This window comes from Sebastes umbrosus, chromosome 8, assembly GCF_015220745.1.
Source record: "Sebastes umbrosus isolate fSebUmb1 chromosome 8, fSebUmb1.pri, whole genome shotgun sequence".
In the NCBI taxonomy this organism is placed as follows: domain Eukaryota; kingdom Metazoa; phylum Chordata; class Actinopteri; order Perciformes; family Sebastidae; genus Sebastes; species Sebastes umbrosus.
This window is the reverse complement of record NC_051276.1, coordinates 31,044,622-31,331,435: the sequence shown is the minus strand read 5'-3', so window position 1 is coordinate 31,331,435 and position 286,814 is coordinate 31,044,622. Positions and strand designations below refer to the sequence as shown.

The 286,814-nt window shown below is 38.9% G+C and overlaps 19 protein-coding genes across 36 annotated transcripts; 14 read left to right on the top strand and 5 right to left on the bottom strand.

The window, feature by feature from the left end:
• The first annotated feature begins 10,491 nt into the window (after positions 1–10,491).
• Positions 10,492–11,781, top strand: cldn5a (claudin 5a). Its single transcript, XM_037778914.1, has one exon. It carries the CDS (start codon positions 10,753–10,755, stop codon positions 11,401–11,403), a length of 651 nt encoding a protein of 216 aa, XP_037634842.1. The 5' UTR covers positions 10,492–10,752; the 3' UTR covers positions 11,404–11,781.
• A 4,793-nt stretch (positions 11,782–16,574) lies between these two features.
• On the top strand, positions 16,575–47,284 carry zgc:63587 (uncharacterized protein LOC393431 homolog). 4 transcript variants are annotated; one of them, XM_037778908.1, is made up of 12 exons: positions 16,575–16,729; positions 25,535–25,593; positions 26,058–26,157; positions 26,248–26,334; positions 26,759–26,882; positions 28,396–28,530; positions 28,812–28,929; positions 39,987–40,088; positions 40,234–40,379; positions 40,556–40,639; positions 40,723–40,780; positions 46,637–47,284. In XM_037778908.1, the coding sequence occupies exons 2-12, from the start codon at positions 25,567–25,569 to the stop codon at positions 46,700–46,702; spliced, it is 1,047 nt and encodes a 348-aa protein (XP_037634836.1). In that variant the 5' UTR covers positions 16,575–16,729; positions 25,535–25,566; the 3' UTR covers positions 46,703–47,284. The 4 variants fall into 4 exon arrangements, with proteins under 4 accessions (XP_037634836.1, XP_037634837.1, XP_037634841.1 ...); XM_037778909.1 differs by having other exon boundaries at positions 16,593–16,729; positions 25,538–25,593; XM_037778913.1 differs by lacking the exon at positions 16,575–16,729 and adding an exon at positions 16,756–16,953 and having other exon boundaries at positions 25,538–25,593.
• A 3,312-nt stretch (positions 47,285–50,596) lies between these two features.
• Positions 50,597–73,756, top strand: sept5a (septin 5a). 2 transcript variants are annotated; one of them, XM_037778907.1, is made up of 12 exons: positions 50,597–50,825; positions 50,988–51,001; positions 67,085–67,175; positions 67,292–67,378; positions 68,251–68,374; positions 68,561–68,695; positions 69,142–69,259; positions 69,352–69,453; positions 70,356–70,452; positions 70,540–70,675; positions 71,006–71,108; positions 72,588–73,756. In XM_037778907.1, exons 1-12 carry the CDS (start codon positions 50,780–50,782, stop codon positions 72,648–72,650), a joined length of 1,116 nt encoding a protein of 371 aa, XP_037634835.1. In that variant the 5' UTR covers positions 50,597–50,779; the 3' UTR covers positions 72,651–73,756. The 2 variants fall into 2 exon arrangements, with proteins under 2 accessions (XP_037634835.1, XP_037634834.1); XM_037778906.1 differs by lacking the exons at positions 50,597–50,825; positions 50,988–51,001 and adding an exon at positions 63,893–64,260.
• A 1,070-nt stretch (positions 73,757–74,826) lies between these two features.
• Positions 74,827–78,792, top strand: gp1bb (glycoprotein Ib platelet subunit beta). The gene is made up of 2 exons (XM_037778915.1): positions 74,827–75,406; positions 77,274–78,792. The coding sequence occupies exon 2, from the start codon at positions 77,286–77,288 to the stop codon at positions 77,907–77,909; it is 624 nt and encodes a 207-aa protein (XP_037634843.1). The 5' UTR covers positions 74,827–75,406; positions 77,274–77,285; the 3' UTR covers positions 77,910–78,792.
• A 342-nt stretch (positions 78,793–79,134) lies between these two features.
• dhx37 (DEAH (Asp-Glu-Ala-His) box polypeptide 37) lies at positions 79,135–89,685 on the top strand. Its single transcript, XM_037778905.1, has 27 exons — positions 79,135–79,212; positions 79,326–79,441; positions 79,527–79,696; positions 81,030–81,142; positions 81,230–81,587; positions 81,674–81,822; positions 82,126–82,218; positions 82,383–82,479; positions 82,726–82,839; positions 82,976–83,192; positions 83,585–83,683; positions 83,763–83,833; positions 83,944–84,082; positions 84,177–84,253; positions 84,362–84,594; positions 84,693–84,804; positions 84,891–84,997; positions 86,033–86,221; positions 86,431–86,555; positions 86,918–87,034; positions 87,122–87,294; positions 87,388–87,502; positions 87,720–87,857; positions 87,940–88,034; positions 88,906–88,979; positions 89,094–89,191; positions 89,287–89,685. The coding sequence occupies exons 2-27, from the start codon at positions 79,339–79,341 to the stop codon at positions 89,361–89,363; spliced, it is 3,453 nt and encodes a 1,150-aa protein (XP_037634833.1). The 5' UTR covers positions 79,135–79,212; positions 79,326–79,338; the 3' UTR covers positions 89,364–89,685.
• A 1,657-nt stretch (positions 89,686–91,342) lies between these two features.
• Positions 91,343–95,709, top strand: ufd1l (ubiquitin recognition factor in ER associated degradation 1). The gene is made up of 12 exons (XM_037777046.1): positions 91,343–91,534; positions 91,758–91,890; positions 93,337–93,369; positions 93,463–93,584; positions 93,715–93,845; positions 93,938–94,010; positions 94,113–94,181; positions 94,268–94,336; positions 94,410–94,460; positions 94,560–94,648; positions 94,759–94,843; positions 95,092–95,709. The coding sequence occupies exons 1-12, from the start codon at positions 91,532–91,534 to the stop codon at positions 95,164–95,166; spliced, it is 933 nt and encodes a 310-aa protein (XP_037632974.1). The 5' UTR covers positions 91,343–91,531; the 3' UTR covers positions 95,167–95,709.
• A 2,077-nt stretch (positions 95,710–97,786) lies between these two features.
• On the top strand, positions 97,787–99,818 carry c8h22orf39 (chromosome 8 C22orf39 homolog). The gene is made up of 3 exons (XM_037777049.1): positions 97,787–97,894; positions 99,129–99,296; positions 99,463–99,818. Exons 1-3 carry the CDS (start codon positions 97,865–97,867, stop codon positions 99,592–99,594), a joined length of 330 nt encoding a protein of 109 aa, XP_037632977.1. The 5' UTR covers positions 97,787–97,864; the 3' UTR covers positions 99,595–99,818.
• A 488-nt stretch (positions 99,819–100,306) lies between these two features.
• On the bottom strand, positions 100,307–103,675 carry mrpl40 (mitochondrial ribosomal protein L40). The gene is made up of 5 exons (XM_037777048.1): positions 103,501–103,675; positions 102,856–102,939; positions 102,034–102,189; positions 100,958–101,039; positions 100,307–100,828 (listed from the first exon to the last, which is right to left on the bottom strand). Exons 1-5 carry the CDS (start codon positions 103,560–103,562, stop codon positions 100,601–100,603), a joined length of 612 nt encoding a protein of 203 aa, XP_037632976.1. The 5' UTR covers positions 103,563–103,675; the 3' UTR covers positions 100,307–100,600.
• A 207-nt stretch (positions 103,676–103,882) lies between these two features.
• Positions 103,883–110,498, top strand: acaa2 (acetyl-CoA acyltransferase 2). The gene is made up of 10 exons (XM_037777045.1): positions 103,883–104,034; positions 107,081–107,247; positions 107,343–107,471; positions 107,690–107,806; positions 107,950–108,097; positions 108,255–108,430; positions 109,093–109,222; positions 109,359–109,429; positions 109,680–109,834; positions 109,931–110,498. Exons 1-10 carry the CDS (start codon positions 104,019–104,021, stop codon positions 110,010–110,012), a joined length of 1,191 nt encoding a protein of 396 aa, XP_037632973.1. The 5' UTR covers positions 103,883–104,018; the 3' UTR covers positions 110,013–110,498.
• A 2,676-nt stretch (positions 110,499–113,174) lies between these two features.
• rpl6 (ribosomal protein L6) lies at positions 113,175–117,241 on the top strand. The gene is made up of 6 exons (XM_037777047.1): positions 113,175–113,321; positions 113,415–113,513; positions 114,655–114,798; positions 116,594–116,642; positions 116,750–116,934; positions 117,055–117,241. The coding sequence occupies exons 1-6, from the start codon at positions 113,175–113,177 to the stop codon at positions 117,205–117,207; spliced, it is 777 nt and encodes a 258-aa protein (XP_037632975.1). The 3' UTR covers positions 117,208–117,241.
• Positions 117,242–119,499: 2,258 nt separating this feature from the next.
• Positions 119,500–122,889, bottom strand: dynll1 (dynein, light chain, LC8-type 1). 2 transcript variants are annotated; one of them, XM_037776803.1, is made up of 3 exons: positions 122,736–122,889; positions 121,449–121,587; positions 119,500–119,897 (listed from the first exon to the last, which is right to left on the bottom strand). In XM_037776803.1, the coding sequence occupies exons 2-3, from the start codon at positions 121,578–121,580 to the stop codon at positions 119,760–119,762; spliced, it is 270 nt and encodes an 89-aa protein (XP_037632731.1). In that variant the 5' UTR covers positions 121,581–121,587; positions 122,736–122,889; the 3' UTR covers positions 119,500–119,759. The 2 variants fall into 2 exon arrangements, with proteins under 2 accessions (XP_037632731.1, XP_037632732.1); XM_037776804.1 differs by having other exon boundaries at positions 122,732–122,876.
• Positions 122,890–125,682: 2,793 nt separating this feature from the next.
• Positions 125,683–133,988, bottom strand: polb (polymerase (DNA directed), beta). Its single transcript, XM_037776798.1, has 14 exons — positions 133,772–133,988; positions 133,401–133,458; positions 132,226–132,292; positions 131,015–131,089; positions 130,843–130,901; positions 130,377–130,426; positions 130,134–130,185; positions 129,963–130,017; positions 129,812–129,884; positions 129,446–129,516; positions 128,213–128,299; positions 128,004–128,071; positions 127,696–127,835; positions 125,683–127,531 (listed from the first exon to the last, which is right to left on the bottom strand). The coding sequence occupies exons 1-14, from the start codon at positions 133,830–133,832 to the stop codon at positions 127,437–127,439; spliced, it is 1,011 nt and encodes a 336-aa protein (XP_037632726.1). The 5' UTR covers positions 133,833–133,988; the 3' UTR covers positions 125,683–127,436.
• A 1,132-nt stretch (positions 133,989–135,120) lies between these two features.
• enkd1 (enkurin domain containing 1) lies at positions 135,121–139,369 on the bottom strand. Its single transcript, XM_037776796.1, has 8 exons — positions 139,281–139,369; positions 137,824–137,914; positions 137,346–137,570; positions 136,959–137,131; positions 136,739–136,882; positions 135,988–136,130; positions 135,724–135,860; positions 135,121–135,619 (listed from the first exon to the last, which is right to left on the bottom strand). The coding sequence occupies exons 1-8, from the start codon at positions 139,353–139,355 to the stop codon at positions 135,459–135,461; spliced, it is 1,149 nt and encodes a 382-aa protein (XP_037632724.1). The 5' UTR covers positions 139,356–139,369; the 3' UTR covers positions 135,121–135,458.
• Positions 139,370–142,701: 3,332 nt separating this feature from the next.
• On the top strand, positions 142,702–154,510 carry vdac3 (voltage-dependent anion channel 3). Of its 4 annotated transcripts, XM_037776799.1 has the most exons (11): positions 142,702–142,865; positions 146,760–146,878; positions 149,159–149,230; positions 149,457–149,506; positions 149,941–149,943; positions 151,820–151,972; positions 152,088–152,140; positions 152,289–152,516; positions 152,634–152,784; positions 153,304–153,361; positions 153,458–154,510. In XM_037776799.1, the coding sequence occupies exons 2-11, from the start codon at positions 146,764–146,766 to the stop codon at positions 153,547–153,549; spliced, it is 975 nt and encodes a 324-aa protein (XP_037632727.1). In that variant the 5' UTR covers positions 142,702–142,865; positions 146,760–146,763; the 3' UTR covers positions 153,550–154,510. The 4 variants fall into 4 exon arrangements, with proteins under 4 accessions (XP_037632727.1, XP_037632728.1, XP_037632730.1 ...); XM_037776800.1 differs by lacking the exon at positions 149,941–149,943; XM_037776801.1 differs by lacking the exon at positions 146,760–146,878 and having other exon boundaries at positions 142,759–142,865.
• A 762-nt stretch (positions 154,511–155,272) lies between these two features.
• Positions 155,273–180,074, bottom strand: ikbkb (inhibitor of nuclear factor kappa B kinase subunit beta). Of its 2 annotated transcripts, none has more exons than XM_037777778.1 (22): positions 179,967–180,074; positions 176,828–176,949; positions 174,681–174,775; positions 170,718–170,838; positions 169,043–169,112; positions 166,690–166,778; positions 163,705–163,794; positions 163,500–163,624; positions 162,468–162,575; positions 162,237–162,366; positions 161,724–161,918; positions 161,497–161,611; positions 160,767–160,890; positions 160,523–160,674; positions 160,222–160,283; positions 160,037–160,137; positions 159,900–159,949; positions 159,700–159,799; positions 157,828–157,975; positions 157,439–157,536; positions 157,184–157,277; positions 155,273–157,042 (listed from the first exon to the last, which is right to left on the bottom strand). In XM_037777778.1, exons 2-22 carry the CDS (start codon positions 176,930–176,932, stop codon positions 156,983–156,985), a joined length of 2,232 nt encoding a protein of 743 aa, XP_037633706.1. In that variant the 5' UTR covers positions 176,933–176,949; positions 179,967–180,074; the 3' UTR covers positions 155,273–156,982. The 2 variants fall into 2 exon arrangements, with proteins under 2 accessions (XP_037633706.1, XP_037633705.1); XM_037777777.1 differs by having other exon boundaries at positions 179,842–179,979.
• Positions 180,075–185,639: 5,565 nt separating this feature from the next.
• plat (plasminogen activator, tissue) lies at positions 185,640–201,601 on the top strand. Of its 6 annotated transcripts, none has more exons than XM_037777781.1 (15): positions 185,640–185,768; positions 192,933–193,020; positions 194,345–194,387; positions 194,668–194,802; positions 195,595–195,705; positions 197,249–197,423; positions 197,873–197,964; positions 198,064–198,238; positions 198,330–198,415; positions 198,563–198,622; positions 198,724–198,928; positions 199,023–199,159; positions 199,442–199,582; positions 200,056–200,204; positions 200,308–201,601. In XM_037777781.1, exons 2-15 carry the CDS (start codon positions 192,958–192,960, stop codon positions 200,473–200,475), a joined length of 1,740 nt encoding a protein of 579 aa, XP_037633709.1. In that variant the 5' UTR covers positions 185,640–185,768; positions 192,933–192,957; the 3' UTR covers positions 200,476–201,601. The 6 variants fall into 6 exon arrangements, with proteins under 6 accessions (XP_037633709.1, XP_037633707.1, XP_037633713.1 ...); XM_037777779.1 differs by having other exon boundaries at positions 194,345–194,468; XM_037777782.1 differs by lacking the exon at positions 185,640–185,768 and adding an exon at positions 191,285–191,595.
• Positions 201,602–203,920: 2,319 nt separating this feature from the next.
• si:dkeyp-117b11.1 (B-cell linker protein) lies at positions 203,921–215,061 on the top strand. Its single transcript, XM_037776825.1, has 20 exons — positions 203,921–204,064; positions 208,071–208,096; positions 208,192–208,226; positions 208,328–208,365; positions 208,689–208,782; positions 208,911–208,990; positions 209,096–209,159; positions 209,252–209,350; positions 210,897–210,925; positions 211,246–211,279; positions 211,396–211,468; positions 211,695–211,725; positions 211,870–211,906; positions 212,008–212,113; positions 213,317–213,354; positions 213,550–213,593; positions 213,674–213,742; positions 214,119–214,277; positions 214,374–214,605; positions 214,941–215,061. Exons 1-19 carry the CDS (start codon positions 204,056–204,058, stop codon positions 214,488–214,490), a joined length of 1,182 nt encoding a protein of 393 aa, XP_037632753.1. The 5' UTR covers positions 203,921–204,055; the 3' UTR covers positions 214,491–214,605; positions 214,941–215,061.
• A 3,869-nt stretch (positions 215,062–218,930) lies between these two features.
• cltcl1 (clathrin, heavy chain-like 1) lies at positions 218,931–250,024 on the top strand. 4 transcript variants are annotated; one of them, XM_037777426.1, is made up of 33 exons: positions 218,931–219,407; positions 229,564–229,771; positions 230,237–230,239; positions 231,996–232,264; positions 233,474–233,635; positions 233,849–233,962; positions 234,052–234,225; positions 234,310–234,507; positions 234,967–235,167; positions 235,275–235,427; positions 235,944–236,066; positions 236,496–236,633; positions 236,712–236,876; positions 237,054–237,234; positions 237,387–237,550; positions 237,648–237,773; positions 237,872–238,014; positions 239,720–239,954; positions 240,040–240,162; positions 240,239–240,384; positions 240,467–240,650; positions 240,987–241,179; positions 241,262–241,419; positions 241,501–241,665; positions 241,869–242,144; positions 242,338–242,487; positions 242,572–242,703; positions 242,798–242,908; positions 243,446–243,616; positions 243,788–244,009; positions 244,385–244,411; positions 247,651–247,726; positions 248,399–250,024. In XM_037777426.1, the coding sequence occupies exons 1-33, from the start codon at positions 219,366–219,368 to the stop codon at positions 248,524–248,526; spliced, it is 5,061 nt and encodes a 1,686-aa protein (XP_037633354.1). In that variant the 5' UTR covers positions 218,931–219,365; the 3' UTR covers positions 248,527–250,024. The 4 variants fall into 4 exon arrangements, with proteins under 4 accessions (XP_037633354.1, XP_037633355.1, XP_037633356.1 ...); XM_037777427.1 differs by lacking the exon at positions 230,237–230,239 and having other exon boundaries at positions 218,932–219,407; XM_037777428.1 differs by lacking the exon at positions 244,385–244,411 and having other exon boundaries at positions 218,932–219,407.
• A 1,686-nt stretch (positions 250,025–251,710) lies between these two features.
• On the top strand, positions 251,711–283,428 carry si:dkey-178e17.1 (tricarboxylate transport protein B, mitochondrial). The gene is made up of 9 exons (XM_037778717.1): positions 251,711–252,010; positions 267,113–267,220; positions 268,324–268,423; positions 279,612–279,750; positions 280,040–280,124; positions 280,264–280,368; positions 280,621–280,736; positions 280,868–280,941; positions 281,539–283,428. Exons 1-9 carry the CDS (start codon positions 251,893–251,895, stop codon positions 281,651–281,653), a joined length of 960 nt encoding a protein of 319 aa, XP_037634645.1. The 5' UTR covers positions 251,711–251,892; the 3' UTR covers positions 281,654–283,428.
• Positions 283,429–286,814: the final 3,386 nt, after the last annotated feature.

Below are 286,814 nucleotides of genomic sequence, written 5' to 3'. Positions count from 1 at the left end.
GGCGGTAGCATCAGTCGGTCTGTGAGGAGATCCACCTGTTCGGCCCGTCGTTCGGCCTTCTCCCCTCAGCCATCAATCACTTTGCTCTCCATCCCCCCTCTTGCACCTCTGGTGAAGTGGGGCCACTGCCCTTTCCGCCGCTCTGCATCTGAGGAATGTGGCATGCAACGGACTCAACACACACACACCCACACACCCACACACTGAGGGAAACATACCCCCAAAGGCAGGACCGTACAGCCGATAGATGTGTAGATGTGCAGAGCAACAGTCGTGTTGCCTGTTACTCCTGAGGGCTGAGCTGCTGAGTGGAGCTTTAGGTGGATGTTGGTGGAAGTGATGATGCAGTGATGGAGGTCACAGTATGTTCAGGCTCATATGACGCAGTATTTTACCATATTAACCACTCACCTGTATTTGAGATATGATATTGTACGTACTAGGGCTGCATGATTTAAAAAAAATAAACACCTTCATATCTTATTTATGGGCTACATGATTTTTTTTCTTTATCATTGTCATCATTTTTGATAGATGAGGATTTTATGCAACTGAACCTCCCGGAAACTCTCGTTCTCAAAATCACTTAACCCAATCCAAAATATCGGATAACCGCTGCAATTTGGTAAAGAGTATTAACCGACTGATACTGGATTTTTTTAGACAGATGGTGATATGTGAGAGTTACAACAAATCTTACCATATAGCAGCTTCTATTAATTTTTTTTTACATAAATGCATAATGAGGATCCCGTTAATATCCCCTCCAGACATGTTTTATATGACATGAAAATACTAATATAATTTGTGTCTGATTGCTCAGTTAACTGGTTCAAAAGTCTTTAAATTACATTACACCTTCTTCTCTTATTGAAAAAAAATCAAGACTCTATAAATACACAAATATTTTTCATACCATAAGTTTTACCTGCTGGACGCAAGAAGTCTCCTACCTCACTGAAAAGAAAATACTCATCGTGTCTGTGCACTAAAGCTTACAGGTTTTCACTCCACATGTGGGTGAATTACATATATTTAAAATGAAAAAAAAAAATATTAAATGTATTTATTTATTTATTATTATAAAATGTATAAAAAGAAAATATAAAAACTAAAAATTTAATTGAATATATAATAATTGAACATCCAAACTAGTTGTGATGTCTCAAAATGATGCTTATAGTTACATGCGTACAAGGTGAGCACGGAAAAAACGTTTCTCCTTCAGCTCATGCATGTGACAACAGATACCATCATATGTACCAAGCAGGACATTTTACAGTAAAAAAAACATCTATAAATATATAATTTGTTTCTCTAAATGACCTCAAACATATCTTTGCCATTTCTGTACTAGAATATCTTCTTACTTATTTGCCAACATGTATGTCAAAACCAATATATCTGCGAAGATGTAATACCAGCTGACATCTTGGCCTGGTTGATTTATCGGTCCCAAATAGATGAATAACTTTGGTGATCCCAACACTATTTATTTGGTGCTGCCAGTTGCTCAAATCTCTGCTTGTTCAACAATAACAGTCTTTATCCACCAGTTTGTGGTTATATGGTGACAGAGTCTTCAATATTTGCTTATTGCAGCCAGAAGGACGTTTATCTTTTTTGCTGATGGTCACGATAAAATAATGTCCTTTTCTTGAACTCAACTTCAACTGAAGTTGAGTAATGTACAACATCTGCAGACACTTTAACACTGAGGTCAAGTTTTGTAATATTTCCTTTGAAGAATTATAACAAACTGCTTCATTTCCTTTTTCTGCGCATCCTTCTGAACAGTTTCAGTTGTTTTCATCTGTCCTCTTGTGCGTCTCTGTCTCTCAGATTCCAGATAGGATTAGTTTTACTGGACAGCCAGAGACAAAGAACTACAGCTGACTGTTTCTGCCCGTCTCCCCGTCATGCTTTGACACACAAGCCCAGTATGTGGTAAACCTCCCAAACTTCATATACAAACATTTCACTAAAATCCACCGTCGTCAGAAACAATAAACCCGTCCTGACGTCAGACCTGCTGCTGCTGGTAGCTTCATGTCAGCCTGTCAGCCCACAGATGCCCTTAATGATCCCTAACCCCCGTGACCTTTAACCCCCTCGAGACCTCTCACAGTCGGGGTGTTATTCCCCGAATCGCTCTCCTCTCTTCTATTGTTTTAAAATGCTTTCAGCCAAAAGAGATTAGCATTGCCTGGTAAAACTTTGCATGAATTTGAGACGTATTGATGTCGACTGAATCGGCTTCATTCAGACAAACTGCAAGACCGATGAAATTAAATGTGTAGGTGTCATTTATTTAAATATATTATTATGAACCCTCTGAGACCTGCGATCCCGACTGACTTTACTGTCTTACTGTAACAGGTTCTGTTTTAGGGCTGGAATGAAGCTACAGATATCATATGAAACCTAAAGACATGTAATACTAGTTTGTCGTGAAAGAGGCTAAATAACGCTCCAAAGTTGGACTAAATTTTGAAGACGAAAAACCGGCATTGCCATTTTCAAAGGGGTCCCTTGACCTCTGACCTCAAGATATGTGAATGAAAATAGGTTCTAAGGGTACCCACGAGTCTCCCCTTTACAGATGTGGTGGAAAACTGCCACAGAACTATGTTAAACATTGTAAAGATACATATATATAACATACATATATAAAACAGTACAATGTGTTGGCATAGAAGGGTTAATGTCGAACCATTCTGACAGTGACAGTGACGTTCTCTAGAAAGTGCAGGAAACAGCCATCGTAACGTTAGACTTTGATACTGAGATATCCTGTTTCTGTTTGTATTAGACCAGAACAGGCCAGATCTGGGAATTACGGGAAAAACCTGTCAGAAGGGGATTAATCATTACCTTAATTAAGGGTGTGTGTTAAGTTGTTTCGATATACTGATGTACTCGAAAATACAAATCAGTTCTTGTGTCGACAGCCACAAACTAGAGACCTAGAGCATCCAGAGGATGGATGGCTTTCCCAGGTAGATTGACAATAAGGGGGTTTCTGAGCAGTTTACACAACAGAAGTGCTCGCCATCCAATCGCCAAAAAATGCAATTCTTGCAGAAATCTCCAAATGTCAAAAGTTTTTGATACCAAACGTCACACTGCTGGAGGATTACATGTTTGCTGTGCAGTAATTTGATGAAACACAAATTAATTTAGGAATATGCACCATGTAAACACAGAATTAGCTGAAAAAGTGAAGGTCTTATAAGTACATTTTGATCCTCTTAAAGACCTTTATAATGACAGTTAATAATGTGCTCCCATACTTTAAAACAAAATTACAATTAATTAAATTAACTGACCGTCACACATGGGGCTTTTCTCTGGGCAGTGGCTGCTTCTGTGTTTAAGATGGAGCATGTTTATGTGTAAATATGTTTTCCACTGCTTGCTTTTTAAGCCACAGTTGGGGGGAAACCCAGCTGGTTTGTCATTCACAATGAATTTAAGTTTACACAGACACTGGGATGCCAGGGAGGAAAAGTGAAGGAGGCCAGCAGGCTGAAAACACAACAGCTTCATTCTGCAGTCGGGTGTCTTTTCTTTCACTCTCAGCGGTGGGTGGCTCAGTCATGCCGGACTCCCTTTAGTGGATGACATGCACTACAACTTTCATTCTTGAGAAATACACTGCAGTCCCATGCACAAAGACAGAGAAAAGAGCTCAGAGAGAGAAAGAAACACTTTAACTTGGGTTTGTTTTGTTAGATATATGTGACTTTTTTCAAGTGTTGACTTCTCCAACAGTCCTGAGAATAACAAGTTTTCCTGCAATTAGTGTGGAAACAATACACTTAGTACACCTCGAACTCCTGTTTGTGTGTGTGTGTGACAGTCTGTTTGTTTACTCAGCCACTGATTGCCGTATCCTATGTTAATATGGGACTCCGAGTTACCAGAAGAGCTAAAAGCAACACCACCTGCGCCTCTGTGATTGCAAACATGGTGTATAAACACGAGTTGCTGCAGCCCTCCATGTTGGAGGAGATTTTTTGTTTCCCTGACTGACATCACATACATTTCAGTAACCATGCCAAATCAGAAATGTCTCCTGATCCCTCCCAGACATTCCTCATGCTGCCAGGCCTCCTCTTCATCTCAGCAGAGGGCTGTCATTCACCCCTTTGTCTCGTCCGACTTACCTTCATGTCTCTGTGTGTGTGTGAGTATCTATTTAAAATTGCCTCCTCATGATGATATACTGTATGGAAACATGATCTCACTCAGGCATGAAAGGAGTTGAGACTCCCCGTTTCGACTAATCCTCTCTTATATTTTAGAGATAAAACCGTCACCGTGTGCTCTATTCATCACTCTGTTGAGAAAACACTTCATCTGTTGCTGTAAAACTGTTGGCTTGTCTCAAATGACTCATCAATCCTTTAATATTGTGTAGTTTTGGGAAAGTGCGATTGAATATTTGGCAGCACTTTTTATAAATATTAAGGTTATGTTAGGCAGTTCTACAATTATATCAATATTAATGACCTTTCATTAAAGAGCGGAATTCTCCTGAACTTCTTACTATTTGGCTTACAACCTTCAGGTATCTTTAAAGGAACTGGTCCAGTATTGAGGGAAATACCTTAATTTTAAACCTGCAATAACAAACTCCTGGCCACTTAAGGACAGAGGGAACAAGTTGTGAACACAATATTGACATATCATCTCCGTTTTTAAGTTGATATAACAAACTTTTTTTTATAGATCCAGCAGTTACGAAGCAGCATTATCATTCGTTTGAAGCAATGTTTCTGGCCACCTGATGAATGAAGTCCAATATTCACTCTCTTTTAGCTCCGTTTTTGGTCTCCACCAACTCCTGTTTCTGTCATCTGGCTGTTTAGCAAAAAAGAAGTCTGATTGTATAGAAGTCTATGAGAAAATGAGCCTACTCCTCACTTGATTTATTACCTCAGTAAACATTGTAAACATGAGTTTATGGTCTCAATCGCTAGTTTCAAGTCTTCTTCAATACAGCGTGATGGGGCGCCTGGGTTAGCTCAGTTGGTAGAGCGGGCGTCCATGTATTAAGGCTTGGTCCTGACCGCGGCGGCCCGGGTTCGAATCCGGCCTGTGGCCCTTTCCGCATCCACTCTCTCTCTCTCCCCCTTTCAAGACTCTATCCACTGTCCTGTCATAAAAATGGAAAATGCCCCCAAAAAAATAACTTTAAAAAAAAAAAATACAGCGTGATGTTCATTTAGTAAATTATGGTCCCATTTAGAGAAAAATCATTGACTGTATATAAGAAGTGGACGTAGTCACGGTGACGTCACCCATTGGTTTGTGGACTGCCGTTTTGAAACCTTGAGTTCGACATTTTGGCCGTCGCCTTCTTGGTTTCTGGCCATCGCCATGTTGTTGTTATTTACAACCAGAAGTGACACGAGAGGGTGGAGCTAAGTACAACCGAGCGCTGAATAAGACATTTTTTGGCGACCAAAAAGGTTATAATTAACTTTTTTGAATTGAAAACAGGTTGTTAAGATGTAAGACGAAAACACGGACAACTCCCAGACCGGACAACGGCGTGGTAGTGACCTGTCAGTCACAAGGTAGCCACTCCCTAAAGCATCCCCTGCTTTATAGTCAATTTAACTCTAAATAGGACCATAATTTACTAAATGAACATCATGCTGTATTGAAGAAGACTTGAAACTAGAGATTGAGACCATAAACTCATGTTTACAATGTTTACTGAGGTAATAAATCAAGTGAGAAGTAGGATCATTTTCTCATAGACTACAATACAATCAGACTTCTTTTTGCAACCAGAGGAGTCGCCCCCTGCTGGCTGTTAGAGAGAATGCAGGTTTAAGGCACTTCAGCAATTGGCTTCACTTTTCAGACCTGAAGTTGCCCATTTCGAGTCAAATAGACCATAAAGCAGGGGATGCTTTAGGGCGTGGCTACCTTGTGATTGACAGGTCGCTACCACGGCGTTGTCTGTGTTTTCGTCTTATATGATGTAAGATATGTGACCAAACAAATGAAAGTTAAAAGTTACATAATTCCCTTGTACCGTGTTTGGGAGTGTTTTAACCACCAAACCTCACACACCCAACACATACATACACTCCACCCCTCCTCCTCCTCCTCCTTCTCCTCCTCGTCCTCCTCCTCCTCCTCCTCCTCTCCCACACCCTCCATGTTCCTTCCTGTTTCCTGTTCCGCTGTCCGCTGCACAGGAAGCCTGGTCGTGCTACTGCGCTGCAACAAAAACTCGTGAGTCACCGAGCCGTAAACGTTTGCGGACATGCAGTAGAAAAGAAACATGGTGTGTGTTTTTTGTTTTTTTTCTGATCTCCATTTTTTACCACTAACTAACATTGTTTCTCAAACAAACAGCTCACGGGGTCTTTAACTCAGTATACACAAAGCCACATTTGTCCTCCATGTTTAACCACCTGCTGACTCTTGGCTTCACTATCTGTGAGTAAGCGCCGTCCTGCTGGGGACGTCTGTGGACTGTATGCACCTGCTGGCTCTGAGTCAGTCTGAGTCAATCAATTATAACGTTAATTAAGTCTCCTTTATCTTATGACTCACTGCGACATTCACTTTGAAGAAACTATGTGATTATATGAGATTAAAACTTCAAATTGGCAGAATTTCCATGAGCTGACGTGTCGCTGGTTATTTGCTGGGGTGAGGAGGAGCTCGGGGGGGTTGAGGGTTGTGACCCCTCCATCAAATGCCGGGGATTCTGCTTCGATGAGATCATGCCTGGTCGGTCGAGGGAAGTGACTTTCGACTCGCCTGACCTGAGGCCAGATTCAGAGTTCAAAGTTCATGTCATGAGAAACCTCACCAAAAAAAAGTCACAACGCTCACTGGCTGCAGCACAAATCTGACAGACCAGCGCGCAACCTGACATGACCTTAACCATGTGGCCCTCGCTCCGCTCCGCCGGGCTGAGGGAGGTCAAGTTTAGAGGTCAAAATGGTGTTACGTCATCTATTTTCTATGAGACATCTCTGAGATATAAACCACATTTATTTATCATTTGTTTATATTCACTCCCTTTGACCAGAAGAAATGTTTCTAAAGTGCAACACTTCACATTTGCTCTTAAAGTGAAACACAATGAAACAAATGTGTTTCTGCTGTCACAGCTCTTTTTGCGGTCACCATTACAGGCTTTAAGAAAATCCCTCCTTCATCTTCTACACTGCTGCGTGGGTGTGTATGTGTGTATGTGTGTGTGTGTGTGTGTGTGTGTGTGTGTGTGTGTGTGTCCATGCCTGCAGGAATGTCTGCCGGCCAGGCCTTTTATTAGGCTCATCCATACCACCACATTATAGGCTCCCGTAACCAGGCAACTGCAGGTTCTGGCTGGTTACCATGGCGAGCCCCATTGAGTGACGTCGCTGGCCCTATTTGCCTCTCTCCTCATTGGAATGAGGGCCTTTTTAAAGGTGCACCCCCTCCTCCCAAACTCTCTCTACACACACACACACACACACACACACACGCACACTCACTTAACCCCTCACTCTCACACACACACCCGGCGCTTCGTCACCCTCTGTGCGGTGACTAGAGGAGTGGAACTAACAATCCCACAAAAACATCTCACTGAGGCGGACCAGACTGGACCTTCCAGAGAGTGTCTTTGTGTAGAAAAACCCATACAGACCCCAAAGTAAGAACGCCTACTGTAGCCGACTGTACTACGAGTGCAAATCACATAACACAGTATTCTTGATAACATTACCTTTATCTAGTCATTTCACTCAGTTACAACAATGTAACTAGTTTAAAAAGCATTATTACACGGTTTTGTTGAAAACTCGATTCTGAGACGGTCTGTTATTTCTTTATAGCAGACCGTTGCTATGTATAACAGACCGTTGCTATGGGCACAGCAATGGCAAACCATTTAAACAATTCGCCCGTGGGAAATATTTAACGGTTGAACTATTTCATATAAATTGTCCATTTCAAATGGACAGCTGTATTTGGCTTGGTAAAAATACATTTATGTTGATCAAATTAGCTTATGTTTTCTTGTATTTCAGGATATACTAGGCTATATTATGACCAAAACGTGTCCATAAATCATTTAAATCTATGTACTGCTATCCAGCAGTGGAAATAATACCCTACTATTCTTAAATATTTGCACATTTTGTACAATTTTAGGTCCCGGTATTTAGCTTATTTCCATATGCCACTTTATTCCAGTTCACTATACTTTCAGGGTATAATGTAGCCTAGTTTATACATTTGTTTGACCATCAAACATCAGGCCAACTTTAAAAATTACTTTAATAATGAATGTATAAATCAATTATTGTTATAAATTAGCTATGGATGGATATAATAAAAATTAATAATGACTGACAATGACTGATATATTTGACTTCAGGACATCTCTGTCTATACATGCTGAAAATCAAACATTTTCACTTTATCTATTTAGATATTTTCCAAAGTTAAAGTCCCTAGAAGTGTATGATTTAACTTTTTCCCATGGTCTAATGTTAAAAAAAGTTAACAAAAAACGCAATAAATCGTAAGATTGAATCGCAATTCTTGTTAAATCGCAATACATATCGAATCGGCACCCAAGTATCGTGATAGTATCGAATTGGGAGATAGGCGTATTGTCCCAACTTTACAAATTAAACTTTACACACATTAAGCCTACTTTACAAATTACTTTGATAATCGATTTATAAATTAATTATTGTTATAGATTAGCTATGGATGGATAGGCCTATATTGTACTAGCAAATCAAGCATTCAAAATCAATTAAATGAATTAATTGATACAATTCAAACTTTATTGCAGACTCAAGGTCCAGATAAAGAAAAACCAATACATTACATATCATACATTACAATACAAGAAGCAATATAAAAAGCTATACTAAATATTACAACTTTAATAATAATTTGAATGCAAGATTTTTACTTTTAGCAAAGAATTTTTACATTGTGATGTCATTTTAATTAAAAACTTCTTCCAATCCAATTAAAAATATATTAATATTAAACAGAAATTGAAATAGGTGACATAAAAACACCATCAAGGGCACTTTATGGGATATTTCTGGTGTAAATTGGTGTAAATGTTGTTTACAATAAGGGTCCTGACTAGTCATTACATTTCACAAATTATTCTTAAAATGTGGGTGGTGCATAACCCTCCATCTCACCCAAAAAATAAAATAAAATAAAAAATAAACAAATCATATACACAAGACACAATACATAATAGACTACATAATAAACAACAATCACAGAATCATTGCTATGAATTAATAAGTATAAAAATAAAGATTAAAACCAAGAGCAACTTGATTTCAAACACCAAAGAGAGACTATATTGGATAATCCAAAAATATTTATGACATTTAATGTGAAATGGTAAATTATTCCAATCAAAACTCACCTTTTTAGAACTGCTTTTAATGTGTAATTAGTATTGTGTTTTTATATTTTTATATTTTTTTGATGTCCTTGTTTTTATGATCATTTTATCTGTGTAAAGTGTCTTTGAGTATCCAGAAAAGCGATATATAAATAAAATGTATTATTATTATTATTATTATTATTATTATTATTAAAAGAAGCCTTTTCTACATGTTTCTGAGATAAGTCTGTAAAGACTGCTTCAAAATAAAGTGAAAAGATTTAAAATTAATAGATTTTCTTTTCTTTCTTTCTTTCTTTCTTTTATGTCATTTTAAGACAGCAAATTAAGAACCTTATGTACTACAATGGGTGTGAAATGGTCATTTTAGACCGCAAAGTGGCATTAGCCTCCATGTCTGAAAAAAAATCAATAACAAGTGCAGTGATTCACCCAACCACTACATTTCAGCTGCTCCATACCCTTAAAACACTAAAACACTCCCCTGTGAGCCCTCAGCCCATCTCTCCTCTATTCATTGTAAATAACTGTTCAACTGTTAAAACGGAGCGTTTCAGACAGTGGGTAAATACAGGCATATTCAGGTTGACAGTATGAGGAAAATAAAGTTGTTTTTTTTTACCATTACAGCATGTAAAAATATGTTCTAGTAGAATCACAAAATACAAGTATGAACCTGAAAATGAGCATGATATGGGACCTTTAAGACAGCAAATTAAGAGCCTTATATACTACAATGGGTGTGAAATGGACATTTTAGGCTGAATATACACCGCAGACAAGTGGCATTAGCCTCCATGTCTGAAAAAAAATCAATAACAAGTGCAGTGATTCACCCAACCACTGCATTTCAGCTGCTCCATACCCTTAAAACCCTAAAACACCCCCCTGTGTGCCCTCAGCCCAGCTCTCCTCTCTATTCATGGTAAATAACTGTTCAAACGCACAAAGCGCTCTGGACCGCTTTATTCAGCCTCACAAACTTTCCTGCGTTCTGATTGGTCCGCTGAGGATGCGGCGACTTCTGATTGGATGGAAAGTTTCTCCTCTAAAGTCCAATACACCCCCAACCCACCCTGCAGATATTCGTGGTCCGGTTGCTACTGACTGCGATTCCAGTTGTTTTCACATCCTCTCACTAAACAAAGAGACTCGGTAGCTGCTGCTTGGGCTCTTAACACATCTCCTGGTAAATGTGGCGAGTGATGCGCAACTAATTGACGCTCCTGAACATCGAGGCAAGAGATAAAGAGCAGAAATACACCTTGCTCTCAAGAAGATCAATTAGTGGAGAGTTTGAAAAAGTTTCAGACGGACTTAAAGAGCGTAAAAGAGTGAAAATGGTGTCAGCCGGACTGGAGATTTTGGGACTATCCTTGTGCGTAATTGGCTCTCTATTGGTGATGGTTTCGTGCGGGCTGCCCATGTGGAAGGTGACTGCTTTCATCGAGGCCAACATCGTGGTGGCTCAGACCATCTGGGACGGCTTGTGGATGTCCTGTGTGGTGCAGAGCACCGGGCAGATGCAGTGCAAGGTGCACGACTCGGTGCTCGCCTTGAGCCACGACCTGCAGGCGGCCAGAGCGCTCACCATCATCTCCTCGGTGATGGGCGTGCTGGGGCTCATGGTGACGATCGCCGGGGCGCAGTGCACCAACTGTATCCGAGCAGAATACGTCAAAGCTCGGGTGGTGAACGCAGGAGGAGTCGTGTACATCATTAGTGGTATCTTCGTGTTAGTGCCTCTCTGCTGGATGGCCAACAGCATCATCTCAGACTTTTACAACCCGCAGGTGCCCGGGTCCAAGAAGAGGGAGATCGGCGCTGCGCTGTACATCGGCTGGGCGGCCTCGGCGCTGCTGCTGATCGGAGGCTCAATGCTCTGCTGCTCCTGTCCGGCAAGCAGCAACTCTGGATACTCGGTGAAATACGCACCGACCAAGAGAGCCACGCCGAACGGAGGGGACTATGATAAGAGGAATTATGTGTAGTGGCTCATGCAGCAGGTGGTGCGTAAAAAATGACCTGCAGCTTTTTGAAAAACTGTTTTTTTTTTCATGGACGTTATCATTGCACTTGCATTTTTTTTTGTGTGTTTTTATTTTAAGAAATCTGAACTTTGAAAAATCAATGGAAGCACATCTGCTGTTTTTACCCTTCAATATGCTCGGACCACAAATTCACAAATCCAAACTGTTTTTTTCCATGGACGTTATCTCTGCACCTGCAGTTTTTTTTTTGTTTGTGTTTTTTTAAAGAAATCTGAACTAAATTATTCCTTATTATCAAAGGAAGCCTTACTTTTACATATTTCTGAGATAAATCTGTAAAGACTGCCTCAAAATAAAGTGAATAGCTTACTCTTAAAATGTTTTTATTTTCTTTCTTCTATGCCATTTTAAGACAGCAAATTAAGAGCCTTACATACTACAATGGGTGTGAAATGGCCATTTTAGGCTGAATATATACCGTAGACAAGTGGCATTAGCCTCCATGTCTGAAAAAAATCAATAACAAGTGCAGTTATTCACCCAACCAACATTTCACGGAGGGGACTATGACAAGAGGAATTTTGTGTAGCTTATGTGGCTCATAGCAGGTGGTGCGTAAAAGGTGACCTGCAGCTTTTTGAAAAACTGTTTTTTTTTCCATGGACGTTATCTTTGCATCTGCAGTTTTTTTTTTTTTTTAAAGGGACTGTTTGTAACTTTCAGAATGTCTTGTTAACAGCGACACCTGTGGCCGTTAAGTCAACGAAAGTCAGCGTCGGGCTCGCGCTTGCTCGCTCTACATAGACATGAACGAGCATCGCTCAAAACAGTGAGGCGACACACGTCAGCTAAAACCACAATATCACTCTATATTTTAGCTGCTTGGCAGTAATGTTATCTGACCAGACGAAGGTCTCTCCATGAATCAATGCTGATCCTAGTGTTGGCTTTTCCTGCTTCAGCCTCCCGACTGCGGTCAGAGGGAACAGGGAGACACCAGCACCCGGTCAGAGACGATAGCGTTTCTCGCTGCGGAGCCCCGTCACTTCACAAGACACGGAAAACCTCTGTTGGTCTGGAGGAGCTGCAGCATTTATTTCTACACAAACATCCACCGTACATTCACTAGATATTCTCTGAGCTAAACTAACTCTTCTGCAGTGTGCAGTGAGCGCGCATGCACGTGAGGTGGAGCGAGAACAAGCACGCTGTGTGAGTGAAGGCAAGCAGAGGAGCGGTCTGAACAGCGTAGCCACACGCGAGCGCGCATATGCGAGCACGCATGGGATCCCGACCCGGTAGATTCATACGTGTAAAAAGTTACAAACAGTCCCTTTAAAGAAATCTGAACTTTGAAAAATCAATGGAAGCACATCTGCTGTTTTTTACACTAGCCCTTCAATGTGTTCGGACCACAAATTCACAAATCCTTTTTTGTATCTACAGGAGATTAAATAAAAGACTATCAACTACAAGAGGTAGCTCACGACAAAAAGGAGTATCTTTGTTATAGGTACCTGCTTTTGTAAGTCTTTGAAAATGATTAGTATTTTGAATTGTTTACTGTTTTAACTGCAAAGTTTTCTAGAGGAACTCTTGCCATACACTGTTCTTTTTTGCCTTGATGTGCATTGTCAGCACAAACTTGTACAGTAACTTGAGAATGATTGCACTCCCACACATACAAAGACCCATTTCCTTTAGTGGAACTATGCCGACATGTTGAGGACTCCAACAATGTCTGATAGCAATAAAGAGCGAAGAAGAAGAAAAGTGTACACATGTTAAAGCTCCAATAAATCTCGGACAGGCTTTTGTGTTTGTTCAGGAGTTGATGGCGGAGACTTTGAAATCTAATTTTGGACCTGCAGGTTCCGGAGAGTCTGGCATCTGTAGGTCACAACATGAAATGTTACAGTCCGTTATTCAGCTGCACTGAACACCTGCAATGTGTTTTGCGTCATTTTGTCACTGCAGGAAGTCTTTTTTCTTTTCAACAAATTTGTTTGTTGATGGTTGATGTAATGATTCATTATTCGTGTATATGAAGATGCAATATTGTGTCATTTTTATTAAGATTAAACTGAATATATTGTCTGAAATCTTCAGTTAAAGTGTGTTCTTAAACAAAAACAAACAGAGTTGTGCATGGTGCATGTGTGCAGAGGCAGGAGTGTGCGTAATGCGTAATGCATGCCGTTCCCACCGTGGATCCATAAACCCCCACGGCGGGAGAAAGTATTTTGGTTAGCCATAGAAATCCAGATGACAATGCCCATTCAGCTAGAGTGGGGCTCTGCTGTTCAACTCACAATACTCCACAACCCCCACCACCACCACCACCACCACCCTCACCCTCTTTCAGGCCACCCCCACCCCTCCTCGTCCGCAGTCAATGAAAGGCGTCCAAATTGGAGCTGTGGAGAAAGTTGCTGGAATCGTCTTCCCGCAAGTCACTCCATTCATCCGCCGTCACAACCCCATCTCCCTCCATCAGGGCGGTGCTAAGATAGATAGGCTCCACCACAAAAGATTACACACCATCACTTTGAAGCAATTAGTTTATCCACAGCTGCTTCATGGGCACCACGTTTACACTGCATGGGGATGATTTACAATATTGTGATAAAGGTAATAAATATACAGGATTGAACATGAGCAGAACAACAATAGAAAATCACAAGTCTACGAGTAACAGTCCTCTGAGTTAACTGTGACTGGATTACAAAAGCTTATCCATACTTGTTGTGCTGCTCACTTAAGGATCTTAGCAGGTCATATGCCCTCTTAAAAGTTGAAATTATGGCCACGCACGGAAGTCTGAATACAGTCAGGGGAGTGTGTGACTTGTGCGCTCCACAAGAGAACCTCTAATAAAATCTATAATGTGTATTCTACTGTAGGCTCATTGTGTTGTTTACTACAGAATATCCTCATCATTCACAACAAATACTCAACGTCCAGTTATTTTACACCTGACTAGCTACACATAGAACACAATATTGATATAGGATTGGATACAAACACTTTCCAAAGCTTTCAACCATATCACACATCTTCATCAGTGGATGGAGTTCGCTCAGTTGCCATGGAGATGAATCTGTCATGATTTCACCCACAGCACTTTCAGGACTTCTCATTGTGTTTTGGCCTAATAGTTAAACATGATGGTTCCTTCTTGACCTTGGATATAAAACAATCTCAACTCAAGGACCACTTGCAAGCTTGTTTGTAGTTGTGAATTTCAAATGAGCAAACTCCATGTGCTGATAGCCATGGGATTTTGGATGAAATGTCTGGAAAAAAGGGTAACAAGTGTGGCTTGAGTTGGGTTTGTTTTGTCAAATTATATTAAAATCATAATCATATTTCACATTTCCAAGGTCAAGAATGATTTTTCATGTAGAGCTGAAATAGTTAGTCGATTAAGGGGACTATTTGTAACTTTCAGAAATGCTTGTTAACAGCGACACCTTTGGCCATTAAGTCAACGAAAGTCAGCGTCGGGCTTGCGCTTGCTCGCTCTAAATATACCTCAACGAGCATCGCTCAAAACAGTGAGGCGACAGACGTCAGCTAAAACCACAATATCACTCTATATTTCAGCTGCTTGGCAGTAATGTTAGCTGACCAGACGAAGGTCTCTCCATGAATCACTGCTGATCCTAGTGTTGGCTTTTCCTGCCTCAGCCTCCCGACCGCGGCCAGAGGGAACAGGGGAGACACCGGCACCCGGTCAGAGATGATAACGTTTCTCGCTGCGGAGCCCCGTCACTTCACAAGACACGGGAAACCTCTGTTGGTCTGGAGGAGCTGCAGCATGTGTCCCGACCTGGTACATTTATACGCTTAAAAAGTTACAAACAGTCCCTTTAAAGGTAGGGTTGGTAAAGATTTTAGAAATATTTTTTTGTTATATTAGTTGAAATTCTCATTACATCCCGAAAGCAATCAATAAATCAAACGCTCTGACAAAAAAAGGAATACAAATCTGGTGTCTGTGGCTGTCACAGCACTGTAATAAGCCCGTCCAATCATTTAATTCGGCCCTGCCATTAATCAGTTAGTTGATCAACAAAAAATTAATCGCCAACTATTTTAATAATCGTCATTTTATAGATAAAAAAATGGCAGAAATTCACGGATTCCAGCTTCTCAAATATGAATATTTGCTGGTTTATAAGTCTTCTTTGATATTGAACTAAATATGTTTGGGTTGTTTTTTTTTCTTTGGGACTGCTGCTTCAGCAAAATAATTTGATTATGTTAACATCTGAAGTGAGTAAACAAATAATTGATTAACTGATAAAATAATTGACAGAATAATTGGTAATGAACATAATTATTACTTGTATACTTTGATGCTTAAAGGGACTGTTTGTAACTTTCAGAATTGCTTGTTAACAGCGACACCTGTGGCCGTTAAGTCAACGAAAGTCAGCGTCGGGCTCGCGCTTGCTTGCTCTAAATAGACTTGAACGAACTGAACTGACACACGTCAGCTAAAACCACAATATCACTCTATATTTCACCTGCTCTATATTTCACCTGCTTGGCAGCAATGTTAGCTGACCAGACGAAGGTCTCTCCATGAATCACTACTGATCCTAGTGTTGGCTTTTCCTGCTTCAGCAAAAGCAAGTCGGTGCCCAACCCGGTACATTTATACGCTTAAAAAGTTACAAACAGTCCCTTTAAAACAAAATTACAATGAATTTAATGAACTTACTGTCACACATGGGGATTTTCAAAACCATATAGATATTGTATATTTGTGACATCATAAATGGACAGAAGTCCTAATGGCTTGTTTCAAACGCACAATTTCTGAAAACTGTGTGTATTTCTCCGTATTTTGGTGTGTATTTCTCCGTATATTGAGCATTTTTTATATTTTAACAGTATTTATAAAGCACTTAAACCTGCTTTATAATATAAAAGACATGAAAATCTCACTTTTTTTACAAAATGGGACCTTTAAGCCAGCTGCCCGTTTTAAATGGACATGTCCATTCGCCCGTTGGAAATACTTTTTATATCAAACCGTTAAGTATTTCCAACGGGCGAATTTGTTTAAGAAACTGTAACACTCCAGGCAGCCATGTTGGATCCTGTATGGAATGGTGTTCGGTGGGTCCGCCCGTCCTGACCGTTGAGCCGTAATGGCGTCAGTGGCGCAGCCGTTGGTGATGAAAATCATCAGGGACTGGACGAGGAGGGCGGAGCGGACTCTCTCACGGGGAACGGTTTCCGGGTTTCCCTTCCTGGGCTGGGACAGCGGCAAGAAGCTCCCCGTTGATTAACAATAAGTCAAAGTTACACTCAGGTAAGGCATTACTTAGTTGTTTGTTGTTTGTTTGTTTTACTGTTTGAATGAGACGGAGGAAGAAGGAGGAAGAAGACTCACCGGAGTGACGGTTGAAGTCTTGAGCTGGCAACATGACACCAACCGCCGTAACAACTGTTTCTAACTAAAGTCTGATAAACGTTGTCAAAGTTTCAGAGCTGTGTTACCCTCAAAACTCGGTTTATAAAGCGAGTTTTTAAAGGATAAGTATTTAAGTTTACTTTATCACAGTTTAAGGAGTATTTAAGTGCGTAGGTATAGATTATAAAGTCATTGTCCCAGTTGATGTTTGGTAAACTCAGACTGGGTGTGGTGGACATCCAAATGTTTCAGACAGACACACACACAGAGAGAGAGAGAGAGAGAGAGGCCTTCACACACGTTTCAATCTCCCTCATCCACTGACTGAAGCACTGATTTATACATTATTTCACATAAATGTCCAAGTAAATATTTCCTCCTCTTCAAATGTTCACAACAATGATGATAGCCCTTTTATTTTGAGTGCTTTTGACCTCCTTTACTGTCCCTTTGTCCCAGTTCATACTTGATAACTACAGGGAAACTACTCTTCAGTGCGCTTTCATATTCCTAAATCAGTACCATATAAAAAATCAGCATCAGACGTGCCATTCTAATCATCGACTTCCACAAATTTCCTGTAAATCCCTCTTATTTAAAGGGACTGTTTGTAAGAATCAGAAATGCTTGTTAACAGCGACACCTGTGGCCGTTAACTCAACGAAAGTCAGCGTCGGGCTCGCGCTTGTGCTCGCTCTACATAGACGTGAACGAGCATCGCTCAAAACAGTGAGGTGACACATGTCATTTAAAACCACAAAATCACTCTATATTTCACCTGCTTGGCAGTAATGTTAGCTAACCAGACGAAGGTCTCGCCATGAATCACTGCTGATCCTAGTGTTGGCTTTTCCTGCCTCAGCCTCCCGACCGCGGTCGGAGGGAACAGGGAAGACACTGGCACCCGGTCGGAGATGATAACGTTTCTCGCTGCGGAGCCCCGTCACTTCACAAGACACGGGAAACCTTAAGTACAAGTACCTCAAAATTGTACTTAAAGGTCCCATATTGTAAAAAGTGAGATTTTTATGTCTTTTATATTATAAAGCAGGTTTAAGTGCTTTATAAATACTGTTAAACTATCAAAATGCTCAATATACGGAGAAACACACACAGTCCGTATTCAGAAATTGTGCGTTTGAAACAAGCCATCAGGATTTCTGTCCATTGGTGATGTCACAAATATCCAATATTTAGACCATTACACGGTTTTAAACATAAACATTCTAAATGTGTCCCAGTTTATTTCCTGCTGCAGTGTATGTGAATGACATCAGCTGACAGGAAGTAAACATGGACCCAAACTGTTGCCTAGCAACGCAATTCCGTTGAAATGCACTAAAACGGAGCGTTTCAAACAGAGGGTAAATAAAGGTATATTCAGGCAGACAGTATGAGGAAAATTAAGTTTTTTTTTTAACATTATAGCGTATAAACATGTTCTAGTAGAAACACAAAATACAAGTATGAACCTGAAAATATGCATGATATGGGACCTTTAAATCATAAACTTCTAGGGACTTTTACTTTGGAAAATATCTAAATTGATAAAGTGAAAATGTTTGATTTTCAGCATGTATGTAGTAAGAGATGTCCTGAAGTCAAATATATAAGTCATTGTCAGGCATTATTAATTTGTATTATATTCAGCCCTTTTATTTTGAAAACACTCAGTGCTTTTGACCTCCTTTACTGTCCCTTTGTCCCAGTTTATTCTTAATAACTACAGGGAAACTACACTCCAGTGGGCCTTCATATTCCTAAATCAGTACCATATAAAAATCAGCATTAGACGTGCCATTCAAAGCATCGACTTCCACAAAATTTCCTGTAAATCCCTCTTGTTTAACATTCCTGAACTCTGAAATCGCTTTCTAACATCTGATTTATCCTTGACCTTTTGATTGTAAAGGCACATTTTTTTCCAAATAAATTCAGTGTTTAGACAACTATACAATAACAGCGGGAAACAATAACATATTCGCATTATGTGTCTGACTAAGATGTGGCTGAGGGCCACTATTGAAGAATTATCATCCATCTTTGCTTGTGTTTTTGGCCCAGTGAAAACATGCATATTTCACTTCCTGTCTTGCGTAATGGTGAACACTATGGGTATGATGGCAGTCTGTGAGAGCTGTAATCTCGGGCTGGCAGCTGCCTTTTAATTCAGAAACATTTTAGCTTTTTACCCAGCTGGACACAGATCAGTTTTCTATCAGACGCACAACATCTCTTAGTACTGAAAGATGTCTCAGGCCTCGGAAACAGCACCTTCACCGCTCTCTGACCTTTCCCCTTCCTGCGACCTTATCTCACAATCGCTGGCCGGCACAGGAGCGTCAGGGAAGACATCTGTCTGAAACTATAAACTACAAGGGCATGTTTCCTCCCCTTTTACACTGTGGTGTGAATGGAAAAACAAAGCTTGATTCACATTGACAGACCCAAGTGGACCTGAACTATTGTGGCAGAGATTTGAATGATGGTGTTACACAGCAGGACACCTTTGTTCACTAGAAACACCGGGTGAAGAAACGCACGTTCGAAATAACTTTGATCCCTACAAGTACCAGATTTATTGTGATAACATTGTCATATTTGACATTTGACTTACTTTACTGTATGCTGTCAGCAGGGCTGGACAATATATTGATATTATATCGTTATTGTGATATGAAACTAGATATAATCTTAGATTTTGTATATCGTATTATCGTTATATGTTGTATTACAAGTGTTGTCTTTTCCTGGATTTAAAGAGTGCACTACAGTAAAGTGATGTAATGTTCTGAACTTACCAGATTGTTCTAGGTGTTCCCATTATTTGCCTTTACCCACTTAGTCATATCAAAAATCTCTTTGTCTAAATATTTTGTGAAAGCAATATCGATATCGAGGTATTTGGTCAAAAATATTGTGATATTTAATTTTCTCCATATTGCCCAGCCCTAGCTGTCAGTCAAGTAAATATGTTTATTTTCACTAAATGCAGGCGTAGTGAAGCTGTGATGACCTCAATTTAGGGCTGCAACTAACACTTATTTTCGTAATTGAATAATCTGTCATAACAATTTATATTGTGAAATTGTTCTTTATCTGGAATTTCAACTGAGAAACCATTTATAGATCAAATAACTGGATAAGGAGTGTCTGATTCTGGCAAAATACCAGAAAAATCAAAGTAGATCATCACATTGATGCAGAAATTCTGTAAATCCAAAAGTGCTGTGAAGCAGCGATTTTGCTCATTGATCTTCAACATTGCCCATAATGTTGATATTAAAGAGATCTACCAAGGTATTAACATTATGTAAGGCTGCAACTAACGATTTATTTTCATTGTCGATTATTTTCTCGATTAATTGATTTTTTGTTTGGTCTATAAAATGTCAGAAAATGGTGAAAAATATCGATCAGTGTTTCCCAAAGCTCAAGATGATGTCCTCCAAAAGATATTCAGTTTACTGTCATAGGGGAGTAAAGACACCAGGAAATATTCACATTTAAGAAGCTGGAATCAGAGAAATTAGATCTTTTTTTTTTTCTTAAAAAATTACTCAAACCGATTAATTGATTATCAAAATAGTTGGCGATTAATTTAATAGATTAATTTAATAGATTAATTTGTGTAGCTCTAACATTATGGCAAAAACCTTTGTCTCACATTACTGTCTTATTGCCCAACCCTAATATGTCATTTATTTTTTAGATCAATCATTTCGTATCATAAATTAACACCAAAAAAATTGAAAATATGTTCATCATAAGGATATTTACCATGATGATTACCATGAAGACGGAGAAGAGTAGTACTTCCTGACATTAAAGGAACTAGAACTATTAATTGTTGGCGTTTAATTTTTTGTTGGTTGATGATTTCTTACATAATATAATATATGAGGAATTAGTACAAGTTATAATCAAGTAAAGAGACTTGTGTTGTGATTCAACACCTGTTATTCAATCTGTCATTCATTTGCAATATTCTCACATTCAAATGCCCATTAACCAAACATAATTATACAGATTCCATGGCCACAAACAAGCATGAAAATGAAACAATTTTATGACGTGCACCTTTAACCGCATCGCAGTGTTGAGGCACGGTCACAAAATCAACATCCGGCTCCTGTTCACTTCCCTTCTATGTAAGCGAAGAGGTGAAAAGACATTTGCTTCCGGTGGTGAAGCAAATTTGCATCTTTTCATTTGAAATACAGTTCAACTTTGGTGAACTTTTAGGCAAATATCGCCTCGCAGATGTTTGATCGTGCCCTTAGTTTCACAATTAATCACCAATAACAAGCTTTTTTCCCACCTAAACTTCATTGTACCGTACAGCAGCTGTGTGAGTAGCACAGTGTTAGGATAACATTTGTTGCCGTATAACTCCCACTTGTTTTGAGTCATTTCCTCTCCCGTCCCCATCATCATAAACGGTCCATCCTGTGCTTTAAACTCTGTTATGAACAGGCCTGCTGGTTTCCGCGTAGTTGAAAGCCTTTTTAAATCCGCTTATTGTGGCTTTTTTCCCTCTCTGAGCTCATATTATAAAGTGTTTCTATAACCACGGTTTAAAAAGCAGTATCATATCTTTATTACTGTTGCCCACCACTGCTACCTTTGGTCCCCAAGGGCTCCTTAATTACAGTCAAGCCCCCCTGTTAATGTGTGTTTACACGTTGTGTGTCACTTTATTATGCTCGGTAGGGTCCCTGTTGCTGTGATCAGCCGCCAGTAAATTACCATTTTTGTTGTTGTGCCACTGAGTTCACTAAATCTCCACGGTGTGAAATTATTGTTTCAGTGTTTCCAATGAGAGCAGAAAGGCTTTAATCCACGGAGAGCGGGTGTATGGACCCTTGACACCGCCTGTCAGGAAGGTGAATAGTTGTACCAGCACCGCTGCCCCTTCATGGCTTCACTCCAACCAATAAATCAACTGTAAATGCATTACATGCCAAGAACTTTGGCTTTACTAAGGTGGCATTTTTCCCTCTTGGCCCAAACAGTTTAATCTCCCCCACGTCTGGCCCGTTGATAGCGGTGTGTATGTGAGTGTAAGCAGCTCAGCGGCCCGGCCGATTAAATGGCCATTATTAAGAGAGTATTATTGAAGTGTGCCTCCTGCCTGTCTGTCCTGTAGTGTTGTCTTTGTGATATTACAACTGGGATATTGGAACGGTTTAATTAATCTGCTGCCGGACTAATGCTGGTTCCCACAGAGCCTGTGGTGGAATAACACTGGGATACACATGGTTACGCCTGTGTGGGCCACTACATTAAATTAGATGGTCATTAACAATGAAAGCACATTTATTATGGTCTTTGTTGTGTTTTTTGAGCTGAAGCTAATGATTAAGCCACACTAGTGTTGTGGCTCTCGGGAGGGTCGGTCCATCACTTCTCTCCAAGCCTGACTTGTTCTTTAGCGCCACCATGAGGTTGACATTTTTATTTTTTAGTGAAGTGACTCAACAACTATTGGATGGATTGCCATGAGATGTGATAGAGGCTCCCCAGAAGATGTATCCTAATGACTTTGGTGATCCGCTGACTTGCTCTCACACCACCAGCACGAGGTTGAAATTTGTGGTTTTAAGAGAAACTAATGACATGCCCCTTCAGGACGTGCCCATCCGGGACATGCCCGTTCGGGACATGGGCTATCATGTGGCCGTACGGAGCTGTCTGATTGCTTGCCCCCGGAAGTCCTGCTTGCTGCGTTGTCGAGAACCGCACATCGCTGACGTTATATCCAGCATCCAGTAGCAATAGTGAACTGCAGTCCATGAGCCGCTGCCTGTAAGGCCAGCAGAGGACGACATGCTCGACTCACACTACATGTCCAGACGAAAAATAGGCTATGCCACTGCTGAATCCCGTTTCATTTTAGAACTAGATCGAGCCGGACGCTTCACGCCGGATGGGCTCACAGATGGAGACAGACAGATTCCTCGCTTTATGTTTTTTGATAACTTTGGTGATGCCCTGACTTTTCATTCAGCTCCATCATCAATACAAAATTGTGGTGAAAGATGGTGAACATAGTAAACAATTAATCATTTGGTCCATGAAATGTCCATCACACTTTACCAGAGCCCAACACATTCAAATGTCTTGTTTTGACCTTCCAACCGTCCCGAGCCCCATTTGAGAAGCTAGCTTAGAACCACTACATTATTGATCTTTTTGCTTTAAAAATTACTTTAACGATTCAAAAAGTATTTTATTATATTGAGGAACAACTAATCGATTAATTGACTACTTATTTCAACTGAGATTAAATAAGTGTCATAATACTATTTTGCAATTTTTATAACATTTATGTTGTGTGCACAATCTTAATGTGTGCTTATTTTCCCCCTTTTTTTAATTCAAAATGTTTTACGGCTTCATAGCCTGTCCGTTTAACTGGGTTAACCTTTTGACCTTAGGGCCCTAACCTGGCACCACTCCACCCTATATTATTGGTGTCTCCCCGTGCTGTCCTGACATGCGCTCGGACCTGAGTGTGGTCAGGGGTGAGGCACGTGTTCTCCCTTCTCCCCAAGCTGAGCTGCCCTTTATAGGAAAAGGCTTCAGGAACCAGAGGGATAAACAGCCATTGTTCTCCCTGCGGGCTCGCTGAAACCACCCTGTCAGAATGAGAGATCTCTGCCCACTTTCTTGTAGACATAGGGGGCCCCCCAACTACCACCTAATAGATTTAACAGTGTGAAATGGTTCCCCAAGTGTCCACAACTGTGCGTTTGTCACATGCCAACGGAAAAAAGGTCATTCCAGATTCCCATGCCACCTCTTTTGCCCCCGACCAACATTACATAATCAGTGTGCATCTCCGTTTGGCAGCGCACGGCAGCCTGCCTCTTTCTAATGCTTATCACACTCCACCTGTCAAGGGCCAGTGTTTTGGTGATAAAATGGAGCCTGTTCTTCCTGCTCAGTCATTATGTAGCTAATTTATCAAGGGGGCTTGTTGCTCTGTCGTCTGCTCAGGGTCATCCAGTGGGGCAGGAGCTTGGCGTATATTAGACAGTTTAATGGGAGTCTGGGAACACACTGGTTGCCAACAGCTCTTAATCTCTGCTCCTTCCGTGTGATAGTGTTAGAGAACAGTGTAGTCGTCAGCCTGAATGAACGTCTCAATGTGGACTCAGTGTGCAGAGATGTTATGATTTACATAAATATCCTGAGGGGGAGTTGTGTTTTACGATTCCTGCTTGAGATAAACGAGCCACATGAAGATGATACTAATGAAGATTTGTGATGTAAAGATAACTGTTGGTCTTTATTGCCTGTCTGTCTGATTGCTATCTTATAGCTTATGGGTATGCATGTCTTGCAAAGTCTAATTTAGGGTGGACAATATAACAATATATACTGTGCCAAGAGTAGGGCTGTACGATAGGAGGAAAATATGCGATTACATTGTTGAATATCGATAAATAACCAGATATTAAAGTGTACTCAGTTCTACCTTTCAGTATTCTGCTAAAATACAACAAATTGCTCTAAAGGAAATGATCCATTCTTTTATTGAACGAATTGAACATTGAAATCCACCAATAAAAAACACTGATCGTTACATTTTTAAGTGCAGTTTTCTACTGATGCTCTCTTTCAACTAACTCATAAAAATCCCTTAGTGCAATATGGCAGTCTTGTATTGTATATCTCTAACCAAGAGACAATATAAATTGGTCAAAAGTCAACCGAAATTTTGCTATAGCTTTTGCGCAGAACAGCTTTATGGCAATATATGATTTTTGTGATGGAGCACTGTGATTTGTGAGGTACTTTAATTTGCTGGATTTACCAAAAACTCTTACTACTGTTTGATTATTTTATCCATGACATGGTCTCAAAAGAAAATTACTGAATCTTGAAATATATATTAATAACATGATATCAAATAAAATATAAAATAACCCAACCCTGTACGGCGAGAAAGGATTTTATCAATATCAGCCACCCCTAATCTAATTTAGATAATTATACAAAGATATATTTCTAGCATTTTCTGATTAATCTCTGACTTTACAACCAATTCAAAGCAAAATCCTTATGGTAGCAATAACCCTTTAATACAATCTTTGTCTAAGAAGGACAATACAACATATCAGACTCAACAAATTTCTTATGTCAAACCTAAACAGATCTATTTACAGTAGATGTCTTTGTCTAGTTAACACTGTAAAAGTTGTTACCAGGAGAGTGTGTGAGCCACAGCAAGCAATAATATTTGAAAATCAAAAGAAAATGGCGTCAAACAGAACAAAGGAAGAAAAGCTAATCCTACCTTATATGACGCAACAATGGCGTTTGCACAAATTCAATAGCATTATTATTCATTTGGCAGGTCATTCTCTATGGACGAAAGCTGCAACCCTGACTTGACCTCATTTTATGGGTGCTTATAGTTTCTTCTCACGTGCTGTATGATTCTTCAAAATTTTATCAATAATTACTTTGGATAGATAAAACATCACTTAAAGAAGAAAAAAAACATGAGGATTGCATCACAATATGTGATTCTAAGGAATTGCTTTGTTTCTTGAGAAAATATAGTGAAATATTTTAATCAAGATGCCTGGAAGAAGTGTTTTCCTGCCAGCAGGGGGGAAGTTACTTGGAACTGTTTTTAATATGACTTATCTGATTTAATTCACCGGAATATCTCTCATTTTTTCCCACCAGCAGGCTCACTAGACATCCAGTAAACGGCAGCGATGTCTCAGTCTGGAGAGAAAGGGAAGGTAAGTAACAGGCTGAAATCTCCCCACATTATAGCTTTTAAACTGACTTATGACAGATTCAGTATTCAGGAGGGGTTTCTAATAAGGCCGTGGTGATTAAGGCTCATGGTACCTTTTAATCTCATGCACACACACTTGCACAGGCATCCAGAGAGGATATCCTGTTATAATGTGTAAGTGTTTCATGGCTAGGCTTTATTGCCTGTTGGAATTTCTATATTATATGAATCATCATCAATCGCACTCTTCTACACTCACTGGCACATTTACATACCTCATAAAATTATGAAAATGTTGGGCAGTGAAAGTAGTAAAATGTAGGAAATCATCCAACACTAAAATGACATAAATACTATCCCCTTTAATTTGAGTCAGTTCAATACTTCCTTATTAATTTCGGCTTCTTTTATTTAGTTTCTGACTCTTATTTTTAACAATTTGTGTTGTGTTTTTTTGCTCTACAGTTCCCAGAATCAGCAGGTTATGTAGGGTTTGCCAACCTCCCGAACCAAGTGCATCGAAAATCAGTGAAAAAAGGGTTTGAATTTACCCTCATGGTTGTAGGTGAGTTATCACTCTTTTCTTTTAAAGTAGAATATATATGATTTCTCTAGAGAATTGAGAGTTTTATTTTCCATTCTCTTTGTTTTTCAGGGGAGTCTGGTTTGGGCAAATCAACACTTATAAACAGCCTGTTTCTCACTGATCTCTACCCTGAACGCTACATCCCTGGTGCCGCAGGTATACACACTCATACACACCCATACACATACGCAAAGGTGCACACTGTAATAATAGAGAAATGTCTGCTGCAATGTCTCCCGCAGCGCATTATTTCAAAAGGAATGTTGGGAATGCCTTAGTCTCAAAATATGACCCTGCCCTTCTTATGACTTGACTTAGGTTGAGACTTGTTCTGGCTTGAAAACAATTATCCAGGCCCTCCCTGGTCTGGTGCAGATAAGAAAAAGCATAGCTCTTTTAGATGACAAACCCCATGATTTAATTTTTTAAGGTGTATCCACCTTCTTGAAGCCTGCGGTCATGGCAGCTGTGTAAGCATGCAGCTCAGGCAGGAACTTGGGATGTTAATGTTCCACTTGGGTACCGAGGTGTCTGCTCCGTTGTGCCGCCCATCAATTATTCCTGTGCTTCCGCTCCACAGAGAAGATTGAGAGGACGGTGCAGATTGAGGCGTCAACTGTGGAGATCGAGGAGAGAGGAGTGAAGCTCCGCCTCACCGTGGTCGACACCCCTGGATATGGCGACGCCATCAACAGCCAGGACTGGTGTGTTTATGTGTCGTGGAGGAGTAGGGAGCGATAACAACTTGGGACATGTTTCCTGTCCAGCGTGCTCTCTCATCCTTCCCTCCTGTCCTCATCTACTCCCCTTCTCAAGTTTCATCCCAAACTCCCACTCCCTGTTTCTTACCTCTCCTCCCTCTGCATTCCCTATGTTTAGATCCTTCAACCGTGTGTGTGTGTGTGTGTGTGTGTGTGTGTGTGTGTGTGCCATCCTCATGTCAGTGATGTCAATGTAGCTTCTGTCCAAGATCTATTTCTTGTTGATTGTCCTGGCATAGCTGGACCTTTACTCTCCTGGACACACATACTCTTCTACAAAGGCTACCAAAAAGGACACAACTGCAAAAGAGATGAAATAATAAAGTGGGCATGTCTGTAAAGGGGAGACTCGTGGGTACCCATAGAACCTATTTTCATTCACATATCTGGAGGTCAGAGGTCAAGGGACCCCTTTGAAAATGGACATGACAGTTTTTCCTCGCTAAAATTTAGCTCAAGTTTGCAGCGTTATTTAACTTCCTTCACGACAAGCTAGTATGACACCAATTGATTCCTTAGGTTTTTTTTCTAGTTTCATATGATACCAGCATCTTCTATAACCTCCGAAAGATCAAATTTAAAGAACTATAGAGAGCCTTAGTAGCCAAATGGTTACAGCACATGCCATAAATTGAACGTCACAGGTTCAATTCCGGCCTAGGGACCTTTTGTTGCATGTCATTCCCCTCTCTCTCTCCCTCCGTTTCCTGTCTGCCTCTGTCCTGTCATCTGTCTAATAAAGGAAAAAAATGGCAAAAACTTTATCAAAAAAAATAATTAAAGAACTATTTTGGTGTTTTTGCTGCTAAACATCAAAACAAGACAAATATAATAAAGACTATATCCTTCTACAAGTTCATTTTCATACTGCACTGTCTGCCTAGAAGATAATTTAATGCATTCATCAGTTAAACTCACGTCTCAATCACGCCAGCAAATCAGTCATAAATAGAAGGTGTGAAAATAGCATATACCCTGTTTTTTTCCTGTTCTAAAATGGTGAAAAGTGATAAGAAAATATCTCTCATAGATGATAAGCCTGTATAACAAGATGTCAACTTTTCTGAAACTATACAAAGCTGTAATTTTACTTTGACCAGCTAAATATTTTTAAAGTTTATCAAGCAGAGTTTGAAGGGTTTCTCAGCTCATAGAGCAACATAATACCCCTCTGAAATGAATCCACCCCTCCTATCACAAAACGTAGACACAGAATTGTACAACAACAGCGATGTTCCTCCTGACATATAAAACCTGAGTCAGTGTGGGAGTCCTAAACAGTATTTGGCTCACAGTTTCTCCTCGACAGTGAAGATCCTCCTAGACTTATTACTTCAAAATGACGTGTATGATTTCCTTTCCTTGAATGTCATTCTCAGTGTTGATGTTAAAATAGTGTTTACGTGGTTATTTGGTGTGATTAAGGAGGCTTACGTCTGTTTGTCTCTGATGTCAGCTTCAAGACCATCATCCAGTACATCGACAATCAGTTTGAGCGATACCTCCACGATGAGAGCGGCCTGAACCGAAGACACATAGTGGACAACAGGGTGCACTGCTGCTTCTACTTCATATCTCCGTTTGGACACGGGTAAAAAAACACACTCTTACACTCTCTAAAGTTGATGTTATCTCTACCTAGTTGTGGTTTACTCAGGTCTACTCCAGTACATTCAATACTACCTGAAAGAAGACTAAAAAGTATGTTTCCCCTTCTGAAACACGCCGTGAAGTTTTTTTGGCCTGATTTTGGTGTCACCTCTGATTTCTCTCTTCCCCCTCAAAACTGTCACCTCCTCTGTGTCCGCTATCCTCTGTTTCCCACTGTCCTAATAGTTTTATTGTCTTCTTTATAATCTTTTTCTTTGCTAGTCTGAAGCCTCTGGATGTGGAGTTTATGAAGGCCATCCACAGCAAAGTCAACATAGTCCCAGTCATTGCCAAGGCCGACACACTGACACTGAAGGAGAGGGATCGCCTGAAGAGGAGGGTAGGTTTGATGTCTACACACAATTTTGATCTATAGTTGTTCTATATAAAGTATATATATAATCATCTTTCCCCTAGATTTGATTCATGGTACAAGGAAAGCTGGAATGTCCAAGCACTTGTTGTCAGGATGTTGGGGAAGTTGGGGAGTGTGTGTTATGTGGTTGTTTTTGTCCCATCTACAGTTACATGGTATAGCCATTAGGAAGTGGATTAATGAATAATACACTAATAATAGCAAAATCCCTTATCCATCCTCATTGGCAGCCTGGTATGGAGAAAGCACACGTGTACTTCCCCGTGTAATTGCAGTGATTTCTTGGCGTACGTTTTATGTTCTTGATGATACCGTCAGCCAGATTGTTTAAAGGTAAAGGGAGGGATGACATAAGAGAGGAAACATCAGGAGGGACATACGCAGGGAAAGGGTGTTGTATATAATATAGAGGCAGCTGCACATCTCATCCATTCTCAACCCATCGCAGGTACTTCCTGTTGGAAGTGACCCAAGTGTCTGCCTGCCTGCACGCTCCTCAGCTTCCTGCTGTCCAGAGGGGGGAAAGACACATTAGTGCTGCAATACAACACACAGCGTGTTCAGCTGATAACCTCTACTCTGCTCCACTCACCTAACACCCACAACTTTTCAAGCAAAAATGCGAAACATTCTTTGGCTCCCGCTTCTCAAATATGAGGATTGGCTTGAATTTTCTCTGGTTCATATCATTATAAATGGAATATCTTTTGGGTGTTGTTGGCCAGACGTCACCATGGGCTCAGGGTCATTTTTCACTCTTTTCTGACATTTTTGAGGCAAAACAAATTGATCCTCAAAGTACAGAAGAAATTGAATAAATTACTGTAAGAAACAACCATCATAGCAAAAATGGTTGCTTATCCTCAAAACATTACTAGGTATGTATTTAATGTTATTATTATTATTATTATTATAGGAAAGTTAAAGTCAATTTGTATATTTTGTAAAAGGAAAAAAGACAGAGCACATGAGGAAATATGTGTCTGTCTTCTTCACAATGACTGACAGTGACTCTACCTCGCTGATAGTGTTACACTTAAAATTAGGACCCATGGCAAACATTTTATCTCTCTATTCTATTTTATCTATTTGAACTGCATAGGCTGCAACTGGATACATTGGTCTTTTTAAAAAGCACTAATTAAAACAGAAAACAATGATATGAAGTCATAAAGGACAAATTGATTGACAAAGTCATGAAAAATTGGAAATATAGAATAAAGTACCTGTGAGATATGATAAAAAAGTAGACCTCTGGGGTCTGCAGGGACCCCCAGTCGGTAGGATTAGGGTTAATTGAAAAAGTAATCATCAGACTAACTGATAATGGAAAATAATCATTAGTTGCAGTCCTAGTTCAGAAACCAACGCGGGCAGGTTGTTGTTGCAAATGACTTTTTTTTTCATTAGTGCTGTTAATTGGAAGTCAGCCTGTCTCCCCACTGGCCCTTCCGTGCCCAGACCTCCCACCTGCCTCTCATTCAGGTCTCGGAGCCGGTGGTCTGGCACGGTGTCAGACTGGGCAGAATCCAGCTCTGCTCTGTTCCCGTCAGCGGCCAGTCTGCTTTGTTTGAGGCTCCCACAGTCAGATTGCTTGAAATTGCTGATGCAGCATCTCGGGGAGACGGGGTCACAGTTTCAGGACACACACGGTCTCACGTGTGCTTCATGAGGACAATACAAGAACTCAGTAACTCCACTTGTTCTGTATTTTCGCTAGAATGTAAGTTGCTCTGGCATCAAAGGTGAAATCCTCCACTGCGTTGTCCTTAAGAGACCTGTCAGTTGAATTGTTGAGTTGTTTTGTGTTTTGACCTTCCGCAAACTTTCTGAATGTTGCTCTGGCACTTAAGATGAAAAAACTTGTTTCCTGCTGCCACCGACCCCCGCCCCAATCTACAGAATACCCCCAAGCGTGATCCAGCTGGCAGCGTGCAGTACTGTAGCTTAGCTGTGTTGATTACAGTTAGAGACATAACTCTTATTATTGTTCAAGTTTTGCTTTTCATTCAAATCACTGATAGACATCATTTACTGTACAAAGGTAGCCAATACCAGCGGAGCAGGAAATGATAAAAGTGGGGCAATGGAAATACTTTAACATTATCACTCTGATCTGACCTCTTTACTGCCAAACTATCCACAACACTATCTGTCTGTTTGTTCACATGCTCCACTAAGTGTACCCTTAACAGACATTTCCCGCTGTAGCTGTACACTAAGGAGCTGCGGAGTTCAACAAAATGGACAAACTCGCGCACATACAGTAGGCCCATATGCACGCTACCCAATTTCCAATTCACGCAATGAAGAAAATGTGTATTTTTTAACATAAACTGCATTTTTAAACATTAACTGACCCAAAAAAAGTTTGAATTTAGTTTGACTGTATCTGATGATGGTGAGTTCCTGGACATGCCATTATTTTCAGGAAGTACAGAGGGTTAATTGAGCTATCTGCTCCACATTTAGAAACGGCACCATGTGTCCCTAAAGAGGGCACATTATGTCTTGTTTGGGCACATTTTGGGCAAACACAACTTTTATCTTTATCTCAATTTGTAAAAATACTGGTAAGTGTGGCTGCAGTGGCGCTTGTGTGCAGTCTGATTGTTTTGTGGGGAATGCTGTCATTGTATTTCAGATCTACACAGTCGCCCTGATTTCAGTCAATAATACTGGCTGCATTTATATGAATTTAATTAATATGATTACTCCTGGCTATTTCATGGCAAGGTGATTAAGAGAGACATTTTTAATGCAGATAAACTCCTGCTGGAGAAACCTGAATATTTTACCATGAATATCCTCAAAGAGGTTTCTGAATGTTCTTGTTTTACATGCAAATATGTAAAACAGATACCAGGACAGGGAGCAACACATGCAGCAGAATACATCACTTCTCATAGCTGTGTTTCTTCCTCCCCAAAGATATTCAGTCAAAGCTACGAATGAAACTGTACAAAACTGTATTGGTCTTCTTGTTATTAAGTGAAACCATTGAATAAGTTGTTTTTCTTTTTTCTTTGCTTTTTTAATTGATTTTTAGGGATACAAAATAAAATAAAACTACATAAACAAAATTGACACCACATGAACACAAAGACCTTTCGAGCTTAAAAATGATGATAATAGTGATAATAAAAATTTAAAATACAAAAATTAAAATAATAATAATAATAATAATACACAAATAAAAATAAAATAGTAGTAATAATAATAAGTAGAAAATAAATATATACAAAATTGGATCAACATATAGTATACATCATAGGCAACTGGGAAGTAATGATTACACTAATATATTTCTAATGCTTATTTACACAAAATCAGGTCTTAAATTTAAATTAGTTGTTTTTCACTATGTGTAAGATTTAAACAAGTACACAGTACAAATTCTCTGATTATTAAAAAATGGCAGTGTCTTATCAATAAATAGGGTTCTTATGTCATTTTCACATAAAATATTTAAATAATTCTAAGGCTTTTACAAAACATGGGGTGTGGCATCTGATTATTCACTAATTTCAGACAATAGTAGCTATCAAAAATGCGCTCTTAGAGATTTATGACAGTAGACTGGTTTCTTGTGTGCTTGTAAACTTAGTCATTGTAAAAGGTAAGTGTCATAGTAAAGCTCATTCATCTCTTTAAGTGTCTCTCAGGAGAACAAATGTATTTGTCGGTTGGATCAGATTAGTTGAAGTGGCTCTTAGGTGTACGTGCCTGAGTCATTCCATACAGTCCAGTACAGTGTAGCGGGCCACCGGGCCTTCCTTTGAGGTCAGAGCGCAAGCAGCCAAGAAGCTGCCACAGAGCCGAGTGCTGGAGGATGATTGATAACCTCCAGCGTTTCTTTCACACTATTTATTAGTTTGTTTTTTTGCTGGGGACTTTCTCACCGTTCGGAGCCATTTGTCTCTCAGTAAATGGGACCCCCCGCCTCTCTCAAAGCTCGTCCACACGTTTCTCTTTTTATTAGGGGGAAACAGCTTGTACAGAACAATATACGTTTCCTGCAATGTGTCAAGACTGTTCCACTGACAAGACACAACCTGCTGCCCTGCACACCTCAAGCTCACGGACAAAGTTAACAAACCACCCATCATTCAGCTTTCATTCCCTGAGCTCTGCTCACCTCTCGCCCCGTCCTTCCTCTCCTGGCAGTGCCTCACTCAGCTGCCTCTTACTTTCTTCCTCTGTGTCTTTGTGTCCTCTTTTTTTTTTAATTTGCTCTAATGCCAATTTCCTTCACCGGGGTCGCTGTGGTCTCTAGCTCATAAGTTGCCCTGAGGAGGGTATATTGAGGGACTGATCCTCTCAGTCTGGGACCTTAAAGTCATATCCTGTGCAGGGCTTTAGTCTCAAACTGCTTCACTGGCTGCTTTCTTTTTAGAGGACCATACACAGCTGGTTTAGACCGGAATCCTGATGGAGGCAAAAACACACAAATGCCTACTTTTGTCCGAACTAGGCCTGAAACTAATGATTATTTTCATTGTCGATTAAACTGTTGATTATTTTCTTGATTAATCGATTAGTTGTTTAGATGATTGTCGTTGTTTTATCAGCCTCTTGTCGTTCCCCATCCAATCTCTGCTCACTGTCTCCTCATGCAGAACCCTCCCTCCCTCACGTTTGTCCCTTCAGCTGCCATATTTCACCCGGTCGAGGCACTGTCACAGTTTCCCCTTCATTGTCTGACTTGCTGTCTTCTCGCCCAGCCACTCCACATACTCCTGCTGTGTGAACCAGTTCTACGACCCCGCTGGGACACATTATCAGTGCAGGACAACTCGTACCGGCCACTATTGTCACCAGGTTGTCTTGAATAGCAATAACAGAAAGTGAAGTAGTTCTAACACAGAGGGTGAACTTCAGCAGCCAGATAGAGTTGAGCTAGAAAAAGAAATTATGACGCAGGTATAGTCAGCTGATCATTTTGCGTATGTTTGGAGCGTTATTTAACCTCCCTCGCGACAAGCTAGTATGACATGGTTGGTACCAATGGATTCCTTCGGTTATCTAGTTTCATATGATACCAGTATCTTCACTCTAGCTTTAAAACTGAGCCCTCTACAACCTAAAAATCGCAAGTTGAAATAATGCATTAAAGAAATTAGTGGCATATTATTTATTACTATAAGAAATCGTGTTATTATTGCGATAACTTTGACAGCCCTGGTAATTATGTGAGTTTGAACTCCGTTTTTAATATTCTTTCCTTGTACATGTCGAGGCCGGCGCCCCAGGAGTAAAGGTGGAGTGGTGATTACCTCACTGCTCCTGTAAGTATATGAGTCCCAGGTCAGCTTAGGCCTGGTCCTTTTTCCTGCCAGTGTTTCAAACACGCGGATATATTTATTTTCCTGCCCTCCAGCGGTCATTGTGCCGGGGCATGCTCCACGTCTCTGCAGATTTTAAAACAATAAATACGTGCTTTTTCCTCATTGAGCGAGCGGCTCTACTACACACTCTCATCTGTTCTCAAGTAAAGAAAATACAAGCCGAATACAGTGTGAAAACAGCAGGTTTCCTTGTCAGAAGGCCAGCCTGTAAAGATGGCTTCCGGACTTTGCTGTGCTGCTAATGAGTCATTTTTTTGCTCTCGAGTTTGCCGTTGAGACCCTTTTGATTACCAGACCAAGTCACAAAAGCCTGATGTGTGGTTGAAATGCTAAACTGGCACTGTCCCCCTTCAAATATCACGTAGATACAAGATTACATGAATAGCTCGATTGTTCCTCCCCATGCTCTTTGATCACAGGGAGAGGTGGGTGGTCTTAACTGTACTAATACTTAGCCCAGACAATAGGAGTGTGGGCGGGTGTGTGCGCGTGCGTGCGTGCAAGTGTGTTGATCACCATAACTCATATGATGCCTTCACGTTGCCATGGTTGTGGTGACTTCCTCTGTACTTTCCATCAGTGCCTCCTGTTAGAAATCCAGCTGTTCTCGCCCGGTCTGTTCCAGTCTGAACCGTCCACTTGGTCTCAGACTCTGACTGAATTTATCTGGAATGTAATTCTGTGCATGCATGCAAGTGTCTTTAATCCTGTGAACAGAAAGGTATTGTTTTCCCGGTACTGCTTCGTGTATGGGTACTTTTAGAAGGGGATGATATTTGAACATTCAGAGGGATTTGCTCTGTAGATGGTCTGATCATCATCCTTCGTCCGTGGTGATCCACCGGCCTCCTGGAGCTACAAAGCTCCAAACACGTAAACTCCTTTCCTGCTCCTGACGCCAGATTATACCAGTTCACAAAGTGAGGCAACAGTCAGCTATGTGTATCTGAAAGTGTGTGTGTGTGTTTGTGTAGGAGGCCAGTATGAGGTCTAAATCCCTCCGACCCCCTTAGATCAGGTATTGTCGGGGCTCCCTCACCCCCTCAGACTCCCTGCAGGCAGGAGAGAGCCGGTTAGTTGAAAGGCGTTTCCTGGCAAGAGAGAAGCCCTTGTCTTCAAGTGTCTCAAGGTTAGCAAATTAAGTTTGGAAACTAAAGAATAGTTGTAGGAATCAGCTTTTTCTTTTCATGCTGCCAGATCTCTGTTGTCTGTTTTGTAATCTTATAATTGAGGTATATATAAATAAAAAAAAGCCACATTGATGCCTCCTGTGAGAGACTAACTAAATCATAGTTTGAAGTCTTGTTTTGGTGGAGCAACCTCTTGAAACTTTTAAGACTTTCTACCACTCTGGACTTAAATCTACAACTGGAGATGCCGGTACTCATCACAGTATTTTCTTTTTTATCAAAAAGTTTGCTGGCCCCGTATTTTATGTGAGAAGAGACCTGCTTGTCCAGAACTCATATTTTATGTAGTTTATTGGCTGGACAGTTGGATTTCATCAGACCCACTAGTAAATTAGATTTAGAAGGAGCAAAGTAAGCAGTTGTTTTATTATACGATATGTGGACACAGTTGGACCTACAGGAGGGATTGAGAGCACTCAGCAGAACGGATTTAATGCTCACCATGGCCAGCATTTTCCTTTAATAAACTCTGCAGTCCTGGAAAAAGAGGGCCCCTGTCCCTCCAGGTGTTTCTCAGTATGAAACCAGGTTTAAAAGCGATTCAAAGCTGATCAGCTCCACTACTTGTAATGGCAGTGATGCACCGTTTCCTTCCCATGGCCACTCTGCAGTAGCTGGCAGGCAGCTGTGAGGTTACATAAACGTTACATAAAAGTTCTGCTGGTTCTGGTCCCTCTGAAACCCCGATCCTTGCACTTCTCAGTCAGGGTTGATTAGCGTCGAGATGCACTTTGATTGTGTTGTTTTTCGTGGATTTTTTTTTCCCTCTCTGCGTTGTGATTTCCTAAGAATGCTCTGATACATGTTTCTACTTCAAAGTATTGTTCCCTGTTAGAGTTTTAGTTTTATGGATACAAACACCATGTCAGGAGGCCAGAGGAAGCTCGGCTCTGTCATCAACAATCACACTAGAAGTGTATTATTGTGAGTGTTGCTTGTGCATGCGGTTACCTGTTGAATGTTGGTGCTCACCACAATAATCCCCTCTTTTGTCTGTTTGCTCTTTGTCTTTGGCAGCTATTTGTTTTCTGTTTGTCCAGGATCCGTTTGTCATTGCTTAGCAGGTGTTTGAGTCATTCATATTTTTGTGGGTTTTGCTTGTGAGAATGAGCAAATCATGAAAATATTATTCCCTCGTAAAGTTGCGTGATGAAACGGTTGATCCCCGTAATGATGGGTGTCATTGTGATTGGAGGTTTTGGTTAAACCTGCTGTGCAAAATTGCAGAAAAACTGCTTAGCAATGTCTCCCACGACTTCACGCTGTGTAATTATATCTATGTATAGACCTGCGGTTGTGCTATATTTGGGCTAACCGCCACGGCATATTTAATACTGCTATTCCTAGAACTGAACGAGCCTGACTGTACACTGGAAATACACGCTTCACCTGCAATTTGTCTCATTTCTAACCCATTTTCCAGCCGGACAACATCGGCCTCCACCCTCTCACTTATCATAACTGCCCGACATGACGAAATATTTCCACAAACAATGCTTCATATTCTGGCGATAAGTCTTTGCCTTCCTTTTCTAATTAATACTGAGGCAGAGTCTTGCGTGGCATTGTTTGTCCGCTGCCCTGACAGCGTTGAGTGGACTTGCACGGCCAACCATAACAGCACAGGGAGGGGCGGGGGGGGAGTATTATAACTGGACAGGATGGTCATAAAATCAAAATGGCTCCCACTGCCAGCATCTCCGTGCCAACGAAAACACACAACTTTGACGAGTAGAGTGGTGTAACATTAGGGATTAAGGCCTACATTGTGTACAGTAAATCAACAGGAGACTAGAGGGATTTGGAGCAGGCAGTGATTTTGACATCTGACGCTCCCTGAGAGGTCCTGATTATAGGTGTCAGGCTGCACAAAGCACATGTTACGGAACAGGATAATTCAGGTAAACAGCCATTTTGCAGCTTTTGGCTTACCGAGGTCTGGAAACAGATGATGGCAGACAACAAACTTGTGTTTTGTGTGAAGACCAGATATTGTTTCTGGATATTTAATGGTTGTTTGCATTCATAAAATATGTTACACTGTCTTTGTTTACTGGTTGATTTGTGGTCTTTCAGTTCGATTTTTCCTGTTTTATCACATTTTTTAGCTTATCTCTACCTTATCTACTTGTGTGACTGGATTTGTTGTTTGTTTCGTTTTTTCCTGCCATTGTGTCACGCGTGTTTATTTTCTCTCTGAGTGCAGAGTTTCCCAAAATCCTTTATGCTCTGCCCCAGCGGACCAGAGCGATGTTTATTCAGCCTCTGTGTTCGACAGATCTGTAAATCGTGTGTTTGAGTGAATGGAGGGAAAAAGAGGCTCTGGTCCTGACTCACGCTCTCCTCTGATTCCCGCGAAGCCTGTTTGTTTTTAGATCTGCCCCACAACAATACCCGAGCCTCCCCGCACACACACTATCTCGCACACACTGCGCGCAGAGCTCACTGAGAAAACAAGCGGCAGCCATAACAAGGGCTCAAACAGGAGCTGCGCTCAGTAGGAAAACCTGTGCTCACTTCCCAGGCTCCTGGCTGACTGACCACTGTCCTATTATACACCACCGTACATGAAAGTCCCCAAAAAAGTCAGGAAAACAACACTTGACATTTTTTGGCTCCATTACATAAGACTACATTGTGGGTTTAAAAATTCTGCTCTGGGGAAAACAAAAGAAAAATGCAGGCTTTGATGTTTAGAATAATAAATACTGACATCTGTCCCCGAGGTAGCGGAGAAGAAAGACCCTTTGTTTTAACTTGTTTCTTCACCGGTCAGCTTGTGAATAAAGGAGGGTGAGAACTTTGTTTCTAACTCTGAAACACACACAGACCGTTATTATTTTTCACCTGTCTACCCTTTCTGTCTCACCCCTCTTTTCCTCCATGGGGGGCTTTAATTAAATGTGTTGCTGCAACAACTGGTACTCACTCACACCCTCCTATTAGTCTATAGAGCTCTCTTACTTTCTGTTGGGTCACAGCCGCAGCTGGTATTTTGTCCATATGACTCACAGTTTACAGTGAATACACACATTTTATATATATATATATTTAAATACATTAGAAAAGCCTGTGCCATGCTGGAATTGGCAGTAGATTTCATTGACTTTAATGTCAGAATTTATAAGAAACTAGAAGTACAGTACAAGTAAAGTAAACTACAGTACAAGTACAAGAGCAGATGCCGAAGCATCTGTGGATAAGTAACTTTAAAAAAACTAGACTACCATATACATTATGAGCATCTATTACACACAAAATGAAGCATGAATACAACATTTAAAGGTACAAAAAAAAGTTTTACAAATTAACATTTTTATTAAAATATATTTCGAAGGAAAAGGGTCCTTAGTGGTCGTGATAGTGAGGATGTTTTAGTGTTTTTAAATGAATTGGCTTTCTAGTGGGGCTTCAGCTAACAATTATTTTCATTGTTGATTAATCTGTTGATTATTTTCTCGATTAGTCGATTAGTTGTTTGGTCTATGAAATGTCATAAAATGGTGAAAAATGTCGATCAGTGTTTCCCGAAGCCCAAGATCGTCCTCAAATGTCTTGTTTTGTCCACAACTCAAAGATATTCAATTTACTGTCATAGAGGAGTAAAGAAACCAGAACATATTCACAGTTAAAGGCCCTGACACACAAAGAAACACAGTTTGGGGCCATCGGTGAGCATCGGCCTAGTTTTTGCAGGGTCCCGCACTTTCCTCTCTAGTCTGCCTGTGTCTGAGGCTTTTTGGCTGATTCAGCATGTTTAATCGGTGGCAGAGCTCGTTTATGAGAGAAATCACTCTGATTGGCTGTTCAGCTTAAACAAAATCAGTGCACGAGAAGAGAAACAGAAGTGAGGAAAGAAAGCAAACAAGTAAAGTCAAGAGGAAAAACACAGAAGTCTCTTCTCATTTTTCATCTCCATCTCATCTGATCATTCCAATACACGGATATTTTCACAACGACATGGTCATCTGGAATGAAGCTGGTGTGGAGAGTTATTTCATCTCACGCAGGCGCAGAACGTATGTGGTGGTTGGCCGTCGGCTGTAGTCTTTACGGTGTATTCGAGTGCAACTTTTTGGCCAAGACAAAGGCGACGCGAGGCGACTCAACTGGTGGCCTTCGTCGCCGCTAGTTCTCCGATATCAGCTTGGTGTATCCCCAGCTCACGAAGCTGTAATCGGAGAATTTTGACTTTTATTTTCCTTAAAAAAATCACTCAAACCGATGAATTGGTTATCTAAATAGTTAGCGATTAGTTTAATAGTTGCAGCTCTACTTTCTAGATCACTGGTTTCTGAACAGTTTGAGTAAAGATTGATAATAGAAAGTCATGCCGACCCTCTGGTAGAGTCTGCAGTGACACCTCTGGAGGGTTCAACAGTAGAGTTTTCCCTGTACAGTGGGACATGTCAGGAGGTCACGATGAGGTCACACGACCCTGCCAGCTCACCCTCCCCGTGTTTCTCTTGTTTCCACCCCTCAGATCCTGGATGAGATCGCAGAGCACGGGATCAGAATTTATCAGCTACCTGACGCCGACTCTGACGAGGATGAGGAGTTCAAGGAGCAGACCAGAGTCCTGAAGGTGAGAGCGGGACACGCAGCTGATACAGAAACTACGTCAGACACTTCCCTCTGCTGGTTTAGTGATAGATTACCTTTATTTTCCACATTCCTTCTTCTTGACTTTGTTTCTCTCTGGGATCCTGACTTTTATCTTCCTCTCCCAGGCGAGCATTCCCTTTGCTGTGATTGGCTCCAACCAGCTGATTGAGGTGAAGGGGAAGAAGATCCGTGGTCGTCTCTACCCCTGGGGAGTTGTTGAAGTGGAGAACCCCGAGCACAATGACTTCCTCAAACTACGCACCATGCTTGTGTGAGTCTCCCTGGCAATAAAACTGCTTAAGTAATATGATTTTCAGAAGGAAAGTCTTTTAAAACCTTGACAGAACTTCATCCACATTAAGCTGGTTGTAAGAAAGAAAAAGTTGACAGTGAAGCTCTGCTGCCTCCCAGTGTGTGAAGAAAGGATTGCATGTCTTGTTGTTGCAGGACCCACATGCAAGACCTCCAGGAGGTAACTCAGGATCTGCACTATGAGAACTTCCGCTCAGAGAGGCTGAAGAGAGCGGGCAGGTGAGACGCTGATCTTATATCATGTAAACAGCACGATGAGCTGCTCTATTTCAAGCTAACTGGTGTGTTTGGTTTCCCTGCAGGGCTGTGGATGAGGAAGTGGTGGATAAAGACCAGATCCTGCTACAGAAAGAGGCCGAGGTGAGAACACACACACACACACACAGCTTCTCATCTCACTTCGTGCTGAAATGTGTCTTGGTTGATCCAACAAGTGAATAACTGTAAATACAGATGTCCAGGCTCTAAAAACAGTTTAATTAATCTCAAATTAATCACACATTTTTTATCAGTTCAAAATGCACCTTAGAGGGAGATTTGTCAAGTATTTAATACTCTTATCAATATGGGAATGGGCAAATATGCTGCTTTATGCAAACGTATGTATATTTTTTATTGGAAATCAGTTAACAATACAAAACAAAGACAAATATTATCCAGAAACCCTCACAGGTACTGCATTTAGCATACAGAAATATGCTCAAATCATAACATGGCAAACTGCAGCCCAACAGGCAACAACAGCTGTCAGTGTGTCAGTGTGCTGACTTGACTATGACTTGTCCCCAAACTGCATGTGATTATCATAAAGTGGGCATGTCTATAAAGGGGAGACTCGTGGGTACCCATAGAACCCATTTACATTCACATATCTTGAGGTCAAAGGTCAAGGGACCCCTTTGAATATGGCCATGACAGTTTTTCCTCGCCAAAATTTAGTGCAAGTTTCGAGCGTTATTTAGCCTTCTTCGCGACAAACTAGTATGACCTGGTTGGTCCCAATGGATTCCTTAGGTTTTAGCAATATCTTCACTCTAGCTTTAAAAGGGAGCCCGCTACAACCTGAAAATCCAAAGTTGCGTTATAGATATTAGTGGTGTTAAAATGAATTTGTGTCAATGCATTATTATGGCATTAATATTGCGTTAACTTTGACTGCCCTAGTTTGGATATTTTCAGATTCATATTAATATAATACTCACATGCCATTTGTACAGTATGTTAAAAGAGTTATTGGTTGCTATAATAAATCCTCTCCTTACTGGCTGTGAAGTGCTGCCTTCCTAATGCAACGCCACTGTAACAAATAGGAGACAAAATCAACAGTTCTGTAGAAAATGTCCTCCTATTTAAAGCTAAGCAACAGCGCTTAAAGGACCATACCACTGCTTTTGTACAGCCTAGTAAATGTGTGTGTACAGCTCCAGGGGCAGATTGGTTTCAGTTCATTTTGGTACACTATTAAAATCGACTTGCTCAATATAGCTAATGCATTACAATGAAACACATGTCAGCACTGGCTTTTGTTAAACTTAATGAACTACACAGAAGGAATGTAGATCTCTGCCATCTGAATTAGTCCCAGGAGAAAATATTGTTTTATGTTTATTGTTTTATGAGCAAAATCATAATTACAGGGAGTTATACATGCGGACGTGTGTTTTGACAGGCGCTTCACTAAATTTTAGGTTGGTGTATCATCACATTTCATTTTGAAAACATAAACATTCTGCAAAATATGGATGTATGCTTTGGTAAATTACTTTATTTCTATTGCAGTGTACATATGGGCATGTGAGTATTGTATTAAGACAGACTAAGACCAAAACTATCCTTTAAAAACACACGAGGATCTGACTAACCCCCACATGCCCTGAGTACTGCGTATAATGAAGGGTAAATGCAGACTAACCCTGACTTTGTGGAAAAACTGCCTCGTCATATTTGTTGTACATTATGACATTAACATTATGGCCCTGGTTGTACTGGCTGTCAACTCATCAGTGTTCTGTATTTTGGAAAGAGAAAAACGTCTTTATTTATTTTCACCCCACTATCTTCCATATGTATTGTTTACATTTTGGGCCGTTGATCCTGCACGTAATCAGGCAATAACCTGTTTCCTGATTGCTCTTGATTGGCCTGTTGCCTGTTGCGGCTGCAGTCCACCGTAGTGGGCGGGCGGGGTCCAATCAGAGCTGTTTGTAAACAATGTGCCCAGGCAGGATATGCCATCACTTCCTGCCTGGATGTCCTGGCCCAGTTTTATGGTGGGAATGACCTCCGTTATGTGAGGAGTCCGAAACACAAAGCTGGAGAGACAGCAGTCCGTTTGTTTACTGGTTGTCAGGGTTTTAGGTGGGAGGAAAGATTATACTAACTGATGCTACTGTACTTATATACAGTGGAGGAAATAAGTATTTGATCCCCTGCCGATTGTGTAAGTTTGCCCACTGACAAAGAAAAGAACGGTCTATAATTTTAATGGTAGGTTTATTTTAAAAGTGAGAGACATAATATTAAAAAAAAATCCAGAAAATCACATCATATAAAAGTTATAAATTGATTTGTATTTTATTGTGGGAAATAAGTATTTGATCCCCTAGCAACCAGTAAGAATTCTGGCCCAGGGCAGGCCGGTTAGATTAGTCCTCTCACTTTAAGAATGTACTCCGAATCTCAACTCGTGACCTGTATAAAAGACAACTGTCTCAACTCGTTACCTGTATAAAAGACACCTGTCCACAATCAGATTCCAACCTCTCCACCATGGGCAAGACCAAAGGGCTGTCTAAGGACGTCAGGGACAAGATTGTAGACCTGCACAAGACTGGAATCGGCTACAAGACCATTAGCAAGCAGCTTTGTGAGAAGGAGACAACTGTTGGTGCGATTATTCGGAAATGGAAGAAACACAAAATGACCATCAATTGCCCTCGGTCTGGGGCTCCACGCAAGATCTCGTCTTGTGGGGTAACGATGATCATGAGAAAGGTGAGGGATCAGCCCAGATATACACGGGAGGAACTTCTTAATGATCGCAAGAAAGCTTGGACCACAGTCACCAAGAAAACCATTGGTAACACACTACACCGTAATAGATTAAAATCCTGCAGCGCCCGCAATGTCCCCCTGCTCAAGAAGGCACATGTACAGGCCCGTCTGTTTGCCAATGAACACCTCAATGATTCAGAGAAGGCTTGGGAGAAGGTGAAGTGGTCAGATGAGACCAAAATCGAGCTCTTTGGCATCAACTCGACTCGGCGTGTTTGGAGGTAGAGAAATGCTGACTATAACCCCAAGAACACCATCCCCACCATCAAGCATAGAGGTGGAAACATTATGTTTTGGGGGTGTTTCTATGCTAAGGGGACAGGACGACTTCACCGCATCGAAGGGAGGATGGACGGGGCCATGTACCCTGAAATGTTGGGCGACAACCTCCTTCCCTCAGCCAGGACACTGAAAATGGGACGTGGATGGGTCTTCCAGCACGACAATGACCTAAAACACACGGCCAAGGCAACAAAGTAGTGGCTCAAGAAGAAGCACATTAAGGTCATGGAGTGGCCTAGCCAGTCTCCGGACCTAAATTCCATAGAAAATCTGTGGAGGGAGCTGAAGCTTCGAGTTGCCAAGCGACAGCCTCGAAACCTTAAGGATTTGGAGATGATCTGCAAAGAGGAGTGGAGCAAAATCTCTCCTGAGATGTTCACAAACCTGGTGACCAACTACAAGAAACGTCTGACCTCTGTGCTTGCCAACAACGTTTCTCCACCAAGTACTAAGTCATCTTTTGCTAGGGGATCAAATACTTATTTCCCACAATCAAATACAAATCAATTTATAACTTTTATATGATGTGATTTTCTGGATTTTTTTTTTATATCCTGTCTCTCACTGTTAAAATAAACCTACCATTAAAATTATAGACCGTTCTTTTCTTTGTCAGTGGGCAAACTTACAAAATCGGCAAGGGATCAAATACTTATTTCCTCCACTGTATATACTATAAATGAAAAGGTAACACTTTATTTTACAGGTTCCTAGTTTCCTTGGATAATAATTTCCTAGGAAGTTAAGTAGGAACTGATAAGTAATCGTTATTTCTTAAAAAGGTTCCTGGAAAGGGCTATGTCATTTTGTACTATAATTACATGGAGACAGTGTTCAATTATTGGACATTTCCAATGAAGTAATTCAAATTAATTGGTAGTGTCAGTGCACAGGAGGCCAGCTGTCAAATTTGTCTCTCTGTATAGATATAAATTACAATCAAACATATGAAACAATTTAATAAATATTAAGAATAAAGTTTCCAAAAAAAACATTCACTTAGGTTTAAATTGATCCCACTTTTGCAGTCATTGAGTTTTAGTAGTTTAGTTAAAAAACACACACACACACACACACACACATGACAGGAGCCAGTTATAATTAATTAATTAATTAATTAATTAAATTACTAATTTATTTATTGTTTTGTTTCTTGTTTTCCTTTTTTATTTTAGAATTATTACTTTAATTCTTTTATTAAACCTATATTTAATTTGAATAAATAGATACTAAATTTATGTGGAAATTCAAAGTAATATTCAATTTAAGTCGTCATTGATTTTCAAGATAAGTCATTTGGTATATGCACTCACATTTCATGTTTTTCAGTCTATCTTTAGCATAAAATGTGTTTGTCAAAACAGCTGTAGAATAGCTGAGACTTTTAGTCTTCAACTGTAGCCAGGTGCACATGACTCTCTACTATATATCCAGATTAAATTCACACATTCATGATATAAAGATTAATCATTTGAAGTTCTATTCTCAGCCACAAGATGGCGATAGACATAAGAGAAAGCTACGGAAGAGATAATTGTTGAACAGTGTGATTCATGATAATTTTAAAAGGAAGCTTTACATCCTCATTATCTGTGTTAATAGATCGTTCACTTATTTATGGGCCCATGGGCTATGCTGATATAAATTTAGATTATATGATATCATTATGTATTAAAACATATTGATTTACTCCTCATTTGATTAAGTATTGACCATCTGCACGCCTCTGTTTAGTTTATTTACAGTAATGTAGCAGTTTAGCTTGTTATAATAAAGAAAATCTCACGGTATAATACTCTAAACTAAACTAAACTAAACTACTTAAAATGGAAGTCCATGAGATGCTTTTTCATTTTGTCAGTCAGCGTCTGTTTGTCTTCTGAATTTTGCCTCTCTATAAATTGCACTTCCTTTCTTAGTTCTTTCAGTCATTGTGGTTTGTCTTTAGACATGGTTGGACGACATGTTTTACAACTTTCAAGCACACTGTACCTTTAGGAACAGGAGCATCTGAATGGTTGAACCATGACGTGTAAATTCATATTCACCCTAACTGTTGAAGGTCTAAACCTAGTTGGTGATGTATTTTACCAGCAGGGACGACATCAAGTTCAAACCAGGAATCCTGTCACTTCTTGAGTTTGTCTTTATTTAATCTAGAAAGTGAAACGACAATAACTTGTTGCCAGATTGCTCCTAATTAGCCTGTTTCTCTCTCTATAGATTGCACTTCTTTTTTTTATTTTTCTAGTAGATTTACAGACTAAATGTTCCTTTATGGGTTCAGAAAAATCTGGTGATAGCTGAAAATTAGGCTGTTTTTTCTCACCTCATGGGAAGCTGATTTTTGTGGTTTTCACTATGCTAACTAGGCAGATCAGAAGAGCAGAGTCACCGTTTATTAAAGACAGAGACACATTTGGTGTTTTATGCTTTCGGTTTTATATTAAAACACCACAACATTAGGTGTTAAACTAACATCACCTTGTACTGGTTATAAAGTAAAACCGAAAGATTGAATCAGCAGATATACTTCTGTATTTGGAGTAACTCTTCTCAGGTCATCTCCGTTTTTTTTCCAAATAAAATGTTTACTTCACTTCCCTGTAGAGGATTGTTCCATGGAGAGATCTACCCACTACTGGATGGTTTGGAAATATAAAGTTTACTGTTTCTGATTTGTGTTCCTAGATAATTCAACTGATACTAGCAAAGAAATAAAAAGGGAAATATTGACTGTAATTGTTGACATACGTTCTGAGATATATCAATCAACTAAGTGAGGAACAAAATTGAAACTTATTGATGTGAATATTATAATGGTTACTTGAAAATAAAACCCTCAATCGTTGTGTTTTTCTGTTTCTTCTCTCTCTGTAGCTGAGACGCATGCAGCAGATGATTGCTCAGATGCAGGCACAGATGAAGATGAAATCAGATGAGTGAAAGAGTCACAGCAGAAGGGAAACACGATGATCCTAACCCTCTCATCATACACACACACCTGGTCGTCCTTTGAATCCATCCATCCCTGCCTGCCGCCACGCTGCAGATCCACCAGGAGTCCAGGTATCCAGGATCTTTAATCTGCACACCACCACCTCTTCATCCTCTTCTTCTTCTTCTCTACAATCATCCATCCATCAGCTGTTCAGGAGCTTCTTGAACATCTTGACTCCACCTGCAATCCACATATAGATCTCGCTGTTTATCTTATTTTGTGTTTGCTGAGTTGGACCGCAAAAAATTTACAAAGCGGTGAACGTAAACATGTTTTAATACTGGATGATTATCATAATTCATATCTGTTATCTAGTCTTTAATCTTAATTATGACTCCACAGAGCCGCCAGTGACCATGGTACTAAGAGGTTTTGCCATCACACTATCATGTTTACAAATATATATATATATATATATATATATATATATATATATATATATGAATTGTGTATTGTATTCAAATAGATGGCACCATTTTCCAGTTATTTTGCTATCAGATTAAGACTGTTTTGAACATATTTTAACTTAAAAGTAAAAAAAACAGTTAGCTTCTCATGTTTTCTATGAACTTATGAGGGATTCAGTAGCCTGCACCTCCACCTCTGGATGGTTTCAATGCCTTAAGTGCTGATAATGCAATTACTATAATTATTACATGACGTTACAATTACAATCACGGCGTTCTGCGGTCTGTTATTTCTTTATAACAGACCGTTGCTATGGCTGCAGTTCTGATGTCGGACTCTGGCTGACTGATTTTGTGTCATATTATTGATTTCTTAAGTAAGTAGGCATGTAATAAGCGGGGTAATGTACAGCGAGCGGGTCATTGTTGTGAAATAAACCCCTCCAGGGTGATGCAAGACCAGTCGGGGTTTATTTCACAACAATGACCGGCTCTCTGCACATTATCCCTTACGTATTACCACAGTGAAATATAAGGGAAGTTATGAATGAGGTAAACAGTCCATGCAGAGAAAGAGGAATGTTATTAGTCCTTAATTGTGTTAAAACTAGAAACCTTATTTTGTAACCAACACTACAAACTTAATTCTAGGCGTTTATTTGGCTTTTAAGCTGGAAAGCTACTACTTTAAACATGCAAGTAGTCAAACTAATACCACTTTGTTATAAAGAGAAACAACCCGACTTTAAGATCATGTTATAGTTGAATAAAAGTGCCATGTTGTTAATATTTTTTGTATTTATCATCAGGAGCTGCATGATCTTTAATGTCAGTGCCAAACTACAACTACAGACTGAAAACTAATCACACTATTCAGTTCAGTTACTTAACGTTTGCTTCAGTGATGTTGTTTAATGTGTAAAATGTTCTGTTTGTACACTGCATGTGCAGCTTTTCATCATACTGTATTTAGACTTTCCCATTTAAAAATCAAATAATATTTAACTGTTATATGTGTAAACGCCCTCCAGCCTTCTGTTTAGTGGTGCCATCTAACTGTGCTGCCGTCATCGATGTTATTTTCTGTATTTTGTTTTAACCGATTTTTGCTCTTACTCTATGCAAATCTGTCTGTTGAATTTATTAAGACACACATTATTATTATTATTATTTCTTAACCATATGTCAGAAAACACTTGTTTTTAGGCATAAACTTCTTTTTGTACTTCTCTTTGAAATAAAATTTGTTTAGACAAAAAGAAAGTTGACACTCTGGGCTTACTTTTGATTTACTAACATCTTATTCGTTATTATTAACAGTTGAGATACAGATACAGTCAACATCTCTTCTGACATAATATAATCCTTTATTTGCTTTGTTGTACTTTTGTTTCCTGGTGTTTTTGACGTAAAAGATGGCAGAATAACTACTTATCATTTTATTGTTTATGTATTGTATTTTTAGGTCTGCAACTAACGATTATTTTTATTGTCGATTGATCTGTCGATTATTTTCTTCATTAATTGATTAGTTGTTTGGTTTATAAAATGTCAGAAAATGGTGAAAATTTGTTTCTCAAAGCCCAAGATGGCGTACTCAAATGTCTTGTTTTGTCTACAACTCAAAGATATTCAGTTTACCGTCATAGAGGAGTAAAGAGACCAGAAAATATTCACATTTAAGAAGCTTGAATCAGAGATTTTTGACTTTTTTTTCTTGAAAAATGACTCAAACTGATTAATCGATTATCAAAATAGTTGCCGATAAGGATCACACACAAATTAAAAACTTGAACAGGTTGTTTTAAGATGAGAAAATAAAGATGTCCTGAAGCAACGGAAAGAGGTAATAGATCTCAGAAAAAGAGGAAGATGATTCCAGTTTGATGGAGCTTTGTATTGGAATGACCTGCGTCCAACTTCTTTGAAAATTCTTGGGACAAAGAAAAAGGGATGTTGCATATGTCTGAGTGAATATGAAGGTCTACATGGAACCGAAAAACTGTTTCAAATAGGAAGGACAATTCAAATAAACACATTTGAAAATAAACTGAACCCAGTGAAATTGCCTTCTAGATTTCAGCTGCAACCAATTAAGTGATTCATACATGGAACAATGGTGAGTTCTATAAGGACACCTCAAGACAAATCTACAAAGAGAATTATATACAACATTAAGGGGCCTAAGATAAGTGTCAGAGGTGTTTTGATAGACAATATCAGCATAATCAATAATAGGTAGTATCAACTGTGAAATTATTCTCTTTCTGACTTCAAAAGTAAAACAATTAATTGAGCGATAAAGTGAACTCAGACAACCATATGTTCGTTTTATAATAAAATCAATATGGGGCTTGAAGGGAGAGTTCATGGTCAATCCAAAGTCCAAGATATTTGAATAATCAACTTTCTCAAGGGGTGACCCATCAACAAAATGAATATGCAAATCCAAGTAATGTGAACGATTATGTCGCGTACCAAACACCATGCTGCAGGACTTCTTTTTATTCAATGCAAGTTTGTTGTTATGAAACCAGTTTTGGACCAAATTAAAATCAAACTAAAGAATTCTGAATTTGTAATATATCAGAGTTAGAAATGTAAATAACAGTGTCATCAGCATAAAGATGAACAAGACAATTTGAGCATATTTGAGGTAGGTCGTTGATAAAGATAGAAAAAAGAAGTGGTCCCAAGGTGGAACCTTGTGGAACACCCTTTTCGACAATTACGATTATTTTACCTCATTTTTTTCTTTAAAAAATACTCAAACTGATTAAGTGATTATCAAAATAGTTGCCGATTAATTTAATAGTCGACAACTAATTGATTAATCGTTGCAGCTCTGTGTACTTGTATGATGTATTTTGTATGGAAAACATTGTTATTGCAGATGGTCGTCCTTTAACCGCAAGGTTGGCGGTTCAATCCCTGGCTCCTGTCCGATGTCGAAGTGTCCTTGAGCAAGACACTGAACCCCATGTTGCTCCATGGGCGTTTTACAGCAACTCATTGCTCCTAAATGCTAAGGATGGGTTAACTGCAGATGTCAAATTCCATGTATACCTGTATGTACTATATATGATGGTTGTTTTTCAAGTTTAAGTTAAAAGATGAACACTTGGCAAAGGGAAACTTGAAGCTAGAGGAAGTTAAGTGTTGAATCTGTAGGTTTATCAGATAGAAACAGAGGTTTCTATGGTGGGTCCAATGATTTGTATGAATATTCATCCATGATTGCTTGTAAAATATCTGATTTATATTAATATGATCATTTTGGGGATGGATTCTCAAGGATTTATATCAACAAATGCAACATTTTGGGCTGCCTTCTCAAAAACTAAAATGTATTTCTGGCTGGTTATATGTAATATATAGATTTACATTGATGTCAGTGAGGTTGATGTGGACTCTAAACCCCCTCGTGGCATCCTGTAGCACCTCTGCTTGTAGGAATCTCTGCAGTGTGACTGGCTGTATCTGTGAGGAGGAGGAGGAGCCTTCATCTGTCAGCTCAGCCCGCCCTCCTGCTGTCTGTCCGGGGCTTGGAGGCGAGGCGAGGGGCCGCTGTCTGTGAGCCGAGATAGAGAGAGAGAGAGAGAGAGAGCGGTCAACATGACGGCCAACATCAGATACAAGAGCCGGATCCCGGTGAAAACAGGTGAGCATGGATGTTATTTATATATTTACAGCTGTGTATATGTGTGTTTATTGAGGATCAATGCAGTGACTGCTTCATGTTTGTGTCTCCTGGGCGTCGCTCTGCATCTCTTCATCCATGCACCTGCACCTCCTCATCCATCCATCCGGTAATGACCAACAGAGGAAGGCACCGAGGTAAGAAAACATCCTTTTTTATCTATTTATTTTAATGCTGTTGAGAATGCATTTGCAATATAGTGCTTTGTCAGAATACATCCTCGCATTGGATGGCCTCGATTGCAGCAGCATCAGCAGTATTTACGTTTCACATCGCACATTTTTCTCCTCGATGTGCACATTTTTTCTGTCAGTTTTATATATAAATGCATGATGCTTTGAGGGCATCCATGCCATCACAGGCTGAGCTGTGATCAGCAGGCTGACAGGCGGTGGGGGGTTGGTCTCATTTTTAGACGCATATGTGGAGCAGGCAGCCAACATGGTACCCAAGAGGCAGCATCCATCCTCTCCATCCTCTCCTCCTCTTCAGTATTATTATCTGTCATTAAGTCGGCCGATGGACTGACCTAATTATCAACGTCATGATTACAGTTTGTGCTGCTGCTGGCTTTAGTGAACCCTTCTCGACCATTGTTCAGCTCAGAAACACAGCTGCCACATGAGCCTGCAGGGGAGGTCGCATCTCTGATGACCCAGGGCCTTCCTCCTCCTCCTCCTCCTCTTCCTCTTGGCATAGTGTCTAATGACAGGAGAGAGCAGTATTTACACGTGCTGAGTGTGCTTGGATGATTCAGCAAACCTGATTGATAATAGATATAAAATAGTGTCCATTAAACCCTCCTGTTGTCTTCTGGTCAAATTTGACCCGTTTTCAAACTTCATTAAATCATAAATATGAAGTCTTCCACCTAATTGTACCAAAATTACATGGCTGGTTCCCTTATATGGTCTTTGCAAAAAAAAAATAATGACCACTACTTTCGTTGCATTATGGGTATTTTATCCAAAATTATAGTATCTGTGGTGGTGCAATGTGTCACACTATCATTAAACATTTTTTTTATATTATAATATTTGTAATATTCTGACTAAACGTTGACATTCACCGGTCTGTGATAATCCATCAAAAATGAGGTTTAATTTCATATAAATTAGGTTTATTGACCATGAATTCCCAAAAAAAAGTGTAAAGCTTGTGGTAATGGGTTGGAATGAAGTTGGCCAAAAAGGTGTAATACAGAATTGGGTGATAATTTATAATGTATGCTTTAAAAACAGTCAAACCAGACCAGGTCAATTTTGACCCGGGAAGACAAAAGTTGCATGGTCGGCTGGAAGACAACAAGAGGGTTAATTATATTTTTATTGACACTTTGCAACAAACATACATAACATAATTTGCAGATCCTGTATGTCCGTCTAAAGTGCCATATTTTAAGATTTGTTATACACATAAAAACAAACATTGAAAACAACAGTATGAACAGATATGGAGTGATCTTTTCATTATCATACAATCATAGATTTGTAAAAAGAAAATCTGGCCTGTGGGGTGTTACATAGTTGACCCAGTTGTCCCAGCGTGACACAAATAATTCCAGTTTATGGTTAACATACGATGTTATCCTCTCCATTTTATAAATGTCCATTGTAATGTCCATCCATGTATTCAGAGTTGGGCTCTCCTGTGATAACCACTTCCTCGTAAGAGCCTTTTTACCAGCTGCCAGCAATATATTTAATAAATATTTGTCTCTTTTCAACCATTCTTGAGGCGTAAGTTCGAAAAATAAAGTCTTGCACTCCATGGGAACATGACATCTGAAAATATCTTGTAAGGCATCATGAATCTCTCTCCAATAATCTTGAACGACAGGACAATCCCAAAAGACGTGGTAATGATGTGCATTCAGATTTCCACAATTTCTCCAGCAAGCTGGGGAGTTCCCATCATAGTGAGATTTCCGAGAGGGTGTAATAAAATACCTTATCAGGCTTTTTCCAACTAATGATACATGTCTTCTTAAATTCACCTTTGATAACACACACGATACCGATGTGTTTCATACCAAAATTTGCAGAACACTCTCAGCTCTCTTCCTCCTCCTGGGGCTCTCATTTGTCCCGGAGCACTGTGTAAAGAGATAATACGGCTCTAAAGCTGGAAAGTTGTAGTCGTTTTTTTTATTTAATTCGTCAAATCTCTGGTGAAAACACACCTTTACTCATGTGGACCAAGTGTTTTGGTGCTTGAAATTGGTTTACTAAAGTCTTAGGTTCACAAAAGTAGTGTAGTATATGAATAAAATAGTAGATAAATGTATAATAAATATCTAAAATGAAAGTAGAAGTGTTGTCTGTCACTGTACTTTCACCATATAGGGGCTGAGATAAAATGGGACAGAATAATGACTTCATACTAGATGATCAATGTAGGTGTTGTAATAGCAAATACATCCAAACTTATGGCATATATTATATGTCTATACTGCCTAACCATTTATTCTACAGCTGCCAGTTTATGGGGTTCACCGAGCTAAAACTAATGCAGTGTAATACAACAGCCCTGCCATAAATACTCATGTCCAGGATTTGCTTTTATTGACTCAACTTTATGGTGATTGTGAAGCTGCAGTTGGTGTTGTTATCGGATTGTATTTCACTGAGCGGTGTTATTCATCTACTCTTATAGATATAAATGCATAGAGTAAATATTAGAAGTAGGGCTGTCAAAATATCAGATTTTCACTACATGATTATTTGTACAAAAGAATTAACGGTAACAATATTATCGCGATATTAAGGCTGTCAATCGATAAAAATATTTATTGTAATTTAATATGTACCTTAAAGGGAGATTTGTCAAGTATTTAATACTCTTATTAACATGGGAGTGGGAAAATATGCTGCTTTATACAAATGTATGTATATATTTATTTTTGGAAATCAATTAACAACACAAAACAATGACAAATATTGTCCAGAAACCCTCACAGGTACTGCATTTAGCATAAAACAATATGCTCAAATCATAACATGGCAAACTCAAGCCCAACAGGCAACAACAGCTGTCAGTGTGTCAGTGTGCTGACTTGACTATGACTTGCCCCAAACTGCATGTGATTATCATAAAGTGGGCATGTCTGTAAAGGGGAGACTCGTGGGTACCCATAGAACCCATTTTCATTCACATATCTGGGGGTCAGAGGTCAAGGGACCCCAATGGATTCCTTAGGTTTTCTTCACTCTAGCTTTAAAAATGAGCGCGCTACAACCAAAAAATCTCAAGTTTCGTCAATACGTTAAAGAAATTAGTGGCGTTAAAACGAATTTCCTTTAACGCGTTTACTTTGGCAGCCCTAAAAATCACCCATAGTGTCCATCAACAACATGATTCAAGTCAACTTCAAAGATGAAAATGCATCAATACTGTAGGTGTTGTAATAGCAAATACATCAACACTTATGGCATATTTTATATGTCTATACAGCATAACCATTTAGTTAGACTTTGTTATATCAGCAAATAATGTGTCGTATTGTATCGTGATGAAACTCGTGATTTATACCCCTACGCATTTAGTCTCCTCGTTGCCCTTTGTCCTCAGATATACTGTAAGCTGGTCAGGTTGCAGACAGATTTGCCTTTTCCCAAAAATTCCCAGTTGGACCAAATCCAGTAGTTGAAGTGATTGTGATCACATGGCATTACTACCGCAGCACACACACACACACACACACACACACACACACACACACATACACACACAAACAAGCTTGTGAGTGGATTGCTGGAAAACCTGGATTAGTGTGATTGTTGCTGCTTGCAGATGTAGATTTTACAATTTGTGCAGAAACTGTGAATATACCCTAAAATTACAATACATTTTCATCCACTACTAAACGTGCTGTCATTCACTCATGCTCAGTATTTAGATTACTACAGTTTTTACACCTCGTTAGTTTTGTTTCTTGGCTTTCAGCCGCTCTTCACTCCCACATACTCTACTGCATCTGACCCTGTTGGCACTCTGAGAAAAATACCTCATATTGTGGATCATCCAGGCTGCGGAGGAGGACTAAAACAACGAATAGTGCTCAGTGAACGCTGAGATCATAGCTGCTGAAAGAATCATAACTGATTATCAATCCTAAAATCAATATTTTCAGAGCAGTCCCCTCCCTTCTCCTCTTCCTCTTTCCATGTCTCACTCCCTCACATCGCCATAAACGCTCCCGTCACTTCCTTTGCTGTGATATTACGTTGCCAGGCAACAGTCTTTTTTTAATCTGTTTTCATCACTTCTTCGAAGCGAGTGGACGACACCATCTGACCTGCCCACAATCCTGTTGCTGTGATTATTCTGGGTGTGGGTGGGTATTCACTGTACGTTTTTTTTTTCATCACAGATCAGAAAGAGAAAAATCACAATCACAGATGTGTCATCTTGATATAGTGAAGCACACAGGAGCAAATGAACCACATCCAGAATAATATGGTTACCGTTGTAAAAACATCCTGACTAAATATAAATGTTTTGATGTCTTTTTCAGATATTACCAGTGCTGCTACAATCATCTAGAAATGTTCACATCAGGTGGCAAAACAAGGTCCATTTATTCGCTGTTCAACATCAAATTTTAGTGTCTGAATTAAGACATAAATAACAGAAGCTTCATTATAGTTTTTGCAGGAATGTTACAATCATACAAAGAGAAGAAACAGAGAGACACTTTGTGTGTAACATTTCTGGGGATCTATTAGCAGAAATGGAAGATAATATTCATAACTATGTTTTAATTAGTGTATAATCACCTGAAACTAAGAATCGTTGTATTTTCATTAGCTCAGAATGAGCCCTTCATATCAACATAGGGAGCGGGTCCTCTTCACAGAGTCCGCCATGTTGCTCCTCGCATTTTTACGTTACCTGAAGGCCACCGTAGTTCTCCGACACGCTTGTGGCCATGTTGAGAGCCGTGCGGAGGCAAGAGATATGCTCCCAATCTCACATTTAGCACCTTTAATAACATATTAACATTCACAATTCAAGACTTTATTTCTTGTTATTTACAAAACCTTAATTATTAACATCTATCATATCATTACAGATGAATTACTAAGTTTTTGTGTTGTAGAATTGTAGAAAGTGAGAAACCTGTTATTATTGCTGACTTATTAACATTTATAACTGCAGACGTGATGGCTAATTAGAGAGTGAGACACCCTTTATTAATGACTTCATCAATAACCTGACTATTAATGACTCAGCAGACCCAAAAGTTGCCAGTTACAAACTCTTTATAAGGCGTGCATTATTAGAACGTGGTCATTTAAATGTCATTTTGAGGAAATATCTCAGCGTTATCACACCTTGTTTTCACTTCCGAGATGTCATCACTGTCACATTACATACGATGACTTCTCTCTGCAGCAGTGAACAGATGTTGGTGCATGTGTCACCTCTCGCTTCACTCTTCCTCCATTACTCCACCCTCCTCCTCTCTCTCGCTGCCACAGATGGGACCCTCACCAGCTCCCGGTGCGGACCAGCTGCAGGGCAGTAATAGGCGTATCTCGGGGGGTTGGGTGGGGTAATGAAACTGGGATTTGAACCCCCTGTGGCTCCGGCTTTTCAGCAGAAAAGAAAAGTTGTAAGAGGAGAAGGAGAGAGTGGCTGATCCAAGAAAATTCATCTTATTCCACCTCGTCTCTCTGACAGTATCAGACATTCTGTATCATCTTCATTGAAGCAATGCAATGTTTACAGAATGAAAACCCGAGATGTGGACTCTCTTTATGGCTTCATTATGTTCTACATGTCTTGTGCATCATTTTATACACATTTCCCGAGAATTAACGTGACATTAACTACAATTTAAAATAAAGTTCTGTGGGTTTGAACAATGTTTGACTGCTCAGTATCAGTTTGGGATGACTGACAGGCTTCTGCATGCCCGATCTAACAATCGAGACGCAGTAAAGAACATATGAAGCCATGTATGAAGCCATGTCGGATAAAGCAGCTTCTGTTATCTTTCCATGCCTCTACAAGTTTTCTTTGGAGTGTTTTTCTTCTGTGACGTTCGGTGCCCTCGTTCTTGTTCAGGTGTTGGAGTTTCTGCCCTGCAGTGTGTTCACGTACACATTCTTTCATTTTGTCATATTGCAAACACGCATGTAATGATCCAGTAGAGCGTGTTTGTTTCGTCTTGTACCTGAAGCAGCTCACCTACTTCTCCTCTCTGAGTTTTATATGTAACTGCAGTGCCTCTCATTCGTTGGCTCTGCATTTCAAGAAGCTTTTAGCTTTCAGAAAGTAACCGGAGGTTGACCCAGATAGAGAGATTCTTTGAAAAAATCTTTTCAAGTATTTTGTCGGCCTTGATATGTTCGGGATTTGGGATTACATGTTCTTTGGAAATAGGGATCAGGAGTCTGAGCAGTGATCTCATGAAACAAACGAAGAGAATTAAGATTATTTCACAACCGTTCTCTGTGTAAATAAGTCCAAACAAATCTGAATAATACTTTAATCAATCACATAAAGTTAATTTTTGACATTTAATTCTTATTAAAGCAGAAGGTAAGGTTGAGATTGAGCAGCACAGTTTGGAAACAGCAGTTGACAAAACAGTCTCAACTAAAGGTCCACCTATTCACTTGTTCTGGAGACCGGTGTTTTGTTTTGAACGTTAAGTTAGTGACGTTCGTGGCGTGTTTTCCGTACTTATATTACGTTGTTTCCGTACATATTTTACTTAGTTTACGTACTTATTTTAAACCTAACCATGATGTTTTTCCTAAACTAACTAAGTGGTTTTGTTGCTTCAACTTAACTGCGGACGTTACCGTAGTTTTGTTGCATTGCGTACAAAATAGTATAGAATGTCGTTGTAATATAATGCTATTTATACACCTTCCTGTGAGACCGGGTTAGACAGAACAGGTAACAAATATATATAATTTGATTTTCTAAACAAGCTGGGCACTGTAGTTTTTAACAAACGTTACTCAACCGGGAGGAAATAGGGCATTTGTTGGGGACTATTTTCAGCTGTAGAATGAAACACATTTGGTACTTGAGTGAGTATTTCCGGCAGTAGGACGGTATATGTGTGGTTGATTCAAAATAACCTTCAGTGTGTGAGTTTATGGTAATGAAGGAACGTGTCACAGTGCAAAAATATGACTAATTTTGACAGATAATACTTGTTTGTAGGATTTATTCATTGTAGTTTGACTTATCCTTGTGAGTATCAGAAGTTGTGTTCTTCATTTTTGTACTTCCAACCTTCCTGAAAACTTTCTCTCCTGACAACATTTAGCTGATTGAATCCTTCTGCTAAATGTTCAGGGATACGACATGTTTATCATACCATTCAAGGTTACAGCCACGCTCCCACAAGCGTCCCATTGTCACTGAATCGGCGGATGCTAAAACTGGGCTACGACGGCAAAGTGTCCTTCAGTGAGGCAATTTTATTGTTGCCTGAGCAATTACATGCTGTCAGATTAGCATGTTAAAGAGCCGAGTGCATCTCTTAGGAGAGAAAACAGAGGAGGAGAGAGGAGGCCAGGGGGGCTCAGGGTCCATTTAAGTTGTTTTTGTACCCCTCTCCCTCTGTCTCACCCAGCCTCACCCCTCCTATCTCCCCTTATCTCTCCCTCGCCTCACTCACTGGTAGGCAGGCAACAAAATCAGGCGAAGTAGTCGGGGTTAATGGTGTGAAAGTGTCAGCTGGACGGCCGGGAGATGCAGAGAAGTCATCAGTAAAGTTCACCGCTCTTCACTGCTGCATCACAGGCCGTCTGGCTGCAACACATTACACCATTTTAACCCCGGTTATCAGCACAGTTTGACCAAGACGACTGAATTTCTAGATCATTGCGAGTCCGTACTGGTTAAGAACAAGGGTGGAAAGTACTCTTTGACTTACTTTGATCACCAGTAATTCCTCTTTAACTTCGATTTTTGAGAAATTGTTATAGAGTAGCTACTGTTATGCTGTTGCTGTCAGCTGTTAAATGTGTGAGGAGTCTTTTCATGGTCAGTGGAGATTTAAAAAGTCTTCTCAGCGTGTCTGTGTTGTTGTGGTGTCTCTCATCACTGTAGCCTCTTGAGAGTGTTTGGCAGAAGGGAATGATGGGCACGCTGTTGGACCAGACTCATTTGGATTAGGGCTTATATTTGTGTGTTTGTGTGAGTGTGTATCCTGGCAGTGGAGTGGACTGCTGGGGCCTTTTCAGAGTCGTTTCCTTAAAGGCTACGACTTAGTGTGACTGAGAGGAAGAAGCTGAGAGCTGCCTGCTGACTGAGTGGCTGATCTCTGGATCTCTGCCTCTGCAGCACCGTCCAACATACTGACTGACAGTCATGGTGCATTTATTATTAATATTCTGACAACGAAAAAGTCTCTTCTTGTACTTGTTGTAAAGAGGAAAACAAAAAACGTAGAAGAACAAAGTCGTAGACCATATTTTGTCCAAATGAGGATCCTGTACATTAACTTCAAACACAATGTTGTCCAAATGACAGACCATTGGTGCAGACTTGAGACAGAGGTTTGTTTAAAATAAAACAAGTGGTACAGTACAAATAAAGGTATTTTTCAAAGCATTGCAAGTGTCGATTGATTGTAAAAGGTGCTCTATATGATATCAAAAACATTAATACAGCAGCAAACAACTATTGTCTATGTAAAGATATAGAGGAGTAATGTCTACCTGAGCAGAGGCCGAAGTCGCTCTTCCTCTGAGTGTGATGTAATCAGAGCTTAACTGTGCTAAACTGTTATCTCTGTCAGTCCTTTCGCCATTGTTTGCACTTTTTTAGCATTGTTAGCACCGTTAGCTGTGAGCTGTAACTGCAAACTGGGGAAACTCTTGCGAGATTGTTAAGGTTAGGCGTCAATCTCGAATGGTTAAGGTTAGAATAGGTCGTCGGGCAGCGAGTCTTGCGAGAGTTTTTGCAGATCTCAGATCAGATTTCGCAGTTTGGTGGGCTCCCTTCTAGACACGTCCATTACTCGCATTCGCCATGTTGAGAGGCAATAGAAATGCTCCCAATCTCAGCGCCTTTAAGTCGATCGACAGAAAGTTGATCTGCAACAACTGTGAAAATGTATTAAAGATTTAAGTCACTTATTGAGCAAGTATGTCAGATATTCTCTGGTTTGTGATTCTAAACTGTAAAAATGTTCAGCTTGTTCTCTGTTTTATATAAATAGAAAATTAAACTTTTAGAGGGTTTGTTTTATCGGCTAAACAATCAACCTTTGACACAGAAAATAATCTTTACTTGCAGCAGCAGTGTCAAAGTACTTTACAGAAGGGAGAAAAGACGGAGAGAAAATAGTTGCAACAAACAAGACAATGTCTAAAAATGTTCTCACAAAGAGAACAAACCACAAAATATAGAGTTATACGATCATGTGAAAGCCAAAGACAGCATGAGAGTCTGGAGAGGTTTTTTATGTCCCTGCTTCCCGTCATCAGTCCTGACTCATGGTTTGTCTTTAACGTCCCTCTGCACCTGTCGTACTCTCTACTACCTTCCCTCTCTGTGTTTGATCAGCTGCAGGACGCCAGAGAGCCGACTTAGTTGACAACTTAGTCACTCTACAACAGCGGTGACGAGTCTGTCTTACAATATACAGTACGATTGTAAGATCAGTAAGTAGTTGTACAGTAAGATTCAGATCCAGATGTTCAGGCAGTTATAGACTGAGGTGGATAACTTCTGCATTCATTGATATTTCATGAGTTTAACTGTGTGTTTGACACAAGTCTTAAATCTGGTGTGAGAGGATCTGTCTGTTCATCAGTAGTTTTTTGTATATTTTATTTTCGATTTTCCCATTTCACAAGAGAACGGAGATAAGACAAAAGGAAGAATAAATATATGTAAATGAAAGATGAATGAAGATAATTCAAAATGGGTTCAGGCTTTGTGAAGTAGTCGAGGAAAGACACCTAAATATCTGAAACACTTCTCAGGATTAAATGAGCGTCCGTTTCATTTATTTTACTATTTATAACATGGAGAATTGGATCATTTCCAACCTATGGATGTCTTTTTTTGGGGGCGTGTTCATGTCTTGTTAGTGACTAAATGAAAATCTTGATGTCATCTCAGAATAACATCAAAAATGCCAAGAATTAATCTGGTTGTATCTCTTTCTTAAGCCTTTTAGGAATATATCTGAGTACTTTTAGCCAATAAAACAGGGCAAAACATAATAAATGATACCAGATTGATTTGTATCTACAGATTATAATTCACCTCTGTGATCCGGTAACCTTTAACTCAGATTCCCCGTGCATGTCTGAGATAACCATTGTTTACCTGAGAGGTGTCAGCAGCAACACAAACATGACATTAAGTGTCTGCGGTGAAGATGTGAATGACAACGATTACACAAGACTCAACTTGTTGGCTTCACTTTGTAACGGGAGATGTTTAATTGAACATAATGTCAGATTTGCAAAGTAACAAAAGAGGTTTGACTGGTAAAGATTATATTTAGTCTGTCTGTCTGGTCGTCTGTGGGAGAAAGGGACAGCTGGCCTCAGAGGGTGGGGGGGTTAGCTGGGGGTCTATTGTCAAACCATTTCATGACATCTGTTCTTTTCTTCTATTCAGATTGACCCCCCTCCACACTCACTCACTCTTTCATGTCAACAACAACCTAAACTCTTCATCTAGCATGTTTACATCAGCACCGCTACGGCTGAGATTGTTTCCTCCCTTCCCTAAACTTTTTTTATGTGAGTTGATTCCCTCTGTTGCCCTCCGGTGGCGTGGAGTGGGACGGTCACATCCTGTACGTGGCATCACCGCGGGGTGTGCCTATTTTGGAGAAAGAAAAGAGGAAAAAAAAAAAGGTCTTTTATTTCAAAGAGCGTTTAAACTCTGCGGCCGACATCATGTATGAGCCGGACACACCCACACACACACACACACACACCGCCGTCACATCTGGAAGCAATCGGCTGCAACCTCTGCCATGAAATGTACCTCGTTCACCTCGACATGGTGGCTGATCTCCTTTACATCCTTTTCATTACAGTCTAGACCGGAGCTACCCAAAGCTTTTTAGATAAAAATGGCATCATAGATATCTGCTATAACAATTTATTTTAGTGACCTAACAAACTTGATGTAAAACATGTGACATATGTGAATTAACGTCAGTATTAAAGGAATAGTTTGAGATTTTGGGGAAATATGTTTATTTGTGTTCTTGCCGAGAGATTGATGCCACTCACTCACGTGTGTGTACAGTAAATATAAAGATACAGACAGAAGATGGTTGGCTTAGCTTAGCATAAAGACAGGCAGTATTTCTGACTGCTGTGTACCCAGTGTGCTACCTCTGGGTCTGAAAATAGCCAAGTTTAAGTACTTTAAACTTGCATTCTTTCTAATAGCCAGCAGGGGGCGACTCCTCTGGTTGCTAATAGAAGTCGCTGAGAAAATGAGCCTACTTCTTTCTTGATTTATTACCTCAGTAAACATTGTAAACATGTGTTTATGGACTCAATCGCTAGTTTCAAGTCTTCTTCAATACAGCATGATGTTCATTTAGTAAATTATGGTCCCATTTAGAGTCAAATAGACCATAAAGCAGGAGATGCTTTAGGGTGTGGCCGGTTGCAAAAAAGCAAGAACTCGAGGCTTCAAAACAGTCCAAAAACCAATAGGTGACGTCACGGTAACTACGTCCACTCCTTGTATACAGTCTGTGTGTGTACCTGAAAGACTCACCTGCTGGAAAGCGTGTCATGTTTCGATGACTATCGACAACTGTCAGCTGCAGCATACCTGCATATTTAGGGATTTTAATGTGTTGGTTTTAATGTTTATTTCTTATTTCTTCTGTCTTCATACATTTAAAGACGTAAAATAAAATGTTGTACAATTTAGCTTATACTTTCGTTGAATACTTCTATTTTATACTTTTCAGATTATGATTTTACTTACAATAAATAAAAAAACACAATGCATTAAACTAGTCCTTCCCAACCTTTTTGACTTGTTGTGACCCCTTATAAAGAAACAGTCTGCTTGTGGCTCCTCGTCACATTTCAGATGTTTTTCAGTTCCAACTTAGAGACATTCCACCTCTAAACTTCCCAGATGGTTTCATTTAGATAATTGTTTGAGGCTTAAAGAGGTGAAAGGGTCTAATATTTCACAAAAAATTATATTTGTGTATCAGAACTTTGTTTTTCTTTTTCATTCCTCTCATGACCCCTCCGATTTAACTTGTGACTCTTTGAACGGGCCTGACCCCGATGTAAGGAACAGATTAAACTTCCTAACTTTATATAAAGTTGTTAAAACTACCAGCTGCAACAGTAAAGTGCTGCTTATGAATTGATGCATCAGCATTAACAGTTTTATCATGTAATAATATATCAGTCACAGGGCCATTAGTTTGCAGAACGAGTACTTTAACTTTGATTCTTTAAGTACATGTTGCTGTCGATACTTCTGTAGTTTGACTTAAGTAGGAGTTTTACTTGTAATGGAGTATTTTTACATTATTTTATTGGTACTTTTACTTAAGTAAAATATCTTAGTACTTCTTCAAACACCTCATTATTTTAATGAGGTGAAAAAATATACAATAAAAAAGTGGTCTAGACGATGCGGAGCAGCGTCTGTTTAGCACACACACACACATACGTACTCATGGATTGACAAGTTAATTAACTAGTTAATCAGATAAACTCATTCCTCAGGCCTGTACATGCAATGTTTGTGTCTTTATCTGTTATTTGTTCTGCAGCTTTTGTCACTGTCAAGTTCAAACAAGTTCCCTTTTTTTGCATCTAAACTTTCTGTCTGTTCCTCCTCTCTCTGCTTCTCTTCGGTGGTCATTTCTCTCAGTTTATTTTTCAACTGTCGAGCAGCTGGGGGAGGGAATACAGGCTGAATGAATGAGTTTCTTTTAGGCGTTCGCGTCTTCCATCCCTCCCTTGTTTCCTCCCTCAAATTGCCACCTCTCTCTCTTACTCCCTACTCTCCGTTTTCCCTCCCTCTCAGTGAGAATTCCTCCGTACCTGTCTGAACAGGGAGAGTCGGAGCGCTGTAGGGCAGAGGAAGGAAAGAAATAAAAAAGAAAAGAAACGGGGTATCAAGAGGAGGAAAGTAGGAGGAACAAAAGGCACATATTTAAAGAGGACAAACAGGAAAGAGAAGTGTTTGGAGAACTGACACAGAGCGAGAGTTTATCAAGATCTCGAGGCTTCAAATCTGCCTTTTTTTCTCCCTGCTCCCTGCTGGGCTGTTTTTCTATTTTTCTGAGACCCGTAGCTATTTTTGTCCGTCAGTGTTGGAGCGGTTTGGGATGGATGCCATCATGCTGCAAGAAAAATTGGTGGAACGGCTGCTGTGCCCACGAGTGAGAACAGCCAGGCAGAAGGTAAAAAAGTTGGATTTGTGGAGGGAAGAATAGACACAAAAGAGTGGAGAAATAAAGACAGAGTTCAGGATTTCTTTATGAATGCATGAACAACAAGCCCCTAACACCTGTGGACTCACTGCCAGCATCTTATCTCTGCTTTTCTGTGGAGGTGTGTGACAGATTTATTGCTGAGGTGATTGGAGTGTTATTAGGATTACTCACTGATTTATCTCAAGTTTTTCCTCATCCTCTGGCTTTCTGACAAGTGAAGTATGTGTGCTATGCGCTCAATGCACCGCCTGTGTGTGTTTTTTGTGAATCTGATGCTCACCCGAGGGGGCTGTCGGAAATGCCCGTGACAAGTTATGACAGCTTATAAGGACTCTGACTGTTTGTTTGGCTCGTGCGTTTGCAGAGTGAAGAAAAAGAGCTTTTCAGGTCCGTTGAATGCAGCTTCTGTGTGGTGTGTGAATGCTTCTCGACGGGCCTTGAGTGTGTATTTATATCTACGCATGTCAACACACACTGTCGGGTGAAGATGACGTCCTGCCAGATGCAGCAGAGACAACCTGCAGACTGAGAGAGCGACTGTGTGACCCAGTGAGCGACTGGTATCTCGTGGCTCTCTTTGTGTGTTTCTCTGAGAGTTTTGAGTGGAAACTCTGAGACGCTGGTTTATTCTCAGCTGCTGACTGAGGAATGCTGCTGTGCACGTGTTTTTCCATGCAGTTGTAGATGTTTCTGTGTTATAGACGCCGTCTGTCTGTTGTGGTGGGTTTTTTATTGCGTCAGACGCTGCCAGATACATTTTGTTTTCACATTATAAACCCTCCGAGCACTCTTACAGTTATTTGGTGTCTGCTGCTATTTTTAAGCTGTTGGCTCGTGATGTTTTATTGTAGACCTGAAACAATTATTCCAAACTGAACTTTTTTTGATCATTAATTTGTTGTTTAAATCATTTTTCAAGCAAAAATACTCAATAATACACAGTTCTGCTACTTTTATTTGTCTTTTGCAGTGGCGGAAGAAGTACTCAGATCTTTTACTTAAGTAAAAGTAGTAATACCACAGTGTAGACATACTCTGATACAAGTAAAAGTCCTGCAATCAAAATTATACATAAGTAAAAGAACTTTACCTACAAAATAAAGTTAAAGTACCAAAAGTACTCATTATGCAGAATACATCAGAATAATGTATATTATATGAATGCATTACACAACTTTACACAATAAAGGGATATCAAGTATAATCCAGGGCTGTCAAAGTTAACGCGATAATAACATGTTAACGCAAATTAGTTTTAACGCCAGTAATTTCTTTAACGCATTAATGCAATCGATCTTTCAGAGGTTATAGCGGGCTCAGTTTTAAAACTAGAGTGAAGATACTGGCATCATATAAAACTAGTAAACCTAAGGAACCCATTTGATACTAACCATGTCAGACTAGCTTGTCTTGAAGGAGGCTAAACTACGCTCCAAACTTACGCTAAATTTTGGAGAGGAAAAACTGGCATGGCCATTTTCAAAGGGGTCCCTTGACCTCTGACCTCCAGATGTGTGAATGAAAATGGGTTCTATGGGTACCCACGAGTCTCCCCTTTACAGACATGCCCACTTTATGATAATCACATGCAGTTTGGGTCAAGTCATAGTCAAGTCAGCACACTGACACACTGACAGCTGTTGTTGCCTGTTGGGCTACAGTTTGCCATGTTATGATTTTAGCATATTTTCTATGCTAAATGCAGTACCTGTGAGGGTTTCCTGACAATATTTGTCATTGTTTTGTGTTGTTAATTGATTTCCAATAATAAATATATACATACATTTGCATAAAGCAGCATATTTGTCCACTCCCATGTTGATAAGAGTATTAAATACTTGACAAATCTCCCTTTAAGGTACATTTTGAACAGATAAAAGATTAAGTTGTGATGAATTGCGATTACATATTTTAATCGATTGACAGCCCTAGTATAATCTTATATTATCTTAACCTATAATAGTACTACATTATTAACCATCATTTATTTTGTTGATTATATTTTGTGTTGTTGATCTGGACTAACTAAAGATATCAAATAAATAAATGTAGTGGAGTAAAAAGTATAAAGTAGCAGAAAGTCGAAATACTCCAGTAAAGTACAAGTACTTTAAAACTGCACATAAGTGCAGTACTTACATACAGTAAATTTATTTAGTTACCTTCCACCACTGTTCCTTTGTGATGGTAAAAATAACTATTATAAATATAACTAAATATGTTTGGATTTGGACTGATGGTCAAACAAAACAAACAATTTGAACACTTAATTTGAGACGGGCATTTTTCTCTCTTTTCTTACTTTCAGTCACCCAAACAATCAATTGATTATTCAGGACAATATGGCTACAATTAATAATTGTTTTCACATTACACTGTTGTTTATTTTTCTATTAATGGATTAAATGTTTGGCCTAAAAATGTCAGAAAATAGTAAAAAACAACAATTTCCTTACGTCTTGTTTCATCCGACCAACAGTCCAAAACCTAAAGATATTCAGTTTGCTATCACATGACATAAAGAAAAGCAACAAATCAGAACATGAGAAGCTGTAACTAGAGAGTATTTTGCATTTTTGATTGAAAAATAACTGAAACAATTAATCGATTATCAAAACAGCTGTCTTTATTTTTACTGTTTGACTAATCAACTAATTGTTTCAGCTCTACAATGACTTTCAGATACACTGATAATAACAACGGACCTACAGTATTGGCATGTTCTTTATCAAAGCGTGCATTAATACTAAATACCTCCTTCTTCTTTGTGTCTTTTCTTTTTCTGTCGCAGGAGAAACAGTATGTTGGTTTTGCAACTCTACCCAACCAGGTCCACAGGAAGTCTGTGAAGAAAGGCTTCGATTTTACGCTCATGGTTGCAGGTCAGTTTGTAGCTGAAGATACTTACTCGACTTGTACACCTACAGCTAATGCACCTAATAAACTGTTATCTTAGTTTATTTATACATTGTGACCTTATGTCTGTCTGTCTGTACAGGAGAGTCTGGTATGGGTAAATCCACTCTGGTCAACAGCCTGTTCCTCACAGACCTCTACAAAGACAGGAAGTTACTGAATGCTGAAGGTGAGTCTTTATGCTGTTTATTATCTCTCTCTCTGTATCACAATGAACGCACTGCTCTGGTATGTACAGTATGTGAACCTATCAGACCACTGTTTGTCATTTAACCACGTCACACAGCTGCTGCTTCACTGAAGAAATCCAGTTTAGTTTGTACATTTTCTAATTGATTAACTGGCAACATGTAGCGCTGCAGACAATCTGCTGCTGCACCAGACTGCAACACATTCTCATCCCAACGCTTTGTCAGACCCCTCAGCGTCACTTTACTGTCCTTTAGTGTTGTGAATTAAACAAAAAAATCTTAGTTAGATTTAGGATACAAAGCCGTGACATAGCCTCCATATTTGACGCTCTGGGAATGAGAACGGGCTGGTTGCACATTCTGGTGATATTCTATATTTTTTTATTGTCAGTAAATCCACCCGATTCGACTGTTATCAAGCCATTAAATAGGCCTTATCAGTCGCTATGAGCACCATATATGTGGGTCATTAGGGGCCTACTACGCCTACTACGTTGTAAAAGTGAAAGTGAACACGTTCTAACACGTAAAACTGAATGAAACATCACGTTTTGAACATAAACAAAAAGGTTTCTTTAGATTTAGGCAACAAAACTACAACTTCTATAGGTTTAGACAACAAAAAAACACTTGGTTTAGGCAAAAACACCGTGTTTTGGATCACAAACTCAACTACACATTGTTGAACCGTTGCTGAACTCCAGTCTCCTGAGTGAAAGTCCTGTGAAAACCCTGAATTACTCCATCAGCACCATTCACTTCTTCTGCTTCATCGCTGACCTGCTGCTTCAGCTGCTTCACCTCATTTCCTCCCCGTCACCGTCTCCCTCTCTGTGTCGGTGCTTTACAGAGCGCATCAACCAAACTGTGGAGATCATCAAACACACTGTAGACATCGAGGAGAAAGGAGTCAAGCTCAAGCTGACCATCGTCGACACGCCGGGGTTCGGAGACGCCGTCAACAACAACGAGTGGTGAGCTGGAAGACCTGCTGCTCTGATGTGATTAGGCCTGCTCGCTTGAATTCACACTGCTGCTAATGGAGGAGCTGCTAACGTAGTCTGTGTGCCTGTGTGTGTGTGTGTGTGTGTGTGTGTGTGTGTGTGTGTGCGTGCGTGTGCGTGTGCGTGTGCGTGTGCGTGTGTGTGTGTGTGTCCTAGCTGGAAACCGATCACAGACTACATAGATCAGCAGTTTGAGCAATACTTCAGGGATGAGAGCGGACTGAACAGAAAGAACATCCAGGACAACCGAGTCCACTGTTGCCTCTACTTCATCCCTCCGTTTGGACACGGGTAACAACACACAGACACACACACACACACACACACACACTGTCTGTAAAGGGGAGACTCGTGGGTACCCATAGAGCCCATTTTCATTCACATATCTGGAGGTCAGAGGTCAAGGAACCCCTTTGAAAATGGGCATGGCAGTTTTCCTCATCAATATTTAGCGTGAGTTTGGAGCATTATTTAACCTCCTTCACGACAAGCTAGTATTATTTAGCGTTCTAAGCTAGTATGACATGGTTGGTAGCAATGGCTTTCTTAGTTTTTCTAGTTTCATATGATGCCAGTATCGTCACTCTAGCTTTAGAACTGAGCTCGCTACAACCTAAAAACCGCAAGTTACGTTAATGCATTAAATTACCTGCAGATTTCCTGGATTAAGTCATCAATTCAAGCTGTTTTGATTTGGAGGACTTTACTTCATTCTGACTCTGTATTTCTCTCGTCAGGCTGCGTCCGGTTGACGTTGAGTTCATGAAGGCTCTGCACGAAAAGGTGAACATAATTCCACTCATCGCAAAGGCCGACTGCCTCACGCCCAACGAGATAAAGAAGCTCAAAGACAGAGTGAGTCCCAGAACTGCTGCTCCACAGTGAATTCAGCGTGTTTAACTGTATGCAGGTTATTCACTGAAACCATTAATCTGATTCATCTTTAGATACGAGAGGAAATAGACAAGTTTGGGATCAAAGTGTACCAGTTCCCTGAATGCGACTCCGATGAGGATGAAGAGTTCAAACAACTTGACAAAGAGCTGAAGGTGAGTCAGAGCGACAGAATCCAGTTAGTTAACTGGTTAAATACAATTTTATTAAATACAGTATTTACAAAATTAAATACAATAACTTAAGTGATTAATAAAATAACAGTAAAATATAATATATTATACAAATGAAATGCAACAAAGTAAGTGATTAATAAAATAACAGTAAAATATAATACAATTATACAAATTAAATACAATAATAAAAGGAATGTCTTTCTTTTTATTATTATTTAGATGATTTTTTTTTAATATATTTTATTTGTTCAGTTGTGTGGTTATAGTTTCTATAAATCTTATTTCCCACATACAGATCTAATTGCTGTTTTAAAGTCATCTTTTCACAACCAGGAATAAATTCTGTTGTGAAAATAGTGAATAATTATTTATTTTGTTGGCTTAAGAGTAGTCAAATATAAATATATCGAGCCTAAAAATACTGGAATCAGCTAATTACATACACTTCTGCTGTTGACTAAAACTCCCCAAGTTCTCAGAAGAAATACGTTGGACCTCAGTGTTCTCACTTACTCCTCGTGGGATGTCAAACCATCCAGATAATATCAGTCTCATGTGCAGAGATATTGAAATATTCGCCTCTAAATCTTCATCTACCTACTGACCTTTTAACCCTTTAAGGGATCTTAAACTGAAGCGTAGGAGCAGCGAAGTGTTTTCGGTTTGTGACGTGAATCCACAAATCAGCTGGGAAAATCTGTGCCAGAAAAATAAACAACAAACTGTGTCTCAACATTTACAGTCACACCTCTCTCAAGCTTCTCAGTGGGCTTTTGTGGATACCAGCATGCTCAGTCAGCTTTCTCTGGATAGATCAGGGTTAAATAAAAACAACCCACCCTCATGTGTGTGTGTGTGTGTGTGCGCGTGTGTGTGTGCAGGAGTGCACCCCGTTCGCTGTGATCGGCAGTAACACGGTGGTGGAGGCCCGAGGGCAGAGAGTCAGAGGGAGACTGTACCCCTGGGGAATCGTTGAAGGTACGTTCATATATTTACAACCTCTGCAGCTGTTCTAATATCATAACCTGGATTATATTAATTGATTTGATGTATTTCTTTTCTCAGTGGAGAACCAGTCGCACTGTGACTTTGTGAAATTGAGGAACATGCTGATTCGTTCGCACATGCACGACCTGAAAGACGTGACCTGCGACGTCCACTACGAGAACTACAGAGCGCAGTGCATACAGGAGATGACCAGGTGAGTGAGAACACGTTAGAGAGAGAGAGAGAGAGAGACGATGATGATGTTTAGTAAACAGATCAGATTACTGCTAATGTTTGTAGATGTCAGTACTGATATGGCTGCTTCACCTCTCCTCCTCCTCCTCCTCCTCCTCCTCCTCTTCCTTTTCTTTCTTCTTCTTCTTCCTCTTCTTGTTCTTCTTCTTCCTCTTCTTCTTCTTCTTCTTCTTCTTCTACCTCCTCTTCTTGTTCTTCCCCTTCTTGTTCTTGTTCTTTTCTTCTTCTTCTTCTTCTTCTTCCTCTTCCTCTTCCTCCTCCTCCTCCTCCTCCTCCTGCTCTTCCTCAGTAAACTGGCTCAGGACAACCGTATGGAGAGTCCCATCCCGATCCTGCCGCTGTCCACTCCAGATTTGGAGACTGAGAAACTAATCAAAATGAAAGATGAGGAGGTATGAAGCGACGTTTGCTGTTTCACCAAACAAAGAATGTTTAGATTTCATGAATGTATCCTAGAAGAGGTTAAAGTGTTGTACGATGTCGCTGTCTCAGTGCAAGATGGCAGCTAACTTTACTGTGAAATGATTCCATGAAGCTCGTTCACCACGGAGAGAATACTTCATGTAACCTTAAAGTAATTTAATGGTCCAACTAGTAACACATGCTGTGTGACTAAAAGGCTAATAATAATGTCTTAAGTTTATTAAACTTCAGTTGTTCACCTAATGGATTTTAAATTAGAACAGTTAGTGAATATATTTATATATTTTATAGTGTGTAAGTAAAGTAAAGCTTCTTCTTTCTAATTATTACATAATGACAGCAGGCATAAAATATCTCAAGTACAAAGAGTTGCCTTGCCATCTGGAAGACATGCACTAGCACTAATGATTCATATTTTATTAATATTAGCAGAAGAAACTAATAATTTAATAAATATCAAAAAAGAAAGATTAAACAAAATGCGGGATGTAATATGAAAACATGACATTCACACAGGTACATAACACTCAAAGGACAAAAATATAAACATAAATATCTAAAAAACACTAATATCACGAATATGTTAAAAATAAAAAACAACTGAATGTCCATCTTACTTTTAAAGGAAGTCCTTGGTATTAGATGTCAGTCTGGAAAACATCCGAGGGACTCTGATTGTGAGTTAAAAATCCTTTATTGAATCAGAGTCCCTCGGATGTTTTCCAGACTGACATCTAATACCAAGGACTTCCTTTAAAAGTAAGCTGGACAATCACTGTTATTTTTATACAAATAAAATGTAAGTGGCATAAATCTCATCAATTTACAGGGAGGAAACATCAGAGACAGGATTAGAACTCTAACTTGGTATACCAACTTAATAAGCAAAACAAACTAGAATACATGAATATGTATAATATTCTATTCTGTCTCTGACGTTTGTCCATATGCAGCCTTTAAATATGTATTATTTGGGACTAAAATCCATCTTTTCATCAATAATATCCTGAATGAAATCATGTATTTAGTGCCAGTGTTACTGAATTATTGGTCAACCCCACAATATCAGTGATTATTATCTTTAATCAGAATCAGAAATACTTTAGTGATCTTATATAAACCTAAAGAGATGTAAGAAAATAGAAATAAAGGAGTATGAAACATGTAAATTATGTTCATAATGCTGCAATATAAACAATATATGTAAAGTAATATAAGTAATACAAATTAAAAACAAGAAAATTAGAATATAAAAAATATGAAATATGTACAAATATTTGTTTTAAGACTAGAATATAAAGCATATAACCAGATTGCAAAATAGTAATTATAAAATGCTTATAAACCAGAGTCTGTATGATATTTAATCTATTTAAGGATTAAACACCCGCTAGCATTAAGCTTCAGGATTTATTAATGAGTTTATCTAAACGTTCCTCTGTCTGCAGCTGAAGAGGATGCAGGAGATGCTGAATAAGATGCAGCAGCAGATGCACGACAAAGACCAGTGACGGGCTGCAGCGCCGCCTGCTGTTTCCCCCCCTGAACCACAGTGAGACCATCAGACAAACATGGATATCACATGTTAGTGGCGACTCTGGCTGTACATTTACCCTCAGTTTGGTGCTTTGTATAGTTTGTCTGCCTGGACGGTTGTTTGTCAGAGCGTTTTTTTTATTTCATTTTTGTCTCTGAAAGTCTCCGTTTGCCCACTTTGAGCCCCTCGCTGTGGTTTTAACAGTCTTAACATAATATAATATAAATGCGTAATTTAACTACTCAGTGTATCTAATTTATAAATGCAATGCTAAACTTTTTTGGATATTTTTGTCAGGGTACGATGTGTGCTACCAGATGTTTTGTAAAGAAATTTAGGTTGTTGGTGATGTTTAACATTTGATGGATATTGTTTTTTATTATGTGTTTGTGAGTGTGTTTGGGTGTGTGAGTGTTTCATGACATTTCCTCCAGATATCCGTCCATCAAACTCCCTTTTATCCACCGTGACTTTACCTTTTTTTTAACTCTTGTTAATTTGCTCTCTGATCCTCATAAATACCTTCATTTTTTTCACATATGGCAAGTCAAAATATCCTCTCCCAGCATTTTTTTATATGTGCTGGCTGAGCTGAAAATGCACTTATTGCCAGTGGCTAACTGTGAATGGAGAGCCTTTGACATAATGAGAGGGTCGGTGCAGTGCAGGGTGCATGTGCAAGCATGCTGCCATTACTCATATCCGCTGAATGCTGTGGGCCTATTTTTACTGCTTTATAGCCGATGCCCTGTGCTCGTGTTGAAATGCATCTTGTCCTGCAGTTTGCTTTGACGCCACTACGGTGAAAATAGATCAATAACGAGGAGCGAATACTGTGTCTATGCTTCTGTTTTAAAGTCCACTCATTGGAAGTGAGTTGCTGCATTCTGCTAGTGAAGGTGTGTGTGTGAGTTAAGGTTGTTTGAGTGTGTGTGTGTGTGTGTGTGTGTGTGTGTGTGTATGTGTGTGAGAGTGTGTGTGCTGATGCTGAGGAACAGTACATATTTTGCCTGAAGGCTGTGAGCTCAGCCTGTGCCCCATTTATAAAAGTGTGACAAATAAAACTCTTGTTTCTCGTCAGTCTGCATCGTTTCTCTGAATGTTACAGAGCCGTACGTCGAGGTCCAGCGACCGCGCGGCGTCGACTTCCTCACATCACGTCCGGCTGTCAGAGTCTGAGCTGCTGCAGGAAAACATTATCTGCTGATTCATGTTTTATCTCCTGCAGCCATTCTTCCTCTGCACCGTACGCAGCATCTTCTCCCTGTCAGTCAGAGCAGACACAACATAACATTAGTAGGAAATATCTGTAGTTTCTGTTTGAAAACTTTGACTCATAAATGTTGTGGTGGAAGAAGTACTCAGCTCAGTAATAGGGCTGTCAAAGTTAACGCGATAATAGTGTGTTAACACAAATTAGTTTTAACACCACTAATTTCTTTAAAGCATTAACACAACTTGGGATTTTTAGGTTGTAGTGGGCTCAGTTTTAAAGCTAGAGTGAAGATACCGGCATCATTTGAAACTATAAAAACCTAAATAATCCATTGGTACCAACCATGTCATACTAGCTTGTCATGAAGGAGGTTAAATAATGCTCCAAACTTGCGCTAAATTTTGGTGAGGAAAAACTGTCATGCCCATTTTCAAAGGGGTCCCTTGACCTCTGACCTCAAGATGTGTGAATGAAAATGGGTTCTATGGGTACCCACGAGTCTCCCCTTTACAGACATGCCCACTTTATGATAATCACATGCAGTTTGGGGCAAGTCATAGTCAAGTTAGCACACTGACACACTGACAGCTGTTGTTGCCTGTTGGGCTGCAGTTTGCCATGTTATGATTTGAGCATATTATTTTATGCTAAATGCAGTACCTGTGAGGGTTTCTGGACAATGTCTGTCATTGTTTTGTGTTGTTAATTGATTTACAATAATACATATATTCATATATTTGCATAAAGCTGCATATTTGTCCACTCCCATGTTGATAAGAGTATTAAATACCTACTACACCTACTATGTTGTAAAAGTGAAAGCGAAACTTAAATTTACATTCTAACAAGTAAAACTGAATGAAATGTTTTAAACACAAACAAAAAGGCTTCTTTAGTAGTATTTATATCTGACATGTATCATGATACAGGACACGTTTCTTTGCTGCATGAAACTTAACTTTAAATACAGTTTATTTTAGAGGTCTGTAATTTCCTAATACTTTTCTAGATAATAACATTTGGTACTAATTATAGGACTTTCTTTAAAAGAACTTCTTCATATAAACCCAAGTAAGTATTAATTCATTTATCAGTTATTATTTGTAACTTTATTCTTCCCACATGTTGAATTGTGTTCACATTTTTGCATGTTTAGCTGACCGGCTGTAATCTGACTAAAAGACTCTAAGTTTCACTAGTAATCAACTAAAAATAATAATAACTGTAAGTGTCCTTATTGAACAATGTCTGTTTTTTTTCCAGAGAACTTCCTTAAGTAGAAATTCATTAGAAATTATAAGGGCCCATAAGATAAAGAGTTACTGACATACTTCCCATCATGTCCTGTTAGACGTCAGTGTGTGTGTGTGTGTGTTGTACTGTATTGTACATGTGTGTGTGTGTGTGTTTGTATTTGTCAGTGTCTTTATCAGTGAGTACCAGCTGTTACAGTAACACACTTGGCCTCTCAGCGAAGAGAAACAGTCGTCTCCTGAAGACACGCAGCACTGAAGGTAACCGACTCTCCTCAGACCTTATAAAGACATTTTAGTCTTTAACATTATTGACATTAAAACATTGTTTTCTGACCCGTCACTCAATTTCTTGCTCTCAAGATATCACAGAAAGCTGTCTGGTTGGTGAGTGAAGTTCAGTTTGACATTAATTACTCTATTCCTGTTTTTGAGAGCAAGGAAGGAGCTTGTAAAAGATGCATTTCAAACTGTTTTTCTTATTTAAGATGCATCAAACATAAATCTATATACAGTATCAAAGCTTTGTGCCGCTATCTGCTTATCAAGTTATCTCACATGAAGCCTCAGACTGCAGCAACCTGACCTGACCTCAACGTTGAGATTTAGATTTTAATGTGTGTCTAGACGCTCATCAGACATGAAGGAAAGTTTATTTAGCTGTCAGTTCTCTGGATGAACAAAACATGTTGTAAAATGTACTAAATTTGTTAGCTATATGAACACATAATGTCATGTTAATACGATGTTTTATATGTGGTACTTTAATAAATTGTATCATGCACGTGTTCGGTACTAGACTGGTGGTAGTTTTAGATTACTTAGTAGTACATCACATGTAGTAGTATCACATATTTAATTGTATAAAATGTGTATGAAAGTCACCAGAAATGTTGTATTAGTTCAAGACAAACAATGTCTGGTCATATGCAAAGTAGTTACTGTAGTTGTACATTTTAAATAAACAAAGAGTGACCAGAACAATTTAAAAACCTGCACTCCAACAACACCGCAAAGTACAAACTCACAATGTACCACAGAGTTACAGTTTCATATAGATGGTAATTACTGCAGGACTCTTGATAGATTGCATTCATTTCTATTTTCTAATAATGTTAGACCCAACAGCCCTTGAAAACCACATAAAAACATACATAAAATAGGACAAGATTTTATTATTCCCCACAAAGAAAAGTAAGTATGAGTGTCATTATGTATTTTTTCTGTTTAGAGAACACTAATGTTGAGTCATTGCATTGATAGTAAGCTTTATTATGTTTACCTTCACTCACATGCCATCAGTTTGGAATAGAAGGGTTTGCAATGTTAATATGTGTTGCTGTTTAATGTGACGTTAAACTCGCATATTCCCTCCAATAACAGCTGAATGATCTCTTTAATATGCAGTCAAGCGCCAGACAGTAAATGTGGGAAAGGTTCCTGTAATTTTAGTGTTCCTCCACTTTAATATGGTATCTGACAAAAACAAATATTTCAGCTATCAAGAAATAAAAAGAGCAGTGGCTGCTTATAGTTTCATCTTTTTCCAGTGGAATCAACACAATGCAATCAATCTGAGGTGACTAGTAGTGGGAGAAGTACTCAGATCATTTACTAAAATAAAAGTAGTAAAAAATACTCTCCTGCAAGTAGAACCTCTGCATTCAAAATGCTGCTTAAATAAAAGTACAAAAGTATTAGCATCAAAATATACTTAAAGTAATAGTTCTCATTATGCAGAATGGCCCATTTCAGAATAATATATATTATATTATTTAATTATAATTACTGGTGCGTTAATGTGTTCATCACTTTAATGTAGCAGCTGGTAAAGGCGGAGCTCATTTTTATCACTTTACTGCCGGGTAGCTTGTGATTTCCTCCCTTGAGGATGAACACAGTCTTATCTCATCCTAACCGATAATAATAACTTTATTTGTTGTTAATATTTTGTATTATTAATCTGCAAAGTAACTAATGCTGTCAAGTTAATGTAGTGGAATAAAAAAGTGCAATATTTGCCTCTGAATTGTAGAAGTATACATTAGCAGAAAATGGAAATACTCAAGTAAAGTTCCTCAAAATTGTACTTAAGTACTTGAATAAATGTTTCTTCTCTCCTCTACAGTGATCGGTAACCATGAAGGGGCTTCTGCTCCTGTGTCTGCTCCCCTTGGTCGGAGGGCAAAGGTCATCCTCATGCCCCAACCGTTGCCTCTGTCATGGCAGTGATGTGAATTGCAGCAGCAGGTCTCTCACCTCGTCCTCGCTGTCCACTAGTTTCCCTCCTGGGACCACATCCCTCCGTCTCCATAACAACCGGCTGACCTCCCTCCCCAACGGCCTCCTGGATGATCTGACCTCCCTCCGCTCAGTCTCCTTCCACGGTAACCCCTGGAAGTGTGACTGTGGCATCCTCTACCTGCGGGCCTATCTGCTACAACAGCCCGTCGCCTCTACATCACATCTGGGTGTCAACTGCAGCTCCCCTCCCGGCCTGCGAGGGCGGCTGGTGGTGTATCTAACGGAGAAGGAGGTGCTGGAGTCCTGCCACTACTGGTACTGTGACCTGGCTCTGGCCTCTCAGGTTTGCCTGTTTGTGTTTGTGGCGGTGCAGGCGGCTCTGCTGGTGGCGCTCATCGTGTTCCTGAGGAGGTTCCAGAGGATTTCCAACGAGGCGAGGAAGACCACGGAGGAGAGCTTCACCGCCGGGGAGAGTCTGAGGGAGAACGAGTACACGGCTATCAAGGGCAACAGCACCTGAGATGGAGCTGGGACGTGTGATTGATGCAAAAGAAGAAGAAGAAGAGCTGATATCATTTGCACACTTTAGATCAATCAATCAATCAATCAATCAATCAATCAAAGTTGATCACACTGCATGTAGATGTTCCTGTAACAACATACTTAATGATATTCATGTCATAACATTTACAGTATTTTGATAAGAATCCTTTAATTATGGCCAATACATGTACCGAGAAGGACATTTTACAGTTGAAAAATGATCTTGCCAGTGCGGTGTGGTGGTAAACATATCACTTTGTTACATACCCGCCATACGTTCATACCGATATATCTTTGTTCACCTAATATCAATATTGCAAACTGGTTGGGCCGTAGTCTGCACAGTCATCATTACAAATGCTCACAATAAACTCTTTTTATTGACATGATGATAATATTGATCACATGAAGAAACACCAGTTTTCTACTTTCAGGCTTCACAACACAGACTCTTTCTGCCATGTGGTTGAAATATCAAATTTTAATTTTCTATTTTCCTATGGCTCATGTGGTGGAAAAACTAATAAATAAAAAATGTTTTTTAGCACCTTGAGATGTATATTTGTAAATGGGAGCAATCAAAATAATCTTAACTGAAGACTGAGTGAGAAATGGTTATATCTGAAGTACTTCGTTGATTGCTGATTGGATGTTTTTATGAGTGTGTGATATCTGTTTTACTGTTTATTTCAGATGTAGTATTTTTTTTCTTTATAAAGCCTATACTAAAATTTGTTCATCAGAAAAAAATCACAAATTACTATGATTGTTTTTATATTAGTACCACATACAAGTTGAGGTATTTATTTTTTGGAACTTCATTCTGATGTTACAGGTGTAATAAAAAGATATTGACACTGTATGGCAATGTTATGTATTTCTTTTTTTTTATATATGCTTATTTTTAAAAAAATATATATTATTATGGATGAAATTAAAGAAGTAGTTTAACGGAAAAAAAATACATTTTCTCAAATTTCTTTTTGAGTGAGTTGCTATTTAGATCTTTCACTCTAAATCAGCTGATTTATTGAAACAGACACACTTTATAGACCATATTGTTGTTTTCAACAGCTTACAAAACACATCCTTAAATTATTATTATTATTATTATTATTATTATTATTATTATTATTATAATTAACAAACAACGCAACGTGTATAAAACACAAAATACTACTGTAGTTGGTATATTTGGGGGATTGTTTACTTTGAAGCGGAACCTTTCTCCGGTGACAACGTCGGACAGTTTTAACGGATGGACCCTCATATGTTTACACGTGAGTTTTGCACATGGAGTTTTGTGCAGGGTTGAAATTTCAAACGTAACGTGTTAAAATCACACAGTTAGCTACAAGTTATCAGGTGGTGTTTTATGTTTATTAATCTCCAGATCTCAGTATAAAATGGGAAAACTAAGGAAGAGACACAACTGGAAGGGAAGACAGCAAAGTGACACCAAACAGCCAGCAGAGGAAGAGAAGACAAACGTTGTTGTGGAACTTCAAGGTGAGAATTAAAAGGTTAAATCTATAAACTGGTGAAGTTATTTTGCTCTATATTGACACTTAAATGTGTGGTCTGTGTTCATCAGATGGAGCCAGGCTGAAAGGTGTAGACCAGAGCAACGCGTTGGTTCTCCCAGCCAACAAAGACAACAAGAAGAAAGCCTCAGTGACTCCTGTCTCCAAGAGGAAGCCTCTCACCAAGAAGCAGAGGAAAGAGCTGGAGAAGGTCCTGGAGCGCAAAGAGAAGAAAGCTCAGGTGAGACACACACAGGTTGATGCTGCTGCAGGTTCACACACACACACACACACACACACACACCTGTGAAGCTTTAAAAGGTATCTCTCTGAGCAGGTTTTAAACTCTTTCTATCCAGGATTTTTTTTTTTTTTTTTGCACAAATTTAGACTACACAAACATAACAATAAATAAATAGTATACAGTGCAGGAAGAGGCAAATGTTATTTTTATGCACCAAATATTTGGAAAAAGCTCCCAGAAACCTGCAGGACCTCCAACTCTGAGTTATTTTAAATCAAAGCTTAAAACTTTCCTGTTTGCTGCTGCCTTTTATTAAACCAGATAATGATCTTATACTGCACTAGAGCTTTTACTCTTGTGTGTTATATTCTATTTTAGCTTCGATCCTAGTTTTTATTTGTAGCTTGTTTTTATTTTCTGATCTTTAATGTTTTTATAACTGTTTTAATTATGTCTTAATGTTCTTTTGCACTTTGTTGCAATGTTCTTGAATGTTTATGTAAAGCACTTTGAATTGCCCTGTTGCTGAAATGTGCTATACTAATAAAGCTGCCTTGCAAAAAAAAAACCCACTGGGCTTATTTGAAGCTTCCACCTAAATAGTGTTAAAATTTCACAATGTTTTAGAAAACACAAGATTAATATACAGAAGTAATATGACTACATAATAGTGATGACAAACAATTAGAACAAGATATATATAATGACAACAATAACAATAAATATATTAAAAAAAAGACAAGAAATGTGTGTGATGTGCATAAGCAAAAGTGCGTGCTTGTGTATGTTTGTGTTTGTGAGGCAACACAACTTTGATCCAGTCCTATACCTTCAGGTAAAACCACGATAATGTGTTTAGTTTGTAGTGCTGAAACATGAAGTTGATTAATGGTGGTTGATCGACAGCAATAAGTAATTTATTAAGCAAAAATGTGAGGATTTGCTGCTTTTCTCTGTTTTATTTTAGGGCTGACCCCTCTTTTAGTCAACTAATCTGTCGTTTTGGTCTTAGTCGACTAAGATTTCTTTAGTTGATTAGTCATTTTTTATGCTTTTTTCACGCTTAATGACTTATTTCAAAGAAACTTAAGAGCACATCTCTGGTAAACACGAGATTTAAAGTAGTGCTTTTGTGGGATTTTTTGTGCAGAAACTCTGTTTTACAGATCCGTTTATTAATTCAAGTGTTAGTGAACCAATTTATTCCTATTCAGTTATTCATAGTAACTCACCCTGCATAGGATCATTAGGTATGCTGGACATAAATTGTTAAACATTTAGTAACTAGATCACAACCCGCTCACCTGTCCCGCTGTCTGTCCCGTTCCAGAGAGCAGGCATCCTGACCAAACTGGCCGAGGTGCAGGTTCCAGAGTCTGAGCTGAAGCTGCTGTACACCACGTCCAAACTGGGAACAGGAGACAAACTTTACCAGAACAAACAGTAAGTGCAACATATAAGCTAAGATGAGCATTGGAAGATATGGGGGAAGGTGGAGTCGTGGTTTAATATTTTTGGGTTATTTTTTAGGTTACCAGATGAAATAAAAGACGGAGACTCGGGACCAAAGATCAGCAGCCTCAGTGGAGCGAACAGAAAAAGAAAATGGAAAGAAGAGGAGGAGGACGAAGAAGAGGAACAAAAGGCAGAAGAAAGCAGTGATCTGGACACCTCGTCTGATGAGGAGGAGGAGGATGAAGAAGTGAATGAGACCACAGAGATGACTCCCTGTCAGGAGACGGAGGACAAACAGGAAGTGAAGGAAGATCAACACAAAACAGAACAAGATGGACAGAACGAGAAGATTTCAGCTCAGGAGAAAGTGGAAGACAAGACGCTGTCGCAGCCGGCCGTCTTCATTCCTGTTGACAGATTACCAGAAATTCAGGTGTGTGTGAAAGCTACAGGTGCTCCATTCACTCAGGTGAGTTTTTTGTGAGCTTGCTTTAAGTGTATTTCACTCTGTTGCTGCAGGAAGCTCGTCTGAAGCTGCCCGTGCTGGCAGAGGAGCAGGTCATCATGGAGGCTGTGAGAGAAAATCCCTGCGTCGTCATCTGTGGAGAGACAGGAAGTGGAAAGACCACTCAAGTGCCTCAGTTCCTGTATGAAGCCGGCTATGCCAGGTAGGTCATCCTCGTCATGGTGCTCAGATTTACCATGTGGCAACCTCCTCTCGTGTCACTTCTGGTTGAAAATAACCAAGATTGTGACGGCCAAAATGCCGAACTCGAGGCTTCAAAACGGCAGAATCCACAAACCAATGGGTGACGTCCCGATGACTACGTCCACTTCTTATATACAGTCTATGATATCTACCTAGAAAAATTACTTACATGTGGATACCATGGATGTATAAAGAGGTGGATACACATTCATATGTGATATCATGTGGTTAATGTTGTCTTATTCGTTCTGGTTTCCTGCAGCGGCGATGGAATAATAGGCATCACAGAGCCGAGAAGAGTGGCGGCTGTCAGCATGTCCCACCGAGTGGCCAAAGAGATGAACCTCTCCACACGGTAACAAGAATTAACAATATTTCAAATTAAATAATCTCAAATCCACAGATTTAGAGAGTAAACAGACTATTTAGTTTTTGAAACCTCTCTGTGACAAGTGAGTGAAATGTGACTGATGATGGAAACATTTAGTAAATTATATGGTGCCTGTTTGTGTGTTTTAGGGTGGTGTCGTACCAGATTCGATATGAGGGGAACGTGACCGGTGACACCAAGATCAAGTTCATGACAGATGGTGTTCTACTGAAGGAGATTCAGAAGGTATCATTTACTCTAGTCATTTAATGAAATATAAAAAAGGCCAACTCGCATAGGAAAAAGTTGTTTACAAAAATACCCATTTACAAGTCTGCTTCAAAAAATCACAGTTTTAATAAGCCGTTATGAGGTTGTTTTTCAGGAGTTTTTTCAATATAAATATGAGTAATGGGAAAGCATTTAATTTCCTTCAATTATCTAGATACTGTATTTCTGCAGATTATTCAGTGTCTCTGTGTTGTCTCATAGGACTTCCTGCTCCAGAGATACAGCGTGATAATCATAGACGAGGCTCATGAAAGGAGCGTGTACACGGACATCCTCATCGGACTGTTGTCTCGTATCATCCCGCTCAGAAACAAGGTAAGAGGCTCGCTGTGCTTCATGTGTTTGGTGTAAAAACCCTGAACCTTTAAAGCCTGTGTTACAGACAGCATGTATGACATTATCTTATCTTATTTATTTTGTGACCCTGCTCCCACTCTTCCCGCCTCTGCAGAAAGGTTTGCCCATGAAGCTGCTGGTCATGTCGGCTACTCTGCGAGTGGAGGACTTCACAGACAACACGAAGCTGTTTCGGACGCCGCCGCCCGTCATCAAGGTGGACGCTCGCCAGTTCCCGGTGTCAATACATTTCAACAAACGCACCCCGATGGAGGATTACACCGGAGAAGTTTTCCACAAGATCTGCAAGATCCACCGGATGCTGCCTCCAGGTGCACAAACACACGACACATCTCTCAGATGTTCTACCTTTTAGTATTGAGATTTATTTACTACAAAACTAAATTGACCTATTGGGGTGAAAAGTTAACACAACTAATTATAGTCAGTTTTGGCTCTTACATGACCCGAAAGATGGACTCTCAAAGAAAGAAAGGAGAATCTTGTAGCTTTACGGCATCGATAGCTGTGTTTGCTAAGATAATGTGGTGGGATGCATGAAGACTTACACTTTATTAGTTAATATTTGCCAGTGTAGTTATTCTAAATGTGAACATTTATACAGAGTAATTTTCAGTAAGTAAGCAGGACAAACCACCGTTGCTGGAGTTAAACTTTCACACACACTCACCACCACCCCGATGTCCTCGTCTCTGCCCTTCAGGAGGTATCCTGGTGTTTCTGACCGGTCAGGCTGAAGTTCACAATATATGCAGAAAACTGAGCAAAGCTTTCCCCTTCAGGAAGGGAAACACAACCACTGGTGAGTCTTAACACACACACACACTCACTCTCACACATCTCTGAGTAGTTTTTGTATATTCACATGTTTTTGTGTTCAGGTGAAGACGAGGACGCAGAGAGCTCAGAGGCGATGAGGAAGTTTAAAAAGGCCAAACAGAAGAAGAATGTCGTAAGTCCACTTTTAATGAAATGCACCTGAAAGACCCGTGTTTGTGTGTGTTTTTGAGATGTGATTAAAGCCACCTCTACGTATTTTAACAAAGTTGTCTCTGTCTTCAGTCTCTGCCCCGCATCGACCTGGACAACTACTCCGCCCTCCCGGTGGATGAAGGGGACGAGGACAGAGAGGCGGGGATCGGAGACGAGGAGGACGACGGCGGCTCCGACCTGGAGATCGGAGACGATCCCGCCAGCGCAGGCAAGCTACTCCAAATGAGTAATTCTTCAGATCCAGCTGGATGTATTTCAGATGAGTGTTTTTACTGATTCTGCTCTGTGTTTTGTTTCTGTAGAGGAGAAGGCCGACCCGTCGATTCCTCTCTATGTTCTCCCTCTGTACTCGCTGCTGGCTCCAGAGCAGCAGGCCAAGGTCAGATTCATGTCTTATAGGTGACAACTAATTGATTAATCGTTGCAGCTCTACATATGATGCAGTACAGTAAATAAACTTGATATTATCTTGTATGTGTGACTGCAGGTGTTCAGGCCTCCTCCGCCTGGCGCTCGTCTGTGTGTGGTCGCCACCAACGTGGCCGAGACGTCTCTGACCATCCCTGGCATCAAGTACGTGGTCGACTGCGGTCGAGTTAAGAAACGTTTCTACGACCGAGTGACCGGAGTGTCGTCCTTCAAGGTCATGTGGACCTCCCAGGCCTCAGCCAATCAGAGGGCAGGCAGAGCGGGACGAACGGAGCCGGGACACTGCTACAGGTCGGGACTATAAACTGTGTGACTGACGATGTAACTTCATGGTTGTTTTCTTTACTTGAGGATTCACAGATGTTCGTCTCTGTGTTTCTATGATGCAGGTTGTACTCGTCTGCCGTGTTTGGAGACTTCAGTTTGTTCTCGGAGGCAGAGATTACTCGCCGGCCTGTAGAAGACCTGGTTTTACAGATGAAGGACCTCAACATAGACAAGGTCAGTAACTCAAACTTACAGCAGGCTTCTGAGTGAAAATGCTGCGTCTTCTGATATAAACGGCTTCATATTTTCTGTTTGGGCAGGTGGTCAATTTTCCCTTCCCCACGTCTCCGTCTGCTGAAGCTCTTATTGCAGCAGAGCAGTTATTGGTCTCGTTGGGAGCTCTGATAGAGCCGCCGCGCTCCGGAAGGTAACTAACTGTCTGTCTGTCGATGGGTTTCCCTGTTTTTACCGATATAACTATTTATTAGAACAGTTTGGGTGGTGTTGAGGGATATTTGTTTGTGCTGACTTCTTACAGGGAAGTGTTAAAGAATGAAAGTCAATGAAACAATGGGTTATTTTAATATGAAGTTATTTGAGAGAATATTCTGCTAATCAATAGCAGGAACTTGTAACACTCACTACGATTTTCTTCCCTTTTTATGTGGACATTTGAGAGTTTAAACAAAGCCTTTTATGTTACTATTTTTATTTATTTATTATTTTTATTTTTATTTATTGAACCACTTAGACCTTACATGTACTCTGTTCTCCAATATACAGAATCATTTCATCATACAATATCAATGAATAAGCCAGAGACCATGCCATAACATAATCATACATTCAATTCAATGTATTTTTATATAGTGTCAAATCATAACAGAAGTTATCTCAAGAGCAGCAGGTCTAGACCATACAAAGCAATATTTTTTATGAGAGGGGAAATAAATAAATAAATGATATTTAAATAAAGGGAAGAAAATGAAGAGAAAATAAATAAATTAAATAAATGCAAGTAGAAACAGCCAAACAATTATATAATAATATATTGCTCTATAATAATAATAATGATAATAATAATAAGTGAGTGGAAAATAAATTAAAATTCATTAAAATAATAAACAGGATCGTAAAAAAAGGAAATGCTTAGTATTATAATAAAATATATACTAACAAATGAATAGGTAGATGAAAGCTGATTGTGAGACAGCACTAGAAGGAGAGGCTATGGGGTATCAGCGTCAGCGTCAGCGTCATCATAATAGTTCCCCTTATTCTGCTTAATAATAAAAACATACTCCCCCACGGACCAAATCGGAGAAAAGAATAAAATCTATTTATTATTTTATTTAAAATGTTGCCTATGTCTTAGTTTATCCAGAGTGATTAGACAAATTGAGCTAATTATTAGTCGTATAATGTGTCCGCACTTGTAAACTGTTATTTATTTTCTTGAAAGGATGGATGAGATGGAGCGAGCGAGGCTGAGCTGTCCCATCAGCCCTCTGGGCAGAGCGATGGCTTCGTTCCCCGTGGCGCCGCGTTACGCTAAGATGTTGGCTCTCGGTAAGCAGCAGGATTGTCTGCCTTACGTCATCGCCGTGGTAGCAGCCATGACGGTCCGGGAGATCTTCGAAGACCTCGACAGGTGAGGACACACGTTTGCTTTAATGATAACTGTTTATAGATTAATGTGGTATTTTGGAGTGGCATCTCAAATCTCAAAAATGAATCTCCAGGTTCCCAGCTTTCAGATGATGTACACCACTTCTATGTGACATCTACTGCTGACCTGCTATCTCCCCCTAAAAATACAATACAAATAAAATCGTAACGCATTTTTTTTATTCTCCTCAGACCTGCAGCTAGTGAAGACGAGAGCTCCAAGTTCGCCCAGCGTCGAGCTCGGCTCACCCAAATGAGGAGGTTGTGGGCTGGGCAAGGAGCGTCGCTCCAGCTGGGGGACCTCATGGTCATGCTGGGTAAGCTGACTTCTTGTTCAGGTTACAATACTGGACAGCTTTGTTGTACTATAGGCTGAAGTCTGTTAGGTCATATGTTGACCTTTAAAGGTCCCATGACGTGGCTTCAAAGCGAGGAGGGTTTATGGTGCCCCAAAAGTCTCCAATCACATTTTTTGGACACAACTTTTACATCCACCCCGACTGCAAGATGCATTACCAAAAAACTTTGACACTTTACTGGCAGAGTAAAGAGTGGAATTTTAGTGAAATATAAAAATGCATAAAATATGCTAAAAAAAACATTTATTTATTGTACAGAATGTTTTATATTAAGTACACTGATAGGGTTATATTATATTTCTGTATTCATGTTTCAACAGGTGCTGTTGGAGCTTGTGAATTTGCCGGTTGTACTCCCAAGTTCTGCGAGGAGAACGGCCTGAGGTATAAAGCCATGGTGGAGATCAGGAAGCTCAGAGGACAACTTACCAACGCAGGTACATAAACACACACAGAACACCTTCTGTAACACATAATGTGTTTCAGAAACAAGACAGAAAATAATATGCGTTCTCTCATCCCAGTGAACGCGGTGTGTCCGGATGTGGGAGTGTTTGTGAATCCCAAGATGACCCCGCCGACGGAGCACCAGGTGGTTTGCTTGCGGCAGATTGTTCTGGCCGGACTGGGAGACCATCTCGCCAGACATGTACATGCAGAAGATATACTGGACTCGAAATGGAAGAATGGGTACAAGGCAAGTTGGTCTGATGGCTGCAATTGGGCTTAAGGAGAGTCTCCTATCATCGCTCTCCTTCACCGTCTCACCTTTAAATATTTTTGTTCATAGACGCCTCTTCTGGACGACCCGGTGTTCATTCATCCCACCTCCGCGCTGTTCAAAACGCTGCCGGAGTTCATCGTCTACCAGGAGATCATGGAGACCACCAAGATGTACATGAGAGGTATTTTAAAATATTTTTGCAGATGTGTTACTTTTTTATTGCACAATATTTTGTTTTCGAGTGACCGCCTGTGTAGATATGATAGATTTTAATATTTTTAAATCCTGTTGACAAGCCAGACATCTATACTACCAGATTTCAGGACTGTAAAGTTTGAATTATATTGTTGCTGCTGTTATTGAAACTTATGACATGTCTTCCTTTCTGTCTCCGTCAGGTGTGTCAGCAGTAGAAGCAGAGTGGATCCCCGAGCTTCTGCCTCAGTATTGTCATTTCGGCTCCCCTCTGGAGTCGCCGTCGCCGTGGTTCTGTTCGTCCGCCGGCACCATCAGATGTCACCGACCAAGCACCTTCTGTACGTTTCCTACTGCTGAGCATCATGGGCGTGTCTTTGCTGAAAAAAGTATCTCTGCCTAATTGTTGTGTTTCTGCTGCAGTCCGTGTAGCTTGGCAGCTGCCGGCAGCGGAGATGGAATATCCAGACAACCTTGAGCGTTACAAATGGTTCGCCAGGTTTCTGCTCGAGGGACAGGTACAGTTTCCCATCTTTGTTCAGTATTCACTCAAAATTCAATTAGTTATGAAGGCTTGAACCTGACCCTTCTGTCTAATCCGTATCAGTCCTGATCGCTGCTAGAGGCCAAAATAGATCTGATATTATTATATTGGTAGCCGTAATAAGTATAGGGTCTCCTCCTCCCTTTCATGGTTTATTTGGATCTCCAGCTGTTTGTTACATTGGCAAATACTACTCTGCCTTCCTTCTCTTCGTATTAAAATATACAGCATGATATACAAATATTTACAGTAAATAAAACAGTTTACACTATCACCACCACTACACCAACCCAATAAAATCAAAACCAAAAATAATCACCAATACAAATCAATCAATCATCAATTAATCCCAAAGGTATTTCTAAATTCAAAACATTTAAATTAAATTTAAATTCCTTTTGTGATCAAATTGGATTGTTTTTAAAGATATGCATTGGAAATTATTAAAAACAACAGCAAAAATGACATAATTCAAAACAAAAAATAAATTTAAAAAACTGGACCCAAAATATAATATAATAATAATAATAATAATTATTATTATTATTATTATTATTATTATTATTAATAATAATAATAATATAATTATCATTATTATTATTATTATTATTATTATTATTATTATTATTATTATAAATAACCCACCCCCCAAAATAAAATGAATAAATAAAATAACATGTAATCTAAATGTAAATGTAAGTAGGAAAAAGAACATAAATCCTCAAATCTGGAATTCAAAACTGGCACAAACTTTACATAAGCTGGAAAAATGATACCTATACCTGACCAAACCTGACAGAACTCTTGAGTCTTGCATAATAATGTTTTCTTTGTCTGGTTTGCAGGTTTGTCCTCAACTAAAGAAACACAGCAGCCACCTCCTCTCAAACCCCTCCATCATGCTGAAATCATGGGCAAAGTAAGTTGGTACTCTCCCACACACACGCTGATCTTCTCTGTTTTTGTCAGTCAAACAAATCGACTTGTTTCAAGGACGGACTTTTCTCTTACTGTTGTGTCTTTGCTTCTTCAGGCTGCAGCCCAGGACGGAGGCTTTCCTGGGAGTGCTGGTGTCAAAGAAGGTTGACTGCAAAGATGCTCTCCTCTCTGTCTGGAAAACTGATGATAAATGTGAGGTTTTAATGCACTTGGCATGACTTGCCTGAGTCTGATTTAATTTTTCTTCTTGTCATTTAATCTTGTCATGTATTTTTCTCCTCCTACAGTCCTGTTGTCTGCATACTGCCAGTGGTTACCTGAAGCCGTGCATCAAGAAGTAGCCAAAAGTTGGCCTCCGTTATGAAAGCTTACATCTGAAAAGAAGGCAGAAAATTATATTACACACTTGATCAGAGACTTATGTTGAGCTACAGATCCGTAGAACTCCCTTCTTTACTATCAGATGGCGTCTGCAGACCTTTTTAAATGTTCTCTCAAAGTGCAACTACAAACCCACAACACTGCCTTTTCTCAATTTTTCAATTTATATACTGTCTCTGTGATTTGTACAGTTTTCAACTAGAGCTCTATAATGACTTTTAACTTGTTATCAGTGTGCTGCTGACAGTTATGTATGTCTGATTTGGTCTTCATAAGACTCATTAAAACTGTGTGGCTCTGAATAAGGCTGCTGTGTGATTTATTCATGTTGGATATAAATTGTGGTTGGTAAATATTAAAGGACAGCGTCACTGATTTTACACATCAATGTTAGTTTACAAGTCATGAGGAGTATTAAAGTTTTTTTTAAATAAGTTTGTGAAATAACCCTCATGATGATAATAATCTCAGTTTGGGCATGGAGAATGGAGTACAACTATGTGAACATTTACCAGACAGACTGTGTCTAACAAGAAGGTAATTGGTTAACATTGAATGTTAATTTTTGAACATTTTCATATGATCTTCCTCAGCAGATGGATTTTGCCCAGTTGTCAGAATTATAGATGTCAAAATTAAACATTTTCTGAGCATTTCAATGACTTCATATCTATGTGTCTACTGAAAGTTAATTCCTGACTTTCGAAATTGTCAGTTCACCAAACAGACTCACCACATAGTCCATTTAGTAGCTGTTCCAAAATCAGGTGAAAGTTCGTAAAACGCCACTGAATGGACTTTGTGGTGAGATGTCAGATGGTATTATTTGATTCATGCTAGAGACTAAAAGTCAGACTATCTCAGCCTCTGTTGCTTCTTCTGATTAGACTATTTTGTACAAATCCAACATTATGGAAGTGCAATGTTTGGAGAAACCTTGAACATAATACAGTGTAAAACCTTCATTTTTAATATTCATATGGAAAGCTAAAGGGTAAGTTTTTTTTTATTTTATTATTCACAAGATGAATTGACAAATAATAAGGCAATCATTTACAAAGTTATCCTCAAAACAGCAGATATCACATTAGACATAAAACATTTACACAGACAAAAAAATGAGAATAAATCATTAAAAAAAGCATGACATAGAGATCAAATTTGGATTTCACTAATTTCAGGGACCTACTGAAGAGTTGAGTTTCATTATAGTAGCACATGAAGATTGATGGGGTCTTATGAATAAAAAATTTGGCTAAAATTAGTAAAACTAAAAAATTAGGGCCAATTTTTGTCTTCAAATAAAACACCAAAATATTATTCCTACTAAGATAAGATAAGATAAGATAATCCTTTATTAGTCCCGCAGTGGGGAAATTTGCAGTGTACAGCAGCAAAGGGGATAGTGCAAAAAACAAGATGCATCAGCTAACAGTAAAAAAAAAAAGAGCTAAACAAAATGTAACAAAATATGAATCATTTAAATAGAAGTAAGTATAGAAATAGGAGCAGTATATACAGTATTAACAATAAACAGGCTATTAACAAAATTGCACAAGTGGAAAATGATATTGCACAGTGAGAATGAATGAATGAATGAATGAATGAATGAATGAATGAATGAATGAATGAATGAAATTCCACCTGAAAATATCAGGTTATTGTCAGTGTTTTGGTGTGTAAGTGGGAGCAGTGCTGGTTGTGGAGTCTGACAGCTGCAGGAAGGAAGGACCTGCGATAGCGCTCCTAAATACACCAAAAATAATACTATTATGATCAATAGTAAAAACACAAATAAAAAACACATTCATTGCTCTCAACGCCAAATCTTAATCTTAAAAAAATCACTGGAAGTGTATAGAAGTTGTTGCTCTATGATGAAATTGCTAGAAACACCTGTTATTTCCATTGCCTGCTCTGATTGGCTAACGTCTGTCGTGTCGTGATTGGCTAACGTCTCTCGTGTCGTGATTGGCTAACGTCTTCCATGTCGTCACTTCCTGCAGTGAGCTCATACACTTCCGGAAGAAGCGGAAGACAACAGAGTGAAGTCACAGCTCAGCAGCTCTTATGCAAAAATTCACTAATAACAAAACAGAAACAGACACTTTGATTCGAGTCGTTTGACAACCAAACACATAAACTGTCGACATGGTGAGTAACGTTTTGATTTGGTTCAACGTTGACGACACATTTAGATGAAAACAAGTCGTAACATTAGCTTCTGGAGCTACAACAACAACCCGACAGAAAGCTGCTCTGTCACTCTGTCACTCTGTCGCGATGGATTAAAAGTCCCGCCTGGATGTTTGATAACTCACGTAAACATATAGGAAATACGTGAGTTTTATTTAATAGGATTTGTTTTGTTCCACAGTTTTCCTTCCACGTCTTCGACCACCCGATGTCCCGAGGCTTTCAGAACCGCTTCTCCACTCAGTACCGATGCTACTCGGTGTCCATGCTGGCGGGTCCAAACGACCGCTCCGACGTGGAGAAAGGAGGGAAAAGTAAGTAGTATTATTGTTGTTATAAAGATGTATGTGTACTTTCATACACTGCCAGTAAAATCTGGAGAATTCTACTGTAAACAAAGGAATTTGTAGTAAATAGATACATGGGTTTGAGTCCTTCCTTTATTGGATCTACTAATTGAAATTGTTTTATTATTTATATAGATGGATGGATAAATGGATAGATAGATGGTAAGATAGATAGATGGATAGATGGATGGATAGATAGATAGATGGATGGATGGATAGATAGATAGGTAGATGGGTAGATGGATAGATAGATGGATAGATAGATGAATAGATGGGTAGATAGATGGATAGGTAGATGAATGGATAGATGGGTAGATAGATGGATAGGTGGATGGGTAGATGGATAGATAGATGGATAGATGGATGGATAGATAGATAGATGGATAGATAGATAGATAGATGGATAGATAGATGAATAGATGGGTAGATAGATGGATAGATAGATGAATGGATAGATGGATAGATAGATGGGTAGATAGATGGATAGAAGATAGATATATGGGTAGATGGATGGATAGATGGGTAGATAGATAGATAGGTAGATGGATAGATAGATGGATAGGTAGATGGGTAGATGGATAGATGGATGGATAGATAGATGGATAGATAGATAGATGGATAGATAGATGAATGGATAGATGGATAGATAGATGGGTAGATAGATGGATAGAAGATAGATATATGGGTAGATGGATGGATAGATGGGTAGATAGATAGATGGGTAGATGGATAGATAGATGGATAGGTAGATGGGTAGATGGATAGATAGATGGATAGATGGATGGATAGATAGATAGATGGATAGATAGATGAATAGATAGATAGATGGGTAGATAGATGAATGGATAGATGGATAGATAGATGGATATATGGGTAGATGGATGGATAGATGGGTAGATAGATAGATGGGTAGATGGATAGATAGATGGATAGTAACTTGATTGATCCCGAGGGAAATTCAAGTTTCCAGCATCACAGTTCCATAGTGCAAAACATGTTAGTAAAAAGGCAGTAAAAAAGTTATTAGTACAAAGTACAAAAAAATATACCAGATATAAAAATACAAGTTTTGTGTGATTCTTTATGGAGAAACTCAGTTTTACAGATCTGTTGATTAAATCAACTAATCTATTGACAAAATTGTACCAGTGTTAATTGACTACGAATTTCTCGAGGACAGCCCTACTGCTTTCTAGTGTTTTCTACTGTTGAATTGATCCGTTTATTGTGTTGAGTCATGTTCAGCTGTGTTTCAATGTCTGGTGCAGCCAACCTTTTCTTATGTAAGCTATCGGCCCTTATGAACATGTCTTTGGACATGTATGTGTTCAAAAGTTTTTAACTGGAAGTAAAGGTGTTTACGTGATCTTATTTGTTTTTTAATGTCTCAACTAATGAGCGTTTCTTTTTCAGTAATAATGCCACCTTCAGCTCTCGACCAGCTCAGTAAGTGGAAGTTAAATCAAACACCTCTTTATTATAAAAGACCTGCATGAACCTCCCATGAATCTTACCTTTCTGCTCTTTTTCCTCATATAGGCAGGCTTAACATCACCTATCCAATGCTGTTCAAACTGACCAACAAGAACTCCGACAGAATGACGCACTGTGGCGTTCTGGAGTTTGTGGCAGACGAGGGAATCTGCTACCTGCCACACTGGGTGAGAAACAGAAACAAGTTTAATGTCGGCGTCTGAAATGTTCTCTGCTGATTAAATGCTCTTAAAGCCACTTTGTAAGAATCCTGCAAGACAGCACTTCCTGATATTTGCTTCATTTTGTTTGCTGCAGATGATGCAGAATCTCCTGCTGGAGGAAGGTGGTCTGGTCCAGGTGGAAAGCGTTAACCTTATGGTGGCCACTTACTCAAAGTTCCAGCCACAGAGCCCCGACTTCCTGGACATCACGAACCCCAAGGCAGTGTAAGAAAAATCAGTTAGGAACACTGAATTGACCCTTTTTTCACATTTTATGTTTAACTATAGTGATTAACTAAGATGTCTCTTTATTACAGACTGGAGAATGCATTGAGAAACTTTGCCTGCTTGACAACTGGTGATGTCGTAGCTATCAACTACAATGAAAAGGTAAATTAACTTATTCAGATAAGTGTTTGATTAATATGTGAATATGTCTTTGTCTTTATTTTTTTCTACTGAATACAACTGCTAATGGAATCTGTGTTTCAGATATATGAGCTGCGAGTAATGGAGACCAAGCCAGATAAAGCAGTGTCCATCATCGAGTGCGATATGAACGTAAGATCTTCTATATTTATCACAGACAGCAGTGAATTATTCTGTTGTGTTCTCCTCTTTAAATGTGTTGCGACTCGGTTTCTCAGGTGGATTTTGATGCTCCGTTGGGTTACAAAGAGCCTGAACGACGACCTCAGCACCAGGAAGAACCGACAGTAAGGACCAAACCCTGAAGGTACCTGTACAACTTGTGCTCTGAACAATTTGATAAAACTCATTTCTTCACAGGAGGAAGAAGCAGAACCCCCAAGCTACGCCGACATGGACCTGGGATTCAGAGTGAGTAAATGTTGCTGTGCGTTAGAGACAAATACATGTCCTACTGATAATCACAATTATTGGACCAAATGTAACTTCTAATTTGTTTCTTATCCTCAGGCTTTCACCGGCTCTGGCAATCGTTTGGATGGTAAATTAAAAGGGATCGAGCCCAGCCCTGTCCCGTTCGACCCAAGTGACATCAAAAGGTGATGTTCAGTATTTTATACATGTAGACATGAAGTGGCATAAAATTAGCCATGTGTTATAGCCATGAGTGTAAATTCTTAACCTTAAACTCTAATCTTTCATTTTACAGAGGCATTCCCAACTACGAATTCAAAGTTGGCAGGATCACCTTCATCAGAAACTCAAAGCCTCTGCCCAGGAAACTTATTGATGATGTAAGAAATGTGAAGGATTTTATCATACATTTGTACATATTTAACTTGGCTGTATTTACAGTATTCAGTACAGTTTGTCAAACTCTTTTCCAGTACAGTACAACCTTTTTGTTCATAGTATTTATACTAAACCATTTCATTGTGTGATTCATTCTGTGTTTGTACTGAATTCTCGAAATACATTTTCTCATGTAGGACTAGAATTTTCTAATTATAAATTTTTTTTAAATCTCTTTTAATCCACCCAGGATGATGCCTTGAACAGATTCATCGCCTTCTCTGGAGAAGGACAGTCACTACGCAAGAAGGGCAGAAAACCTTGAAGGATTCCCAGTGGAGAGACTGGCTAATGTGCACGGACTCACCATATCTATTGTCACCTTCAACAGCAAAGTAAAAACAAAACTGGCCTTCAGATGCACTGAGATTTTGTCTCTGTCCCTTTGAAATGGTTTTGCTGTTGAGTTGGGATTATATGTAATTAAAACTCAGACAGAAATATCTTGCTCAACAAAAGCGGAGCTCTGTAAAAAAAATGCTGTCTGGAGTTTTTTGGAATAAATAAGAATAAATTATATCACCACACTACCAAAACAAAGAATAACTTGTTGAGTATTGCTACGATATTTGAGCATTTTCCCCCTTTTTCCATAATAGTTGCATTTTTATAATTGACTTTAAATATACTGCTATCCAGAGTCCCATTATTGTGATAAAATGGGAGCAATAATAGCTCAATACTTTTGGTTTTAATTATAATGAAAACATTTTGTGTTTGAGGTTTTTTGGGTTATAGGAATAATTTGCAAGTTTTTTCCTTTTTTTTCTTGGTTTATTTATAGACAAATAAAGGACTGTGTTTGAAATAAATTGTCGCTAGTAGTTATTTTTGTGATGTTTAAGCATGTACATGAACTACATAATGAAACTGGTATATAATAGGATGTTTTTATGGCATTTTTCTTGACTCGAATTAGACACATTTATTTAGGAATAAACAGATGCTTTATATTTGATTGTCCAGTTCTAATTAGACAGTGTAATGGTAGGATACACTTACAAGTAATACATACTTTATAACACCAATAGATTGTGGAAAGACCACAAAGATGTCAAAGAAGAAATGTCCATATTTGTCCAAAACATGTTCTTGACTTATCAAATGCAGAGTAGCTTTAAATAAATTGGTCACACCTGTAGTTACTACAATTATGAGATGTTTAGTTTGTCATGATTAGTATTAGTAGTATTAGTCACTCATATTGTTTAATTTTTTGCTATTTGAAAGGGTTAAGTGAGTATTTTCAAAGTAAGGGCTGTGCCTATGTGTAAAACTGTGGTTCAAGATTCAAGATTGAAGATGTTTATTGTCAAGCCGGTTATACAAGGACAATCGTGTGAAATGCTTTTTGCTGGGAAGCTCCATTAAAAATAATAAGTTATATTACAATTATAAAAGGAAATACTTTGTGCAAGGCATATTAAGAACATATACATATCTGGAAGTATGAATGTACATATATAAGATACTTTGTACAAGGCATATTAAGAACATATACAGACATATTAAGAACATATACAGGCATATTAAAAACATACAGACATATTAAGAACATATACAGGCATTTTAAAAACATATACAGACATATTAACAACATATACAGACATATTAAGAACATATACAGGCATATTAACAACATATACAGACATATTAACAACATATACAGACATATTAAGAACATATACAGGCATATTAACAACATATACAGACATATTAAGAACATATACAGGCATATTAAGAACATATACAGACATATTAACAACATATACAGACATATTAAGAACATATACAGGCATATTAAGAACATATACAGACATATTAACAACATATACAGACATATTAAGAACATATACAGGCATATTAACAACATATACAGACATATTAAGAACATATACAGACATATTAACAACATATACAGACATATTAAGAACATATACAGACATATTAAGAACATATACAGGCATATTAAGAATATATACAGGCATATTAAGAACATATATACAGACATATTAAGAACATATACAGACATTAAGAACATATACAGGCATATTAAAAACATATACAGGCATATTAAGAACATATACAGGCATATTAAAAACATATACAGACATATTAAGAACATATACAGACATATTAAGAACATATACAGGCATATTAACAACATATACAGACATATTAACAACATATACAGACATATTAAGAACATATACAGGCATATTAACAACATATACAGACATATTAAGAACATATACAGGCATATTAAGAACATATACAGACATATTAACAACATATACAGACATATTAAGAACATATACAGGCATATTAAGAACATATACAGACATATTAACAACATATACAGACATATTAAGAACATATACAGGCATATTAACAACATATACAGACATATTAAGAACATATACAGACATATTAACAACATATACAGACATATTAAGAACATATACAGACATATTAAGAACATATACAGGCATATTAAGAATATATACAGGCATATTAAGAACATATATACAGACATATTAAGAACATATACAGACATATTAACAACATATACAGACATATTAAGAACATATACAGGCATATTAAGAATATATACAGGCATATTAAGAACATATATACAGACATATTAAGAACATATACAGACATTAAGAACATATACAGGCATATTAAAAACATATACAGGCATATTAAGAACATATACAGGCATATTAAAAACATATACAGACATATTAAGAACATATACAGGCATATTAAGAACATATACAGTATAGATATATGATTGAGGTATTGCACTTGTTTATTGCACTTGTGTGAGAAGGTGTGGTATGAATTATCTATTTAAAGTCTGATGTCCTGGGGAAAAAACTGTTCCTCAGTCTGCTGGTGATAGCGCTTTTATTGTGAAATGAAACCGGAAGTGACGTTACTGTATTAGCTAGCTAGCAATGGACCAGCCTGGAGGAGCAGTGTGGAGGGTAATTACTCTAATTATGTTGTAAATTACGTTCTTGGCTTAATGTCCTGATTGAGTTTAATCTGTCTTGTTCTTGCTAATCCTGGTAATGAGTGAAAAGTGCCAAATCTGACTCAAATAGCCAGCATGATTAACTTTAGCTGTTGTTGCTAAGCTGCCCTTAGCTTAGCAACAAGCAATGTCAGTTAGAAGAGGAGGTTTAACAGAAACTCTTTATCTTATTAATCTGATGCATGATCTGCATTGAAATCTAGCTAATTAAATATAAAAACAACATGTAAATGTGGATAATTGTAACGCTAGATCAACCACTGAGCAATGTGAGGTTGATCTAAACATGAGCAGCCTGAGGGAGGAGCTGATAGACAAGTATGTTTTCTTTTTCTCCTCTGTTTAGTGTAAAGTTAAAAACTCTTAAACATTATTACTTACAAACAATGTTTTAGAAGGCGTCTTGTTAGTGGACAATTCATTAATTCCAATATATCTGTTAAGATAAGATAAGATCAGATATTCCTTTATTAGTCCTGCAGTGGGGAAATGTTCAGTGTGCAGCAGCAAAGGGCATAGTGCAAAAAAACAAGAATAAAATAGAAGGAAGTATGAAAAATAGCAGCAGTATATACAGTATTGACAATAAACAGACTATTAACAAAATTGCACAAGTGGAAAATGATATTGCACAGTGAGAATGAATGAATGAATGAAATTCCACCTGAAAATATCAGGTTATTGTCAGTTTTTGATGTGTAAGTGGTCTACTGGGAGCAATGCTGGTTGTGGAGTAAGCCAATGTGTTAAATAAATAAGACATTATGAAATAAATAATCATATGAATAATAGACTAAATAAATGCAATATATTGTGAAATAATTTACAGCATTTTCTTTAAAAAAACATCCAGGAGTTTTAGTTTCAGAATGGCCTTTTTCCATGTATGTGTATTACAGGAGTTCACAATGACATTTTTTCCAATATTTTGGAGAAAAATGGCAACGTTATTTTCAGTTTCAAGTTCAAAAGTTAGTGTTGAGCCCTGCAGCTGCACAAATTAAGCACTCCCAGATTGATTTTGTATATGCTCTTACATGTTGCATCGTACATGAGCTTGTTAGGTGTAACCAGAAAAGTGGAAGTGATGCAGTCACTCACCAGAGACTCAACAGTAGGGGGTTAAAATATAATTTGTACAAGTTGGCTTGATGATGATTCCTGATTTGTGTCTGTTCGTACAGCCGCCCCGAGCCTGTGACGACTACTGGAGTGAATTCAGACACTGCAAAAGCTTGAGGAATTGTTTTCACCATTATTACACTCACGGTACCGCCCCATCCTGCCAGCAGTGGAAAGAGGACTACAGTAACTGCAGAGAGTGGGAGAAACACAGAGGCACCGAGGCCAAGGTACAGCGGCAGGACATCACATTGTTTAAAGACTTAAACTTGTGATCCTTCTGACACTACTCATGGTGTCTGAATCTGAATGTCCTAAAGAATACATGTAAACACTTGAAAAAAGATTTCTTGAAATTAAAATCAGCCATTTAATACGTATGTATCTGTATTGCAGGAAGCCTTGCAGAAGAGTGAGAGGAACCGAGTGGCAGAGCAGAAAAACTTCACCCCAGTGTGGGAACTGAGGCGAGACCCTCCCAGAGACTGGCACATGCCCCTGAACCAGGAAAGACCTCAGGACTCCTGAACTGTCTCTAAAAATCTGTTGTCTCTGTTCTATGACGGCCAAAGCAAGGTGAAATGAAGAGTTGACATTCTTGTCACTTAGAGGACTTAACAAAATCATTTAGAGCCACGTGATGGAGAGACTGGTCATCACTTATTGCTGTCTCAAACTGTATTCAATGATCTGCTGTATGGAAACAGATATGTACTGTATATTAAAACGGTGGTAGCAGCATCTAGTGGTCAGTGATGAGTATGACAGCGTCTATATTCAACCACTGAATTACAAGATTATCTAATTATTAATTCTCCAAAGCTTGTGTCAACTGATGCTCAAAGGCTGACTGCAGTCACAGACTCGCTGTAAATGAGTTTTCAGATTAATTGTCTTGTTTTTTCTGTGTTTAGTGTAAGAAGAGGGATAATATTATTATAGATTATTAAAAATATTTAAGATTTAATGAAAGGGTTAAATTAAAAATTGATGCTGCTCTAGAAAACACTTTTGATGGCATCAAACAGGAGAGTTGGCCCTCGTAAGCCTGTCAACATTTCTCAAAAGAACCATATTTCCTCCAGCCTGTGCTCTAGATAGTCCTCTGTGATGAATATATTATTGATGCATTAATATAAAATTCAGCTTTACAGTTTCGACCCATACAGAGTTGTGCATTAGCAGTTTTCTGCCGTATGTAATTTGATTATGGCTTTACCTCAAACAACACAAAATTGGATCAATAAAAAAAAGTATTTTTATTTTCCACTTTCTTCCGTTATGTTTTTTTATACAGTGAAGTGCATGTGGAGAAAAAACAATTCAATGCAAAATTTCCATGAATGTTGTTGCATTTGATACAGACATGAAATGTGGTGACTGTACATTAAAGAAAAAACATTGCAAAGTGTCCTTCACACCCACACATGCAGGCTGTTAAAAGGCTGCATGTTGGCTTATTGAATCATCTACAAACAAGGACAGTAAATACATGACGGTACACACAGGTTGCACCTACAGCCCACAGTGTCCATCACTGTGTGTAAACTTTAGTGATGTTGTTGTATTTCCCATCAGGAGCTTCATAAGTGGTCCTAGGCGGTGTGTAGGCAGGACCTTCATGACTGAAGGGAAACATTAGGGGGTCTGGCTTCAGCGCCGCCTGATACAGCGCCTCAGACTCTAACTTCAGCTCCTCCAGCGCCTCCCTCTGTGCTTCTAGAGCAAGTTCAACAGACTGCACTTCAGCCATGTGCTGCTCCTGCAAGAACAAAGACGAAAGAGCACATCAAATATAGCCCGCTAAGTGTACATGATGGAGAGCAGAGGTCAGAGGCAACATTTTCTATAAAAGCTTAAGTGATGGAGGTGTTATAGGTTAAGTGGTGACCTGTTTGTATCGACACCACTCCTTCAGCAGCAGGGCTCGACCCTCACTTTCTTCAAATGACAGCCTTGGTGCAGAGCGTTCCCTTTGTAAGAGAAGAAGAAACACCAATTTATTGCACTTCAAAGTCAGCGAGCAAGGAAAGAACAAAAAGGTACAGTAAGTCAAATAAAAGGATGAATGATCCATAAATATGTTGTTTTAATGTCAAAAGACTGTGTAGTCATTTACTGTTTGGAACAGCCAATAGGGACCTTTCTGCGATCTTGTTCAACACGCGTTGTGGTATAATTTATGTCAAATCCATCCCTAAAGCCCTATCCCTGAAGCGATCAATAACAATGTAAAGGAAGAACAATTTGGATTAAGTGATTTATCTATCTTGAGTCTGATTTTTACACATCAGATTAAAACCTAACTGATGAGTGTTTTGAACTCTGATGCAAACTGAATCTCTGGAGATGAGACAAAGATTCAGTCTGGTCGCTGAGTTTTTTTTCCCAGCTATCCACGGCTTATGCAACACAGTGTTGACCCACAGATCCAGTGGGCAGAAACTGGAAAATTAATTCAACTTTTCCCCTGCTGCAAATTATTAAGCATGTTATTAAGTCACTAATAATCAAGTATCTGGTGCCATATGAATTTGACGCTGCTTCCTGTCAGCGATACAGCTGAGGAGTGAGAACATATTTCTCGTTTCTTTCATCTCACTTACAGCAGGCCGTTTCCATCTGAATGCAATGAAGAATCAAGACATAAAGGATGTGGCTGGTGTTATCTGATATTTTTCTTATTGTCACAACAATTCCATGAAAAGACTGAAACCAACATGGTAATAGTTTATAATAGATTTAATAGTTCTGATACGCTTCATCAGGCTTTGGCCACAGACACAATACTTTGTTGGTTTTAGTGTTTTCAGAAGATTTGTTGACTATAAGAAAAACATTGAATAACGCCAGCCTTGTTCTTTAATGTATGTCACCACATCCAGCCCTGCAGGTAGGTTAACAATGCTTCAACACAAACCTGATTACTTGTAAATGACAGCGTGGCAACAGTGAAATGAGCTGTACCTTGTTTCATCCAAGCACTTGGCTGGAGTGATGAGGTCCTCTATGGGGATAAGCTCAGGTGGAACCTTCTCCAGCTTCTTCAGCTTCTTTCTCATCCTCTCTCTCATCATCAGCTCCCTTCTTGGGTCCACCTTCTTCTTCTTTCTGGGCTCCGCTCTTAAACACAAAGCACAGCTCTGTGTGAGCACATTCAACCACAAGATATATTTTTGAAACAGATAGGGCAAATATATGAATATAATATATATTGATACTGTGACATAAACGTGATATTGTCTGGGACCCTAACCCTAACCTCCAAGTTCCCATTAAGTGCAATGCACAGAGAGATCTGAAATAACACTGGGCCCTTGTTTTCTTTGCCACTAAGTTTGTTGAACTGCTGTTGAAATAATTAGTCAATTAATCGATTAGTTGATCAAGTCAATCAAGTGAAAACAGTTTTGATAATCAGCTGTTTAGGTTATTATGAAGCAACAATGCCATTGTCATCCTCTGGTTTCAGCCTATGAAGATTGCTTTGCCATCTCCATTTTATATAATTGTAAATTACAGATTTGGGCAATATAAAGATGTCACTCTGGATTCTGGAAACGTGGATGTTAACTTGGACCCTTTTTGAGCATTATTTGATAAACAAAATAATCATCAAATAAACTGACAAAAGTAGATTTTGACACAGAGTCCCTGTGTAAGACAGGACCACTAGATTAGCAGTTGAATACAGGATCTGTCTTAGTTAATATTGTGTTTTAGTAGTGCATGTTCCATATGAATTAGCAATTAATTGATATGCAGTGGACCAGGGACTGTTGATCATACCTCAGTGGAGCAGATGTCTTCAGTGTCATCACTGGTGCAAACCAAGGACTCTGTACAGCATGATGATGTTCTCCCAAAAGGAAGCTGCAAAACAACACATAACCACAGGGCTTTTTATTATTATTATTTTCCCATACTTCATTTCGAAAGTTCAATACAGTATTCACATAAACATGTTCAGATTTTCCATTACAAAAAAATAAATCAGCAAATATATGTCATAGTATAAAAATAAAATAAATTATACAACAAAATGTCAGGAAAGGAAAAGATGAATAAAAACAAAAAAGAAATATGTTAAACAACTGGAATAAATTTGAAATGTCTGAATAATCTAATAGTTTTTGCAAATATGTTTTAAAATCTTTATAAGTATAAAAGGAGGGTATTTTTTTAAGCCATTTCATTTTATGGATATAATATTTTGCTAAGATATTAATCAAATTATATATGTAAATATGCCAGAAAACTGGGATTGTTAAAAGTGAGTAATATTTAAATCTTTGTTAGCATATCTTTTATAAAATGTTGTGACATAACCAGAGAACAGAGTCAGCAGCATCTCTACTGAATAACCTTAGTTAGCTCTGTTAGCTCCAGGTAGCTATCTGTTAGCTGTTAACACATCATATTACACACACTCACCTTGACGGAGCGGTCTGTCGGGATAAAACCCTGCAGAGACAGCGCGATAAAGCCACAGACATGATCCCACTGTGTGTTGTTTCACTTTAAACTCACACTCAGGGTCAAAAGTGTTCACATGTACTTGATACAGCTGGGCTGTCACGTGTCGCAAGAAGATGAGGTCATCGCGCTCACAATTTAACGGCCGAACTTTCGAGTATTTTGTTTGTAAAAAAAATAAATAAAAGACGTTAAATATAGAATACATCGCAAATACAATCAAAAACAAAAACATTATAGATTTATATTTTTTAAACGATTTTAAACGAACTTAGTTTTAATCTATCTGTATTATATGTGTCGAATCTAACGGGACGAGTGTGACGTTGGCGGTTGGCGGTGGAACTATTTAGAGTAAAGGTCGCAGTATTCTGAGGTCTTTATAAGAACACGGAGTCATTAAAGAGTGGCACAAGAAGATTTCGGTCATAGTTTGATCCTGGCAGTCAGAGCTGGTTTATTGACTCTGCATCATCATGGCTCTTCTCAGAGGTAAATAAACACATTTCACCTCAGAAACAGATGGATTTGTGCATTTTAGGGCTATTTTTTCTATATTTGTTTCACAGTTTTGGATTATCAGTGACCTACAATGAATGTCAGCACTTTATAGTTGATTTATGTGAATATAAATACCAGGAAAGTATTAAAACGTTTTCTGATCACAATGATACTGCATAAAGGTGTAAGAGGAAGGTGACAAGATGGTGTCAAGATCATTAACAGCTACTGTTAATAATAATAATAATATCAATTAATTACCTCCAGTGGTGGAGGAAGAAGTCCTTGCTTAACTTACTTATTACTTAACTAGTAATTCCATATTGTTCAGATTGTTAAATGTGCCGTGTGCAGGGGATAGTGCAAAAAAACAAGATGCATCAGCTAACATAGTAAAAAAGAGCTAAACAAAGCGTATCAAAATATGAACCATTTAAATAGAAGGAAGTTTACAAATAGGAGCAGTATATACAGTATTGACAATAAACAGACTATTAATTAGTTGGTAATTATTATTGGTCTTCATAAGACTCATGAAAACTGTGTGGCTCTGAATAAGCCTGCTGTGTGATTTATTCATGTTTGATATAAACAATGGTTGGTAAATATTAAAGGGCAGCATCACTGATTTTACACATCAATGTTATTTTACTAGTCATGAGGAATATTAATCAAAAACACAGAAGACAAGTTTGAGAAATAACCCTCATATTAATCTCAGTTTGGGCATGGAGAATGGAGTACAAATATGTGACCACTTACCAGACAGTCTGTGTCTAAAGAGAAGACAATTGAATGTTCATTTTTGAAAATTTTCTGGAGCTTTTGCTTGTTTCATATGATCTTCCTCAAGATGGATTTTGCCCAGTTGTCAGAATTACAGATGTCAAAATTAAACATTTTCTGAGCACTTCAATGACGTCATATCTGTGTCTACTGAAAGTTAATTCCTGACTTTGGAAACTGTCAGTTCACCAAACAGACTAACCACATAGTCCATTTAGTAGCTGTTCCAAAATCAGGTGAAAGTTCGTAAACCGCCACTGAATGGACTTCGTGGTGAGATGTCAGATGGTATTATCTGATTCATGCTAGAGACTAAAAGTCAGACTATCTCAGCCTCTGTTGCTTCTCCTGATTTGACTATTTTGTACAAATCCAACTTTATGGAAGTGCAATTTTTGTAGAAACCTTGAACATAATACAGTGTAAAACCTTCATTTTTACTATTCATATGGAAAGCTAAAGGGTAAATTTTTTTTCTTTTATTATTCACAAGATGGATTTACAAATAAGGCAATAATTACAATTACAAAGTTATTATCCTCAAAACTGAGCAGAAATCACATTAGACATAAAACATTTACACAGACAATAAAAACAATGTAAGAATAAATCATTAAAAAAGCATGACATATATGAAACAGTAACAAAAAAAAGATTAAGTGATTGTAAGTTATAGTGTCCGATAACTTTCAAGTAAAATAAAGAGATCTTTGGCATATTTAGATTTCATTAATTTCAGGGACTTAATATAGAGTTGAGCTTTATTATATTAGCACATGAAAATAGATGGGGTCTTTAAGAATTCTGCCTTATGAATAAAGAATTTGGCTAAAATTAGTAAAATATTAATCATTAGGTCCAATTTTTGTCTTCAAATAAAACACTAAAATAATATTATTCCTACTAAGATAAGATAAGATCAGATATTCCTTTATTAGTCCCGCAGTGGGGAAATTTGCAGTGTACAGCAGCAAAGGGCATAGTGCAAAAAACAAGATGCATCAGCTAACAGTAAAAAAAGAGCTAAACAAGTGTAACAAAATATGAACCATTTAAATAGAAGTAAGTATAAAAATAGGAGCAGTATATGCAGTATTTACAATAAACAGACTATTAACAAAATTGCACAAGTGGAAAATGATTTTGAACAGTGAGAATGAATGAATGAAATTCCACCTGAAAATATCAGGTTATTGTCAGTTTGTTGGTCTGTAAGTGGTCTACTGGGAGCAGTGCTGGTTGTGGAGTTACAATAGTCACAAGAAAAAGTCAAACATTTAAGGTATTGAATGTGTGTGGAAGGTCAAATTGCAGCACACTTTAACTACTTCAGGGTAGTTGACTCTGTATCAAGTCTGATTATAGGTTTTAGGTGTAAAAACATATTTTGAAAAGTAGCTAGTTGTAACAACAGATCTCAGATAAGTACAGTGGAGTGGAAGTAGGAAGTAACATAAAAGGGGAAAAGATCAAGTAAAATACAAGTACTTAAATACAAAAAAAACCCAAACATAAATAGTTTTTCTTGTGCAAATACAACAGGACAAATTGCACAACACTAAACACACATTCAACACAAGTCAAGTGTTGCTCCTGACCTTTTTCAGAGGTTAGTCAATAGTTCAATGTCTGATTAGAAACATAAAGTCATATCAACGCAGTATTTCAAGATAACGATCTTATCTATTAGCTACGTACCACTAGTGACTTGTTTTATTATGAAACACTACTCCGTGCATCATTGAAGCAATTTACATGACTCATATAAAGTTAACTGACCAGGGTAATGAAAATTATGTATAATTATTAATTAAATTAAAATTATAATAACTTGTTTTCTTTTTTTTGAGGATTTGCACATGAAGCAAGTTGCAAAAGATTTAAACCGTATGTTCTTTCAAAGATGACAAAAAATTTAGTTTAACTTAACACCTGTTTCACTGTTGTTTTATGCAGCTCTTTAATCAATAGGCATCATTTCTCATTTGTTTTTAAAAAAAATATAATAAAACTCCATAATTCCTGAAGTAGTTACGTACTCCTCTTGTCCCTCCAGTCAAATTTGATTCGTCTGATGTTAATGTCCCAGTTATTCTGTATCTTTATCTTCTTCATCTCAGTGCACTGTCTGTGTGTATGGACCATCTCTGCAGTATGTACCATCCAGTACTTCCTGACACTGATCTGGCTGTGGCTCAGTGTTGGGTGGTTTAAAGTCGTTGTTGCTCTAAATGCTCATGTTTCTCTGCAGGTGTATTTGTTGTAGCTGCCAAGCGCACTCCGTTCGGTACCTATGGTGGCGTGCTGAAGGATCACAGTGCAACAGACTTGGCTGAGCATGCAGCCAAAGCTGCCCTGGCTGCTGGGGGCGTGGCACCAGAACTTATAAACAGTGTCATCATGGGAAACGTCATGCAGGTACCTAAAACCCAACAGCCATATTTAACAGATCGCAACTACCATCACATGAAAATGCCTTTGTTAACATGTGTATCTGCCTCCCCTAATTTCAGAGCTCAGCTGATGCACCCTACATTGCTCGTCACGTGGGTCTGAGGTGTGGTGTTCCCATCCCAGTGCCGGCTCTCACTGTGAACAGACTATGTGGATCTGGTTTCCAGTCCATCATCAATGGCGCTCAAGTAAGCTCTCCACCAAGACAACAAAAAACATCCTGGCAGAAATACAAATGTCGAATAAACCATAGTAGTGTACAATACTGTATATGTGTAAAAGACAAAGAGCATGGTTCATACATTAGTTAAAGCACAATATATCATATATATCAATTACACATAATGTCCCTTAACTTTTGTCTTCTTGATCCAAAACAAAACCCTGTTACCTTGTGTGTTTGCAGGAGATTTGCCTCCGGGAGTCAGAGGTGGTCCTGTGCGGCGGCTCGGAGAGTATGAGTCAGGCCCCGTACGCCGTTCGCAACATTCGATTTGGTACAAAGTTTGGACTCGATCTCAAGGTTGGCTTTTGATTGATTTTTCTACTTTCTAATCCCCAAACACTTGACACAAAAGTACATGAGATGGCCATAAAGACAGCTTGTTATTAAACTCCAGAAGCTTTTGATGCAAAGATAAAAACCTCTCCTCGTCTGCCCGACAGCTAGAGGACACCTTGTGGGCGGGTCTGACTGACCTGCACGTCAAAATCCCCATGGGCATCACAGCAGAAAACCTGGCAGAGAAATACCAGATCACACGAGAGGAAGTTGACAACTATGCATACCAGACACAACAAAGGTGGAAAGCAGGTAAGACTGGTTTCATTCTTTGACATGTTTTCAATATTTTCACAGCCTGCTCACCTCACACATGGTAACATTTAAATATGTTGCTTTTGAGAAGATAGGCTGTTGACTTTGCTGCTCATTCTTAATAGTTAAATCGTAATTTTGTTTCTATTTACAGCTCATGAGGCTGGTCACTACACAGCAGAAATTGCTCCCATTGATGTGAAAGCAAGGAAAGGCAAAGTGTCCATGGCTCAGGATGAGCACCCTCGTCCACAGACCACACTAGAACAGCTGGCCAAACTGGCTCCTGTCTTCAAGAAGGGAGGGACTGTTACTGCTGCCAACGCTTCGGTGAGTTTACGCCTACGATTTTGGTTGTTGCCATCTTGTTTTTTGCAACCAGAAGTGACACAGGAGGGTGGAGCTAAGCACAACTGAACGCTGACTAATGGGCCTTTCACACAGAACGCAGCAACGCCACCACTGTGCTCTGAAACCCATTATTTCTAATGGCTTACGCGGTGCAACAACAGCTTTTCTGCAATGCGCAGTGCACTGTGATGTGAGCTGAGATCAGCGTCGAGCGCAGTGCAAACCGGGTCCTGTGTGAAAGGCCCATAAGGCATTTTTAGGTGACCAAAATGTTACAATCAACTTTCAAGAAGACTTGAAACTAGCAATTGAGACCATAAACTCATGTTTACGATGTTTACTGAGGTAATAAATCAAGTGAGAAGTAGGCACATTTTCTGATAGACTTCTATACAATCAGACTTATTTTTGCAACCAGAGGAGTTGCCCCCTGCTGGCTATTAGAAAGAATGCAAGTTTAAGGCACTTAAGCATTGGCTTCACTTTTCAGACCCGGAAGTTGCCCACTGTTTACGCCATTTAAAGTTTTAACAGTTTGATTTACAGTAAGATATATTTTAATATAAATATCATGCAACTACTGTTACTTCTACCATGGGACGTAGCCTATTGTTACTAAATCTCTCTTCCTTGATCTCCAGGGTGTATCCGACGGTGCTGCTGCTGTGGTGATTGCAAGTGAAGATGCGCTGACTGAACATAAGCTCACTCCACTGGCCAGAATTGTGGCCTATCATGTGTCAGGCTGTGACCCGAGCATTATGGGAATTGGTAAGTGACACCACTGTTATGGAGAAGTAATTTAATCCCTTTGAATTAAAAGGAATGAATGACAAAATAAACTGTTCTGGTATTTGACATGGGCTTCTTTATAGTAAGAATATCTGGTTTCTTTAAATCATCACAGGTCCCGTTCCAGCAATCACAGAAGCTCTTAAAAAAGCCGGTCTGACTCTCAACGACATGGATCTTGTGGAGGTTTGTTATCATCTTTGCTGCATGTCATCACCTCTCTCTCTCCTCCTGCCTTTCCTGTCTGTCTCTCTCACTACCCAATGAAGCAGAAATGCCAAAAAAACATCATTAAAAGCACAAATACAGCAATCTAGAAAAAATCCATTACAAGTAAAAGTCCTAGTTACTTTCCAAAACTGCATTTCATATATGTTTTGATTTATTCAGGTTGTTATTACACAGTTGTGTCACTGATGTCATTTGCTTTGTACAGGTGAACGAGGCTTTTGGTGCTCAGTACCTGGCTGTTGCTAAGGCTCTTGGACTGGATCCAGCAAAAACCAATGTCAACGGTGGAGCTATTGCCATCGGACATCCTCTCGGTGCTTCTGGAGCACGTATCACTGCCCACCTGGTTCATGAGCTCAGGTGATTTTGTCCTTTTAGTAATTATATGTACAGTATATCAGGCGAGATGTCTGCACATTAAGTAGCTTTGAATAATTCACTGTGTTTTTACTACAGGCGACGGGGAGGCAAGTACGCTGTTGGCTCTGCCTGCATCGGTGGTGGTCAGGGCATCGCCATCATCCTGGAAAAGTGTTGAGCGAAGAAGCTGCCAGTGTCAGAAGAATTCCTGTAGAAGAATGTCTCCCCGTCCACTCGCATAAAATAAAACACAGGTGACACATGCTAAACAGAGATTTAAAAAAAAAACTTTCATCTACACATAAAATGGCAAATGTTCTCTTAACAACACAAAGAAAACTCTTTCATTTTGTTACATATTTCAGTTTATTTATACTCAAATATTTCAGTCCAAGGCCAAGAGTTAATGCATGTTTCTGTGCTTGTTGGACCATGGTGCAAGAGACTGTTTGTGTTTATGCCTGAGACACAGAAATATGTCCTTGGTCACGTTAACATGTGTAGCATATTAACTCATAAAGTACAGTTTCTGTTGAGTTACAGTAAGGTTTTAAATGGACTCTGAACTCTGATGTTTGCCTTAAAATGTTTGCTCCAGCAAAAAAAAATGATTTTGTATTTCTGTGTCAAAGAATCTCAATAAATCAACTTTTCAAAAAAATAAGTGAAGTTTTTATGATCAGCCAAAGCTATTTTTATGCCTCTGTGCTGGCGACAGTTGTGGCTGGAGGCATTATGTGTTTGGGTTGTTCCTCTGTCCGTCCATCCCATTCTTGTGAACATGAATTTCTTCAAATTTGGCGCAAACATCCACTTGGGACTCAAGGATGAACTGATTAGAATGTGGTGGTCAAAGGTCACTGTGACTTCAAAAACGTGTTTTTGGCCATACCTCAAGAAATAATATGCTAATTATGACAATTTCACACAAATGTCTAACAGGATAAAATGATGAAGTGATGATATTTTGGACAGACATGGATGTAAACTGGAACTTGACTGATTGGCAAAGGCATACAACAAGAGGCTGTAAGTATAATTTTCTAGATTAGCAGGTAATTCAACAGAAAGTCGCTACTAGTTCTTATTTTACTTTTAAAGGTAGTTTTTATTTCAACCTTTTTTTTTAATTATTCTCTATAATCAGTCTGGTCTTATCTCTTTACAAAAGTAGTTACCATTGATGGTTTTGTTACATATGCTCAAAACTGATAACATACAGTACCAACGTAGAGAAAGGATTACTGAATGATATTTTATATCAGACATTTATGTACTAAATGTTAGTAACAACTTTTTAACCATCACAACCCCCTTAAAAATGTTTTAATAAGTAGACAAAGGTCTGGAATTGATGTGTTATAGGTACAGTTTGAAATAAATAACAGCAAACATCAAATGTGCTGCACAATATCTTCCAGAAAATCTATTTTATGCTCTGCTGTTACAGATGATTTTTTTTTTTTATATCACTATGAAAAATTCAAATTTAGGAACATTGTTTGTAGTTCTTTATACAAGAGAATCATATCTTCCTTTAAGACAAATAAGCTCTATACAAGTATTAATTATACAAGCATTATATATATATATATATATCGTATATATATTATATATATATACAGTATATATACAATATATATATGTATTATATATATTGTATATATACAATATATATATATACGTATTATATATATTGTATATATATTGTATATATATTATATATATAAGATAAGATAAGATAAGATAAGATGGACCTTTATTAATCCCCGGAGGGAAATTCAGGTGTCAAAGCAGCAACATCAGCAAACAGAGTGAATCACAGGAGAGGTAAAGGTATACAAAAATTCTAAAGACAATAATAGAGATATAAAAGATACAGAGATATATTATATATATATATTATATATATATACTAAAGTATTTACTAAAGCAACTGGAAATTAATAATTAATGTTATTCGTCAAAAATTTCAATATTGATTTTATTTCAAATGTAATGTGAGAATAAAGGGTAAATATATGAAGGACTACAAAGACCACCACCTCTGTGAAACTCGACGTAATTACGTAAACGTCACGTTGCAGCGTCCTTATATACGTCACGTGCCCGGATGTCGGTCTTTTTTACATAGCTAAGGTAAGACAGCTCTGCCTTCGTGTTGATGTAGGAATAAAATCTGCTTTCATCTGTGTTACAGAATAAAAAATACAGTCTCAAAATACCAGGGGACGAATCCTTATGTTTAGACGAAGCGTTAGATATCGTTATTTCTATGATTGACCATAAAGATGATGTAGTAATGAAGAGTTTAGTGTAGTGGGCCGCCGGCTAGCCTCCGTGCTGTCTGTAGCGTTAGCTAACTAGCTAGCTGGCTAACAGAAACACGTTGTCCTTCGTTAGTCTTCTGTGCTGTGTTTAACCAAACAATTACGCTGCCACATATTTAAGTGTTCCTTTAAAACGTTAAAGTGTCATTCTAAGAAGACAAGTGGCCGCTAGCCTGTAAAGCGACTCCTCTGTGTGCTATGTTGCTAAGTGTTAGCTAATAATAGTTGTCATGCCTGTTCTGCAGTGGAGATGGCTGTGCTGTTCTGGGCTGTTTAGCACTCAACCAAACACGTTTAGTAGTGTGGTTGTGATGGTTTATTGTGTAATATGGTTATGGTGATATGTATGTTTACAAATGTAGTATGTACTTGCAAACTTTGATATTTATTTAGCATTTTCAGCTCTGGGTTGAACATCATGAGCATCCATACAGAATTCAACAAACAATACAACACTTAACAAAATCAGCAAACAGCACAACATTTAACAAAAACAGTTGTCGGGGTCAGTCAAACATGTATATATTCTCCAACAACACATGTTTCATGTAAATGATCCATTTTTCCCAGTTCTTGTCAAAGATATTGCTTTTTAATTTTTAGTTGGTACGTCAGTTTTTCCATTGATATCACAGACCATCTCAAACCAGTGATCTTTCCCTTGAGGTTCTGCTTTACACCAGTTTCTTGTTATAGCTTTTTGTTGGCCATAAGCAAAATTTTTGCCAGATATATATCTGCTCTATGCACAACCTCGAAATGCAGTATGTACTTTCAATTAGGAACATGATTTACTTGAAGGCTGTAACGTTAGTAGTTTTTATATAGTAGTAGTAGTTGATACTAGACCCATAGTACTATTGAACAGTATTATGCATTGTCCAACGAAACCTGGAATATTGTTTGTCATCTGAAGATTAAAAGTGAACCAAATCTTTGAAATACACTGTTAACATTACACATAATATTACTGCAGTTGGTATACTAACCTGTGTTTTTCTTTGTGTCAGATGGCAGAGGGTGACAAAAAGGCCATGAAGAAGAAGCACGGGAGCCGGAACCCGGTTCTGGCCCGTGGCATCGGCCGGTACTCCAGGTCAGCTATGTACGCCCGCAGGGCCATGTACAAGAAGAAGACAAAGACCACTGAGACCAAGGTGAGGCAGATCGGACACCCAACAAAATGAATGATGAAAGACGCACCACATTTGTTGACAGTGTCTGGTATTGATGATGATTTGCTGTTTCAGATGGAGAAAAAGATTAGGGTGAAGCCCAAGGCAACTGTTGTCAAGACAGTTGGAGGAGACAAGAATGGAGGCACTCGTGTTGTCAAGCTGCGCAAGATGGTGAGTAATGTGTGAATTCTTTTTTTTTATCCTCAGATTATATTTTGTTTGAGTTGGAACTTTAAATGTCATTATGCTGACAGAGAAATGCAATTTAAAAATGGAGGACGCCTTCACATTAGTAAAGGCATTCTGTACCCGAGTACACTTGCGTCATCATCCATGTTTGTTTGTTGAGATCAGCTGTTTTAGTGGCGGAGCACTGTAAAACACTTAATTCAAACTTGACAGAAACAAAATAAAACTTACCAAAACCGTCATCGTTAGACTTTCCACCAATCACCAAGTCTGGTTTGGTTGAAAAAAATTCCAACCTATTCTGTTGAGTTTGATGTGAAAATATGCCGACTCAACACTTTTCCCCCACCTTCTCTGTTTCTGTGCCTGCTGAGCGGCTCTCGTTCTTCGCAGGCAGAGCATTAAATTAGCTAAATAATATAACAAACGTTGCCCAACCCCATTGCCTACTATTGTTTATAATTTAAAGACCCTCTCGCCTGCCTTTCTGCTTTCTCTCCCACGGCCGTGCAGTTCAGAGGATGAGATCGGTGAATGCTGCGAGCATATACAGATTTCGGAAGAGACCGGCGGCGTTGAAAAAAGCCTGGTTTTTCACAACTCCTCGCTGACTGCTAACATTGTTAAATAGCAGTCCACTTCCGTGTTTCGGTACAGTTGGCTTTCACACCTAATGCGAACCGTACCCGAGTGCACATGAACCGTACTCCAGACCACCTTTTCAAGTGGACTTGAGTACGGTACGGAGCGTTCACACTAATCAAACGAACTGGACTTTGGGGTCAAGTGTACTCTGATCCGGGCTCCTGATTTGAAAGCACCCTAGGTAGCAATAACCACAACATATACTTTCACTGAGATTTTTCTATTCAAATTATTGTGAGCACAAATGGTGTGCATAGTTTTTTATTCCACGCACAGTGGGTCAGTTTACATCCCGTTACAACTTGTATTAGCTGATAAAGCAATGACAAAACTAACAGTTAAGAGTTTGACAGCGCTGTAAGGGAAATGCAACTTGTTATGCACTTGTTTGTTTCTTTTGCATTTGCATGTCTGCCATTGGATTTATGCAGCAAATCTAGATTTTAAATATTAATATTTTCATGTGTTGCTGGTGTAGCCTCGCTACTACCCCACAGAGGATGTTCCCCGTAAGCTCAAGAGCCACGGAAAGAAACCCTTCAGCCAGCACAAGAGGAAGCTGCGCAGCTCCATCACCCCAGGAACGGTCCTCATTCTGCTCACTGGTCGCCACCGTGGAAAGGTGAGAAACATTTCTATAATGTCTTGACAATGATTTCAATGTTCTCGCGGATTAGCAGACATGATTGGCACACACACACACGGCACAGACTGAGAAATGTTAAGTGTCTGAAAGAGGTAACGCAATGCTTCTAGTGCGTTGGAAAAGCTTAACGGGTGAATATGTAGTAGGCCTACCCTTTATATGACAGATGAGTCATGAAATGTCATACAGGATGTAGAAGTAATAAGATTATAGAGTCCAATGTTGGAGTTTATTCTATTATCTGTGTTGCATCTAGGACTAAAACGAGGTCATCTTTAACTTCATACTGTATATTTCACAAAACTTGTTTGACTGATGTAGACTCTGAGGTCACAATCATATACGAGTATTGGTCTTTATAATCTGTAAAGACACAATCTGTAATCCTGATGTAAACAAAAGGGTATGTCCATCAAAATTATAAAGTTCAGCATGAGCGTGCATTTATTCCTTTTGATTGACAGGTTTTTTTTGTATGTAGACTTGTCTCTAAAAAACGAACATGATTCTGTTTAACGGTTTGTTTACATCTAGTATTTGTAACAGAAGTCGATATATTCCGATTATAAGTCGTGAAACACGGTGTGCAATTTTATAATCTGAAAATAATATACACTTAAACTTAATGTTGTCGAAAGGATCACTGTTGAGGACTAAAAAATCATTGCATCGTGTTAGGGCTGGGCAATATATCGATATTATATTGATATCGTGTTAGGAGACTAGGTTTCATCTTAGATTTTGGATATCAAAATCTGGCACGAGTGTTGTCTTTTCCTGGTTTTAAAGGCTGCCATACATTAACCTGATGTGAACTTACCAGACTGTTCTAGCTGTTCTATTATTTGCCTTTACCCACTTAGTCATTACATCCACATTATTGGTAATTATTTATCAGAAATCTCATTGTGTTAGTATATTGTGATATTTGATTTTCTCTGTATCGCCCAGCCCTACATCATGGTGATGAAAGATTTCCATTATCTGGCAGATGTAATCAAAATGAAATTTCGGATCACGTCAAACATAGTTTGCGTCAACAATAAAGTTGGTGTCATAGATGCTTATTTATCATAGGATTAATACAGATTTACAGTTTTATGGTTGGACAAAAACCCCTTTTGGACAATGGAGTACAATTGACATTGTGAAATGGAAATGTTTTAACCTCCATAATGGACTCAAGAGTCTAATGCAGAAAACAATGGACTTTAATTTAGTCTATTAATGTCCTGTAGCTTGTCACTTCACACACTGTACACCATTTCTGACACTAGCAGTATTTTTACTGATTGTAATAGAGGTGGATTTGCCTTTTTTTTTCCTGAGCAAAAGAGAAAAAAAAATCAGTGGTGCATCCTTATTATGCGTGAAAAATGTATTTTCTAACAAGCGTGCTTGACACATCACTATAATCACACACCCTCGGTACCACAGACATTGTCCCTCCCTCCCACACTCGAATGCTACATGGGCAAGTTGCGGAGGCATGCTAGTGTGCCCACACACACTTTGAGCAGTAGCTGACCTAAATAATGTTTCAGCTGTGAATCTGACGGGCAGAGAGCGCTCCTGATAAAATTAGCGTATGTGTCAAGTAGATTTATTTTCCCCGTCTAAATAGCTTGGTATGAAGTGGATTCCAGTTATTAAATTGTCTTATCCAAATGGCACAAATGAGTGTTCTTATGAGCTCACTACTTGAGTTGAATAGTGTGCAAAACCCCAATACAGTAGCTTTATACTAAAGATGCTTGTTTTTGTTTTATAGCGTGTGGTGTTCCTGAAGCAGCTCGCAAGTGGTCTCCTGCTTGTCACTGGTAAGGATGACTGTTTTTGGTAGTAATTTATGCACATTAACAGTAGTACAGCATGATGTTCATCTTTTATGCTCAATTTGTAATGGTGTTTTCTTGTTTGCTTGTAGGTCCTCTTGCCTTGAACAGAGTACCCCTGCGTAGAGCTCATCAGAAGTTCTCCATTGCCACCAACACCAAAATCGACATCACTGGCATGAAGATCCCTAAAACTCTGAACGATGCCTACTTCAAGAAGAAGAAGCTGAGGAGGCCCCGTCACCAGGAGGGAGAGATCTTTGACACAGAGAAAGAGGTGAACTAACTTGGATATTGTCTCATGATACGTTTAATAATACCTTTTCAATGGGGGCTCTGACGTCTGGATTTATGATGCTTGACTCACTTGTATTCTTCTCCTTGTCTCCATCTACAGAAGTACCAGCTGACAGAGCAGAGGAAGGAGGACCAGAAGGCTGTTGATGCTCAGCTCTTGCCCCTCATCAAGAAAGAACCCCAGCTCAAAGGATATCTGCGCTCTTCCTTCTGCCTGTCTAATGGCGTCTACCCACACAAGCTGGTTTTCTAAATGTGTTGTAATAAAGAGTACTACCGTCTAACTACCGCCCTCTCTTACCTCGTTTGTGCTGAAATTGACTGTGTGGCTGTGTCCGAAATCGCATAACATGCACTACATACACATGTGTACTATCGTTCAACATACTTTTGTGTGAACAAACAGTAGTATGAGTCTTTTCGGACACACTGAACTGTAATTTATGTAGTCACTTCCTGAGAGCCTCCTTGCCGGTTGGAGACGTGTAACCATGGTAACCTGCGCCAACCTCATGTGACCAAAATGACGATTTATGAGAATCAAAGTTTGAACTAATTTAAAAAATATATTACACCTAGCAAAGTGAAATCTTATACTTGCATTGAAATTGAAGCGTTATTGATGTTACAGAGCTGTCCAACATCTTTTATGAACATTGTCGTCTTGGCTGCATTGCATTGTGGGATATTTATGCTGCCGTAGTGTTCAGCGTTTGGATACTGAAACAATTCTCCGGAAATGGTATGCAATTTGCGTACTATTGGTTTCGGACATACTGAAAAAAATCTCACATACTGTTTTAGCGTTCTAAATAGCATGTTAGTATGGAATTTTGGATGCAACCTATATATAGATATACATATAACTAATTTGCAACCATGACTGTAACATTGAATACAATTTTGTATTTCAACAGCTAAAATATTACATTTAACTTATAGTTTTATCAGTGAATTTACCATTATCAGGTTTTATGGTGTGTAGATGAAACTTTCCCTGGCAACTAACTATAAATGAGCTTCGATGGTTAATACTCTTATGAAAAAGCTCACAGGAGCTGTCTGCATGACGGAGAAATGAAAAATATCTACTCTATACCGCAGGGAAAAATTACAACATTGAGGGTATACAATTTTAGATTTTGGTTAGGGCTGTCAGTTGATTAAAATATTAATAGTGATTAATTACGTGCTTGTCCATAGTTAATCGTGAATCAATTGCACATTTTTTATCTGTTCAAAATGTACCTTAAAGGGAGATTTGTCAGGTATCGTAATACTCTTAACACATGCTTGCCTTATGCAAACGTATGCGTATATATATCATTGGAAATCAATTAACATAGTCCAGATACCCTCACAGGTACTGCATTTAGCATAGAAAAATGCTCAGTTCATAAAATGGCAACCGCAGCCCAACAGGCAACAACAGCTGTCAGTGTGCTGACTTGACTATAACTTGCCCCAAACTGCATGTGATTATCATGAAGTGGGCATGTCTGTAAAGGGGAGACTCGTGGGTACCCATAGAACCCGTTTTCAATCACATATCTTGAGGTCAGAGGCCGGTTTTTCCTCACCAAAATGTTGCAGAAGTTTGGAGCGTTATTTTGTGACAAGCTAGTATGACATGGTTGCTACCAATGGATTCTTTAGGTTTTCTAGTTTGATATACCAGTATCTTCTCTAGCTTTAAAACGGAGCCCTCTACAACCTACAAAATCGCGAGTTGCATTAAAGAAATTAGTGCTGTTAAAATGACTTATTGTTAACACGTTATTATCCAGTTAACTTTGACAGTCCTAATTTTTATTCAAAGATAAATAGCAGTGTGTGTGCCAGCTCGCTGTTGGAGAGAAGAGCGTGCAGAAAGTGCAGCTGGTACCCGTGTATAGATACTGTGGAGAAATGAGTATTGAAAGGGTTTCAAATAAATTCAGTATCTATATATGGATACTTCAATATTTTTTACAACACTATGATGCACTGACTAATCATAGTGTATGGCTTTATTGAATACTTGATTCTGATTGGTCAATCATGGCGTTCTACAGTCTGTTATTTCTTTATAGCAGACTGTTGCTATGTATAACTGACTGTTGCTATGGCCGCAGTTCCAATCTCTGACGGACTGTTTTTGTGTCAAATGATTGATTTAAGTAAGTAGCCGTGTAATAAGCGGGATAATGTATAGCGAGCCAGTCATTGTTGAGAAATAAACCCGATGTTGCACCTCAATGCGAAGTGTCGGGGTTTATTTTACAAGAATGACTGACTCGCTGTACATTATCCCTTACTTATTTGCCTTTCCAGATACGATGGCTGAGAAATGTCAAATATGCATATATAGACACACTACCCTGGATACTGCAAATTGTTTTCATCCCACTTATAATGTTAACAAATATACTGCAAACTTATGTTATCACCACAAAGTAATCTATACATATCAAAACATGACAAGTATCTGGTCATGTGGGATTATAAATATCCCGGTTTAATTAGTGTATAAAGAAGCAGTGCAATGAAATGACCACACCAGACATTGGACCCAGACAGCTTAACAGCTACGCTTTAATTAAAAAAATGACATGTCTAATGTAACAAGACAAAAATAAATACAAGTGTTTCATCTCTTTAACATGGCCACGTTTTTTTTTGTTTTTTTTATATCCTCAAAAACAGAACAAAGTAGAAAGCAGCACAGAAAAAGGCAGCGGCCCTTTGCCAAGGAATGATAAGTGCCTTTGTCGAGTCAGTCAGTACTGTACGTATGGTCAGCTGGTGTGGAGGAAATGCCTTCCCTCAGCCGGATTTGAACAGCAGAATGGCCACCTGACCCAAGTAGAAGTAGATGAAATGCTTGGTCTCGTGAGTCACGTAACTGCCAAAGTTCCTCCCGACAATGCAGTGCCAGGTTGGGTTGTATTTCTTGTCAAACTCCTGTGTGGGACAAAGACACAATTGTGTTCATCAAACATGCTGGGAGGTGTGAAGAAAAGAGACAAGAATATAATGATGTGTATAGTAGATGTTCAAGAGCAAAAATGTGACAAACCACATTTCCCATTTATGGTTACTACATCACAACAACCAATACTAGATTGGTAGCTGGGAGAAATTAACAGCATACATGCATTACTCTTCCAAGCTAAGACTAAATACTACATGATCACACAAAATATTTTACTATCATTCTCAATAATGTTACTAAGTAGAAATGTGTCATCATTTTTGCTTATATTGTCAGACACACTGAATTTTGAGCAGCATTACTATCTTGAGCTGGGTGATTTGTTGTGACAATCTGGGACTTTAGCCAGAGTGATGATTCTGAAATGTCTTTTTTAGGTCTTAATGGCTAAATTACACAACTACGTGGCACACTTTTCTGGCTTATTAGTTTTGTTAGACTTAATTTGCTTGATAATCTTTTTCTTCTTTCGATTATCTTCCATGTAAATACTGCATCGTATCACGTTGCCAGCTTTGCAAATATGGAAACTGGACAATTTTTGTCAGCGTGCCCAAGCTGTAAAAACTGGAAGGTTTACAATCGCCAACACTCAGGGGAGTACATAAAAAGTACACAGCTCTACCCAAGTTTTTTAAACTGTTTCTATGACAATTATAGGTGTGTCCCTCCCTACACAGATCAGGAATGCCACCATTGGAGATAAAAAATGTGCCTCCAGCAGCAGTCCAAGAGGAACTGGAAGAGTGGAAACAATTACAAATACCAGGCTGGGTGTGTAACATTAATTATGCACAAGGTGGTTGGTTGGTGAGAGCAGAAAATAGCTTTACATCACTGTCAATTTCATAGACGTACTAGATTTTGCATTTCAACAGCTAAAATGGTACATTTAACTTATAGTTTTATCAGCGAATTTACCATTATCAGGTTTTATGGTGTCGTGCAGATGAAACTTTGGATCTTTGGCAATTAACTATAAATGAGCATCTGAAATGGGCCTCAATGGTTAATACTCGTGAAAAAGCTCACAGGAGCTGTCTGCATGACGGAGAAATTAAAAATATCTACTTGATACCACGTCGAAAAATTGACAACATTGAGGGTATACAACTTTAGATTTTTATTAGGGCTATCAGTTGATTAAAATATTTAATAGCGATTAATTGCGTGATTGTCCATAGTTAATCGCAAATGAATTGCACATTTTTTATCTGTTCAAAATGTACCTTAAAGGGAGAATACTCTTATCAACATGAGTGGAGACATATGCTTGCCTTATGCAAATGTATGCATATATATCATTGGAAATCAATTTGCAAAGTCCAGAAACCCTCACAGGTACTGCAGTTAGCATAGAAAAATGCTTAAATCATAACATGGCAAACTGCAGCCCAACAGGTAACAACAGCTGTCAGTGTGTCAGTGTGCTGACTTGACTATGACTTGCCCCAAACTACATGTGATCATCATAAAGTGGGCACGTCAGTACGTTTGATGAGTCAGCAGTAGTTTTTTACCTTTTTGATGAATGCAGCGATATCTTTCTCGATGTTGTACTTCTCCAGGGCCTGTGTGGCACACTCCACGGCGTCCTGCTGCATGTCCTCCGACATGTCGGCATTTTTGATCACTGCCTTTCTTTCAGTCATGGTTGCCCTGGGAAACCAAAAACACAGCAGAGAGGATTTATCATCTTCACAGGCGCATTGGCACGCACACACACACACACACACAATGTCATTCATTCTCACTGTGCAATATCATTTTCCACTTGTGTAATTTTGTTAATTTGAAGATTCAAGATCAAATTAATTGTCATTTCACTGAGTATTTGCATAAACAGAAGGAAACGAAATATTGTTTCTCAGTGCATTAAAAAGGGTAGAATAAATAAGTATTAAAATGAACATACCTAAAAATAACAATAGAAGAATAAAATAAGTAAACGTTTCAGACACAATTTCATACAATTTGCAGTCATACACCCAATTTGCAGTTTGTTTATTGTCAATACTGTATATACTGCTCCTATTTTTATACTTCTATTTAAATGGTTCATATTTTGTTACACTTTGTTAAGCTCTTTTTTTTAACTGTGTTAGCTGATGCATCTGTTTTTTTTTTGCACTATCCCTTTTGCTGGTGCACACTGCAAATTTCCCCACTGCAGGACTAATAAAGGAATATCTCTTATCTTATCTTATCTTATCTTATAACCCCCTGAGCATCCCAACAGTCCTCATCATAGATTATGACTATACTGTATATGGAGAGACATTACATTACAGGGTCTCATCATCACCCAGTAAAACGAGATATCATTACATAATACCTGACACACATTATTTGAACTAGCCATTTTTCTACAAGTGTTGCATAACAACTTCCATCAGCTCGGTGGATGATGCGCGCTCTGCGTAGTTTCTATGGAGACGGGAGACATTTGAGATTAACATCTCTATTTTAACCCCGAGGTTTCAACAATCGTATCAGATATGAAGGCTACGTTTCTATACAACTACTTGACGTGAGAAAGCCGCAACAAATATATATAAAAATAAACACCAAATTATCATAACATTTGGCATAAAAAAAGGTTTTTGATGAAGAAAGGTTCCGTAGGGGGAAGGTTTAACTAGTAACACATCCACTGTATAATCAGCGATGATGAGCCGTTAAAAGATAACTAGCTGCTCATTCATCCTGCAAAAGGAGGAAAAAATACAACACAAACACAGATTTCGACTACACTTAAAATAAATTAACAATCATATAATGTTCTACAAAGTCTTAAATGTACCTACTATTCTCCCGTTTAGTTGTTTCTCTAGTTTTTTAAAGAGACGACCGCTGCTGTTGTGACAACTCCCGCGAAGTGGTTGACACAAAAGTATTGTGGGTGTGTAGCGGTAAGAGACTGCTGTTCGAGACGTGTTTCCATTGGTTGGTATTATTGCACGGAGACCTGTGATTGGCTGATTCGGGGCCTGTCTTTCCGGTGTTTGTGCCAGCGTTTTGTTTCGGACCGTCATGCCTTGCGAATACACGGACGTTGCCGTGGCAACTGCTGTAAATAACTTAGCTCATTGCTATGGTCAAAATAAATACCAAATAAATGCGAAAATAATTAAAATAAAATAATGAATACATTTAAAAAGTAATAACAAGTAAATACATAAATAAATAAAAGGGGCAATTAAACAGGAGAGTAAATCAATAATTAAAATAACACAAAGATAAATAAATAAAGAAGCAAATTAAAACAGAAATATAAATGTATGTCACATTTTATCAATTAATTAATGGCTAAATTAATTTTTTTATTTCAGTCCATCATGCCTTGCGAACACGGACGTCGACGGGGCAACTGCTGTAAATAACTTGCTCATTGCTATTTGGCAGGTTCCGTCCTCCATAATCTAGAGAGAATGTTATCTATGTGATTAATAGCACCTTTATCTTATTTTGCACACACCATCGAGCATACTAACTTTATTCTTGTCCTTTAAATAACATGTTTTGTAAATCTAACTATAAAGCAAGGAATCTCTGTCTGTCTGTCCCTCTGCCTGCCATAGTTATTCACATATCGAGAACCATTCATCCAATCTGCTTCACACTTGGTGGGTGTTGAGTCAAATAAATACAAAATAAATAAAAATAAAATATTTCATGATAGAACGTCATAGTATGTCGATGATTTCTTGAAAAAAGCCATAGAATAGTATGTCGAAAAATTTTATGAAAAAAAGTCGTAGTATAGTATGTCGAAAAATTTGATGTAAAAAAGTCATAGTATAGTATGTCAAAAAATATAATGAAAAAATTCATAGTATAGTATGCTGAAAAATTTCATGTAAAAAAGTCATAGTATAGAATGTCGAAAGATTTCTTGAAAAAAGTCATAAAATAGTATTTCGAAAAATGTCATGAAAAAAAGTTGTAGTCTAGTATATCGAAAGATTTCATGAAAAAAGTCACAGTGTAGTATGTTGAAAAATTTTATGTAAAAAAGTCATAGTATAGTATGTCGAAAAATATAATGAAAAAAGTCATAGTCTAGTATGTCAAAAAATTTTATGAAAAAAAGTCATAGTATAGTATGTCGAAAAATATAATGAAAAAAGTCATAGTCTAGTATGTTGAAAAATGTCATGAAAAAAGTCACAGTATAGTATGCTGAAAAATTTCATGAAAAAAGTCATAGTATAGTATGTCGAAAAATTTCATGAAAAAAGTCATAGTATAGTATGTCGAAAAATTTCATGAAAAAGTCATAGAATAGTATGTCGAAAAATTTTATGAAAAAAAGTCGTAGTATAGTATGTCGAAAAATTTTATGTAAAAAAGTCATAGTATAGAATGTCGAAAGATTTCTTGAAAAAAGTCATAAAATAGTATGTCGAAAAATTTTAGGAAAAAAAGTCGTAGTATAGTATGTCGAAAAATATAATGAAAAAATTCATAGTATAGTATGCTGAAAAATTTCATGTAAAAAAGTCATAGTATAGCATGTCGAAAGATTTCTTGAAAAAAGTCATAAAATAGTATTTCGAAAAATGTTATGAAAAAAAGTCGTAGTAGAATATGCTGAAAAATTTCATGTAAAAAAGTCATAGTATAGAATGCTGAAAGATTTCTTGAAAAAGTCGTAGTATGTCGGAAAATTTCATGAAAAAAGTCATAGTATAGTATGCTGAAAAATTTCATGAAAAAAGTCATAGTATAGAATGACGAAAAATTTCATGAAAAAAGTCATAGTCTAGTATGTCGAAAAATGTCATGAAAAAAGTCATAGTATAGTATGCTGAAAAATTTCATGAAAAAAGTCATAGTATAGAATGTCGAAAGATTTCATGAAAAAAGTCATAGAATAGTATGTCGAAAAATTTTAGGAAAAAAAGTCGTAGTATAGAATGTCGAAAAATTTCTTGAAAAAAGTCATAAAATAGTATTTCGAAAAATGTTATGAAAAAAAGTCGTAGTATAATATGCTGAAAAATTTCATGAAAAAAAGTCATAGTATAGCATGTCGAAAAATGTCATGAAAAAAGTCATAGTATAGAATGTCGAAAGATTTCTTGAAAAGTCATAGAATAGTATGTTGAAAATTTCATGAAAAAAAAGTCATAGTATAGTATGTCGAAAAATGTCATGAAAAGAAATTCATATTATAGTATGCTGAAAAATTTCCTGAAAAAACGTCGTAGTATGTCGAAAGATTTCTTGAAAAAAGTCATAGTATAGTACGTCGAAATTCTTGACAAAAAAAGTCATAGTATACTGACGAAAGATTTCTTGAAAAAAGTCATATAGTATGTTGAAAATTTCATGAAAAAAAGTCATATTATTGTATCTCGAAATTTTTTGCAAAAAAAAGTCATGGTATAGTATGTCGAAATGTTTTGCAAAAAATCATAGTATGTTGACATTTTTTGAAAAAAAAAGTCATATGTCAGAAGATGAAAAAAAAAAAAAAGTCAAAATGTCGAAAAAATAGACTAAGTTGTATTTTTCGATAATATTGCAGAACAAATTTGTTTTTTGGTCTGCATTCAGAGCATGTCTAAAGGCTAAAGCCTGGCCTAGCATACTGCAAAATAAATCGATTAACAGTTTCATCCTGCATATTAATGAGGAACGCAGTATGTACTGCCATCCCATTCTCGTGAGAAGGGACTATCTATTTAACATTTTTAGAAGATTCTAAAACCAAAGTGAAAATGAAAATAAATGTAAATTGACATTGTATTATTTTTGTATCCCTTTATTTCACTCCACATACTCAAAGTTAACAGTTGGACATTCACCCTCTGTTTTCCATTGGTGTCTTAAATATTTTCAGAAATGTTTGCAATCATCCACATACAAAACTGAATCAAAGTCCTAATCCTAATGACGTTTTGTGTTACAGATTACAGTCTGTATCACCAGTATACACCGTAGCAGTATTTCAGTTACCTGGTTAACTATTATTTATATCTACTGCTTTCAAAATGGCACCCTAAAAAGCACTGAAGATAAAATATTGTCCTGACCTAACACACACATGTAATAATTTTGACACAACCACATACCACAGATTAATCAAGTCTACCAGTGTAACAGTCCTATTCACAGATCAATCAATAACTGAGGAAAATATCTCATTTATTCAACAAATCAATGGTCTTTTTGTCCCAAATTAGCACCCGTAAGCAGTAACTGAGCTAGGGCTGGGTATCGCTACGCAATACTTTTTAAGGTATCAACCAAAACAACCCAGTACCAAGTAGTATTGAAACTTTTCCAATCAAACGATACCTGCAAACTGGTACGTTTTATGCCCGGATCTAGAAAAAGATGACTGTTTTGCTCACAGCCAATCACCGCAGCAGCTATAACCCATACAGCCTGCACAAGACTCTGAACACAGAGATTGGGACGCACACAGCTTCAATTCATATGATGGGTATCAAATGAGAAGTACTCTATTGGTATCGGTATCACTTTTACTTTTAAGGGTACTGGTAATGGCATTGTAATTTTTTAAACGATACCCAACCCAGAGTCAATTAACCACAAATACTCTTTGCATCATTGCCTTTCTTCTGCCTAGTTTGCCCAAATGGAAAGAGAAATACTACATGTTTAAAAACACACTCTTAAATGTCCATGGTGAATGAGATATATATATTTTTTAAACTACTTACATAAAGTAGCGATGCCGCTGTGTTGTCTGAGGGTGCTTTCATATCAGGGACCCGGGCCCCGGATCCGAGTACACTTGACCCCAAAGTCCAGTTCTTTTGATTAGTGGTGATTATTTATTATTTATTATTTTATTTTGGTGAGTTTTATTTTGTTTCTGACAAGTTTTAATTAAATTTTTAATTTTTAGTTCTAATTTTTTACGATGCTCTGCGACTAGAACAGCTGATCTCAACATAAACAAACACACGTGGATGATGAAGCAAGTGTACTCGGGTACGGAACAACTTTACTAATGTGAAAGCGTAGCGGCGGGGGAGCAGGGAGGGGGGGCAATCGTACTCGGGCAAGGTACGAATCAATCTTACCTAATGTGAAAACACACTGAATGTGTAACAATTATACATTAAAAAAACTTTTGCACAACTCAGCTAAAAGTGTTAAATAGCACCACTATCAAGACAAAATGCCTTGATGATAGTGGACCTCATTATTCATGATGGATGAACTTTAACTCAGGATATGGCATAATCCTTTTTTGGCTGCGTGGTCAAAAATAAGTTACTGCTGAGCATGATTTAAAATCTTAAAAATAGAGCCCAAAAGTCCTCACAAAGATACATGACCAAGGAGAATTAAACCAAAATGTCCTTAAAGGGGATGATTTCAACTTAACATAAAAAAAATTTCTAAAACAAACAGTTTACCATTCAACTATATCAATTAACACACACATCAGTGCATATGCGTCCGATCTCATTGGCAGGAAAGCTGAAGCTTCAAATACAGATGTAACTGTAAGCGGTCCTTTTGCTTTACTGACTGCGTTCCTTTGGCTCTCTGTATTTGTAGTGGATGTATTCAAAGATGTCTCTCTCACTATCCACCAACAGAGGCTCCCCTGCCACACCTATAACAGATCCACAAAGAAATATTAGAGCTGATATTAAAAGCTATTAAATGCTGCAGTGGGTAGAAATGGAGCAAATATGATGTTACTGACTGATGCCAGAAGACACGCAGAGCCGGAACAGAGTTTAGCAAGGTCATATGTCACATTTGATTGAGACTCACCAGTGACCCCAAGTGGCCGTATGGTGTACTCGTTGAGAGTGAAGCCTTTATCCAGAGCGTGAGTTCTCATGTTTTTATTGAAGATATCACTTCCGGTGAAATACAGGACTCCACAGTAGTACTGGTCGTTGGGAATTAACCTTGGGGAAATTAAGAAAAGATAGTTAGAGAGCAGGAACAGATGGTTTATTAGACAAATAAACAAAAACAAGTTTGCCTCTGTACTGTTTTTGCAGTATATCCAAATGTAGGTAGAGGCAATGTTTTAATTGGAAGATCAGAGATTTGAGTAATTTAAAGTGGGGCACCTAATATCAATACGCCTGTGAAGGTATTCTTCTTCATCTTCATCACTCTGCTGCAGCTGGCAGACTCCCTGGAAAACAAGATCCAACACATCGTGACCACAGTCATGTGTTTCACGGGTTGGTTGTAGTTACTGTACTAACAGTGTTACCAATCACAACATCAAACACAAACAGCTGAGCACACCAGAGAAAATAAGCTCCGGCCTCACCATGAACTTTGTTTCTCCTTTGGACAGGGTGTCGGTCACAAACCCAATGGACTCAAAATGGTCGACCACGTCGTGGAGGAGCTTGGGCTGGAAAAGAAGAATGGAACAAAATCAATTTGTAAAAATATAAAACAAGTCAAACTGCAATTAATCACAACATTAAAGGACCAATATGTAATAAATGTACTGTAATAAATCATTAAATGACCATGATATGTCATCAGAGAGTAAGGAAACATGCTGAATTGAAATACTGGCTTCTCTGATAACAATGCTACAGCCTTTAAGTTCTCCTTTCAAATCTCCATTATGGTCTGTTTTTGTTTTGGTTCGGTGTGATCTCGTCCACTTGGTGCCTTCAAATGAAACTCGTGAGCTTGTGTTTACACGACATAGGAAGTTGTGTACACAACATGCTTGGCGTAAGTCGTGGGAACACCGCTGCTAAGCAACGGCAATATTAACGTTACTGTCGACGTCTAGAAGCAACAGAGGCTAACAATTTTGCAAGCTAGCAAGCCGGTAACATAATGCAGGAAGTGCAAAGTCATAATGACAGAGGAAAAAAGATGAGGCTGTTGGGAATATCAACATTTTCCTCAGACATATTATACAATTACAAAGCATTACAATATACGACTAAAATCACAATATATTCACTTATAATGAACCGAAAAATTTACTTCCAAGGCCTCCGCCATTTCTGACAACATCAACAAACACGTCACAACTTGTGAACTCGGAGCTTTCAAAAACTTTCCATTAACGAGGTTGTGAATACCACAAGAGGGAGCGTTCATATGGACTCTTCTCATGGACACGGTAAACATGACCCCATTTGAAGGCACTAACTGCCCATTTCAACACCCTGTTGCCACGTATGAAACAAATTGACATGCAAACGAACCGGATCAACAGAGATAACATAACCACATCTCTCTGTGGTCCATGTGCAGCTGGATATCAAGGCAGCAAGTATCTGAGACACGTAGCCGGTGAAGTGATTCGGACTACTGCTGGCCAGAGGCTAATGCTGTTGTCTAGACAGTAACCTTTAAATTGCGAAAACATGCCCTGCTATCAGTCGCATCGGAGGAGCGGACGGGTGACGACACCGATGTTTTGAATTTAGACTGCTGTTACCCATTTTAGACGCTAGTGCTACATGTTGCTCCTTTAATGTTGTATCCATTTATAACAGGATAAGTGAGTAAGAGTAGAGCAGAGCCTTACCTGCTTCTGAGTCTCAGAGGTGTAGTCTGGGTGGGTCAGCAAAATATCAATATCACCACTCGATGCTGCACCTGGAAATTATGAAGAAGTGAATCAAAATCATGATCACACACCAACATACACACACAAACAGGTGTTTGTTGAAATGTAATTTTAAAACTGTATATAATCGTCTTGTGTTACTGTTGTGTTAATATTCATATTATTGTGTACTTTTGTATTTTGATGCTTTGGCTTTTTGCAACATTGGTTTGTTCTTACTTTCATGCCAATAAAGTCACTTTGAATTGAATTGAAAATTGATTTGATGACCAGAGTTTGAACTCCTATCAGTAACTAAACATCAACTTGAAGGGGAAGATTTACCTCTCCTGTAGCTTCCACAGATAGTCCCAATATATTCTGTACCGATCTCCTTCAACTCTGCATGAATCAGAGTCTAAACAAAAACAAACAGTGTAAGAAAACTCTCAATAAAACTAATCTGAAGACAACAAAAACTTAAATGCTTCATCACCTCCATCTTTTCCATTTCAGCACGTGGAATCCTTTTCTCAAATTCCTCAAAGTACCTGAAGGCAGCAAAATCATGTATCAATAGAGGAAGACTAAGATATTAAATCATAGTTCATACTGGTAGTAATGAATTACACATTTAGTAAAAAAAAAAGCATTCAGCTAAACTTACTTGAGTCCAATCTGTTGATGATGGTTTAGCTTGTCCTCAATCTTTTTCAAATCTAAAAATACAACAAAAAAACCCAGCAAAGAACATTCAGTGCTCATTTCAAATCATACCAAAGCTACATCTACATTGTGCACATGTATTGAGCATGCTATATACTCTGTCAAATAAAATATGAAGTCATACAGTCCAAGAAAAAGATTTAACAAACTGTTTGAACAATTAACATAAAAAAACTAAACAAACCTTCTAACGTCTTCACCCCGTCTTCAAAAAACTTCCTGGCGGCAGCGGGGCTGAAATCAAAACATAAGAGAAGCAGTTTGTTACATGAAGCACATAGTAAAACTACACAAACAGATACATCCTGGGTTCCTACACATTTTCCATTTCAAAATGTCATACTTTTTCAGACTTCTCGGTAGATTTTTCAGACCATATTTGACATCTGCTGTGACAAGACAGTGATTTTGCCCTTGCATATGGCACACAATTGCCACCTTCCCCATATTGGAGATGTCAAACGATTTTACACAAAGTTTGCATCTAGCTTTCTTTTCCCATTTGGAAACATTATGCCTAATTTATACTTCTATGGAAAAGCTTGCGCAGAGCCGCAGAGATGGTTTGCGGAGCTCGCAGAGAGTCGTGCACCTCCTGAAAAATGTGACTATGCGCCAGGCACCACAGCCCGCCACTGAAGGCGACATACCCAATTCCAGTGACTCTGGTGAGGAAATTGATGGAAGAGCTGGTGTCATCGTTACGAATCTAGAGGAAAACATAAAAGTAGCACATCAGTCACACACATTGAAATTGAGCTATTATTAAACACATTTATACAGTGTGGCATGGATCATGTATTACCATGCCCCAACGCTCACCTTTTCCAGTTTCCGTAGTTTACCAGTTTGTAGGAACTCATCAATCTTCTCGGCTATTTTAGCTCCAACACCATCCTGTTGAAAAGTGAAAACCAACATGAGGGTGCAGAGCGGTGCGATCTGCAGCACTTATGTAAGATGTGCAGAGTAGTACTGTTGACAAACAAAGGCTACAGCAGAGGGCATCACTTAACAGCAACCACAACAACAGGAGCACATTAGTGGTTGGGAAGACAAATAATTATGTGTTTTCCAGTTTCCAGGCATCATTACACTGAAATAAACTGTCAGTAAAGCAGTTAAGATCAAGTCAGCTCTCCGGGTCAAGTTCAATACAGAGACAGATACTAAAATATGACTTATGATGTAGTGAATCTAATCAATTCACCATGAGAAATTACCAAGAAAAAAACATCAAGAAGTGTGGACATGCCAACACAAAACTCTGTTATGACTGACTGTTTGAAAAGTGAAATATAGATTATTATGCTTATGTTGGGAACTCAAGTGATTCTTCTTCTATGATGATAATCATGATCATTAGTTACACCAACCTACTTTCAGACTTGTATAAAAACATAACAGAATTTCTTCATAAAGCAACGTTTGATGGATGTATCCATACATACAAGCACATGTGAGCCAAAAGCACAAGTGTGACATGACACACGTCACATACAGTATCAAACCTTTATACTGAAAAACATACTGAACAATACTGATTAGTATACCAGCACCATCTATCGTCCACTACAACTAGTGACCATTATAACCAAAGAGTATATAAGTACTCTGGTGCTTTTTTGACAACAGCGCTGCCACCATTTTGGCCTGAAAACGCCAATGAGTCTGTGGCCATGGATGTACGGACACTTAAAATAGCCCTCATTTAAATCATTATGTCTTAAAAGTTGTAAAATTCACTAATAGCTGAATCCAGATTTATTTTCCTTGGTATAATGAAGGTTATGCTGAGGAAACCTCATCAAAAACCATAGCTGTATTAATGGATATATTGGTTGTAATTCATCATTTTCATTTTCTTATAATACACCCATGGACTGTACGGTATAAGCCTGTACCGTGGTGGATGTATTAACGTCTCTGTTCCCAAATAACCGGCTATCGGCCAGTAGCTAGTAGTGCTAGTAGCACGACATAAAACAAATACTTGGGTTTCAGAGGGTTAAAACCAAATCAAGTGCACATACCAGTTTCTTTGCCTCTTCGCCATTTTTGATTTTGTTAGGGTACTTGGAGATGGTAGATGCTGCTTTCCTAGACAGGGGATAAGCAAAATGATTTGTAAAATATACATTAAGTATAAATGACATGTTACAGACACACAATTAAACACAATTACTAATCAACTCTGCTCTCCATATAGCAAATCTATAAATCTGTCTGGAGCCGCAAAACATTTGAGCATTGTGATGAAGGTAACACAGTTTATAGTCTAAGTATATAGTATATAAGTCTAATGCAGTGAGGGCCCAAATGCAAATGTACTACGGAGTATTAGGGCCACATTGAGGGGAAAAAAGTCGAAGATTTCCAGAATAAAGTCATAACTTTACGAGAAAAAAAAGTCGTAATATTACGAGAATAAAGTCATAACTTTACGAGAAAATAAGAAAATTACACCTAAAATTACTACTTTATGATATTATGACTTTATTCTCATAATATTACGACTTTTTTCTCGCAAACCTTTTAATTTATTATCATAATATTACTTTTTTGCTCGTAAACCTATGACTTTATTCTTGTAATATTATGACTTTATTCTTGAAATCTCAGATTAATTTTTTTCCTCAATGTAGCCCTAATACTCAGTTGTACCATCCTACCATAGACCTACAACAATGATAAATAAAATTGAAAATGTAAACGAAAAACAGTTAAAAATCCACAGGAAGCCACTGGAGAGGAGCTTAAGAGGCTCCGGAGCTGCAGGTTGCAGACCCCTGATATAGCATCATCAAAGATATTAAACACTCAGTTGCCAGTCTAAAACAATGCAATAAAACCTACATCTATGAATGTAATCAGTTTTTGTTGAAGCTATTTCAGAGAGGGCTTATTTAGATTATGGAGGCTGTAGTTTGAAGTGCTCTTGAAGGTGTTTTTGTCCACCCCATTAATACAAATGAGGGTAGACTATATATCTGGGACAGCCTCCAAAATCACAATTTAAACACCTCTCCAAAACGGCTTCAATACAAAGTGAAAGTTTTCATGTTTTTGAATTGGCAATTGAGTGTATTCTCTTTATGCAAACGACATTTATATATTGTTTCTACAGAATACATTTGATGAACTGAACAATAATGAAACCTACATCCCTGAACAAAGCACACCTCACTGCTGAGGCTTCACAGCTCACCTGTAAGCATTGTACTTGTGTATTGCCCTGTTGACGTTTTTCTCGTAGTTGGCCAGCTCTGGAAACAGAAATAAGATATTATTAACCTCATACTGCTGCAGTTTACTGACACTATTTCAAGATCTGCCAGCTCAGCTGAAGACAGGAGGAAGCATTTACATGTCACACACAGTGAATATCAGCCATCAGCTTACACAGCAGAGAAACACTTTCCAGGCAAACCAGATGACAAACAGGAGACAGAAACAGCATAATTGTGCATATAAATATATACTACCGCTACTCATGCAAAGTTATTTGTCTATTTTCTGCTTAACAACAGAAGCATAGCTGTGATGCTAGCTCCTGTTAGCTGTTAGCTCTTCACTTACCGACTAGAAAGTCTGTTATTCCCTCATTCGGGGACTCCTGCGGTGCTTTCCTCTTGCTCATTGTGTCTTTGTCAAGCTCTCAGATGTGGGTTGTAAACTTAAATCGGTTTATATTCATGCATATAAGAGTTAAAGTCTGTAATGTTGGCTAGCCTCTAACTAGCACACCAGCTAACACAGGCTGAACAATGACCGAACCACGTAGAGGGGGGCGGGGCGTGCGTCATACGTCACACGTATTCTTCTTCTTCTTCGGTGGTTTTTGTTTTTAGGTGGTTGGCATCCAAAAAGTTGCACTACCGCCCTCTACTGGGTTAAAAACAACACTCAAATCTCATATCTAATCTTGTTTAAAAAGAAGAAAAGAAAAATATGTTTTTCCCCACCCTTCACTTCATTGTCTAATAAAACATTTTATCATTCTAGGCTCTGGGAGGGCCTGAAAGCCTTTCTCAACAGCCCCTGAACTTCCTCTCCAGTAAATACAACAATATCCCAAAATGTTCTTACAGCATCAACTATTTCAATTCTCTCTTCCTTTCCACCTCAGCAGCACAGTTGCAGAAGGCATAATATATCCTAGCAGAAATGCTAGCAACTTAACCTTACACAAACAATATACGTCATGCTTCCTACCTGATTTGTTACTTCTTGAATTTTTCCTTTCCTAGCCGCTTCACATAATTTAGCCTGCTCTTGGACCTGATCTTCATGGCCTCCATCTCTTTCTTTCTCTTTGGACAGTCTGCTCGCCATGTTTCATGACTCCCCCCCACACTGATAACACCTGGGTACTGTCATACATAATCAGAGATGTGACATTGATTTTGTCAAGTAATAGTTAAAATAAATATAATTACTCTGTAACATACTGTGTACAAACTGTGTACTGCATTGTACGTTTTAATACCCAAAAATATACATATTTGACTTGACTGATTTGACAGTGACTTCACAAAAATATGAATTATTACAAACCACCAGCCAGTTTTACACAAAGACAAAACAAAAGACATCAAGCAGGTTTTAGGAGCTAACAGTTTTTACTGTTCAGTTTACAGTGCATCTGCTTATTTTTTCCTCCAAGAGAAAAAAACTGCATATTATTCAGTAGCGTGTATATTGTTCTTTTCGTAACTGATAATTACGGCTGAACCTGCCAAAGGTTTGAAGCTTCGACCGTTGCCATGGTAATTGACCTCCAAATCAGTATTCGAATGCTTCGTTTTTAGTTTTTTATATATATAAGTATGTAATAATAATGTATAAATCCCCAAATAGCCCATGAAATAAGGAATAATCCCACAGCATTATTTATATTCAACATTAATTATTATCAGTTATTCTCAGACGGATATCGCTGTTTGTTATGTGTATAGGTGAATGTGTGTACAGTAGAGCTTTGAATACCTTTGAATAATTCTCACAGAAGCTTCAAAGCCCAAAAAATGGTATTCGGGACAGCCCTACTGATAATCAGTAACTACAGTGGTTGACCTTGTGTAATAATTACTCAGTTTATCATAAATTATAATGAATGATGATTAAAATAAGCATCTATATTACAAGGTTCAGCGTTATGTTACATAATGCAACTACAAAATGAAAATTGAATCTCGATAAAGCAGTGTATTTACAGGACAATCTACTCCTCTTCCTTCTCTCTCCTCCTCATCCTCATCATGTGTTAGGAATCTATTTTTACATAAACTTTGTCCCTGGAGAATATTTTAATGGCCTCTTCAATTTCAGAAAGTTTACAATCAAGATGAGCCCGACGTGAGCGAACACTCAGACTGTCAGCTTTGAGAGGGAGAGACAGCAGCTCAGCCACAAAGGAGCGATGGGCTGAGGAAACAAAATCAGCAGAATTAGAGAAGCAAATATTCATTATACATGTAATGTTGCTATCATTGATATAAGGGCAGAGATAAAGTGCAAAAGAGACATACCATCTTTGAGGGACTTCAGCGTCTCCTGCCTCTCACTCTCACGCATCAGGGTGTGACCAGCTGGAGCTGCAGGATCAGGTGCGTTCCTCCTTCTCTCCTCCGCCTCTTTAAGCCACTGCTCCTTCCTTTCCTCAAGACTGAGTGTGTTTAAGTGTCAATGAGAGGGAGAACAGAAATGAGCAACAGCAGTGAGTATCATGTGTTTCTACCAAATTGATTATGATTGTAAGGTAAGGAGGTAGGATATGGTATGAGAATACTCACTACTGAGGCACCTGCCCCTTGACTGCACTGGGGATCGGCTTATCTTTGAGGTTGGTCAGTGACTGGGACCGACGCAGCACAGTTCTTCCAGCAGACCGGGCATTATGTTTTATGAAGTCTATCGCCTGGCCTTGCACCTGTAACTGTATCCACATACAACAATGTATGGAATTAAAGAGGACCTATTATGCTTTTGTGCTTTTTCCCTTTCGTTTAGTGTGTTATATAGTTTTTTGTACATGTAAAAGGTCTGCAAAGTTACAAAGCCCAAAGTCCACTCCCCCACAGGAACACTGCTCCTGAACTGCCTGAAACGCCCTGATTCAAGTCCTGCCTTTTTGTTCCGTAATGTGGTGATGTTACCAAATAACACATTTGCATAACAGCTAGTTTGACAGGAGATCAAACAGAGCGTTTCAGACAGAGGGTGAAAGAGGTGCTGCAGCACAGCTGGTATGAGAAAAATCAAGCATTTTTTGAACATTAAAGCATGTAAACATGTTCTAGTAGTAACGCAAAATACAAGTATGGACCTGAAAATAAGCATAATAGATCCTCTTTAAAACAAAAAGGAAATATTGCAGATACACATCAAATTGAGCAAAATGCACATTCATGTTATTTGTTTGATAAATACTTTTGAAGCAAAATACAAGAGTTGCCAGCTCTTCTCTTGTCAAAATCAATATATTATACCTCTTATTGTCTGATCATGTGTGTGTATAAATAAACATTTATTGTCAATTCTCACTTGTAAGTTCAGGTCCTGTATGGAGTTGCAGGAGGGCGGGCGTCGCAGCGCTACAGGAGAGGTTTTGGAGTGTGGTCTTGGCGGGGCACTAGTGTGGCCCCTCAGAAAGTTTTGACACTGCGGTTTCGCAGTTGGACTAGAAACCTGCATGAGAGAGAGACTGGATTAAAAGCCATCCCATATCTCAAAGACTTGAATCTTTTGCAGACATGCTCCTTACCTGTAGCTGGACCATCACCCTGGATGAGACGTTCTCGTATTTGGAGGATGTCCAAAGAGCTTTGACGGGAACCGTACGAGACTGTGCTCTCTCAGCCTCCTGCTCTTTGCAGCGTCTCTGGATCTCCCTGAGCCGACGCACGTTCTCTTTACCAAAGTCATGTGGCCGCTGTTCTGAGGGTCAAGAATCACAAAGGTTGTCTCAATTACTTATTAATTTCTATATGCAGTTAGTGTGCTCAATCATCTCTCTTGCTACAACAAATCAAACATGTAAAAACTAGAAATAATAAGATACTTGAACTGATACCATCCTTCAAGACAAAAACAGAACTGCTCTTTTTTGCATAGCACAAATTTACAGACCTGAAAAATCAGTTGCACTTACTCTGTTTGGGAACAGGGGTAATAGCGATGCCATCTAGTTTGAGTAGTTCCCCCATTACTCCTCTCTGTGCTCGTTCCAGAATGTGGGTGGCATTAGGGCCGATACGGGGAGGATGTGCTGGGGTACGAGCACTGTAGAAGCCGGGGTGCAACACAGGATCTGGAGCGAGTGGCCCTGAGAGCAGGGCCAAAGTCCCATCATGGTTTCCCTCTAAACGGCCACGAGCTGGAGAAAGAAAGAAAAACTAGACAAGGTCACTCGTGGGCAATGTTTGGGTTTCCTGCATGTGATGGATCTTGGCCTCATTTATTATAAGCACTCATGGATGTCAATAACTCGGATGTCAAATGACTATGACAATTCAAGTCGTGTTGATGTGAATCTTAAGCTTATAGATATTCACTTTGCTGTCTAAAATCACTGGAAAATAACACAGACTGTTTAAAGGTTAACTTTAATATAGCAGGCTACATCTAACCTGAAGCAGGTCGTTTGTAGTACTGAGGAAACAGAGAAGGATCCGGAGGGATTGGCCCAGATATTGATGAAGGTCCCTCACACATCTGAAGCTGTAGATTGTAAAACAAACAAACAGTCAAATATAAACATAATTTTTTTTCACAATGATAAGCCGTTGACTGGTTAATGTTACTTAAAGTTGCAGTGGGTAGAATTGGAGCAAATATGATTAAAAAAAATATTTTTACAAAAACGATCGCTATATCCTGACAGTAGTGCAGGAGACAGATAATCTGAAAAAAAGTCATGTTCCTCTGTGTCCTCCGGTGCTCCTAACAGCATCTGCAAGATTTCACCGACCGGAGGAAAACAACCAATCGGAGCCGAGCTGGAGCCTTGCCGTCTCTGAGCAGCTGTCAATCACTCGCCAACTCCGATCAAACAGTCAAACTAGGCAGCGCTGATCAAATATGAATCAATATTCTGGTACTGTAATACCTATTTCTCGCATAAAATGTTTTCATAAACATCTTGTAGTGTACTGTTTAGCTGTAAAATGAGAAAGTTTTTGACCCGGCAGCCATGTTGAGATCAGTTGAGAAAATACCAAGCACCGCCCACCAGCCGGAGCACAGCCAATAGGAACGCTCAATAGGAACGCTCCCACCCAGCACAACACCTATTTAACCTGTTGCCCTCCAGCAGGTGCTACAGGTCCAACAGAATTCGCACCACCAGACTCACAAACAGTTTCTTTCCCTGGGCCATAAGAACTCTAAACTCTGTCAAACAGTAAATACCTCATACTTGTGCAATAATTATTATTTTTTTTATTAATGAAATAGCTACACTATTTATACACAGTTTTTTTTTTTTAAATTGCATTGATCTGGAGGAGCACTCCAAACATATGTGTGAAAGGTTATTATGGACTTTTTGCCCAATGATGCCAAAAATATTCTGCCAAGCAATATAGTAGATAACCAATGCTTTACTTAGGCCTGCAGGTGGTGTAATAACTGTATTTACTTGAGGCTTATTAGCCAAATCACAGACTGAATTAAAAAGACTATGCAGAAGTGTTGTTGCTTTAAGTTTATGTTTCAATCAGCAGTCAGTGCGCGTGATGTGTTAAAGGCTACACTTGGATTAAATGAATGAATGAATGAATGAATGAATGAATTAATCAGTCAATCAACCATTTATTGAGATTATAGCTATGAAACCCCTGTTCATCCAGCTTGCTAACGTTACATAACGCTGTCTATCTATAGCTATTGTTGATTAGCTAACAATAACAACAACAACAACAACAACAACAACAACAACAACAACAACAACAACAACAAGGGCGCTTTCGACGTATTCCTCCTCAGAAATTAAGCACAAATATGCGTTTAGTGAAGAATATTTCCACGTCGACAAAACTACTGTAACCGGTTAAGTAGTATAACGTAATGATATTAATTATTGTACCTGTAATGTGTCGTGTTGTTTATCAGTTGACTGATGCAGACTGATGACGCCGCTTGTTGCAGTATTCCTCACCATGGCAACGGAGCAGCCGCACACAGATCTAGACCTGATAGAAGAGAAACGATCCTCCAAAACCAGGGGTCAGCCACCTGCTGCTCTTTAGCTCCTCTCCAGTGGCTCCCTGTGGATTTATAAACATGGAAATGAATAACTGTTTTTTGTGAGTTTGGGTTATGGTTTAAAAAAAAAAAAAAAAAAAAAAAAAAATAAAAAATCTGAGATTACAAGAATAAAGTGATAAATTTACGAGAAAAAAGTCTTAATATTCCGAGAATAAAGTCAGAAGTTTACGAGAAAAAAAATCGTAATATTATGAGAATAAAGTCATAATATTATAAAGTAGTAATTTTACGTGTTATTTTATTTTTTTCTCGTAAAGTTATGACTTTATTCTCGTAATATTATGACTCTTTTTCTCGTTAATTTATCACTTTATTCTCGTAATATTACGACTTTTTTCTCATTCATTTATGACTTTATTCTCGTTATATTACGACTTTATTCTTGTTAATTTATGACTTTCTTCTCGTAAAATTACGACTTTTTTTCGTAAATTTATGACTTTATTCTCGTTAATTTATTACTTTATTTTCGTAATATTACAACTTTTTTTCTAGTTAATTTATGACTTTATTCTCGTAATATTATGATTTTTTTCTCATAAAATTATGACTTTATTCTCGTAATATTACGACTTTTCTTTCTCGTAAAGTTATGACTTTTTTCTCATAATATTATGACTTTATTCTGGAAATATCAGATTTTTTTCCCTCAATGTGGCTCTAACTGCATTAGACTTATATACTATATACTTAGACTATAAACTGTGGTACCTTCATCACAAGGCTCAAATGTTTTGCAGCTCCAGACAGATTTGTTTTTGTTGTTTTTTTGCCTGAAATGGCTCTTTTGATAGTAAAGGTGATAATTGGCTGATAATTATAATAATAATACAAATAAAATCAATAATTATAATACTTAGGCCTAATACGTGACTCACACCTCATGATTTATTGGGTAATTGTCTTGTCAAACCGGTGTTTTCCTGTGCTAACCTGCAGTGTCGAGTTCTAGCAGGTGTATTTCTATTCTAATCCTGTCTGGGAGTGAGATGTTAAAATCCCACAGCATTGCCTTTCAGGTGCACCTCCTAATTCAAATGCAACCAAGCTCAAACCCCAGCTATTGTTCTAATCATAACTATTCCAACCCTGAATTGAAATAGAACTATTCGATTGCTGGAGCCTGCTGGAGAGGTAGCCTACACTGTACTCATTCTGAGATTAAGGTTTGCCTGACAGGCTTTAACCAGGGCATATACACCCTTTGAACCATGGACATAGCTAGAGGTCATAGCCCCCCAGTGGTGTCAGTGTCTCATTACACCAAAACTAATGCAGCATTTCCACAATTGAGCATTGGCTATACTATTTTATATATATATAATAAAATTCCGACATTGTAAGCATATTTCTCATATTCCTGTGTTGCTGCAATTTAAATTATTTATTTGAAATATGTATACTTTCTAAACAAGCTTCATTTTAGTGACAATTTGTGGAACAAGTAGGCTAGATACAGTTGATGAGAAGAATGCATCAAGGTAACAGGCCTAATCTCATAATATTTTACATATATATATGTTTATATGAATAGTCTACCATAATAAAACTAGAAATCAAAAAAAGACATTTCAGAATTGATATTGAATATTCTACTTTATGTGAATTAGAATAAGACATAATATGTCATTTGTTCTATCAATGTACGTATACCAGAATATTTTGGGTGGATGCTGAACATTATTTAAGAAAACTGGGCAAACAATTTAATTTCAGGAAAAGGACATTCTTATGTGTTTTGAAGGTAATGTGAAGGAAAAAGATATTGTGTTTTTTGTACAGTTAATTCAATTTTGGGGAAAATTCCAGACATTCACAAGAAGAGATGGGCAGACTTCAAACCTAATTTTGAACATTTTTATCAAGAATTAAGAAAATATGGCACCACAATAAAAAACATAAAATTGAAATAAAATAAAATAAAAATAAAATAAAATAAAATAAATACAATAAATACAATAAATAAAATAAATAAAAATAAATAAATAAATAAAATAAAATAAAAATACAAAACAACTACTATGTGTTTGATAAATGTCTTATGGAATGATGAAAATGTATTGTGATATAAACATATATATTTTTATAGAGAGTATGGAATATGAATATGAGAGTATAAGAATGTCCTTTTGCCAATATTCTGGTATACATACATTGATAGAACAAATAACATATTGTTTCTTCTTCTAATTCACAGAACTAATTCACAACTTACAATATTTAACATCAATTCTGATATGTCTTTTTTAGTTTCTAGTTTTGTTACGGTAGACTATTCATATAAATATATATCTATAAAATATTATGAGATTAGGCCTATAACTGATGCATTTTTCTACATCAACAACGTTATCAAGCTGATTGTTCCACAAATTGTCACTAAAATGAAGTTTGTTTAGAAAGTATAAATGTTTCAATGATAATTTAAATTGCAGCAACACAGGAATATGAAAAATATGCTTACAATGCCTGCATTTTTATATGTATATGTATAATATATGTATAATATGTATATACCCCTGGCATGAACAGTTGTGTGTATAAAAAAAAATATATATATATATTTATATATTTTTTATATACATATTTATATATATATATATAAAATAATAATAATAAATATATATGTATATTTATATTTTTTTTATTTTTTTTATTAAAAAAAAAATATATATTTAATTTTTTATTTTTTTTTCAATTTTTATATATATAAATATAAAAATAAATATATATATTTATTTATTTAGTTAATTTTGTTTTATGTAAAAAATAAATAAATAAATATTTATATTTATTTATTTATATATATATATATATATAAATTAAAAAAATAATGCAAATATATATATATTTATATTTTTTTAATTTTTTAAATAAAAAATAATATGTATATATTTATTTTTTTATTTATAAATATATATATATATATTTGTTTTGTTTTGTTTTTGTTTTTAATATATATATATATAAATATAATAAATAAATAAAAAATAAATATATATGTATATTTATTTTTTTTAAATTTAAAATAAATAAATAAATATATATATATATATATATATATTTATTTATATATAATAATACATAAACAAAACTAGAAACCATTTTATATGACTATTGGAGTGATAATATTGGTCAGATGGGTTGATCCAAAATTAAACACCCCCCCGAGCACCACATTTTTTCACAATGTACAAGTGTCAACATTTATGAACAGTTTAGTGTTTGATAAGTTTTTATTGCAGCAGGGCCCCGCCCTCCGGCCGGAGGTCTGAGTCGCGCCTGCCCAGTGAGTCCCTCTCTGTCTCTATTTCTCCTTCACTGTGTCCTGCTGCTGCTGCTGCTGCTGCTGCTGCTGCTGCTAACAACAACTATAACTCTGCACGCTGCGACACACACAAAGGTAAGAAAACTGACTTTAGCATATTGTTATTCTATCTAAAACTCATTCCGTTATGTGTGTTTATCTGCATGGTGATTGAGCTGTTGTTAGTTGACTGTCAGGGAGAAATGAGTCACACATAAAGAGGTGTGTGTGCAGCAGCAGCAGCAGCAGCAGCAGCATGCAGGGTTTTAATGCCAGTCCAGGCCTGTATGTGCCACATTAGAGAGTGTAAACTATAATCTACCTGAAAACTAATCTCCATAAATGGAGTTTTACTGACTAAAATGTCGCCTATTTTGCATAACGTGATGGCGACAGAGGATCTTATTCTCTGTGAATGTTATAATAAAGTAGAATATTTTACCATTCTGGTGCAAAATCCAGCATGGAACAGATGTAAAGAAGATTTTAGTGTTTTAAAAAGTCAGCTGTTGCAGTGATGGTAACCCCCTCCTGCAGACAACAGACGTCTTATTATGGAACAATGGGAACCAGAAGTGGACGCATCTGGCACATAATAATACTCTGATGGGAGACTGGAGAGGCTTTATGGGACAAACAGCACGACGTGATGCCTTAAATCTGGTTTTATAACGTTTTATCTGGCTGTTCAAAGTCCATGAACAGATACACAACCAGGACCGTTATCCACCTTTACCCACGCCCCTTCCTATGTAATTACACATTACACACAGAGCGGTGACCCACACTGAGTAGGCTATTTATTAAGAGAATTAAACATCATGCTCAGCTTGGAGGAATAAGTGAGCAAAGTTTAAACATAAATTTAACAGTTTTTTAAAAATATTTTATTATATCTATACTTTTTTTTAAGTATAGATATTTTTTAATATAAGATATTGGGGGACATTATGGTAATTTATTTGCTTTTTAAGAACGTTGCTCTCCTGTGCCAGACTGTCTCACAGCTGAAAAACACTCATTACTAAGAGACCTAATCCAGGGCTGGCTTAAGGCATAGGCGGTCGCCTAGGGCGCCACACACACACAAAAAAATAAATTAAATAAAAAATAATAAAATGCCAGTGGGCGCCCTTCCTCATTTTCTGCATTGAGGTAACAAATGAACAAATAAATAAATGCCAGTGGGCGCCCTTTTTCATTTTCTGCATTAAGGTAACAAATAAACAAATAAATAAATAAATAGAAAAAAATACACTTTCCATGCTTGTAACTCTCGTTGTAGTGAAACGGACTAAACACTTTTAAGCCAAAAATATCAGTGACAATTTTTTTATTTATATTATAATAAATACAGTTAATTATGAAAATAAAAAAATCTTAATTTGGTCTTAAAACCATTGTGATGTCTAATGTGTGTTGCGGTTTACGGGGCTAGGGTTAGCGTTCTGGAGGGTTGAACCCCTAACCTAGAACGCCGCTTCCCAGGGCACCAAAAGGGGTTATAGAGCCGGCCGTGAACCAATCACACTGGTCAACAAGTGTTTACACACATCAGTCTGAACTGTTGTCATTACACACACTGAAACACAGCAGATGCACGCTGAACAATTTCTTCACTACCTCACGCTCTTTACATTCAAGCTATAAATTGTCTTGGTGTAACTTGACTGCACTTGACCTTATCTCACACACACACATTCCCCCCGTTATATATGACACACACACACTTATCTGAAGGGTCGGCCAGTGCTGGGTAACCGCCTTTTTACACTATTTTATAGTTTTTTTGTTCTTGCTGTTCTTCAACTATCGATTAATGTCAAAATTATTGCTAAAGTTGTTTAAATAGTAAAGCAGGTGAATAACCAATGTTCATGATTGATTAGACATTCATTAAATAAAAACATCCAAAACACTGGCTTCACCTTCACAATTACAAGAAGTTGGTGTCTTTTCTCCAATTTATATTAATTCAACACCTGAGTTTGATACATTAATTGATCAGTTTGCTGTTATTTTTGACATTTCATAGACAGAGGAATTGAATATTTAAAGAATAACTTAACAGATTTCTCAATAATGATAATTATAAATAGTCAGAATCAAGAGTAGCCGTCTGTTTATATGAATCACAGTTAATGTGACACACTACTGCTCTGTGAGAGGACCAACAGCTCTCCAATCAATCAATTTAAAATAATTCTAGCCAAAAATTTGGCAATCAACACTAATTTTGCTGTGTATTTATAACATATTAACAGCTGTACCTGATTTTAATGAGCAGGTCTCTAATATATAAGGTCAAAATATGTCACAAAATGTGAAATCAAACTGCTTTTTTGTACACAAGTTATAATGTGTCAAGACTAAATTACTACAAGCACATAAAACAGTGTTATCCATGTTAGACCAACATGGAAAACCAGCTAATTGGCAAAATGCAGACTCTGTTTTAAAGATATTAATTGTCTGTTTTTGACTGTTGACAACCACCATCTTGTTGTTTGTGTGGTCGCTGCAGTTTATTACGGGTGTCATATTGACCTTTGAGCTCAGGTTGCAGCTCATGAAAGGGTTAAGATGAGTGGCAGGAGTGTGTTTGTATATAAATACAGCGTGGAGGTACAATACAGACAAATAAATCTGTTTTCCTAGGGGCTTTATTAGGCTGAACCTGAAGAAGGACACATGCTGAAACTCCAGTCACATGTGTTGTAGTGTTGGGTTCACCTGGGCTAAATTTAGAGCAGCGTGTCGAGACGGAGAGCGGTGGAGGTCAGGAGGGAAAGGGTAAAAAATGGACTGCGTGGTTGACGTGACAAAGACGTTCCAGAACTTTACACATGGTCAGCAAAATGCAGGTCAGCTGGCACACATTTGCTTACCGTTTGAGGAATGGAGACTGAGACAGCAGAGACAGGACTTCATGACACATACAGTGATTTATGGTCAGGTGTCATCTTAAAAGGCCCTAAAAATCTATTCTTACTACAATTTTGATCAAATTTGGTTATTTCATTTGAGAGATTTCTATATTTGTTGTCTCTCTGTTCCTTGTTTTTATTGCTGGTTTTAACATTCACAAGGTGACCAGAAACAAGACGCCAAATGAATGATGATGTTGCTTCGTAACTGCTGAATATGTAAATACTAGGGCTTTGATCGCAGGCCCCTGAATTCAATCAAATCTAAATCGTATCGTGACAGACTTTGTGGCATCAGCAAATATCATATCGGAATGAAAATGTGATTTTACACCGCTAGATATTATGTCGATGTTGTGTTTCGTTTCCACTGCGCCAAAGTAGTTACAAAAATCATATATAGCAGGATTAATAAATAATAACTTGGACTGTTTCTGAACTTTTACTGTGGCTGTTGCTTTAGTCATGAATATGTTATGTTATAATCAAAGAATACTTGTGATTTGAAACTAAGTTTGCGGGGCTTTAAGCACCACACCACGTGGAAAAGGCACATCTGAAGAGAGATTACTGTACACATAGTCTATGCTCATCTTGCCGATAGGTGACACGTGAGAGGTGAAATGACACTTTGACATCAAGTTGCATCACAGCCGCTTTAACGTGCTGTTGATGTAATACTACTGGACAGGCTCTTACCCGTGTGATGTGCTGTGTTTCCTGTGCCCTTGTCAGGGGCACAGAGGCTACTGGATTTCACCAGATCATCATTTTGTACCCTTCATGCAGCTAATCAGTATTCTTTGTCTGATAAAAATGCCATCTCTCAGGACTGTACACACACCTTATCATGTTCAAATGCACAAAGTACACACGTTCATCATGTGCTGCCCTGTGAACATACGGTACAATGTTCTGCATAGAAAGGACACCAGCTCTGCATGCTAAAGAAACATGCTAATATCCACAGCCACTCTCAGACAAAGCCTCATATTGTGCACACTCAGTGCTGGACTTCTTGCCAAAGTTTTCCCTCCTTGCACTCCTCTCCTCTCCTCTGAAGAGACATGGCAGAGAAAGGAGTAGTGGATGAGGTGCTGCAGGACAAGACAGGAAAAGGCAAAGAGGCCGAGAACAAAGGCCACTGTGGGACGTGTCAGCACAACGCACCCAAGGGACATGGTGAGTGAGGTGGGGGGATGCATCATCGGGGTCGCTGGATTGAGCTTTGGCTGCTGTGACATTAATCTCGTGAGGCCAGATTTGCGTATCTGAGAAATGTTCATCTTTTACGGCATTCAGATTTTCTGCATCATTGATAAATTATCTTATAGAGGTAGCATTACCCAGAGCAAAGTCTCATCCTCTGCAGAAAAGCTATGATGGGTGAGATTAATAGTGGAAGGAGCAGCAAGACAATAGCACAGGAAGGAAGGCGAGTCACTAGTAAAACATTAAACCAGTTTAAGTGATTCCAAATGCTCCTGTGCAAAAGTCAAGGTGACTTTTGCACAAATGTCTTCTTTAAACACACAAAGAGCGTGCACACACACACTGAGCCAGGGGACCCTGATGTCTGTCTGAAGCCCGGTGCAGTGCAGTGCAGTGGTGTGCAGGACTCCTAGTTGCTGACTAACCAAACCTGCTACTGCTTAGCTTAGCTACTGCATTGCCTGGCATAATTCTTCTTTACACATCATATCTCTTTTCCTACACAAGCACAGCATTATGGAGATGAAGACAGTCTTGCAGAAAAAAAGGTCTCTGTTGGATGGCTTTGTGATCTTTTAAATGATTTGCTCATGTATATTTCTAGTCCCTCCTCTTAGAGAATCAGTGGCATTAGTTTAACAACATCCGCTGCTTGCTAATGGACCGCTGCCAGTAGATCAATAGGGTTCACATGGACGATGGAGGGGGAGGAGAGGAGAGGAGCTGTTTGTCACCCAGACAGGCCCCCTCCCTCCAGATGGTGACGGTCTCCCAGCTTAGACAAATATTTGTTAGAAAACGCTATCTGTGATGCTTTGTGTGTGTGAGCAACTATAGTACCTTTACATATGTTTATGCCCTGAAGTGTTCTCTGTGTTGCTTTGCTTATCTTCTACATAGGTGCAGAGCTCCATGTGTTCGCTAAAGGTATAGAGTGCTGCAGGAATGAGTCCCAAAACCAGGAAATGAGTTAGTTATCTTAGCACTTCCGGTTCCCTCGTCTGGAAGTCAATGGGTTTTATGATGGGTTTTTAGTTAGATGCCTGAAATAAGGTCTGTGGTTAACACAAGCTGAAGAGATTTTATTTCACGGCTTTGTTGAACACTCGATTCTGATTGGTCAATCACGGCGTTCTACGGTTTGTTATTTCTTTATAACAGACCGTTGCTATGCATAGCAGACCGTTGCTATGGGCGCAGTTGTGATCTCGGACTCTGGCGGACTATTTTTGTGTCAAATTATTGATTTTTTAAGTAAGTAGCCGTGTAATAAGCGGGATAATGTACAGCTAGCGGGTCATTGTTGTGTAGGAAACCCCTTCGCATTGGAGTCCACAGGCAATTGGCATGCGGCATCAGGGTTTATTTCACAACACTGCCCCGCTAGCTGTACATTATCTCTTACTTAACGTTTTGTTCTACGACATAAAATGCATCAATAAATACCCCACTCGTGAAATTTTGAAGCCTTTATGTGTCTTAAAAAATGTGGTTGCTAACAAATGGCTACATGAGACTACTAAACGCCATCACGCCGACTCGTCCGCCGTTACAGCCTCGTTGTGTATTCTCGCACTCGTGTGACTGTGGTGTAGCTTAACGATAGCTTTTTACTTCTGGTGATTGCATTCACGCTTCAAAAATCATAAAAAGTGGTGTTCATTTGTGCAGATTATCTTGCTGAACAAAACATGTAAGTGTCATAAACATGTGTTTGCCACAGAGCTTTTTTTCTGCAATAATGCGAAACCCAACGGAACAATCCCGTTGTCTTTTTGTCGAGGGAACCAGGGCGATGCTAACTTCATGGTTGGCCTTCAAAAATACATCATCTCTGCAGCTCTCTATTCAGTTTGTAGTTGTTTGTAGCATTTCTTTGAGCATTTTGATTTAAAGGGACATTCCACTGATTTTACATATGAAGTTAAGTTGGGGACGACTGTCTTTCAAACTGGAGGAGTATGAAAGATGTGGGTGTTTACGAGGTAGGGAATAAAAGACGCTATCCAGTTGCATTATGGGAAAAGCAGGATCCAGGATTTTTGGAGCACGACCTACACTAGGGACAAAGAAATCTGGATATTTCGGCCTCTGCTGCGTCAATCTGTCCCTTGTGAGTCCTCCAACTTTATGGAAGTGCATTACTCAGTTGCTGGAGTATCCCTTTAATTATGCATTTAGACGACTTGATGCAGTGAAGTGTGTATTTATATGGGCTTATTTTAATAATGTGCATGTCTGTTTCCTCAGGCACGATGTCTGTCCCTCCTCCATACGCAGACTTGGGGAAAGCTGCCAAAGACATCTTCAGCAAAGGCTTTGGTAACTCAACATATACTACTGATATGGTTATGTTTTAAGTGTTTTGGGTGAAGCTGTGCTGAAACAACAACTGATATTAGAGAACATTTTGTTTGTGTCACTTTGAATGTTTATTTTTGCTGCAGCTGTTTTAGAGCCGTGCTGTGCAGCAGAACCATGTTGTGTTATTTTTCCACCCTTTGTTGTTTCTTTTGGGGAATTTCCCTAATTTTCCTTTCTTTCCCAGGATATGGAGTTGTGAAGCTGGACGTGAAGACCAAGTCCCAGAATGGTGTTGTAAGTACTACAGTCTTTAAGCCTGATGTGTTTAAGTTTTATGTTCAGGCCTCTCTCTCAGTGGTTGACTCACGGCCTTTCAGCACTTCATGTCTCATTGTAACCTACACCGTCAGCAGATTAACAAGTTTACACCTCACTCTTTTACCGCAAACAACAAGTTGTATCGTGATTAAAGAAGAACTCCATTTCAGAATGTTTACTTTGCTCCAGACATGTTGTGCGTCTGAGTTGCTATAAACCCGTTGCCATTGTAAAACCATAATGAGCACTTGCATGCAGAGTTTCCCCACATGCCACAAATTACCTCATTGAAAAAAACATTTCTGCTCTCTGTTTCACTGTGTTTCATTTTCCCATCAAGCATGTTAAACTTCTCCCTAACTTCCTCTCTTTTCTCTTTTTTCTGCTTCTTCTTTGGACGTCCCTGTCAGATGGTAAGAGAGAGAGTGTGTGTATGCATAAGTAATGATTAAACACAGGTGCTCTGCAGGATAAGCCAGTGATACCAGTTGTGTGTTTGTGTGCAGACGATGCGTTCAGGCTTTCTGCCAAGTGTTTCTTTGCAGCGGTAGAAGCTCATCTAAGCGCCACTCTTATCCCAACTGCTACAGCCGTAACAGCAACACTCACAACCAACCTCTCCCTCACAGTCCCGCCTCTATGTTCAGTTTCCCAACTCATTTATCCACTTAAAGTTTCAGTGTGTAACATTTCGGGGGATCTATTGGCAGAAATGGAATATAATATCCATAACTATGTTTTCATTAGTGTATAATCACCTGAAACTAAGAATTGTTGTGTTTTCGTTAGCTTAGAATGAACCCTTCTTATCTACACAGGGAGCGGGTCCTCTTCATGGAGTCCACCATGTTGCTCCACCATGTTTCTACAGTAGCCCAGAACGGACAAACCCAACACGGGCTCTAGAGAGAGCCTTTAGTTTTTTTATGTTACCTGAAGGCCACCGTAGTTCTCCAACACGCTTGTGAAACATTCTCATTCCCAGGGCATCAAATAGAGACGCTTTGTCACTCGCCTCGGTGTTCGATACCAACGCACAAGGCACCCTTTAGCGTCGGTATGACATGCACCGGGCTTTCCATTAACTAAAATGTAAACCCATCCGCGTCGATATTAAAAGGGAAACTGCGCCGGGAGTGTGGTGACGGAGTTTAAAGAGCGAAAGGGACACACCGGGCAGGCGGGAGAGAAGGGAGGTGGATGTGTCCAACAAACACAAGGCTTTCATCCAGGAGACCGCTGTTCGTGTCCCATTCGTGTCACGTTACAATCAGCTGTTTGTTCGTGTCCCGTGTTCGCAACGTTCAGTGTCATTTTCACTATACAAACGTTGTAGTTTTAAACCCAACCATGTTGCTTTTTCCTAAACCTAACTAAGTTGTTTTGTTGCTTCAACTTAAACAAGTGTTTTTGTTTAATTCGTAACATTAAGAACGTGTTTACTGCGACCGAAAAGTGACGCCGAGGAGTCTGACAAAGCGTCAGTATGTGACGAGTTAGGATGAGAACGTGTTGGGTGATGTCCACAGATGTCGCCCGCTCCTCATTTGCATAAAGTTGAGGTCTAGGCTACTTTATAAAAATCAGGGGCGTCCGGCGCAACTCTCCGCCTCTTGAAATTCTCAAGAAACTTTTAAACCAACCGTTTTCGATTCGTAATAAAGACAGATTTAGCAACTGCATGGCTTATTTCTCGCATCAAATGTTTTCAGAAACACATTTCGGTGAACTATTTTTGAGATATAAGAAAAGAAAGTTTCCAAACGAGCCGCCATGTTGGTTCCAGTTTGAAAGCTGGGAGCAGCAGCCCACGAGGGAAAGCGGTCATCCAATCAGGTGCCTTGAGTCTAGTGGCAGCCCATCAAGCGTCCAATGCTGGGAAGCGAGGCGATCCCTCGCGATAAAAAAAACACCCCTGTGGACACGTACCATATGGATGACTTCCGAGCGAGGTGAACGGCTTTACTATGGTGTTGCACTCGGCGGCTCACGTTACCACAGTCTTGGAAAGGGAGCGGAGGAGTATTCAGTTGGTTGCAATCTGCAACCACACCGCTAGATGCCACCAAATCCTACACACTGTCCCTTTAAAAAGGTGTTCCTTTAAATAACCAGCAATGCAAACCTGAGAGGGATTGTGTGGAAGAGGAAAAGTTCACTCGCCTTTGTTTTTATTTTCTCTCCCCTTTTGCCTCTAGTTTCTGTAGTTGAGCTCTAATGTGGCAGTGTGTCTTTCTGCTTCTTACCTTCTCGTCTCCACCTCCCCCTTCATCCCTCTCTGTCCTGCAGGAGTTCGCCACCTCCGGCTCCAACAACACCGACACGGGGAAGTCCGGAGGCCACCTGGAGACCAAGTACAAAGTGTCTGAGCTGGGCCTCACCTTCAACCAGAAATGGAACACAGACAATACTCTCACCGCAGAGGTCACCATGGAGGACCAGGTGATGGGATATATTACAGGATTTTACTTTACTAGCCTATTTAACAATGTTCAAAACATCAACATATTCACATTCAGATAGAATATTAACTCATGGTCTGTTTATCCGTCTGTAGCTGGCTAAGGGCCTGAAGCTCGCTCTTGACGCATCATTTGTTCCCAACACTGGGTAAGAACCATCCTGTTCATGCTGAGTAGTTTTCAATCAATACATTGACAACAAAGTGAATCCATTAGTAAATCAATACATGTGTATATTTAAACATATTAACAATGCTAATCTAAATGACTGTTCCCCCTTTTCTTTCCTTCTGTAGGAAGAAGAGTGCCAAACTGAAGACCGGCTACAAGCGTGACTTTGTAAATATTGGCTGCGACCTGGACTTCGACGTGGCCGGTCCCACCGTCCACGCCGCCGCCGTGCTGGGCAACAACGAATGGATGGCCGGCTGCCAGTTGTCTTTTGACACGGCCAAATCCAACCTGACCCAAAACAACTTCGCCCTCGGACACAAGATGGGTGACTTAGAGCTTCACACCCACATGTGAGTCGCAGTAAAGAGAGGCAGGAAGTGGAAGTGGTGCATTTGGATGAGGAAGCATTTCCTCAGGATGACTCAGAATATCCACTCCTGCTAATCTCCACCTTCTTTGTATTTCAGTTATAACGGCACAGAGTTCGGCGGCTCTGTTTACCAGAAGCTGAACAGCAACTTGGAGACGGCGGTCAACGTGGCGTGGACAGCCGGCAGCAACAACACACGCTTTGGAATTGCAGCCAAATACCAGCTGGATAAGGACACCTACCTGTCTGTAAGAACTGACTTAACAATGTCATGGAGTCAACATGTAAAATGACAAAAACCTCATCACTATAGCAGTGACAATTAGGATTAATTATAGATTCCAATTTGTGCAGAAAACAGGGACAAATCCTAGAAACTGCTTTAAACAATACAAAGAGTCTCGGACCACGCTAGCATCTCTGTGAGACATACAGTAGCTGTTCTTTGAGCAAACAATGACAATATTAACATGCTGATGTTTAGTATATTTGTTTACTGTTTACCACCTTAGTTTAGCATGTTAGCATGGGAATCTTAATCTTTACTATTTGAGATCATTGCCTAACCTTAACCATCTCATGAGAGTTCCCCCAACTCGGGATTACCTTCTAGACACAACTAACTCCTCTGCAGTTGTTGACCTGAGGCTGATGTTTCCATATGTATTATATAAATGATGCAACTGCATCTCAGATTCCATCTACAGTATCTGCTCTCTGAATGCTGATTATCTCACCCCTCCATGATGTTTTGTTTCTCCTCACAGACCAAAGTTAACAACGCCTGCCTCGTTGGAGTTGGATACACACAAACCCTCAGGCCAGGTTAGCTCATTCATTCACTCATTTTGTAACAACAGTCCACAACATAGCATAGCGATGGCTACTTGATACATAATGTGACCCTCTCCCTCCCTGCAGGAGTGAAGATCACCCTCTCAGGTCAGCTCGACGGGAAGAACGTGAACGGCGGCGGACACAAAGTCGGCTTGGGTTTCGAGCTGGAGGCATAAAGATTCAGCGGGAGGACGGACGAGGAAGAGAGGAAAGAAAGCAACACAGGAGGAGAGGAAGAAAGAGTGAAAACACAGCAAAGGTGCACTCAGCGACACAGAAACACATACAGTATGAACACAGATACACACATTCGTTGGCCTTATCCCTGAAACCACCAAGCCTCCTCCGAGACCTCCAGTACTGTAGTTTTAAAAGAGTCAAGCATTGTTATGTTTCGGTTACTTTTACATTACTTACAGCTCCCACAACCAACTTATGAGCATATATATATTATCAAATCACAAAAAAGAGCCGACTTGTCAGCAGGTAATTTATGCAAAAACTCCTGTTCTCCAAATAATGGGCTGTCTATGAGCAGTTTAACCAGACAAAATGCACTTTTAATAGAGCATTTGTGTCTTAAACTTAACTGTTTTCTTTCTGAAATAAGATTTGAAGCACTTTGTTATGTTGAATGTGTGGTCAGGTTGTTTTTGTTCGGTTATACTCTGGGTTTTTAGACATTAATAAGATTATTAGAGGGTGCTTGTTTTGGTATATTGTGGTTTTGTTGCATGCTTTCAAGGCTAGGAGAGACGTTTTTTCTTTTACTTTTCTGTAAACGGATGCAATAAAAGCTGGAGAGAATCAAGCAGAAAAGACAAAGAGCGGCTGATCTTTCTCAGATAGAGCGGGCTGACTTTGATTCCACCATTTGACCTCAGTAACAGTTTTGAACTGTGAACCTTCAGTTGCCTAAATCTCTATTTTTCAGGTCCCGTTTGGTAAAAGGGCCGACGGCAATTTGAGACTCTCGTGTCACCTCTTTGTCTCGTTTTGTGTCTCTGAACCTGTTCCACGTTCACCACTACATTTCACTTGATCTGTTCTGTGCTTTGTATAGGAGAATTAGTCAACATTAATTAGGACCTCAAACTGATTTTATTGAAATAAAGGAATAAATAATGTTAAACACTACGATTTTGAGTCGGTGAGTTTCTGTTTAATTTTGGTTGACATTAAAAAAAGTGAAGAAAGAGGAGAACCTTTGTGCTCATCCCTTCAAAAATCATTACTTACAGTACATTAAAATACTGTATTCAAGATACAAAATTCACTTTTGTTTTGAAAATGATGATAGAAATGTCTAACAGTCTGTCATTCTGACATTATTACAATCTGAACAGCATGGCGTGTGTTCACTAATACACAAGATATCACAGATACTTCACGATAGGTAACATCTCTCATCACTTAGTAGGATCTAAACAGAAAAGATCACCTCCAATAGATATATGGATTATATCTAGAATGCACTGATTTAAATATAACAGAGGTAAAGTGAATTAAAATGTTTATTTAGTCCGTTTTGTAGCAGTTTTCACAGTTTTGCCACAATCTATGAATTTGACTATTACTGCATTGTTTCAACAAAACAAGGACGTGTTTAAACATCATGGTTTACACCAGTGGTTCCCAACCTTTTGCTTTAAGGGATCCTTTTCTATCATTGACTAAACTGACGACCCCTGACTAAGCGGATTTTATGGATATTTCATATTATATTCATTGCATAACAATAACAGTACAGAACAACTGGTAAACTGCACAATTAACCCAAATAGTGAACGCAAGAACTGCAGGAAGTTTATGTAAAACGAGCGATTTGGATGAATTGCATCAGAGATGAGTTTTCCTGTTATTTTTAGGGACCTTTAATACGATTCTCTGTATTGTGTATTTTTTTTTTTCATTTTTAACAATCATTCATACTTAACAGGCTTTTTTTTTTTTTTCTTCTCCCTGACGCTTGATCATTGTTCTATCAGTTCTTTGGTCGTTTTAGCGGCGTACTGTTCTAATGCAGGACGCGGCTGTTTAGCAGAGAGAGAAGGTCCTGTGAATATAACTTGTGTTCAGGTCTTCATTGTGTCCTTATCCTGTGAGATTTGTTTTAAGTTTATATTTAAAATAATAAACCAAACTTTATAAATTTAATTTCCCCAGAAATGAATGAAATGCTGAGATATGTGCTGCTATTTTCCTGTGGGGAGAGCAGTGCCGCCTGACTAGGTAGAAGTGCTACCCTTGGCATGGCACACCGCTCTAAATCGCCACCGAATGCTGCGCTTAAAGTTCAAATTATTTAAACTTTGACCTCGTTGCTGTTGACCTTTCAAAGCGCAACCAATGAGAACAGAGGCAACTGTTGTTTTGCCTAGAAACAGTGAATGGCGTTCCTCTTGTGGTGAGTGAAGAGCAAATTCCTTATCATGTGAAGGCTGCGACCGCCCGTGAAGCTTTGGCGACCCCTAGCGGGGGTCGGGACCCGTAGGTTGGGAACCAGTGGTTTACACCCTAAATCATCTGTTTTTATCACCATATCGTACCGAGCCAAGAGAGAAAACAGGATATGTTTGTGTTGTTCTTGACTACTTCCACAAACCTCTCGTCTCCTCTCTGACACAACCTCAGCATGAGTTTAACATTACAAGCTTCACAACACTTGTAATTACTGCAGCGATACTGGACTGCACCACATTGTAAAGGTGTTCCTGTTATTACATATAATTATCAGTGGATGTAAAAAAAAATAATCACATTCATACAGTCATTCAACATACACTTATAATAGTCATTTTACAGCTTTAAACTTCTCCCATGATGTTCAATGATTGTCTTTCTAACATAAAATTTGCAATGAGGATATTGGTCCACTGAGAAACACATAAAAACTGTTTAACATTTAAGTACATAACACAGTTCAAAGGATATCTCTTTTGGGATGAATGTACATACATTTTAAAATTTAATTAATATGAAGTTAGCTGATAAAAGTCCACCAAACACGGTGAAACAATTGTACCTAAAATACACTGTATAGTTTTAAAAACGTTTTGGCAATTTTGGTAAAACATTATTTACATTCATGAATTCTCTCACTTAACTTTGAGGATAAAAGTGTCAGCTGTTTAAGAGAGATTCAGTTGGGCCAGCCTCTCGTCTTTATACTGAAACACTGCAGGAATGTATGAAGCTAAAATATAACTGGGACTGTCTACATAGTATTTAACAAAATATTTTATATTTTGTTAAAGGGTAACTGGTATTTTATCAACTTGGACCTTGACTCAACTTGAAAAATACCAAAGTTACCCTTTAAAATGACAAATGGGTAAGTAAATAAGATCCTGCTTTAATGAATTCATCTGATCCTAATCAGAGATAAATTTGCGTCAGTGCACGACAGGCTGGCGTCAGTTTCCTCTTTTACAAAGTCACACAATAGTCGTGAGTAGGTTTACCTACTCCTTAATCTCATTAAGCAATTATGTGCCAGCAGCTACAACTCCATTCACATTTTTAAACAGACCGGCTGCGTCCTCGTGTGGTTTGACATCCCGTCCACACAGAGGCAGCAGAGTACCACATGTAAGCAAAGAATGAAATCTAGGAGAGGTCACTGGAGAAACTCTGACTGCCCTGCAGCCACGTCCACTCCCTCAACACCTAGGACAGAGACAAGTGGTTTTTAATAGTCGCCGCACATAAAATAATTAAAACAATCATAAACTACAGCAGGCAGCTGCTTGGCTTCACAACCAGACGAGTGTGGGAGCTGAAGAAGGGAGTGCGAGCATGTATACGTACATCCATACTGCTCTCTGATTCCTGGATGGTGTCATGCAGCAAACTCTGGAGACGACTCTCGAATGTCCTGCTCTCCTCCACGAGAGACTCGTCACTGCAGACGCACCCAAAGTGATTCATTCATTCACATGTTACTCATAATGTTGATGATAGTTTATCGTTGTGTTTACAGGAAATGTATTTGTGCTTTGATGATGATGAAGAGCTTGAAATTAAAAGTTTGTATGAGATCATCAGCATGCAAAGAAAACTCACAACTGCTGTAGGCTGTGTCTGGGGGTCAGCAGAGGCGGCACTGAAGAGGGGGTTCGTAATCCATCAGGACTCCCACTCACCGGGCTGCGGACTTTACTCTACACAAGACAGGATAATGCACTTTATTATGTGTTAGTTAATATAAGGCTGTCAAAGACAACGCCTTAACGCAAATTAGTTTTAACGCCACTAATTTATGTAATGCAAACGTGTGATTTTCTATGATTATTATTTGTGTATAACATGCATAACATAATATGAGTAGCCACAAATCATGTTATGCATGTATATGCAATTAACAGGCATCCCCCTAAATGGAGAGGAGGTCTGTGTGAGTGTGTCAGTGTGTGTGTGTGCGTGTGTGTGTGTGTGTGTTCATGTATCCTCACACAGGCGACTTTGAGCAGGTTCCACAGCTCCCTCTGTCGTTTCTCCTGCAGACTCATCAGGACTTGTTCGCTCTCCGCCATCCTCTGGACCACGCCCTCCACCTTCGGCAGCAACTCCATTACACGCTGACGACACACCGCTGTCTTACTGCATAACACACAGACACAACAGTGGTCCAATACAGAGGCACAAAAAGAAGAGAAGTATTTTCACAGTCTTATACTTTAACAGTTTTACAACAAACCGACTTTCTTGACTTGCAAAATTATCTTTTAAATTGACATACATCCTATTATGCGTGATTCATGGCGCAAATTCAAACGGGATCAAAAACAGATTTGTCTCTCGCCATTGACCACCGTACATATTTTTTCTGAAATAAGGTCCCATGTTGGTCCACCAGAAGGGACGAGACTTTGACTCTCTATTCACCTTATCCTGAGAAGAGTGAATTTGTGCGTAAATGAACGTTCCTGACCATTTTTACTGCCATTTCCGCATCACCTCATAATATCTTCGATAGGTAAACCATCCATTTCGAAGAGATATAGGTTGGATAAATCACAAGTTATTTTATGCATGTGTTATTGGAAACATATCCACATGTTAAATACTTTATAAATGAGACCTAATAAGTGTATTTATATGGAGTTACCAGGCTCTGTTTTTCCTCTCATCAGTAAAACAAACAGAATATACTCTATCCTTTCATATTAGATTCATGAGGGAACAGTCAGGCTTCCTCATGTGGCTCAATGTGGCTGGAGATATAAATGTTAAATAAAAGACTATGGAAGAAATTCTGCAGATATATTTGGTGAGCCTAATAAAATCCCAGCTGTGGGTCCCGACCCAGTCTCTGGGAATCACTGCTGTAGACCATTTATAAATGACTTTACACGTTAGTAACCGCAGACTGGAGGACTTCATTTAAAAGGAAATATTTAATTAATAAAAGGTTGTGACTTTTTACACTTCTTTATTAATACCGGCATGTCCTTAATTAAGTGCTGCAAATGTGTCACCTTAGACTTAGCCATCACATTACAGAAGTATTTCTGGCAATAACTTGCTTCATTTTTAGACAGATACACAAATTCTCAAATGAGAGTTACGCAGTGCAACGCCAGTTCTCCAGCACACTTTTTCCAAACACAATGACATTATAAACCCCTTTTCCACCGCAGGAACTTTCCCCCAGAACTAGGAACCTTTTGAGGAACTCATTGCATTTCAACCGCAGGGACCAGGGTCTAAATTAACTTCTGAGGACATTTTACCCCCTAAAAAATGCTCTGGTCCGGGGGGGTAGTACTTTCTAAAAGTACAGGAACTTTCTGGGTGGGGTTTGCAGGGATGACCGTCGCCGATTGGTCAAACATACACACAGCGCCGCTGCTTCAACTGTACCGCTTCATTCGTAAACAAGGAAGTACTCTGGTATCAATTTAGGTTAAGTTAGGCTCTGCTGTCGGTTTCCAGACTTATTTAAAAAAAGACAGAGACAAAACGACAGAGAGATTGTGCGAACACTAAATGGACAATTTACTGTGGAGACAGACGCTCTTAGTTTAATTTTCCTCCTCTGCATTACATCCATTACATCCAACGTGCATCAGTAAAGACTACGCGCCAGCGGACTAATCTACCTCACCTATGCAGGTTTTTAGACCGTCATTGAAACGTAAAGAACATTGGCCTTTTAGTTCCTTGGAAAAGTAGACCCGGGGCAAAAATTATCAGGAACGTCTTGAGGAAACCGGGTCGTAGTGGTTATTCTTCAAAAGGTGTTGGAATTGGACTTTGAAAGGATCTGGGAATAGTTTTCAAAGTTAAACAAAAACACAGTTTTGTTTCGTGTGTTCGAGTACCTGAGGTGGGTGTAGAAGTCTCGGAGTTTCCTCTCGTAGAACTGCACAGCCTGAACCACCAGGCGCACCACCTCCTGACTGTCCCCTGGGCACCTCTGGTCTGAGCAGGGGGGAAGGAAGAGGAAAGCCCGGTTTATTTTCACATGGAGACACTTTAATGAGTGTTATGTAAGAAGTGAAGCGATGCATGCCATCCAAACCTCTGGGTTTCTCTCTGAGCTTGCGGAACAGCTCCATGGCCTTTCCTTCACTGAGGGACAAAGAGGTTGAAGAGAGCAGCGTTCAAGATCACAAAGCAGTTGTTTTTGTTGTCTTTTACAGTTTGGTTCAGACTTACAGTGTGTCCAGAGCCTCTCCACTCCTCCACGGCTGTCTCTGCACATCCACGATGTCTGGCTGCAGCTGCATCATCTCCTCCTCCAGCTCACTCACCTTGGCCTGGACACCCACACGTTGGTTTTAGTCTTTTTAAAGCACACATGAATGCTCCTTACAAACACACAGAAACACACTTAACTGTACCTGACCACAGCTGACAGCCGTCTGCTCCATCTCCCTCCACACGCCCAGTAGTTTCTCTGACGCTAGAAAATATAAAAAGACTCTCATTAGTCAGCGGCAAACTGGATTATTCTGGACATTCAAGTTCACTTTCCTTCAAATTTAGCTATAAATAATTACGATTAAAGGAACGGTGTGTAACATTTTGGTGGATCTATTAGTAGAAATGGATTATAATAATATTATAAATATAATAAGCGTTTTCAGTCCAAAATGGCGACAGCTTCATCTCTTTGCTTCTATACTCTTTGAACAATAGTACCGATCCCGGTGGCGGTCTGCTCCTGGTATTTGTCCATGTCTATGTGCAGGCTGGTGGTGAAGAACTCCAGCTTGGCCATGAGTCTCTGGTGCATGGACACCATCTCATTCTTCTGTTTGGACAGTGAAGAGTTGTGTCTCAGCAGGCTCATACTGAAAGAAAGAAGGCAAAGAAATGTGTTTATTTTATCAAAACAGTTAATGCATGTGTATGATATGTGTGTGTGTGTGTGTGTGTGTCCTACATGGCAGCTTTCTGTCCCTGCTGCAGTCGTTGCCAGTCTTCCTTCAGGGAGCGGATGGTGTGCCACGCCTGGCCGCAGGTCCTCCTCAGAGGGCTGTAAGCCAGAACGTGTTTGGGGTCGGTTTCTATGACAACGACAAAGAACAAGAGAGACAGACAGACCAACGTTATAATAGTTTGTATTTTATTTTAGTTTTTTACTTTTCATTTTATTCATTATTATTTATTTATTATTTATATCATTTTTCATTGATTTTAGTTTAGTTTTAGTTAGTTTCAGTTCTTCATAAAGCTATAGTTTATATATATTTATTTTTAGTTTGTTTTTGTTAGGGCCAGGTATAATGTCTCAGAAGTATGTAGCTAAATATATATACAAAATGCATGGTTGGAGAACTGTGTAGAAATGGCCATAATGTTTAATCTTCGCACTACTTTAGTGAAGCATCATCTCCTGGAAGACAATTCAAGTGGTTCAATGTCTCCTTTTTTTGGTAATGATATATTAAAGCTAAAAAACTAAAACTGAAATTAATTTAGGTTCAATTTTATTTTATTTTTATTAGTTTTTACTCAGGTAATATCGTTTTTGTTTAGTTTAAATTTCTCTTAAGCCACTAAGGCAGATTCAAAATCAACAAAAGAGAGGAAGAATGCAACTTAAACATAGAAAAGCTTTGCAGAGGAACTACAGGTGAAGAAATATAGTTTTCTTATTGTTGTGTACTCACGGACGAAGCGGATGTTTTCTGGAAGGGTGCGAGGAGCGAACTGAGGCTCATAACTGCAAGAGGAACGATCAAACAGGAAGACCAGAGGCAAGTCTGTCCGCCGCCCGTCTATCTCCTACAAGACACACAGAGATAATGAAACACTTTGAATCAGTCCATTATAACATTGTGCTGTTGACTATTCTGTGAAGGTATTGTGTGTGTACGGTGTTTATATCAGTTATTACTGTGTAATCCACGGCGCACTGCGTGGCCAGTCCGTGAGGCTCCAAGGCCAGCCCCGCCTCCAGCAGCAGCTCCTGATTGGCTGCAGGGATGTTGGTGTCTTTCTCTATCCTCAGCTGCAGGTCAGCCACGGTCTCTTCGTCTGAGACGGAGTACGTCAGGATTTTTGCAGAAATCATGTTCAGGACATGAACCAGCTGAGGGAAAAGAGACGGACCAAGAAGCACAATGCAGGAAGAACAAGTTAATACGTTGGTCTAAATCAAAAAAGGTGCACAATCGCTTCAGATTTAATCAAAACTGAAACACAAGAAAATGGAGAAACAGTGTCCAGATTGAAAAATACCAAAGTTACCCTTTAAATTACAGCTTGACAAGAGAAACAAAGCTGTAACCTCTTTATACGTTTTACCAAAATCAGACCAGTGAGTAACATTCAACAAAAGAACAAAAAGATGTCCACATGGGGGAAAACGAGACAAAGTGAAATAATAAATGAATGAAGTATTATTGACCTTGAGCTGCAGGATGACCCCGAGCTGGGAGAAGCAGTCTATGGGCAAAGCGTCGGGGTCTTTGCCTCTCTCCTGAGGAGACCACTTCAACATCACCTGCAGCCACCGCTCCAGTCTCTCTAACAGCAGACTGTCAAACACCAGCCAACACGTTAGACTGAGATAATATTATATGAGTCTTAAATTAGCATTTCTATGTGTATGAATGTGTCTGTCACAGATAGAAATCACCTGTTGAGGTTGTTGGGCTGAGGCAGATGTTTAGAGTAGCGGACTTCCCCCGAGAGGTCCTCGTAGACGACAATATCGTTGTCCTGCTTCAGCCTCAGTTTGTTGTGCCTAGAGAGGATACAGGATGGATTATATGAGAGAAAAGTAGGGCTGCAACTAACAATTATATTCATTATTAATCTTTTCTCGATTAATTGATTAGTTGTTTGGTTTATACGATGGTGAAAAATGTCGATCAGTATTTCTCAAAGCCCAAGATGACGTCCTCAAATGTCTTGTTTTGTCCACAACTCAAAGTTATTCAGTTTACCGTTATAGAGGAGTAAAGAAACCAGAAAATATTCACATTTAAGAAGCTGGAATCAGTACATTTTTACTTTTTTTCTTAAAAAATTACTCAAACTGATTAATCGATTATCAAAATAGTTGGTGATTAATTTAATAGTTGACAACTAATCGATTAATTGTTGCAGCTCTAGAGAAAAGTCCTAAAAATTTAAGTTTAGAGTTGCATATCTTGCATAATATTTGTGAGTTTTTTTCCCATTTTATACTCAATTTGCTCACAGTGAATTCCTCGTAGCCGGTTACGTGCCAGGAACTGAACCTGTAATAATGGGGGAGTATTTTTCCTCTGTGTAACCAGACCTCTCTGGAGTTTCATATCTTTTAGTCATCATATTAGTGAGGCACAAGCGGCATTGACGTTGGCACAACCCGCATATCCTGCAATTCTTTGCTGTGGCAACTCCTATTTATTTATATACTCCCTGAGTTCTACAACCCAACCACGTAACAGTGATGTTTCTTTTCATTGCTTAACTTTCCAAAAAAACGTCATTGTCAAGCTTGTTTTGCAAAAGTTAGATTACCGTCAGATAAAAAAGAGAACATTAGATTTGAGAAATGTTGGAAATTTTGACATGTTTCATCCTTTTTGGAAAACATGACTTCACTTTTTTCATGATGACTTTTGAGGCATTTGAACAAAAACTTGGTTCAGATATAGGACTTTCTGAAAGGTGGTACTACCAAGGAACGGGTTGCCAGGTTGGTAAGAAAGGGCGAAATCCGGTGATGCACTCAAACACCAAAGTCCCGAAGCTCCAGTAGTCCACAGTGACCGTGTACTTCTGTCTCTCAATGAGCTCTGGAGCCTGGAAGACGGACAAGTTCAGCGGTTACTGTTCCGAATACGGTGAGAAGATCGGGAGGAAAATGTGTTTTCATCACTTACCAAGTACTGAAGTGTTCCCACAAATGAGGTGCAGAGGCTGCTCTGGTCCAGCTCTTTGGCATAGCCGAGATCTATTATCTTGTGGATCAACTAGGATCAGGGGACAGAGCAAAGAATAACAGTTTATCCAACAATTACAAATTGACAATTTAAAAGGTACAGTTCACAGCAAAATCTAAATATTTTTCCTCTAACCTGTAGCGCTATTTATCAATCTAGATTGTTTTGGTTTGAGTTGCAGAGTGTTTGAGATATCGGCTGTAGAGATATCGGCCTTCTCTCCCATACTATGGAACTAGACGACACTCGGCTTGTGGTGCTCGAAGCGCCAAAAACATACATTTGAAAACCTCACCAACAACGTCTCTTTCCAGAAATCATGACCCAGTTACTCCACAGATTAATCCACAGACTTTGTTGTGATCAGTTTCATGTAGGGACTATTTTCTTTCTACCGAACTACACCCACCAACCGTATCACCGTGCAGAAGGAAGCGTGCATCTACTCGTGGATGAGAGGCTTGTGCTTTTACGTAAACATTACTGGCGACCTCCTCAGCTGAGTTGTAACTGTACCGTTAGCTGGCTCAGTGGTGCTAGGGGATCTAGCAGTATCGGTTAGCTTTATACTATAAACATGAGCCTGTAAATAATTTAATCATGAATCATAAGGACTCCCTTCATAAATAAAGGATTACAAAATAGCAACATTTATTTATTTGTTTATTTGACAGGGACAATACATAGGCATTGTTACACTTCATTAAAGTGCAACCGATGCAAGGTATATTGGACTTCTGAAAAATTAAAGGCACCAAGTTTGTTCAGGAGTATGTTGTGGTTCACGGTATCAAAAGCCTTTTTAAGGTCTAGAAACACAACTCCCACCACATTGCCCTCGTCAAAGGAGCTCTTGATGTTCTCAGTGAGGTAACAGTTGGCCATTTCTGTTGAGTACCGTTGCTTAAAGCCAAATTGCGTAGGATGAATGAGTTTGTTGGTTTCGAGGTGGTCAGCTAGTTGTTCTGCAATGACTTTTTCCAGGGCCTTTGAGAAAGCAGGTAGAATACAGATGAGTCTATAATTGTCTACTTGGCCTGGTGCTCCAGCTTTCAAAATTGGCGTGATGATTGCTGTTTTCCAGCTATGTGGGAATTTACCAGTTCAGATGTGTTTATCAGATGTGATTATCAGATGTGGTATAGGTTTAATCAGGGTGGATCCGTGTGTTTTGATTAGTGCAGTATCCAACCCAAACACATCCTTTGAATTATTTAATTTATTGATGATTTTACCCACCTTCTCTTGGTCAACCTCTTTGATATAGTAACTTGTTGCAATTTTACTGGCTCAAAATTTTCAGCAAGCTCCTCTGCTGATTGAGTGAAGTATTTCATAAATTAATTTGCTATTTCTGTCCTGTCAGAGTTAATCACTCCATTTACCTGCAGCTCTGATAGAGATCTTTGTTGACTGGGCTTAAGTTTAGTAAGGCTGTTTAGGTGTTTCCAGAGAGATGTGCCATTTCCTTTAGATTCCATCATCAGTTGTGTAAAGTGGTTTTTGCCTTACGCAGTTCCCGAACTACCAAATTTCTCAAACATGGTAGTAAGGGAACTACCCTATTTCTCAAACCCTTGAAGATAAGAACATTTGTATTCACTTTAGTGGTTAGGGACTTTTTCAGTGCAATATCTCTTTTTTTCATCAACTGGCAGATATCATTATTTAGCCAGGGTAGGGAAACTCTTCTGGGGCTGCACGGTGGTGCAGTGGTTAGCACTGGCGCCTCACAGCTAGAGGGTACCCTCGCAGGTTCGAATCCGGCTTGGGGCCCTTCTGTGTGGAGTTGTTCTCCCCGTGTTAGCGTGGGTTTTCTCCGGGTACTCCGGTTTCCTCCCACAGTCCAAAGACATGCAGGTTAGGTTAATTGTTGACTCTAAATTGCCCGTAGGTGTGAATGTGAGTGTGAATGGTTGTCTGTCTCTATGTGTCCCTGCGATGGACTGGCGACCTGTCCAGGGTGTACCCCGCCTTCGGCCAATGTCGGCTGGGATAGGCTCCAGCCCCCCCCGCGACCTCTAACGGGACAAGCGGTTGCAGATGGATGGATGGGAAACTCTTCTTTGTTTGCATTTAAAAACTTGTTTATATTTATCAATCAGTTCTGTGAGAGTTTTTGTCAAATGTCTGAGTCTGTTCTTTTTTACACGATAATTCCTGTATTTTTAAAATCAGGCTCTATTTTTCACTATTAGTCATGTGAGGGTATTATTGAGGGTAATATTACTCACTGAAGCTTCGAAGCACAAAATATGGTATTCGGGACAGCTCTAACTGTATTTAACGGACACATATGTTAGTGGTGTCTTCTCATCAATCTCTGCAGCAGAAAGTGCTTTTCCAAAAATGTCAAACCATTCCTTTAAATCCTGAGGGACTCAAGAATACATGAGCATAAATCTGTCCATTTGTGTACAACCCCTTTTGTCTTGAACGCCCCGAAACCAGAAACTAAGTCTGTATGTTTGATTTATTGTTTCTCTAGAGTGCCAGACAAAAACAAGTGCAAAACTATAAACTTAGTACTGATAAAGTCTGGTTGGCTCAATTTCTATAAACACAGCAGTGTGTATAAACATGGATATAACCTGTTTAATATGTCTGGCCTCATTTATAAAGCATTCTTCATTTTCCTGTGTCCTACTGCAGCCTGGAGGACACAACGAACATAAGAAAGGGAGGAAGGTAAGAGTGAGTTCCTTGTAACAGCAAGGAGCAGCTAAAGGATCGAGTTTTCCACATTAAATATTCAGAGCAGCAAAGTTGAGCTCAACTGGTGAGAGTAAACACGAGGACGTGAGAGAGACGAGTCTCCTGCACTTAATCCACACAGCCCACATGGAGACAAAAAGCCTTTACTGAGGTTGACCTCTTTGTTGTGGTTTGGGTGTATTTGTCATAACAAGAAGGTCTTTAACTCACTCTCTTCTCTCCCTGCTGCAGCACAATGTTCTCTGGTTTCAGATCTCTGTGGATGATCCTCTTCATGTGGAGGTACATCAGAGCCGACGCTGAAGGGAGGAAGAAGAAGAAGAAGATGCAGAGTTAGAGCTGAATGAACTGTAAACTATTTGCTCAAGATTCATTGCTCACGCTCATATAAAAGAGGTCATGAGGCATGTGAACTAGAGCTCAACCAATAAATTGGCCTCTTATGGCAGATATATCTGTAATGGAGTATATGTAGGGCGATAAATAACAACAACATCATCCTGCAGGCTTCTCCAGAGGGACACCAGAGTTTAACAAGTCAAGAAGAAATATTGTCGGACTCATGACGGACAATTTAAAACTAAAATAATCAAAATCGATGCAGCAGAACCAGAGATATCGTCTTTTTTATGTCACACATTTCTTCTTCCTTGTCAAAACCTGACGCCTACATTACCCACAATGCAACTTGACCGCTGGCAGTTTGGCGGGAGATTCAGGTGTGTTATGCTAGAGGTGGCTAACGAGCCGCTGGCCGGTAACTCTTTATAATAAGCATCATTTATAAATGGTAAATTGATAGTTAATTAAACTTCGTTAATGGTTATTTTTCTATTAACGAACAACAAAATGGTAATTAATAATGTTTATTAATTATTAGTAATGTTAAAATGTATGTTATTCTAACAGTTCATTGTTGCACACATTATAAAACTAAAATGTCAATAAAATGTAAATGTAAATAAAGATGGATAGATAGATAGATTTTGAAAAACAGATACAAATGTGCAATTAATTTGCGATTAATCGCTGTCGATTGACAGCCTTAATAATTAATATTATATGCCATTTCTGTCAATAGATCCCCCGAAATGGAAAGAGAGATAACTGGATGCTCTGTGTGTTCAATCGTAAGACAAAACATCGTGGGTGCTCTTGGAAAACGGGGCGATTTTTTGGATCCATCGACTGGATGCCTTAAAGTATCCTGGTCTTAATGAAGATATAGACTTTACATGCTTTCTGTGAATAATATATATATATTTATTTTTTCTGTATTGCTCCCATGCTTGCTTTGTAGCCTCCGTTGTAAAGTAGGTGTAGTTTCAGTGATGATGGACATAAATTACTTGTTTCTGTGTTATTTCTTTGTGATATTTTGTTATATTTTGTTATACTATGATGATCATGTGATTGCCTCCCATTGGTTGTTGATACCATAAAGCCACATCTGCTTTGTCTGTTTGATTTAAGCCCCGACGAAGACCTACAGGGGTCGAAACATGTTTGGCTTTTTAAATGATTTAGCCGCTACAATAAAGACTTTTTAATTATTATTTCCTTCCTCGTTGCCACACTGGTCCTTTAACACCCTCTGAAAATCATGTTTTTACACTCACTTTGCTGCATTGATGTACAGGTGAACTCCAGGACCCTGTGACATCACCGTTAGGTATGCAGGTATGCAGGTTGGGTAAGGGTCAGAGGTGAAACAGGCTTGAGGATTTCAACCAGAGAGGGCAGTAAAACACTGCTTATCAGCCGGGTGTTCAGTAACTCTTTATTAGTAAGACTCATAAGAGGATAAGACTCCTACTTACATTACGGAGCCTTTAATCAGATGAAGTGAAAGTCTAATAGGTTTTGTCTCAATTTACAGCTGAAACTATAATGTCACTTAACTTATGTGTCAGAGGGTGACTAGTGTGTGTGCTGGCAAAATGCGTACAACGAGGCGGAACCCATAACCTTTGAGCACCTGACTGTGTGAGTGTGTGTACATGTGTGTGTGTGTTTGGGTGTGGATGTGCATGCCTATGTCTTGACCCTCACTTGTGAAGCAGTTTTAAGGGGATCACTCATTATCAGGAAATGTCCACCGGTGGGTAACAGGAAAAGGAGTTTCTGTGTGAGTGTGTGTGTGTGTGTGTGTGTGTGTGTGTGTGTGTGTGTGTGTGTGTTACTCTCCATTCTAGTTGTGTGTGATCCGTACCATGTGCGTCCTCTCTCAACTGTATTTATACAGCGTGTAATATACAATGTCTTGTTGTTGTAAGCGTTCGAGCACTATGTTAGCGTCAGAGCGTGAGTGTCTGATCGTTGACGTAAACCTCCGCCTGTGTGTGAACCGTCGCCATGGTGACTAAGAGGTTAGTGGTTTAGGGTCACTGGTGACATCACGATACCGGACACCATGACCATTTCCTCCATACAGTACTACAGGAAATTAATCACGCTGCCAGCTCACTCAGTCACACAATTAATCCATCACTCTCACATCGACGTGATTTAAAGTGGTGTAATGTGTAATGTGAAGCGGCGGATCGAGCGGAGGTATACTCACAAATATCACATAACAGAATCAAAACGGAGCCCTCCCTCATCCCACAGCAGTTCTCGTGGAGGTTCAGATGCTGCAGAGAGGACAAACACAGACACTTAATACAACGAATAACTCTAATCTGTCTACTTTATTAATGTTTTACAACTTTCTGCTCTTCTATAAAACTATTAAAGCTATTTTCCGTCCATTAAATGTTCAGAAGGGATCAGACATATATTTGAGGTCGTGACCAGACAAGCAGAAAACAAACCCAAGTATCAACTTTCTCTAATACATGAATAAAACTTTATTCACAAGGCATTTTTGCACAGTTGATCAGACTTTTAAGAGCATTTCTGGTAGCGATTTTAAACTAAAAGAAGTTTCACAAATTGGCAAATCAGCACTTGTGTTGTAAATCCTTTGATTTGATTTACTTTAAAACACTACATTTAAAGCGTTCTACTGCTGGAAACTTGTGGCAGAGCTGATAATAAAAGAATCCACTGCTTAGTTTTAGGCCATCTGGGATGCTTTGAAATTTTTATGACACTGCGGTTTGTGACGGTTGGCATTTTCCTCGTCTACCGGCGGCCTGGTGCCAACATCGTCTCTCGCCTCAGGCTGCACACTCAGCTCCGGATTTCTCCCCGCAGAGGAAGCGCAAACAATCGGCTGATTGTTGGTCCGAACAAATCAGGCAGTCCCGTTTATGTGTGAGTATCTTAACTTTAGTGAAATACAAAAAAATTAGGGCTGTCAAAGTTAATGCGATAATAACGCATTAACGCAGATTCGTTTTAACGCCACTAATTTCTTTAACACATTAACGTAACTTGCAATTTTTAGGTTGTAGCGGCTCAGTTTTAAAGCTAGAGTGAAGATACATCATGTGAATCTATAAAACCTAATGAATCCATTGGTACCAACCATGTCATACTAGTTTGTCACGAAGGAGGTTAAATAACGCTCCAAACTTAGGCTAAATTTTGGCGAGGAAAAGCTGTCATGGCCTTTTGTCAAGGGGTCCCTTGACCTTTGACCTCTAGATATGTGAATGAAAATGGGTTCCACGGGTACCCACGAGTCTCCCCTTTACAGACATGCCCACTTTATGATAATCACATGCAGTTTGGGGCAAGTCATAGTCAAATCAGCACACTAACACACTGACAGCTGTTGTTGCCTGTTGGGCTGCAGTTTGCCATGTTATGATTTGAGCATATTTTTATGCTAAATGCAGTACCTGTGAGGGTTTCTGGACAATATTTGTCATTGTTTTGTGTTGTTAATTGATTTCTAATAATAAATATATACATACATTTGCATAAAGCAGCATATTTGCCCATTATCATGTTGATAAGAGTATTAAATACTTGACAAATCTTCCTTTAAGCTACATTTTGAACAGATAAATGTGATTAATTTGCAATTAATCGTGATTGAATATTTTAATCAACTGACAGCCCTAAAAAAAAATATAAGCAATAGTGACATTTGTGTTTTCAGTTTCGATGCGCCTCTTTCTTCTTGAACTGTGTGATTTTTTTGAAGGACGTCATGAAAAAGGATCATCAGCAGATGATTACCGCTCGTTGTTAATTTATTATGATTCAACACTTTGACCTAAAGGTCTCTGGGCTCTAATCCAGCATCCTAATCTACATATATGTGCACACACTCCACGGATGTTTACCCTTCTCAGATCTCCTCCCTGACAGTACTCCATCGCCAGCAGCGGCAGGTCGTTGGTTGCCACCATCTTCTGCATTCCCTCAGGAACCTCTCTGGCTGCTACAACGTTAACATGATCCAACCTATGTGAGTAAAAACGAGCAGATATCAATCAGTGGGGCGGCACAATGTATCGTCACATACTTGTTTCATTACTGAGATATGAACACTTGACTTGTATATAGATGTTTTAGACTTAAATCTTGTTTTTCTTGGATCTCTCCTCCATCGCTGTGTCCAACAAACTTATCGAAAACGGCGTACTTTCACAATTACGTGGAAACCTTTTCATCAGTTAAGTCTTCACCCTCTTTGATCTGCTCTGTTATTGTATCTGTTTCTCATTGTTCTCTGTTTCATAACTCAACAATGTGTTTCGGGTTATCACAGGGTAAAGCCCTCTTTGAGAAAACAAAGGAGAATTATAAAGATAACAAACTCAAACTGATACCAGATGCACCTGGAAAGAAATCATAACATTGTACAACATGCGATCAGTGTGCTGGGACGGCTACAAAAGCAGGAGACATATGACAGTCATCACTGGAATAATAAGCTGTTATTATCAAACACTAACATGTTTTTTCCTCTGGAAACCTGAAGCGTTTGTTCAAATTAGTGAAAACAAACCTAAACATCTATAGAAAGTATAGTCCTATTGTGTTACTTTACGCCAGTGATTCTCAAAGTGGGTTTCGTGGCCCTCTGTCAGGGGGTCCGTGAAATAATTATCTATAAATGATAAAATTGTGTTGTATCATTAAAAAGTCTAATATCTACATATGGGACCATTTGCACCAATAAAACAAGCTTATTGTGTCCATTGAGTTCGTTATTTTTAAGTTGAAGCTCTTACTGAAAGTCAGCTTTAGACTAGTACGTTTTAATATCTGGATTTATCAGGACTATGTCAGTCTTCAGTTCATTTTCTGAAAGCTTTTAATATCAATTACTTGAAGTGTAAGCTATAAATGTTGTCCAAATGCAATTTGAATAAAATCCCCCTCTGTTTAAAGATATATAAATGTATTAACATTTAATAACAACGCAAATTTCCCCGCTGTGGGACTAATAAAGGATTACCTCAACTTATTTTCTCTTAACATGATTCAAATTGAAATAGGTCTGAAGTGTTTAGGGTGAAACGTTTTAGAATACAAATAGTTTAGCATCTAAGAGTATAAATGTTAGTAAGCATTATGCTTAATTGGTGCTATAATTAAGAGGGGGGTCCTTGGAAAATGTTTCTCCCCTGTAAAGGGTTCCTGGCCACAAAAAGTCTGAGAACCGCTGCTTTACGCCTACACATACACTACAAATATGATCTGATGTGGAAAATATTTCTCTCAAAACACATTTTGGGATGCATGGATGGAAAAAAGAGTTAGAGAGAGAGTGGGAGGAAATTGTGAAGGTGAACCTCAACAAGATGGTGGGATAAATACATTTTTTTTTTTGACCAAAACATTCTGCAGCTTAAATCCAACCTCTATAAACCCACATTATATCTCAAAAACATTGTGAAAGTGATGTGTTTTTATACAAGCATGCGTACATCTGTGTTAAGTAGCTGTAATAATATAATAATAGGTTGCCATGTATGTGTCCCCTGCCCTGTGGTTTTTTCCACCGGTTGAGCGTGGGTGCCCTGGAGGGTTGCGGTCGTGACCATGTCTGTCTGAAAACAACACACTTGTTAAACTTGGACTGGGAAAGGAACGGTTTTATACTCGTGTTTGCACCAGCACAAAACACACATCAAAACCAGCATGAACTGCCAGTCAACGTCAGTGACCCGACACCCAAACTGCTAATAGACAACGCAGACGAGTGGAAATGAAACACACCAAAGCAAAGCAAAATGAGGAGGCGGCAAATTATCCTGCCAGAAATAACCACCAACAGACCAAAATAACCCAAAACCTCCACGCTGTTCTAATTGTCTTGTGTGATTTTTACTATTTCGGGATACTAATTTGGTTTTTGTCTTTTAAGAAAACATCAGATGGGTACGTAAAAGTCAAATGTCAAACTCATAAGCACGCCGCTTGTCATGGAATGAACCACGGTGAGTCACAACACGTCAAACCAAAACCGGTCTCCCGTTGCCAGAAAGAGCTTTAAAGTAACACATGAAGGAGTTTCGACGGGAAAAAGAATCAGGGGGAAATCACCAATTTCTCCAGCTGCGTTAAGTGTGTCAGACACAAAAGATGCATCACTGCAGGAAAAAATACCCCTGGATCGTTTGTTATCAGAGAGAAAAGTTTATTCAGGTGCTGCGGTCGAACAAAAAACAAACAGAAACGTTAGGAAATCTGGTCCTTTTCACTGCCTGAATGTTACAGAACGAATCTCCGCTGATTGATTGAAGATAAACGCATTGTACCTTTTGTACTTTTAACTAAATCTTAAATAAATATGTGACTAGCATGACCTTAAGGCTGGTCTTGCTTTATTAGCTAATCCTGAGGGCACGGCCTCTGTTAAAATCTAGTTTATAGCTTTATTATTGTAGTAAATGTTGAGCTAATATGGTACACAGTCCCACGTAAATGTCTGTTTATAGCACAGGGACACTGGTTGGAGTCCAGAGGCCTGTACTATGAAGCGAGTTCAACATACCCAGAGTATCTTCTCCTTATCTGGCTTAACTTACCCTAACAACCGCGATCACGCTAAGCGGTCCTACGACGCTGGTTATCAACTCGGTAAATCAACCCAGAGTTTCTCAGTCTGGCTGTGAGCGCGTTCACACGAAAGGGGCGGTGTTTGTAGCATGTAACCAATCACAAACATGGACAAGTCTACTGTCAGGAGAGCCAAGAGCAAACTATAATATTAGACAAATATGAAGAAGTTAAACACATAATCCAGACTAAAATTAACACAGTTGAAGCTGCTAAATGCAGGAAGAACAGCTGTGTGTGAATGCGTAAATTAACAGACTTATTAATTTAACCGAATACTCAAAGGTCAGATATATTCATCTAGATGGCGCAGTGATGTATAAATAGCTTTCAAAATAAATTGGATGATTAAATTACAATTCACTATGCACTTTAGTAAGTATGTGGCGTGTGTGTCTTTCAGCTGCGTCCCCGTCTCCAGCGGTGTGAAACGGACTAGATAGCAAGTAAAAAAATAAATATAAAAACATAATTCAAAGCGGTAAACACTCACAGCATACAGCCATCTGACCTTTCTGCATCTGTCAGGTTAAACTGTGTTGTTTGTAGTCTGGATTATGACTGTAACTTCTTCGTATTTGTGTAATATTATCATACGATCTGCGCACCGAGCTCTGATTGGTCAGTAGGCGGTTCTTTTATACAAGTTGATCTCTTATCTGGAACATATACCTGCTCCGGAGCAGGTTAGCTGTTCAGCATCAGTTACCATGGCGATCTACCCCGGTAAGAAGTGAACCACCGTCGTAGGACTGAAAACCCTGAAAGGTTAACCCTGAAGTTACCTCGCTAACTGCAAATCCTGCTTCGTAGTACAGCCCTCTGGTGTCCTGCTGGTTAAGACACAAACAGGGAACCCCTCTCTCTTCCATGTTTCCTGTCTTCATCTTCACTGTGATCTAATAAAGGCAAACTGCCAAGAAAAGAAAACTGGCTGGCATCTGGGAAGAATATAGAGCTTTTCATTGTCATTCCGTTGCTAGGGCAACAGCTTTGGTCCAAGCTGACTTCCTGTCAGCTAATGCATTAACAACCACTGCAACAGGAAATACATAGGGGCCCATTTAGACCGTTTATGTTGTCAAGTTTGAAACGGTCTATAATGAAGCTGCCATGTTCCAGCTGTGCGTCCTGTACATAACTGGTGCGGGGTCAAAAGGGACTCATTTGTTTCGCTCTGGGGCCCTTTAGTTACTAAAGTTTAGTATGTTGATGGATGTGAGTGTGAAACTGACCTCTTCATGATCTGGATCTCCAGACACCATCTCTCTTTGTTTCTCTCGCTCAGCTCCTGACGGCACTGCTTTACAGCGACCTGCTCCTCTGTGTCCTGAAAACACACACACATGTTGTTTGAGATATTATCTACAGGTATTTCATGACTAGTATGACATGGTTAGTACCGATGGATACTTTAGGTTTTGTAGTTTCATATGATATGTGTACCTTCACTCTAGCTTTAAGACTGAGCCCGCTACAGCCTCTGAAACACAGTAAAGTCTCATTTGTGGCCTCAAATTGAGACATTTGTTCTTCATTAGAACATTTACAATGTGCGTAACAGATGCTTCACAGCAGAGGAAATGTTTAAATAACATTTTTAACAGCTTAAATACAATGTAAATGATATACTTTTTGGCTTTTCAGGAGGCCCCTTATGGTGATGTATTTCTTAATAATAATGCAGTTATGATTGTGACACCAAACACATACTGAACATGTAACCACTTGCCAAAAATGATGAGCAACACAAATACATCTCACTGCCCATTTCTCATGGCATCATCGAGAAAAAGGCACCCATCCTGCTTCCCAAATTGAGCTAATAATAGCCCACAGTATTGTCATTAATACAGGAAGACGGGAAATTTCCCATACAGGAAGTTTAGTCACCAGCAGTAGTGCCCTCTTCAATCATTTCCGCCTTTCCTTATCTGCCTGGCACCGATGATCAGCATCGCTTGACTGTGATCTAACTCTTAAACAAGACATCATTTACTCTTGAACGATCGGTCTGTAACTCTGTACTATTACTCTGTAACGATCGGGAATGCAGCCACCAAGAGATTAGTCAACACACGTTGCCTGTTTATGTAAAAATATTTTATATTTGAATCCGCAAGAGAAAATGTTTCCCAGGGCTCATATTCTCAAGTGCTTTCCTAAAGTGTCTGACTCTCCATCACTTGTATATCTACATTGACATGATGATGCTGCCTGGCTCAGAACCAGCTCTAAGTTTTCGCTGGGAAAGTGAGTGTGAGTAATAATAAAACAACTGAAGTACAGTTTTAAAGAGAGGAAGAGGAAGGTCCACTAAGCGGGCGTGTTCATATTCCCATCGTGTCCTGATGCAACTCTACAATGCTCTCATCCTGTGACTCGGAGTGACCTCATTACAATAGACAGCTTCCTGGACTGATGTCATACTATTTACAAAAACTGTTCAGGTGAAAATCCATTTAAACACATCGGCTTTTAGTTGTGAACTGTTTTGTCATTCTGAATCATGTAAGACTGTTTTTAATTATGATGTGAACAATCAACAGATTTGAGTTCACACAAGGATTTGCACACATTTCTTTGCATCAATTCCAATTTCTCAAGGCAGAGGAGGATGTGAGGCGTGATATTGTATTATTGTTGCATTCAAATTTGTGTTAATTTTTTAGTCATAACTCAGTAATATCTTAAAATGATGACATGATACACTTTTAGATTCAGTGTGACTTACACTTTCTGACGATATTATTATATCCTCCATTGCGAATAAACTTCCACAAATCCACTTTGAATTCACAGAAAAAAAAGACAACCCTTAAAACTTCAGAAGTTGCCTGAGAATCATCACGTTTTTAAGTTTTCTTCAGTATCAAAGTAATCCAGTGATAGCTGTCTGTACATCCACTGGTATACTGCAAACTGGAACGGCTAATAGTTCATTCAGCATACTTTTAATGGTGTAAATGTAAACAAATATAGGCTTAAAAAAATGGAGCTCAATTTGGAGCACACAGCTAAGTCATCCATGGCAACGTTATACTTCAGGTTTATATCCCCCAAAGCCCTCACATTATGGGAACTGTGGGGCAGCTTTGGCAGGGCAAGAAAGGACAAGAAAGTATTTAAATGTACAGTAATATGTATTTACTTTATGTAGTGTGTTAGTTTTATATATTAGTTTACTGGACAGAAGCTTGCTTTGACATTGAGATTTAATCAGAGCTATGATAATTTGTTTTTACAGCTCTCATTTTAATGATATGTTAGTTACACTGATGGTGATGATGTTGACGTCTGCTGGGAAACGTCAGCTGGACAACTTTAGTTGTCTTCCATCTGTGTACTTCAATGTAATATGTAATATGTGTGGGCCGTGTACCTTGTTTTGCCATCGATTGACGTTCCCGAAGCCTCCGGTGCCGAGCCGCTCCTTCAGCTCCCAGGGCCCACAGCTCTGCTGCTGCTGCAGAGGGACTCGATTCATGGCCTCCTCCGCTGGTCCTACACCCAATACAACAACAAATAACAAGAATAAACTCAAGTCTACAGTTGTACGCGTGGCCCTCAGGCCCTGGGAGACTCACTCCAGAAAACAAAATATTGGATTAATAGAAAATTTAAAAAAAAAAATTCTAAAAATCTATATACATATCTATGTATTATTATTAGTTACAGCAGTATCCTACAGGCTGTATTACCATGCAGGCCTGTTCAGTACTGCAGTAGACTACAGTATATATATATATTATTATTATTATTATTATATGTATGTGTATATACATATATGTATGTGTATATACATATATATATATATTTATATATATATATATATACTACTCAAAATTTCTTATAAACATAAAATAAAATTTGTATATATATATATATATATATATATAAACTGGAAAAACAAAGTTCGGAAACTTGTGTTTGGTCGATTATTTCTCTGTTGTTACAATGCTAATGGTCATTGTATTTTACATCGTTGGAAAGCCTGTTTATTTACCTTCACAATGATGTCCAACTTGTAAGGATCATGCATTTGTGGGATGAGCAGCACAGCTGATTATGTGGGTAGCGCCCAAGAAAAATTTGCCAAAATGCTCCGTCAATGGTAAACAGTGTATTCTCCTGTTGGTGTTGACTCTTGTTTTGAGTTGTTTGGTGGATTGGATGATTGAACTCTCTATCAGTAACAAGGAACAAACAAGACATATTGGCTATTTTAAACCTTATTCATTTAATACACCGTCAGGAGCCTCAGTAGCGGTGGAAGATCCATACGCAGCCACAACAGCCTGGCACCTCCTCCTCATGCTGGTCACCAACCTGGTCACACGTTGCTGTGGGATGGCGTTCCATTCCTCAACCAGGATTGGTTGCAGGTCAGCCAACGAGGCTGTGTTGGTCACTCTAACACGTACAGCACGCCCAAGCTGATCCTACAAGTGTTGAATTGGGTTGAGGTGTGGACTCTTGGTAGGCCATTACATTCTCTCTACTCCCACATTGTGGAGGTAGTCTGTGATAACCCTGGCTCTGTGGGGGTGAGCGTTGTTTCTTGGAGGATGAAGTTAGGTGCCAGATTGTGGAGATATGGGATCGCCACTGGCTGCAGAATCTCATCCCGATATCTCCCTGCATTGAGATGGCCTTCAATGATGACAAGCCTTGTTTTGCCAGTGAGGGAGATGCCGACCACCAAAAGCTGTTACTCGATCGGTGCAACAATCAGCATAGCGTTCTCCACGTCGTCTCCATACTTTGACCCTGCCGTCCAACTTTGGCAGACAGAACCTGGACTCATCACTGAACATGACATTCCCCCACATGTTCAGGTTCCATTGTCTGTGTTGTCGACACCAGCGCAAACGGGCCTGACGGTGAAGGGCAGTCATTGCAGGCTTCCTGGTAGCCTTATGAGAATACACTGTTTACCATTGGCAGAGCATTTTGGCAAAATTTTCTTGGGCGCTACCCACATAATCAGCTGTGCTGCTCATCCCACAAATGCATGATCCTTACAAGTTGGACATCATTGCGAAGGTAAATAAACAGGCTTTCCAACGATGTAAAATACAATGACCATTAGCATTGTAACAACAGAGAAATAATCCACCAAACACAAGTTTCCGAACTTTGTTTTTCCAGTATATATATATAGTGATGTACTGTAGTTACAGTATAGTATCTTACAGGCTGTATTACCTGGCCTGTTTAGTACTGCAGTAGACTACAGTATACATGTTTAGTACTGCAGTAGACTACAGTATACATGTTTAGTACTGCAGTAGACTGCAGTATACATGTTTAGTACTGCAGTAGACTACAGTATACATGTTTAGTACTGCAGTAGACTACAGTATACATGTTTAGTACTGCAGTAGACTACAGTATACATGTTTAGTACTGCAGTAGACTACAGTATACATGTTTAGTACGGCAGTAGACTACAGTATACATGTTTAGTACTGCAGTAGACTGCAGTATACATGTTTAGTACGGCAGTAGACTACAGTATACATGTTTAGTACTGCAGTAGACTACAGTATACATGTTTAGTACTGCAGTAGACATGTTTAGTACTGCAGTAGACTACAGTATACATGTTTAGTACTGCAGTAGACTGCAGTATACATGTTTAGTACGGCAGTAGACTGCAGTATACATGTTTAGTACTGCAGTAGACATGTTTAGTACTGCAGTAGACTACAGTATACATGTTTAGTACTGCAGTAGACTGCAGTATACATGTTTAGTACTGCAGTAGACATGTTTAGTACTGCAGTAGACTACAGTATACATGTTTAGTACTGCAGTAGACTACAGTATACATGTTTAGTACTGCAGTAGACTGCAGTATACATGTTTAGTACTGCAGTAGACTACAGTATACATGTTTAGTACTGCAGTAGACATGTTTAGTACTGCAGTAGACTACAGTATACATGTTTAGTACTGCAGTAGACTACAGTATACATGTTTAGTACTGCAGTAGACATGTTTAGTACTGCAGTAGACTACAGTATACATGTTTAGTACTGCAGTAGACATGTTTAGTACTGCAGTAGACTACAGTATACATGTTTAGTACTGCAGTAGACTGCAGTATACATCTAGTGCTATACTGTAGTTACAGTAGTATCCTAGTACCAGGCCTGTTCAGTACTGCAGTACTACCTACATGCATCCTTCAGGTTGCTTCTGTTGTTGACGTTATGCTCAACTTCTCTGCTCAATAACATAATTAACTTTATGCACTGAAACACAAGAAAACCACTTTCCTTCCTCTGTTGTTTGAAGTTGTTACAATGCACTGAAACGTTACATGTTCTCGGGTTTTGTTTTCATGCAGAAAAGCGCTTCAGCTGAAGTCTCATTTCATCTCAATCCTACCTCACACTTCGTAGGGAGCTTCCACACCTGCTTTTCTTTGAACACTGAGTGTATCCGGATCTTTAACCGAGTTAAACTTTAAACACTTTAGTAGTAATTTCGGCGACACAACAAATCTCAAAAACGTTCTACTTCCTGATCCTCATATTTCCTGTAAACCTGAAGGTGTCCGCCCACAAGGAGGCAGACCAGAGTCCTGCAGCTGGTTCATAGTCTCCTCTCCTCCTGTTTAACTACACTACTCTCACATGATGCTGATCATCAGTGATCAATCTGTTTCAAGAACATTTCATGTGAAAACTTCCTCCTGGTCAAATGTATTTTGTGCTTTAGTGAGAGGGATTCATTTCAAGTCTGCAGTTCAATTTAGACCCACACAACTCAACTTCAATTGTCCCCACATTTACTCCCACATGGAGTTATTTAAGAAAATTTAAATTTAAGAAATACTACTCAAAATGTCTTTAAAAAATAAAATAAAACAAAATAATATATTACATTATTATATATATAAAATATAATAATACTATATACATATAAACATAATATATTACATTATATAATATATATATATATATATATATAAAAAATATTTGTAAAGTAACTTTTAGTAATTTATTTGTTCTTTATTTAATTCTTTATCTGTGTAAAGTGTCTTTGAGTTTCTTGAAAAGCGCTATGTAAATACAATTTATTATTATTATTATTATTATTATTATTATTATTATTATTATTATTATTATATGTATGTGTATATACATATATACTGTATATACTAATCAAAATTTCTTATAAGATAAAATAAAAAAATATATTATATATAAATACTATATTACATTATATATATATAGTATTTCTATATTAGAAATACTATATATATAATATTTGTAAAGATATTTTTAGTAGTATATTATTTTCTTTTATCTGTGTAAAATGCCTTTAATCTTAGTAAAGTGTCTTTGAGTTTCTTGAAAAGTGCTATTTAAATAAAATGTATTATTATTATTATTATTATTATTATATGTATGTGTATATACATATATATATATACTACTCAAAATTTCTTATAAACATACAATACAATTTGTGTATATATATATATATATATATATATATATGTATATATATATATAAACATATATATATATATAAAATAAAAATGCCATGAAAAATTCTCCATTCTGATAAATTTCTCATAATCGCGTGTAACGAACACATATGATGCAAGTTTTAGTTTGCAGTTTTAAATCAATGTGTCAATAATACACTTTAGTTAAGGGCAACACACAGAACTCAACTTGAATTGTCCGGCATGGAACAATTTGAAATAGCCTTGCCATTATACAAGGTTTAAATTTAAGAAATACTACTAATCATGTACATGGGAAGTGATTTGTGAAGCAAGAGAGAGAGAGAGCGACAACGACGATGGGAGCGAGAAACGTTATCGACTCCGGCCCAAGCAGGAAAAGAACAAAAACACAACGATTCTTATGTTCTGGTGATTATACACCAAAGAAAACATACTTATTAATATTATATTCTATTTCTGACAATAGATCCCCCTAAATGTTACACACTGGTCCTTTAAAGTAGCCTATCATTTCTGTGGAATAGTCCATTAAGTAGTGTCAAAGCTTACAAAAGGACAATTCCTGTATTCACTGATGTTATTATGGAGTAAGGCTGCCACTATTTTGGGAATTGACAAAGACTCCGTTTTACAACTTCTCGCTAATGGTTGGCTCAACTTCCCAAACCATTCAGGACACCAGAGTCACCCCCTCGCCCCTATCTGCTTTCATGAGCTGACAACGTCTATTACTCCACGTCTCCCTCTTGAATTACAGTGAAAACTTTCTATCTTCCTTTTTAATACTATTCATGGTTTGTTAACACTATTTTGTAATGCAGCTGTTTCATTTTCTTATTCACGTGTAGCAGATCTACTAAGATACATTACAGATCATCCAACATCTTAATTTCATGGAGGTTAAAATACCTGTTAAAACTGAACAAAGAGTTTTAAAGTCTTCGAAAAGACACTCAACAGACAGCTATTCTTATTCGAACTGCTTGATATCAAACATTCTCTTTGCAACGTCATTACTGTCGATCCAACGGACGTAGTATTTGGGGAGGATGCACTTCAGAATTTCCAGATAACACAGCAGTGATGTTTTTCATTTCCTCACTTGTTATTTTTGGATATAGCACGTGGAACGAATAACTTACTCTGACACAACCAACAGACTTCATCCGTAATATTTGTTAACACATATCTGATGTTCCTCTGACGTAATCTGTGGGAGTGCAATGTGCACTTTATCAGATTGTAAATGTTTGTAAGAAGAAAAAAAAAGGCTTTCCTGTTTATAACTTCTAACGAAATATGGTGCTGCTTCCTGATCTTTTTTCTCAGTAAGCACACAACAGAGAGGGCTTCATGGCAGTCAGATGGAACTCATAATGAAAGACCATTGTTGTCCTATTTAGCTTTGTTTAGTCATGTAATCCTAGCCTGTGGAAATGGCTTAAATGTTGCACATAGTATGACACAAGAGTTTATTTTCTGCCACGTTCATCTTTGTATTCTGCCACCAGTAGTAAGTTTCAGTTGAACATTCTGTTACTAGTAGCAACCCTTACTAGCATAGTAAGGGTTGCCACTAGCAACAGATGATAGTAGCAACCCTTACTAGCGTAGTTCCACAGATGTTTATCATCTGTCATTACCTTTTTATGATTGTTAATATTATATTATTGTTATAATTAGGCCTACACTAGCTGTTTGAGGCTAATGTGTTAGCTAATACAAAATTCAAACTGCTAAAGCAATAGTTTGACAATTTGCCACATACACTTATTTAATTTCCTGCCGAAAGCTATAGTTATAGACCATTACACAGTTGTAAACGTAAACATTAATGTGTCCCAGTTTATTTCCTGTTGCAGTTAAACAGGAATGAGTCCTAAAACCAGGAAATGAGTTAGTATTTTAGCACTTCCAGTTCCCTCGTCTGGAAGTCACTGGGTTTTTTTAATGTGTTTTTAGTTAGATGCCTGAAATAAAGTCTGTAGTTAACGCAAGCTTAAGAGATTTTAACGTCTTGTTCTTAAACATGAAATACATCAATAAATACATGAATTTTGAAGCCTTTATTTGTCCTTAAAAAAGGCGGTTGCTAACAAGTGGCTAAATAAGACTACTAAACGTCATCACGACGACTCGTCTGCCTTTACAGCCGCGTTGTGTGTACTCATGCGACTGTGGTGTAGTTCATTTATAGCCTAACATTAGTTAGTTAGTTAATTGTTAGTTTTGCATTCACACTTCAAAAATCATTCAAAAGTGGTGTTCATTTGTGGAGATTATCTTGCAGAACAAAATGTGTACATATCATAAACGTTTGCTTGTCACAGAGCTTATTTTCTGCAAAAACCCAATGGAATAATCTCATTGTTTTTTTGTTGAGGGAAGCAGGGTAATGTTAACTTCCTGGTTGGTCTACAAAAATACCTCATCCCTGGAGCGCTCATATGTCATGTCACTCTATATGAATGGCATCTGCTGCTGACAAGAAGTAAACATGGAAACAAGCTGTTGCCTAGCAATGGAATTCCAATGTAACAGCCAATGAGAAGATAAATACCACATATCATATTTGTCTGTTATGTTGTTATGTAAAGTGCTTTGAATTGTCTTGTTGCTGAAATGTGTTATATAAATAAACTTGCCTTGTTAAACGTAGGCCTATAGCCAGCAGCTGGTTAGCTTAGCATGAAAAATACTGTGATATAGGTTACATACAGTGTGTAGATCACTGGAATATATACAGTATGTGATATATAGGCCTACTCAGATAGAAAACTTGTTGTTGTGTCTCTGCTCCTACTTCACCACAACAGATTCTTGCATATTCATTATACGTGGCACTTGATACTCTGTTTATGGATTTGGAGCATCTGAGTCCAAGGAATTGAAAACATTCACCCACACATCAAGAAAGTAAACAAAAATGTTTAGAACGGGTGTTTGTCTTCTTTCTGAAATGCCTTTATGTGCCAATCATTGCATAATGTAAGTAACGGGCGGTCAAAAAAAGGATTGAATCATTCAACACATGGGAAGAGGTGTGCAGTAAACGGTCAATTGTGTAATGAAAATGTATTATGTGTTAAAGGAACAGAGAAGAAATCAAAGAGATACGAACCTGATGTTTAGTTTGAGCTGTCTGATATAGATTACATTTTTAAAAACATTTGTACGTGTGTGTTTATGTTTGATTTCCCTCAAGAAGTGGGAGTGCGTTGTAATCTAACACAGATGGAAACAAAGAGGACAGACGCCAAACTAACTACAGTACCAACGCCCATTACATCCTCAAGTACCACGTTCTCAGCTATTTAATGTGGAGTTTACACACAGTAAAAACAATGAACGTGAATTATCCAATGCAAATAAAATCACTACTAAGAGAGGATGGCGCTATTCCTGAGGCTAATTTGTGACTGATTTCCTGAGGAAGGGATGGGTTGAATAAAGAGGATTGTGGTTGTAACTAATGAGTCCTGGTGCCAGGTGGTTAACCACACCGATATAATGTCACCCACAGACTGACAGAGATCACTGACAGGGCGAAAAATCAATAGTTTTAATGTCACTGCACACTTAGTCTAGTCTATCAGTTAGTTTAATAGCTCTGGTAGTTTAAAAACGTGACAACACAATACATGATAAAATACTACACCCACTGCAGACACTGTGTGTGGAGGCTATGTAGTGCATTCAAAGGCTATAGTACATGTATTTACAGTACTTGTTGTATATAGATATCAGAATGTAATATTCTGGTTTTAAGTCAAATTCCTTCTTTGTCCCTCACCAAACAGAAGTTTATTCAAGTATGCTATTAGTATACTTATTTTAAACTTAAAATAAGAGTATACTTTCAGTTTACTTTTTATGTACCTATCAGACATATTCTAAAGTATATAGTTTATACTAACAAGTATACAGAGAAGTCAAAGTATACTTGTCTTATACTTGTTGATACTACTTTAGTATAGTACTTAGCCATAAATCATTGGCTCCGCAGCGAGAAACGTTATCGTCTCCAACCGGGTGCCGGTGTCTTCCCTGTTCCCTCCGGCCGCGGTCAGACACGATAACGTTACTCGCTGCGGAGCCCCGGAGGCTGAGGCAGGAAAAGCCAACACTAGGATCAGCATTGATTCATGGAGAGACCTTTGTCTGTTCAGCTAACATTACTGCCAAGCAGCTGAAATATAGAGTGATATTGTGGTTTTAGCTGACGTGTGTCGCCTCACTGTTTTGAGCAATTCTCGTTCATGTCTATTTAGAGCGAGCACAAGCACGAACCCGACGCTGACTTTCGTTGACTTGACGGCCACAGGTGTTGCTGTTAACAAGCATTTCTGAAAGTTACAAATAGTCCCTTTAAATAAAGAAATATATATATGTATTTTTTCACAGGTGTTGATTGGTGGTCTGTTTGTCTTGTAGAACAAAATATCCTGAAAAATGTCAGTTATAATAAATATATAAATATAATTGTTGTCTTTTAAGATTTAGGAAATTATTAATTCCAGAGGTCTATTTTCAGAAAGTTTTATTTAGCTTGTACTTTTAAAGACTTCCTGATAAAATACTTCAGATCTTTTGTGATTTTCCCAGTGAACCTCCAGGGGAGCTCTTGGGACGGTCCCGCCCAGCAGGCTGCATCATCATCCGGCCTGCCAGTCCCGATTCCCCGCTGAACCCTCCCACTTCACGCACCGGAGGAACCGGAGCGCTCAAATAAAACCTGAGAGGAGAAGAGAGAGCAGTTCAATCTGAGCGACTAAACCAGAGGACACCAACACTACTGCTGCAGAGAAACAGACATTCACAAGACTTTCATCTGGTAAGAGCTGTTTTTATTTCTCTCAGATGCAGACAGAGGATGCACCAGGCTGTTTTCTGCTAAAACTTCACTGTAAACAATTGCTGTTAATTTACAGCAGGATTTCAACAGTATTAACCTGTTATTGCTAAAAACAGTGCTTTACTGTTAATGCAAAAGAAAACCTGTTAAATAACGCTCTTAGGCCGTTTTTTTTTTAACTGAACTAATAATGCATTCTTAAAAAACATCACTTTACTGCTGATCAACTGTCTGAAGTATCATCAGTAACAGTTTCATGCAGTATTTTTTTAATTCTGGGACCTGATCTGCACATGTGAGGCTTGTACATTGTACATGATTGTAAAATCAGTGAATTAGCTTTATTGTTCTTCACTCACATGTTGTTCTGGTTTGCATTCTGTGCTTGTAGCCAGCTAGAGACACACATTTTGGGGAAAGTGTCATCAAGTCTATTATAGCCTTTTTCCTAACAAGTGCCTTTAATTGTATTTAGTGTGACTATTCCTATGTCTGTAACCTGCTATTCATCTAAGCAAACAATAATGTTTATTAAAATGTATGTAAAAAATACAACCTAAATAGTGCATTAAAACAAATCAGTAAGATAATGTAAAAGAAAGGTGAAAAACAGCTATATAATGTATCTTTAAACAGTAAATTAACAGTAAAATACTGTGAAATTAATTAAAAAAAAAAACAGTATTTTTCATTAACAGTATAAAGCTGTAAATTTCAGCGACAGTATAATAATGTTAATTTTACAGTAACATAAAGGCAACCCTGCTGCCATCAGTTCTTTACTGTTATTTTACTGGGAAATTCTTAACATTGTTCTTATTGTATTTAAACATGATAATTATCTGAGGTTGTAGAGTTCATATAGGATAGACTGAGATGATGATACTGACCTAAACTTTTTGCATGATTGTTATTTGATGTTTCAAGAGGAAATAGATAAAATCTGGCACATTTGATGAAAAGCAATTAACATATTTTAACCATGATAAGACCAATTAGTATGGCTGGGTAATATTCAGTTTTAAAGCATAAAGTCTAACAGTTGAGTCTGTTATTATTAGATAATAATATGGAGTTATCTTGACACACAGTTCTCCCATCTTATTTAATGTTAATTAGCAGAAATCAATTAATATCTCATGTGAAATGAAATCACAAATACAGTATTGAAATACATTTAAACTTTATCTGTTCAAAATGTGCCTTAAAGGGAGATTTATCAAGTATTTAATACTCTTATCAACATGGGAGTGGGCAAATATGCTGCTTTATGCAAATGCATGTATATATTTATTATTGGAAATCAATTAACAACACAAAACAATGACACATATTGTCCAGAAACCCTCACAGGTACTGCATTTAGCATAAAACAATATGCTCAAATCATAACATGGCAAACTGCAGCCCAACAGGCAACAACAGCTGTCAGTGTGCTGACTTGACTATGACTTGCCCCAAACTGCATGTGATTATCATAAAGTGGGCATGTCTGTAAAGGGGAGACTCGTGGGTACCCATAGAACCCATTTTCATTCACATATCTTGAGGTCAGAGGTCAAGGGACCCCTTTGAAAATGGCGATGACAGTTTTTCCTCGCCAAAATTAGCGTAAGTTTGGAGCATTATTTAGCCTCCTTCGCTGAACTAAAACTGAGCCGCTACAACCTAAAAATCGCAAGTTGCATTAATGCATTAAAGAAATTAGTGGCGTTAAAACAAATTGGTGTTAACGCATTGTTATCGCATTAACTGTGACAGCCCTAAATTAAACGTTAGTGCTACCACACTGTTTAATGGTGACATTAATTTGGTCCATAGTCTGTGTTGGGAGGTAAAACTGTGACTTTGGTTCACTTTGTGCTCACTCATTCATTTGGCATCCCAACACTTTCTCACTCTGACTTCAGCAACTCTTTATTTACCTCTCTCACATCCACATCCACCTGTTTAATCTGGTGAGAATACTGTAGGAAATACTTCACCGCCTCACACACACACTCCTCTTCACCCACAAACGCTTCTCGGAAAGTAAAAATTGTGTCACTTCAGATCTTTTTGCAACTCAAAATGTTACAAGAACATGGTGATTTTGTACCTTGCGGTCGGACTCAGTGTGTGTTTGTTATCGAGGAACATCCCCGCTATGATACTGTGATCCCTGCCTGTATGTGTGAGTGTGTATCTGAGCCAAAACCTGCACAGGATCATGCAGGTTCTTATCAGGATAATGAGTTGGATTTTGCTTTGGGAATTCTCCTCCCGCGCATCCGTCATCGCTGATACTCTCACACTGATACTGTGTGTGCTGTTGCATGTTGAGAGAAAGTAGAGTTTGTATCCATTATCTGCATTCCCAGGAGCTGTGGTCAGCTGTGTTTGTGCCTCACACTGATGTTTGTGACTCACAGGATCAGCCTTAAAGCTGTAAGTTAAGAGCAGGTCAGACAGGGGATGTAGAGCTGGTTCAGACTGTGGGAACAATCGGTCCAGAGAATGACGCTGAAACCGATACTGAGCTGCAACTAAAGCAGAGTTTCACTTGAACAAAAACCCTCTTTCACATCTCTATTCATCCTATACATCTTCACCTAATTGTTTCAATGCTGGTCATAAATCCCATCAATGCCTCCATCTGTGTCTCTGTGTAGCCCCTGGAAGCTGGGATGACTCAGGACTAGTCACCGTTTTTCTGCTGACCTCAGGGTTTTCATTTCATCTCCTTTCTCTCCCTCTTTTTTCCCTTCTCCCCTTTCTCCCCATCCTTTCATCTCCTCCACGTAGCAGTCTCATACTCCATTATCTCCTCAGCTTATACTCATTTCTAACGTCAACACCTGCTCTTTTCTACCTGCCTCTTTTCTGTGTTTTCTTTCTGATAAGGAGCTTCATATTGAGCACAGAGGGGAGCTGTACTGTAAGACAACAATGCAGCCCTCTGTTCTCAGGGAGTGTTCAGAGACGGATCACAGCTGGGTTATTGAAGCTTGACAGAAATCCCCCTCGAGTAAAGAATGCATAATTCCTTCTAAGTAGCTTACAGACATGGCATGCCATGACACATCAACAATTATGCTACACACATGCAAACATCTTAACTGAAGAAACAACGCCTTAGCTGAAGGTGTTGTGCCAGGTAAACTATTGTACCAGGTGAATGCAGGTTTAGGGTTCCCAGCAGGTCAAACCAGTTCAAAAACGTGTTTTGAGGTTCACATTTGCTGCCGCTGCCAACCTGCTGTGACAAGAGAATGGGATTTACAATCCAATCACACGAATGTTGAACTCTCTAAGAAATATTGTAAAGAAACTAACTGCGGTGCCAAAGAAAACAAGACCATAAAAGTGCAATAATACTCCCTGCGAAGGTGTTTCCTCTGCCAGTTCCTCCCCCGGCTGCCAGCATGGGCAGTCCACCCACTCTAACTTTATTAAAGGTACAGTGTGTAGGATTTGGCAGCATCTAGTAGTGTGGTTGCAGATTGCAACCAACTGAGTACCCCGGCGCTCACTCCTCCCTTTCCAAGACTGTGGTAACGTCAGCCGCCGAGTGCAACAACGTGGTAACGCCGTTCGCCTCGCTCAGAGGTCATTTTACTATAATAACACTACTCTGGGAGCAACAGAAGACAGACAGCGGCTGGCAGTACCGTGGTTTTGCACTAAACGGCTCACGTTACCGCAGTTTTGAAGAACTACGGTGGCAGGTAAAGTAACTTCAGAGATGCTTTAAAGTGCACACTGAACCATAATTTGAACTTCACAGGCAGATGCAACTATGTTCCCTGCACGCCGTCTAACCATTCTCACCGTTTTAGACTTTTCGGACTTGTTACTGGAAGACAAGAATGTCTCGCCTCCGACCTTTACAACCTCAGCGCTCCATCATCATTACACATCCTCGATAATGGTGCGGTGAACTCACCGCTAAGAAGTCAAAGATTGTGCTCAGCACTTAGGCCCAGTTTCTTTGAATACACCGAAACTGCACACTAACAGGAGATGAATAACGTTGGCGGAAAACATTTACTTTCAGCTTTAGACATACAGTAAATCCTGTGAGTGTGTTTGTGTGCGTCTGTCTTATCGTCTGTTGCTTCTATTGAGGTGGTGCATCTTAAAGCTGCTGTTGTGGAGCTGCTGCTGACTCACAGTCTGGCGGCTGCTGCTACTCCAAAGATGTTTTCATTTCTTCCATACATATTTGACCTACTAGGGTAACCGCACTCTCCTCAGGCTGCATACGTGGTTGTACATGTTTCAGCTATTAACTGATTGGGTGTAACTGACAGATGCCTTAACCCTATCTGCACCATTGGGACTGGGCTGGTGTCCCTCTTGTTTTTAAAGAGAGGATTGCTCATGAAGCGAGCGTTGTATCTCACTACCAGTCAGAATATCAATAGCTCTGGTTCTAATGAGCAAAATGAGCTGTCATTATTGGTTGTAACCCCTCCCGATGCGTTGTTATGGCGATCCAAGCAACATGTGCGCATCAGTGTTTGGTTGGGTCTCATGTTCCTTAATGGGAGAACAGACTGTAAAGAGTTCACACTTTACTGATGTTATTTATTGGCTATTATTGCACGGCTTTGTTGAATACTTGATTCTGATTGGTCAATCACAATGTTTTACGGTCTGTTATTTCTTTATAACAGACCGTTGCTATGGGCGCAGTTCTGATGTCGGACTCTGGTAGACCGTTTTTGTGTCAAATTAGTGATTTCTTAAGTAAGTAGCCGTGTAATAAGCAAGATAATGTACAGCTAGCGGGTCATTGTTGTGAAATAAACCCCTTCTGTCAGGGTTTATTTCACAACAAAGACCGGCTCGCTGTACATTATCCCTTATTTGATCCATATGCAATCAAAAAGGTTAGCGACATAGTTTGACTTCAGTAAAACCTGAATTGAATAATCCTTTTTGCCTGTTGTGTTTACTGATGATGAGGTTGTTGTAAAGCCATAGTTGCTGCAAGTTACACCAAAAACCTCACAGATTTTACTGATTAGTTGGATTACTGTTCTCTAATATTTGACACCTTCAGAATTCAAATAAAATGCATTTTGTTTCTCCAGGCAAACATAAATTCACATTAAATATTTCTTCATTTTCAAATAGCCCCAGTTATCCTGAAAAAGAACATGTGCGATACATCTAATGGTGACGCTACTAAGAGATTTTGACAGTCAGATAACTGCAACTAACACAAAAAACACAGTTTGTAAGAGCTGATCATCTCTAGGAAATTAGTTCCATTAACTACATAAAATTAAAAGAGCAGCCACAGTTTTACTTTGTATCCTGTTAATTAGATGTTGTCATGTACATGTGTATATTGTGTGTTTATGTCTGTTCATATGCATTAAATGTTGTAAGACAGACCACAAAAACAGCTAAAACTCTTGTGGGATTGCCAAAATAGCGGTGTTGATGATGCCCCAAACAGGGCCTCTGCATGTGAGACACCACAGGCTTCAAAAAGGGTGGGGTACACATATGTTCATATCTGATGTGTGCGTGTTGGTCTGCGTGCATGTATTGATATGTACGCACGTTTCCGAAATACATGGGGCCCGCGCTGGCAATGTTTTAGCAGGAAACATATGTTTTTAGCTGACAGGGCTGGAGAGAGAGAGGGGCGACTGACTGGACAGAGCGGAGCAGCTGCACAAAGGAAAACAAAAAGGGAACTAGTGTGTTGTTGCCAGTGAGGCTCCGTTGGGGGGTAAAATAAGTGCAGGACAATAGGGTTTTTTATTTGTGTGAGGCGAGGACAGCTTTCAAGGGACCCGTCCTCTTAATGGTGAGTGTGTGAATGCATGTGTGTGTTTTAAAAGTCAAACCCTGAGACCTTGAGTCTTTGCTCCAATGAACAATGAGCAGAATGAACAGTAAACCTTTGTGTTTGTCGGGGTGTCAATTAGCTTCCACGTTCCTGAGCACTTTGTCTATATGTGTGTGTTTGTGGTTGCCAGCGTAGCTGTTCTACTGATATATCAAAACCCAGCCATGTTTTCTATTAGCTCTGTCAACCACAGAAGGTGAGTCAGTGGAGAACCAGCCGACGGAGAGGAGAGTATAAAACGTGCAGGCGTGTGTGCACGTGGTTAGTGCTGTATGTCTGGGTCTTTGCATGCAAGTGTCTGTAGAAGAAGTTTCTTAAAGTTATTTTTATATTGAGGTAATTTCGACTTTTCAGCCCTCATTGTGTGCAACTTTCTTTTTCTTCTTTCTCATCTCCCTCTCTACCCCGTCTTCCGCTCACCCCCTCCTTCCTTTGTGACTCATGTTTACTCACACTTGACTTCAACAGGCGCTCTCTCTCTCTCTTCCATATCTCTTTTCTGCATGACTCCTTTAAAACAAGAGAAGAGGAACAAGTCCGTTATCAGACATCTTTTTTCTAGGAGTATAAAAAGGAGATATGAGTTTAGTTGACTTTTTCTCGCTCCGGGGACTCTCCCCTTCTGTTTCCTCCTCTTACGCTTTAAAGTCCTGAGTCACTTTAATCCTCCCACAGCTGCTGCTTTGCTCTGTTAGAGGAGGAATGCTGTCAGTATGGTGCAGAAACTCTCTGCTGTGCGTGCGTGCTGTGTCCAGATGTGTTGTTTTGATGTGGCATCTCATTTTGAGCCTAAAGTGAAGATTATCTGCTTCCTGTTTATTCCTAGTGGGATGAATTATGATAAAAGGGAAATTAATTCAGGCAGGACAACAAAGACATATATACAGTTGTCCTATCAGACTGGACATGCTGTTAAAACGTCCTGTCTTAGCCAAGAACAACTTCTAGAAACTATAAAAAATGACCTCCAGTTTCCCACAAGCAGCCCACCTTTCCCACCCTTTCCTCTCCAGTGGTCTTCCTCAATAGCAGGCGTAGGGATGGAGGAAGGAAGCCCAACAGAGAAACAGTATAGTCAGGAGACGGTGACCAGTGTCCATCGTTTTCCTGCAATTGTTGCCTCAGTGTTAATGACAGATTCATGACAAAAGGATTCAGATGTATAGACATGCAACAATGAAACCCATACTCAGTCTCCTCACACAGCTTCAGCGCTTACATCTATCCATCTTAACTGTATTAACTTGTAAAATCTTCCGTCACATTTCTAATATGTATTTATATTCTCCTTCCAGCTAACTGAAGACCACTTGAGAAGCCATGACCAGAACACTTGGACTATTAATGCTCCTGTCTGCTCTCTGCTGCGCCCTAGCGGACAATGTAAGTCCGGCATCCTCGTCATGAGAGGACCACAAGTGGTTTTGCATATTTCAGCCCATTAATTACAAATTCTACATACTTAACAAGAGCTTATCTTTATGCAGTTCCATGTTTGTGGTTTATAAACCATCTGAGCAAACATTTAATCTGTTTGTATTTGTGTTTTTGTTGCATGTCTTGGTTTGAAAACGCCTCCTTGGCGGAGCCCTCACGTGCTAGTGCCCTCAAAACAAAAGAGACTTAAAGGGATAGTTTGGGTGTTTTGAAGTGGGTTTGTATGAGCTACTTATCCATAGTCAGTGTACAGTAGATGATGGTCGGCACGCAACCAGTTTGGAGAAGCAGGCAGGAGTTACTGCACGGAAGCAAAGTAATGTACTGCTGTGGACGGGCCAACAGCAAAACGTATTTTAGCCACCTAAAATAAAAAAATCAATATCAGTTTAAGTGTACGATATATTTAGAATATTTTCGCCAGTTTACCTTGCCGTGAATCAGCTGTACAGTCTATGTTTCCAACGGAGAACTGAAGCCGTTATCAATGCTCTTGTCAAAGCAACCAGACTCCATTGAAAAAAACCCAGTAATTTTACGCACAGGAGTTGCTGGTCTACCGGAACTAACTGATTGAGGCAGCGGTAGATCAGCAAATCACGTGTTCTGCGAGGTAAAATTACAGGTTTTTTGAATGGAGTCTGGTGGCTTTGGTGAGAGCCTAGATGAATACAACGGCTTCAGTTCCCTGTCAAAAAGGGCTGTTTCACGGCAAGGTAAAGAGGTGAAAATATTCTTAATATAGCGTACACTTAAGCTGACATTGATTTTTTAGGTGGCTAAAATACGTTTCGCTGCTGGCCCCGTCCACAGCACTGTGTTGCTTTGCTTCCGTGCGGTAACTCCTGTCTGTTTCTCCAAACTGGGGGCATGCCGACCGTCATCTACTGTAGGTAATACACTGACTATGGATAAGTACCTCATACAACCCCACTTCAAAACACCTGAGCTATCCCTTTAAGAGTGCACTGCTGGACAACATTTTAAATACAAAAACCTACTTCATGAATCTCTCAACAGAATAAACATTCATTCATTTCTCTTTTACTATTTGACTTTGAAACCGTATAGCTCATAATCTCAAATGGTTTGTATTGGAGCACTACTGTACTGTATGTATACCAACAAGTGATGTTTGACTAAAACTTAAAAGCAGCTTGTGAAGCAAGTTTCAAGTTATTTTCTCAGTAGAACCCTAAAGAAACCAATGCCATGCAACCAGTTCCCATTCACTACTGCTCTGTTTAACATGATCTCTTTTCTGTTGCAGGTGGACCTGATCCGCACTAAGAGAGGGACTCGTTTTTACAGAGGTGAGCCTGCCCGGCAGCCATCCAGACGGACGCTTTTGATTATTCATGTCGAGAAGTCTTCACCTTCATTTGACACCTCCTGTGAGCCCCATCACACTTTTTTGTTTGTCTGTCTCTTTAACACCACCATCACCATCACCACCATCCTCAGATTCTTTTAATTCACTTTTGTCATTCACGTGTTTCTAACCGCTTTTACATGTGACAATGATTATGTGTCTTCCTGTTTGATTGATTGACTGTATACTTATTGTTTGTTTGTGTGTGTGTGTTTTCTCAGTACTTTGTACGGATAGTAAGACGTCAGCAGTGCGTAGTTTTGGGGACACTTGGCTGCGATGGAGAGGACAGCGTGTGGAGTATTGCCGTTGTGCATTAGGAGGACGAGAGCGTTGTCATGTTGTGCCCGTCATCAGTGAGTGTGACATGAATGCAAACACACACAATCACAGACTTTCTTGTCTCTTTCTAATCAGACTTTATGAGCAGAATATGATCTTGTTTGTTCATTTGTCTGTCAGTCTGCTTGCCTGCCCTCTCTGACCTCTCTGTCTTTCATTATAGCTTCACTTTACCTCTAACTTGCTGTTACGACCTCAGATGATTATTTTTTGTTGGTTTGCCTGACTCACGTGTCCAAATCTCTGTTATTTCAGTGCGTCCAAATGAAGAGCCGTTGGGTTTCTGTGTTTTGGAGTGAGTGTAGTTTAGTCTGAGATTGTTTGAAATACTCTTGCCAGACGAGCCCTTGTGCGCACTTTTCACCCCCATTGACGAATTCTGTGTGCAGCACGATTGCCCCTCCCTCAGACAAATTACAACCACATTTTCAGCCCGCCAAACGGCTCCGTCTGTGAGCTCATACCACTGGCAGCGAGTGGGGAGCTGTTATTCGGAACGCTAGCCTTTAGGAAATGTTGAAATAATAAATGAAAAAACGGACTGGTGATGGCATAAAACCAGTTCCGCTCTAGAAAAGAAACACTTGGCGTTGACACAGTATTTTAAAAGTGAAGCTCTGCAGATGGTTGAGAGTCAGGATGAACCTTCTCAATGTTTCTATGTGACACACGAGGCCAAACCCACAGATTTAATTATCCGTATACGCAAGTGGTCATGTCTAATCAATCACACTGTGATATTGAAATGGTTTCTGAAGAACTGGATGACGAATGACTGACTAACCGGCTCTCTGTCTGTCTTCCAGACTGCTACGTGTCTCAGTGCTACAACGGAGGGACCTGTAAGGAGGCCGTGTACACTTCAGACTACATCTGTCAGTGTCCTCCAGGCTTCAGTGGGACTCAGTGTGAGATCAGTAAGTACTCAACAAACTCTTTCATCTAAGGCTTTGATTCTGAAGTGGGGTCAAGGGGTCCGTGAAATAATTAGCTATAAATTATAAAATTGGGCTGCAGCATTAAAAAGTGCATTTCTACAGATGGGAACCATTTGTGCCAATAAAACAAGCATATTGGGTCCATTACTCCCACCCATTAGCTTTGGGACAATAGATTGTGACACAGAGCAAGTTTTTGAGCAAATTATTTCCTTTGAATATTACATCAGAGATGAGTCTTCCTGTTATTTTTAGGAACTTTCGATACAATTCTTTGTCTGTATTATGTTTTTTTATTTTATTTTTAACAACCATACATACTTAATAGGCTTCTTTTTTTTGACAAATTCAGTGTTTTCTTCTCCCTGACGCTTGGACATTGTTCAATTAGGTTGAAAACTTTGGTTGTTTTAACTGCGTACTTTTCTAATGCAAGACGAGGCTGTTCAGGTCTTCACTGTGCCCTGATCCTGTGAGATATATTTAAAGCTTATATCTTAATAATAATAACAATTTCATTAAGTTTTCTTCACAGAAATGTGAGATAGACCAACTGTATATTTTTTAAAAAGCTGTCTTACACCCCTTAAAATAAAGGAGGCCTCGCGACCCCTAATGGGGGTTGGGACCCCCAGGTTGGGAACCAATGATCTACGGCACTATTAACCTGCTTTTTTTCGGTTGATCGATTAAAAAAAATTCTGTAAAATGTCAGAGGCAGTGTCCAACGTGACATCTTATTTTGTCCAGTCCAAATCCCAAAATATTCAGTTTATAAAACAGAGAAAAGAGGCAAATCATTACTATGGAGAAGTACTTCAATGTCTTCTGCGCTGCAACTTGTACACCCCAGATCTTTCACTATGTCTAGAATTTGTTTTCAAAACAACAATACACCCAGTCATGTCCATAACAGGGTGGCCAGTTAAGTGACACAACACTGATTAAAACGTTCTACGTACTTGTTAATGACTCTAGATAAAGTCACAGTCTGACTGTGTGACTCACGCAGTAGGTGTCATGGGCCTGTGGTTTGGAGAGAAGAATCATAAACCATGGAAAGACATTCTGGGATATGAATGTTTTTGTTTCTGCGGGTGACTCTTGGAGGCGTTGGGGACACCCCGCCCTCTCGGTGGGATAATTATGCAAACTCCAGCGGTCACAGCATTGTGATTTCAGCCAAAGAGTAATGAGTTAGGCCAGACTCAATAAATCTGATAACATTTACGATCATCATAGTTTATGTTTAGTCATTGTTTTAAACCACTAATTGGAAAAAATACTATATAAATGCTATTAGGGCACAGTGATGAGTTTAATGGCTTACATAAGAAATAACAATGGTTTCATATTGTGTCGAAATATGTGGGAATGTTTTTGAAAGTTTTTCCAGATCTAATTAAAATGCTTTATTGTGTCAGAATAAATGAATTAGCTCAGTTGTTATAGTGATATCAGTCTCACATATACATGAGTGACATTATATCCAGTTTAACTTTGTCCCTTTGTTCCCCAACAGACACCAATGAGAAGTGCGTTGTGGGGCAGGGTGAAGGGTACCGCGGCACCTGGAGCTCCAGTCATTCACGAACAGAGTGCATCAACTGGAACTCTACGTCTCTGAGAGGAAGGAGGTTCACCGCCAGAAAAGCGGAGGCCGGCAGTCTTGGATTGGGCAATCACAACTTCTGCAGGTATAATGTGACCAGTGTCATCCGTTTAATGCCGGAGCATCTGTAGGAATAAACAGCAAATATTCAAAGCGATTAAATCAAGGCGGGGGGTATGATCATCCAAAACACGCTGGTCAAAATTTAATTAACCCTGCAGGAATGATGCGTTTGCCAGTGGATCCATTTAATGCAATTCAGTTATTGGTCTGATTGTGGCATTATAGCTTACTTTGAAAGGCAAAAAAACGAATCAACGAGGCGTGAATTACTGACTTTGCAGGAAAATAGGCAGAAAAAAAGATGCAAAAATTAAGATTTGGACAATCTGTCTTATTTTACAAAACCTTATTGGGATGATGCATTTTAAAACAGTTTGGTTTAGGTTTAGGTTTAGGACATGCTTTTTTAATTAATTTATGTGAAGCATGAACATGTTTACTCATTGTCCTTGCCTTTCTTTTCCCCCTCAGGAACCCTGACAATGACAACACTCCTTGGTGTTACATCTATAAAGGCACTCAGATCGAATGGGAGTACTGCTCCATGCCCACATGTCCAGAAGGTACGGCTTTACAAAAAGCTAATATATAGTAAGCTGAAATACTACCAATCAAACAATGAATTGCTTTAACACTCAGTTTATCGGTGTGTTTTGGTGCAGATAAGTACCAAGAATGTGTGGTGGGCTCCGGTAAGTCATACAGAGGCACAACATCCGCCACTAAGAGTGGCTCTCGCTGCCTCCCGTGGGACTCTCCTGCTGTCAAGCACAAGCTCAACAATGCTTGGAAATCAGATGCACTAGAGAACGGGCTGGGCAGCCACAGCTTCTGCAGGTAGAGCACCGTTGTTCATTGTGAGAGGTTCCCCCTAGCATGCAGAAAGATCAGAATAACTCATTGCTTTTCTTTTTCCTTTATCTAACAGGAATCCAGACGGTGACGTGGCTCCATGGTGTCACACCTACAAGAACATGCAGCTGACCTGGGAGTTGTGTGACATACCTAAATGCTGTGAGTTCCTTTAATTCCACTGTTTCATTGTGCAGCAATGTTAAAACGTGGAAGTGAGATTATAAACTGCAAGTTCATTTAGTTTAGGAACTAAAATCTTCCGTGCAGCAATGTGCTTTCTTACTTACCAATACTTGTCTTTTATAGTGAGACATCCATCCATCATCAGCACTCTTGGCCCACGTGCCCCTACCACTAACAACAGAGGTGAGACATCTTCACATCCAATGAAAATCAGTCCATTTCCTCTGATGTGTGGTAATTTTACAGTCATTTAACCATCATCCTGCAACATGTCCTCTCCTTAGCAACATGTGGCCAGCGCTTAGACAACACCCTGAATCGCCCGGCGTTCCGCATGTTTGGGGGCAGAGAGAGCGACATCACAGAGCAGCCGTGGCAGGTGGCCATTAATGTCTACCAGGCCCGTCACAGAAAACACTTTCACCGATGTGGAGGAGTCCTCATCGACTCCTGTTGGGTCCTGTCAGCTGCACACTGCTTCGAGGACAAGTAAGAATGACACACCTGCACACACACACACGAATACATTCAGTAATTTAACATGTTTGCAACATCCAAACATATTCCCCATCTTATCTTTCAGTGATAAAGCAGAGAAACTGGAAGTGATTTTGGGAAGAACGTTTCGGAAACAGAATTCCAGCAGCGAGCAGATTTTCAAGGTTGAGAAGTACTGGAATCATGAGAAGTTTGACAACGAGACATTTGACAATGACATCGGTGAGTGAACATTTCAACAGACAATTTTTGCATATGATATTCTTTGTGGCATCAAAAGGTCAGATTTTCTTAAACTAAAAAAAACAGTATTTTTGAGTTTTGGCATGCTATAATGATAATCGACTGAGACACTTTAGTTACCATGCCTTCCCCCAGCAGTGATGGTATGGAACCTTAGGTGGGCAGCGGATGCTCAAACCACTAAAATCATCCCTCAGCTTTCATCCCACATTTTCCCAGAGCATTACCCTGACTTTTCCTCTGGTCACTTTCCACTTGCAGCTCTCTTGAAGCTGAAGACGGACATTGGCATCTGTGCTGTAAACTCTCCGGAGGTTCTTCCTGCGTGTCTGCCTGAACGTGGGCTGGTGCTGCCCGACTGGACCGAGTGTGAGATCTCAGGCTATGGAAAAGACTCAGAATGTAAGCAAACATCATGGCGCTCTCTAATTTTGCATGGCTATTATTGTGGTATCTCTCTCTTCACTGACCAGCAGAGGGCAGAGTAAGCTTTTCCACAAACCTTTAATTGATTTGTTTTTGGTTGTACTGCAGGGGGCTAGCCCTACAAATGTAAAAGTCTGTCAATGAGTGATGAGTGATGAAGTTACACGATTGGTCGGCCGAGTGTTGAAGTTTCCTCATTGGCTGTTGCTCTTTCAAAATGAAAAGGCGGGGAACAGTCCTTTATACAAATGAGACCGTCTAGCGCGAGGTCCGGCTCACCAAACTTGGACCAAGCAGTCAAACTAGGCAATCTAGTTCTAAAATGAAACAAGACATTTTAGCCACAATTTTACAGACTGACCAAACACGGTCCAGCCATATACTTGTTTTTGACCGAGACTTGTTGGATAGGAGATGCCAAAATACTAATTTAAACACTCACTCCACAGTTTCTGCAGAGTTCTCCGAGCGTGTTAAGAGAGGTTACGTTCGCCTTTGGCCCAAGGAGCGCTGCGTCCCAGATGTGCTGTCTTATCGCACGATTACATCCAACATGCTGTGTGCAGGTGACACCCGAGGCCACGACGACGCCTGCAAGGTGAGAACGCTGAATTATTACCCTTAACCTCCTCATTAAATCAATGCTGATTTACTCGATCTAGTTCTCTTTCTTAATTTTGCTTCTTGACCTTCACCCACAGGGAGACTCCGGCGGCCCGCTCGTCTGTCGAAACAATGACAAGATGACTCTGATGGGTGTGATCAGCTGGGGCGATGGGTGCGGGCAGAAGGATAAGCCTGGAGTCTACACCCGTGTCACCCATTACATCGACTGGATCAACAGCAAAATTAAGGCAAACTCGGTCTAAAGGAAGAGAGACTGCAAAGATGTTGATGGATGACCATACCCATAAACACAGCTGATGTTTATCATTGAGAAGATACACAGAGAGATCCACAAGACTCTGATTCTGTTGTTTATCTGTTGATCTAAATCCAAACTGATGGTGTTTTAAACCAGCAGGACCACTCCTACAGAGGCACACAAGAAGGACCTCAACCATGAGTTTTCATGCTCAATGTAGCTCCACGTTTTCTGTTCCTTACTGTGTTGAATGTGACGGTATTTATGGACAGAAACAGGACAAACTCTTTCCTCCTTCTGGGCCATCTTGATAATACTTTTTGTCTCTTCATGCAAGCATGTGTTTTCTGAATATTTCATCCAACAAACTGGAGGTTCAGGCAGTGAACCTAACGGGACAAAGAGCTCCTGGCTGGCTTTAATGCTGGTTTATACGAAGAAGTCACAGTGGTAGACTTCAGGTCAGTAGTGCTTTTAATCCAAAAAGAACACTCAACACAAGCATTTACTTTGCACAGCACAGTAACAATATGAATGTAGGCATTTTTTGTGCAAAGATTGTGTTACAGACTTATAGATGTGAGGTTATGTTGGCTTAATTGTTGGGGCTTTAGGGGTTCCAGACCAAAACACATCTGCTGGTTCAGATTCTGCTTGTTTTTGCAGTTTGAACTCCTTTAGCTCCCTGCTGCCTCGTAGATGGGATTAGATTTGGACAGGTGGAAGCTCTGAGATATTCACTCCATTAAACAAACATGTGCCTTATTCCTTGTTCTCACTATTTGTTTTTAATTCAGATTTCCAGAGCACTTCTCCACCAGACACCTGGGTTGAGCCCAGCATGTAGATAACATGTATATTATCTGAATATTGATTTTTTTTTATATTGAAATTACTTCTTTTCTGCGTTAAACTGCTTATTGACTGCAAAACTTATCTCCTTAACAAACTCACTTTGTTCTCTGACTGGGTTTTAGATGTTTTTTTACTAAGTTAATATTTATGTGTATTTTATATTGTATTGTAGCCTCAAGGTGTGAACTGTAGTTTGATAATTTATTGTCTCTGTCATTATAACCACATCTGGCAACATACTCCTTTGTCAATAAATAATATTTGGAATAAATCTTTTTATGCTTCATGCTTCTGTTATATCTCACATTTCTACATTTGTGAACCATTACTGCAATAAATCAGAGAAGATATTTCTTAGACTGGTGTGTTTTTGGCCTTTAAAATGTCATGTTTAATGTTTTTCATCTGAAATAGACGGTCACGTAACATGGGCCTCCCCAGATTTCAGCTCTCACATTCAGTCCCTTTAACAGCTCTGTTTTGTAGATGACCTTGTGGACCTTTGCGTTTACCCTTTTACCAATTTCCCATTCAGAAAATGTTAAGAAACAGACATTTCACCCATTTGAAAGAACAGTGTTTAAGGTTCAAGGTTCAATTTATTCATCCATAAAACATGGAAATTACACTGATCCCATTCAAATGAACCAACGCCAATTATAAACAAACGTAGGAAATAAATGCCCTTAAAATAAAACCATAGATAAAAACAACAGAAAACTACCTTCCATAATAAAAATTTAAAGAAAATGTAAAAAAACAAAAACAAAAAAAAACAATCAAACAACAGCATAGCTAGGATTAAAATGAAATCTAAAAAACAGTTTACATCCTCATTATCAAATCCTCAAAATGTGCAGTTGTACTGTGCCAGACTGTTCTGTACTTTTGTCTCTTAGGAATAAAATAGACCATACAGATATTTTCAGCATTGATATTATCCAGTGATGAATAAAAAGGTCCTTGTTGCCAAAAAGAAACCATATATAAAACCTACACTATGTACACGCCTAATTTGTTTAAAAAAAAAAAATCTGATTTGACTTTAACCCTCCTGTTGTCCTCTGGTCAAATTTGACCCGTTTTCAAACTTCATTATATCATAAATATGAATTTCTTTAATCTAATTGCCCCAAAATATCCTGGATGGTTGCCCACTGTGGTCTTTGCAAAAATATTGACCACTACTTTCATTGAATTGTGGGTGTTTTATTCAAATGGTTCACCATCTGACTCTCATAAAGCTCATATTGTTATTCATAACGAAAAAATCCAGCAGGTATTTTCATATAAATATTTGGGAGTAATGATAGACCATCTGTTATCTTGGAAAGACCACATTGAATTTGTCTGTAAAAAGACCACCTCAGGTCTTTTGGGGCGAGTAAACAAATTCTTCTTTTGTTTTTTACTTCTGTGATTATGAGTGTTCTACAGTATTGTTATACTACATGGTTCAAGAGTTTGTCCACTACTTTAAAGTCAAAACTGCTTCACCAAATGAAAATCTGCTCAAAGATTGTAGGTCAGCCCCTTGAGAAACTCTATGAATCAGCCTATCATAATAACATCTTAAGGCTGGCTAACACCATCGTCTCTGACCCCAACCATGTTTTGAACAGTGAATATTAATTGTTACCATCAAATCGGAGATACAGGGTTCCACGATTTAATAAGGTTAGACTGAAGAAGCACTCTTTTGTACATCAGTCAATCCTTAAACTAAATATGGAGCCTAATCCCAGATCAAATGTACGTTAAAGGGCCCTGAATATTGTCTTCTGTGATTGTAATGTGTAAATGTTTGTATCCTTGTTTATTGTCTTTGTCCTTTCTGTGATGTTGCAAATGGAGCTGCTGTGATGCAAAACAAATTTCAGACCTGTCTGACAATAAAGTATTATCGTATCGTATATAGCATCTGTGGTCTGCCCGAGTCAAAATTGACAGGAAGTCAACAAGTGTCATTATGTGCTGCTATTAAAAAAATGTAATGCTTTCAAAACAATATTCTGACTAAAAGTTTACATATACCAGTATGTGATAATCCATCAACATTATGTTCCTCTGATAATAACTATAGTCAAAATAATTCATAATATCTGTTTTTTTTTTACTAAAATAAATAGGTATAATTTCACAGAAATTATGTTTATTAACCTTAATTTCCCCTCAAAATAGTGTAAAACTTAATAATTAGGAATGAAGTCACCGAAAAGGTGTAACACAGAATTGGGGGATAGTTTATACTGTAAGACAGACTGGGTCAATTTTGACCAGGGAAGACAAAAGTTGAATGGTTGACGGGAAGACAATAGGAGGGTTAAGGCCATATCGCCCAGCCCCAGTGTGTCAAAGCATGTGTGCGTATCAAAAGTTAATAATTAATTTCCTGTTTTGATTGCATACAAAGGAGATGTTATTTACCAGTTACAGCAAATGATGTAAAACTCAGTTATATGGCCATAAGTAGTTTGCAGTAGGTAAATTTGGAGCCGTATTTTAGCTGTGCAGTGGCTGCAGCTCATTTTAAAGGTAGACAGTAAGTCCAGCAGCAGGTGAGGCTGTCTGTCTGACACAGGTAGGAAATGCAAATGAGATCAGTTAGAGCTGCTCCTCACTTTCTCTCTCTGTATCGCCAGCTGTCAGACTTCCAAAACCATTTGCATCCACGGACAGAAACAAGTACATTTCCTCATGACTTGAGCTGCAAGAGTCGACCCTAAATAATGACAATGGTAAAGTACTGTTTTATTTTTTGTCATATTTTGGTTTACACTCTGATAACTTTGGGTGGAGTGAGAAGGAAGTGAGCAAATGTTGTCGATGGCAGTTTTAGTAACAGAGTCCAGCTGTAAACCTCCATGTAGTTACTTTTATTTCAGCGTTTTCTCTTAGGGAGTTCTGAATAGGAGAAAGATATGATGGCAGCTACACAGTTGTGATTGTGTGGGAGTGTGAGGGCAAACAGTAAAAATAACCAGATAACCTGAGAGTAAATACACCTGCGGGTATTAGCATTGTGCTTTACTATAGAATAAAAGTCAACCAACTTTCTTTTGTTTGTTCTTTGCTGAACAGATCTCCATAAAATCAGTTTCTTAGTTGACTAAATTCATTAGATTTCATTCAAACATGTCTCAGTGTAATTTAATAGGATTTTTGATATCAAAATTGACACAGACGCAGGTGAAATTTTGTCTGAAATGTATTGAATTCAAATAAATTGGAAATCTAGCAATCAAAAGCATAACTTGTTTCAGGTAAACCAAATAGTGTCGCTTCTACATGCTTGCATATAACATCTCAAGCTTCATATTTAGCTTGTAGTTGTGGGATTTGAACTATAATCTTATTGGAAATGTAGTGATTTTCTTGCCAACGTTGTTCCTCACTTTCCCATAATGCATTTCAGACTCTATTTCAGTAAACATGACCATGCAGTATGGAAGGTGCTGTTGTTTACTCAGAGATGGTGTAATAAAGAAATCTGTCTGAGACTGTGTGTCTCTGATTCTGAGAGGAGTTTGTTTGTTTATTTTTTAACCATGGTGGTGATCTTTTTGAATAGTTTTAATTATTGTATCTCATGGAAACATTCCCAAAATTTCTCAGAGGTTCTTGCAGAGATTCCAGCGAGTTACAGAAAAACTTGTATTTTATTTCACAGTGAGATTACATCGGAACATGTTTGCTAATGGTTTTCACTCTCAACATAACACGGATATCATTGTGTATAAGTGATATCTATTACAGAAGTATTCTCGCAGAGGTTTTTGATAACAAACAATCTAACCTCTACGGTCTCTTGTGAGCCTTTTAGATATTTATCCATCAGTGGAATTGTGTGTCTAAGAATACTCTGCGTTTGATTGACTTAACCAAAAAAGGAAATATTCTGCATTAGCAATCAATACTCTCATGTTTAATAACTGTTATTCAGCACATATAGTATTAGGGATGCACAATATTGTATTCTTGCAAATATCTGATTTGCCGAATTGCTAATATTTTCCAACTCATTTTAGCTGATTGCTGATGCAGATATAAGCACATTTTTTTCCACCTAATTGTAAAGAACTTCAAGTTTCTCCTGTAGTGGAATTAACATATTATAATACCTACTGTTATCTTGATGGCAGATGCAGACATAAAATACAATGCTTTTCAAAATGTACACATTCACTGGGCAAAATAAGAAAACTACTTCAACCTAGGTTACATGTAAAAACATGGCTTCAGACTAACTTTAACTAAATATATTCTTATGCAGCTTATTCTATTATAAGCAGTGTTTAATTTTATTATCATTTCTGACTCCTCATTTCTTGGAGAAATTGTGCTTTTTTAACGTTTCAATTCAACCGATGACGTGCTGATATCATCGTGCACGCCTATATAATATCTTATTATCTTTCTTTTCAAGTATAAAAATTCTAAATTTACAGTACTGTTTTTTTTAAATTTTTTAAATAATACCTAATATGTTTGCTCGTGATAAAACAGATACACTAATTCTATTGTCTGAACCGTGACACATTTGAATGATAGCATGTGTGTCCTTGTCCTATCAGATTTCACTTCATGGTTACATAACCTTTTCCTTTTTCCTCCTGCTGGCCTCCTGGTACACTGATAACGCTTGTCACGCTTTAACAGGTGGTTCATCAGAGATAAGTTACATCAGGTTGACACAAAGCAGAACATTGTCACTGTAACTTGACCCGGCCTTAAAATGCAGATATTTCTGGAATCGCTGTGATAGGAAATGGTCGTAAATATCAGAACAGTAGCGCAACTGTGACACTTGATATTTTGTGTGCCAATGTGTGAGAAACAGAAACTCAGGAGCCCTTCCTCCCTCCCTCCCTGTCCACCTATGATCATTTACTTCCTCTACGGCTACCTAGCAATGTGGGAAAACAGAGATACGGGCTCTCCACTTCCTGATTTCACTTGACGTGCGTGTTTTATCTCCGCCTCCTCTCTGTCACACCTCTGTCACATCCCTGCAGATGAACTATTCTGTGTTTGAACTGATAATGTTCATGAATCTCTGCTTTAAAACAGCACTGATTGTGAATTAACTGTAGCAGAAACCAAAAGTCACAGAGATACAATTCATGAGGAAAAGATTCACAAAGAATAAATAAGTTACAGTGGGAACACTGAAACTGTACGTGATATAACATTTATTTAAAGTGTATAAACAAATATAGCATCCCATCACTCTATATTATGCATTTCCTGCAACATAAGAGGTCATATGGATTGTCTATGTTGTATTTTCATTATGTTATTACTCTGTACACACGACATGTATTGCACGTCTGTCCGTCCTGAGAGAGGGATCCCTCCTCTGTTGCTCTTCCTGAGGTTTCTTCCATTTTTTTCCCTGTTAAAATGTTATTTTTTGGTTAAGTTTTTCCTTATTCAATGAGAAGGTCACACTGTAAAGGACAGAGGGTGTGGTATCCTGTACATATTGTAAAGACCCCTGAGGCAAATTTGTGATTTGTGATATTGAGCTACACAATAAAATTTATTTGATTTGAAGGTTTCCCTGTTTTGGAGGAAACTTACAATGCCCTACAACTTAACAAAGAAACTGTCAATCTTAGCAGTAGATCTCTTCAAGTTGACTATTATGCTCTATTTAAAAATCACATTATTTAATTATCTTTATTAAAATTAGAAAACCAATTAATTGCTGGAAAACAATATGCAAAACTGAATAAGTATAATATTAACAAAATATTACCACTTACAACTTAAATCCTCTCAGGTTTCTTTTAGCTAAATCTCTTTTTCTCACTCCTCTTACTACTATTTCCCAAACTCAGTCTCAACTAGCCTACTAACTAGACTCATAAAGGGACTGTTTTTAACTTCTTACACGTATAAATCACCCGGGTCGGTGTCCCCTGCGTGCTCGCGTGTGGCTTCGCTGTTCAGACAAGACTCCAACACAAACTACACGGAAGCACCAAAACCGCAAAGTTATATCTAGTGACGCCCGTCTGTTAAACAGTGTTGGCCGCGGTCGGAGGACGCGGAAAACCGTAGCTTTGGTCTCCAGGGCCGGAGTCTCTGCTGTACTCTGCTCCTCTGCCTGCCTTCACTCACACACCGCACTAGTTCTCGCTATTTTACTCCACCTCTCACGTGCATGCGCGCACACTACACACTGCAGAAGAGTTAGTAGCTCTGAGAATATCTAGTGAACGTACAGTGGACGTTTGTGCAGAAATAACCGTTGCAGCTCCTCCAGACCAACAGAGGTTTCCAGTGTCTTGTGAAGTGACTGGGCTCCGCAGCGATAACCGTTATAGTCTCCGTTATCGTCTCCGTTATCGTCTCCGGCTTCGCGGTCGGGAAGCTGAAGTAGGAAAAGCCAACACTAGGATCAGCATTGATTCATGGAGAGACCTCCGTCTGGTCAGTTAACATTACTGCCAAGCAGGTGAAATATAGAGTGATATTGTGGTTTTAGCTGACGTGTGTCGCCACAGTCCCTTTAAATGTGTTACCTAGTACTTTATTTAACTACATCACCTTGCATACTAAATAAAGCTCTATTGTACATCATGGGTGCCTTCCCCAAAAAAGCAGCCACTGACTCACTCAGGCATGATGATGAAGCTGATAAGTAAAAGTAAATGATTGTTAGCCAGGCATGCAGTTATGTTTATTTAGTCTGTGTTAAAGTTCTGCATACTTATCTGAAGTTTCTGTGTTTTTCAGAGCTTCTTTGGAAAAAAAAAGAACATGTAAGTATTAGCAAAACCTCATTAGTGTTGCTTTTAATGCAATATGCATGAAATATATTAGTACTGCAGCATCTTACCTCTCTTCTTTCCGTTAGACACAATGGACCTCCAGCTCCACCCAGAAGGACAGGTGAGATTTAATGAAGGGAAAATACATTTTGATTCCTCCTGTCTTTATTTCCTCACTGGATTACAGACTTTATTATCTATCAATGTATTTCTTCCCCCCAGACGACAATGAACACCTTGGGTGGCCACAGGATGAGTTTGTAAGTAGAAAGACAACAAGTTCCTGAATTTGAGGTATTATTAAAGGTGATAAATTATTATTAAAATCTCATTATAATACCAAATTTAACATAAGGTCTGTTGCTTCTTTTTGGCCTTTTGCTCACTTATCAACCAGTTATGTTGCTTATACTCCAGATTTCCTGCATAGTTTTACGCTGTTGATCAAAATATACTCTAAAATGCAGACATAAGGCTTTCCAGTCTTGAAACTCTTATACTAATGTCTCAGTATTCATGTGGTGATGAGTATTTGTGAAAATGCACCTTTAAAATAGTCATACTTTGTATTTTCTATTGGCAGGATGACGTGGAAGGTGACATGTATGAAGTGCCTCCCTGTCTGCCGGTTGGGAAAGTCCCACAGACACAAGTGGAGGAGGAGAACGTTTATCTGGGTAACACCACTGAGTCATTACAGCAGATATATGGGGTTTAGGGTATAAACAGTTCAGCATAGACACCCCTGATCATATAAAACTAATCTTTTCCCTAAAATTCGGTTCCTTGATGCTACTTTTTGCAGAGAGGACGTCCAATCCTGCTCCTCCACAGAGGCAGGCTGCTCCTCCACAAAGGCCTCCACCCAGACCAGGAAAACCCTTGGTAACAACAGCTCACTGTCCTGGATGTCTGCCTCTGTGTGTCTCTGCATCCGTCGAGACATTTAAAAGATGTTTAAAGATGTTGCATTTCTTTTTAATCAAACAGCCTGCCATCCAGAAAGCTCAACAGCGTGCTGAGGATTTATTCTATGACAACAAAACCAAGAAACGTGAGTCATTCATCTGCTACACAAACAGTGCATTTGGTGATTTTGTTCATTCACTGTATAACCCGCCTCTCTTCATCTCTTCATTTCCTCAGCTCCTGAGATAAACAGAAAGGGGAAACCTGGGAGGAAAGAGCCTCCTCCACCGGGCCGCTCTGCTCCGGCTCCGGGCCCTGCAGACATCATCGAGGAAGGTGCAGTGATCACTTCTACCGACACAAATAAGCCTTTCATACAAGTACTTCATCAGCCTGTAAATGACTGTTGACTGAGAGGAAGGTCAATTTATCAATGAGGTGATATGGCCACCTCATATACTTAAATAAATATTTGCTTTTATTAGTCATGTGCTATTTACAGGAATACAGTCACTTGATCAACCAACTCCATGAAAGATTTTGCATTTGCTGTTGGTGCACGCCTGTTGTGTCATAGATCTTTACCAGGAAAAATCCTCACAGTGCACAGTCACAAAATATTGTGTTTAATGTTTCCAGCAGCAACAGTTTGTTTGGAGTAATAAAATTCAAGCAGAACTGGGTAGTTAAGCAGAGACTGAGGCTGTGACTGAAACAAAGAAGAGAGTACCACCTACTGTTGAGCCACTGAGCTGCACCTTGAATGGTTCAGAGACTCAACTTCCTTTGAGTTCCAATACCCATACTACCATAATATTTAGTATGCCAGAAAAAGATTTAGTATGTCCCAATACATAAGCAGTGTGCTAAAAATACCAGGATGTCACACTATATCTGATTACATTTTGCAGTATGCAAGCCTGCACGCTTTTCTGGTTATTCTGACCCACGATCCTCTGTGCAGCAGATATATGAGCAAGACGGTCAAAGTTTAAAGCACAATGTTATGATAAAGTAGTATGTCTCAATTGTATGCATACTGCATGCAACAGTACGTACTTTGTAAGGGCAGCTGTAGTACGTACTAAAAGTAAAAAGAAAAAGTATGCAGTTTAGAACGCAGTCTTAATTAGCAAATGGATCTGCAAGAACACCGAAGCATTCATCACTTTGCACCGAAAATGTTGCCAAAATTTAAACAACGAGTCACCTTAATAGAAGATTATTTCCACTCTCTCTCTCTGGTGTTGATTGTCCAAAGCTTCAGGTCAAAGGTCATGAACTATCTGAGATTCACTGTGTCCCACCACTTGGAGGCATCTCTCTATTACACATTTCTGAAAACCTGAAACCTTTCCTATTAATATCACCAACTGTAGCTAAGAAGACGATATTACAAAACTGGAAATACAGAACAAAATGATGTATAAATGACAGTTAAACCTAATGACAGATCATTGAAATCCAGATGAAACTTGCAAGACAATGTAAAATCCTTTGAAAACACTGGGTCCCCCTTCCTACAGCACCTCTGGGTCTGATTCTTCTTCTACTTGTTTGCCTTGTGCATCACCAATATACCACATCTGCACAAACAGTAAACACAGAATCAGCAGTCCTGCATCTTTACCAAGTCTGTTTCATTACTCTACGTGTTGTTTTGGTCTGCATTTGTTTTTCTTTACATTGTTTTAAATGCCTCCACCTGTTATATTAATAATATATTAAGTGATTGACTAATAGGTGACACATTCTCTGGACCTTTGTTTGACTGTATGCACTGTTAACTATTTTGAATATTGTAGTCACATAAAAAAGCTAGAGGCCTGTATGACGCCACAACAACACAGATCACTGCCAGTGTTTTCTTTCTGCATTTCAGATGTGTATCTGGATCCAAATGAAGAACAGGTGAGATAACATAAATCAACAAAACCAAAAGTTTCATACATAAAGAGGAGGAGTTAGCAAAGGGCCTTATTGGTATGAGAGTATGACGGGTATATCAGATTGTAATAGCCATGCACACATGAATATGATCGGATGTTACCAGCCGCATAGCTGTGAATGAGCCGCTCATCACGAAGCATGAATGAAACTAATGCGAGCGTGACTTCAGTGCTTTGCCTGAACTGTAATGTTATGCGTCATTACTGAATGCTCACCCAACTGTTGGCACATTTCTCCATGTGTATAAATAAATACTATGTATTTGTCATTTTGTGTTTCAGGAAGATAATGATGACGTGTATCTAGAACCTGCTGGTAGGTTGCATCACACTTCACATACTTTAAGTTTGGTCTGTGAGTGACATCAAATCTCTTTTCCAAATGATGAAAGTCTAATAAAAAATATAATTTCCTCTCCTCCTGCTCCTCAGCTTTCTCTCCTGACCCTCGTGTGATGAAGCCTTCCCCTCCCAAGACAGCACTTGTACCTCCCCCCATGCAAATGTAAGTTCACTTCAACCTGCTGCCTATAACCAGAGCATGGTGATATGCACTAACCAGCGATATGATCTGTCTGCATAGCTTCATACTCCATGTCACATCACACAATGATGCTGCTGTGTTTTGGCTGCAAAATGCAAATGTGGCAGGTTATATATCAGTGGCATTACACAGTAAATTCCTGGTACTAAACATGTAATGAAAATTAACATTCTCCCTCTATCTGCAGGATGAAGCCTTCGGTTCCCAGAATTCAGTCTGTGAGTGTGTCTATTCATCTCATTTCCTCATGCTAAGCTCTGTTCTCATTTAAAGTAAGGCCGTCAAGATAGAGGCATTTCCTACGTAGGAAATGAAACTCATCAGTGTGACACAGCAGTGACTTTCTATTTCCCTCCTTCCAGAATTCATACCTGCCTTCCTTGAATGAGTTAAAAACGGGTAAAGATCACACCTTCTCTACTTGTTATCAAATATCAGCACAAACCAAAAGAAATGATTTTGATCATGATGATGAAGATTCACATATCTTGTCTGTATAGCTCCTTCAGTCGAAGCGAGGCGTGCCTCATATCCTATCAGACCCCTTCCGCCAAATACCGGTGTTAAACCCCCTCTGCCTGCAAACCTGAAGGAAGCTAAACACAGGTAAGAGGTTTGTTAGACACATGAAACATTAGTTAAAGGTCTTATTGATAACATTTTTATGTAGACGAATATTTAAAAAAAAAAAAAAAAGATGCATCTACAGAGTTTTGGAAAGAAGATGTCTTTTCCTGAAAAAAAATTATTATGATTGTGAATTAATCATTTAAAAAATATTGGTGGGTCCGAAATGAATGTTTTGTTTATCTCTGTGGAAGATATCTGATGTTTGGTTCCCACTTCTAACAAGGCCTATGAGCAAATAGTAAAACAATGTTGGTATCATGTGGTGTCTCTGGGTCGTCAAAAAACGGATAAATGGCTGAGATTGACGGTAACTGCCTGGAAACGACTTGTTGTGGAGTAAATGCAATGGAACAGGGGAGGGAGAATGCGACATCTAGTGGCCGAATGTTATAAATGTTTTCAATAACACCTTTAAACATCTACAATGCAACATACACATTATTGTAGGGCTGTGTATTGGCAAGAATCTGGCGATACGTATCACGGTACAGGGGTAATGATTCAATATATTGCGATACTGTAAGCAATATAGATATAATGTGATTTTTTCCAAATCTAATCTTAGGAAAACTTTCATAATATAAAGACACATCACCATATGTATAAAATCTGAGTACAAATAAAGTCCCTATGTGAAATAGCTACTATGGGGACTAACATCATCACACATGAATACAGTCGGGCTCATTGGATCCACAAGAGTCTCAGCTTTACAGTGATACCCAATTTATGTAATTCAAGAAGGTTTAGGGACCCCAGTGTGCAAAAATATTCAAATACACCATTTTAGAATAGGCGAAAATAACACATTTGTAGTGCATGCAAAAAAACTGCATATGATTAGCGTAAGATGGGTATGTCTGTAAAGGGCAGACCATTTTCATTCACATATCTTGAGGTGAGAGGTCAAGGATGCTACGGGTGGAACGGTACACAAAATTCACGGTTCGGTATGTTTTTGGTATAAAAGGGAAAACAAAGTGCCTGGCAATGACTTGTTGTGAAGTAAATACAGTGGAACAGGAGGAGGGAGAATGTGACATCTACTGTAGTGGGTGAATGTTATCAGTAGCACCTTTAAAAGTGTTCATTCCCAGCTCGTTTTTGCAGCTGTAAGTGCACACGTACATCAGAATTAAATTTAAGTGTTTAACATTAGCCTTCTTGTCTTGATTCCAGCCTTCTGAATCCTTCGATGGCAGACACTAAGCCTGTGGGTAAGCTCACATTTTTCCAAAAAGTTCTTTTTAATCCCAAGAGATGGCTGTGATCATTAGGGCTCTGCTTAGATTCTTTATTTAAAGCAATCCAAACATTGCATGGATCATACTCTCTTTAAACATATGCCCGTTGCCAAGTACGGATTTCCCAAACCTGGGAAAACACATGACATGTTTTCTATCTGTTTGAAGCCTCCTCTGGTGGTACGAGGGCGACCAAACAATCTGGGAATGAGGTATTTTATCAATCTGCACACGGGAAATCTAACACAAGTTAGTGAGGACTGGTTGTTGATATCTTTATGTCATATTACAGGGCAAAGAATGGTTTGCTGGGAATTGCAACAGAAAGTCAGCGGAGGATCTCTTACTGAGGGTCAACAAGGTAAACCAGTTAACAACTTTATGATTCATTTAATCAGCTAATGATGGGAGTCATTTCAACCCCCAATTCGTATTTAACCAAGCAAACACAAGGGCTTCAGGCGAGGGTGTTGCACAGACAATCTGCTGAATGTTTATGTGCATATTTTTGCTGGCGAGCCAAACCTGAGTCAGACACCTTCAGGGCCTCCATGACTGTGATTGTTTTCCCACCATTTCCTCCACTGCTTATTCATCCCTCACTTTTATTTCAACCTCCCTGATCTCTTTTGGCCCTCGTTCTCGCATCAAAGCTTCCCAAATGTTACTTCTCCATTCCTTTTTATTCCCTATTCTTTGTGTCAAGATGTTCCTCTCTCTCTTTCTCCTCATTGTAGGATGGTGCCTTCCTCATACGACACAGCTCAGCCCAGGGCGCCCGCCAGCCGTTCACCCTCGCCGTGCTCTACCAGCAGAAGGTGTACAACGTTCCCATCCGCTTCCTCGAGGACACGCATGGTTACGCCCTCGGAAAAGAGGGCAAGAAGAACGTAGAGGTGAGGAGGGCAAATCAGATACATAGAGAGAGAGACAGGAAGGGAATTTCAGGCTTTTCATTTCATTACCTCTCCCACTTTATCTTTCTCTCTCAGATTTTCGGCACCCTCGACGAGATGATCTCTCACCACAAGAATAACCAGCTGCTTCTGATAGACAGCAAGAGCCAGGCCAAGCACACGACATCTTTAACCTATCCTGCACGCCCTTAAAACGGCACCACTACGACCTTCATATGGGTTATATAAGGATAATGGCACAGTTTGAAAATTCACTGTTGGTCAACTGTGTGTCAAAAAGATGAAATTAAAACTCTCACTACTATGAAATCACAGCTAAAGTACTGTTTTCTTTATGTTCAATTTAAATAGACAATACTAACTTTTAATGCGCTGAAACAGAGATTATGTAAATGTCACAAACAAAGAAATCAGAGATCATAAAGTTCTGTTGTTGTTAACTGTTCTCTATAGAGGAAAATGTCTCATGTATGTTTCGGCCATCGTATGAAGACGTGATGACAGCGTCATTCTGCTGTTATAAGATATCAAACCGCTTCACAAAAACCTCCCAGTTTGCAGCTCAAATGTTCATTATGCTCATCATCATCATTACTGTATGGTCATGTGTGATCATGAACCGTTGAGATAAATGTCTCTAAGAAGCTGTGATTTTTTTTATTTTTGTCACAAGTATAGATTTGGTGTGTATCTTTCCCCAAGTTCGTTTGATGACTTTGATTTTAAATAAACGGTATGTTACAGGCGTCTTTTCGGTGTGATATTGTGTAATACAACAACAAAACGCATCTGCTTTACATTTTAATTGTATTTATTTTACCACAGTTTCCCTATAATCTACTATCGTTGACCAGTAACAATGAGTTAATCCAATCTAATCCAAATTTATTTATAAAGCACATTTAAAAACAACAAACGTGCTGTAAGATTATAGATAAAAAAACATAAAAACAACACAATAAAACACTAAGACCAACTTAAAACCAACAGGACATTCAAATAATAAAAGCGTTAAGACCAAAAAGGCAATTCTCATGCCGAGCTAGAAGCCAAGGAATAAAAGTGCGTTTTGAGGTTTGATTAAAGAACAGGCAGGGTGGGGGACAGCCCAACATGTGGAGGCAGAGCGCTCCAGAGCTTTAAGGCTGCAACTGAAGAGGCTCGGTCACCCCTGAGCTTTAGCTTTGACCTGTAGGACAGTGGGGAGCAACTGGTCAGTGGATCTGAGTGTCCTTGATGAAAGATGTGGTTTTAAAAGGTCTGAGAGATAAGCTGGAGCTTGCCCATTTAACGATTTATATGTTAATAATAAAATCTTAGGATCAATCCTAAACGCACAGAGAGTTAACTTAGACTATGGTCTTTATTTGGGGGTTTCTGAGGTTCATTTAGAGGAGTCATGTGAAAGGTTGATGAAGTCCTTTGGGTGAACTCAAACCTCTACTTGTGATGGATGCTCGTCAGTGAGGGTCAGTGTGGTGAGTACAGGGTTTGTGGCTTTAACCGAGACACCAGGAGCTTTGTGTGTGTGTGTGTGTGTGTGTGTGTGTGTGTGTTTGTGTGTGTTGCCTTCCAGTGGCAACTGACCAGACGCTGTTGGTTACACCTGCTTCCTGTCAGAGTGAAACCGCCTTCTCTGTGGCCAAACCATAAATCCTGGACCTGTCAGCGTACGACACAGCAGAACTAAGAGTGTAAAAAAAACAACATTATACACATATCAGAGTTAAATCTAACACCTAGTCATTTGGATCACCTTTCTCAGAGTGGTATCAGCTTATTAACTATAAGCGCCAACACTGTTATTGTATTTTACGGTGACTTTCAGGCGCGGGTGACTTACTGTAAATGACATATAACGTCTGCACTATATAGGTCAAATATAGAAGATGCATAGCCCAAGTATTATAATAATATAGCAATAAAACAACAGCTGATTATGACTGACACAGTATAACATGCTAAAAGAAATAATAAATAGGAATAAGTCACAAGAGATTGCTGATACCGGCCGATACACACGCCAACATGTGAATAAGAGAGTACTTGCACTGACTATCTATAATGCTATGCAAATTTAAATAACTAACTGTTACGATGTTTTGTGGTAGGTTTATTGGGCATTTAGGTGTAAAAATTACAGCAAAGGCTAATGGCTATAATGTGAAAGCCATGAAATGACTTACAGAGCAAACATCATGACATTATGTCTTTTAGTTTTAAGAATTGACTCATGTTTTTACAGTAATAACACAGTTTAACGTTGTCTTACTGTGTTACCTGGTGGATTTCAGTACAGGCTGAAAGTGCAGAAAGCTCGTTCAGCCGGAGCTGCTGTATTTGCATAGAGGCCGCTGGTGTAAATGAGTACTAAATAACTTCCTGGAGCCAGTGTGATTTGGCAGGTGGGTGTAAGGCATCTTGTAGCTCTGTAACAGGATTACTGCCGGGAAAGAAATCTAATATATTCTCTTCATCTGAACTATACTGACTATATCTTTATTGTGTACTTGTTTATTTATTAGATCTTATTTTGTTTTTTTACTGAGGCCTCTTGCTATTTGCACTGTACCACTCTGCTGCTGTAATCCTGCAAATGCCCCCGCTGTGGGACTAAAAAAAACATTATCCTATCTTATCTTATCTTAAATTTTAAATTATAGGTTTAATTTCATAGTTCTTTGTGCATTTTTTTGCCTTCATTAGGTAGTGCAGGTAAAAAGATGACAGGAAATGAGGGGAGAGAGAGATGGGGAATGGCATGCAGCAAAGATCCCTGGCAAGGCATTTCAATTACATAGCAAATGAGGACGCCCCAAGTCAGAGATTTGTATTCAAAAATATAATAAACTACATAAACTACAATGTCATGGAGACCTATTGCCACTGGTTAATAACATGACTTAACAGATCCTCTGCTTTATTAACCATATAAAAAGATTTAAATCTACTTTATTCTTAACATGTTACTTTCTGTGTGTTAACAGGACCAACTACACACTTCCCAGGATGATCATAAATGTCTATAAAACACCTACGTCTTTCCTTCCATATGAAACTTAACCACATGTATCAGTTGAGGAAGTTAAAGCTGTATTGTGTGAGTCAGATTCTTTGGAACAGTAGCTTTTTTTATTTCAAATTACGTCTGTGCTGTCCACATCCTCTGTGTAACACTGACTCACATCAGTGGTGTAAAGGCCTTTGTTGATTTTAAAAGGAAGTCTTTTTTTTTTTTGGACCAACCGCAAACAGCTGACAGGTCTTAACAGGCTTTTAAACACTGAATTTGTATACTGTTTTCCATATTTTTCCATGTGCAGAAATGTGTCCACTGAGTCTCATCATGCATTTAACACTGTATAAGAACAGGAAGTTTGTCTTAATAGCAAACTAACAGTGGTGGAAGAAGTATTAAGACATTTTACTTATCCTAAGTAAAAGCAGCAACACTGTAGTAATGCTGCATTCAAAGTCTTACTTAAAGGAACAGTATGAAACATTTCGGAGCATCTATGAACAGAAATGGAATATGATATTCATAACTATGTTTTCATTAGTGTATAATCAGCTGAAACTAAGAATCGTTGTGTTTTTGTTAGCTTAGAATGAGCCTTTCATATCTACTTAGAGAGCAGGTCCTCTTCACGGAGTCCACCATGTTGCTCTGCCACAGAACGGACACACCAAACTCTGGCTCTAGAGAGAGCCTTTCACATTTTTTTTACGTTACCTGAAGGCCACTGTAGTTCTCCTTCAGGCTTGTGAAACTGTAGTAACATGAGCCACAGAGTGCAAAACCGTGGTACATCCAGCCGCCGTCTGACCTCCGTTGCTCCTAAAGTAGCGTTATTATGGTGAGGATGGCGTCTGACGAGGCGAACAGCGTTTGTAGCGGTTTGTACTCGGCGGCTCACGTTACCGCAGTCTTGGAAAGGAAGGAGTGAGCGGAGGGATACTCAGTTGGTTGCAATCTGCAACCACACCACTAGATGTCACCAAATGTCAGTTAACATTACTGTCAAGCAGGAAATATAGAGTGATATTGTGGTTTTAGCTGACGTGTGTTGCCTCACTGTTTTGATAGATGCTCGTTCATGTCTATGTAGAGCGAGCACAAGCACGAGCAACATGACGCTGACTTACGTTGACCTAATGGCCACAGATGTCGCTGTTAACAAGCATTTCTGATTCTTACAAACAGTTCCTTTAAGGTACATTTTGAACAAATGAAAAAATGTGCAATTAATTTGTGATTAATCATGATTAAATATTTTAATTGACTGACAGCCCTAATAAGAATATATATTTTTTAATTATGCACAACCTGCTGCTTGCACCAGGCATGGTGGAAATGGTGATGATGATGAGAGTAGATGAGATGAGGAAGTCTAAAACAGTTTCAGCTCCTTGGAAGGACAGAAAAACAAAAACACATTGAAACGTCAGCAGTGCTCTCTGGTACAGATATACGTCATCCATACAAAAACACACTTCTCTGGAAAGATGTATGTGTGTGTGATTCTGGAGAAATCATGCAAAGGTGGGGCGCGCTGGATCACGAGCACTGATTTCACTGAAGTTGGTGGGAATGAAGGAAGGAAGGGGGAAGGGGCTGCAGGCGGAGGGATACAAGCTGCACATCCTGCACACATATTGACAGCTCTGATGAGGGGAAATACATCCACAACACGGGGAGCTTATGAGAAGTCATCACTTAGAATAACATTTTTTAGGACAGCTGTTTATCCTTACACGCGCTCGCGGATGAGCTGGTTTACGCACCAGTAGGCGCACTACTTTTCTTCGCGGATGCGCGTAGTTTTTGTGACTCAGGACTGGCGTAGTGGGGCTACTGAATGGGAGCAGTCTCTGGATTCGTGCGATAGCAACGGAAGCCACCCAGACTACCCACTACTGCACATCATATATGACTTTTTAGGGACGTTTTTTAGACCACAAACAAGAACCAGATCACCTCTATTCCTGCTGCTGTCCCCTTCCCCCCTTTCCTTTCCGTTCCTTCCTTCCTCACGGATTCTCCACAAATAGATAAATCCTCCAGTCATGGCTCAGATACTGCCGATACGATTTCAGGAACATCTGCAGGTAAGCAAAAAAAAAAAAAAAGCCCTAATATTATATTGCATTTCTGTTTTTTTTCTTCCTTTTACGCATCTATCCATGTATCCATGTACGCACCTCCATATGAAAGATCTGCGCGCACACACACACATATGGCACATGTCGCATTTAAATGGGATCTGGAATAGAGCTGCAGGCTGCAGGCTGCTGCTCAATATAGCTACAGGCCCAGTTCTCCTCTACCGGCCAGATGATGACTTGTAAAAAATTGACCAGTCAGATACAGCAGCTCCAATGCGGATCAGTGCGTGTGCGTGTGCGTGTGCGTGTGTGTGTGTGAGTGTGTGTGTCCGTGGAGATACATAACAGCCGCAGTTTTTCCCTTCAAGTGGAAAAACGCTGCTGTCATTTCCAATCCGCTGCGGCGTCTTCTTCACACTTTCTGTTGCAGCAGCAGACAACTGAGCTCAGCTGTTGGTGGAACAGGAGCAGAACTGTGACCTGAATGCCACTTGAGCACTCCAGCTTTGTGGCTACCATGTTGTTGTCATGTCCTGCAGCAACATATTCCTACTTTATAACCTTGAACAGCAATAATAACACCACAGTCAGTGTGTTTGCAAATGCTGTGCGTAAAAACCATAATAGATATAAGGTAATGAGCTCCAGCTTTGTGGCTATACCATGTTGTTGTCATGTCCTGCAGCAACATATTCCTACTTTATAACCTTCAACAATAACTACACCGGTCAGTGTGTTTGCAAATGCTGTGCGTAACTGACAAAACCATAATAAACCTTAGTAGATATAAGGTAATGCATGGTATATGCATGGTGTATGGTGCATGGTAATGCATGGTATAGGCTTTGTGGCTATACCATGTAGTTGTCATGTCCTGCAGCAACATATTCCTACTTTATAACCTTGAACAATAATAATAACACCGGTCAGTGTCTCTGCAATAATGCTGTGCGTAACTGACAAAATCATAATAAACCATAATAGATATAAGGTAATGTGCTCCAGCTTCGTGGCTATACCATGTTGTTGTCATGTCCTGCAGCAACATATTCCTACTTTATAACCTTCAACAACAACAACAGTGTGTTTGCAAATGCTGTGCGTAACTGACAAAACCATAATAAACAATAATAGGTAAGGTAATGTTATTTGATGTGTTTTTAGACAGTGTTCTTTCACAGTAGGTACTGTATGTGAAGAAGCATTTGTTTTGCACTCACTCAGTTACAGTTAAATAAGTTCAGAAAACTGCATCACTCAGCCAGTAAAACACATTATTTGAGCCTATCTTCATACTGCAACAACCCAAACCCCATATGCAATCAATCCAAATTTATAACCTTAAACAACAAAAACAACAACAACACAGTCAGTGTCTCTGCAAAATGCCATGCGTAACTGAGAAAACCATAATAGATATAAGGTAATGCGCTCCAGCTTTGTGGCTATACCATGTTGTTGTGATGTCTTGCAGCAACATATTCCTACTTTATAACCTTCAACAACACCGGCCAGTGTGTTTGCAAATGCTGTGCGTAACTGACAAAACCATAATAAACCATAATAGCCTTTATTGATGCTAATTCGAGGTGTTTTTAGACAGTGTTCTTTCACAGTAGGTGCGTGAAGAAGCATTTGTTTTGCACTCACTCAGTTATAGTTAAATAAGTTCAGAAAACTGCATCACTTAGCCAGTAAAACACATTATTTACTTCATACTGCAATAACCCAAACCCCCATATGCAATCCAATCCAAATTTATTTATAAAGCCAATTAAAAAACAACAAAAGTTGACCAAAGTGCTGTACAATTAAACATAAAAAACAACACAATAAGACCAATTTAAAACCAGCAGGACATTAAAATAATAAAAGCGTTAAGACCAATAGTAAAGGAAAAAGGATTAAACTCTCATGCCGAGCCAAAAGCTAAAGAATAAAAGTATGTTTTGAGGTTTTGATTGAAATGCAATGTAGTTTCATATTACAGGCATCAATATAATATTGATTTGACGTGTCTCCCTGCTCTACTTGTTGGCGTTTTCATGCCAGAGGAGCATCTGTGCAGCTTCAAGAGAGCTGCAGTCTTTGCTTGGTGGATAAAAAAAACAAAACATACAAAATGCACCTTTTACAATCTGTGACAAAAAAAAAGGAAAACAAACAGCCAGTTATTTGATCATCTGCGGAGGAACTATTTCCATTTTGCACCCTTATGTTTTTTATATCTCTAGTTAAAGTGTTTGATAATCGTTGTCCCATAGCAGTGCTTGGTGTCTTGCAGCCAGAAGAGAAAGTTTGTGACGCACCCCTCCACCTCCCCTCGTCTGTAGCCTGTTGTTATGGTAACAGCAGGCAGTGAAATGGCCTTTCACTAGAAAAAAAAACGCCACCCACCCCCCCCTTCTCGCTCTCTGCTCCCTTCCTCTGGCCAGTAGCCCCACTATCGTCAGCCAAAGATCCTTTATCCTCCAAAAAAACTGTGCAGGCCAAGAGAGCCACCAGGCTCCTCTCCTCACTGACAGGGCCTGTTGCTCTCTGATGGAGGGCAGCGCAGAACCGGGCAATGTCTGGGTTTATTAGTTCAGATGGCTCTCAACAGCACATACCTTTCCCTTACACATCTCCTAAGAAACCCTCAAAGCCTTGACAGTGATAAGCAGCAGACTGCTTTACGTTCCACCTCCACCGTGAAATCCTCAGCTCTGCCCCGCTCGTATCCCTCTGTGAATCTAGGTGGCTCCAGCAGAGTGAAAAATGCTTGGAATTTGCAAACCCAGGACTTTGGGCCTCAAGTTGTTTAGCTTTTTTTTTTTTTTTTTCTTGGTGTGGTATTTACAGCTCAGTGTCTGCAGTCTGCGCCGGGGTTCATGAGTGTAACATGGCTTCAGGATGAAGTACCAGCCTGTTGAGCTATGAGATGAAGAGCAAACCAAAATGCTCCAAACGTCTCGGTTAGTCCACTCAAAACAGTTCTTTAACACGACTCTGGTGTTTAAACCTGCAGTAAGCAGAATATAGTTGGCATCATTGGGCAAAAATGCCATAATAACCTTTCAGCATATTGTAATTCAAGTGTTCTGAGAGATAACTAGACTTCTCTGTTTTCAGGCTTTAAAAAATCTAGCCCGTGACGGGAGACTTTGGCCAATCACAGGTCATTTCAGAGAGCGGAGGGTTAGGAACTCTGATCAAACGGTCAAACTAGGCAGCGCTGATCAAATATGAATCAATATTCTGTTACTGTAATGCCTATTTTTCTCCTCAAATGTTTTCAGTAGTCTTCTTGTAGTGTACTGTTTAGCTGTAAAAGGAGAAAGTTTGTGCTCAGGCTGGTGGGCGGTGCTTTGTATTTCCTCAACCTGATCTCAACATGGCTGCCGGGTCATAACCTTTTTCATTTTACAGCTCAACAGTACACTACAAGATGTTTCTGAAAACATTTGAGGAGAGAAATAGTCATTATAGTAACAGAATATTGATTCATATTTGATCAGCGCTGCCTAGTTTGACCGTTTGATCGGAGGCTCCAGCTCGGCTCTGATTGATTGTTTTCCTCCGCTCTGTGAAATCTTGCAGATGACATTAGGAGCACCGGCGGACAGAGAGGAACATGATATTTTTTTCAGATTACCTGTCTCATGCACTAGTGTCAGGACATAGTGTCGTTTTATAATCATATTTGCTCCATTTCTACCCACTGCAGCTTTAATGCAGATGTGGAGGATGACGCCTGCATCTTAGAGTTATTGTTTTAGCCGTAAGAGATTAAATTATATTCATTGTCTCACTCCACATCAGTAGCTGTGTCATTACTCTTTGTCTACCTTGCTTGTTTACTTTGCTGTGATTTATGATCCAAGGTCCAGGCTGTGTATAAGGGTGTCAAAGTGTGCTGTTAATTGACCAAATGGACCAGTGCCCTAGTTGGGATGTGTGGGGCTTCATAGCTGTGGCCTCCAAACTTTGATTATGTTGGTGGCAAGATGAAGGAAGACAGAATGGTCTGTTGAATTATGAAAGTGCTAAAGTGAGAGTCATTTGCAGCTTCTGTGGCTCTGCTGCTGGCTGTCAGTGCAGCAGCCTACGTACTGTGTAAGTGCAAAAATGTCCCGCAGCTCCGAAAGCAACCCGAACATTGTCCTGTCCGGTTGAGTTAGGAGAGTCCAACCTGCTGCTGCTCTGCGGCTGTTTACAGCATCCTGCTGTATCTGTCTGCACTGATGAAATGATGCCGCGTCAACGGAAGTGATGGGCAGATGAGGTAAGCAGGCCCTATTTAAGACCGGCAAATCACATCAGGATAGGAAGCAGGATGACAGAGCGGTCTAACAGGACACATCTGTGACCGCAGCAGTGGCTGGGGGGGGCGAAGATGAGCGTCTGTGTTCAGTCACCAAAAACTGAATGCGTTGAAAGAGCAGTCATTCACACTAACAATACGCACACTGTGTGTCTCTGTAATGTTAGATTAGTCACATACTGTTAGAACTGGACTGTAACTAATGGTTGTTTTCATTAAGGATTCATGTGCAGATTATTTTCTAGATAACTCGATTCATTGTTTAGTCTATAAAATGTCAGAAAAATACTGAAAAATGTTTAATATAATATCCCTGAGCCCAACAAAATCCAAAGATATTCATATATTTTGGTCGCTTGAAGGCCACAGAAACGAGCTGTAAACACAACACTGACATATTATTAGGGATGCACCGATCCGACTTTTTCAGTCCCAATACCGATCCGATTCCAGTGTTTAATGTATAAGCTGTATGCCTCACTGTGTGGAAGTGACTGGGATCATTCCTTTATGTGTAAGGAAACATCAGCCTTAACTTAAACATTGCTTTCCTAACTTTATAAAACAATATGTAACAAATAAATACATAGATATACATTTACTGAATTGTTATTTACGATTAAAATAAAAAATCATGTTAGTCAGCAGTTGTTAATTTACTCATCCATCAGATACGGAGCAACATCTGCATTTATCTGGAGTCAGGGTTCTGTCCACTGATGGATGTTAGACCAATATTCTCTCTCTTTTTAGCTCTGTTTTTTCATCTCCACCAACTCCAGCATTAAATATCTTTCTCTTTAGCTGCTAAATGCTCCACTATGTTCACCAGCTAGTCATTCCCTTTGTCTGTCTGCTGGGCTTAAACGTTTTTAGAGGGCAGATGAGAGCAGAAACAGTAAAGTTGCAGGCTAGAAAACCAAAACAATGAGCTGAAAGACGCTATAAAACTCTGTAGAACTGAGGGGATAGTTACCTGTGGGTTTATCGCTACGAGCGACCCCTTTCACACATAGACTGTATATAAGAAGTGGACGTAGTAACCGTAACATCACCCATTGGTTTGTAGACTGCCGTTTTGAAGCCTTGAGTTTGGCATTTTGGCGGTCTCCATTTTTTTTGACAACTCCCAAACCGGACATTGCCAATCAATCACGAAGTAGCCACGCCCTAAAGCATCCCCTGCTTTATGGTCTATTTGACTCTATATGAGACCATAATTTACTAAATGAACATCATGCTGTATTGAAGAAGACTTGAAACTAGAGATTGAGACCATAAACTCATGTTTACAATGTTTACTGAGGTAATAAATCAAGTGAGAAGTAGGCTCATTTTCTCATAGCCTTCTATACAATCAGACTTCTTCTTGCAACCAGAGGAGTCTCCCCCTGCTGGCTGTTAGAAAGAATGCAAGGTTAAGGCACTTCAGCATTAGCTTCACTTCTCAGACCTGGAGGTTGTGCACTTCTTTCAAATACACATATTTCATCCTGAATTAGAGCAGCTCTTTCTTAATCATCAGTATTATCTACCTCCTCACCTATAGACTATATACCATCTGTAGCTACCTCTTGCGTAAGAAAGTGTGAAGTAGCAACACTTCCACGTCTTTTTGCTGCGTTCCTCCGTTTTGATTGTGCTTGTGTTATCTTCTCATGAACCCAAAATCCTCAGCTGCTGATGCGACGAGTCAGTGCCTCAGCAAGCATTGCGTCCACCCAGTCTGTGACTCACCAAATACCGTCAACGCTGTATCATCAGTTAAGTTCAGCTGTGGCCTTTGTTATTGTGATATTTTTGTGATGCTGTTGAGGGAAGAGGACTTATAGGAGTCTGTGTGTGAAGGTGTATTACTAGAGAGGTAGTTTATGGGTCACAGGAGGCCGTAGGTTGTAGCTAAAGTGTGATTTTAGTCTGGAATGTTCTACTAGGAAGGAGAGCGAGGGGGTTTTCTTCCGGTGAGTCAGTTGCCCCACCCTGAGCCGAAGATTGCGAAAGGTCTGTGTTACTGGAACTGCGCTGTTCAGACATACTCTCATCTCATCCCTCTTTCTTCGTATCTCGTAAAAGGATCATTTATCACTCTGGCTTCTCTCCTTCACACTGGTTCTCTCCTCCTAACACCCTTCGATTTTAGCACGATTCTGGACTGTGTCTTCCTGAGCTCCTCCTTTCACTCCCGTCCTTCTTCTCCCCCACTATCTTTATTGTGGTTTCCCTTCCCTCCCTCTTCTCCTCTACGCCCAGAGATAGTTTTGGCAGTCTCGAGGAAATGCAGCATATGGCTCCAATCCTCCCTCAGGTCTTTATCGTGTACGTCCCCATAACTCCACAGAAACCAACTGTGCATTGAGTTGCGGCTGAGTGGTTGAAATCCTCATCACAATATGGCTTATATATGCAAAATCATATACTGTATAAAACAACCAAAATGGTGCAGAGCTGCAACTAACATTATTGATTCATCTGCAACATTATTTATATAAAAAGCCGTAAAGAAGTGAAAAATGCCAATCACAGTTTCCCTGAGCACAAGACAAAGTCTTCAACTGGTTAATTTTGTTACACCAATAGTCCAAAATCCAATCATATTTAATTAAAAATTGAAAAACCGAGTGTTTTTGCTTGAAAACGTTACCCATATTGTAAAAAGTGAGATTTTCATGTCTTTTTTATTATCAGGATTTGTAATGTCACAAATATGTAATATATAGACCATTACACAGTTACGTGTTTCTTGACGTCAGAAATGGCGGAGGCCATGGAAGTTCATTTTTCGGTACATAATAAGTGAATATATTGTGATGTTAGTCGTATATCGTTTTTCTTCGTAATTTTATAATATGTCTAATATGTCATCTTTTTCCTCTGTCATTATGCCTTTGCATTTCCTGCATTATATTATCCGTTTGCAAGCTTGCTAAATTGTTAGCCTCTGTGGCTTCTAGACGCCGACAGTAACGTTAATATTGCCGTTGCTCAGCAGCTGCGTTCTTCACGACTTAACCACTTGAACCCCAAGCATATTGTGTACACGACTTCCCATGTTGTAAATACGAGCTCACGAGTTTCATTTGAAGGCACCATATTTCCATTTACAGTGTATGTGAATGACATCAGCTGACAGGAAGTAAACAGGGACCCAAGCTGTTGCCTAGCAACGCAATTCTGTTGTAAGGTGCTAAAACAGAGCATTTCAGACAGAGGGTAAAAACAGGCATATTCAGGCAGACAGTATGAGGAAAATACATGTTTTTTTGAACATGACAGCATGTAAATATGTTCTTTAATACAAGTCATCGATTATCAAAATATATTTTTTGTTGCTTCAGTTTTCTGTCAAATGACGCATTTCAGCTTTAAACTGACGTTTGAAGATATGAATTGTGTCCCACTGTTATGCAGTGCATGAGACATCTGCTATTTGTTATATTTTCAGCTTGCTTGGTCTCATTAATTTGGACAGCAGAAGTTTGTAGAACAATAAAACAATAAGATCATAGTTAAAACTTTGTTTTATGTGGAGTTTGTGGGTTATAAAACACAAACAACAAGCTAAAAGAGGTTAAAACGCTCTGTAGAGCTTTGAAGAGTCATAATTCTCTGTTAGTTTGTCACTGAAAACTCCCTTCACATTACACACAGTGATTTGATCCACTGTTAATATAAACGATATTGATTAATGCAGCTTTACATTATCTACTTGGTGTAGTTGGTAAATCTAAAAATGTAATTTCTCGGATATAAATAATGAACAAACTTTTCTTTATTCTTTCATTGTGACCCCTCCGTCCACCCCCGACTGATGCTGATGATGATACATCCTTCCTGTTATGGAGATGATTTAAATGGCTCAGCAGCGGTCATGATTTGTTGTCCTGCTCCACCAGCCAACTGAGAGATAGAACAGTCCTTGTGATGGGTGTAAGGATTCCTTTCCGCTTGCCTCAGACTGCATAATGCAGTCAGTGCAGTCATCCTAGAGAGAGAGAGAGAGAGAGAGTGTTTGGGTCTGTCCTCTCACTTCACAGTCATTTTGACAATGTGCACAATAATTCCTCTGTTCAGCCGCCGTTAGCCAAGGTGGAGGGTTTCATGTTGACATCAGCTCAGTCTCTCTCTGGTGTGTTGTTGCGTCTGGGGACTTCTTCTCATTAGAAAAGAAAATACGCTGAATTATGAATCGGTTTTGCTGACGGTGCTTTATTAAAAAATATTCAAATTTATTCTTGGTTTCTCTATTTCCTTTTAATATAGTTTCAAACGGGTTCAGGCTGAATAATCTCCCGGCTGCTCACATAGACGATTAAGTGCAGCGTCAGGCTTTAATCACAGGCTTCGCTGGAATAAAGTGAAGCTGGACGTTTTTCAGTATAATTGAGATGTGATGATGGGCACAATAATAGGAGTGCAAGTTAAAAAACAAAACATCCGTCATCAAACATAATTCTCAAAATACTTTTTATTAAGCAGCTATAATAAGAGTGTGAATTAAAGCTCTGTTGAGTTAACATCCTGTAGTCCGCTGTGAGCCCACGCTTGTTCCCACCAGACCTCCTGTCTGGAAAACAGCCTTTAAGGACATCCCTGGAAAATTGGAGCAGACCTGCTGCTATTTTAATCGAAACGCCGTTTTTGGTCCGCTATGCTGCTGCTTTTTTCCCCCTGCGAGGCAAACGTCAGCTGCTGCCATGTACTGTATGTTTTCCCACTGCATCTTTGTAGTTGTCATCATGGAGGCGTGACTCCTTCAGAGGTTTTAAAACTTGGAATATTCCACTTCTAGATGAGTTTTACTTTTAGTCCAAATATAGGAAACTGTTGGCACACTATAATGAAGAAGTCTTCCATGTTTTTATTCATTTAACATGTTTTGGTTTGACAATCATTAAAACTATGACTCAAATACCAGCTCATCCTTTCCAATGATTATTAGGTAATAGTCTCCCTATTTAGAATTAAATGTATAATGTAGTTTTAAGCAGATATATGGATATTTTATAAGTGTTTATTAATGTATTTGACACCCCAGGTGAATAGGGTAAAAAAAACAACCAAATGTTTTTACAGAGGGGATTTTGGATATTTCTTTTTAACACGGAAAATATAATAATAATATCGGAAAATACTGTCAACAACCAAAAAAAACAAAACAATTTTCGCCATGTTTTTAGGAATAAAATGTTCTATAAATCAGGATATGAATGATACATGAATAAACCCCTCTGTAAAAACCTTCAGAATATAGATAGGAATGAAACTGGAAAGTTTGGTGGATGTAAGTGCTGCTGAAGTGGAGATTTCTGGCTCAAAGTCTGAGGAAAAAAAACAAATTTTGAGAAAACACCCTTAAAGATATAGATTGTAAAATTCACTACATTTTGAAGACACTACATGTGAATAGGGTAAACATATTAACTTATAGATATCACCATGAAACTTCCCCATTTGATTACTTACATTAAGACAATTATTTTTTGTATTACAAGTTTTCTGAAATTTTATGTTTCAATATGCAGATGAGGCATTATCTAATGTGAAGTTTGGTGAATTTAGGAGAAATCTACAGACGCAAAGAGACAAAGTAGTAAAATAAACACCTAGATGTGTATTTTGGATGTTTCCTTTCCACTAGTGTGAAAGAAGACATGTTATGGAAGCGAAAATCTCAAGATTGACCAGTGCATGAAAAACGAAACATTAATTAACTCCCAAAATGTACGTTTATCTGCTTACAACCACATTGTAGTGTGTTATCAGTCAATTATGTGTTTTAAATGCTTAATAGTGAAGTAGTTAAGTTACGAAATCAGGGTAAAGCTTCTCATTGTTGCTGTTTTTTAATATTTCCAGTTGCAGAACATGGGGGTGAACCCGGCCAACATCGGGTTCAGCTACCTGACCATGGAGTCGGACAAGTTCATCTGCATCAGAGAGAAGGTGGGCGAGCAGAACCAGGTGGTGATCGTGGACATGTCCGACCCCACCAACCCCATCAGGAGGCCGATCTCTGCCGACAGCGCCATCATGAACCCCGCCAGCAAGGTCATCGCCCTGAAAGGTACGAGTATAGTCTGTATGCAACCACACCGCTGGCTATTAGACCAGAAATACTGTTGTTGCTGTGAGAAAAATCAGCGCTGAGGTTATTATTGTTGTTTTAAATTCCCAGGATGAAGTCTGTTTCTTTCTCTAGTTCTAACAGATCTGCTAGTATTGCTGTGGGTCATGCAATGACTAATGCTCCGTCAGTGTTGTAAATATGTAGAGTGCACTCACTTCTATTGCCTGAATGTACTAAATTGGTTGAGGGAATTGATTTTCTGCTACTGAATCCAGCCCTTAGAGCACAAACACAAGCGCTGATCAGGATGATTTGCCTATAATGCTTCTCTCTCTCTCTCTCTCTCCCTCTGAGGATTATGTTGCCCCCAGTTGCCCTTTTCCCTTCTGGTCTATCTTTGTCTCCTCGTTCTTACCTGATTGACACTTTGCTTTCTCTCCCTTGCTTTCTGTCCTTTCTCAGACGGTGAGTATCTTTCTGACTGTCTGTCTAACCCCTCTACAGCCACGTCTCTCTCATAAAAGCTTCCCACATATGAGCTTTTCTGACCACTGATCAATCAACAGAAGTTTACAAATGACTTCTATAATCTCAGTATCACAGCCCTGCTCCGACCTCACCTGCTAGCACACATCCTACATATCCTTATGAGAACTAAACATGTGTGAGCATGACTCGTTGTATGCTGGTGGGGTGTATGTGTGGTATGCATCATCAGATATTACTGGCTGAAAAGAGTCGGGTCACCGTGTGTGTCTTTGCACGCCTGAGTGAGCCATATCAGATCTGCATATCAGGGATGCCATCAGTGTATCATCATACAGTCACCTGAATCATGCATTACCTCACCTGTTTGTTTCGCTGTAACTTCACTGGTCATATGAAAGTATTAGAGCTCTGTATCTCCAAGTTTATTCAGTTACTCATTCATTATGACCTTCTTAAAGCTGCCATCTACCTCCTGTAGAAGACAGAGGTCAGCTGAAGTGTTGACCAGGTTACTGTGCACACAGTGGTGATTCCTCGGGCTATAAAACCTTCGTAACCGCAATGACAAAAAACAGACCTTTCTCTGTCCTCTGGTGGTATGTAGCTATGCAGAGAGTTTTTTTTTTTATTTGCCCAGCTTGTGAGATATTTGTGTGTGAGATTTCATCATTACAGTGGAGGCATTTAGTTTGTGGTGATCACAACATATTTTTAACAGAAACTATGTCTCTGTTGCTCTAAATAATCCACAGAACATGCTGTATACAGTTTGCTGTACTCCCAAATAAAAAGTACTTCAGTAACAAAGTATTTCCATTCAAACATGTTCATATGGAGGTTTGTGAATTATTCAGAGCAGCAGTTTTTTAAATATACTTTTTCAATGCTGTAAACTCCACAAAGAACATTCCTTTTTATCTATATTGTGTTGAGTTGTTGGCAGAAATTTCAGACACGGATATCTTGAAACCTGCGCAAATAAAACCAAACCTCTATATATGTATGTGGCTGGATACCACAAGATAGAGGAGAGTAAATGTGTGTTTTTTTAATGATTTGGGTGAAACTGAACGGGCTGCCTTGAACAGTGAAAATACACAGATACCAAAATACATTTCAGGAAATCTGTTTGGTCAAATATTTCCTGGCTGTGTTTATGGGAGTGCTGTTTGGGACAAGAGGCAGGCACTAGGGTCATGTTTTTATATATTTATTTATTTTATTTAAGAATACAATTCCTTTATTGTCATTGCACAAAGTGGAGCTAAATTAAGTAAATTAAGTATATTTATGTAGACAAAACAAAACAGCCTCTTATCTCAAACATCCACATATTCATGTACATGCCAGTTGAAATGTTGATTAAAAGGTTTTCAGTCATTATTTATGCTAAAATTGCTTTTTATACATCAAGATAAAAAAAAATAGCCCAGTATTTATAGTAAAACACATACATGAAAATGATTTCAGCAGAAAATACTGACTTTTAGTCGTCGTAGTTGTTATAAAATGCTACACAGGCAGTAGTGTTTTGTAACCAGCGTTAAATAAGACATCATTAATTCATTGTCATTGAGGTAAATGTGTGAAATTATTCAGATTTTCAATTAGAAGTGACATTACCCAGCTCTGCTATCTATTGATAGATAGTGTTGAGTCTACTGATGTCTTTCTCTAACTTCTCGCTGCCCGTCTGTCTCACTTCCTGTCTCTGTTTGTTTGCCTCCCTCAGCTGCCAAGACGCTGCAGATCTTCAACATCGAGATGAAGAGTAAGGTGAAAGCTCACACTATGACGGAGGAGGTCATGTTCTGGAAGTGGATATCGGTAAACACCGTCGCCTTGGTGACGGATACCGCCGTCTTCCACTGGAGCATGGAGGGAGATTCCCAACCCACCAAAGTATTCGATCGTCATGCCAGCCTGGCGGGATGTCAGATCATCAACTACAGAACTGACGAGCAGCAGAAGTGGCTGCTGCTGATAGGGATTTCTGCTCAGGTATTAAAAACACACACACACACACACGGGCGTGTTTACTCATGCCTCACACTGTGGAAGTGCACATGACAGAAAAATATCTTTGAAAGGAATTAGCATGATTTATGACTCTGTCTGATCCTTTATCTACAGCGTCACAGGACAAAAAGTCCACACTGAGATATCTCTCCGTTTTTCCCCTTCTGGCCACACTAATCCTGCATTTTCACACCCAGAACCACAGCTCTAAAAAACACTTTCCAGAGTGGATACATGCAGAGATGCCAGCTTTACAAATGATGAATTAAGCCTGTTCAGAGTCGATGGCTGTGAGTTGTTTTAAAACAGAAAAAAATATGTAAATCAAAACAGCTTTAGGGGCGATATTAATGACATGATGGTGTCAAGAATGATTTTATTGGTTGCAGACTGGAAAAGGAGGAAGAAGAAGAGATTCAGACATTCTCCCATTGTTTTGATCTGAAAGAAATAGTTTGACATTTTGGAAAATATGCTTATTTACTTTCTGTTCAAGTGTACCAAAATAATAGGAGATTTCTTTAGTCGATTAGTAATTTTATATGCTTTTTTCATGCTGAATGACTTATTTCCAAAAAACGTATGAGCTGAAGAAGAATTATACGCACATCATGTACGTGCTATAGGATATCAGAACAGTGTCAGTAAAGAAAAAGGTAACGCCTGCACACTACTCCATGCCATAATATTTTTATTGGCTATGTTTCGATCTTACTTCGACGAAGATCCAAGCAGGATCAAAACGTAGTCAAGAAACTTATGAGCACATCTCTGGTAAACACAAGATTTAAAGTGGTCAACTAATATATATAAATCAACTAATCGATTAGTCGACAAAATCGTTTGAGTGTTAGTCAACTAAGAATTCTTTTGGTCAAGGACAGCCTTAGAAAATAGGTCTACAGTTGACTAATTAACATGTCAACAACATCTCATTTGTTTGGTTTGCAAAAACGACAAGTTGTGGTTCTACTGAGGATTACGGGCTGCTATTTTTTCTCGTCACTATGAGATTGCCAGCAACCAGCAGAGACTTCAGGCTATAATATCGATCTTCTTGTCCAAATTTTGGCAAGAAACCAAATAAGCGGATTTCCCAAAATTGTAGAACTATTCCTTTAAGTGTTAATGACTTAAAAGCATCAATAATTTATTTAATTTCTCTTTGCTTCGTCTCTTTTTGTCCTGCAGCAAAACCGCGTGGTTGGGGCGATGCAGCTGTATTCTGTTGACAGGAAAGTGTCCCAGCCCATCGAGGGCCACGCCGCTGCCTTTGGGGAATTCAAAGTAGAGGGGAATGCCAAACCCTCCACTCTCTTCTGCTTCGCTGTGCGCTCACAGGCTGGGGGAAAGGTGAGGGCCCCGAGACCGTACACAAGGATATCACTCATGATACTGTCACAGTGTATTTAGACTCTGGACAAAGAGCTCGGATTTGCAAAATAGCTCCAACATGTTGACATCAAGAAGTTTATTAGTAATGCATTGAGTCCCCTCTGCTGTCCTTCATGTTTATATTTGCTTTTCTGTGGTCATCTCTTAATGTGGGCTTTCTTCTTCTTCCAGTTGCACATCATTGAAGTCGGTCAGCCAGCTACAGGAAACCAGCCGTTTGCTAAGAAAGCAGTGGATGTGTTCTTCCCTCCAGAGGCCCAGACAGACTTCCCTGTAGCCATGCAGGTAGGGACAGACCCCTGCTGCTTAATCGTTTTTGGGTAAACTATAAGGCTGACTGCTGATAAATCTCTGTCTCTGTTCGTTCTCCTCAGATTGGTAATAAGCACGGTGTGATATATCTGATCACAAAGTATGGTTACATTCACCTGTATGACCTGGAGTCTGGAGTGTGCATCTACATGAACCGAATCAGTGCGGAGACCATCTTTGTAACGGCCCCTCATGAAGCCACCTCGGGAATTATCGGGGTCAACAAGAAGGGCCAGGTGAGAAACCAGCAGTAAACCGGCACATTTTATGAAAACTGATCTACTGAGCAGTATTTATATGTTTTTATCTTTTCTGTCCAGGTGTTGTCAGTGTGTGTTGAAGAGGAAAACATTGTCAACTACGCCACCAACGTGCTGCAGAACCCTGATCTAGCCTTGAGGATAGCTGTGAGGTCAAATCTCACCGGGGCGGAGGAGATTTTTGCCAGGAAGTTCAACACTCTGTTCGCCCAGGGAAGTTATTCAGAGGCCGCGAAGATTGCTGCATCAGCACCCAAGGTACGCCTGTAGCTACTGCTGCATCCTAGTGTTTACACATCCTAATGTGTAGCAGATGCAATGGCAAAAAGACAGAAACAATTCTAGGGAAAGGTTCAGACATTTTTACATTTGTACTTTAAGGTACAAGGTGTAGGATTTGGCTGGATTTAGTGGTGTGAAGAGGACCTGCTCCCTACGTAGATATGAAGGGCTCATTTAAAGCTAACGAAAACACAACGATTCTTAGTGTCAGGTGATTATACACCAATGAAAACATAATAATGAATATTATATTCCATTTCTGCTCATAGATCCCCCGAAATACTACACACTGTTCCTTTACTGTAGATCAATTTATAGAGTATTTATCTGGTGATGATTTAAACACTGTAGCAGTTACACCCACTGTGATTCAGTGTTGTAAAAAGTCCGTAAAAGTACGTAGTAAATGTTCTTGGCCATCCTTCCCCCCTTCAGGGTATCCTGCGAACGTCAGAGACCATCCGAAAGTTTCAGAGTGTCCCGGCCCAGCCGGGTCAGGCCTCTCCACTGTTGCAGTACTTTGGTATTCTGCTGGATCAGGGCCAGCTCAACAAGTTTGAGTCTCTGGAGCTGTGCAGGCCCGTCCTGCAGCAGGGCCGCAAGCAGCTACTGGAGAAGTGGCTGAAGGAGGACAAGGTAGGACCGGAAGATTAGAACACCTATAAATACTGCTCGCTTACCATTTAGTATCATCTACACACAGTGATCATTAACTGGTAACTGTGACTGTGTATGTGTTGTAGCTGGAGTGCTCAGAGGAGCTGGGAGACCTGGTGAAGGCCACCGACCCCACCCTCGCTCTTAGTGTGTACCTCAGAGCTAACGTCCCCAGCAAGGTCATCCAGTGCTTTGCTGAGACCGGCCAGTTCCAGAAGATTGTGCTGTATGCTAAAAAGGTAATCAAGGAGCATTCCTTTATTTAACTATGCATTGAAAACACATTCATTCATTGCATGTATAATTCATAATGCATGAGAAAACACTGCACAATGCTATTTGGTGGAAACATATTGTGGTAGATGTTTATTGAGTTTGTATATTGAGTACAGATTATAAAACTAGGGCTACGCTCCAAATCGCATCCTTTTATTTTTACATTTAGTACGTACTGTTGCATGCAGTATGCATACAATTGGGATAGACTACTTTGTCATAACATTGCATAGGATTGTGGGTCAGAATAGCCAGAAAAGCATGCTGGCTTGCACACTGTAAAATGCGACTGGATGTAGCAGGACATCCTGGTATTTTTGCATTTGACATACTATGTATTGGGACATACTAAATCTTTCCTCTGGCATACTAAATAGAATTAAAATAATTGGAATGCACAGTAGGTGTCTTTGTATGAATTCATTATTACTGGATTGAGAATTGCATTTTTATCCGGTTTATCGACGGTACTTTTGTAGGTGGGCTACACCCCAGACTGGGTGTTTTTGCTGAGAAATGTGATGCGTGTCAATCCAGACCAGGGACTGCAGTTCGCCCAGATGCTGGTCCAGGACGAGGAGCCGCTGGCCAACATCAACCAGGTAACAACACACACCAACACTCGCTAGAGATTTACAATGTTACGTCTTACCCCCACACATGTACGCAGACACACAAAGTGCCCAGTGTGTGTGGGAGCCTCCATTTGTGTTATTCCAGATGTGCCAGCAATGCCAGGAATCCACTGAGTCAGTGACCCCCCCTCCTCCTTTTAAAGCCACATCATCGCTCCGCTCCATCCAGATCTCAACCAGAGAACTTGATGCTTCTCTAAGTCAACACGCACGCCCCATTTTCAGCTGTAGCCTCCACAGATGTTGTTAAATAAGAAAAGCTGAAACATCTGGCTACCGGGCCTGTGGTTCTTAATGGTGTGCAGCTCTAATCTTGCCATGCGTGCTAACTCAAATCATAGTTCACAGATGGTAGGAATCTAACATTTGTTTGTTTTTCCTGTTGCCCTTTGGTAGATCGTAGATGTGTTCATGGAGGGCAACCTGGTCCAGCAGTGCACTTCCTTCCTGTTGGACGCTCTGAAGAACAACCGCCCCGCCGAAGGACACTTACAGACACGTCTGCTTGAGATGAACCTCATACACGCCCCCCAGGTGAACACTCCTGTCCTGGTTACAAAAAGCAACTTCACCTTTGCCAATATTGAACGCGATTGGTGTGTTTTTTTTTAGGTAGCAGATGCAATCCTGGGGAACCAGATGTTCACCCACTATGACCGCCCCCACGTCGCCCAGCTGTGCGAGAAGGCAGGTCTGCTGCAGAGAGCTCTTGAACACTACACGGACCTGTACGATATCAAACGAGCTGTGGTGCACACACATCTGCTCAACCCTGAGGTATGCAGCCTGTGGATGCTCGGTCACACCTCAGAATATCGCTCTCTCGGGAGCAGCCACCTTTGCTTGTGATGATGCGAGAAAATGCCCTTTAAACCCCTCTCTCCTTGTCCTCCCTTCTTACTTTTCTGTCTCACTTTCTGTCTTTTTCCTTATTCTTATCTCTTTTCCTTTTAGTGGCTGGTGAACTTCTTTGGCTCTTTATCAGTAGAGGACTCGTTGGAGTGTTTAAGGGCCATGTTGTCAGCCAACATCAGGCAGAACCTGCAGCTTTGCGTCCAGGTAGCGTCTAAGTACCACGAGCAGCTGGGGACGCAGGCGTTAGTGGAGCTCTTTGAATCCTACAAGAGTTATGAGGGTAGGTGTCACACATGGGTGGGGGGGGGCGGGGTGCACTTCTGGGTCATGTTAGAGCAAGAGAATGTGTTAAATTTAGGCTGTAAATTATCATAGATTGAGCTGACTTGTGTGCTGTTTCTCCCTCTCCCCCCCCCGCCGTCTCCATTCAAGGCTTGTTTTACTTCCTTGGGTCGATTGTGAATTTCAGCCAGGAGCCCGACGTTCACTTTAAGTACATCCAGGCTGCCTGCAAAACAGGCCAGATCAAAGAAGTGGAGAGGATCTGTAGAGAGAGCAACTGTTACGACCCGGAGAGGGTTAAAAACTTCCTCAAGGTAAAAACGATTGAAGATTGATTTTATCACTCAGCAGCAGTTTTGTGATGTAGTACCCGTTTCATGCAGTTTAATCTCATGTTTCTTCTATTTTTAGGAGGCCAAGCTAACAGACCAGCTTCCTCTCATCATTGTGTGTGATCGCTTTGACTTCGTCCACGACCTGGTGCTCTACCTCTACCGCAACAATCTGCAGAAATATATTGAAATCTACGTACAGAAAGTAAGATCAACACTACAGCTGAGACTTTATATTCATTTGAGCCATATTTGGGCTGTATGTTGACATCTTTATTTTCAACTCGTTGCACATGTTTTCAGGTGAACCCCAGTCGTCTACCGGTGGTGATAGGCGGTCTGTTGGATGTCGATGCTACTGAGGATGTCATTAAGAACCTGATCATGGTGGTCAGAGGGCAGTTTTCCACCGATGAGCTGGTGGAGGAGGTAGAGAAGAGGAACAGGTAAATGATAAATGACTCCCACTTAGGGCTGCACGATTTAAAAAAAATATCTAAATGCGATTAATTTGACTGATATTGCAATTGCAATATGCTTTGCGATATTAGAGGAAATTATATATTTTACATCATTAGTCCCATTTTCATTGAAAAACATATTAAAGTAATTATGGTGTGATTTTTGAGGGAATCTGTACCAAACAAAGATGTTTTCTTACGTCTGTAGAATATGACGTGGAGGCCAGGACATCTCTGCTGCACCATAATATTTAATTTAAAATGGTATTTTGACAAACATTTCCTGTTTAACAAATATTGCGATTTCCTCCTCATCCTGTGATTTGAACATTGCAATAGGCTATTTTGAGATTTTGATACAATTTGGATTAATTGTGCAGCCCTACTTCCGCTATTTCTTGTCAGTTTGCATAGTTGCTTCTGTATGTCTCATTGGATGCAACATCTGGTTAATACTTGCGTGTCAAAGTAACTTGGTACCTGTTGCAAAAGCATCTTATGCATCTCTGTAGGTACCCAATAGGTGTTTAATTGAGCCTCTTTAAAAATGTAATGTAGTGGTTATATTGGCTGCCCTTACACTGAAAGACAAAACCAGTTTATGTTCTGTTGAACCGCTTCATACCGTATGTTTATCCAGTACAGACAGAAAACGGCGATCTTCAAGTCACAGAAGTCAAAAAATAAATACTGACTTGATTTCATTTTATTAAGGATACCCATTAATTGGTGCCATAGCGACCAGCTAATCTAAACCAGCTAAAACACCCATGTTAAGATACCATACAAATATACAAATAAAAACCTTAGAAAATAACTAGTTACAGATAAAACTTAATAGGACTCCTTGAGGTTGCGTACCAAACAAAACAAATACAACCACAGCAAACAAATTACAGTCTTAGATAACATTTGTTTCTTTTTAAACATTGATTTACTAACAATGCAGCAGAGACTTTGAGGCAAATTATTCCAGAGAGAAATTGATCTATAAATAAAAGATCGTAGTAATGCATTATTTCTGGGACGAGACATGAAAAACAATCATCTTTTTGTCAATACTGCTCGAGACGATCAACAGAAATAAAGTTAGACGCACGTTGCTTGCAGAAATTTAAATATTTATTATAGCGTCTGATATCCATAAATCACTGAATGCACACACAGAGCGAAAGACAAACAGAGGTGACTGAAATATGCAGATAAGTAAATATGAAGAAATATGTGGGCTCTTGTGTTTGTCTTTTGCTCTGTGTTCGCTCAGCAGTTTCTCCACTACAGAAGATGGCATAAATATTTTCATTTTAGCACACAAGGTGCCACCGATGTTGATTCTCTCTGGATTTTTGGAGGCCTGTGTTTTACGCAGATACTCAGTAAGGCTCAACAAATGTGCTCTTCTTTATCCAGCGAAGCTATTTTCATTGCAAACCCATTGTTACACCTCTGTATTAGAGAGTGAATGTGAACATGAATACTTCCAGTATAGCATGACACTGCTGGATGCACAACACTGACATCTAGTGATGTGTCTGTGCATTACACTACAGTAACATAATTGAGGGTTAGAGAGCATTCTCCCTTAAATATTGATGCACATTAGTTGAAAGATTCTTCTAAATGCTGCATATTATGTGATTTAGTTAAGATGATATTCAAAACAGTGCGTTTTTTTCCCTCATCTTCTCAGGTTAAAACTTCTGTTGACGTGGCTGGAATCCCGTATCCACGACGGATGCGAGGAGCCGGCTACCCACAACGCCCTGGCCAAGATCTACATCGACAGCAACAACACACCCGAGCGCTTCCTGAAGGAGAACACGTTCTACGACAGCGCCGTGGTGGGAAAATACTGCGAGAAGAGGGACCCCCACCTGGCCTGTGTTGCTTACGAGAGAGGAGAATGTGACCTGGACCTCATCAAAGTATGTACATCACATTAAGTAGATGATTATTTACATAACTCCAGCATGGATGAATCTTTAATCACGTTATATCTTTTCTTCTCAGGTGTGCAATGAGAACTCTTTATTCAAGAGCGAGGCTCGGTATCTGGTGCGACGGAAAGATCCGGACCTTTGGGCGAACGTGTTGGAAGAGAACAACCCCTTCAGAAGACAACTCATCGACCAGGTCAGGCGTCCTCCAGCTGAAGTGATGCAGGCTGTGATTGAATAGTGTTTTATGTTTGTTTTCTATCTGATCTCAGGTGGTGCAGACGGCGCTGTCGGAGACCCAGGACCCAGAGGAGGTGTCAGTCACCGTCAAGGCCTTCATGACTGCAGACCTTCCCAACGAGCTCATCGAACTGCTGGAGAAGATTGTGCTCGATAACTCCGTCTTCAGTGAACACCGGTACAGCAGACATTCAGCTTGTTAGGCATCATAATAATTTAAACACAATACTTGTTTTCAAGTATTCCCTCTATTTTCCCAGAAACCTCCAGAACCTGCTGATTCTGACGGCCATCAAGGCCGACCGCACTCGTGTGATGGAGTACATCAACAAACTAGACAACTACGATGCTCCAGACATCGCTAACATCGCCATCAGCAATGAGCTCTTTGAAGAAGCGTTCGCCATTTTCAAGAAGTTCGATGTCAACACCTCAGCAATACAGGTAGAATAAACGTATTACTGCTTCACCTGCACTGATTTTAAGGCAAGACATCCCAGACAGAAACATTGTTTAGCACAAGTTGCATTTTTAATTTTGATCATATTTTTCTTATTGTAAGGAATTTATTCACTTACACATTGTTAACAAAGGATTTGTGCAATTCTCTCCAAAGTTCAGGCCATTAAAAGTATTGATTCATTTGAGTATTTAGAATCTGTATTGGAAATTAATGCTGCAGGTCAGTTCATCTCTCTTAGGACTTTTTTAAAAACTTAATCTCATTGTACGTGCCTGTATATCAGATCATATAATGCATCTCTCTCCTGTTTTCTCCAGGTTTTGATAGAGCACATAGGGAACTTGGATCGTGCCTATGAGTTTGCTGAGCGCTGTAATGAGCCTGCGGTGTGGAGCCAGTTAGCCAGAGCTCAGCTGCAGAGGGACCTGGTGAAGGAGGCCATTGACTCGTATATCAAAGCTGTCGACCCTTCGGCGTACATGGAGGTGGTCAACGCAGCCAGCAAGAACAGTAAGACTGATTGGCACTCACATTGATCGTCTCTCCTGTGTGACTGATCTGAGTTGATCTTTGAGGTTTTGTGTTTTTGCAGACAACTGGGAGGACTTGGTTAAATTTCTCCAGATGGCTCGAAAGAAAGCCAGAGAGTCGTACGTGGAGACGGAGCTGATCTTTGCTTTAGCTAAAACCAACCGTCTGGCTGAGCTGGAGGAGTTCGTCAGCGGGCCCAACAACGCTCACATACAGCAGGTTAGAAAAGCACCACAGCTGGAGTGTTGTAGTACTAGTAGCTGTATATCTACCTGCTAATTTCTTCCTCTCTTTCTCCAGGTGGGCGATAGATGTTATGATGAAGGCATGTATGAAGCAGCCAAGCTCTTATACAACAATGTGTCCAACTTTGCTCGCCTCGCGTCGACGCTAGTCCACCTGGGAGAGTACCAGGCTGCTGTGGACAGCGCCAGGAAAGCCAACAGCACACGGACATGGAAGGAGGTAACTGGCACACAAACACCTTTAGCCTGTTTTAAACTGCGATTATTGGGATTCTTTCTTTTCCATCAGAGAAGGTTTTATCATCTAAACTAAAATTGAAAAGTAAAAACTAAAATAAAATAAAAAACTAATTGAAAATTCAAAACTATTATAACCTTGATATGGACAGAAGATTTCAGGCATATCCTCTCTCCGATCATCAGGTGTGTTTCGCGTGTGTGGACGGCGAAGAGTTTCGGTTGGCGCAGATCTGCGGCCTTCACATCGTGATCCACGCCGACGAGCTGGAGGACCTGATCAGCTACTATCAGGACCGCGGCTACTTTGAGGAGCTCATCGCTCTGCTGGAGGCCGCGCTGGGCCTGGAGCGAGCCCACATGGGCATGTTCACCGAGCTCGCCATCCTCTACTCCAAGTTCAAACCTCAGAAGATGAGGGAGCACCTGGAGCTCTTCTGGTCCAGGGTCAACATCCCAAAGGTACAGCATGTCTCTCTCTGTGTGTGTTTCAAATTAAGTCTGTCTTTTGACATGATGTATATAATGTCAAGTTTTACCCCAAAATACCAAATCTGAGTCCACGAATTTAACCAAACTAAGCTTTGACAGTCATGAAAGAGTGCTTCAGTTTGAAACCTGAAAGACATTGTTCTGTGTTTTCTGTGTTCTGCAGGTCCTTCGTGCAGCCGAGCAGTCTCATTTATGGGCAGAGCTTGTTTTCCTTTACGATAAATATGAGGAGTTTGACAACGCTGCCATCACGATGATGTCACATGCGACAGATGCGTGGAAAGAAGTGCCGTTCAAGGACATTATTGCTAAGGTAAAAGAGTGACTGAACCGTTCATTTCCTTCTCAAACATCTATGCGTTTTGTAATCTTGATATCTATGATTATTTCTCCTCAGGTTGCCAATGTGGAGTTGTACTATAAATCTCTTTCCTTCTACCTGGAATATAAACCCCTCCTACTGAATGACCTGCTGACCATCCTGTCCCCGCGGTTGGACCACAGCCGAGCCGTCAACTTTTTCAGCAAGGTAACCAGCGACGAGGTCGAGCTCTGTGAACCAAACCTTCTTTACATTCAGTATGCAGAGACAAACATGATTTGGGTTGTTTTTTCTCGACCAGATGAACCAGCTGGAGTTGGTCAAACCTTACCTGAGGTCAGTCCAGAATACCAACAACAAGTCGGTCAACGAAGCTCTCAACAACCTTCTGACAGAGGAGGAAGACTACCAGGTCTCTCAGCCATTCATGTTGATGAAATAACTGAACTGAACAAACTGAACAAAGATCCTTTATTAGTTTAGGAAGAGGATTTACTTGTGGGGAATTTCTATCTTTTGTTGTTTATCTCTTTATTTTTGGTGAATATTATTGGGACTAACATTTGATTATCTTACACTGAATTACCCAGATCCACTTTGTTAGAACCAATCCAACAGCATCAAATCAAGTTGCAGGAGAAAACCATGAAGAATTACGTTTATTAACGTTACTGAGCGCCAGTTGGGGCCAGTTACTCTGTTGTTAAAATGGCATTACATTTGGTGAAGAGCATGTTATGACTGGGGACTTGAGTGCAAAGACTTGAGACTTACTTGAGACTTGCAAAACAATGACTTGGTCCCACCTCTGGTAATAAATATACCCAGCTTCTGTGGTCATTAAGTGGCGCTGGTGAGGTCCAGTTACTAGAAACTAACTGGTTCAGGTATCTCTTGTCTCACTTTCTGGTCTGTGATGTGATATTTTTTTATTCTGTGTTATCCACAGGGTCTGAGAGCATCCATCGACGCATATGACAACTTTGACACCATCGGTCTGGCGCAGAGGTTAGAGAAACACGAGCTGATCGAGTTCAGACGTATCGCTGCTTACCTGTACAAAGGCAACAACCGCTGGAGACAGAGTGTGGAGCTCTGCAAGAAGGACAAACTCTACAAGGTGAGAAAAGAAACCTTTAATGACAGAAATGCTCTTACACGTACCTCCATGTTCCTATAGATGGCGCTGTTTGTTTATTCTTTAGAGATGGAGATGCATGGATAGTCACACTAACATCAAGCAAATCATGTCAGTGCACTACTACATACACTGTATTCCTGTCTTTCCCAGGATGCCATGCTGTACGCCGCAGAGTCTAAGGACGCCGAGCTGGCAGAGACTCTGCTCCAGTGGTTCCTGGAGGAGGACAGGAAGGAGTGCTTTGCCGCCTGCTTGTTCGCCTCCTACGATCTGCTGCACCCTGACGTGGTGCTGGAGCTGGCCTGGAGGCACAACATCATGGACTTTGCCATGCCGTACTTCATCCAGGTCATGAGGGAGTACCTGACGAAGGTTAGTGCTCCACTGAAGAGCAATACAAAGAGTTAATGGTCTTTATTGTTCATTTTTAGTTTCTGTTTAAACGTAAAAGTAGGATTAATTATTGTATATTTTTTAGAGGAAACAAGTTCTGCATTTTTACTTTGCACTAAAACTGGTTTATTTTTTGTAGATTGTTTAACTTCCTGACAGGTGAGAGGTGGACAGTAGTCTGTAATATCTCCTGGAGGTATTTAAAAACAGGTCATACAGGGAGGTTTAGTTTCTTACGTAATGGTAGTTGAGCATATTTACCAGTGAACTCCCTCTGGTCACCATGATTTCCTAAAATGCCGACCTGTAGACATGTGAGGTCACTCGAGGTCATCTCTTTGGGTTCTTTTCCAGGTTGATGAGTTTGCAGCGAAGGTGACGGTCTCTGGCCCTCTTTTTTATTCCTCTTATGTGTTCTGTCTGTTGTTTTGTTGTAACTCATCTCTCAGGTTTCTGATGTAGGAACCTAGCATGGACTGTAGACTGAGTATAACGGCCTAAACCGGCTCTGGTCCTGGAGAGCTGTGGTGGTCTGTGCAGGCTTTTGTTCCACTTCAGCGCCAACACAACAACATGTTTTTAATACATTTTGAGTTCATCTGCTGGAAACAGTTTCTAAATTATATCCTCCTGGGGAACCTGATTGTCTCGCTGGTACATTATGGGTTAAAGAATTAGCATTTTTCAAATAAAGGCTTTCAGCAGCGAAGCAGAAACAAATTCATGAAAATATGAAAAAAGGCAAATGAGGTGTCTAGTGATGCTCAGTGCAAAAATATAAAACAACAGGCTAAATGTGGAAATAGCTTATTGCAATCTGAAGTAGCAGCTTTTACAGTTTCGTGATTAGAGTTGCGACAATTAATCGATTAGTTATCAACTATTAAATTAATCGGCAACTATTTTGATAACCGATTAATCGGTTTGAGTCATTTATTTAAAGAAAAAAAAGTAAAAATTCTCTGATTCCAGCTTCTTAAATGTGAATATTTTCTGGTTTCTTTACTCCTCTATGACAGTAAACTGAATATCTTTGAGCTGTGGACAAAACAAGACATTTGAGGACGTCATCTTGGGCTTTAGGAAACACTGATGGACATTTTTCACCATTTTCTGACATTTTATAGACCAAACAACTAATCGAGTAATCGAGAAAATAAACGACAGATTAAATAATCGTTAGTTGCAGCCGTATTTATGACTAAAAGGGTTTAAGAACCACTATGAAGGACTATATATTAACAACGGAAATATATTTAGCTGCTGCTTTCATGTAAACATGCAACAGTTAAGACAGATCAGTGCTGCTGATGTGAGATTGAAGTCATTCAACATGTGCACTGGTTTGGTTCTAAAGTATTTTCTATAGACTCCTGACTTTCTGGCATTTTATGATCGATGGTTGAACAGATTTTCACTGTATCCAGGAGGTGTAACGTGGAAGTCTTGGATCAGTTGAGAGCCCCTTTAACTTTAAACGCTGTGTTGATGTCTGGAGCCAAAGCCTGTGCACCATCTTGTTCTCCAGGATCAGTCCGTCCTGGCCTAACAGATACCTCTCACCCTCTAACTCCTCTCTCTTGGGGCTGCATCTCGTGTTAAGTGGCATTTTTAAAATCCTGACTATTGTCGTGCTGATGCAAAATCACCAGATTGATGTTTTGGTACAACACAGTATAATATAAAACCTGGCTAATGCTTTCCAAAGACTCCAGGAGAGCGAGCCACTCCAGACCTGTTAGATGCATCCCCATGTTTCTAACTCCAGGTTAACACGTTCTAGTTTCAGATGTTTAACTGTTAGATGTATATTTGTTATACTATATGATCAGCGCAGGGCTACAAACACTAACTAAAGGTTATGGGGACACCTTTTCCTCTGTCTCTGGGGATATTCTCTCAGTTTATTTCAGCTCATCAGACAGTTTATTTTCAAGAGACCAAACGCTTTATTGCACAAATGACCGGTCAGACTGGTTGTGATGGAATCATGACACCAAGAGACATTTTTTTGACATCTTACTGTTGGCAATCGACAGGCAGCACTGCCAAATGATGTCTTGTTTTATACTAAAATCACATCCATTTCTATTAGATGAATCCTGTTTTTCAAATCTGCATTTCAGAAATAATTTTTTTTTTTATTCACACTCTATATAATGTTTTGTTGTCATATACAGGAAAGTGCTGTTTAACCATTTCATTATTTTTTCCAAATTTCTTTTCTTCATTTCTTGAAATTCTGACTCACATTACACAACCAGATTAGTTTAACAGAACCGTTGTTTTTTAATTAATCTCCACTTACATCAGAAACCTTTTGTATTCAGCAGTTGAAGCACAATGCCTGATCATTTCTTTGCACTTAGCGTCTATAGGAAGATTGGCAGTACACCCAGCTCACCGCACAAACACTGTATGCCTGGCTAATATTCTAATATGTAGCTTGATTTTAATGAAATAGACTCAGTGAAACTGTGTCAGGAGGGCCTGCTGACAGGATGCATGTGGAAGCTGTGATTGTCATTTATTGATATGAGACTGTTAACTGTGAATGGCTGCAAATGTCAGCATATAGGCATGAATAGCTCCTCCTTTACTTAATACACAATGTAATATTTCTTTAACCTTGAATCCCACTATATTTTTTACTTTTAAAAGGGTCAGTTCACACAAATCCCCAAAGAAAACAAACATATTCCCCCAGTGGTATCTAGCCAGCATGTAGTTTTAGGATTATTTCCTGAGTGTTTGAGGTAGGTGGTGTGAATCTGCTTTTATTTCTGGTGCTCAAAACATTAAAAAAATGTAATTTTAGAAACTCAATAGCAGTGCCTTTCCAAATATGATGTCCTTGCTATCTTGTTATTCATGATAATCCACAGACCTTGTTGTCAACAGTTTTAATTGGAAACAACAAGGTCATCATATCTGGAAAGAGACGTTGCTTTGGAAGTTGTTATTAAATGTAATTTTTCAGCTCCTAGCAGCATAAATTTAATGTTATTCTACTTTATTGAATTGTAGTGATAGTAGGAGTAGAAGTCTCAGCAGTGCATGGTCAGATACCACTAGGGGGTTGAGTGGTTGTTGTTTTTTTGTGATTTGGGTGAACCGGCCCTTTAACTTTAACTGTTGACTTAACATTTGTACTGGACGCTGTGTTAGAAACTCTCACCAAACCTGCATGGCATCTTCTCTCAGGTAACCAACCGTAGCTGCACTGTGAAGCACTGTGTGTAGTTTTGTCTTTCAGAATTGGGTGTGATAAGTCTACCGTGTTATGTATATTGTATTGAGTTTATGGTCTATTGTAGTACACCAAATACATAGTAATTTAAATATAACTGGCACACTGTGATCACTACATTGTAGGTGTCCGGCAAAAATCTTATATTCATAATATTTTCTTTTTTATTGACAGCTGACATTGTTTTATATAATGTCACTAATGGGACACATTTTTAAATGTGCATTTAAAATCTTTAAGTTTAAACAAGCAGAGTACATGGAGTAACAAGGTTTCTGCAGGATACCTACAATGTATGTTCTTCCTTTTATTCTGCTCAGTGTGTGAGTGATCCTCGTCTCATCTCTTCTCTTTTCTATGTTGCCCTCAGGTGGACAAACTGGAGGAGGCCGACAGCCAGAGGAAAACTGAAGAGGAGGTGACGGAGCCTCAGCCGATAGTGTTTGGTAGGTCTACAGGCAGCATGTCAGGCGGATGTGGTTCCTAAAACTGCCTCCCGCTGTGATAACAGCAGGATGTGAGCTGCTGTATTTACCTGTGTGTGTGTCAAACTGTATGTAAAACCTGATTAGAAAATGTCTGTCAACATTAACCAAAGGTCAACAGATTGGACGAAGGTAATGAACCGTTCACTGAAACTTGAAGCACACAAGCAGTCAAGCAAAAACCAACAAACGCTCACAGCAAACTTTTTAATTTTACAGCTAATCAGGACACTAAAATATGTTTCTGAAAACAATTGAGGCGAGTAATAGGCGTTACAGTAACAGAAACTCGACAGATAGTCTGACAGTTTGATCGGAGTTTGCGAGTTTTGCGAACAGTGATAGACAGCTGCCTTAGAGATGCTCGGCTCTGGTTGTTTTTATTCGGGTGCAGTGGAAACTTGGAGGAGGCAGTGTCAGGATATAGTGACAGTTTGATAAAAATAACTTGAAGTTACCAACTGTAGCTTTAACTGAAAACCTGATGACAAAGACATCCATTTTGGTAAAAACAGTTTGACAAATGATCTCTGTGAAAGACAGTGAACATTAACAGTACAGCAATGTGCATTTAGTTGTATTTGTTTTTGTCTATTAGCATGTAATCCTGTTTGTGTGTGTTTGTGTGCTCAGGCCAGCAGCTGATGTTGCCTCCCTCTCCTGCTCCGGTGGCTCCCCAGCCAGGGTACCCCGGCTACGGCTACCCCGCCGCCCCCGCCGGCTTCCCCGCTCAGCCCGCTTACGGCTTCAACAACATGTAGAGACAACATCCAACCCTTCTCCTCTCCTCTCCCCCCCTGCACACACTCACACACCTCAGACCTGAACCACACTGGACCGCGCTGCTCTGGTTCTCCTGAAAACTTAACTGGGCCTTCATTCCCAACGAGACTCCACTGAAACTGCAATAGAAACCCGTCATATCTACGTTCTCCACACACACACACACACACACACACACACACACACACACACACAGCAGAAGGACTGACTCTCGCGAGGCTGTTGGACCCTCTCTCCTCCCCTCTTCTCTTCTCTTTCCCACTCGGACATTATAACTGATCCACACAGCATGAAGTCACCTCTCCGCTCCTAGAGAAACTAACATACCGAAGAAGATATGAACATTACCACCAAACCACTCTGTCCTGTTGCTGTTCCATGTAGACTTTATTAACCATAGAGCAGCTTTTTTATTTTTGTTCCTAGACATTCAGCACTGATGAGGAAGAGACTTTGTAACTGAGGAGTGGAGGCGCACTGCTACGGCCTTATACTCTCTGAGGAGGTGGCAAAAAAACGGACTCAAGTGTTTAATTTCACAACTGTCTCATGCTCTGATTAGAAAGACGGTTACTGTGCAATAGTTTTGTTTGTCCTCTCACGACAGGTACAAAGTGTTTGCTGTACGGATTTACGGTACTGTTTGTGTATGTGTGTGAGTGTGAGTGTGTGTGTAGCCTCTAAAGCCTTCGAGGGATACGACACCAAAACCAAGAGACACTCAATGAAATTTCCATCCCCGTGCAGCCGCAAACCTTTCAGGATGCTTGTGACAAAAAGACAAAGAAAGAAAGAAAGAAAGGAGGTGAAATGATACAAAAACATGCTATATGCTGTAGTCTGTGCATGTGCTGCCAAACTATAATGCTGCAACCAGGAGCACAATTTTCATGTTACACTCAAAGTATATCAAGTATTACTAATGTTGTGTCAAAAACGAAGTGATGTTCGATGAAAACTTTCTCACCCGACTAACAGAAAAACGGTGACAAACATGAGGGGGGAACATTATAGCTCACATCCTGGTGGTTCAAAAAAAAGAAATAATCATTATTGTACTGAAAACATTGTATAATTTAAGATATATTGAAATACCTTAACTAATCAAAGAAGTCAAATATTATGGAATACCGTATGTATTGTCTATAGTGTGTTGTTGTAGTCTTAAAAAAAAAAAAGCATAATGATTTTTGTAAGAAAAATGACAAAAAATGCAAAAAACAGCAGGTTAATAATAAACAGCAAAGTGTTGAGGCGAGGCTGCTGGAAGCGGTGACGGTTTAGTCGTTTACTTCCTGTGCTGGACAGTCCCTGTATGATGATGATGATGATGATGATGATGCACTGAGCTCTGTCCCACCATGGTGTCAACTTTGGATTTTGTCAAAGCGGAAAGCCTGAGCTGCACACGAAGCACTCCCTTTATCTGCACAAGTCATGCATATACAGAAAGAGGAATAAAGTTTACACACAGTGTTGTTGATGCATTCTTCTAATTGATTGAGACATATTTAAAAGTTGTTTGTGTGTTTTCTGGAGGTGGATGTGGAGTGTTACAGCTATGAACATGTTGATCCTTTTCTGGACCCAGTCTGACACTTTGGTAGCCAAACCCTGATTGATGGTTTGTGTGGGAGCTGCCTGCAGCCTCTTTGTTTGGATAGGGTGTGGTTGGGCTGTTTGGACCTATAACTGCCTGCTGTTGGGAAAACGTGGGAGTTTATAAATTTAATAACAGAGGTATATGATTTGATTCTACCTCGCTGAGTTGCATTCAGATGGTGATCCAGACACACAGAGGCGCTGCACCCCACCCTGCTTCTTCTGCTTCTGTGGAACAAAAGTGACCTGTCTCCTCTCTCACCCTGCGCTCATACAATCACCCACAGTGTCACCCACTCGTCCTCGTAAATTCGTGAGCTTGGTTTGATAGCTCAGGGCTTCTGTCCTTTTCTATCCATAGAGGAAATGGTTGGAGGGAGGAGAGAGGAGATGGAGGAGGAGCCCAGTTGGTGTTGAGGCATCATGGCCCATGCTCGGCCAGTTGAGGATTTTCTTTTTCCTTTCTTCCTTTTCCTCATAACAAAATAAAATAAAATGAAATATGGATAAAACAAATGGAGAGAAAAATTAATTAAAGAAAGAAAACTTAAAGAGACTGTAACTTTTTACACGTATAAATCTACCGGGTCGTGATCCCATGCGCGCTCACATATGCGCGCTTGCATGTGGCTGGAGTCTCTCCTCCTCTGCCTGCTTGCCTTCACTAACACACCGCGCGCGTCCTCGCTGTCTCGCTCCACCTCTAGACGTGAACACGCGCTCACTACACACTGAGGTTTCCAGTGTCTTGTGAAGTGACGGGGCTCCGCAGCGAGAAACGTTATCGTCTCCGACCGGGTGCTGGTGTCTCCCTGCGGGTGCAGTTGGGAGACGATAACGTTTCTCTTCCTGCTTCAGCCCTGGCACCGACCCGCTTTTCCTGCTTCAGCCCTGGCACCGACCCGCTTTTCCTGCTTCAGCCTTTAAGCCAACACTAGGATCAGCAGTGATTAATGGAGAGACCTTCGTCTGGTCAGCTAACATTACTGCCAAGCAGCTGAAATATAGAGTGATATTGTGGTTTTAGCTGACGTGTGTCGCCTCACTGTTTTGATCGATGCTCGTTCATGTCTATGTAGAGCGAACACGAGCACGAGCCCGACGCTGACTTTCGTTGACTTAACGGCCACAGGTGTCGCTGTTAACAAGCATTTCTGAAAGTTACAAACAGTCCCTTTAATACAAAATATAATCACATTACAATGAAATTACACATATTAATGGGTGCATTTCCATATTTAAAACACAAATATTGACAAATTGTATAATTGTTTTTATTATTATTATTATTATTATTATTATTATTATTATTATTAGTAGTAGTAGTAGTAGTAGTAGTAGTATTATTATTAGTAGTAGTAGTAATGTTTTTTGTGTGTGACTCAGGGACGCCCTCTATTGGCTGGTCACCACTGGGCGTCACCATGGTTACAAATAACAGATATTGGATATAGAACTTCCTCGACAGTATCTCAGTATCCGCCCACCGCCCACTGTCAACACAGAGATCCGCCCGGACGCACCAGAGATCACCTGCATCCAAGAGGAGGAGGAAGAGGAGGAGGAAGAGGAGGAGAGGAGGAGAGGAGGAGAGGAGCGCACCAGACAGCAGCTGTCCATGTGTTCATGTGTTGCGCGCAGCTTCGCTCTACTACTTGAAAACAAATTGCACGCTATACTTAGCCTACTTGAAGATAAACGTTGTTATTAAAAGGCAGCTTTTTGTGCGTTTTCCAGTAATCATGCAGGATAGAAGCACATTTAGGAGCCCTTTCCCCAGAGCGAGGTGTCTGGCAGCGGCTGCAGCGGCGCCAGCGGGGAAAGCCAAGTTAACTCATCCTGGGAAGGCGATCCTGGCCGGTGAGTTTGAGCGTTTATGACGCGTAAAAGTCAGAGTTGGATGAAATGTTACTACTTACAATGAAGTTACAGTTTTATAAATTTCAGTTTGTGTAAGATTGTTTCTGGTTTAGCTGAGTGAAGGTGCAACACTTAATAACTATACTGGAAAGATGATACACGAGCATTTTTTTTAATTCTTATTTTATTCTAACGTTTTTATCTATTCTGTTATTATACTGTTTAACTTGCACCAACAAAACCAAAGCAAATTCCTAGTGTACACCTCTTACACCTGGCAATAAACACGATTCTGATTCTAAAACTTGATGTGGTCAGTCACACCCTCAGAGGAGAGAGAGCCACGTAATGTCAACAGCTTATTATTACAAGGTGTTCTGCTCAGACAGGTTAGGATTTGTAGAAATATTATGGGGATATCACAGATATTTTCTCAGGATTGTGTTGTTGTTTGAAAGCAATATATATATATTAATAATTTATATATTCTTTTTATTTTGTTTTGTCTTGGTTTTGTTGCACAAACAGTTTCTCTCTTAAAGGACTGGTTTAGTTGTTGTGTCTGCACAAAGAAAGTATGCGAGAGCTGCAATAGATGTTTCTAAACATGAACGTTGAGCCGGTAAAACAGCAGATTTATTACATTTATTTGACATTTCCTAATATTTGCCCTCAAAGCACGCTGACCCCGTGACCCTTTAAGCCGTCGTAACAGAGAAATGGCCTTGAGCGCTCATTGCCCAAGAACAAGACAAACATGATCAGATCTTACCTGCTGCACTGACGGGATTTTATCCATCTAGACAATGAAAGCAATACTTTATATTCTTTTTATTTGGTTTTGTCTCTGTTTTGTTGCACAAACAAGGCGTTTCTCTCTTAAATGACACGTTTAGTCGGTGGATCTGCACAGAGAAAGAATGTGAGAGCTGCAATAGATGTTTCTAAAGATAAACGTTGAGCCGGTAAAACAACAGATTTATTACATTTCACAATAACTCCTAGTATTTGCCCTCAAAGCACACTGCCCCCTTGACCCTTTAAGCTGTCGTAACAGAGAAATGGCCTTGAGCGCTCATTGCCCAAGAACAAGACAAACATGATCAGATCTAACCTGCTGCACTGACGGGATTTGATCCATCTAATCTAAAGATCACCTCCAGTGCACTTTACATAATGCTGTTAGAGTGGATTGATGCATGCAGCAGTGGAGGGGGACAATGTCTCCTGAGACACGCTGGAGACATTCACACAGACAGTGTCTCATGTATGGCAACACCAGAAACACCGTTAATGTTGAGCTTTTCTGGGTTATTATATCAAACATAGCAGATTCATTTTGCCCATGTTGTCATGGGATTTCAGATGTTCAAGTTTCTATTTTTTTCCGAGCACTTTAAACACTTTAAGGTTAAAATCCATCTGCTGATGAAAATCATGTAATATGATCGAAAAGTCCCTGAACAGCTACTAAATGGATCTGAGATTATTTGTCTCGAACTTGCATGTTCTGTTACTATCATATCAATGCTTTATTCTACGACTGTAACTAATTATTTTAAGTGTTTATCAATCTATTGATTACATCTGGAATAATGGGTTGTAGTCAAGTAGTCGGTAAAATGTAAAAAGATATTGATCTATACCTACCATAAGTAACCAGAGCCAAAATATTTTATTAGTTTGAACAGCCGACAGTTAATTATTTATATATTGATATGAAACAGGGGAATAAAAAGATTTTTGCACTGAAGCTGCAAAAAGGTTTGGTGAAAACATTTTGACAGGGCTGCAATTAATGATTATTTTCATTGTTGATTATTTTCTCGATTAATCGATTAGTTGTTTGATCTATAAAATGTCAGAAAATGGTGAAAAATATCGATCAGTGTTTCCTCAAAGCCCAAGATGACGTCCTCAAATGTCTTGTTTTGTCCACAACTCAAAGATATTCAGTTTACTGTCATAGAGGAGGAAAGAAACCGATTAGTCGTTGCAGTTCTACATTTTAACAAATCAATTGATTCACTTATTGGTTCAGTACTCCCTCAGTCGTGCTTGTTTTAGCCGTTCCTGTGATTCACCATTTTATCCCCGCTGAGCCCCCCCACCCCTCCTGTGTTGATGATGAGGGTGCAGCAGCTCCAGTTGATGAAGAGCCTCTCAGAGATGCTCCTGTATTTAAGGCGACATGCTGCTGTTTGGCAGCACTCTGTTGATTTCAGCCTTGTTCTCTGGCACCAGTTAACACACCCTGAATATTTTATCGTTTTGAATGAATTCCTTCTGATTGAAGATTAAAATCAAACTGTTTCAGGGCTGCAGCTTATGATTATTTTAGTTATTGTGCTGATTACTTTTTTGATCAATCGATGAATCATTTTGTGTCAGAAATTTGTGAGAATACCCATTACAAGTTCCCTGAGCCCAAGGTGACATCTTTACATTGCTTGTTTTACCTGCCAACAGTTCAAACCCATAAAATATTTAGTTTATTATCATATAGAAGACAAAGAAAACCATCATATCCTAACATTTGAGAAGTGGAAAACAGCCATGTTTGGTTATTTTGCTTGAAAAACTACATAAATGATTAATCGATTATTAATCATTTCAACTCTAAACTGTTTGCATACATGCTAAATAAGTATTTACAGTTACACGTACATGCTGTGGTGTCAGCTGCTGTAAACGACAAACCTTTATATGCATCTAATGTGCACTGCCCCTTTCGGTGCAGATTTGGATTCATACATGGTGTTGAGCTCAAGCAACATATACAACAATGACATGACAATTACATCACCCAGCAGGAGTAAAGTGCAACACAATTTGACATTACAGACGGTCTAAATTCCTATCCAAGCCTTTATATCTACCTGTATTTGGGGATTTTGGTGTATGATATGCACTTATTCCTGTTTAAATTCAACATAAAGAGCCTTCTCTGATGTACTTTGTAGCTTGTTATCCTCTCCTTTATGATCTGATATAGGGCTGCACAATTAATAGAATATTAATCGCAATCAAGATTTTGGCTCCCCACAATTAAATGAACGTGATTGACTGCAATTGTGACGTTTAAAATGCTCCGCTCATAGAAAACTCTGCTGCATATCAAATCAAGAGCTTCCTAAACTAACAGCCAGCCACCGGGGGAGTAATGGAGATGTTTTGGCTTCACTTTTGGGGTGCCACAACAGACGTTTTTCACAGGCACCCTGCAGCAGCAGCAGCGGCAGCCTGTTAAAAACTTTAGTTGCGGCTGCAGTCCAGAGTAGAAGAGTGTATACTGTATATTACTGATTTTGCAAAATGAAAATGCACTGAATTCAGCTGAAGAAGAACCTTTTTTTAAATCGTATTTTGATGCAAAGATGTGTACATTAGCAGGAATGTGGCACAACATGGGAGTGAAAGCAGTGCTCTGTTTATATAAATGTGAAAGTGCAATGAAAATATAAAAAAATCTATGAATAATCGTGATCTCAATATTGGCCCTAATGGTGCAGCCCTAATCTGATACTCTATTCACTACTCTGACAACATAGTGTATCAAATAAGATTCAAGATAACATTTCAAAACTGTTGAGTTAATGATACGTGGAGTGAGACGAGGAGAATAAAATCTCTCCTCTCTCCTGACTCTCCTCGTCCTGTCAGCCTCTGAGAAATGTAAATGTCTCCGTGGCGAGACCTCTCCCTTCCCCCATCGGTCCCGTGCAGCCTGATTGACTGGATATGTCTCAGCGTTGCTCCCTGTGTCGTTCAGCTCGTCTAAGCCTGTCTGTCCAGTTCTGCAACAGCAGCATTCATTCATTCATTCATTCTCTCTCTCTCTCTGCTGTCTGTTGATCCTCCCAGCCTCACTGTCAGGAAACTATTGATTTATCATCGCTGCCTCTCAAACGTTTTGGAAATGAAACAGCGTGTGTAGTTTAATGAAAGTGCATGTTCAGAGCGTCTCTGGGATGACTCAGCGATGGTCTTTTTGAGTCGTCCATCAGAAACCACAGCTGATAGTTTACATCACTCAGCTGTGGCGGTTCATAAATCCAATTGACACGTCTGGCAGTGTTCTGCCATGTTAATGCTACTTTAGATTTATCTGTTATGGTTAGCAGTGTACGTCTGCGTGGAGAGAGCGAGCCTTATGTACACGCCCGAAGGCTCCACGTAGACAAAGCAAAGAAGTAGAAGGTCAAAGATTAATGGATTATAGCCAGTGGTTGAGGAGGAGGAGGAGGGTGCATATCCAAAGCTTTTAGAAATCTCTCTGCTCCCATTGTAGTTCAAGTCTCTTCTCAACAGCCACTAGTGATGACTGAGACACTGAAGAAAGGAGAGTTTTATGTGCTTCAGGCCTGAGGCAGAGAGAGGGAGAGAGAGAGCGGTCTAAATGGGTCTCTGGTCCTGATTTGCTGGCTGCTGTGCATTCATCGTGGCTTTCATTTATAACCCAGCAGAGCCAGGGAAGCAGAGGGATAGACAGAGAGAGAAAGTTCCTTTTTTTTAAATCTTGATTTCATGAAATTTTCCACTGAGACAGACTTGTTTTTATCTCACTTTTCCTGTTCTCTCTCTCTCACTGCTGTCTCTCTCTCTCCGGCCTCGGGGCAGCAAGTTAAGGTCTCTGAGTGGTTGTCTCCTCTCCGGCTCAGAGCTCCCGTCAAACGCTGCTCGTACTCCCTGTTTTCCTCGCGTCACAGGTGACGCACACAGTCGCCTCCCCTCCGCTGTGCTGCTGAGTGCCAGGAGGCCAGATGATAAATTACAGTTAACCCCCCTCCACTGTAACAGCCTGTCAGCTACATGTTGGTGTAAACCAGCCACACAAACAAACAGCAGTGTAGATTTGTAAGTCTTTCTTCATTGCATTTGTGAATGTCTTGGAGATTCATTACAGTATCACACTGGTGGTTTTACATGTTTTATTTACAAATCATCATTTTCTTAAACATTTCGGACGTTTCTAGATGTTCTCTCTTTCAGTCAGACGCAGATTTTGAATCACTGTCTGAATCAGAAATGCTTTTTTGACCCTGCATAGTTTGACCGTTTGGTCAGAGTTCGTGAGTAATTGACTCATGGCTCTCATACTTGGCAGTTGGACGGCAGACTCCAGCTCGGCTCTGATTGGTTGTTTTCCTCTGGTCTGTGAAATCATGCAGATGCCGTTAGGAGCACCGGAGGACACAGAGGGTCATGATTTTTTTCAGATTACCTGTCTCATGCACTACTGTCAGGACATAGTCAGTGACCGGTGAACTTTTTTTAATCATATTTGCTCCATTTCTACCCACTGCTGCTTTAAATTACTTTTTTTAACCTAGCCAATAGTTCAAAACCCCCAAATATTTAGTCTACTATCATATATAAGACAAAGAAAAGCATCAAATCCTCACATTTGAGAAGTCCAAACCAGCCAGTGTTTGGTTGTTTTGCTTGAAAAATGACACAAATAATGAATCGTTTATCAATTAATTATTTAAACTGTTTACATACATGCGTGTTTAACCACAAGGTTGGCGGTTTGATCCCCGGCTCCTGCTGTCTGCATGTCGTAGTGTCCTTGAGCAAGACACTGAACCCCAAGTTGCTCCCTGGGCGCTTTACAGCAGCTCACTGCTCCTAATGTCAAAGGTCTCAGAGGTCACATTTCATGTATGTATTTCATGAATGTATGAAAGTTTAAAGTTTTTTTTAAAAAAGCATAAAGAAATGTAAGAAAATAGAAATAAAGGAGTATGTAACATGTAAATTCTGTACATAATGCTACAATATATATAGGGAAATATAAATAAAAAGAAGAATAAAAAGAAATATATACAAATATGTTCATCAAACACATACAATATATAACCACAATGTAAGTAAGTAAATACAAAATGCTGAGAAGTGGGATCTATTAAGTGTGTTAAATATAAATGCAAGAATATGAATAAGAATATGTCTTAAAATGTAAAGTATAAATGCAGTATTAATGACACTATTGTGTAGAAACTAACTTGCAGACACTCAAAAGTTGTGTGAGAGAATTGATCATGTAGCTGTTATATACACATTTTTGTCAAAGTTAAATAATCACAGCAGGGTAATTAATTTTCTAGTAATTACCTCATTGGGTTCCAAACCACTCTGACGTCTCAGACTTGAAGGATGGTCGCCCAACAACCATCTTTTAAAAGGTCTTGAAAACCCATTTTCTCCATCTGCTTCTTCTCACTATGAGCGATGAGGTTGTGCCGTCCTGAGGGAAATATCTTTAGCTGCTAAATGTTCCGCAAGTTTTACCAGCTCAGCGCTAACTTTTGTCTGCCTGCTGTTTGGTACCGGGGAAGATAGTGTATAGAAGGTTTTTCATTAAAAACAGCGGCCTTCTGCATCTGGAAACCACGCTGACAAGAGAGAGGTGAGACTGAATCAAAACAGTAAAGTTGAAAGATGTTAAGACTGCATTGTCAACGTGACGGGAGGCATTATGTTTTTGGGTTGTCCCTACCTGAGGATCTCAGGCAGGAAAACTCAGTATCCCCCTTTAAATCTCTTCTTAAGACTCACTTTCATATTATGGCTTTTTCTTAACTGATGGTGCATTGTTGTAACTATTTTTATGATTTTATTTTGTATTGATATGATTTTATGTTGTTTAGATCTTAAATTCTGGGTGTTAATTACTTTTATCGTGCTTTTATTGTAAAGCACTTTGTAACCTTGTTTTGAAAGGCGCTATATAAATAAAGTTATTATTAATATTATTACCCTTCCATCCGTACGTATTCTCGTGAACGTAATATCTCTGGAACGCCTGGAGGAAATTTCTTCAAATTTGGCACCAACGTTCACTTGGACTCCAGGGATGATTAGATTTTGGAGGTCAAAGGTCACTGTGACCTCACGTCCGTCCCATTCTCCCGATATCTCAGGAATGCCTGGAGCAAATTTCTTCAAGTTTGGCACAAACTTGGAATCAACAATGAACTGATTACATTTTTGTGGTCAAAGGTCACTCTGACCTGACAAAACACGGTTTTGGCCGTAACTCAAGAATTCATATGCTAATTATGACAATTTTACACAAATGTCTAACAGGATGAAATGATCAAGTGATGACATTTTGGACTAGTTGGCGGAAGCATACAACCACGAGGCGGTAATTCTAGTTTATCCTTTGTTTGAAACTTTGCCAGCTGAGTTTGTGAATACAGATCGGTGCTTAATAGTAATTAGTGCTTGAATTTCAGCAGTCTGAGCTTCCTTGAATGCACCAAACAAAGTTTCCAAATGCTCATAATTGCATGAAAATATAATAATGTAACTTAGGAAGCAGACTGAATATACACTCTGTTGTGTTATAAGCTCAAACCTCTACTGTATATCAGTAATGGTTTTATCCTTCATCTGTAAAGAGCCCGTCAGCCTCGTCTCTCACACTGTCAAAACACATTTTGTCCTGTTAATATAAAATCAGCGTACAATCTGCACGCTGCAGTTTAAACGGTTCCCATGTAAAATTAATCAGCATCCATCCTGTAATGAATCATCCATGGGGCATTAGGGAGTGATGTTGGGGACAGAGGAAGCCTAAAAGGCCAGACGTCAGATGAATTATTCTTTTCATGTTTTTGCGCGAGGCAAATATTAGGACACCTCCTGTTTGAAGTACGTCAGTCCTCTGGCTCTGTTGGACTGGAGATATGGACTTAATAACATCTTCTCCCCCCCAGAGAATTTAAAGTGAGAGATAATAATCTAAATAAGGAACATCTGGATGAATAATAGATAGATTCTGCTGGAAAACTGCTTATTAATTTGCTGGCACATTCACGCGTACAGTAGATACTCATTGTTGACTGTTTTGGATGAGTTTTACTGTCTTAGTTGAATATGAAGTCACAGCGCTTTGAACATATTTATTTTTGAAGGAAATGCATCTTTAAATATATTTAGAAGTTGTCACATTCAGAGATCGTGATGACATATTGTCAGCTCCTCCAGAGGAAAGAGAAGTGTCTCAGTGGACCAGATGTGTTGGAGCTCATTAGAAGCAGGTAGGACGAGGTTTCAGAGACGGTTCCTCCCTGTCAGCTGCCTGCTCACCTGCTTCCTCTCTGTACTGCAGCAAAATGTGGCTGTGAGTTTGTGTTAGTGTGTGCATCATGCATGTGCTCACACTAACACAGTGTGTTCAAAAATATGTCGAGCTGAAATGATTAGATGTCGATCAACAGCTACTTTGTTGTTTAAGAGGATCTGCAGCTTTTCCAGCTTTTCTTTTTCTGATGTGACAGTAAATTGGATATCTGAGAGTTTTCGACTGTTGGTTGAAAAAAAGCTGGACTTATAAATTGTGATGGGCATTTTTAGCCATGCTAGGGGTCTGACAAAGGTGGCTATGTCAGTGAAATTTTGTACAGACATTTGTGTTCCCAGAGGATGGTCCTGCTCACTTTGGTGATCCTCTGACTTTCCATCTAGTCGTGCTACCAGCAGGTTGACATTTTTGTCTTTATGCCCCAGCACCGGCAAAAGCCGTGGCCAGAAGCATTATGTTTTCGGGTTGTCAGTCTGTCATTCTCGTGAATACAATATCTTAGGAAAACCTGGAGGGAATTTCTTCAAAATTGGCACAAGCATCCACCTGGACTCAAGGATGAACTGATAGTATTTTGGTGGTCAAAGAACACTGTGTCCTCACGTCAGTCCCATTCTTGTGAACGCGATATCTCAGGAACACCTTGAAGGGATTTCATTACATTTGGCACAAACAACCATTTGACTCAAGGATGAACTGATTACAATTTAGTGGTCAAAGGTTACTGCGACCTCATAAAGCACGGTTCTTGCAAATTCATATGCTAATTATGACAATTTCACACAGGATATGAGGTATCTGCAGATATATGTGTAAAGCGCTATCTGACTCAGCCTTCAATAATACAACACCTGCAAAAGTAAACAAAAATGTATACCTCATGGCAGCTGCAGCCTGTTGTTTAAGGTAATTACATGCTTATTTAGTTGGTATAGTGCCATATTGACCACGCATAGTATTTTTATGCCTCCACGCTGGCGACAGTCTTGGCCGGAGGCATTATGTTTTCGGGTTGTCTGTCCGGAACGCCTGTAGGGAATTTCCTCAAATTTGGCACAAACATCCACCTGGACTCAAGGATGAACTGATTAGAATTTGGTGGTCAAAGGTCACTGTGACCTCACAACACAAGTTTTCGCCCTCCAGAAGATGATCCTCCAACTTTTCCTCTAGTGCTACCAGCAGGTTGACATTTGTTTTGTGTTTTTTTGCTACATGTTTCAACAATTATTGAATGGATGGCCATGAAAGGTGGTAAAAACTTCCATGTGGCCAAGAGGATAAACTTTAGTGACTTTGGTGATCCCCTGACTTTTCATCTTGCGCCACCAGCTGAAACCCAGGTCCATATTAAATCAATGGTTTTCCAAGTTTGGTTGGAAGAAACTTGATTAGAGCCACGACCTCAACACCATCAAACTAGAGCTGCAATGATTAATCGATTAGTTGTCAACTATTAAATTAATCACCAACTATTTTGATATTCGATTAATCAGTGTGAGTAATTTAAGAAAAATATTTTTGTTAAATGTGAATATTTTCTGGTTTCTTTACTCCTCTATGACAGTAAACTGAATATCTTTGAGTTGTGGACAAAACAAGATATTTGAGGACGTCATCTTAGGCCTTGGGGAATCCACATTTTTCACAATTTTCTGACATTTTAGAGACCAAAGAACTAATCAAAGCCCCGACCTCAACACCATCAAACAGCTTTGGGATTGATTTTGAATGCTGACTGTGAGCCAGCAGGCTTTATCACCCAACATCAGTGGCTCACTACCGGTCTTGTGGGGCTGAATGGGAACAAATCTCTGCAGCCAGATTCAACATTCTTGTGGAAAGCCTTTTGCAGAAGAGGGAGGCTGTTATAGCAGCATATTAAAGCCTCTTGAAGGATATGTTCCAACTATCACATATAGGTGTTGATTGAATTATAAATTGACCTCGTCCGAACACACTGTTACCTTTAAACCGTCAGTCTGATTTATGAAACCGCTGCTTAGCTTGTGGAAGTTTCAAGTCTGTAAGAGGCTGTAGAAGCAGATTTGATTCTGTTTTTCATCTCCTCTGTGTTGTGAATATCACTCCGATGCCATTTCCATCTCTTCTCGTGTAATAGTAAGTGTCAAGGATCTATGTGGATGCATTGATTTTATGACACAGCGTGGAGAAGTCGGTGTTGCTGGGGAGGGGGGGGGGATGAGGAGGGAGGAAGGAAGGTGCTGCTGAGAGAAAAATGAAGAGCGGGAAAGGAGAGTGAGCTTGTGAAGATAAAGATTAATGGCCATTTTGCTCGTGTCACCCACGCTTGGCAGCTACACAGGAGTCATTTAGGGTGTCATCTGTAAATATATGTGCGTGTGTGTGTGTGTGTGTGTGTGTGTGTCTTTGGCTGCAAAATGAACTAGAAGACAAACAAGCTGCTTCGCCTCCACACTGTGTCTGATGAGGATTGATTGTGTGTGTGTTGCTGAGTCGCTGCCTCAGAGTGACTGTTGGTTGGTTTTCACGTGCAGTGTTGTCTCGGCTGAAAACAGATGAATGAGGTTTATTGTTTCTTCTTCTACAAGATGCACACTGACCCACTGATCCTGGATCAGCACGGCTGAAACAGAGCGCATTGTAACTCATGTGATTTCTGTTACGTCTACTTACTACTCCACCAGGATTAGCTCACTGGCGGGCTGAGTAAAGTGTGTGTGTGTGTGTGAGATCACATGAATGTCGTGATTCAGCTTAGTGGTGCTCGGATGATAAGCAGTTTATTATTGTGCCAGTTATCACAGCATTATCCCAATTATACTGATGCACTGATTAGAGCTGCAACGATTAATCGATCAGTTGTCAACTATTAAATTAATCGCTAAAACTATTTTGATAAGACAAAAAGAAAATTCTCTGATTCCAGCTTCTTAAATGTGTCTTAAATTAAACTAAATATCTTTGAGTTGTGGACAAAACAAAGACATTTGAGGAAGTCATTTTGGGCTTTGGGAAACACTGATCGACATTTCTTGCACCATTTTATAGACCAAACAGCTAATTGATTAATCGAGAAAATAATCGACAATGAAAATAATCGTTAGCTGCAGCCCTAGCGCTGATGCTTACTGAGATACTCAAAATCACGTTACAAAATCAAAATCAAAATCATATTCATCACATTGAATAAAATAAATGGCTTTATGATGTTTACAGACCATACATTCATTCAACCTTTTATTTAAATCTCGAGGAATCATTGAGGGCATGCCCTCATTTTCAGTGAGTACAATAAAACTAAATAAATACACATAGAACATAATTAACAAATTACAAGAAGTAATCAGCCAAACGACAATAGAAATATGTTAAAAACAGTCACATTCAAGAGCAAAGTAGTTTGTAATCATGGATTTAAAATCACCTATAGGTACAAATGTGTTTAATTTTAATGTATTTTGTAAACAGTTCCAAGTTTTTGCATCACAACCCCAAAGCAGTTTCCCCAAATTTAGTGTTTGTACGAGTTGAGTAATGACTTAAGGACCAATTTGATAAGGACATGATGTATGATGGCAAGTTGCCATTAAGGGCTTTATAAATAAATAAAAAACAAGCCTATCACATCTTACAAAACCAAAATAAAATACTATAATTTTCAGAAAATATACAACACAATATAGAAGATGTGAATTACACCATTTCAATATTTGAACTTTGCCACAATACAATCATATGGAGATAAATGGGTGCATTAGATAATTGTGCAGCCTTTAAGTAAAAGCCTTTTTCCCTTATTGATTTCTCTTATTGAATCAGCCTCATGCACTCACAGAAGAGCAGATAAAGAGAGGCAGATGAGTCAGAGGCTTTTTAGACAAATGAGATGTGGGTTATTGTTACGATCCCCAAAAAAACAAAAACCTGAATGACAGGGGTTGCTACTGGGAAACTGGTCTGCCTTTCTACATGAATTGACCGCCTCCCAAGTGGGATTCTCCACAAATGACTCCACACTGAACTCCATGGTTTGTGCAGTGAACTATTATTACAAGAGCGACCAACAAAATATACCTGCACAAAGAACAGGTTTATTCATATCCCGGACGAGCCCCCATTTGTTACGTTCCCCAAAAAAAAAAAAAAACTGAATGACAGCGGTCGCTACTGGGAAACTAACAAAAATAAACTGCACACAGAAATAATAATAAAAGGGGTCTCTTGGGTTCTAAAAGGAGACTGTGGGAATATAACTCCCCACTAAATCTACTAAAAATGATAGACCAACAAAAAAGGTATCAAACCCAAATGAAATGTAAGTTGGGAGTCACTGAGAGGGGACACAAAAGAGAAGTAGAGGCTGGCTAAAGATGTGCACACTCAAAAATCTAAACACCACAAAACTACAGAATCACTAAACACAACAGAAACCCAGAGAGCCAACTGAAGGTGTTGACCCTCTGCAAACACACAACCAAATGAGCAGCAGCCAACCTGCTGATATAGCCTCCCAGCCAGGCTGATCATCAACAGCTGAGGGTGATCACAGGTGCCACCAATGGCTCATGATGAGCAAGGCTCAGAGAAACCTGCAGCCCAGATCTGTCATGATCCCTCTGACCATAACAGTTATACAAGTACCCAATGCCCAAACAGTTGAAGTAGTTGACAGCTTCAAATACCTCGGAGTGACAATAAACTCAGGTTTGACCAGCACACCAAAGACTATCAGTCATCCGCTAACCTAAAAGACTTTATAATGCCCCCTCATCTCCTTCTTCTGCTGTACCAGTGCATTATTCAGCCAATCCTACTGTACTGTTCCACCTGCTTTTTTAACTTGCTATCCGTCATTAACCGGGCAAAACTCACACGCATAACCAACACTGCTGACGGGATAATTGGTCTCCCCACACCCAACCTCACAGAGCTAAACAACAAAGCCATTGCACACATTGCAATCTCAGTAGCACAGGACATCACACACCCACTCAATCACCACCTTACCATAATGCCCTGCTCCGGGCACTGGTACAGAACACTGAGGTGCAATAGAGCTTGCTTTGGGAAAAAGCTTGATACCTGCAGTCATAGCAGGCGTCGCTGAATAGGCCTGAGTGTGTACTGCTGTCCGTCGTGTTGTGTGTGTTGGTGTCTGACAAGTGCAGTGCTGTGGAAGAGAATTTCCCCTTGTGGGACAATAAAGTATAAGTCTAAAGTACAGCTAACATCAGGAAGATATTCCTAATAGTATTATGTACATTTAGTGTGCGTGGAAACTTTTTGTGTTGCATTGCGGTGCCTTCTACTTATAGTCGTAAAATGTACGTCCTGCTGGGTTAAATATATATTTTTTTATCTGAAGTGGAGGCTCTGCTTCTGGGTGCCACAGTGATAAAGGTCGTGTTGGCAGCGGTGACATGTGAGGAGCTTAATGACACATATGCATGTTTATACTGTAAGCGAGACATTGCTTCACTGCTTCACTATGTGGAAACGAGCCAGAATACTTGGGCTGTCCTCGACCAAAAACATTCTTAGTCGACTAATGTAGATTACATCGACAGATCCGTAAAACTGAGCTTTTCCACTAACTGTTTACCAGAGATTTTCTCATAAGTCATTTAGCATGAAAAAAGCATAAGAAACGACTAATCGACTAAAGAAACCTAAACAACTGATTAGTCTAATCAACTAAGAGGGTACATTGAGAAAAATAAAATACACAAGAATGCACCAGTACTAACAGAAGGTTAGTCTTGTGTTCAAACCTTCAAGACTTATTTTTCTTAAAACATAAAGGAAAATTCTGCCAGTGTTGAAAGAAAAGCAACACATAGGCGGCACCAATTTTCCCCTGGATTATCTTATTTTTCTACAAACAGAAACGTGTGCCATGTGAATAATTTGAGGGATGATATAATCACATAAATATTCGACATAAAGCTTTAACATGTTTTCCATTTTTGGTATACTGCATGGGAAGTCTTGTTTTATAAAAGCTTCTGTACAACATTTTCTTCATTAAACATCTGATCACGACTGGTAATTCCCAGAAACTGAGAGAATCACAACCACTTCCTGTTGAAACCACTCTACTTTGAGCCACATTTTGACTTTTCGTGCAAAAGAAAGACATGAAATCAGTGTCTGACTTCCCTTTCAGTTTGTTGTTGTGGTCTTGTGCAAAATATTTTCCTGACTTGGCACAAACACACATCACGTACAGTAGAAATGTTCCTCATAATTAACCCGAAGAATTTCTTGTGCATGTTTCTGTGTAACCACATGGTGTGTGTGTATCTGCCTCGCACAGTGTGCATGTGCTTGTGTGTGTCATTGAGTTAATGGAGGGTCTTGGCCTGGGTAATGGAGCCCCTCCCTGCAGGCTGAGCGGATAATTTAATTAATGTCAACCCTCGTTCTATCCTCCCTCCTTCCCTCGTGACTCATCTGTGTTGTGCCTCGGCCTCGCTTTTGGTCACTTGTCCTCATCTGTTCTACTCGTCGACCGCGGCCGCTTCACTCTAGCAGCCACTCACACGTTCATTCATTCACTTTTCTGTATATTTTCTTCTCTGTAATCACACACTAAACACACGGTCCAGAATATTTTAGAAGCAGTTCTCACACAGCCTTCCTCTTCTTCTCTCAAACAGCACAGTCTCTGTGCAGTTCAGCCCCAGCTGATTTATCTTCGCTCAGCTCGTTACTCTTCCTCCCTCGGCTGCGATGCTTTTAATGTTTATGGAGGGAGAGCCATTTGTGGAGTCTCTGTAATGATCCATGACGTAATGGCACCTCCGTGCTCTTCATGAGGGCAATGGACGGGGCACTGAATCAGGCTTGGTTATAGGCTGTAGCCAGGCAGACGTGGTATGATAAGTTGAGGCAATAAGTCAAACTAAGCTTCCTTTTCCTTCCTCAGCGCTCACTGTTTGTTCAGGTCCAGGTTCATTTACTCCTTTTAATTATGTTCCTTATATCAATAAACATCTGCTCTGATTTTCTGTGTGTTTCAGGCGGACTCGCAGGCGGCATAGAGATCTGCATCACCTTCCCCACAGAGTACGTCAAGACCCAGTTACAGCTGGATGAGAAGGCCAATCCACCCAAATACAGAGGAATAGGTGAGCACCATGTGTGAATATGAGAATCGTTTTTAAAAGTGGACCTTCAGCTTCTGCTCTATCATTTTGCCAATATATCGAGCTGAATGTGGGATTTAATAATTATAGTAATTCAGCAAAATCTTTCACCAAAGTTCTTTGAGCAAACATTAATATATTATAAGTTGAGGAGAAACCAAAAAGCTCTGTTTTTTGTTGTTTTGTTCTCAGCAAGACAGCATTAAAAACATGAAAATATGAAACGTAAACCCAATAAAATCCCAATAAAACAACAAGAAAATTAAAGACATTAAAAGAGTAGGTCAACATTGAGGGAACATATACTTATTTAGTATAAATTAAATTAATACCATAGCGAGCCAGCAGCCAGTTAGCTAAGCTTAGCAGAAAGACTGGAAACAACTAGCCTTCCTACCTTCTATCTATCTATATATATCTATCTATCTATCTATCTTCAGTATATTCTGTTCTTCATCTTGTCTCTGTTTCTCTCTCAGGAGCTCATTATCTAATTACCCATCATCCCCAGGTACATTAGGGATTCTGGCAGGCTGTCACTGTGCTTGTTTATATGACTTAGAACAGACCAGTGCACACTCATCATCATCATCCATGCATACCAGGAAACACACACACACACACACACACACACACACACACACACACACACACACAGACACACACAGGATGTGTTACCGTAATGTTGGCTGCAGCTCTGAGGATCGGAGACGATGCTAATGAGAGCTCAAGACAGCTGTTGATTTTTTTTCTGCTCAGTTATGCATTTGGCTTGATAAACCAGAACATGGACGGACGTCTCCAGACGCAAGTTCAAAGAAAAACACCAAGTTTTTTTGGGGAAAAACAACCTGTTGATGAACCACAAGTGAAAGACTGATGTTTCTGGTGTGCTCTTAAGTGTATTCTTTAGGGAATGGCACAAGAGGATTAGTGCACACAAATCATTTAAAAATCATATTTCTACCAAAGAAATTGTTTCTGTTTTTTTTGTTTTTCTTTACACAGTAAATTCATTGAATGTGAAATCTAGTATTAAGTCATTTTGGTCATTTTATAATGTGTGCTTGTGTGTGTTCCTTCAGGTGACTGTGTGAAACAGACGGTTCAGGGTCACGGTGTTAAAGGACTGTACCGAGGACTCAGCTCACTGGTGTATGGATCCATACCCAAATCTGCTGTCAGGTCAGTAAAATAACTAAAAGCATTCTGAAATAGTTAAGTACAGTAGATGTACAAGACTAATACATTTACTCAAGAAAAGGTAACATTTGTTTACATATAATTATACCTATTTAATGATAAAAAAAAACTCAAATGTACTTAGAGACAAATTGTTTGAATATTCAAATTTTCAGTGTTACATGTGATTCCAACTCATTTCTTAAAGGAAGAGATGAGTTCACAGCGTATTCCTCCAATCAGTCAAAATCAGAAATGACTGAATAAAGTGCACAAACAAAGTAAAACCACAGAAATCCTCTGATGAATTTTAGGTGTTATGAAGTCTTATCTATTCATGATGTTTGACCTTTAAAATAAATAGTAGCAGCAGAGCTGATGCACTCTTATTTTGGAAAAATTGTCATCATCATGTAAAACCATTTCTTAAAATAATCTACTTTTTTGCCTTGAATCTTTTATCATTTTACATTTTCTGATATTTTCTTTCTTCTCTTTTTTTTTTAACGATAATTTTTTGGGGCATTTTGGCCTTTATTTGACAGAAGAAAGTGTAGAAATTGGAGAAGGAAAAAAGGGTATGACATGCAATAAAGGTGACAAGGCCGGAATCAAACCTGGGACGTTGTGGCTATATGTTACATAACCACTCGCTGTAACCACTCGGTCACTAAGGCGCTCTGTATTTATACTTTAATAAATATAAAAAGTAGAGCGTGTGTATATGTGTGTGCGCAGTGAAGTCTGGAACAAAATGAGCACTGTTAGCCGAGCCGTTGTTCTCCTACCTGGAACCACTAACTCACACGTTCCAATTATTCTAGTCCATTACCCACATTTCAAGGCATAAATGCCACACTAGCCTTCAGTATAATTGCATTATTCTTTCACAGCAATGACATTTATCTCCAGACAAGTGTGCACGTTGCAGTGCGTGTGCATTCACAAACACAATCACATACACACATGTAGCACAAAAAAAACTCAGTCAGACGCTTTTATTGCCAGGTTTTTGTTCCCCGTTTCATTCTTTCACTCCTTCCCTCCCTCTCTTTCTTTCTGTGAGAGTATGTGTGCGTGTGCGTGTGCGCGCGTGTGTGTGTGTGTGTGTGTGTGTGTGTGTGTGTGTGTGTGTGTGTGTGCGTGCGTGCGTGCGTGCGTGCGTGCGTGCGTGCGTGCGTGTGTGTGTGATGCTGGAGGGTAGAGGCTGTCTGTTGGATGGAGAGACAGGCCCAGCCAGGCGGAGCAAAGATGCCACTCAAACTCAGGCAGGGTCTCAATAGGGGAACAGAGAGGGAGACTTGTGTTGGTACTCTGTCAATGGGTGTGTGTATGTTTATGTACAGTGTGTGTGTGCACATATGAGTGTGTCAGTCAGCCTGCAGCACCCTTTCCAGAGGGAGTCTGACTGCTTTTGTTTCTGCTGTAAGGATGGAGGAAATACGGCACGTAGGAGTGGACTCTTTCTGCTCTCGTCATCGCGACTACATCGTATATAAAAATGCGTATAAGTGGCAACACTGTGCATAAAAATATAACCTGCTGCGTGCAAGTTATGCACATTTTGATCCTCAGCTTGGGGAACAACTGATTTAATACGGCAAAACATGAAAAGGTGAATAAAAAAATTAAAGATGACGGAGAGATTGAAAGCCGTTGAGATGGAAACTGTTAGATTTGATTTATGGCACTTTCCCACTGACCACCGCTTCCCCTGAGTCGTTTGTTCGATCCAATCTCTTCTTACTTCCTCTCTCTTCCATCCCCTCCCCCCTTTGTACCGCTCCTTCGCTTCTTTCTCCCCCCATCCCATTAACTGATTGCCTGTGCACCATCATGCTCCATGCAGCCTGCTGGAGGGTTTGTCAGGGAGGTATGAGAGGGACAGACAAGAGAGCCTTTGACCTTCCCCTTCGTCCACATCTACGTCCCTCCTCTCTTTCTGTCCGACTCTTCCCTTTCTCCTTCACCTCCTCTTCTCATCAGCACAGCTGACCTTGTAGAAAAGACCCACTAATGAAGATTGGGCAGCACTCCGCTGTCTCCTTCATCTCCGACTGTGGATGTCGGCCAAAAAACACGACGTGTCACATTCCAGAGGCGAAGTTTAGTCCACTTGTTAAATGAGTGGGGGAGGATCTGCAGAGTAAATTGGCACAGGAGCAGCCTGACAGTGGCATATTTTCTCTCCTGGAGCTTTTAACGAATAGCGTTTGTTTCACAAGGTTAGTTATTAAGTGCAGGCTAAGAAAGCTGCAGGAAAGTACACTTTTTTTATTTCCTTTCAAAGCTCAAAAGCTGTTAGTAAGAGGTGTGCATAAAGAGAGAGACGAATGGATTCATTTTTTGTGTGTTTGTTTGTTCCTGCTCGACAGTGGGAGTCAGTTAATTGTGTGGAGAGCCTTCAAACTGAAATCTGTGTGAGGAGTGAGACCGAGGAGCAGATGTGGAGGGTTAATGAGCAGAGGAAAATGTTGCGATAGAAAGGCAGATGGGGAAGAAAAGCAGAGTATAAGAGATGAATCCTGTTAGACGGCAGGTAGACGGTTCGACGAGAGAGGAAAACAAAGCATTCATCAAGACCAAGTGTCTGTCCTCCCCCACCTTTTTGCTAAATGTACCGGGCAGCGTCCTCCCTTCGCCACAATTCAATTCCATCTATAAATAACCTTTCTTGTAAAGGGCTCACTGGCACAACATTTTGTGATTGCAGAGATAAATAAAACCACACCTCTTTGTCTGTCTGGGCTGGCTTCCATGGCAGCTGTTGCTGGTCATCGTCGGTTACTGAGACGCTTCAGTTTATTGGTGCATCTTTGATGAGGATGCAGGAAGGACAATAAAGAAAAAGCACCTTCAGCAGTTTGTCTAAAAATCTGAGGTGGACGAGAGTTTCTCGCCTTGAGGTGCATCTGTGGTTCGGATTTTATTTGTGTCAGAGAGTCGCCGAGTGGAAACGTCCTCCTGTACTACCTGCTTTCTGCTGATGAGTAGCAGCAGAATTATCTTTCTCTTTTATTCATTTACTTGATCATTTTTACACTAACTGTAAGATGATCTTGGGGTGATTAAAGCTGCATTAATGGTTTAATATGTTGGCCTCTAAAGGAGTGAAATGGAGTGCTAACAAACAAGAGCATAGTCTCAACCACAAAATAAACTTATTGTCACGACTGGCAATGCAGAGAAATAGGGACTGGACCCAGATGCAGATAGCAAGATGAATTCAGTGGTTTATTTTCAAAAGCTTACAGTGATCAAGAGTCTAAATAACAATGGATCCAGCTGGCTGGTAACAAGAAACTGCATAGCAATGATTATGATCTAACGACACAAGCAGGTGAGGTAGTATATGAACTGGTATGTGTGGAGAGTGGCTGACGAATGAATGAGATGCAGATGAGGAGGAGGAGGGTGGGGTAAGGAGAAGTAGAGCTGATGAGGGAAATGGCAACAGGTGTGTAGGAGGTGGGGGAGGTCAGGTGAGCATAGCAAGAGAGAGTGAGGCCATCTGGTGGACGGTTAGAGGACGGCAGCTCCGGGGAGTGAGAGGAGGGTACATGAAGCAGCTCTTTAGCCCCTCACCAGTAGCTCCCTGTGCCTTTCACACAAAATCATATGGAAATTAATGTTATTTTTTAACATTTTAATTTATCATTGTTGAAGGCCTAAAGTAATTCTTACTTTCTCCAACTGTAAAAATATGTAGCCTATACACCTAATTATAAAAAAAGTTTGAACAATGTTGGAAAAAAAAGTCTGGAAAAAATTTCTGAAAACAAAAGTTAGAAAAATGTTGGAAAACAAAAGTATGAAAAAATTTCCGTAAAAAAAAAGTTTGAAAAAAGCTGGAAAATAAAGTCTATACAATGTCTGAGAAAAGGAAAAAAAAAGTTAGAAAAATGTTGGAAAACAAAAGTTAGAAAAATGTTGGAAAACAAAAGTCTGAAAAAATGTTCGTAAAAAAAAAAGTCTGAAAATGTTGGAAAAAAAAATCTGGAAAAAATGGCTGAAAAAAAAAGTATGAAAAATGTTGGAAAATAAAGTCTAAACAATGTCTGAGAAAAGGTAAAAAAAAAAAAAAAAAAGTTGGAAAAATGTTGGAAAACAAAAGTCTGAAAAAAATGTCTGTAAAAAAAAAAGTCTGAAAAAAGTCTGAAAAATGTCTGAAAAAAAGTCTAAAAAGTAAAGTTTGGAAAATGCTGGGAAAAAAAGTTTGGAAAATGTTGGAAAACAAAAGTTAGAAAAATGTTTGAAAACAAAAGTCTGAAAAAATGTCTGTAAAAAAAAGTCTGAAAATGTTGGAAAAAAAAGTCTGGAAAAAAAGTCTGAAAAAAAAAGTTTGAAAAATGTTGGAAAATAAAGTCGAAACAATGTCTGAGAAAAGGTAAAAAAAAAAAAAAAAAGTCTGAAAAAAGTCTGTGAAAAATGTCTAAATAAAGAGTTTGAAAAAAGTTGGGAAAATGTTGGAAAAAAAAGACTGAAAAAAAAGTTAGAAAAATGTTGGAAAACAAAAGTTAGAAAAATGTTGGAAAACAAAAGTCTGAAAAAATGTCCGTAAAAAAAAAAGTCTGAAAATGTTGGAAAAAAAAGTCTGGAAAAAAAGTCTGAAAAAAAAAGTTTGAAAAATGTTAGAAAATAAAGTCTAAAAAAGTATGAGAAAAGGTAAAAAAAAAAAAAAAAAGTCTGAAAAAAGTCTGAGAAAAATGTCTAAATAAAGAGTTTGAAAAAAGTTGGGAAAATTTTGGAAAAAAAAGACTGAAAAAAAAGTTTGAAAAATGTTGGAAAACAAAAGTCTGAAAAATGTCCGTAAAAAAAAAAGTCTGAAAATGTTGGAAAAAAAAGTCTGGAAAAAAAGTCTGAAAAAAAAAGTTTGAAAAATGTTAGAAAATAAAGTCTAAAAAAGTCTGAGAAAAGGTAAAAAAAAAAAAAAAAGTCTGAAAAAAGTCTGAGAAAAATGTCTAAATAAAGAGTTTGAAAAAAGTTGGGAAAATTTTGGAAAAAAAAGACTGAAAAAAAAGTTTGAAAAATGTTGGAAAACAAAAGTCTGAAAAATGTCCGTAAAAAATAAAGTCTGAAAATGTTGGAAAAAAAAATCTGGAAAAAAAGTCTGAAAAAAAAAGTTTGAAAAATGTTAGAAAATAAAGTCTAAAAAATGTCTGAGAAAAGGTAAAAAAAAAAAAAAAAAGTCTGAAAAAAGTCTGAGAAAAATGTCTAAATAAAGAGTTTGAAAAAAGTTGGGAAAATTTTGGAGAAAAAAAGACTGAAAAAAACGTTTGAAAAATGTTGGAAAACAAAAGTTAGAAAAATGTTGGAAAACAAAAGTCTGAAAAAATGTCGTAAAAAAAAAATCTGAAAATGTTGGAAAAAAAAGTCTGGAAAAAATGTCTGAAAAAAAAAGTTTGAAAAATCTTGGAAAATAAAGTCTAAACATTGTCTGAGAAAAGTTAAAAAAAAAAAAAAAAGTCTGAGAAAAATGTCTAAATAAAGAGTTTGAAAAAAGTTGGGAAAATGTTGGAAAAAAAAGACTGAAAAAAAAGTTAGAAAAATGTTGGAAAACAAAAGTTAGAAAAATGTTAGAAAACAAAAGTCTGAAAAATGTCCGTAAAAAAAAAAGTCTGAAAATGTTGGAAAAAAAAGTCTGGAAAAAAAGTCTGAAAAAAAAAGTTTGAAAATAAAGTCGAAACAATGTCTGAGAAAAGGTAAAAAAAAAAAAAAGAAAAATGTCTGAGAAAAATGTCTTAATAAAGAGTTTGAAAAAAGTTTGAAAAATGTTGGAAAAAAAAAGACTGGAAAAAAAAGTTTGATAAATGTTGGAAAAAAAAGACTGAAAACAAAAGTTAGAAAAATGTTGGAAAACAAAAGTCTGAAAAAATGTCCGTAAAAAAAAAAGTCTGAAAATGTTGGAAAAAAAAGTCTGGAAAAAAAGTCTGAAAAAAAAAGTTTGAAAAATGTTAGAAAATAAAGTCTAAAAAAGTCTGAGAAAAGGTAAAAAAAAAAAAAAAAAGTCTGAAAAAAGTCTGAGAAAAATGTCTAAATAAAGAGTTTGAAAAAAGTTGGGAAAATTTTGGAAAAAAAAGACTGAAAAAAAAGTTTGAAAAATGTTGGAAAACAAAAGTCTGAAAAATGTCCGTAAAAAAAAAAGTCTGAAAATGTTGGAAAAAAAAATCTGGAAAAAAAGTCTGAAAAAAAAAGTTTGAAAAATGTTAGAAAATAAAGTCTAAAAAATGTCTGAGAAAAGGTAAAAAAAAAAAAAAAAGTCTGAAAAAAGTCTGAGAAAAATGTCTAAATAAAGAGTTTGAAAAAAGTTGGGAAAATTTTGGAAAAAAAAGACTGAAAAAAACGTTTGAAAAATGTTGGAAAACAAAAGTTAGAAAAATGTTGGAAAACAAAAGTCTGAAAAAATGTCCGTAAAAAAAAAATCTGAAAATGTTGGAAAAAAAAGTCTGGAAAAAATGTCTGAAAAAAAAAGTTTGAAAAATCTTGGAAAATAAAGTCTAAACATTGTCTGAGAAAAGGTAAAAAAAAAAAAAAAAGTCTGAGAAAAATGTCTAAATAAAGAGTTTGAAAAAAGTTGGGAAAATGTTGGAAAAAAAAGACTGAAAAAAAAGTTAGAAAAATGTTGGCAAACAAAAGTTAGAAAAATGTTAGAAAACAAAAGTCTGAAAAATGTCCGTAAAAAAAAAAGTCTGAAAATGTTGGAAAAAAAAGTCTGGAAAAAAAGTCTGAAAAAAAAAGTTTGAAAATAAAGTCGAAACAATGTCTGAGAAAAGGTAAAAAAAAAAAAAAAAAAAGTCTGAGAAAAATGTCTTAATAAAGAGTTTGAAAAAAGTTTGAAAAATGTTGGAAAAAAAAAGACTGGAAAAAAAAGTTTGATAAATGTTGGAAAAAAAAGACTGAAAACAAAAGTTAGAAAAATGTTGGAAAACAAAAGTCTGAAAAAATGTCCGTAAAAAAGAAAGTCTGAAAATGTTGGGAAAAAAAGTCTGGAAAAAAAGTCTGAAAAAAATGTCTAAATAAAGAGTTTGAAAAAAGTTGGGAAAATGTTGGAAAACAAAAGTCTGAAAAAATGTCCGTAAAAAAAAAAGTCTGAAAATGTTGGAAAAAAAAATCTGGAAAAAAAGTCTGAAAATAAAAGTTTGAAAAATGTTAGAAAATAAAGTCTAAAAAATGTCTGAGAAAAGGTAAAAAAAAAAAAAAAAAGTCTGAAAAAAGTCTGAGAAAAATGTCTAAATAAAGAGTTTGAAAAAAGTTGGGAAAATTTTGGAAAAAAAAGACTGAAAAAAAAGTTTGAAAAATGTTGGAAAACAAAAGTTAGAAAAATGTTGGAAAACAAAAGTCTGAAAAATGTCCGTAAAAAAAAAAGTCTGAAAATGTTGGAAAAAAAAATCTGGAAAAAAAGTCTGAAAAAAAAAGTTTGAAAAATGTTAGAAAATAAAGTCTAAAAAATGTCTGAGAAAAGGTAAAAAAAAAAAAAAAAAAGTCTGAAAAAAGTCTGAGAAAAATGTCTAAATAAAGAGTTTGAAAAAAGTTGGGAAAATTTTGGAAAAAAAAGACTGAAAAAAACGTTTGAAAAATGTTGGAAAACAAAAGTTAGAAAAATGTTGGAAAACAAAAGTCTGAAAAAATGTCCGTAAAAAAAAAATCTGAAAATGTTGGAAAAAAAAGTCTGGAAAAAATGTCTGAAAAAAAAAGTTTGAAAAATGTTGGAAAATAAAGTCTAAACATTGTCTGAGAAAAGGTAAAAAAAAAAAAAAAAGTCTGAGAAAAATGTCTAAATAAAGAGTTTGAAAAAAGTTGGGAAAATGTTGGAAAAAAAAGACTGAAAAAAAAGACTGAAAAAAAAGTTAGAAAAATGTTGGAAAAAAAAAGTTAGAAAAATGTTGGAAAACAAAAGTCTGAAAAATGTCCGTAAAAAAAAAGTCTGAAAATGTTGGAAAAAAAAGTCTGGAAAAAAAGTCTGAAAAAAAAAGTTTGAAAATAAAGTCGAAACAATGTCTGAGAAAAGGTAAAAAAAAAAAAAAAAAAAGTCTGAGAAAAATGTCTTAATAAAGAGTTTGAAAAAAGTTTGAAAAATGTTGGAAAAAAAAAGACTAGAAAAAAAGGTTTGAAAAATGTTGGAAAAAAAAGACTGAAAACAAAAGTTAGAAAAATGTTGGAAAACAAAAGTCTGAAAAAATGTCCGTAAAAAAGAAAGTCTGAAAATGTTGGGAAAAAAAGTCTGGAAAAAAAGTCTGAAAAAAATGTCTAAATAAAGAGTTTGAAAAAAGTTGGGAAAATGTTGGAAAACAAAAGTCTGAAAAAATGTCCGTAAAAAAAAAAGTCTGAAAATGTTGGAAAAAAAAATCTGGAAAAAAAGTCTGAAAAAAAAAGTTTGAAAAATGTTGGAAAATAAAGTCTAAACATTGTCTGAGAAAAGGTAAAAAAAAAAAAAAAGTCTGAGAAAAATGTCTAAATAAAGAGTTTGAAAAAAGTTGGGAAAATGTTGGAAAAAAAAGACTGAAAAAAAAGACTGAAAAAAAAGTTAGAAAAATGTTGGAAAAAAAAAGTTAGAAAAATGTTGGAAAACAAAAGTCTGAAAAATGTCCGTAAAAAAAAAAGTCTGAAAATGTTGGAAAAAAAAGTCTGGAAAAAAAGTCTGAAAAAAAAAGTTTGAAAATAAAGTCGAAACAATGTCTGAGAAAAGGTAAAAAAAAAAAAAAAAAAAGTCTGAGAAAAATGTCTTAATAAAGAGTTTGAAAAAAGTTTGAAAAATGTTGGAAAAAAAAAGACTAGAAAAAAAGGTTTGAAAAATGTTGGAAAAAAAAGACTGAAAACAAAAGTTAGAAAAATGTTGGAAAACAAAAGTCTGAAAAAATGTCCGTAAAAAAGAAAGTCTGAAAATGTTGGGAAAAAAAGTCTGGAAAAAAAGTCTGAAAAAAATGTCTAAATAAAGAGTTTGAAAAAAGTTGGGAAAATGTTGGAAAACAAAAGTCTGAAAAAATGTCCGTAAAAAAAAAAGTCTGAAAATGTTGGAAAAAAAAATCTGGAAAAAAAGTCTGAAAAAAAAAGTTTGAAAAATGTTAGAAAATAAAGTCTAAAAAATGTCTGAGAAAAGGTAAAAAAAAAAAAAAAAAATCTGAAAAAAGTCTGAGAAAAATGTCTAAATAAAGAGTTTGAAAAAAGTTGGGAAAATTTTGGAAAAAAAAGACTGAAAAAAAAGTTTGAAAAATGTTGGAAAACAAAAGTTAGAAAAATGTTGGAAAACAAAAGTCTGAAAAAATGTCCGTAAAAAAAAAAAGTCTGAAAATGTTGGAAAAAAAAGTCTGGAAAAAATGTCTGAAAAAAAAAGTTTGAAAAATCTTGGAAAATAAAGTCTAAACATTGTCTGAGAAAAGGTAAAAAAAAAAAAAAAAAGTCTGAAAAAAGTCTGAGAAAAATGTCTTAATAAAGAGTTTGAAAAAAGTTTGAAAAATGTTGGGAAAAAAAAGACTGGAAAAAAAAGTTTGAAAAATGTTGGAAAAAAAAGACTGAAAACAAAAGTTAGAAAAATGTTGGAAAACAAAAGTCTGAAAAAATGTCCGTAAAAAAGAAAGTCTGAAAATGTTGGGAAAAAAAGTCTGGAAAAAAAGTCTGAAAAAAATGTCTAAATAAAGAGTTTGAAAAAAGTTGGGAAAATGTTGGAAAAAAAAGACTGAAAAAAAAGTTAGAAAAATGTTGGAAAACAAAAGTTAGAAAAATGTTGGAAAACAAAAGTCTAAAAAAAATGTCCGTAAAAAAAAAAGTCTGAAAATGTTGGAAAAAAAAGTCTGGAAAAAAAGTCTGAAAAAAAAAGTTTGAAAAATGTTGGAAAATAAAGTCTAAACAATGTCTGAGAAAAGGTAAAAAAAAAAAAAAAAAGTCTGAGAAAAATGTCTTAATAAAGAGTTTGAAAAAAGTTTGAAAAATGTTGGAAAAAAAAAGACTGAAAAAAAAGTTTGAAAAATGTTGGAAAAAAAAGACTGAAAACAAAAGTTAGAAAAATGTTGGAAAACAAAAGTCTGAAAAAATGTCTGTAAAAAAGAAAGTCTGAAAATGTTGGAAAAAAAAGTCTGGAAAAAATGTCTGAAAAAAATGTCTAAATAAAGAGTTTGAAAAAAGTTGGGAAAATGTTGGAAAAAAAAGACTGAAAAAAAAGTTAGAAAAATGTTGGAAAACAAAAGTCTGAAAAATGTCTGTAAAAAAAAAAGTCTGAAAATGTTGGAAAAAAAGTCTGGAAAAAAAGTTTGAAAAATGTTGGAAAATAAAGTGTAAACAATATCTGAAAAAGGTAAAAAAAAAAAATCATATGGAAATTAATGTTATTTTTTAACATTTTAATTTATCATTGTTGAAGGCCTAAAGTAATTCTTACTTTCTCCAATTGTAAAAATATGTAGCCTATACACCTAATTATAAAAAAATATATATATATTTCAGTCAACTAAAATGTGCATCATAGCCTACGTACGTCTTCGTCTTATCCTCTAATTTTGCCAAACTTTAATAGCGCAATAGGCTTCCAAATCCCAAAAAAAGAAAAGACTTGGAGGACAATAGAGAATTTAATAGTGCATGGACACATTCGACGACAAAAAAGTAATTGAAAGACATTTCCTGAACAAGCACACAACATTTTCTGAAAAGCCAGGAGGAGCTTCCGTCCAAATCTCCTGAGATGTTTCTTCAATGTCCTGCCTCTCATTTGCACTCTTGTCCTCACTGCATTAGACTTAATAGGCTGTGTGGTTCAAATATGTTTTGCGGCTCCAGACAGATTTTCTTTTGGCCAAAAATACTTCTTTTGAGTAAAGTTTGCTGACCCCCGGGCCCTGAGGGAAGTGAGCAGGAGCTTGAGAAACGGACAGAGAGGCAGGACAAGCAAACAACGAAGACACCAGAAAGTCCTCATGACACTTCTTGTTATTCCTGCCTGCCATGTTAGACATTATATCTGACTAAGTTGTGTTTAAGATGTGTTTTTATAGCTTCCAGGATTTTAAACAAAAGTAGGTAGTTGAATATACGGCACTAACATGTCAGAGATGTACTGAGGTCAAAGGTCATCCACTTTTCGGAATACAAGAATCTACAATAATGTCTTTTTTTCCACAAAAGTAATTATTCTTCACTTGTCTTGCATCAGTCCTCTGTTAACTTCTCCCATAATTCCCCGGCTGCTGGCTCTACTCAGGTTCGGGGTGTTTGAGTTCCTCAGCAACCGCGCGAGAGATGAGTCGGGTCGGCTGGACAGCACCAAAGGCCTGCTGTGCGGGCTCGGAGCCGGCGTCATGGAGGCTGTTCTGGTGGTCTGTCCCATGGAAACGATCAAGGTTTGTTACCAACTGATCTCTGGTCAGATTTCTGATTTCATTTGTTTGATAGTTTAGTGTCAGCAAGCCAGAATATTCAAGTACTTGAACTTGTGATTTTTGTACAATAAGCATATAGAAGATATGATCCACAGAATAAACATAGTGCTGTTTTTCTAAGACATCTGCTACGTTTCGTTAGAAGACTAAACATTTTACAGGTTTCACCACCTTGTGCGTCTCTCTTCTCTGTAATAGCAAAGCAACATTTCCTGTTTTGGATAACTGATCCTTTTTTTTATCTCCCAAGGTTAAATTCATTCATGACCAGACTTCAGCCAACCCCAAATACAAGGGCTTCTACCACGGAGTCAGAGAGATTGTCAGGGTTCAAGGTAAAGACCGGCTGCACTGCATGTAATTCATCTGACACCTACTGGTCAGACGGGATAATGCAGCTGAAAACACATCATTAATTGTTTACTAAATGTATGAAGAACATAATAAATTAACATACTTATCTTGTCTTACCAGGAATAAGAGGGACTTACCAGGGTCTCACTGCCACGGTCCTTAAACAAGGCTCCAACCAGGCGATTCGGTTCTACGTGATGACCTCTCTCAAGAACTGGTACAAAGGTCAGTGTGCACGAGGCTGCATGTGTTTATTTATTAGTGTAAGAGATATTAGAACAAGAGACCATCACTGCTGATGGGCTGAGATGTATGTTAGAAGTAGCTCCTGTATAATTTAGACTTTCATGACATGAATTAGGACACAGTGTGAAGATTAATACTGTATAGTGCTCCAATGGAATCGGGCAACACCTATTGTTCAGTACCAGGACTAAGTTCACTGTCACTGACTCCTCTGTTACTTCCTTTCACCAGGTGATGACCCCAACAAAGCTATGAACCCCTTGGTGACCGGAATGTTTGGAGCTGTAGCTGGAGCAGCCAGCGTCTTTGGAAACACCCCGCTAGACGTCATCAAGACACGGATGCAGGTATGATAGTACAATATGGTGGACGTTATAAAGCACAGGGTTTTCTGGTGTTTTTAACTCAAACTTGTCAAGTTGTTGCCACTTTCTGATATTGATTGAATAACAATAATGTCTTTCTTTTCATTCCAAAGGGTCTGGAAGCACATAAATATAAAAGCACGATGGACTGTGCTGTAAAGATCCTGAGATATGAAGGCTTGAAAGCGTGAGTACAACTCCACTTTGTTTTAGTTTGTTTTAGTTTAGCTTTGGTTTCACAGCAGATAGATTTTATCACAGCGGGCCTCTGCTGCTTTTTCAGCTTACTAGTTATGTTGTGATAGGAAACATCTACTGGCTTTAGTTCAACTCTATTATTAATCGTATATATAATACAGTAAGCCTACAGGATTAAATCTGCAAATATTTACCCCCAGACACCTAGTGAAGATGTATTTATTTATCTACAAAGCACACCAATCCAAGGGATAACATGTTAAAGTGAGAAAACTTTCCAACATGGTCCCAAGATGTAAAAGACATAAAAAAATAAAATCTTATAAACCAAAATTTTGAAATTTTGTTTCATGGCTATATAATAAATGAAGAATATTTGCCCTGTTTTTCTGAATTAACAAGATTATTATCTAGGTAATTCTGAAAAAGTAATTATCTCATTACTTCACAAAAATAGAGCGGATTTTTTATTTAGCATGAAAACTTTTCTCAGAATTACCAAGAAATTAATGCATTAAGCTTCTATAATATATATATTTTCCTGTTTTGTATTCACCCCTCTCTCTGTCTTTGTGTCCGTCTGTAGTTTCTATAAAGGGACAGTTCCTCGGCTGGGCCGAGTGTGTCTGGATGTGGCCATAGTCTTCATCATCTATGAGGAGGTGGTGAAGGTCCTGAACACGGTCTGGCAGACGGACTGACCTGCTGGACAAACGGAGAGGGCGGCTGCTTCCTGCTTCCTGCTTCCCAGGCATCAGACACAGATCTGAGTTTCACACACCTCTTCTGCATCATAAAACCAGCAGTTGAGGAGGGTGAGACAGAGAGCTGAACTCAGATCAGTGTCATATGCTAACCAGGAAGTTCAAGCGCTCGTAGAAGAGAAGAAAGAGTGTCGCCAACATCTGGACAGCTGGACTGTATGCAGAGCACTGAGACAAGGGTCAGTTTCACAAGTGGGATTATAACGTTAGCCAAATAACTGTGAAAAAAGATGCTTCCTCCTCGAGATCCATCATTTCTAAATGTGAAACCTGAATATTAGGGTACAACAACATTTTTTTGCAGCCTTTTTTCCAGTTATCTGGTTCACTCTCTTGTAAACCTGCTTTGTAAAACACCCTTCGTCAGTGAAGAACTTTATTTCTAGTCATTCACAGCTGTTTTACTGATGTTTACTGCTGGATTTTCTTGAGTTAGTTGCTCTCTGGCTCTCTAATATGGTTTTAAATCCAGAAAAAGAGGAGCCAGACTGCAGCTGGTTGCAGTTTACAGTCACATAAACTGCTTCCATAACTATAAGCCTTTTAATAGAACGATTTTACATTTAGAATAATGCTAATTATTTTTTATACAGCGTAGATTCTAATTTAGTTTATTACCAGCATTATAGTTTTATTGTAAAGTATAATATATATTTTATTCCTGTGCCAAATGCCGAACCTGTTATACTATGAAAGCGTGTTCGTGGTAAGAACATGCAAAAGTAGCCTAATGATCTTAACGAGAGAAAATATTATATTGTGACAGACTTTATAAATGTATTTATTGAAAGTTGAATGTTGAATGTCTACACGGTTGAGGGATTATTTGCTTGTGCCACTTGTGTCAAGTTGTTTCTGTGATCAGGTCTGGGTGTAAAGGTGTTTTTAAGATGTTCTATTGCTGTATTTCACTGTGAGTCTAATGACACTGAGTCATACAGGCCAAGTAACCTCAGACCTTTTTCCTCTTCAATGGAAGCACTCACATCCTAACATGAGGTTCCTACAGTACCACTTGATGGTTATTTGTCTAATGCTTACGTCAGAAGCAGGTTTTAACCTCCACAAGATAATTAATTGGAACACAAAGAAGAGAAATATCGTTCTGTTATACACATTTATGTTAATTTTTTTTCAGGAAATCACTCGTGGGTGGAACTTCTCACATTTGGTAGACATGATATATCACCGGTCACTGCTTCATTCACTGTAAAGGGGTCACCCGCTAAAAAAGGGGTTGGGAATCACAATCTGTTCACATCTATTTCTAGTGCCGTTCTGTTTCATTCAGGGTTTGTTTTTACTTCTCACTCGTGCCTTTTTGCTGTTGGTGTGTTTGTTGGTGAATGCTACTTGAGAAATATCTATTATCCACTTGTTAACCCGGAGATTTCTGTGGTCCAGTCGTGTTGTTTTTCTAATAACAAATGATTATGAAAACAGTCGTAATCTGTCTGTATTACTGTGATAATTGTATTAAAAATACTGATGGATCATGATTCTGAAATATAATGTTGAATTTTTTTCTGTTTGACCAAACAAAATGTTTCTTACTGCCAAATAGCCAAGAGAAGATGTGATTGTTATAGCAAATCAATGTGTGTGATGAACACCGTCCCGTCCATTTGTCTGTGCTTAATGTCACGTCCTTTGTTGTACCGGGGTAGGGGTGGTTTCAAAACTCATTAAAACAAGCATCTGAAAACTTGAAAGCACGCAGCCTGGTTTTTGTTTTTAATCCTCCCTCTCTGGTTCGTCTGTTGTTCTGCCCTTTTGGTTACAACAGATCACGTTGGGACAAACCATGGGGGGCAGGTAGGGGAGCGATCCAACAGGGAGCTCTTTGTTCCACTGTTGGCTGATGCTCATGTAGAGTGGTTCAACTATCCATCTCTCTCTCTCTCTCTCTTTCTCTTACACTCTTTCTCACACACATACACACTTCATATCCGTGGTGCCCCAGTGTGTTTGTTGTGAGAAGGAATGCACGGCTCTCTGCAGAAGACAGGAGTGAGGACAGCATGTAGAGGACATGTTGGCCTGAATGAGGAGGTGTGGACTTTACTGAAATATTATGTGTGTGTGTGTCAGTGGTGGAAGAAGTACTTGGATATTATATTAAGTAAAAGTCAATCATATCTAAATTTCCTTGAGTAAAAATGCAGAAGTTTTAGCATCAAAATATCACTTTAATGTTGCAGCTGGTAAAGTGGGACTAATTTAACTGTTTTACATACTACTGGGTAGTTTAATCTATAATAATACGTCATAATTTCTTTGTTGATTAGATTTTGTATTAATAGTCTGAATCTGCAAAGTAACGAAAGCTTTAACCCTCATCATACTAACCTATTTAACATACAAAGACTACCGACTGGGGTCCCCAAGAATAAACTACTGTAACAACCATCATAGGAAAATGTTAACTTCTCAAAACATTATTAGTTATGTATTTAATGTCATCTGAAGAAGAAAAACATGTTTTATTATTTTAGGAAAGTTACAGGTTATTTGCATATTGTGTAAAATGAAAGTGCCCCTAGCCCCCTGATAGATAGATAGATAGATAGATAGATAGATAGAAAGAAAAATAGATAGATAGACAGATAGATAGATATATAGACAGATAGATAGACAGATAGATAGATAGATAGATAGATAGATTGATAGATAGATTGATAGATAGATAGATAGATAGATAGAAAGATAGAAAGATAGATAGATAGATAGATAGATAGATAGATAGACAGATAGACAGATAGATAGATAGATGGACTTTATTGATCCCCAAAGGGAAATTGAGGTGTCACAGCAGCAATTTATATACATTGCAAAAACGTGCATCACTCACACAAACAACACGAGGTAAGTACAAAAATCTCAGTACGAAGTACAAATCTCTGTATACAAACGAACAACTCTGCTTTAAACTAGATAAAAGAAATAAAAAAATACAGTGAAATAGAATTAAAGATATATCTCTGCTGTGCAAATTGAAGTACAATGTGCCTGGTGCATTGCCACTCAGAACACAAGTCTCCCGGCACAGAGGAGAGTCATTGTATGTTGATAATGGTTGTGGGCAGGAATGACTTCCTGTAGCGGTCCTTATTACAGCTGAAAGAGTTGAAGGAGTCTCCCACTAAAAGCACTCTGGATGTGAACTGTTGTCCATTATGGTTAGCAGAATGTGTGTGATAGTTTAAAGTGTGTGTGTGATACTTTAAATCAGGACCCATGGCTGTTATCAATCTATTTTATTTTATCTATTTTAACTGCATATAGGTTGCAATTGGGAGCTTTTGAATTCAATACATTTATCTTTTAAAAAGCACTAATTAAAACAGAAACAGAAAACAATGACATGAAGACATAAGGAACAAATTGATTGACAAAGTCATAAAAAATTGTAATGATAGAATAAAGCCCCTGTGAAATATGATAGTAGAAGTAGAAGTAGAAACTATGAACTCCATGACAACATTGAGGCACAACCACAGTGCATGTTCCTGTTAGCCAGCAGGTGGAGCTGTTGTTAGAGCCTCAAACACATCTGTGAGTCTCTCCCTCCCTGCACACTCACACATCAGTGATGAGAGAGGCCTTCTCTGGCTTCATATCTGAACAATAGGGCTTTATGAGAAGGGGTCAAAGAATCTACCAACCTCCCTTCATCCTAACATCATCACTCCCTCCTCCTCTCGTCCTCCTCCTCCTCCTCCTCCTCCTCTGTGCTGCTGGAGGAGAGAGGATTGGGCCAAGATTACCTAAAAATCTCTCATCATCTTCGCAGACGTTTAGCCACACAGCCTTCAGATCATCTTTGAACTCCCGAGATGAAAAGTTAAGTTTTTCTGAGAGTATAGTGGCTTTACGGTAGCCCAACATGTAGACTACAAATACTCAGAGGTGGACAGTACATTTAAGGAAGTACATAGTTCTCCACTACATTTTATAGATGGAAACACACATAATCTGTATCAGTGGTTGCTGATTGTTTTGGCTCGTGACCCCTTGTGACCTCACATCACAGGTTGTGGCCTTAATGAGGTTATCAGTTAAAAGAAGTCTTGTTTGAAGAATTTTTAGACCCCCGAGGAAGTTAAAATGTCCGTATTTCTCAAGTAAAAAGCAAATAAAGTGGAGAAAAGTTGTAAAATAAATGTATATATATATATTTGTAACAGCAGAGTGGGGGTTTCTGGCACAACTTCACCAACTTCCAAGGTGCATAAAGAAGGAAAGTGGTCATAAGCAACGCTTGTAGTGGGCTAAAGGTCTCACAATGTGATTTTGGACTACATAAATTAAATTAAATTATCTTGACTTGACTTTGTAGAGTCTTGAAACTTGCTTGAGACAAGAGATCCATCTCAGTGAGCATCATGTCTGCTTTTATTGTCATGTGGTCACATACTGCAGACTTTTCTAATCAATCTACAATTTCAACTGCATTATGTTAAATGTTTGGCTGTAATGTCAAATTAAATATAACTTCTAGACCAGTAAATGGGCTAAAACATTCAGTATAGCACTTTAAATGTTTAGAAAAAGAGGTTTCTTGCTCTCCTTGTAGCAACACCTGTAGTAGACTATAAAGATTTCACAATAAGAGTTATTCTTAGTACACATGCTGCTGGAATTTTTACCTCTTATACTTTTTTGTAACAGAAATATACAGGCTATATTTTCTTTCTCATTCCTTTTAATCTTCTTATGACCCCTTAGATTTAGTTTGGGACCCCCACCTTGGGAACCGCTGCTCTATATTATAATGCATTATCTTGTGGCTGTTGTGAGATACTTTACAGGTTTAACTACAGTGAGCTTATCTGTTAAAGGTCCCATATCGTGCTCATTTTCAGGTTCACACTTGTATTTTGGGTTTCTACTAGAACATGTTTACATACTTTAAGGTTTAAAAAAAACACTTTATTTTCCCCATACTGTCTGCTTGAATATACCTGTATTCACCCTCTCTGTCTGAAACGCTCCGTTTTAGTACATTTCAATGGAATTACAACAGAATTGCGTTGCTAGGCAACAGCTTGGGTCCGTGTTTACTTCCTGTCAGCTGATGTTATTTACATACACTGCA

Bases quoted from the DNA above. Each gene is read 5' to 3' on its own strand.
- cldn5a (XM_037778914.1), top strand. From the start codon at position 10,753: ATGGTGTCAGCCGGACTGGAGATTTTGGGACTATCCTTGTGCGTAATT.
- zgc:63587 (XM_037778908.1), top strand. From the start codon at position 25,567: ATGTCTCAGTCTGGAGAGAAAGGGAAG. The intron at 25,594-26,057 runs GTAAGTAACAGG...TTTGCTCTACAG, and splicing joins AGTCTGGAGAGAAAGGGAAG to TTCCCAGAATCAGCAGGTTA. The intron at 40,781-46,636 runs GTGAGAACACAC...CTCTCTCTGTAG, and splicing joins TGCTACAGAAAGAGGCCGAG to CTGAGACGCATGCAGCAGAT.
- sept5a (XM_037778906.1), top strand. From the start codon at position 64,186: ATGGATGCCATCATGCTGCAAGAAAAATTGGTGGAACGGCTGCTGTGC. The intron at 67,176-67,291 runs GTCAGTTTGTAG...CTGTCTGTACAG, and splicing joins TTTTACGCTCATGGTTGCAG to GAGAGTCTGGTATGGGTAAA. The intron at 70,453-70,539 runs GTACGTTCATAT...TTCTTTTCTCAG, and splicing joins CCCCTGGGGAATCGTTGAAG to TGGAGAACCAGTCGCACTGT.
- gp1bb (XM_037778915.1), top strand. From the start codon at position 77,286: ATGAAGGGGCTTCTGCTCCTGTGTCTGCTCCCCTTGGTCGGAGGGCAA.
- dhx37 (XM_037778905.1), top strand. From the start codon at position 79,339: ATGGGAAAACTAAGGAAGAGACACAACTGGAAGGGAAGACAGCAAAGT. The intron at 79,442-79,526 runs GTGAGAATTAAA...TGTGTTCATCAG, and splicing joins CGTTGTTGTGGAACTTCAAG to ATGGAGCCAGGCTGAAAGGT. The intron at 87,035-87,121 runs GTACATAAACAC...CTCTCATCCCAG, and splicing joins AGGACAACTTACCAACGCAG to TGAACGCGGTGTGTCCGGAT.
- ufd1l (XM_037777046.1), top strand. The intron at 93,585-93,714 runs GTGAGAAACAGA...TGTTTGCTGCAG, and splicing joins TCTGCTACCTGCCACACTGG to ATGATGCAGAATCTCCTGCT. The intron at 94,182-94,267 runs GTAAGATCTTCT...TCGGTTTCTCAG, and splicing joins TCATCGAGTGCGATATGAAC to GTGGATTTTGATGCTCCGTT.
- c8h22orf39 (XM_037777049.1), top strand. From the start codon at position 97,865: ATGGACCAGCCTGGAGGAGCAGTGTGGAGG. The intron at 97,895-99,128 runs GTAATTACTCTA...CTGTTCGTACAG, and splicing joins CTGGAGGAGCAGTGTGGAGG to CCGCCCCGAGCCTGTGACGA. The intron at 99,297-99,462 runs GTACAGCGGCAG...TCTGTATTGCAG, and splicing joins ACAGAGGCACCGAGGCCAAG to GAAGCCTTGCAGAAGAGTGA.
- mrpl40 (XM_037777048.1), bottom strand. From the start codon at position 103,562: ATGTCTGTGGCTTTATCGCGCTGTCTCTGCAGGGTTTTATCCCGACAG. The intron at 102,190-102,855 runs GTATGATCAACA...TTTGTGTTTAAG, and splicing joins AAGACATCTGCTCCACTGAG to AGCGGAGCCCAGAAAGAAGA. The intron at 100,829-100,957 runs GTCACCACTTAA...TTGTTCTTGCAG, and splicing joins AGTGGTGTCGATACAAACAG to GAGCAGCACATGGCTGAAGT.
- acaa2 (XM_037777045.1), top strand. The intron at 107,248-107,342 runs GTACCTAAAACC...CCCTAATTTCAG, and splicing joins TCATGGGAAACGTCATGCAG to AGCTCAGCTGATGCACCCTA. The intron at 109,430-109,679 runs GTTTGTTATCAT...TGCTTTGTACAG, and splicing joins ACGACATGGATCTTGTGGAG to GTGAACGAGGCTTTTGGTGC.
- rpl6 (XM_037777047.1), top strand. From the start codon at position 113,175: ATGGCAGAGGGTGACAAAAAGGCCATGAAGAAGAAGCACGGGAGCCGG. The intron at 114,799-116,593 runs GTGAGAAACATT...TTTGTTTTATAG, and splicing joins CTGGTCGCCACCGTGGAAAG to CGTGTGGTGTTCCTGAAGCA. The intron at 116,935-117,054 runs GTGAACTAACTT...CTCCATCTACAG, and splicing joins TCTTTGACACAGAGAAAGAG to AAGTACCAGCTGACAGAGCA.
- dynll1 (XM_037776803.1), bottom strand. From the start codon at position 121,580: ATGACTGAAAGAAAGGCAGTGATCAAAAATGCCGACATGTCGGAGGAC. The intron at 119,898-121,448 runs GTAAAAAACTAC...TGTCCCACACAG, and splicing joins TCGCTGCATTCATCAAAAAG to GAGTTTGACAAGAAATACAA.
- polb (XM_037776798.1), bottom strand. From the start codon at position 133,832: ATGAGCAAGAGGAAAGCACCGCAGGAGTCCCCGAATGAGGGAATAACA. The intron at 129,885-129,962 runs GTGATGAAGCAT...GTTTTTGTTTAG, and splicing joins CTGAAATGGAAAAGATGGAG to ACTCTGATTCATGCAGAGTT. The intron at 128,072-128,212 runs GTGAGGCCGGAG...CTTGTTTTCCAG, and splicing joins AAGGAGAAACAAAGTTCATG to GGAGTCTGCCAGCTGCAGCA.
- enkd1 (XM_037776796.1), bottom strand. From the start codon at position 139,355: ATGGTGAGGAATACTGCAACAAGCGGCGTCATCAGTCTGCATCAGTCA. The intron at 136,883-136,958 runs GTAAGGAGCATG...TCTCTCATGCAG, and splicing joins GGGTGATGGTCCAGCTACAG to GTTTCTAGTCCAACTGCGAA. The intron at 136,131-136,738 runs GTGAGAATTGAC...ATGTGGATACAG, and splicing joins TACAGGACCTGAACTTACAA to TTACAGGTGCAAGGCCAGGC.
- vdac3 (XM_037776799.1), top strand. From the start codon at position 146,764: ATGGCAGAGAAAGGAGTAGTGGATGAGGTGCTGCAGGACAAGACAGGA. The intron at 151,973-152,087 runs GTGATGGGATAT...ATCCGTCTGTAG, and splicing joins AGGTCACCATGGAGGACCAG to CTGGCTAAGGGCCTGAAGCT. The intron at 152,517-152,633 runs GTGAGTCGCAGT...TTTGTATTTCAG, and splicing joins TTAGAGCTTCACACCCACAT to TTATAACGGCACAGAGTTCG.
- ikbkb (XM_037777778.1), bottom strand. From the start codon at position 176,932: ATGAATCGAGTCCCTCTGCAGCAGCAGCAGAGCTGTGGGCCCTGGGAG. The intron at 162,367-162,467 runs GTGATTTCTATC...GGTGTTTGACAG, and splicing joins CAGCCCAACAACCTCAACAG to TCTGCTGTTAGAGAGACTGG. The intron at 157,976-159,699 runs GTACTCGAACAC...TGTGTTATGCAG, and splicing joins GACTTCTACACCCACCTCAG to TAAGACAGCGGTGTGTCGTC.
- plat (XM_037777779.1), top strand. From the start codon at position 192,958: ATGACCAGAACACTTGGACTATTAATGCTCCTGTCTGCTCTCTGCTGC. The intron at 197,424-197,872 runs GTATAATGTGAC...TTTCCCCCTCAG, and splicing joins GGCAATCACAACTTCTGCAG to GAACCCTGACAATGACAACA. The intron at 198,416-198,562 runs GTGAGTTCCTTT...TGTCTTTTATAG, and splicing joins GTGTGACATACCTAAATGCT to TGAGACATCCATCCATCATC.
- si:dkeyp-117b11.1 (XM_037776825.1), top strand. The intron at 209,160-209,251 runs GTGAGTCATTCA...TCATTTCCTCAG, and splicing joins TGACAACAAAACCAAGAAAC to CTCCTGAGATAAACAGAAAG. The intron at 211,469-211,694 runs GTAAGTTCACTT...CTCTATCTGCAG, and splicing joins GTACCTCCCCCCATGCAAAT to GATGAAGCCTTCGGTTCCCA.
- cltcl1 (XM_037777426.1), top strand. From the start codon at position 219,366: ATGGCTCAGATACTGCCGATACGATTTCAGGAACATCTGCAG. The intron at 232,265-233,473 runs GTATTAAAAACA...TTTGTCCTGCAG, and splicing joins TGATAGGGATTTCTGCTCAG to CAAAACCGCGTGGTTGGGGC. The intron at 236,067-236,495 runs GTAACAACACAC...GCCCTTTGGTAG, and splicing joins CGCTGGCCAACATCAACCAG to ATCGTAGATGTGTTCATGGA.
- si:dkey-178e17.1 (XM_037778717.1), top strand. From the start codon at position 251,893: ATGCAGGATAGAAGCACATTTAGGAGCCCTTTCCCCAGAGCGAGGTGT. The intron at 279,751-280,039 runs GTTTGTTACCAA...TTATCTCCCAAG, and splicing joins GTCCCATGGAAACGATCAAG to GTTAAATTCATTCATGACCA. The intron at 280,125-280,263 runs GTAAAGACCGGC...TTGTCTTACCAG, and splicing joins AGAGATTGTCAGGGTTCAAG to GAATAAGAGGGACTTACCAG.